General features: G+C 47.0%; 1 protein-coding gene and 1 pseudogene across 5 annotated transcripts; one reads left to right on the top strand and one right to left on the bottom strand.

Annotated features, from left to right (window-relative positions):
* Positions 1–114,139: 114,139 nt before the first annotated feature.
* On the top strand, positions 114,140–261,986 carry LOC137347815 (rab-like protein 6). Of its 5 annotated transcripts, none has more exons than XM_068012832.1 (16): positions 114,140–114,407; positions 117,580–117,714; positions 119,347–119,394; positions 158,449–158,501; positions 166,221–166,312; positions 167,246–167,386; positions 188,127–188,232; positions 202,135–202,238; positions 214,148–214,197; positions 234,024–234,398; positions 235,514–235,661; positions 236,145–236,321; positions 241,391–241,748; positions 244,147–244,324; positions 256,726–256,772; positions 259,244–261,986. In XM_068012832.1, the coding sequence occupies exons 1-16, from the start codon at positions 114,278–114,280 to the stop codon at positions 259,283–259,285; spliced, it is 2,184 nt and encodes a 727-aa protein (XP_067868933.1). In that variant the 5' UTR covers positions 114,140–114,277; the 3' UTR covers positions 259,286–261,986. The 5 variants fall into 5 exon arrangements, with proteins under 5 accessions (XP_067868933.1, XP_067868930.1, XP_067868932.1 ...); XM_068012829.1 differs by having other exon boundaries at positions 257,766–261,986; XM_068012831.1 differs by having other exon boundaries at positions 256,726–256,781.
* Positions 157,410–157,528, bottom strand: LOC137347853 (5S ribosomal RNA; annotated as a pseudogene).
* Positions 261,987–288,358: the final 26,372 nt, after the last annotated feature.

Below are 288,358 nucleotides of genomic sequence, written 5' to 3'. Positions count from 1 at the left end.
AGGCAGCAGCACAGGCATATAAGGTGGTTAGGAAGGCATAAGGGATACTTGCCTTTATTAGCCGAGGAATAGAGTATAAGAGCAGGGAGGTTATGATGGAACTGTATAAAACATTGGTTAGGCCACAGCTGGAATACTGTGTACAGTACTGGTCGCCACACTACAGAAAAGATGTGATTGCAATGGAGAGGGTGCAGAGGAGATTCACCAGGATGTTGCCTGGGCTGGAGCATTTCAGTTATGAAGACAGACTGGATAGGCTGGGGTTGTTTTCCTTGCAGCGGAGAAGGCTGAGGGGAGACCTGATTGAGGTATACAAAATTATGAGGGGCATTGATAGGATAGAGAGGAAGAAAGCTTTTCCCTGAGCGGAGGGAACATAAACAGGGGGCATAGATTTAAGGTAAGAGGCAGGAGGTTTAGAGGGGATTTGAGGAGGAATTCTTTTCACCCAGAGGGTGGTTGGAATCTGGAACACACGGCCTGAAGGGGTGGTAGAGGCAGGAACACTCACGACATTCAAGAAATATTTAGATGAGCACTTGAAACACCATAACAGACAAGGCTACGGGCCAAGTGCGGGTAAATGGGATTAGTTAGGGCGGGTTCTTGATGGTCGGCGCAGGCCGAAGGGCCTGTTTCTGTGCTGTAAAACTCTATAACTTTATGATCACCCCGAGGCTTAGCATAATCCTACAGCTGAGCAGAGATTGGCGTATCCTGTGTCCTCTGACAGGGACTCTCCACTTCTGTTGCCAGCGTTTGCTCCTGCTTGCATGTCACGTGCTCTTCACCATGTGACAGCCTAGCTATCTATGGCAGTACCCACTGAGATGTGTTTATCTACGCTGGTGGAGGGTGCTCATGAGTCATGTGACCTTGGACACTCAGAGTGCTCACCCTCCTTTGAGTGCACCTTGGCCAGGACCCTCATCTTTTCCATTACCCATGACCTGTGGGAGGTGAAAGACATGAGTTATTGCTGGTATTGAGGAACAGTAAAAACTCAGTATAGTGCAAATCATGACATTTCACTTAGTGCTGACATCAATTCAACATGAATGACTGATGTTATGACCTTAGTAGAGACTGTTAACTTTAAAACAAAAGATATGAACTCCCCAGACTGATTAAAGGATTACAGGACAAGATTTCACATTTTAAGACTTTGACTATAACAACTAAACTAAAAATCAACATTAATTAAACAGTACTTAGTAGATAGCCAATACACTACAGGGAAAAGTATTTCCCATTCACTTACTAACATATTTGAAAACTCCACACCACATTTATACGTGACACAGTCTTCTCATTGAAAAGGTATCCTTTGCAGTTAAAAGTTCCCAACCCCTCCCAGTTGCAATGGGTTCGATCTCCCACTGTCCTTCTTTATATCCAATGTCCGCTTCACTCACTTCTTTCGAGCATATTTGACTGATCTTCCATTGATAAGGCATTCTCTGGTGACCATGTTGGTCTTTTCTCCTTCGCAAACCTCAATTTTTGAATTGGTTTCAAGTCTTAACAGCCTTACACTGTAACGGTGATCTGAGAGCATGTGTTTCTCTCTCTCTCTCTCTTGAGGCTGCCGTTGCTGGTCTTCAGGTCTTTCTTACAGCCTGTCAGACTTGTGGAAGCCTGTTTGAATTTATCCAGAGCATAAAAGTCAGTAGACGTTTGCCTTTTACAATCCTCCGTGTCCATATGTCTGACATTAGCAACACCACCTGGGCCTTCCTTTGTTAACAATCGCAACTCAAATTTGTATTTTTAAAGCCCTTGGCTCCCTGTTTATGATCTGAGAGTCTGGGAGAGTGAAACCCATTGTCCTTAGGGGTGTTACAATCTTGTACTCTGCTTTCAAAAGAGTCTTTGATCTGCGTTCCTTGTTCTCATGGTATTCACGACCATGCTTGTCTCTGCAAACTTTGTATAAGGTCACATGTCTCCTCCAAATCCAGTTTACACTGCATTAAAAATGACAGTTTTTAAAACAAATTCCAAAGTTCATGACACCTCCACCCATGAATAGAAAAATCAATACTGTAGTAGTGATTTTTCTCCCACGTTACCGACATATAACATTGCAAACATTCCAATCGTTAACATTTTATATTTTACATAGGTAACAACAGTATTGTCATATCTTCGAGTTGTTTTCCTCTTTTTTACCCTTTATTTTTAAATTCTGGATAGAGTATTGGCAATTACATTGCTCTTTCCTGTAACATATACAATTTTTAGGGTAAATAGTTGCAACATTAGACTCCATCAGAGTAGTCTGGCATTCTTGGTCTTGAATCTTTCTAAAAACCTGAATGGGTTATGTTTGGTATAAATGGATATTCCCCCTTGACCATTATTAACATATACTTCAAAATGTTGACAAGCCAATACGAGACCTAAAGCCTCCTTTTCAATAGTGGAGTACTTCTTTTTTTTAGTTTTTTCGAGAAGTAGCTGACTGTTCGATACCAGCATCATCATCCTGGGGTAACACTGCTCCAACCCCCACATCACTGGCATCAATAGCCACTTTAAAGGGCTTGCTAAAATTTGATACCACTAAAATGGATTAATTTATTAAAATGACTTTCAATTTCTCAAATGCCATTTGACAGGATTCTGTCCACTCGACATTCACTTTTCTCTTCAACAAATTGGTCAGTGGGGTAACTACTGTACTGAAGTTAGGAACGAACTTTCAGTAGAACCCACACATCCCTCGGAATTGTAGTTTTTTGGCTTGGGGACTGGAAAATCTATTGTCGCCTGAACCTTAGCTTCTTCAAGGCCACATTTGAGTTTGATCCACAATATGCCCCAAATAGGTGACCTTAACCTTGGCAAACTCACTCTGCTCTGTTTATTCCCAATTTGGCTTTCACCAACTTGTTGATTAGAGTCTTGAGGTGTTCAACATGATCTTCCCAAGTGTGGATAGCAAATTTAAGTGAGGTCGTCACACCTCAGGTAATGGCTGCACAGGCAGAAAAGGGATGGGTGACCACCAGGCAGAGTTGTAGGCGCAGGCAAGTAGTGCAGGAGTCCCCTTTGGCCATCCCCCTCTCAAACAGATATACCGCTTTGGATACAGGGAAAAGCAGCAACAACCAAGTTTGTGGCACCACGGATGGCTCTGCTGCACAGCAGGGAGGAAAAGGACTGGGAGAGCCATGGTGATAGGAGATTTAATTGTATGGGGAACAGACAGGCATTTCTGTGGCCGCAAACGAGACTCCAGGATGGTATGTTGCCTCCCTGGTGCTGGGGTCAAGGATGTCTCGGAGCGGCTGCAGGACATTCTGAAGGGGGAGGGTGAACAGCCAGTGGTCGTGGTATATGTTGGTACCAACGACCTAGATAGAAAAAGGGATGAGGTCCTGCAAGATGAATTTAAACAGTTAGGAGCTAAATTATAAAGCAGGACCTCAAAGGTAGTAATCTCAAGATTACTTCCTGTGCCACGTGTTTGTGAGTATAGGAACAGGAAAATACACCAGATAAATGCGTGGCTGAAGAAATGGTGCAGGAGGGAGGGATTTAGATTCCTGGGATGTCGGGACTGGTTCTGGGGAAGGTGGGACCTGTACAAGCAGGACGGGTTACACCCAGGCAGGACTGGAACCAATGTCCTCGCGGGGGCATTTGCTAGTGCTGTTGGGGAGGATTTAAACTAGAATGGCAGGGGGATGGGAACCTGAGCAGGGAGACTGAGGGGAAGGAAACAAGGATAGAAACGAAAGACAGGAAACAAAAAGGCAAAATTGGAAGGCGTAGATATCAGGGGCAAGAAACAAATAGGGCCATAGTGCGAAATAATGCTAAGATGACTAAGAATATTAAAAAGACAAGCCTAAAGGCATTGTGTCTCAATGTGCGGAGTATTCTCAGTAAGGTAGGCGCATTAACTGCACAAATAGATGTAAATGGATATGATATAGTTGCGATCACAGAGACATGGCTGCAGGGTGACCAAGGATGGGAACTGAACATCCAGGGGTATTCAATATTTAGGAAGGAGAGGCAAAAAAGGAAAGGAGGTGGAGTAGCGTTGTTAGTAAAAGAGGAAATCAATGCAATAGTGAGGAAGGATATTAGCTCAGAGAATTCTGCTGTGGAATCTGTATGGGTGGAGCTAAGAAACACCAAGGGGCAGAAAACGTTGGTGGGGGTTGTATATAGACCCCCAAACAGCAGTGGTGATGTAGAGGATAGCATTATACAAGAAATTAGAGATGCATGCAATAAGGGTGCAACCGTAATGGGTGTCTTTAATCTACATATAGACGGGGCAAACCAAATTAGCAATAATACTGTCGAGGAGGAATTCCTGGAGTGCATACGTGATGGTTTTTTGGACCAATATGTTGAGGAACCAACTAGAGAACAGGCCATCCTAGACAGGGTATTGTGTAATGAGAAAGGATTAGGTAACAATCTTGTTGTGCGGGGTCCCTTGGGGAAGAGGGACCATAACGTGATAGTTATTCATTAAGATGGAGAGTGAGAGAGTTGATTTTGAGACTAGGTTCTGAATCTTATTAAAGGAAACTATGAAGGTCTGAGGTGCGAGTTGGCTATGATAAATTGGGGAACATTACTTAAAGGGTTGACAGTGGATAGGCAATGGCTAGCATTTAAAGAGTGCATGGATGAATTATAAAAATTGTTCATTCCTGTCTGGCGCAAAAATAAACCAGGAAGGGTGGCTCAACCGTGGCTTACAAAAGAAATTAGGGATAGTATTAGATCCAAGGAGGAGAAATATAAAATGGCCAGGACAAGCAGCAAACCTGAGGATTGGGAGCAGTTTAGAATTCAGCAAAGGAGGACAAAGGGACTTATTAAGAAGGGGAAAATACAGTATGAGAGTAAGCTTGCAGAGAACATAAAAACTGACTGTAAAAGCTTCTATAGATATGTGAAGAGAAAAAAGATTAGTGAAGACAAATGTAGGTTCCTTGCAGTCAGAAACGGGGGAATTTATAATGGGGAACAAAGAAATAGCAGACCAATTAAATACATACTTTGGTTCTGTCTTCACAAAGGAGGACACAAAGTACCAACCAGAGAAGAAGTAACTGTATGAAATTAGCATGAGTAGGGAAATAGTAGGGATTGAAGGCCGATAAATCCCCAGGGCCTGATAATCTACATCCCAGAGTACTTAAGGAAGTGGCCCTTGAAATAGTAGATTTTTCAAAATTCTATACACTCTGGAACAGTTGCAATGGATTGGAGGGTAGCTAATGTAACCCCACTATTTAAAAAAGGAGGCAGAGAGAAAACAGGGAATTATAGACCGGTTAGCCTGACATCAGTAGAAGGGAAAATGCTAGAGTCCATTATAAAAGATGTAATATCAGAGCACTTGGAAAACAATGGCATGTTCGGACAAAGACAACATGGATTTACGAGAGGGAAGTCATGCTTGACAAATCTACTGGAATATTTTGAGGATGTAACTAGTATAATAGGTAAGGGAGAACCAGTGGATGTGGTGTATTTGGACTTTCAGAAGGCTTTCGATAAGGTTCCACATCAGAGATTAGCATGCAAAATTAAAACACATGAAATTGGGGGTAAGGTACTGAAATGGATAGAGAACTAGTTGGCAGATAGGAAACAAAGAGTAGGAATAAACGGGTCTTTTTCCGAGTGGCAGGCTGTGACTAGTGTGGTACTGCAGGGATCAGTGCTGGGACCCCAGCTATTCACAATATATATTAATGATATAGATGAGGGAATTAAATGTAATATATCCAGGTTTGCAGATGACACAAAGCTGGGTGGGAGTGTGAGCTGTGAGGAGGATGCAGAGAAGCTCCAGTGTGATTTGGACAGGTTGAGTGAGTGGGAAAATACATGACAGATGCAGTATAATGTGGATAAAATGTGAGGTTATCCACTTTGGTGGCAAAAACAGAAAGGCAGATTATTATCTGAAGGATGATAGATTGGGAAAGGGGGAGGTGCAGTGAGACCTGGGTGTCCTTTTGCACCATTCGCTGAAAGTAAGCAAGCAGGTGCAGCAGCCAGTTAAGAAGGCAAATGGTTCGAGTACAAGAGCAAGTTGTTTCCCCTTAATGAAGTAAGGTCCACTGAAATAAAAACAGAAAGTGCTGGAAATACTCAGCACATTTGGCAGCATCTGCGGAGAGAGAAACAGAGTTAACGTTTCATAAAAACATAGAAACAGGAGCAGGAGTAGGCCATTCGGCCCTTCGAGCCTGCTCTGCCATTCATTATAATCATGGCTGATCATCCAACTCAGTAACCTGTTCCTGCTTTTGCCCCATACCCTTTGAACCCTTTATACCCAAGAGCTACATCTAACTCCTTCTTGAAAACATACAGTGTTTTGGCCTCAACCGCTTTCTGTGGTAGCAAATTCCATAGGCTCACCACTCTCTGGGTGAAGAAATTTCTCCTCATCTCAGTCCTGAAAGGTTTACCCCGTATCCTTAGACTATGACTGCTGGTTCTGGACTCCCCCACCATCAGGAACATCCTTCCTGCATCTATCCTGTCCAGTCCTGTTAGAATTTTATAGGTTTCTATGAGATCCCCTCTCACTGTTCTGAACTCCAACGAATATAATCCTAACCAACTCAATCTCTCCTCATATGTCAGTCCTGCCATCCCAGGAATCAGTCTGATAAACTTTCACTGCACTCTCTCTATAGCAAGAACATCCTTCCTCAGATAAGGAGAACAAAACTGCACATAATATTCCAGGTGTGGCCTCACCAAGGCCCTGTATAACTGCAGCAAGACATCCCTGCTCCTGTACTCGAATCCTCTTGCTATGAAGGCCAACATACCATTTGCCTTTTTTTAACGCCTGTTGCACCTGCATGCTTACCTTCAGCGACTGGTGTACGAGAACACCCAGGTCTCGCTGCATATTCCCCCCTCTCTCAGTTTATAGCCGTTCAGATAATAATCTGCCTTCTGGTTTTTGCTACCAAAGTGGATAAGCTCACATTTATCCACATTATACTGCATCTGCCATGCATTAGCCCACTCACTCAACTTGTCCAAATCACCCTGAAGCCTCTCTGCATCCTCCTCACAACTCACCCTCCCACCCAGTTTTGTGTCATCTGCAAATTTGGAGATATTACATTTAGTTCCCCCATCTAAATCATTAATATATATTGTGAATAGCTGGGGTCCTAGCACCGATCCCTGCAGTACCTCACTAGTCACTGCCTGCCATTCGGAAAAAGACCCGTTTATCCCTACTCTTTGTATCCTGTCTGCCAACCAATTTTCTATCCATTGCAATACACTTTCCCCAATCCCATGCACTTTAATTTTACACATTAATCTCGTATTTGTACTTTGTCGAAAGCCTTCTGAAAGTCCAAATAAACCACATCCACTGGTTCCCCCTCATCAACTCTACTAGTTACATCCTCAAAGAATTCTAGCAGATTTGTCAAGCATGATTTCCCTTTCGTAAATCTATGTTGACTCTGTCCGATTTTATCACTGTTCTCCAAGTGCTCTGCTATAAAATCTTTGATAATGGACTCTAGAATTTTCCCCACTACCAACGTCAGGCTGACTGGTCTATAATTCCCTGCTTTCTCTCTACCTCCCTTTTTAAATAGTGGGGTTACATTAGCTACCCTCCAATCTGTAGGAACTGTTCAAGTCTATAGAATCTTGGAAGATGACCACAAATGCATCCACTATTTGTAGGGCCACTTCCTTAAGTACTCTGGGATGCATACCATCAGGCCCTGGGGATTTATCAGCCTTCAGTCTCATCAATTTCCCCAACACCATTTCTCTACTAATACTGATTTCCTTCAGTTCCTCTCTCTCACTAAGCCCTGTGTTCCCCAACATTTCTGGTTTGATATTTATGTCCTCCTTTGTGAAGACAGAACCAAAGTATGCATTTAGTTGGTCAGCCATTTCTTTGTTCCCCATAATAAATTCCCCTGTTTCTGACTGTAAGGGCCCTACATTTGTCTTCACCAATCTGTTTCTCTTCACATACCTAGAGAAACTTTTACAGTCAGTTTTTATGTTACCCGCAAGCTTGCTCTCATACTGTATTTTCCCCTTCTTAATCAATCCCTTGGTCCTCCTTTGCTGAATTCAGGACAAAATTATGAGGGGCATTGATAGGTTAGATAGGAAGAAACTTTTTTCCTTAGCGGAGGGGTCTATAACCAGGGGCATAGATTTAAGGTAAGGGGCAGGAGGTTTAGAGGGGATTTGAGGAAAAATGTTTTCACCCAGAGGGTGGTTGGAATCTGGAAACCACTGCCTGAAGGGGTGGTAGAGGCAGGAACCCTCACAACATTTAAGAAGTATTTAGATGAGCACTTGAAACGCCATAGCATACAAGGCTACAGGCCAAGTGCTGGAAAATGGGATTAGAATAGTTAGGTGCTTGATGACCAGCACAGACATGATGGACCAAAGGGCCTGTTTCTGTGCTGTATCACTCTATGATTCTATGGCTCTATGTCTTTATGACGATGACCTTTCATCAGAACTGGGAAAACTGAACATTTTCTGTTCAAAGGTCATCAGATTTCCAGCATCCGCAGTATTTTGCTTTTATTTTAAGGTCCACTGAACCTAGCTTTCAATTGTTCCCCAGGCAACGGCAACAAAACTAGCACCCTGTCTCCAGGTTGAAAACTACGTGCCTTAGCTGTTCTATCCACTGCATTTTCATCACTTGCTGCGAAACCTTGAGATGTTCTCTGGACATTTCTCAAGATTTTGAGATGAAAAATTATATCTCCTTATTCCAGTCATGGGGATACTCAAAACAACAGGCCTTCATGATACTTTTTCAGGTTTGTTGATATCTTTCCAAAGCACCTTTTGACTGTGAGTGATAAGCAGACAATTTGAGTTGCTTTACTCCCAAATTATACATGACCTCTTGAAGTACCCCAGCATGAAATTTGACCCCTGATCCCACTGAATTTCTTTTGGCAACCCATATTGAGTGAAAAACAATCAACCCCTCAATCACAACTTTGGCTGTGATCTTTTCAAGGGTATTGCTTCTGGATACCGAGTGGACAAATCCATGATGGTTAGGAGGAGCTTGTGACCTGACTTAGTCGTGGGTAGGGGTGCGACACAATCCATAAGAACCCGACTAAATGGTTCATCTGAAGCAGGTATGGGAATTAAAGGGGCTGGCTGAATCGAAGGCTGTGGCTTCCCAATCATCTGACGTGTGTAACATGTCTTCCAGAAGTCGACCACATCCCTTTGGAATGCTGCATTACCCTAATCTGTGTCCTCCGAATACCAAAACGACCTGCAATCGGAATCTCATGGGCAATCCTTAAAATTTCTTGGCAGTACCCCGGGGGAAAACAACTAGATTACCTATAGCCCAATCCTTATCAGCAGGCCACTGGGGAGGTTTCCACTTTCTCATCAATATGTCATTTTTAACATAATAGCACTCAGGGATTTTCTCAGCTTCCGAATCAGAAGACACTGTCTGAGATGTTTTCTTTAAATGGGGTCTGCCTGTTGTGCCTCAATCAAAGACGATCTGCAAAACAATTCAGCCTCGCTACTCAAATTCCTGAAAAAGGTTTCAGCCAGCTCGACATCTGGCTCGTCCTTTATAACCACTGAGTCCATGTCCTATGAGCCTGGGATCTAGACATCACACAAGCTGGGTATATTCCAGGAGATTCTTCCTGCAAAACTTCACTTTCAGCAACCTCACCTGGCTTTACCAAAACTACTTGAGACGCCAATACCTTACCCTCAGGTAAGTCATTTCCTAGCACCAAATCCATTCCATCAATACGCCAATCAGGAATGACTCCCACTGTTACAGGACCAGTGACTAAATCACATTGTAAATTAACCTTATACAATGGAACGGATAAACAACCTTCCTCAATGCCCCACACTAGGACTTTGGCATTCATTGAACTACCTAGGCGGAAAATTCACATCCCTTGCTACCATTAATGACCGGTTCTCCCTGTATCTCTAAGCAGAATTGACTTGTCTGCCTCACCAGATGGATATAGGGGCACCTTACCCTTGAACACAAAATTCCTATAACCTTCAGGGACCTGATTTAATTCATCAGCACACAGGGAAGAAGTCTTCTGCTCATTATTCAAAATGCCAAGGCCATTGGCTTGTCAGCAGTGCCTCCTATTGGGGCATCCTTTTTAGGCCAGGCTTTCAGTAAACCCAGCATAGCTTCCGGTTTGCCTTGTAACTTACAGCCTTCTGATTTTAAAATGACCTCTTTTATTTAAAAAAAACATGTTGGTCCTTTTGACTCAACCCTAGTCTCCTGATTTTCTTTCTTAGTATTCTGAGGATTGCCTGTATCTTCTCCTTTACCCTCTCTCTTACTAAAACCAACGATCTTTTCAATACCAAACCTCCTGTATTTTTTTATTTTTTTATTTTAGAGATACAGCACTGAAACAGGCCCTTCGGCTCACCGAGTCTGTGCCGACCAACAACCACCCATTTATACTAATCCTACATTAATCCCATATTCTCTACCACATCCCCACCATTCTCCTACCAGCTACCTATACTACGGGCAATTTACGATGGCCAATTTACCTATGAACCTGCAAGTCTTTTGGAGGTGGGAGGAAACCGGAGCACCCGGTGGAAACTCACGCAGACACAGGGAGAACTTGCAAATTACGCACAGGTAGTACCCAGCACTGAACCCGGGTCACTGGAGCTGTGAGGCTGCGGTGCTAACCACTGCGCCACTGTGCCGTCCATAAGTATCTTGAACTTCTGTGAAAGTTTCGAACCTGGAGCCTGTAACTACTGCTCTTATGGGTCAATTTGTAATCATCTGCCATTACTGAGGTATCCCTTATTTTACCAACTTTACATACTTCTAGATGGGACCTGATTCCTAAAGGAACACTATTTTTAAATTCTTTCATTCGGACTACTTCCCCTAAAGCTCTCAAAATCTTGCTCAATCTTCATTGACCTATACCACCTATCAAACACCATTTCCATCTCTAGCAAATTCCAAAACTATCTGCCCCTGTTTTTGAGAAATAATTCCTGAAATTTTTTTGTCTGTCAGCTTCTGGTGCCAATTCATCAGCATTGAGAACAGCAGTCTTTACTTTGTCATAGACCCTTGAATGTTCATCTAAAAGAGATGAGTACACCTCCAAAGCTTTCCCTACTAAAACACTCCATAGGAGCACTGGCCAAGATATTTTAGGCCAGTCCAGATTCATGGCAATTTTATCAAATGATATAATAAAGTACACTTCTATTCTCTCTTCACTAAATTTAGCAAATATTCATTGCCAAATTAAAGCTACGAGGAGTTTCATCTGGGTCAACCTCAATTTTCACCCCTGATGCAGCCCACCATCTTTGAGCTTTTCCATTCTCACTTCGTAGTCTAATGTGAATTTTCACATTTCTTGTTCTCTTTCTTTTTCTTCTCTTTCCCTTTCTCTTTTGAATTCAAGTTTTCTCATTTCAAACTGTAATTGCCTCTTTTCATCTTTTTTTTCTTTCTCTTCATATTCACGCTTTATCATTTCAAGTTGTAATTGTCTGTCTCTTTCCCTTACTTGTCTCTCTTTTTCTTTTTCCTGTCTTTTTCCCTTTCTTCTCTTGCTCTTTCCATTTCTAATTTCATCTGCTTTTTTTCATCTTCCAGTTGTCTCATTTGTCATTGAATTCTAGCTAACTCAATCTGAGAGTTACCAAAATCACTCTTTTCTTCCTCAAGGTTAAAATGCTGAGCCAACATTTCAACAATTTCTGCCTTTGTAGCATTTGATTTTAAACTAACTCCCACTTGCTTTGCTGCAGCTTTTAACGCACCCACTGTTAACTGTGTTAAGTCATTGAGAGTCAAATCTTCTCTCTCCACAAGGCCTTGAGCATTAAAACTAATCATGTTGACTTCTCTTTTGAGTACAGCAAAAATAATTGTGAGATCTTGTACGTTTAAATTCTAGCAAATTTCAGCAAACCTGTTTTACAGCCTAGTCGTGAAAGATTCCAATCCTGTATGAGCCCCCAATTTGTTATGACCTCAGTAGAGATCGTTAACTTTAAAACAAGACTTATGAACTCCCCAGACCGATTAAAGGATTATAGGTCAAGATTTCATGTTTTAAGTCTTTGACAATAACAACATTGACTAAACAGTACTTAGTAGATAGCCAATACACTGCACGGAAAGGTTAATTTCCCATTAACTTATTAGCACACTTGAAAACCTCACACCGCATTTACATAGTGTTCTCATTGAAAAGGTATTGTTGCAGTTAAAATTTCCAAACTCTTCCCAATTGCAATGGGTTGGATCTCCCAGTAGCCTTCTCAAAGCCAATGTCCTCTTCGCTCACTTCTTTCGAGCACATTTGACTGGACTTCCATTGATAAAGCACTCTCTGGTGACCCTGTTGGTCAATACTCCTCCCCAAACCTCAACTTTCAAATTGGTTTCAAGTCTTATCAGTCTTTTGCTCTAACGGTGATCTGGGGGCATGTGTTTTTTTTTTCTCTCTCTCTCTCCTTTGAGACTGCCACTGTCTTTCTTACAGTTTATCAGACTTGGGAAAGCCTGTTGAAATTATCCAGAACAAAAGTTAATAGTCATTTGCCTTTTACAATCCTCAGTGTCCGTATGTCTGACCATAGCAACACCTCCCTTTGTTTCCAGGTGTTAACAATTGCAACTCGAAATTGCATTTTTAGAGCCCCTGGCTCCCTTTTTGCAATCTGAGCATCTGGGAGAGTGAAACCCGTTGTCCAACCATGTACTCTGCTTTCTGAAGGGTCTTTGATATAGTTTCCTTGTTTTACATGATAATCAAGATAGTCTCTTGGCAGGCTTGGTGTGAGGTGACATGTCTCCTCTGAATACATTAAACATCACAGTTTTTAAAACATAATCATGCTACAAAATCCAGCCTTCATAACATTGTTCAGTGCCAAGTGGCAGTGCATCATCTAATGCTGTCACCAAGCCTCAGGGTCACCCCCATCTTTCCATTGCCAGTGTTCAATGTGTGTACCACCCTGCCAATCTCCAAGGCGTCCTCCTGTAATGTGGTCAAGCTGGCTATGGCTGCAGGTTTGCCCTTGTTCTCAACCTCTCCCTGGAGTTGTTAGGTTTCTTCTCCTGCAGTGAAGGAAGGCAGGGTGTGAGAAATATATTGTATGGAGAGGAGGGAGGACAACATTTTTGGAGGGTGATTGTGAGGCACGGATGTGAGATGTCACAAAGCCGAGGGTGAGTGTGAGTGGCTGTTCAGATGGGGATGAGAGGAAGTGCCTGGAGAGAGAGGAATGAATGGAGCTATAAGTTATGTTGGTCTGAGGGGTGTTGTACAGAAGAATGCTGTGGAAGTCAGAATGTTGGGCTTGGCACCTGAAAAGTATTATGCCACTCACCTTTCCTGTCCTCTTTAGGTCCTTGAAACTGAGGTCCAGGAATGTCTCTTAGTTCAAGGGATCACACTCCTGCTGCTCACTTCCTCGGCCGCATCCAATCGTGCCTACTTGGTTTAAGAGGCTCGCATCTTCTTCCCATCCTTGGAAAACTTCTCACATGAGATCCCACAGCAGGACTTCCAGATAAGAGTTTGCGGGCATGGGTTGGGATTGTGGGGGTGTGGGGCTCCTTCCCAGTTCTCCTTTCCACTCCTGTAGTGTCTGAAGACTTAGGAAGCAGTATGGAATTTAGCCATTCCAACCCCTGTCAAGATCCCTTTAACTGGAAATCCTTCCTTTGACAGAATCGGCACATCATCCTGCCTGCCCTCTCTGATTGGCTGGGGGGGCCTGGAAGTGGGATGCTGATGCTATGGTTGAGTTGAAGAGCCGCAGCAAAGCCTGCTGAGAGAACAAGTGGGTTCCTGACCTGCTAGTGAACTCCCCATTGCGTCTGGGTCAGTTCGAGTAAGATTCCCATTTAGCCTCAGTTCCGGCTATGCAGTACTGTCAGCTGCTTCACACATAGTGATTTTGTCTTGCTGGTGTAATGTCTGGCTATTACATCCTATTCTCTTCTCTGAATGCTTGATGATACTCAGTTCCTGCAAGGCCCATCTCCCAGACCTATTGCTCAAGGTGGCATTGCAGGAAAGTTTGTTTTGGTTTTATATTTAATTCCCGTTTCCTTCATGTTATTTCTTACTACTGCCAGGTAGGTTTTGTATCAATTTAATTCACCTTTAACCTAACTCTGTCACTGCTGCTTCCACAGGTGTCAGTCCTCTCCCCTTCCCAGCCCTTGGGCCTGCCTTTTCTTGTAGGCCTCCACCCTGCTCGAGCCTCTGCCCACTCCAGCTCTTACCACCAACAGCTCTGGCTGCTCCTTTGACAAACCAAGGCCTGTCCCAGGCTCCACGCTTTGGATCTCATGCCACCACTACATCCTTACTTCCATTTTTGCTTGCCCTCCCTTCACTCTCTCTCATGACATTTCCAATTGCCAGTTTCCAACTGACTTTGCTGAGAAATGGCCAATTACTTTTGAAAGCACTTATCACTCTAGTTTCTGTAAAGAAAGACTTGCATTTCTATAGCACCTTGTATGACCTCGATGTCCCAAAGCACATTACAGCCAATGAAGAATTTTTGTAATGTAGGGAATGAAGCTGCCAGTTTGTGCACCAGAAGATCCCACAAACTACAATGTGATAACAATCAGGTGACCTGATATTAGATAGTGACCAAAAATTTTATCAAAGGCGTAAGTTTTAAGGAGCATTTTAAAGGATGAAAAAGAGTTAGAGAGGTGGAGAGGTTTAGGGAGGGAATTCCAGAGCTTAGGACGTTGGCAGCTGAAGACAGCTACCAATGATGGAGCAATTCAAATCAGGCATGCTCGAAAGACCAGAGTTGGAGGAGCACAGAGTTCAGAGTTGTATGGCTGAAGGAGATGACTAAGATGGGGAAGGGCAAGGCCATGGAGAGATTTGAGAACAAGCATGAGAATTTTAAAATGGAAGTGTTGCTTAACTGGGAGCCAATGTATGTCAGCAATACAGGAGTTGAGGTTGAATGGGACTTGGTATGAGTAAGGACACGGGTAGCAGAGTTTTGGATGATCTCAGGTTTACAAAGGGTAGAGAATTGGAAGGTGGCCAGGAGTGCGTTGGAATAGTCAAGTCTAGAGGTAACAATATTTAGTGGGAAGAAATTTCTGCTCATCCGGTATGGGATGTTGGGCAAGCAGTCTGACAGTTTAGAGACAGTGGAGGGGTTGAGAGAGGTGATGGTGAGGTAGAGCTGGGTTTCATCAGCATACATGTTGGAACATGACACTGTATTTTTTGAATGATGTCACCGACAAGGATAGATCCTTGGTGGACTGCAGAGGTTACAGTGCAGAAGCCATTGCAGCAGATTCTTTGGCTACGACTCAACGGAGAAGATTGGAACCAGGCGAGTGTAGTCCCATCCAGCTGGAAGACAGTGGAGAGATGTTGGAGGATGATGATGTTGTCAATCATGTACAAGGCTGCAGATAGGTCAAGAAGGCCGGGGAGGGATAGTTTACCATGGTCACAGTCGCATAGGATGTCATTTGTGACTTTGATAAGAACAGTTTCGGTAAAGTAGCAAGGGCAGTGGAGAGATTGGATGGACTTCTGGGAAAGATGGGGCACGGTTTTGGGAGGTGACAACACATTCAAGGACTTTGGAGAAAAAGGGAGGTTGGCGAGAGGGGCAGTAGTTTTCAAATATGAAGGGGTCAAGGGCTTTTTATTGAGAAGGAGGGCAGTACCTGAGAGTCAAGGTTGTAGTAGTTCTGTCTCATGGACAAGATGAGTTCAGAGAAGGCATGATGGAAGGCAGGAAAGAAACTAGGGAAAGTTGAGTATTCAGAGCTAGAGCAGGGGAAACCTTGGAGGAAGTTTGACCTGGTGGGCTAGGGGAAGGAAGGGAAGTGGCATAGGCAGCTGATCGGATTGTCTGAATCTTAGTGACAAAGAGTCCATGAATTCCCCGTACTCGTTGGAAGTGAGGGTGGAGGTGGTGGAGAGATGGGTTTAAAAAGATGGTTTGCTGTAGAGAAGAGAAACTGATGAAAGGCCACAGACCTGAAACGTTAAGTCTGTTTCTCACCCTGTAGAAGCTGCCAGACCTGCTGAGTATTTCCAGCATTTTCCGTTTTATTTCAGATTTCCAGCATCTGCAGTGATTTGCTTTGCAAAATAATCTGGGGTTATCCTGGCATTCCAGGATGATCCTGGAATAGTGGACAGTTTTGGCATAGGAGAAGAGCACACAATGGTGCTTTATGTAGTCCAGCCACATGGTGAATGGCTAACTCAGTTGTTCACCATATCCGTTCAAGTCTGCATCTCTTTGACTTAAGGGAGTAACGCAGTTGGGGGCCGTACTCGGCAGCAGCCAGGATGAGCGAGTATAATGGTTATAATGGGGAATGGGGCATCAAAGGTGGCAGTGAGGGTGTGGTTGAGCAGATCAGTCGCTGCAGAAATGTCATGGAGGCTGGAGAGTTAGGATTTTGAAAGTATTCAATTTCCTATTCAATTTCAAAATAGTGCCGCAGGATCTTTAACATTTACCTGACAGAGTATTCACCTCTGATAGGGCTAGTGCTCTCTCAGCTCTGCTATCAGTGTCAACCTGGAATTTGTGCTCAAGTCTCTGGAGTGGGTCTTAAAACCACGACTATCTGATTCAGCCGAGAGTGCCACCACCGAGCATCATTACACAAATATTTGGAACAATCAGCTGGGAGGCAATGGGGAAAGAAAAATTGGGACATTCAGATAAGACTGTTATAAGGGGGGGGAATGAGGATACCAGGGGGAGGGGCTTCAATGGGAGGGTTAATGTATGGGGGAGGGATTTCAATGGGAGGGTTAGTATACGGGAGAGGGGCTTCAATGGGAGGGTGAATGTATCCCTGGGAGGGGCTTCAATGGAAGGGTTAATGTACAGGGGAGGAGTTTCAATGGGAGGGCTAATGTACGGGGAGGGGCTTCAATGGGAGGGTTAATGTTCGGGGGAAGGACTTCAATGGGAGGGTTAATGTACGGGGGGAGGGGCTTCAGTGGCTGAATGGCCTTTTTTTCTTGTCCTCGACCGTTATATTTGATTTGGGCTACATTACGATAGAGTGGAGACAATAATTAAAGATTTTAAACCAATATTATACAGGATATTGAGCAGAGGATAAACATGCAGACTGTGACCAGTGACTACCTGCAGTGGAAACTCATTCAGCGGAAGGATAAACGGAATCAGCTGAACAAAGGTTTACAGGATCTGATGCTGGAACATGCTGAACTGAAGTTTGACCCCAACAAGACCATAACCAGGTACAAATCAATCATTGTAACTATTTATGAGAAGCTATAGCCATGGGCATTTGACAAAATTATTGACTCAGCCACAGACATGGGTGCAATTAATCTGTATATAAAGTGTATAGCCAACTTAATGCCATCAAAACACAGTCCGATATAAAACACTTTACTATAATAAAAGCAAAATACTGCAGATGCTGGAAATCTGAAATAAAAACAAGAAATGCTGGAAATACTCAGCAGGTCTGGCAGCATTTGTGGAAAGAGAAGCAGAGTTAACGTTTCGGGTCAGTGACCCTTCTTCGGAACTTCAGTTCTGATGAAGGGTCACTGACCCGAAACGTTAACTCTGCTTCTCTTTCCACAGATGCTGCCAGACCTGCTGAGTATTTCCAGCATTTCTTGTTTTTATTTTATATTATATATTATATAAAACACATTACTCCCTATTTAGTGAGATACTTGGCATTGTTTTTGCTTGCACAAGTAGTCAATGTCTGTCCACACACTTGACGTAGCGATGCAGAGAATTCGGATACATGCCCATCTGTCAGGAGTGATCTTGATCTCTTTCTCTCACTCCATCTCTCTCCCCTCTCCATCTCTCCTCTCTGTGTCCATCCCTATTCCCTCCTCTCTCCCTCCTCTCTCCCCTATGTGACCCCCCTCCCCATACTCCCACACGTAACCCCCCTCCCTCTGACCCCTCTTCTCCTCCCTTCCACCCTCTTCCCCTCCCTCCACCCCCTCCTTCTTGCCCCCTCTCTCCCCGTCCCCCTTCCGCTCCACCTGCTCTCCTCCCTCCCCCTTCTGTCCCCCTCCAACTACTGGTCTCTTTTCCCCCTCTCTCTCTCTCCCTCCCCCTCTTCCCCCCCCTCCCCCTCTCCCCCCTTGTGTTTTCAAACACAGGTTTAAAGGCTTCGAGCAAGATACTTAAAATTACTACGGACCTCAAAAGTTTTACCACGGACACTGGTGTCGGTGTACGGACATGTTGCCGACCCCTTCCCTACACCAGCTATTCTCATTCTTTGCCTTTTCTCCCACTCCTCGCTGAAGATATCTGTAGGAACAGGAGGAGGCCGTTGAAACTCTCAAGCCTGCTCCACCATTCAAATAGACCAGAGCTGATCTCTATCTTAACTCAAGTTTATTTCTTTGCTCCATATCCCTTGATACCCTCACCCAACAAAAACTATCGATCATAGTCTTGAAGGTTTCAGTTGACCCCCAGCATCCAAATCCTTTTTGTGAAAAAGTTTCCCTTATTTCATTCCTGAAGAGAACGACTTGAAAGTAGGGATGAAAGTAAGAGACAAATGTGAGGTGAGAAAGAGAGGTGAAAGCAATGGAATCTTTCTTGCTCCTTTCGACCCTCTCTGCCCTCACCTGGTTCCATTCCTAACTATCCAGTACACTAGCAGAGGTGTCATCTTTCAGATGAAATGTTAAACCGAGACCCCATCTGCCCTTTCAGGTGGACATAAAAGATCCCATGGCACGACTTGAAGAAGAGCAAGGGAGTTCTCTCTGGTGTTCTGGCCAATATTTATCCCTCAACCATCACAAAACAGATTATCTGGTCATTTATTGTTTGTGGGACCTTGTTGTGTGCAAATTAGCACCCGCATTTCCTACATTACAACAGTCACTGCACTTCATAATAAAAAATACTTCATTGGCTGTAAAGAACTTTGGGAAGTCCTGGAAAGGCACAATATAAATGCATATAAAATAAAAGCAAAATACTGCAGATGCTGGAAATCTGAAATAAAAACAAAAAATGTTGGAAATACTCAGCAGGTCTGGCAGCATTTGTGGAGAGAGAAGCAAAGTTAACATTTCAGGTCTGTGACCTTTCATCAGAAATGCAAGTTTTTTCTATCAGGTTGAATCCACCCACCCAAGGCATTATGGTTTTTGGCCGATTCATGCATTAGTGATGCTGTGCATTATTTTTTTCAGTAAAGCCTGGACCATAGTCTCAACCAAAAGTACCAATAATGGCAATTGATGGAGTATTACCAAGCAGAGAGCAGCAACAGGTCGACAGAGTGGATGGATAAATAGCAAATGAGATTCAATATAGTGACGTGAGAGGTCGTTCAATTTGGTAGGAGGAATATCAAGCCTGCTTATTCCTTGGAGGTTAGATGGTGTAGGGGAGCAAAAAGATCTGGGAAGATAGATGCATAACTCATGAAAAACACCAGCACAAACGGATAAGGATTTTTTTTATGGGGAGGCGGTGGCATAGTGGTATTGTCACTGGACTAGTAACCCAGAGACCCAGAGTATTGCTCTAGGAACATGGGTTCAAATCCCACCACAGCAGAGGTGGAATTTGAATTCAATTAATAAATCTGGAATTAAAAAGCTAGTCTAATGATGGCCATGAAACCATTGTCGATTGTTGTAAAAACCCATCTGGTTCACTAATGTCCTTTAGGGAAGGAAATCTGCTGTCCTTACCTGGTCTGGCCTACAGGTGACTCCAGACCCACAACAATGTGGTTGACTCTTACATGCCCTCGAAATGGCCTAGCAAGCTACTCAGTTGTATCTAACCGCTACAAAGTCAATAAAAAGGAATGAAAGCAGACGGACCACTTGGCATCGACCTGGGCACCGGAAACGACAACGGCAAAACCAGCCCTGTCGACCCTGCAAAGGCCTCCTTACTAACATCTGGGGGCTTGTGCCAAAGTTGGGGGAGCTGTCCCACAGACTAGTCAAGCAACAGCCTGACATAGTCATACTCACCAAATCATACCTTACAATGTCCCAGACACTGCCATCACCATCCCCGGGTATGTCCTATCCCACCGGCAGGACAAACCCACCAGAGGTGGCGGCACAGTGGTATACAATAGGGAGGGAGTTGCGCTGGGAGTCCTCAACATCGACTCTGGACCCCATGAAGTCTCATGGCATCAGATCAAACATGGACAAGGAAACCTCCTGCTGATTACCACCTACCGCCCTCCCTCAGCTGATGAGTCAGTACTAATCCGTGTTGAACAGCACTTGGAGGAAGCACTGAGGGTGGCAAGGACACAGAATGTACTCTGGGTGGGGGACTTCAATGTCCATCACCAAGAGTGGCTCGGTAGCACCACTACTGACCGAGCTGGCCGAGTCCTAAAGGACATAGCTGCTAGACTGGGTCTGCGGCAGGTGGTGAGGGAACCAACAAGAGGGGAAAACATACTTGACCTCGTCCTCACCAATCTGCCTGCCGCAGCTGCATCTGTCCATGGCAGTATTGGTAGGAGTGACCACCGCACAGTCTTTGTGGAGGCGAAGTCCCGCCTTCACATTGAGGATACCCTCCTTCGTGTTGTCTGGCACTAACACCGTGCTAAATGGGATAGATTTCAAACAGATCTAGCAATGCAAAACTGGGCATCCATGAGGCACTGTGGGCCATCAGCAGCAGCAGAATTGTACTCAACCACAATCTGTAACCTCATGGTCCGGCATATCCCCCACTCTACCATTACCATCAAGCCAGGAGATCAACCCTGGACAACAGGACTATCTGCATGCCAAATTGCATAAGCAACTTGCGATAGACAGAGCTAAGCGATCCCATAACCAAAGGATCAGATCTAAGCTCTGCAGTCCTGTCACATCCAGCTGTGAATGGTAGTGGACAATTAAACAACTAACTGGAGGAGGTGGCTCCACAAATATCCCCATCCTCAATGATGGGGGAGCCCAGCACATCAGTGTGAAAGATAAGGCTGAAGCATTTGCAGCAATCTTCAGCCAGAAGTGCTGAGTTCATGATCCATCTCGGCCTCCTCCTGAAGTCCCCAGCATCACAGATGCCAGACTTCAGCCAATTTGATTCACTCCGCGTGATATCAAGAAACGACTGAAGGCACTGGATACTGCAAAGGCTATGGGCCCTGACAATATTCTGGCAATAGTACTGAAGACCTGTGCCCCAGAACTTGCCGCGCCCCTAGCCAAGCTGTTCTAGTACAGCTACAACACTGGCATCTACCCTGCAATGTGGAAAATTGCCCAGGTATGTCCTGTACACAAAAAGCAGGACAAATCCAACCCGGCCAATTGCCGCCCCATCAGCCTACTCTCAATCTTCAGTAAAGTGATCGAAGGTGTCAGCAACAGTGCCATCAAGTGACACTTGCTTAGCAATAACCTGCTCAGTGACGCTCAGTTTGGGTTCCGCCAGGGCCACTCAGCTCCTGACCTCATTACAGCCTTGGTTCAAACATGGAAAGAAGAGCTGAACTCAAGAGGTGAGGTGAGAGTGACTGCTCTTGACATCAAGGCTGCATTTGACCGAGTATGGCATCAAGGAGCCCTAGCAAAACTAAGGTCAATGGGAATCAGGGGGAAAACCCTCTGCTGGCTGAAGTCATACCTCGCACAAAGGAAGATGGTTGTGGTTGTTGGAGTTCAATCACCTGAGCTCCAGGACATCACTGCAGGAGTTCCTCAGGGTAGTGTCCTAGGCCCAACCATCTTCAGGTGCTTCATCAATGACCTTCCTTCAATCATAAGGTCAGAAGTGGGGATGTTCGCTGATGATTGCACAATGTTCAGCACCATTCATGACTCCTCAGATACTGAAGCAGTCCGTGTAGAAATACAGCAAGACCTGGAAAATATCCAGGTTTGGGCTGATAAGTGGCAAGTAACATTCGCGCCACACAAGTGCCAGGCAATGACCATCTCCAACAAGAGAGAATCTAACTATCTCCCCTTGACATTCAATGACATTACAATTGCTGAATCCCCCACTATCAACATCCTAGGGGCTACCATTGGCCAGAAACTGAACTGGAGTAGCCATATCAATACCGTGGCTACAAGAGCAGGTCTGAGGCTAGGAATCCTGAGGCGAGTAACTCACCACCTGACTCCCCAAAGCCTGTCCACCATCTACAAGGCACAAGTCGGGAGTGTGATGGAATACTGTCCACTTGCCTGGATGGGTGCAGCTCCAACAACACTGAAGAAGCTCGACACCATACAGGACAAAGCAGCCCACTTGATTGTCACCCCATCTACAAACATTCACTCCCTCCACCACAGTCGTACAGTGGCATCACTGTGTACCATCTACAAGATGCACTGCAGCAATGCACCAAGGCTCCTTAGACAGCAGCTTCCAAACCTGTGACCTCTACCAACTAGAAGGACAGGGGCAGCAAATGCATGGGAACACCACCACCTACAAGTTCCCCTCCAAGTCACACACTATCCTGACTTGGAACTATATCGCCGTTCCTTCATTGTTGCTGGGTCAAAATCCTGGAACTCCCTTCCTAACAGCACTGTGGGTGTACCTACCCCACATGGACTGCAGCGGTTCAAGAAGGCAGCTCACCACCACCTTCTCCAGGGCAATTAGGGATGGGCAATAAATGCGGGCCTGGCCAGCGATGCCCACATCCCATGAATGAATGAAAAAAACATTTTTTTTTTATGGCTGATATAGAGTCTGTCACTCTAGTATTGGCCTTTATAGCCACTCCAGGCGCTGCTGCACAAACCACTGACCACCTGCAGGCGCTTACCCATTGTCTCCCGAGACAAGGAGGCCAAAGAAGAAGAAGAGAACAGATACAATTTTACATTCAGGTGGTTAAGCCAGATAATTGTGTCAAGAGTAGTGGAGTATATCGCTGTGATGCCTCCTACAAATTTGTGAATTAGGCACTGTGTCATGATATGGCTCGTTGGTCTAGGGGTATGATTCTCGCTTAGGGAGTATGTTTGATTAGCATGCGAGAGATACCGGGTTCATATCCCAGGTGAACCCTTCTGTCTCAGGGTGGCGCAGTGGTTAGCACCGCAGCCTCACAGCTCCAGCGACCTGGGTTCAGTTCTGGGTACTGCCTGTGTGGAGTTTGCAAGTTCTCCCTGTGACCGTGTGGGATTCTGCCGGGTGCTGCAGTTTCCTCCCACAGCCAAAGACTTGCAGGATGATAGGCAAATTGCCCCCAGTGTAGGTAGGAGGATTGTGGGGATGTGGTAGGAATATGGGATTAGTGTGGGATTAGTATAAATGGGTGGTTGATGGTCGGCACAGACTCGGTGGGCCGAAGGGCCTGTTTCAGTGCTGTATCTCTAAAAAAAAAAGTGTAAGCCTGAGCTTCCAGTTGCTTGCCATTTTAATTTTCTATCCCACTTACCTCTTTTTCCTTGGTCTTGTACACTGTTCCGATGAAGCTCAACATAAGCTCGAGTAACGGCACCTCATCTTTCGATTAGGAATTTAACAGTCTTCTGGACTCAACATTGAGTTCAACAATTTCAGCTTGTAACTACTGCCCCCATTTTTTCGGACAGCATCTATTGGTAATGATTCTGCTTTTTCCCATTTATACCTCCTCTTAACCCACCTTTTTTTTGTACATTCATGGGATGCGGGCATCACTGGCTAGGCCAGCATTTATTGCCCTTGAGAACAGGGTGGTGAGCTGCCTTCTTGAACCACTGCTGTCCTTGGGGTGTAGGTACACCCACAGTGCTGTTTGGAAGGGAGTTCCAGAATTTTGACCCAGTGACAGTGAGGGAATGGCATATAGTTCCAAGTCAGGATGGTGTGTGGCTTGGAGGGTAACTTGCAGGCGGTGGTTTTCCCATGCATTTGCTGCCCTTGTTCTTCTAGTTGGTAGAGGTCACGGGTTTGGAAAGTGCTGTCGCAGGAGTCTTGGCCAGTTGCTGCAGTGCATCTTGTAGATGGTACACACTGCTGCCACTGTACATCGGTGGTGAAGGGAGTGAATGTTTAAGGTGATAGATGGGGTGCCAGTCAATCATGCTGCTTTGTCCTGGATGGTGTCGAGCTTTTTGAGTGTTGTTAGAGCTGCACCCATCCAGGCAAGTGGAGAGTATTCCATCACACTCCTGACTTGTGCCTCGTAGATGGTGGACAGGCATTGGGGAGTCAGGTGGTGAGTTACTCACCACAGAATTCCCAGTCTCTGACCTGCTCTTGTAGCCACAGCATTTATGTGGCTGGTCCAGTTCAGTTTCTGGTCAGTGGTGATGCCCATGATGTTGATAGTGGGGGATTCAGCGATTGTAATGCCATTGAACATCAAGGAGAGATGGTTAGCTTCTCTATTGTTGGAGATGGTCATTGCCTGACACTTGTGTGGCACGAATATTACTTGTCACTGATCAGCCCAAGCCTGGATGTTGTCCAGGTCTTGTTGCATGCGGACAAGGACTGCTTCAGTATCAGAGGAGTTGTGAATGGTGCTGAACATTGTGCAATCATCAGCAAACATCCCCACTTCTGACCTTATGATGGAGGGAAGGTCATTGATGAAGCATTTTTGGGCCTGGGACACTACCCTGAGGAACACCTGCAGTGGTGTACTGGGACTGAGATGATTGGCCTTAAACAACCACAACTATCTTCCTTTGTGCTAGGTATGACTCTAACTAGCGTAGAGTTTTCCCCCGATTCCAGTTTTGCTAGGGCTCCTGGATGCCATTCTCGGTCAAATGCTGCCTTGATGCCAAAGGCAGTCACTCTTACCTCATCTCTGGGGTTCAGCTCTTTTGTCCATGTTTGGAGCAAGGCTGTAATGAGGTCAGGAACTGCCCTGGCGGAACCCAAACTGCGCATCAGTGAGCAGGTTTTTGTTGAGCAAATGCCACTTGATAGCACTGTCAATGACCCCTTCCATCACTTTGCTGATGATGAGAGTAGACTGATGGGGCAGTAATTAGCTGGGTGGATTTGTCCTGCTTTTTGTGTACAGGACATACCTGGGCAATTTTCCACATTGCTGAGTAGATGCCAGTGTTGTAGCTGTACTGGAACAGCTTGGCTAGGGGCACAGCAAGTTCTGGAGCACAGGTCTTCAGTACTATTGACAGAATATTGTCAGGACCCATAGCCTTTGCAGTATTCAGCACCTTCAGCCATTTCTTGATATCACGTGGAGTGAATCGGATTGTCTGAAGACTGGCATCTGTGATGCTGGGGACTTCAGGAGGAGGCCGAGATGGATCATCCACTCAGCACTTCTGGCTGAAGTTGGATGCAAATGCTTCAGCCTTGTCTTTTGCACTGAAGTGTTAGGCTCTCCCAATGTTGATGATGGGGATATTTATGGAGCCTCCTTCTCCTGTTAGTTGTTTATTTGTCCACCACCATGACTGGATGTGGCAGGACTGCAGAGCTTAGATATGGCCCATTGGTTATGGGATCACTTAGCTCTGTCCATCGCATGCTGCTTACGCTGTTTGGCATGCAAGTAGTCCTGGGTTGTAGCTTCACCAGGCTGACATCTCATTTTGAGGTATGCCTGGTACTTCTCCTGGCATGCCCTCCTGCACTCTTCATCTTCCTTGAACCAACGTTGGTCCCCTGCCTTGATGGTAATGATAGAGTGGGGGACATGCCGGGCCATGAGGTTACAGATTGTGGTTGAGTACAATTCTGCTGCTGCTGATGTCTCACCGTGCCTCATGGATGCCCAGTTTTGAGTTGCTAGATGTGTTCGAAATCTATCCCATTTGGTAGTGCCACACAACACAATGGTGGGTATCCTTAATGTGAAGATGGGACTTTGTCTCCACAATGACTGTGCGGTGGTCACTCCTACCAATATTGTCATGGACAGATGCATCTGCGACAGGTAGATTGGTGAGGACAAGGACGTTTCTTTACTTGTTCCGTTATCATCCATTTTGAAATGTAATCTCTGCTGCCTTTCCCCCTATCGCAGACCTTCTCCTTTGTTCTTCTCTTCCCCACTTTCCCTGCCTCTGTACTTGCTTAAAACCTGTTATATCTCTAACTTTCCAGTCCTGAAGAAAAGTCATGGACCCGAAACGTTAACCCTGTTTCTCTCGCCACAGATGCCGCCTGACCTACTGAGTATTTCCAGCGTTTTCTTTTTTTAATTTCAGACTTCCAGCATTCACAGCATTGTGCTTTTGTGTTCAAACTACCGGACCCCGGTCTCCAGACACCCTGACCTTTGTCACAAATCTCTGATGTGATTTTGTTTTATTCGTTCATGGGATGTGGGCGTCGCTGGCCGGGTCAGCATTTATTGCCCATCCCTAATTGCCTGTGAGAAGGTGGTGGTGAGCTGCCTTCTTGAACCGCTGCAGCCCATGTGGGGTAGCTACACCCACAGTGCTGTTCGGAAGGGAGTTCCAGGATTTTGAGCCAGCAACAGTGAAGGAACGGTGATATAGTTCCAAGTCGGGATGGTGTGTGACTTGGAGGGGAACTTGCAGGTGGTGGTGTTCACATGCATCTGCTGCCCTTGTCCTTCTAGGTGGTTGTGGTTGTGGTTTTAGAAGGTGCTGTCTAAGGAGCCTTGGTGTGTTGCTGCAGTGCATCTAGTAGATGGTACACACTGCTGCCACTGTGCGTTAGTGGTGGAGGGAGTGAATGTTTGTGGATGGGGTGCCAATCAAGCGGGCGGCATTGTCCTGTATGGTGTCGAGCTTCTTGAGTGTTGTTGGAGCTGCACCCATCCAGGCAAGTGGAGAGTATTCCATCATACTCTTATCAAAGGCCTTCTGAAAGTCGATGTATATTACATCCACTGCAATTCCCTGTTTACTCGTTGTGTTACTCCTTCAATGAATTTAATAAAGTTGGTTCAACATGACCTCTCTTTTAAAAGTCCCCACTGACTTTTTTAATATAGTCACTTGGTAGTACAGAACTTGAGTATTGCTGCAAAACGAGACATTCTGTTGACACTTTTCATCTTGCACTCATCAAGACAGATGCAAGAATGTTAAATTTCAAAGGGAGCAACAATTTATGCTGCATGAGAAAAGTGTGCTGATTGGTTTGCAAGTTGACTCTGATCAAGGCATTGCCATGAAGAACGCACCAGGGAACAATTACCCCCCCCCCCCCCATGCCTTTGTTTAATTCAAAAAAGGCACAACGCCGTGACATGTTCCTTTTGCCTGCAGAGGGCAGGTTCCTGTGTATGAATATATGTAGCATCTAGCCATTTAGCCCCTTGAGCCTGTCCCACCATTCAGTGAGATCAGGACTAATCTGCAACTTAACTTCATATACCCGCCTTTGCCCCATATCCCTTAGTACCTTTGGATAACAAAAATCTATCAATCACAGATTTAAAATTAACAGTTGATCTAGCATCAATTGCCATTTGTGGAAGAGAGTTTCAGACTTCAACCACTCTGAAAGGTTTGGCTCTAATTTTTACATGATGCCTCCTCGTCTAGGCTCACAAACCAGCAGAAATAGTTTCTCTCTATCTACTGTTTTGTTGCCCTTAATATCTTGAAAACATCACTCAAATTTCACCTTAACTTTCTAAGTTCCAGGGAACACATTTTGTGTAATCATTCTGGTAAATCTACACTGCACTCCCTCCCAAGCTAATACATCCTTCCAGAACTGCTCACAGTGCAGGTGTGGTCTAACCAGGGCTGAAGCATGACCTCTACCCACTTATAGTCCTCTAGATATAAAGGGCAGCATTCCATTAGCCTTTTTGATTATTTTCTGTACCTGTTCATGACATTTTAATGCTCTTTGTACCAGGACCCCTGAGTCTCTTTGGACCTCCCCTATTTCTAGCTTTTCACTGCCCTGTTTAATCCTTTTTATGTGCAAAGTGGATGAGCTCACATTTGTCTATATTTAAATCCATTTGCTACAGTTTTGCCTATTCACTTAATCTATCAATATCTCTTTGTAATGTTCTGCTCCCATTGACACTGTTTACAATGCCACCTATCTTTCTTCCATCAGCAAATTTGGATATGTGACTTCCTAGTCCATCATCTAAGTTGTTAATAAATCCATGAATAGTTGAGGTCCCAAAACAGATGCTTGCGGGACACCACTAGTCATATCCGGTCAATTAGGGTACCTGACCATTATTCCAAATAAGAACAGAAAGTGCCGGAAATACTCAGCAGGTCTGGCAGCATCTGTGGAGAGAGAGAAACAGAGTTAACGTTTCATCAGAACTGACAAAGGCTTTGAGCAATTGAAAAGGGGGAGGGGGAAGAAGAACACAAGGGAAGATGTGTGATAGGGCAAAGAGCAGGAGAGATTAAATGACAAAGATGTCACGGAGCAAAGGCAAAGAGAGTGCTAATAGTTGTATTAAAAGACAAAGCATTAGTCCAGAGAGAGTGTTAATGGCAGAACAATGAACAGCTTTGTCCAAAAGCAAAAACCTGAAAAATATGTCTAAGACAGGCCCATGGTTAAAAAAAATCCGATAAAATAAAAAAGGCAGTCATGTTTTGAATTTGTTGAACTCAGCGCTGAATCTAGAAGGCTGTAAAATGCCGAATTGGGAGATGAAGTGTAGCTCTCGAGCTTGCATTGATGTTCACTGGAACACTACAGCAGGCCAAGAACCGAAATGTTGTCATGGGAGCAGGGTGGTGAATTAAAATAGCAAGCAACCGGAAGCTCGGGGTCATGCTTGCGGACTGAGCGGAGGTGTTCCGCAAAGCAGTCACCCAATCTGCGTTTGGTCTCCCCAATGTAGAGGAAACCATATTGTGAGCAGCGAATACAGTATACTAAATTGAAAGAAGTACAAGTAAATCACTGCTTCACCTGAAAGGAGTGTTTGGGGCCTGGGATGGTGAGGAGAGAGGAGGTAAATGGGCAGACATTACACCTCCTGCGATTACAGAGGAAGGTGCCATGGGAAGGGGATGAGGTGTTGGGGGTGATGGAGGAGTGGACCAGGGTGTTGCCGAGGGAACGATTCCCTTCAGAATGCTGCCAGGGGAGGGGAGGGGAAGATGTGTTTGGTGGTGGCATCACGCTGAACATGGCGGAGGATGATCCTTTGGATGTGGAGGCTGGTGGGGTGGAAAGTGAGAACAAGGGGAACCCTGTTGCAATTCTGGAAGGAAGGGGAAGGGGTGAGGGAGGAGTTGTGGGAAATGGGACAGACATGGTTGAGGGCCCTGTCAACCACAGTAGGGGGGAATCCTCGGTTGAGGAAAAAGGAAGACGTATGAGAAGCGCTGTTGTGGAAGGTAGTATCATCAGAGCAGATGCGTCGGAGACGGAGCAACTGGGAGAATGGAATGGAGTCCTTACAGGAGGCACGGTGTGAAGAAATGTAGTCGAGGTAGCTGTGGGAGTCAGTGAGCTTATGAACGTTAGTAGACAGCCTTTCCCCAGAGATGGAGACAGAGAAGGCAGGGACGGGAAGTGTCGGAGATGGACCATGTGAAAGGGGAAAAGGGTGGAAATTGGAAACAAAGTTGATGTAGTCTATCAGTTTGGGGCAGGAGCAGAAACGGCACCAATACAGTCATCAGTGGGGGAGGGAGCCTGAGTAGGATTGGAACAAGGAATGCTCGGCATATCCCACTACAGGACAGGCATAACTGGGATCCACACGGGTACCCAAAGCAACACCTTTTATTTACAGGAAATGAGAGGAATTGAAGAAGTTGTTCAAAGTGAGAACAAGTTCAGCCAGGCGAAGGAGGGTAGTGATGGATGGGGACTGCTTGGGCCTCTGTTCAGGGAAGAAGCAGAGAGCCCTCAGACCGTCCTGGTGAGGGATGGAGGTGTAGAGAAATTGGACGCCCCTAGTGAAGAGGAGACGGTTAGGGCCAGGAAACTGGAAATTGTCAAAATGACGTAGGGCGTCAGAAGAGTCACGGATGTAAGTGGGAAGAGACTAAACCAGGGGAGAAAAAATAGAATCAAGATAGGAAGAAATAAGTTCAGTGGGGCAGGAACAGACTGAAATGAAGGGTCTGCTGGGACAATCTTGTTTGTAGATTTTGGGAAGGAGGTAAAAGTGGCTCTCCGGAGTTGCGGGACTATGAGGTTGGAAGCTGTAGAGGGAAGATCTCCAGAGGAGATGAGGTCAGTGACAGTCCTGGAGACAGTGGCTTGATGTTCAGTGGTGGGATTATGGTCCAGGGGGAAGTAGGAAGAAGTGTCTGAGAGTTGGCGCTCAGCCTCTGCAATGTAGAGGTCCGTACACCGGACAACAACAGCACCATCCTTGTCAGCTGGTTTGATCACAATGCCGGGGTTAGACCTGCGAGAACAGAGTGCAGCAAGTTCGGAGGGAGGCAGGATGGAGTGAGTGAGAGGAGCAGAGAAGTTAAAATGGCTAACGTCATGCTGGCAGTTCTCAATGAAAAGATCAAAAGCGGATAAGAAGCCAGAGGGAGGGAAATTACTGGAGGTGGGTGAATGGGTCTGCTGGTCAGGGGGAGGACTCCTGGCCAAAGAAGTGAGCCCGGAGGCAAAGGCAACGGAAGAAGAGCTCAATGTCGTGCCGAACGTGAAATTCATTGAGGTGTGGACGTAAGGGAATAAAACTGAGTCCTTCGTTCAGTGTCAGAGATGGGAAGGTCAGAGAGTATGGTGAATACATGGCAAGGGGTGAGATTAGTAGAAGGGATGAGGTCAGAGGGAAGTGAAGGGGAAGAAAGATCTGGAGGGACGTTGGGCCCCATGAGCTGCTGGAGCTTGCATTCCTTAACACCTAAAAGGAAGAAAAAACGTTTTTTGTTAATGCGTCGGATTAGACGAAAGATGAAATGAAACAGTGGAGCAGGACAGCTTTGAGATAGGGTGAATCGGTGCTGCTGGAGAGAGAGTTTGAGTGTGTACATGTGCCGGTGCATGGCACTGTGTGTGGATCTCATGATGTGGCGAGAGCAGTTCGAGGAACATTGTATGTCTTGGAGATCTTGGTAATCCTGGATAGATTCGAAACATGAAGGATGGAATTCCAGTTGGAATCCACGTGGAATAAGACGGAGCCAGAGACAGTCGCTGAGGAAGGAGATGTGACTGTGAAAATGAGTTTTGGTAGACACCTTATCAAACACCAGGAGGGAAATTGAAAGTAGTTAAAGTAAACAAGGTAAAAGAGACACAAGAAAATCCTGTCAGAGAGAAGAGCAGAACTTCTTCAAGGTACCCTTCATTATTCCTCATTGTTGTCTCCTGCTGCTCAGCCAATTTCCTAATCATGTTGTTACGACCAGGTGATAAAGGTGTCTTCACCTAGTCTTATTGTAACAGGGTTTAATTTTAAACACACTGTATTTTGAGCTCCCCCTTTGTGAATCCTTGTTCACAGCCTTCCAATTATAAGGCAAAGAAACAAGCATGGTCGGCGCAACATCGAGGGCCGAAGGGCCTGTACTGCACTGTAATGTTCTAATTCTAATAAACAGGCCTTCTTAGGTTTAAAGAAGAAAAGTGAAATTTTTTAATCCTTAAGCTTAAACTCTAATTCGGTTATCGCCTATGGATACACACCGCGCCCCACGCTAGCATGCATACGCGATATGCACATGCAAATAAAGACAGAAAAGAGCAGGAGAAAAATAAAATGGCGAGGTTTGAGGCAATATCAGAAGAGGATTTCTTGATACTGTTTCTGTGTTTCCAGCTTGCCGTAGAGTCTTTGATTATAGACAGCTCTTACTTTCATTGGGGCCCAGTATTCTTCTTAAACCTTGTTCACGTAGGAGACTTGTCTCTCGTTGAGTTTACGTATCTTCAGTTCTGTGAGAAAGAGATGGGAGTGGACAGGAGAGAAGTGTTCTCAGTCCAGGAGCCTTCTGAGTTTCAAACACTTTATGGCCAGTTCAAAATTCAAACAATTCCAACTGTCAGCCAGTCATGTGACTAAACTAGTCTGACCATGTCTGTTTGTGTATTCGGCCATTTTAATAGTTAACCTGGAATGCTTCATCGTCTGGTAATCAAAAGTCCATTGTGGATTTAATTGGAGCAGGGACTAGCCCCTTTGTCCTTTGAAATACTGTCTGTTGATATGCTAATGTCTCTCTCCAATTGTTTTTTTTAAAGCAGATTCTTTCTTCACCAAAACAGTCCAAAAATCAATGTTCATGTGGTGAAATTAATTTTCCTCATTCTTGGCAGATGGGGGGCTTGCCTGACACCTCCACACCCAGGGGAATGAAATGTGATTTGAAAAAAAGACGGTGCATTTCATTACAGGGTTTGAGAGAAATTTAAGATACAGAAAGAAAAACTATGCATTTCTCTCATTCATTTCCATTCATTCACCAATCTTAAAGCTTATTAAAATGGTCTTTTCTGGGTGCCAGGGCTGCTTTAATTTTCTCTTTTTTCTCTCAGGAGAGTTAGTGGTGGGCGGGCCTATCTGAGTCATGCAAAGACTTTTGACTTCAGGGGATGAGTGGTTCCCTTTTCCTCTGACTGTGGGGGAGGATTCTTTGTTACTCTCCTTTTTGTTCTCTGGGACACTCCTACCTGCAGGCATTTGTGCAGACTTGACTGCACGCTCCTGTGGCACTTCGACTAGGTGAGGCATCACCCTCACGGTTTCTGTGCCCCCTATAGGTCTCTCTTTGTCTCTGCAGGTTCCTGTAAATGCTGTTAGCAACTCTGGTGGGACGCTTCTAGAGTTTGCATTTACATAGGAGGACGTAGGGTCTAACGTTTCACATTTTTCGGGGTTGGTTGACTGGACAATAGGGGTTTTCATCTGGGATTTTTCCCTGACTTCCTTTAACCTGCCCTTTTGGTCACTTTTTCCCCTTCTCTTTCGAAACTTTTGCCAGCCGTGTGCCTGCCTTTCCCCTTTTGTTCTCGGCGGGGGTCCCTTGCAGTTCACCACCCCTCTGCTAGAGGGTCCTCTTAATGCCGGACAGGACTTAGGGGTGTAGGTTTCACTGTAGATTGGGGTTTCCCCTCAACCTGGCACATATGGCAACTCCTGCAGTACTCCACCTCATCTTTGTGGACTTTTGGCCAGTCAAACCACTGTCTTCTGCGGGATTTGGTCTTTTGTATAGCAGCATGTACAGCCACTATAGTCTCGTGGGCCCTTCTTAATATTTCTGTCTGGTACTTCTGCGGCACCACTAACTGGTGAACCACTCACCACTCCTCGTTCCCAGGTCTGTGAGGGGAACTCCATTTCCTTATCGGTACCTAGAGTCATTGAATCATAGAGTTATACAGCACAGAAACAGGCCCTTCGGCCCATCTTGTCTGTGCTGGCCATCAAGCACTTATTTATTCGAATTCCATTTTCCAGCACTTGGCCCGTAGCCTTGTACGCAATGGCGTTTCAAGTGCTCATCTAAATACTTCTTAAATGTTGTGAGGGTTCCTGCCACTACCACCCCTTCAGGTAGTGTGTTCCAGATTCCAACCACCCTCTGGGTGAAAAAATCTCTCTTCAAATCCTCTGTAAACCTCCTGCCCTTTACCTTAAATCTATGCCCCCTGGTTATTGATCCCTCCGCTAGGGGAAAAAGTTTCTTCCTATCTATCCTATTAATGCCCCTCATAATTTTGTATACCTCAATCAGGTCCCCCCTCAGCCTCCTCTGCTCTAAGGGAAACAACACTAGCCTATCCAGTCTGTCTTCATAGCTGAAATGCTCCAGCCCAGGCAACATCCTGGTGAATCTCCTTTGCACTCTCTCCAGTGTAATCACATCCTTCCTATAGTGCGGTGACCAGAACTGTACACAGTACTCCAGCTGTGGCCTAACTAGCGTTTTATGCAATTCCATCATAACCTCCCTGCTCTTATATTCTATGCCTCGGTTAATGAAGGCAAGTATCTCATATACCTTCCTAACCACCACCTCTATCTATGCTGCTGCCTTCAGTGATCTATGGACAAGTACACCAAGGTCCTTCTGACCCTCTGTACTTCCTAGGGTCCTACCATCCATTGTATATTCCCTTGCCTTGTTAGTCCTCCCAAAATGCATCACCTCACACTTCTCAGAATTAAATTCCATTTGCCACTGCTCCACTCATTTTACCAGCCCACTTATATTGTCCTGTAATCTAAGGCTTTCCTCCTCACTATTGCAATAATGAAGTCCCAATCGCGTAATCTCTGATGTTCAGTGATACTGATATGTGGCTTATGTGTAAAGCCTCCAGTTTAGCATTTTGTGAGCCCCATGATCTGCGATGGGCGCCTCTGTTCCCCTCCCCCTGTCTTGTATTTTGTGCTCTGTTCTCCCTCAAGAGTCCTGGGCAGACTTGTGTGTGTCTGTAAGGCATGTGTGAATCCAATGGATGCCATGCATTCATTGAGGATGACTATCAGAAAGATGCATCACGAGTGGTACTGGCAGCATTTGAGGACGTATGTTGAGAATTGGGGGAGCTGACTGATGTGGGATATGTTGCATAAGGATTGGGGTGCACGGCAATGGTGGATAGAAGACATGCATAGAAATGCAACAGTGAATTCTGCTAAAAGTGAAGGAGTGATGTAATGGATTACACTTGGCAAGACAGATTGAGAGGTTGGTATGCTACAGGTGTGCAACCGTGCATACCTTTCCTGACCTGATTATGTCATTAAAATGCTTCTTGCAATGATTCCTGGTCCTCAACACAACACCCTTACTGCTTCAGCCACCTCCAGTCATGCATTCTTGTTTCGTAAAGCAGGTTATTTACTGGGGAATAGGCTCTCTTTTCTCACCCTCACTGCTCCCAGCAGTACATCAAGGGATGCTTCATTAAACCAGGATGCCACCTTTGCCTTTCCTGACTTCATCTCAAATTATTTTTCCCCTCCTACAATGCTCCTAACTCTTCCAAATTCCATCTACCTTTCAATCATTGTTGTCCAATAGGATTTCAATGCTCGCCAAACTTCTGGCGATCAAGTCCCCATTTTCACCACAGGATACAGAATATATGCAACAAACAAATGTGCGATTTTTTGAAAATAGATTTGATGTTTTAAACCATCAGCAATCAAGACCAATACCCTCACTGCCAGAGTCAGGAGAACAGCTTCAAAAGAGATTTGCAATCCAGCTGTTCCGCAAAGCAAGCCTGCTGTGTACATTCTCGAAGGGTGGTGACAATCTGTTCACTGAAGTGTTCTGTTTCTGACAGTGTGTTCCAGTTTATTTCAAAAAAACAAATTTCTTCACGAGTAAATGGTCTCAATTTTATTGGAATTGATATACTAGGAGATGCAGGAGGAAAAAGAATCGACAAATTTCTACATGTATTGGCTTCTGTGCTCGTACACTTGCCTTGCTTATGCTCTGTCGCCTGCCATTTCTGAATACAGTACCCGGACATTTAATTAACCTTTGGCTCATGCCAACCTTCTGTAATCTCTCCTTTATGTCAAAAGTGCCCTATTGGTTTTCATCGCTCATTTCAACAGGTCGATTAAGGTGAATGTTGAACACATTTGGATGTTGCTTCACTGCCCCAGCTTGCCAAAATTGTACATTTCAGCTCTCATTGGCAGCCATGCAGTGTTATCTGTCACTAATGTGCGTCAACTGTTTTTTGAAAACCGCCAACTACCAGCTAAGCAAAACCAAGCACTTCAGTTAGCATCTCCTTATCACTAGAATCCACAATAAAATTTTTGAGAGCAATTGGGCTGCTGTCCTTTTGCAAGCTGGCCATGCTTTCACAGCACTTCACAGAGTGGTCCCACACATCTAAATGTATCATTGCTAGAGGCACCCAGAGAGAACAGGAATGGAGAACAGCACTGTTTCTCTTGTTTTGCTGTGATATATGGCACTGAAGGAGGCCATTTGGCCCATGGAGTCCATGCTGGCTCTCCACGGAGCTATCCAGTCAAGCCCAATCCTCTATATGATCCCCGTATCCCTGCAAGTTTATTTCCTTCAAGTGGTCACTCAATTTCCTTTTGAAGTCATTGATTGTCTCCACTTCCGCCACCCTTGTGGGCAGCGAGTTCCAGGTCTTTACCACCTGTTGTGTAAAAATAATTTTCCTTCTTTTCCCCCATATTCTTGCCCAAAACCTTCAATCTGTGTCCTCTAGGCCTTTTGTACCATTAATTAATGGAAACAGCTTTTCCTTATGTAACTTATCTAAGCCTGTCATAATCTTGTACACCTCTAGTAAATCTCCCCGCAATCTCCCTTGCTCTAAGGAGAACATCTCTATCTTTTCCAATCTAACCTCGTAACTAAAATTGCCTATCCCGGGAACCATGTGATAAATGTCCTCTGCAACCTCTCAAGGATCTTCACATCCTCCCCAAAGTGTGGTGACCAGAACTGGATGCAATACTCCGGTTGGGACCTAACCAGAGCTTTTTAAAGGTTCAGCATAACTTGCCTACTTTTGTACTCAATGCTTCTATTTATGAAGCCCAAGATCCCAAATGCTTTACTAACCACTCTCTCAATATGTCCTGAAATCTTCAAACATCAAGGCAGAGTCAACATGGTTTTGTGAAAGGGAAATCATGTTTGACTAATTTATTAGAGTTCTTTGAGGAAGTAGCAAGCTACATGGATAAAGGGGAACCTGTGGATGTGATGTACTTGGATTTCCAGAAGGCATTTGACAAGGTGCCACATCGAAGGTTACTAAACAAAATAAGAGCCCATGGTATAGGGGGCAACATATTAGCATGGTTAGAAGATTGGTTAGCCAACAGAAAACAGAGTAAGCATAAATGGGTAATTTTCAGGTTGGCAAGCTGTAACTAGTGGAGTGCCACAGGGATCAGTGCTGGGGCCTCAACTATTTACAATCTCTATCAATGACTTGGATGAAGGGATAGAATGTATAGTTGCTAAATTTGCTGATGATATCAAAATAGGTAGGAGAGTAAGTTGTGAAGAGGACATAAGGAGTCTGCAAAGGGAGAAACATAGGTTAAGTGAGTGGACAAAGATTTGGCAGATGGAGTATAATGTGGGAAAGTGTGAACTTGTCAACTTTGTTGCTGGAAAAATAGAAAAACAACCTATTAGTTAAATGGAGAGAGATTGCAGAACTCTGAGATGCAGAGGAATCTGGGTGTCCTAGTACACGATACTCAAAAAGTTAGTGTGCAGGTACAGCAAGTGATTAAGAAGGAAAATGCAATGTTGTCATTTCTTGCAAGGGGAATGGAATGTAAAAGTAGAGATGTTTTGCTACAGTTGTACAAGGCATTGGTGAGACCACAACTACAGTATTGTGAAATAAAAACAAGAAATGCTGGAAATACTCAGCAGGTCTGATAGCATCTGTGGAGAGAGAAGCAGAGTTAACGTTTCAGGTCAGTGATTTTTTACTGAGTATTGTGTGAAGTTTTGGTATCCTTACCTAAGAAAGGATATAATTGCATTGGAAGCAGTTCAGAGAAGGTTCACTGGACTGACTCCTGGGACGAGAGAGTTATCTTATGAGAAAAGGTTGGACAGGTTGGGTCTGTATTCATTGGAGTTTAGAATGATGAGAGGTGATCTTATTGTAACGTATAAGATTCTTAGAGGACTTACCAGGATGGATGTTGAAAGGATGTTTCCCCTTGTGGAAAAGACTAAAACTAGGGGGCACAGAAAAAAATAAAGGGTCTGCCATTTAAGACACAGATGAGGAGAAATGTTTTTCTTGTTGAGCAAATGGCCCTTCAGCTTCTAGGTCACGAGAAACTCGACAACTGAAATATACGCTGATAATATAGTTGCAGTCTGACCGATATGTAACTCCTGTCTAACAGCAACATGGGGTTGACTCTTCCTTGCTCAATTAGGGATGGACAACAATTAGCGGTCTAGCAAGTGACACGCATACTCATACCTACTGCTGCGACTTTAACACAATGCAGTATAGTGTAGCTCGAAAGATGAACAGCATCAATTCGCCACAAGCCTATGAACAATTCTCCACATGTGTCGAGTGACAAGCGTATTGGACAACACTGCTTTAAATAATCACGATGCAATCATGTCATGCGGGTGTACATCACACCCACTCCCGCACATTGGAGGCACGAAACCCAGAAGTAAAATGATAATGGGGTGTCCATGTTGAAATCGGACATTCCCACATGTCCCACGATCTTCCACACACTATCTCCCCTCCACATGCAGTAACATCTCGTATAATTTTATCTTGCTCATCCCTTCATGGCTGTATCCCTCTCTTAATTCTTCATTTGTTACTATATGCCTATAACAATGGCAACTACTTGCATTTATGTAGCACTTTTAACATAGTAAAACGATCCAAGGTACTTCTCAGAGCGTTATTAAACAAAATTTGATGTCGGGCTACTTAAGAGCATATTAGTTGGTGATCAAAAGCTTGGTCAAAGATGTAGCACTTAAAGAGCGTCTTAAAGGAGGAGAGAGGTGGAGAGATTTAGGGAAAAAATTCCAGGGCTTAAGGCCTCAGCAGCTGAAGGCACATCCTTGTTTCTCAAACAAAGATGAGAATTTTATATTGAGGCATTGCTGGTCTAGGAGCCAATGTCGGCCAACAAGCACAGGAGTAATGAGTGAATGGGACGTGGTACGAGTTAGGGCACTTCACTGTTTAATTTCATATTACCTGTTGATCTTTCTTTACCTCTTTGCTAAAAGGCTCATATTCAATTTTGTATTCTTCTCCTTTATTGTTTATGTACTTTGCATCTGCCTTTTTCTTTCAAAGGTCATTCAGATGCAAGGGAATGGAATCTGGAGCAGAATAGGAAGCAGTATCAGACCGAGCTCAGTGTGGAGGCAAAAATTGCCAACAGGCGAGCAAAAAACTAAGGAGGAACTCGGGTACTAAAATAGAAGTAGTCCAGTAGAGAATACAGGATCTGTTCAAAGAGATGGCAATGGTGGAGGCACCAACAGAATAATGGGATTTGGCCCGGGAGACAGCAGAGTACAGGCCTGAGCAGAGTACAGACAGGATTACAGGCTGAGTGTGCAGGCCTGAGTCGAGTACAGGCCTGAGCAGAGTACAGACAGGATTACAGCCTGAGTGTGCAGGCCTGAGTCGAGTACAGGCCTGAGCAGAGTACAGACAGGATTACAGGCTGAGTGTGCAGGCCTGAGTCGAGTACAGGCCTGAGCAGAGTACAGGTCACAGCAGCAGGTATAGGCTGGCTACCTTAAAGCTTCAGACGGCTGAGTAGCAGAGCAGAGCGATGGCAGCCGAATCTTAGCACGTCAACCAGCAGAGCTGCGCAGTCCTGGTGGCAGCGGAGTCCAGGAAGTCAAATCTGAACAGTGTTTCAGCTGCTGAAAGGAGGCCAGTGAGCACTCAGAACAAGTGACATAAGGCAATAGGGCAGTATGCTCTGTACAGAGAGTTTTAAACTTGTGGCTTTAACCAATAATGCATCCAATGCTTGGCACAGGAGATGTTAAGCAACAGAGAAGGGAAGAAAATCATGCATTTCTATAGCGTCTTCCATGACCTGAGGATGTCCCAAAGTGCTTCACAGTCAATAAAATACTTTTGAGATGTAGTCACTGTGGTATGCTAATTTGCATACAGCAAGAACCCACAAGCAGCAGTGAGATAATGACTAGCTAGTCTGTTTCAGTGATGTTGGTTGAGGGATAAATACTGGCCAGGGGAAACCTCCCCTCCTCTTCTTCCAATAGTGCCATTGGATCTTTTATGTCCACCTGAGAGGGCAGTTGGGGCTTTGGTTTAACGTCTCATCTGAAAGACGGCACCTCTGACAGTGCGGCACTCCCTCAATACTGCACTGGGAGTGTTAGAACCATAGAATTATTTGGCCGATCCCTCGCACCTTTTTTTAAAAATGGTACAATGTTCACACACCTCCAGTCCTCTGATACCTCTCCAGTATCTAGTGAGGATTTGAAGATGATCCTCAGCACAGCCGCTATTTCCTCCCTGGCTTCCTTTAACAACCTGGGATGCAATCCATCCGGCCCTGGCGATTTATCCACTTTCAGGGATGTCAGACCCTCTAGTACTTCCTCTCACATTATGCTAATCGTATCTAATATTTCACACTGCTGCTCTTTTACTACAATGTTTGCATCATCCCTCTCCTTTGTGAAGACAGAGACAAAAAACTCAGTAAGTACCCTGCCCACATCTTCTGCATCCATGCATAAGTTCCCTTGTACATCTCTGATAGGCACTACCCTTTCCTTAGTTATTCTCTTGCTCTTAATGTACTGATAAAACATCTTTGGGTTTTCCTTAATTTTACCTGCCAATAATTTTTCATGTCCTCTCTTTGCTTTTCTAATTTTCTTTTTTACTTCACCCCTACACTTTCTATACTCCTCTAGGCTTTCTAAAGTATTAAGATTTTTGTGATCATCATAGGCTTTCTTTTTCTGCTTTAACTTAACCTGTAAGCTTCTAGATAACCAGGGATTCTAGATTTGGCCGTTCCACCCTTTATCTTTGTAGGTACATTCCTACACTGTGCCTGTAGAATCTCGCTTTTGAATGCCTCCCACTGGTTTGCCACTGATCTTCCTTCAAGTAGCTGTATCCAGTCCACTTTCACCAGATCGCCTCTCAGTTTCGTAAAATTTGCCTTCCCCCCAATTTAGAACTTTTACTCCTGTTTTATCTTTGTCCTTTTCCATGATTATGCTAAAATTAACTGTATTATGGTCACTATCTCCAAAATGGTCACCCACTGCTACTTCACATACTTGCCCAGCTTAATTACTGAAGCCTAAATCTGGAATTGCGCCCCCTCTCGTTGGGCTTGTTACATGCAGGATAAAAATGTTCTCTTGAATGTAGTTCAAGAATTTTGTGCCCTCTGTGCCCTTCACACTGTTTCTATCCCACTTGATATTATGGTAGTTGAAATCCCCAACTATTATTGCCCTATAGTTTTTATACTCAGAAATTTGCCTTCATATTTGTTCTTCTATCTCCCTCTCTCTATTTGGGGGTCTATAGTAATCTCCTAGTAGTGTGGCCACCCCTTTTTTATTTCTGATCTCCACCCATATGGCCTCATTTGATGATTAATTTAGCATATCATCCCTCCTCACAGCTGTTATTGATTCCTTAACTAATAATACTACACCCCCTCCTTTTTTATCTCCCTCTCTATCCCACCTGAAAACTAAATCGAGGGATGTTGAGCTGCCATTCTTGCCCCTCTTCAAGCCAAGTTTCCGTTATAGCAATGATTTCATGTTGCCATGCGTCTATCTGTGTCCTCAGCTCATCGGCTTTATTTACTATACTCCTTGCATTTAAAAAAATACCCTTTAACACTGCCAAATTCCTGTGCTGTACACTTTTTAACCTTTGCTTCTTCTGACTTTCAGAGTCACTCGCTAATTTTCTGCCTCCCGTTCCCTGCCCCGAAATTGTTCTATCTGAAACTCCCCTTGCCAAACTAGTTTAAACCAACCCCAACAGCACTAGCAAACCTTCCTGCAGGATACTCGTCCCAGTTAGACTGGATTATAGACTCAAGTCTCTGGAGTGGGACTTGGACCCACAGACTCTGACTCAGAGGCAAGAGTGTTCCCCACTGAGTTACAGCTGACACTCGCAATGGAGGAGAGGAGACCGGGGGAGGAAAGGACCAAAGATAGTCATGTTGTGAGAACGAGGAGCTGACAGCCCATATCTCGGGATTCCGATAGACTCCCAAGATCCAGTGTCAACAGCACAGAGGCCTCCTAAATCAGATCGCTAATTATTCTGGGCTGCACAGTTGTACTGTGAGGAGGGCTACACAGCAAAGTGACCCCATTAAAAAAAGAAAATACTAAGCCGGATTAAATTTAAAATTTGTTGCTTAAGGAGCTGCTGGGCTGAGCCACGCAACTACAGTCTCTCCAGAGTGGCCGTGATTATTTTGTGACAAACTTCCTGTTTCTGTCCTGCCAGCCTCACGGGTCTGAAGGTGGGTACGGAACACCAGTTGAAGCTTGAAAAGGACAATCTTGCCATGGTGTTATTGCGACTTTGTAACAGTGACCTGCTCCTCCTGGCCATTGAGAATGGGATTGACAACCTGTACTACACCCTGTATGGACTTCCTAGTACCACTGAGGTCTGTGCTAAATGTACACAGTGTTTAAAATAATCTTCATTTTTTAAATGGTGATGAGAGTAAAGTTTGCATTTAACATTCTTTCGTCCAATTTGCTGATGTGCGTCAAACACCTTGCTCTACACATGCAATAACTGGGAACCACTTAAAGCAGAGGAACGGGAGCAGGGCATTCAGCCCCCTCCTGCTCCACCATTCAATTCGATCACGGCTGAGCTATACCTCAACTCTATTTACCCAACTTTGATCCATCTCTCCTGGATTTTTGTCGGATAAGAGTATCATCGACCTCAGTCTTGGAAGCTCCAATTGTTCCCCAGCATCCACAGCCTTTCGGGAAAGAATGTTCCAGATTTCCAATACCCTGTGTGAAGAGGTCTTGCTACTGCCCCTTTAAAGCTGGGGCGATGTCGGGATCCAGAATTGCACATTGGATCAGCCCACCGACTCGCTGCAGCTTGCCCCTCAGTCCCCATGCTTGGGAGGAGCCTGATATAGTCAGCAAGAGCTCTGGCCACAAATGGTTGCCATTTTCACCCCTACTGGTATTTAAATCACCCCTTCCTCCTCCTTGCCCACAAACTGTGAGGTGGCCATTTCCAGTGGTGTTTAAAGGGACCCTCGCCTGTTTTTAGTTAAAATTCTGGAATGTTTTGCTGCAATAACAGTTTTTTTGTATCCAGACTGGGGCTTCTGGCAAAACAGTTTCTTTATGGGGTGGGAGGGGTCCTTTGAGCAGTTATTCTGTGGTCGAGGAAGAGGAGAAAACACAGCTTTTCAAACCTTTTTTCTTCCACTCCCTTTCCCTACCCACTCCAGTAGGGGTACATGTCCACAGACACTGACTCTCACTGGGGTACAGTTCCACAGACACTGACTCTCACTGTGGTGCAGTTCCACAGACACTGACTCTCACTGTGGTGCAGTTCCACAGACACTGACTCTCACTGTGGTGCAGTTCCACAGACACTGACTCTCACTGGGGTGCAGTTCCACAGGCACTGACTCTGTGGTGCAGTTCCACAGACACTGACTCTCACTGTGGTACAGTTCCACAGACACTGACTCTCACTGGGGTGCAGTTCCACAGGCACTGACTCTCACTGGGGTACAGTTCCACAGACACTGACTCTCACTGTGGTGCAGTTCCACAGACACTGACTCTCACTGGGGTACAGTTCCACAGACACTGACTCTCACTGTGGTGCAGTTCCACAGACACTGACTCTCACTGGGGTGCAGTTCCACAGGCACTGACTCTCACTGTGGTGCAGTTCCACAGACACTGACTCTCACTGTGGTGCAGTTCCACAGACACTGACTCTCACTGTGGTGCAGTTCCACAGACACTGACTCTCACTGGGGTACAGTTCCACAGGCACTGACTCTCTCTGTGGTGCAGTTCCACAGACACTGACTCTCACTGTGGTGCAGTTCCACAGACACTGACTCTCACTGTGGTGCAGTTCCACAGACACTGACTCTCACTGGGTTACAGTTCCACAGACACTGACTCTCACTGGGGTGCAGTTCCACAGGCACTGACTCTCACTGTGGTGCAGTTCCACAGGCACTGACTCTCACTGGGGTGCAGTTCCACAGACACTGACTCTCACTGGGGTACAGTTCCACAGACACTGACTCTCACTGTGGTGCAGTTCCACAGACACTGACTCCCACTGGGATATAGTTCCACAGGCACTGACTCTCACTGGGGTACAGTTCCACAGACACTGACTCTCACTGGGGTACAGTTCCACAGACACTGACTCTCACTGGGATATAGTTCCACAGACACTGACTCTCACTGGGGTACAGTTCCACAGACACTGACTCCCACTGGGATATAGTTCCACAGACACTGACTCTCACTGGGATATAGTTCCACAGACACTGACTCTCACTGGGGTACAGTTCCACAGACACTGACTCCCACTGGGATATAGTTCCACAAACCCTGACTCTCACTGGGGTGCAGCTGCACAAACACTGACTCTCAGTGGGGGACAGATCCACATGTGCCAGCAGTCCACCCTGCCCCCATCCCGTACCTTATTCATTTTTGTCCTCGCCTGCTCTTAATTGGTTTGTTGTTTTGACCTGCTGCAGAGAATACTGTTCAGATCTGGTGAATATCTTGCAGAAAGCATAATTTTCTGAAATGGATATAACTCAGGCCCTGCTATTCTGAGTGGGCCGATAGGCTTGTGCCTCCAATAAGTGATCTAGCGCTCTCTCTTTTGTGTCTCAGCTTTCAAATGGCGAACCACAGGATGCCTATGAGAAGTTACGAATCTGTGAAGAGAAATTAATCCTCTTGGACAATAAAGTTTCAAATTTTGTCACTGAGGAATGGATGTCAGTTGAACAGGAAAAGGTAAAGTGTGATTTTGTAAATGTGAATCAGTCATGCCCCTGGTCTGAACTGTCTGTTGGTGCGAGTGAGGAACATGTTGGACCTATACATTTTGGGAGGAATAAGGAATACACTAAATGGGGAAACTTTAAAAGTTGTGGAGGAACAGAGAGACTTCCAAAATAGGAGGACAAGATTGGTCATTTGAGGTCTAGATTTATTATAAGTGGATTTAGCTTGATGTTAAATAAATTAGTAATTAGTTAGTGTGATTAATTACTTGGCTATTTAACAGTTATTAGTGTCTCTAAATTTAGTCAGAATTTAATCACTTTTATTCATTTTATTTAAACTAACTTGCACTAATACTAAATCCTTATTAGCTCAAATTTGACACTAACCACTATGACAGATGAAAATTAACACGGAGGAATGTGAGCTGGTACATTTTGGTCGGAAGATCGAGAAGGGGCAATATAAAATAAAGGGTGCAATTCAGGAATAGAGAATGTTGCCAGGGTTTGAACGTTGCAGCTATGAGGAAAGATTGGATCAGCTAGGGTTGTTTTCCTTAGAACAGAGGAGGCTGAGGAGGTAGGTGACTTAATTGAGTTGTACAAAATTATGAGGGGCCTAGATAGAGTTGACAGGAAGGACCTGTTTCACCTCGCGGAGAGGTCAATTACCAGGGGGCACAGATTAAAGGTGATTGGTAGAAGGATTCGAGGGGACATGAGGAAAAAGTTTTTCACCCAGAGGGTGGTGGGTCTCTGGAATTCACTGCCCGGATCAGTGGTGGAGGCAGAAACCCTCAACTCATTCAAAAGGTACCTGGACCTGCACCTAAAGTGCTATAACCTGCAAGGCTACGGACCCGGTAATTGAAGGTGGGATGAAATTGGGCAGCTAGTTTTTTCAGCCGGCACATACATGATTGGCTGAATGTCCTCTTTCTGTTCCGTAACTTTTCTGTGGTTCCACAGTGGCCATGGATTGGGATGAAATCAGTGGCGATGGAGTAGAGTTTGTGGCGAGGACTGAAGACATTGATTTCAGTCTTCACTGTGTTTAATTGATCTGTTCTAGTCTCTGTTCTCTCCCAAGGCAGTGTTGATGAGGATAAGAAAACTGATAGTGAGCATGGGGTGTCTAACCCAGAGGGGAGAGTGCACAGCTTGGCATTGGTCATTGTGGGGAAGAGAATGATTAGGAAAAGATTATTGAAGCATTTACGATCATGAAGGAAATAGATAAATTGATCCTGATAACATGTTTGAAATTGTTACAAACTCTAGGCCTTGGGACACAGGACCAAGATAGAAGGGCCTGGATGGGTTAGATTAACCTATTTTACAGAATTGGGGTGAATGAGTGGAATAGGTGACTGTGCGAGGAGATGGGAGCAGAGTGGGTGTTGCTTTGGACAGATTCGGGGTGGGGGGGGAGTGGGCAATTAAGGAGGGTTAGTTTTAAGGAGCAGGCTGTAGGGCCTCGTTCAGCCAGTACTTTCTCATGTTCATTGATGACTATTCTCCAAAGATCCTGCTGCCATTACTGGGCCTGGGGGAGGAGGCCACAGCAGCAAGTATCCAGCTGACCTTCCGAGAAGTTCCAGAAAGGTCCACGTCAACACACCTTGAGTGTGGGCCTTACACACTTAATTGTAGCAAGTGATATCTCAGCTTGTGAGCTGCTGCAGAGATTAATGTTTGGAAAGACTCCCCAGCAGTTCAGTTATGGCATGAACCAGCTTTCCAGTCTGCCGCCTGTGAGTTAACCTGGATCTTTTGTCTATTTCAGTTAACAGAATTAATTGAGAAGACATTTGGTGAGAATCAAAAGAACAGAAACGCCATGTTTGATTTAGTTGACTATGAAATGCATGGTGAGTGTTAACGAGGATCTTACACTAACTTCAGCATCCTGCTGACTAACATGGACCTCCCAGACTAAGAGGTGTGTGATGTAGAATCAGAGACAAGCTGTCATTTACCTCCAGATTCCAATCTCCATCACAACCTTCCTTCTCTTTCCATCACAGGGATGTGAATGGTCACTTTAATAACTGTCCATGGGATGTGAATGGTCACTTTAATTCCTGTCCATGGGATGTGAATGGTCACTTTAATTCCTGTCCATGGGATGTGAATGGTCACTTTAATTCCAGTCCATGGGAAGTGAATGGTCACTTTAATTCCTGTCCATGGGATGTGAATGGTCACTTCAATTCCTGTCCATGGGATGTGAATGGTCACTTCAATTCCTGTCCATGGGATGTGAATGGTCACTTTAATTCCAGTCCATGGGAAGTGAATGGTCACTTTAATTCCTGTCCATGGGAAGTGAATGGTCACTTTAATTCCTGTCCATGGGATGTGAATGGTCATTTGAATTACTGTCCATGGGATGTGAATGGTCACTTTAATTCCTGTCCATGGGATGTGAATGGTCACTTTAATTCCTGTCCATGGGATGTGAATGGTCACTTCAATTCCTGTCCATGGGATGTGAATGGTCACTTCAATTCCTGTCCATGGGATGTGAATGGTCACTTTAATTCCAGTCCATGGGAAGTGAATGGTCACTTTAATTCCTGTCCATGGGAAGTAAATGGTCACTTTAATTCCTGTCCATGGGATGTGAATGGTCATTTGAATTACTGTCCATGGGAAGTGAATGGTCACTTTAATTCCTGTCCATGGGATGTGAATGGTCATTTGAATTACTGTCCATGGGATGTGAATGGTCATTTGAATTACTGTCCATGGGAAGTGAATGGTCACTTGAAATACTGTCCATGGGATGTGAATGGTCATTTGAATTACTGTCCATGGGAAGTGAATGGTCACTTTAATTCCTGTCCATGGGAAGTGAATGGTCACTTTAATTCCAGTCCATGGGAAGTGAATGGTCACTTTAATTCCAGTCCATGGGAAGTGAATGGTCACTTTAATTCCTGTCCATGGGAAGTGAATGGTCACTTTAATTCCAGTCCATGGGAAGTGAATGGTCACTTTAATTCCTGTCCATGGGAAGTGAATGGTCACTTTAATTCCAGTCCATGGGAAGTGAATGGTCATTTGAATTACTGTCCATGGGATGTGAATGGTCATTTGAATTACTGTCCATGGGAAGTGAATGGTCACTTTAATTCCTGTCCATGGGAAGTGAATGGTCACTTTAATTCCAGTCCATGGGATGTGAATGGTCACTTTAATTCCAGTCCATGGGAAGTGAATGGTCACTTTAATTCCTGTCCATGGGAAGTGAATGGTCACTTTAATTCCTGTCCATGGGATGTGAATGGTCACTTTAATTCCAGTCCATGGGATGTGAATGGTCACTTTAATTCCAGTCCATGGGAAGTGAATGGTCACTTCAATTACAGTCCATGGGATGTGAATGGTCACTTTAATTCCTGTCCATGGGATGTGAATGGTCACTTTAATTCCTGTCCATGGGAAGTGAATGGTCACTTCAATTCCAGTCCATGGGATGTGAATGGTCACTTTAATTCCAGTCCATGGGAAGTGAATGGTCACTTCAATTCCAGTCCATGGGATGTGAATGGTCACTTTAATTCCTGTCCATGGGATGTGAATGGTCACTTTAATTCCTGTCCATGGGAAGTGAATGGTCACTTTAATTCCAGTCCATGGGAAGTGAATGGGCACTTCAATTCCAGTCCATGGGATGTGAATGGTCACTTTAATTCCTGTCCATGGGATGTGAATGGTCACTTTAATTCCTGTCCATGGGGTGTGAATGGTCACTTTAACTCCTGTCCATGGGATGTGAATGGTCACTTTAATTCCTGTCCATGGGATGTGAATGGTCACTTTAATTCCTGTCCATGGGATGTGAATGGTCACTTTAATTCCAGTCCATGGGAAGTGAATGGTCACTTTAATTCCAGTCCATGGGAAGTGAATGGTCACTTCAATTCCAGTCCATGGGATGTGAATGGTCACTTTAATTCCTATCGATGGGATGTGAATGGTCACTTTAATTCCTGTCCATGGGAAGTGAATGGTCACTTTAATAACTGTCCATGGGATGTGAATGGTCACTTTAATTCCTATCGATGGGATGTGAATGGTCACTTTAATTCCTGTCCATGGGAAGTGAATGGTCACTTTAATAACTGTCCATGGGATGTGAATGGTCACTTCAATTCCTGTCCATGGGAAGTGAATGGTCACTTTAATTCCTGTCCATGGGATGTGAATGGTCACTTTAATTCCTATCGATGGGATGTGAATGGTCACTTTAATTCCTGTCCATGGGAAGTGAATGGTCACTTTAATAACTGTCCATGGGATGTGAATGGTCACTTCAATTCCTGTCCATGGGAAGTGAATGGTCACTTTAATTCCAGTCCATGGGAAGTGAATGGTCACTTTAATTCCTGTCCATGGGATGTGAATGGTCACTTTAATTCCAGTCCATGGGATGTGAATGGTCACTTTAATTCCAGTCCATGGGAAGTGAATGGTCACTTTAATTCCTGTCCATGGGAAGTGAATGGTCACTTTAATAACTGTCCATGGGATGTGAATGGTCACTTCAATTCCTGTCCATGGGAAGTGAATGGTCACTTTAATAACTGTCCATGGGATGTGAATGGTCACATTAATTCCTGTCGATGGGAAGTGAATGGTCACTTTAATTCCTGTCCATGGGATGTGAATGGTCACATTAATTCCTGTCCATGGGATGTGAATGGTCACTTTAATTCCTGTCCATGGGATGTGAATGGTCACTTTAATTCCTGTCCATGGGATGTGAATGGTCACATTAATTCCTGTCGATGGGAAGTGAATGGTCACTTCAATTCCAGTCCATGGGAAGTGAATGGTCACTTCAATTCCAGTCCATGGGAAGTGAATGGTCACTTCAATTCCAGTCCATGGGATGTGAATGGTCACTTGAATTCCTGTCCATGGGATGTGAATGGTCACTTTAATTCCAGTCCATGGGAAGTGAATGGTCACTTCAATTCCAGTCCATGGGATGTGAATGGTCACTTTAATTCCTGTCCATGGCATGTGAATGGTCACTTTAATTCCTGTCCATGGGAAGTGAATGGTCACTTTAATTCCAGTCCATGGGAAGTGAATGGTCACTTTAATTCCAGTCCATGGGAAGTGAATGGTCACTTTAATTCCTGTCCATGGGAAGTGAATGGTCACTTTAATTCCAGTCCATGGGAAGTGAATGGTCACTTTAATTCCTGTCCATGGGAAGTGAATGGTCACTTTAATTCCAGTCCATGGGAAGTGAATGGTCATTTGAATTACTGTCCATGGGATGTGAATGGTCATTTGAATTACTGTCCATGGGAAGTGAATGGTCACTTTAATTCCTGTCCATGGGAAGTGAATGGTCACTTTAATTCCAGTCCATGGGATGTGAATGGTCACTTTAATTCCAGTCCATGGGAAGTGAATGGTCACTTTAATTCCTGTCCATGGGAAGTGAATGGTCACTTTAATTCCTGTCCATGGGATGTGAATGGTCACTTTAATTCCAGTCCATGGGATGTGAATGGTCACTTTAATTCCAGTCCATGGGAAGTGAATGGTCACTTCAATTACAGTCCATGGGATGTGAATGGTCACTTTAATTCCTGTCCATGGGATGTGAATGGTCACTTTAATTCCTGTCCATGGGAAGTGAATGGTCACTTCAATTCCAGTCCATGGGATGTGAATGGTCACTTTAATTCCAGTCCATGGGAAGTGAATGGTCACTTCAATTCCAGTCCATGGGATGTGAATGGTCACTTTAATTCCTGTCCATGGGATGTGAATGGTCACTTTAATTCCTGTCCATGGGAAGTGAATGGTCACTTTAATTCCAGTCCATGGGAAGTGAATGGGCACTTCAATTCCAGTCCATGGGATGTGAATGGTCACTTTAATTCCTGTCCATGGGATGTGAATGGTCACTTTAATTCCTGTCCATGGGGTGTGAATGGTCACTTTAACTCCTGTCCATGGGATGTGAATGGTCACTTTAATTCCTGTCCATGGGATGTGAATGGTCACTTTAATTCCTGTCCATGGGATGTGAATGGTCACTTTAATTCCAGTCCATGGGAAGTGAATGGTCACTTTAATTCCAGTCCATGGGAAGTGAATGGTCACTTCAATTCCAGTCCATGGGATGTGAATGGTCACTTTAATTCCTATCGATGGGATGTGAATGGTCACTTTAATTCCTGTCCATGGGAAGTGAATGGTCACTTTAATAACTGTCCATGGGATGTGAATGGTCACTTTAATTCCTATCGATGGGATGTGAATGGTCACTTTAATTCCTGTCCATGGGAAGTGAATGGTCACTTTAATAACTGTCCATGGGATGTGAATGGTCACTTCAATTCCTGTCCATGGGAAGTGAATGGTCACTTTAATTCCTGTCCATGGGATGTGAATGGTCACTTTAATTCCTATCGATGGGATGTGAATGGTCACTTTAATTCCTGTCCATGGGAAGTGAATGGTCACTTTAATAACTGTCCATGGGATGTGAATGGTCACTTCAATTCCTGTCCATGGGAAGTGAATGGTCACTTTAATTCCAGTCCATGGGAAGTGAATGGTCACTTTAATTCCTGTCCATGGGATGTGAATGGTCACTTTAATTCCAGTCCATGGGATGTGAATGGTCACTTTAATTCCAGTCCATGGGAAGTGAATGGTCACTTTAATTCCTGTCCATGGGAAGTGAATGGTCACTTTAATAACTGTCCATGGGATGTGAATGGTCACTTCAATTCCTGTCCATGGGAAGTGAATGGTCACTTTAATAACTGTCCATGGGATGTGAATGGTCACATTAATTCCTGTCGATGGGAAGTGAATGGTCACTTTAATTCCTGTCCATGGGATGTGAATGGTCACATTAATTCCTGTCCATGGGATGTGAATGGTCACTTTAATTCCTGTCCATGGGATGTGAATGGTCACTTTAATTCCTGTCCATGGGATGTGAATGGTCACATTAATTCCTGTCGATGGGAAGTGAATGGTCACTTCAATTCCAGTCCATGGGAAGTGAATGGTCACTTCAATTCCAGTCCATGGGAAGTGAATGGTCACTTCAATTCCAGTCCATGGGATGTGAATGGTCACTTGAATTCCTGTCCATGGGATGTGAATGGTCACTTTAATTCCAGTCCATGGGAAGTGAATGGTCACTTCAATTCCAGTCCATGGGATGTGAATGGTCACTTTAATTCCTGTCCATGGCATGTGAATGGTCACTTTAATTCCTGTCCATGGGAAGTGAATGGTCACTTTAATTCCAGTCCATGGGAAGTGAATGGTCACTTCAATTCCAGTCCATGGGATGTGAATGGTCACTTCAATTCCTGTCCATGGGATGTGAATGGTCACTTTAATTCCTGTCGATGGGAAGTGAATGGTCACATTAATTCCTGTCCATGGGATGTGAATGGTCACTTGAATTCCTGTCCATGGGATGTGAACAAACAATGAACAGTACAGCACAGGAACAGGCCATTCGGCCTCCAAGCCTGCGCCGATCTTGATGCCTGCCTAAACTAACACTTTCTGCACTTCCGGGGTCCGTATCCCTCTATTCCCTTCCTATTCATATATTTGTCAAGATGTCTGTTAAATGTCGCTTAAATCGTATCTGCTTCCAACACCTCCCCTGGCAGCAGGTTCCAGGCACTCACCACCCTCTGTGTAAAAAAACTTGCCTCACACAGCCCCTCTAAACATTGCCCCTTGCACCTTAAACCTATGTCCCCGAGTAACTGACTCTTCCACCCTGGGAAAAAGCTTCTGACTATCCACTCTGTCCATGCCACTCATAACTTTGTAAACCTCTATCATGTCGCCCCTCCACCTCCGTCGTTCCAGTGAAAACAATCCGAGTTTTTCCAACCTCTCTTCATAGCTAATGCCCTCCAGACCAGGCAACATCCTGGTAAACCTCCTCTGTATCCTCTCCAAAGCCTCCACGTCCTTCTGGTAGTGTGGTGACCAGAATTGCACGCAATATTCTACATGTGGCCTAACTAAGGTTCTGTACATCTGCAACATGACTTGCCAATTTTTATACTCTATGCCCCGACCGATGAAGGCAAGCATTCCGTATGCCTTCTTGACTACCTTATCCACCTGCGTTGCCACTTTCAGTGACCTGTGGACCTGTACGCCCAGATCTCTCTGCCTGTCAATACTCCTAAGGGTTCTGCCACTTACTGTATACCTCCCACCTGCATTCGACCTTCCAAAATGCATTACCTCACATTTGTCCGGATTAAACTCCATCTGCCATTTCTCCACCCAAGTCTCCAACCGATCTATATCCTGCTGTATCCTCTGACAATCCTCATCATTATCCGCAACTCCACCAACCTTTGTGTCGTCCGCAAACTTACTAATCAGACCAGCTACATTTTCCTCCAAATCACTTATATATACTACAAACAGCAAAGGACCCAGCACTGATCCCTGCGGAACACCTCTCGTCACATCCCTCCATTCAGAAAAACACCCATCCACTGTTACCATCTGCCTTCTGTGACCGAGCCAGTTCTGTATCCATCTTGCCAGCTCACCTCTGATCCCGTGTGACTTCAACTTTTGCACCAGTCTGCCATGCGGGACCTTGTCAAAGGCTTTATTAAAGTCCATATAGACAACATCCACTGCCCTTCCTTCATCAATCATCTTCGTCACTTCCTCAAAAAACTCAATCAAATTAGTAAGACAGGACCTCCCCTTCACAAAACCATGCTGTCTCTCGCTAATAAGTTCGTTTGTTTCCAAATGGGAGTAAATCCTGTCTCGAAGAATCCTCTCTAATAGTTTCCCTACCACTGATGTAAGGCTCACCGGCCTATAATTTCCTGGATTATCCTTACCACCCTTCTTAAACAAACGGACAACATTGGCTATTCTCCAGTCCTCTGGGACCTCACCTGTAGCCAATGAGGATGCAAAGATTTCTATCAAGGCCCCAGCAATTTCTTCCCTTGCCTCCCTCAGTATTCTAGGGTAGATCCCATCAGGCCCTGGGGACTTATCTACCTTAATGCTTTGCAAGACACCCAACACCTCCTCCTTTTTGATAATGAGATGACTGAGATTACCTGCACTCCCTTCCCTAGGCTCATCATCCACCAAGTCCTTCTCTTTGAATACTGATGCAAAGTACTCATCCAGCACCTCGCCCATTTCCTCTGGCTCCACACATAGATTCCCATCTCTGTCCTTGAGTGGGCCAACCCTTTCCCTGGTTACCCTCTTGCTCTTTATATATGTATAAAAAGCCTTGGGATTTTCCTTAATCCTGTTTGCCAATGACTTTTCATGACCCCTTTTAGCCCTCCTAACTCCCCGCTTAAGTTCCTTCCTACTGTCTTTATATTCCTCAAGTGCTTCATCTGTTCCTAGCCTTCCAGCCCTTACAAATGCTTCCTTTTTCTTTTTGACTAGGCTCACAATATCCCGTGTTATCCAAGCTTCCCGAAACTTGCCAAACTTGTCTTTCTTCCTCACAGGAACATGCTGGTCCTGGATTCTAATCAGCTGACGTTTGAAAGACTCCCACATGTCAGATGTTGATTTACCCTCAAACAGCAGCCCCCCAATCTAAATTCTTCAGTACCTGCCTAATATTGTTATAATTTGCCTTCCCCCAATTTAGCACCTTCACCCGAGGACTACTCATCCTTTCCACAAGTACCTTATAACTTATGGAATTATGGTCACTGCTCCCGAAATGTACCCCCACTGAAACTTCGACCACCTGGCTGGGCTCATTCCCCAATACCAGGTCCAGAATGGCCTCATCCCTAGTTGGACTATCTACATACTGTTTCAAGAAGCCCTCCTGGATGCTCCTCACAAATTCTGCCCCATCCAAGCCCCTAGCACTAAGTGAGTCCCAGTCAATATTGGGGAAGTTAAAATCACCCACCACTACAACCCTGTTACCTTTACATCTTTCTAAAATCTGTCTACATATCTGCTCCTCTACCTCCCGCTGGCTGTTGGGAGGCCTGTAGTAAACCCCCAACATTGTAACTGCACCCTTCCTATTCCTGAGCTCCACCCATATTGCCTCGCTGCATGACCTCTCTGAGGTGTCCTCCCGCAGTACAGCTGTGATATTCTCCTTAACCAGTAATGCAACGCCCCCACCCCTTTTACATCCCCCTCTATCCCACCTGAAGCTTCTAAAGCCTGGAACATTTCGCTGCCAATCCTGCCGTTCCCTCAACCAAGTCTCTGTAATAGCAACAACATCATATTTCCAAGTACTAATCCAAGCTCCAGGTTCATCTGCCTTACCTGTTATACTTCTCGCATTGAAACAAATGCACTTCAGACCACCAGTCCCGCTGTGCTCCGCAACATCTCCCTGCCTGCTCTTCCTCTTAGTCCTACTGGTCACTTTATTTCCTGTCCATGGGATGTGAGTGGTCATTTTAATTACTGTCCATGGGAAGTGAATGGTCACTTTAATTCCTGTCCATGGGATGTGAATTGTCACTTCAATTCCTGTCCATGGGAAGTGAATGGTCACTTTAATACCTGTCCAGGGGAAGTGAATGGTCACTTTAATACCTGTCCATGGGAAGTGAATGGTCACTTTAATTCCTGTCCTTGGGAAGTGAATGGTCACTTCAATTCCAGTCCATGGGATGTGAATGGTCAGTTTAATTCCAGTCCATGGGAAGTGAATGGTCACTTTAATTCCAGTCCATGGGATGTGAATGGTCACTTTAATTCCTGTCCTTGGGAAGTGAATGGTCACTTCAATTCCAGTCCATGGGATGTGAATGGTCACTTCAATTCCTGTCCATGGGAAGTGAATGGTCACTTTAATTCCTGTCCATGGGAAGTGAATGGTCACTTTAATACCTGTCCATGGGAAGTGAATGGTCACTTTAATACCTGTCCATGGGATGTGAATGGTCACTTTAATACCTGTCCATGGGAAGTGAATGGTCACTTTAATTCCTGTCCTTGGGAAGTGAATGGTCACTTCAATTCCAGTCCATGGGATGTGAATGGTCACTTTAATTCCAGTCCATGGGACGTGAATGGTCACTTTAATTCCAGTTCATGGGATGTGAATGGTCACTTTAATTCCTGTCCATGGGATGTGAATGGTCACTTTAATTCCTGTCCATGGGATGTGAATGGTCACTTTCATTCCAGTCCATGGGATGTGAATGGTCACTTTAATTCCTGTCCATGGGAAGTGAATGGTCACTTCAATTCCTGTCCATGGGATGTGAATTGTCACTTCAATTCCTGTCCATGGGAAGTGAATGGTCACTTTAATACCTGTCCATGGGAAGTGAATGGTCACTTTAATACCTGTCCATGGGAAGTGAATGGTCACTTTAATTCCTGTCCTTGGGAAGTGAATGGTCACTTCAATTCCAGTCCATGGGATGTGAATGGTCAGTTTAATTCCAGTCCATGGGAAGTGAATGGTCACTTTAATTCCAGTCCATGGGATGTGAATGGTCACTTTAATTCCTGTCCTTGGGAAGTGAATGGTCACTTCAATTCCAGTCCATGGGATGTGAATGGTCACTTCAATTCCTGTCCATGGGAAGTGAATGGTCACTTTAATTCCTGTCCATGGGAAGTGAATGGTCACTTTAATACCTGTCCATGGGATGTGAATGGTCACTTTAATACCTGTCCATGGGAAGTGAATGGTCACTTTAATTCCTGTCCTTGGGAAGTGAATGGTCACTTCAATTCCAGTCCATGGGATGTGAATGGTCACTTTAATTCCAGTCCATGGGACGTGAATGGTCACTTTAATTCCAGTTCATGGGATGTGAATGGTCACTTTAATTCCTGTCCATGGGATGTGAATGGTCACTTTAATTCCTGTCCATGGGATGTGAATGGTCACTTTCATTCCAGTCCATGGGATGTGAATGGTCACTTTAATTCCTGTCCATGGGAAGTGAATGGTCACTTCAATTCCTGTCCATGGGATGTGAATTGTCACTTCAATTCCTGTCCATGGGAAGTGAATGGTCACTTTAATACCTGTCCATGGGAAGTGAATGGTCACTTTAATACCTGTCCATGGGAAGTGAATGGTCACTTTAATTCCTGTCCTTGGGAAGTGAATGGTCACTTCAATTCCAGTCCATGGGATGTGAATGGTCAGTTTAATTCCAGTCCATGGGAAGTGAATGGTCACTTTAATTCCAGTCCATGGGATGTGAATGGTCACTTTAATTCCTGTCCTTGGGAAGTGAATGGTCACTTCAATTCCAGTCCATGGGATGTGAATGGTCACTTCAATTCCTGTCCATGGGAAGTGAATGGTCACTTTAATTCCTGTCCATGGGAAGTGAATGGTCACTTTAATACCTGTCCATGGGAAGTGAATGGTCACTTTAATACCTGTCCATGGGATGTGAATGGTCACTTTAATACCTGTCCATGGGAAGTGAATGGTCACTTTAATTCCTGTCCTTGGGAAGTGAATGGTCACTTCAATTCCAGTCCATGGGATGTGAATGGTCACTTTAATTCCAGTCCATGGGACGTGAATGGTCACTTTAATTCCTGTCCATGGGATGTGAATGGTCACTTTAATTCCAGTTCATGGGATGTGAATGGTCACTTTAATTCCTGTCCATGGGATGTGAATGGTCACTTTAATTCCTGTCCATGGGATGTGAATGGTCACTTTCATTCCAGTCCATGGGATGTGAATGGTCACTTTAATTCCTGTCCATGGGAAGTGAATGGTCACTTCAATTCCTGTCCATGGGATGTGAATGGTCACTTTAATACCTGTCCATGGGAAGTGAATGGTCACTTTAATACCTGTCCATGGGATGTGAATGGTCACTTTAATACCTGTCCATGGGAAGTGAATGGTCACTTTAATTCCTGTCCTTGGGAAGTGAATGGTCACTTCAATTCCAGTCCATGGGATGTGAATGGTCACTTTAATTCCAGTCCATGGGATGTGAATGGTCACTTTAATTCCAGTCCATGGGATGTGAATGGTCACTTTAATTCCTGTCCATGGGATGTGAATGGTCACTTTAATTCCAGTCCATGGGATGTGAATGGTCACTTTAATTCCTGTCCATGGGATGTGAATGGTCACATTAATTCCTGTCCTTGGGAAGTGAACGGTCACTTTCATTCCAGTCCATGGGATGTGAATGGTCACTTTAATTCCAGTCCATGGGATGTGAATGGTCACTTTAATTCCAGTCCATGGGATGTGAATGGTCACTTTCATTCCAGTCCATGGGATGTGAATGGTCACTTTCATTCCAGTCCATGGGATGTGAATGGTCACTTTCATTCCAGTCCATGGGATGTGAATGGTCACTTTAATTCCAGTCCATGGGATGTGAATGGTCACTTTCATTCCAGTCCATGGGATGTGAATGGTCACATTAATTCCTGTCCTTGGGAAGTGAATGGTCACTTTAATTCCTGTCCATGGGATGTGAATGGTCACTTTCATTCCAGTCCATGGGATGTGAATGGTCACTTTCATTCCAGTCCATGGGATGTGAATGGTCACTTTAATTCCAGTCCATGGGATGTGAATGGTCACTTTAATTCCTGTCCATGGGATGTGAATGGTCACTTTAATTCCTGTCCATGGGATGTGAATGGTCACTTTAATTCCTGTCCATGGGATGTGAATGGTCACTTCAATTACAGTCCATGGGATGTGAATGGTCACTTCAATTCCTGTTCATGGTAAGTGAATGGTCACTTTAATTCCAGTCCATGGGATGTGAATGGTCACTTCAATTCCTGTCCATGCGATGTGAATGGTCACTTCAATTCCAGTCCATGGGATGTGAATGGTCACTTAAATTCCTGTTCATGGGAAGTGAATGGTCACTTTAATTCCTGTCCATGGGATGTGAATGGTCACTTTAATTCCAGTCCATGGGAAGTGAATGGTCACTTCAATTCCAGTCCATGGGATGTGAATGGTCACTTTAATTCCTGTCCATGGGATGTGAATGGTCACTTCAATTCCTGTTCATGGGAAGTGAATGGTCACTTTAATTCCTGTCCATGGGATGTGAATGGTCACTTCAATTCCAGTCCATGGGATGTGAATGGTCACTTTAATTCCTGTCCATGGGAAGTGAATGGTCACTTCAATTCCTGTCCATGGGATGTGAATGGTCACTTTAATTCCTGTCCATGGGATGTGAATGGTCACTTTAATTCCTGTCCATGGGATGTGAATGGTCACTTCAATTCCTGTCCATGGGAAGTGAATGGTCACTTCAATTCCAGTCCATGGGATGTGAATGGTCACTTTAATTCCTGTCCATGGGAAGTGAATGGTCACCAATTCCTGTCCATGGGATGTGAATGGTCACTTTAATTCCTGTCCATGGGATGTGAATGGTCACTTCAATTCCTGTCCATGGGATGTGAATGGTCACTTCAATTCCTGTCCATGGGAAGTGAATGGTCACTTTCCAATTCCTGTCCATGGGATGTGAATGGTCACTTTAATTCCTGTCCATGGGATGTGAATGGTCACTTTAATTCCTGTCCATGGGATGTGAATGGTCACTTCAATTCCTGTCCATGGGATGTGAATGGTCACTTCAATTCCTGTCCATGGGATGTGAATGGTCACTTCAATTCCAGTCCATGGGATGTGAATGGTCACTTTAATTCCTGTCCATGGGATGTGAATGGTCACTTTAATTCCTGTCCATGGGATGTGAATGGTCACTTCAATTCCTGTCCATGGGATGTGAATGGTCACTTCAATTCCTGTCCATGGGATGTGAATGGTCACTTTAATTCCTGTCCATGGGATGTGAATGGTCACTTCAATTCCTGTCCATGGGATGTGAATGGTCACTTCAATTCCAGTCCATGGGTTGTGAATGGTCACTTCAATTCCTGTCCATGGGATGTGAATGGTCACTTCAATTCCTGTCCATGGGATGTGAATGGTCACTTCAATTCCAGTCCATGGGATGTGAATGGTCACTTTAATTCCTGTCCATGGGATGTGAATGGTCACTTTAATTCCTGTCCATGGGATGTGAATGGTCACTTTAATTCTAGTCCATGGGATGTGAATGGTCACTTTAATTCCTGTCCATGGGATGTGAATGGTCACTTCAATTCCTGTCCATGGGATGTGAATGGTCACTTTAATTCCTGTCCTTGGGAAGTGAATGGTCACTTCAATTCCAGTCCATGGGATGTGAATGGTCACTTTAATTCCTGTCCATGGGATGTGAATGGTCACTTCAATTCTTGTCCATGTGATGTGAATGGTCACTTTAATTCCTGTCCTTGGGAAGTGAATGGTCACTTCAATTCCAGTCCATGGGATGTGAATGGTCACTTTAATTCCTGTCCATGGGAAGTGAATGGTCACTTTAATTCCTGTCCATGGGATGTGAATGGTCACTTCAATTCCTGTCCATGGGATGTGAATGGTCACTTTAATTCCTGTCCATGGGAAGTGAATGGTCACTTTAATTCCTGTCCATGTGATGTGAATGGTCACTTCAATTCCTGTCCATGGGAAGTGAATGGTCACTTCAATTCCTGTCCATGGGATGTGAATGGTCACTTTCATTCCTGTCCATGGGATGTGAATGGTCACTTTACTTCCTGTCCATGGGAAGTGAATGGTCACTTTAATTCCTGTCCATGGGATGTGAATGGTCACTTTAATTCCTGTCCATGGGATGTGAATGGTCACTTTAATTCCAGTCCATGGGATGTGAATGGTCACTTTAATTCCTGTCCATGGGATGTGAATGGTCACATTAATTCCTGTCCTTGGGAAGTGAACGGTCACTTTAATTCCAGTCCATGGGATGTGAATGGTCACTTTAATTCCAGTCCATGGGATGTGAATGGTCACTTTCATTCCAGTCCATGGGATGTGAATGGTCACTTTCATTCCAGTCCATGGGATGTGAATGGTCACTTTAATTCCAGTCCATGGGATGTGAATGGTCACTTTAATTCCAGTCCATGGGATGTGAATGGTCACTTTAATTCCTGTCCTTGGGAAGTGAATGGTCACTTTAATTCCTGTCCATGGGATGTGAATGGTCACTTTCATTCCAGTCCATGGGATGTGAATGGTCACTTTCATTCCAGTCCATGGGATGTGAATGGTCACTTTAATTCCAGTCCATGGGATGTGAATGGTCACTTTAATTCCTGTCCATGGGATGTGAATGGTCACTTTAATTCCTGTCCATGGGATGTGAATGGTCACTTCAATTACAGTCCATGGGATGTGAATGGTCACTTCAATTCCTGTTCATGGTAAGTGAATGGTCACTTTAATTCCAGTCCATGGGATGTGAATGGTCACTTCAATTCCTGTCCATGCGATGTGAATGGTCACTTCAATTCCAGTCCATGGGATGTGAATGGTCACTTCAATTCCTGTTCATGGGAAGTGAATGGTCACTTTAATTCCTGTCCATGGGATGTGAATGGTCACTTTAATTCCAGTCCATGGGAAGTGAATGGTCACTTCAATTCCAGTCCATGGGATGTGAATGGTCACTTTAATTCCTGTCCATGGGATGTGAATGGTCACTTTAATTCCTGTCCATGGGATGTGAATGGTCACTTCAATTCCTGTTCATGGGAAGTGAATGGTCACTTTAATTCCTGTCCATGGGATGTGAATGGTCACTTCAATTCCAGTCCATGGGATGTGAATGGTCACTTTAATTCCTGTCCATGGGAAGTGAATGGTCACTTCAATTCCTGTCCATGGGATGTGAATGGTCACTTCAATTCCTGTCCATGGGATGTGAATGGTCACTTCAATTCCTGTCCATGGGATGTGAATGGTCACTTCAATTCCTGTCCATGGGAAGTGAATGGTCACTTCAATTCCAGTCCATGGGATGTGAATGGTCACTTTAATTCCTGTCCATGGGAAGTGAATGGTCACTTCAATTCCTGTCCATGGGATGTGAATGGTCACTTCAATTCCTGTCCATGGGATGTGAATGGTCACTTTAATTCCTGTCCATGGGATGTGAATGGTCACTTCAATTCCTGTCCATGGGATGTGAATGGTCACTTCAATTCCTGTCCATGGGAAGTGAATGGTCACTTTCCAATTCCTGTCCATGGGATGTGAATGGTCACTTTAATTCCTGTCCATGGGATGTGAATGGTCACTTCAATTCCTGTCCATGGGATGTGAATGGTCACTTCAATTCCTGTCCATGGGATGTGAATGGTCACTTCAATTCCTGTCCATGGGATGTGAATGGTCACTTCAATTCCAGTCCATGGGATGTGAATGGTCACTTTAATTCCTGTCCATGGGATGTGAATGGTCACTTTAATTCCTGTCCATGGGATGTGAATGGTCACTTCAATTCCTGTCCATGGGATGTGAATGGTCACTTCAATTCCTGTCCATGGGATGTGAATGGTCACTTTAATTCCTGTCCATGGGATGTGAATGGTCACTTCAATTCCTGTCCATGGGATGTGAATGGTCACTTCAATTCCAGTCCATGGGTTGTGAATGGTCTCTTCAATTCCTGTCCATGGGATGTGAATGGTCACTTCAATTCCTGTCCATGGGATGTGAATGGTCACTTCAATTCCAGTCCATGGGTTGTGAATGGTCACTTCAATTCCTGTCCATGGGATGTGAATGGTCACTTCAATTCCTGTCCATGGGATGTGAATGGTCACTTCAATTCCAGTCCATGGGATGTGAATGGTCACTTTAATTCCTGTCCATGGGATGTGAATGGTCACTTTAATTCCTGTCCATGGGATGTGAATGGTCACTTTAATTCCTGTCCATGGGATGTGAATGGTCACTTCAATTACAGTCCATGGGATGTGAATGGTCACTTCAATTCCTGTTCATGGTAAGTGAATGGTCACTTTAATTCCAGTCCATGGGATGTGAATGGTCACTTCAATTCCTGTCCATGCGATGTGAATGGTCACTTTAATTCCTGTCCATGGGATGTGAATGGTCACTTCAATTCCTGTTCATGGGAAGTGAATGGTCACTTTAATTCCTGTCCATGGGATGTGAATGGTCACTTCAATTCCAGTCCATGGGATGTGAATGGTCACTTTAATTCCTGTCCATGGGAAGTGAATGGTCACTTCAATTCCTGTCCATGGGATGTGAATGGTCACTTCAATTCCTGTCCATGGGATGTGAATGGTCACTTCAATTCCTGTCCATGGGATGTGAATGGTCACTTCAATTCCTGTCCATGGGAAGTGAATGGTCACTTCAATTCCAGTCCATGGGATGTGTATGGTCACTTTAATTCCTGTCCATGGGAAGTGAATGGTCACTTCAATTCCTGTCCATGGGATGTGAATGGTCACTTTAATTCCTGTCCATGGGATGTGAATGGTCACTTCAATTCCTGTCCATGGGATGTGAATGGTCACTTCAATTCCTGTCCATGGGAAGTGAATGGTCACTTTCCAATTCCTGTCCATGGGATGTGAATGGTCACTTTAATTCCTGTCCATGGGATGTGAATGGTCACTTCAATTCCTGTCCATGGGATGTGAATGGTCACTTCAATTCCTGTCCATGGGATGTGAATGGTCACTTCAATTCCTGTCCATGGGATGTGAATGGTCACTTCAATTCCAGTCCATGGGATGTGAATGGTCACTTTAATTCCTGTCCATGGGATGTGAATGGTCACTTTAATTCCTGTCCATGGGATGTGAATGGTCACTTCAATTCCTGTCCATGGGATGTGAATGGTCACTTCAATTCCTGTCCATGGGATGTGAATGGTCACTTTAATTCCTGTCCATGGGATGTGAATGGTCACTTCAATTCCTGTCCATGGGATGTGAATGGTCACTTCAATTCCAGTCCATGGGTTGTGAATGGTCACTTCAATTCCTGTCCATGGGATGTGAATGGTCACTTCAATTCCTGTCCATGGGATGTGAATGGTCACTTCAATTCCAGTCCATGGGATGTGAATGGTCACTTTAATTCCTGTCCATGGGATGTGAATGGTCACTTTAATTCCATTCCATGGGATGTGAATGGTCACTTTAATTCCTGTCCATGGGATGTGAATGGTCACTTTAATTCCTGTCCATGGGATGTGAATGGTCACTTCAATTCCTGTCCATGGGATGTGAATGGTCACTTTAATTCCTGTCCTTGGTAAGTGAATGGTCACTTCAATTCCAGTCCATGGGATGTGAATGGTCACTTTAATTCCTGTCCATGGGATGTGAATGGTCACTTCAATTCTTGTCCATGTGATGTGAATGGTCACTTTAATTCCTGTCCTTGGGAAGTGAATGGTCACTTCAATTCCAGTCCATGGGATGTGAATGGTCACTTTAATTCCTGTCCATGGGATGTGAATGGTCACTTTAATTCCTGTCGATGGGAAGTGAATGGTCACATTAATTCCTGTCCATGGGATGTGAATGGTCACTTCAATTCCTGTCCATGGGATGTGAATGGTCACTTTAATTCCTGTCCATGGGAAGTGAATGGTCACTTTAATTCCTGTCCATGGGAAGTGAATGGTCACTTCAATTCCTGTCCATGGGAAGTGAATGGTCACTTCAATTCCTGTCCATGGGATGTGAATGGTCACTTTAATTCCTGTCCATGGGATGTGAATGGTCACTTCAATTCCTGTCCATGGGATGTGAATGGTCACTTTCATTCCTGTCCATGGGATGTGAATGGTCACTTTACTTCCTGTCCATGGGAAGTGAATGGTCACTTTAATTCCTGTCCATGGGAAGTGAATGGTCACTTTAATTCTTGTCCATGGGATGTGAATGGTCACTTTCATTCCTGTCCATGGGATGTGAATGGTCACTTTAATTCCTGTCCATGGGATGTGAATGGTCACTTTAATTCCAGTCCATGGGATGTGAATGGTCACTTGAAATACTGTCCATGGGATGTGAATGGTCACTTTAATTCCATCCATGGGAAGTGAATGGTCACTTCAATTCCAGTCCATGGGAAGTGAATGGTTACTTTAATTCCTGTCCTTGGGAAGTGAATGGTCACTTTAATTCCTGTCCTTGGGAAGTGAATGGTCACTTTAATTCCAGTCCATGGGATGTGAATGGTCACTTTAATTCCTGTCCATGGGATGTGAATGGTCACTTTAATTACTGACCATGGGAAGTGAATGGTCACTTCAATTCCTGTCCATGGGATGTGAATGGTCACTTCAATTCCTGTCCATGGGATGTGAATGGTCACTTCAATTCCAGTCCATGGGATGTGAATGGTCACTTCAATTCCAGTCCATGGGATGTGAATGGTCACTTCAATTCCTGTCCATGGGATGTGAATGGTCACTTTAATTCCTGTCCATGGGATGTGAATGGTCACTTTAATTCATGTCCATGGGATGTGAATGGTCACTTTAATTCCAGTCCATGGGATGTGAATGGTCACTTTAATTCCTGTCCATGGGATGTGAATGGTCACTTCAATTCCAGTCCATGGGATGTGAATGGTCACTTCAATTCCAGTCCATGGGATGTGAATGGTCACTTTAATTCCTGTCCATGGGATGTGAATGGTCACTTTAATTCCAGTCCATGGGATGTGAATGGTCACTTTAATTCCTGTCCATGGGATGTGAATGGTCACTTTAATTCCTGTCCATGGGATGTGAATGGTCACTTTAATTCCAGTCCATGGGATGTGAATGGTCACTTTAATTCCTGTCCATGGGATGTGAATGGTCACATTAATTCCTGTCCTTGGGAAGTGAATGGTCACTTTAATTCCTGTCCATGGGATGTGAATGGTCACTTTAATTCCAGTCCATGGGATGTGAATGGTCACTTTAATTCCAGTCCATGGGATGTGAATGGTCACTTTCATTCCAGTCCATGGGAAGTGAATGGTCACTTTAATTCCAGTCCATGGGATGTGAATGGTCACTTTAATTCCTGTCCTTGGGAAGTGAATGGTCACTTTAATTCCTGTCCATGGGATGTGAATGGTCACTTTCATTCCAGTCCATGGGATGTGAATGGTCACTTTCATTCCAGTCCATGGGATGTGAATGGTCACTTTAATTCCAGTCCATGGGATGTGAATGGTCACTTTAATTCCAGTCCATGGGATGTGAATGGTCACTTTAATTCCTGTCCATGGGATGTGAATGGTCACTTTAATTCCTGTCCATGGGATGTGAATGGTCACTTTAATTCCTGTCCATGGGATGTGAATGGTTACTTTAATTACAGTCCATGGGATGTGAATGGTCACTTCAATTACAGTCCATGGGATGTGAATGGTCACTTCAATTCCTGTTCATGGGAAGTGAATGGTCACTTTAATTCCAGTCCATGGGAAGTGAATGGTCACTTTAATTCCTGTCCATGGGATGTGAATGGTCACTTTAATTCCTGTCCATGGGATGTGAATGGTCACTTTAATTCCAGTCCATGGGAAGTGAATGGTCACTTTAACTCCATCCATGGGATGTGAATGGTCACTTTAATTCCAGTCCATGGGAAGTGAATGGTCACTTTAATTCCTGTCCATGGGATGTGAATGGTCACTTTAATTCCAGTCCATGGGATCTGAATGGTCACTTTAATTCCAGTCCATGGGAAGTGAATGGTCACTTTAATTCCAGTCCATGGGAAGTGAATGGTCACTTTAATTCCTGTCCATGGGATGTGAATGGTCACTTTAATTCCAGTCCATGGGATGTGAATGGTCACTTTAATTCCAGTCCATGGGAAGTGAATGGTCACTTTAATTCCAGTCCATGGGATGTGAATGGTCACTTTCATTCCTGTCCATGGGAAGTGAATGGTCACTTTAATTCCAGTCCATGGGAAGTGAATGGTCACTTTAATTCCTGTCCATGGGGTGTGAATGGCCACTTTAATTCCAGTCCATGGGATCTGAATGGTCACTTTAATTCCAGTCCATGGGAAGTGAATGGTCACTTTAATTCCAGTCCATGGGATGTGAATGGTCACTTTCATTCCTGTCCATGGGAAGTGAATGGTCACTTTAATTCCAGTCCATGGGATGTGAATGGTCACTTTAATTCCAGTCCATGGGATGTGAATGGTCACTTTCATTCCAGTCCTTGGGAAGTGAATGGTCACTTTCATTCCAGTCCATGGGATGTGAATGGTCACTTTAATTCCAGTCCATGGGATGTGAATGGTCACTTTAATTCCAGTCCATGGGATGTGAATGGTCACTTTAATTCCTGTCCATGGGATGTGAATGGTCACTTTAATTCCTGTCCATGGGATGTGAATGGTCACTTTAATTCCTGTCCATGGGATGTGAATGGTTACTTTAATTACAGTCCATGGGATGTGAATGGTCACTTCAATTACAGTCCATGGGATGTGAATGGTCACTTCAATTCCTGTTCATGGGAAGTGAATGGTCACTTTAATTCCAGTCCATGGGAAGTGAATGGTCACTTTAATTCCTGTCCATGGGATGTGAATGGTCACTTTAATTCCTGTCCATGGGATGTGAATGGTCACTTTAATTCCAGTCCATGGGAAGTGAATGGTCACTTTAACTCCATCCATGGGATGTGAATGGTCACTTTAATTCCAGTCCATGGGAAGTGAATGGTCACTTTAATTCCTGTCCATGGGATGTGAATGGTCACTTTAATTCCAGTCCATGGGATCTGAATGGTCACTTTAATTCCAGTCCATGGGAAGTGAATGGTCACTTTAATTCCAGTCCATGGGAAGTGAATGGTCACTTTAATTCCTGTCCATGGGATGTGAATGGTCACTTTAATTCCAGTCCATGGGATGTGAATGGTCACTTTAATTCCAGTCCATGGGAAGTGAATGGTCACTTTAATTCCAGTCCATGGGATGTGAATGGTCACTTTCATTCCTGTCCATGGGAAGTGAATGGTCACTTTAATTCCAGTCCATGGGAAGTGAATGGTCACTTTAATTCCTGTCCATGGGATGTGAATGGCCACTTTAATTCCAGTCCATGGGATCTGAATGGTCACTTTAATTCCAGTCCATGGGAAGTGAATGGTCACTTTAATTCCAGTCCATGGGATGTGAATGGTCACTTTCATTCCTGTCCATGGGAAGTGAATGGTCACTTCAATTCCTGTCCATGGGATGTGAATGGTCACTTTAATTCCTGTCCATGGGAAGTGAATGGTCACTTTAATTCCTGTCCATGGGAAGTGAATGGTCACTTCAATTCCTGTCCATGGGAAGTGAATGGTCACTTCAATTCCTGTCCATGGGATGTGAATGGTCACTTTAATTCCTGTCCATGGGATGTGAATGGTCACTTTAATTCCTGTCCATGGGATGTGAATGGTCACTTCAATTCCTGTCCATGGGATGTGAATGGTCACTTTCATTCCTGTCCATGGGATGTGAATGGTCACTTTACTTCCTGTCCATGGGAAGTGAATGGTCACTTTAATTCCTGTCCATGGGAAGTGAATGGTCACTTTAATTCTTGTCCATGGGATGTGAATGGTCACTTTCATTCCTGTCCATGGGATGTGAATGGTCACTTTAATTCCTGTCCATGGGATGTGAATGGTCACTTTAATTCCAGTCCATGGGATGTGAATGGTCACTTGACATACTGTCCATGGGATGTGAATGGTCACTTTAATTCCATCCATGGGAAGTGAATGGTCACTTCAATTCCAGTCCATGGGAAGTGAATGGTTACTTTAATTCCTGTCCTTGGGAAGTGAATGGTCACTTTAATTCCTGTCCTTGGTAAGTGAATGGTCACTTTAATTCCAGTCCATGGGATGTGAATGGTCACTTTAATTCCTGTCCATGGGATGTGAATGGTCACTTTAATTACTGACCATGGGAAGTGAATGGTCACTTCAATTCCTGTCCATGGGATGTGAATGGTCACTTCAATTCCTGTCCATGGGATGTGAATGGTCACTTCAATTCCAGTCCATGGGATGTGAATGGTCACTTCAATTCCAGTCCATGGGATGTGAATGGTCACTTCAATTCCTGTCCATGGGATGTGAATGGTCACTTTAATTCCTGTCCATGGGATGTGAATGGTCACTTTAATTCCTGTCCATGGGATGTGAATGGTCACTTTAATTCCAGTCCATGGGATGTGAATGGTCACTTTAATTCCTGTCCATGGGATGTGAATGGTCACTTCAATTCCAGTCCATGGGATGTGAATGGTCACTTCAATTCCAGTCCATGGGATGTGAATGGTCACTTTAATTCCTGTCCATGGGATGTGAATGGTCACTTTAATTCCAGTCCATGGGATGTGAATGGTCACTTTAATTCCTGTCCATGGGATGTGAATGGTCACTTTAATTCCTGTCCATGGGATGTGAATGGTCACTTTAATTCCAGTCCATGGGATGTGAATGGTCACTTTAATTCCTGTCCATGGGATGTGAATGGTCACATTAATTCCTGTCCTTGGGAAGTGAATGGTCACTTTAATTCCTGTCCATGGGATGTGAATGGTCACTTTAATTCCAGTCCATGGGATGTGAATGGTCACTTTAATTCCAGTCCATGGGATGTGAATGGTCACTTTCATTCCAGTCCATGGGAAGTGAATGGTCACTTTAATTCCAGTCCATGGGATGTGAATGGTCACTTTAATTCCTGTCCTTGGGAAGTGAATGGTCACTTTAATTCCTGTCCATGGGATGTGAATGGTCACTTTCATTCCAGTCCATGGGATGTGAATGGTCACTTTCATTCCAGTCCATGGGATGTGAATGGTCACTTTAATTCCAGTCCATGGGATGTGAATGGTCACTTTAATTCCAGTCCATGGGATGTGAATGGTCACTTTAATTCCAGTCCATGGGATGTGAATGGTCACTTTAATTCCTGTCCATGGGATGTGAATGGTCACTTTAATTCCTGTCCATGGGATGTGAATGGTCACTTTAATTCCTGTCCATGGGATGTGAATGGTTACTTTAATTACAGTCCATGGGATGTGAATGGTCACTTCAATTACAGTCCATGGGATGTGAATGGTCACTTCAATTCCTGTTCATGGGAAGTGAATGGTCACTTTAATTCCAGTCCATGGGAATTGAATGGTCACTTTAATTCCTGTCCATGGGATGTGAATGGTCACTTTAATTCCTGTCCATGGGATGTGAATGGTCACTTTAATTCCAGTCCATGGGAAGTGAATGGTCACTTTAACTCCATCCATGGGATGTGAATGGTCACTTTAATTCCAGTCCATGGGAAGTGAATGGTCACTTTAATTCCTGTCCATGGGATGTGAATGGTCACTTTAATTCCAGTCCATGGGATCTGAATGGTCACTTTAATTCCAGTCCATGGGAAGTGAATGGTCACTTTAATTCCAGTCCATGGGAAGTGAATGGTCACTTTAATTCCTGTCCATGGGATGTGAATGGTCACTTTAATTCCAGTCCATGGGATGTGAATGGTCACTTTAATTCCAGTCCATGGGAAGTGAATGGTCACTTTAATTCCAGTCCATGGGATGTGAATGGTCACTTTCATTCCTGTCCATGGGAAGTGAATGGTCACTTTAATTCCAGTCCATGGGAAGTGAATGGTCACTTTAATTCCTGTCCATGGGGTGTGAATGGCCACTTTAATTCCAGTCCATGGGATCTGAATGGTCACTTTAATTCCAGTCCATGGGAAGTGAATGGTCACTTTAATTCCAGTCCATGGGATGTGAATGGTCACTTTCATTCCTGTCCATGGGAAGTGAATGGTCACTTTAATTCCAGTCCATGGGATGTGAATGGTCACTTTAATTCCAGTCCATGGGATGTGAATGGTCACTTTCATTCCAGTCCTTGGGAAGTGAATGGTCACTTTCATTCCAGTCCATGGGATGTGAATGGTCACTTTAATTCCAGTCCATGGGATGTGAATGGTCACTTTAATTCCTGTCCATGGGATGTGAATGGTCACTTTAATTCCTGTCCATGGGATGTGAATGGTTACTTTAATTACAGTCCATGGGATGTGAATGGTCACTTCAATTACAGTCCATGGGATGTGAATGGTCACTTCAATTCCTGTTCATGGGAAGTGAATGGTCACTTTAATTCCAGTCCATGGGAAGTGAATGGTCACTTTAATTCCTGTCCATGGGATGTGAATGGTCACTTTAATTCCTGTTCATGGGATGTGAATGGTCACTTTAATTCCAGTCCATGGGAAGTGAATGGTCACTTTAACTCCATCCATGGGATGTGAATGGTCACTTTAATTCCAGTCCATGGGAAGTGAATGGTCACTTTAATTCCTGTCCATGGGATGTGAATGGTCACTTTAATTCCAGTCCATGGGATCTGAATGGTCACTTTAATTCCAGTCCATGGGAAGTGAATGGTCACTTTAATTCCAGTCCATGGGAAGTGAATGGTCACTTTAATTCCTGTCCATGGGATGTGAATGGTCACTTTAATTCCAGTCCATGGGATGTGAATGGTCACTTTAATTCCAGTCCATGGGAAGTGAATGGTCACTTTAATTCCAGTCCATGGGATGTGAATGGTCACTTTCATTCCTGTCCATGGGAAGTGAATGGTCACTTTAATTCCAGTCCATGGGAAGTGAATGGTCACTTTAATTCCTGTCCATGGGATGTGAATGGCCACTTTAATTCCAGTCCATGGGATCTGAATGGTCACTTTAATTCCAGTCCATGGGAAGTGAATGGTCACTTTAATTCCAGTCCATGGGATGTGAATGGTCACTTTCATTCCTGTCCATGGGAAGTGAATGGTCACTTTAATTCCAGTCCATGGGATGTGAATGGCCACTTTCATTCCTGTCCATGGGATGTGAATGGTCACTTTAATTCCTGTCCATGGGATGTGAATGGTCACTTTCATTCCTGTCCATGGGAAGTGAATGGTCACTTTAATTCCAGTCCATGGGAAGTGAATGGTCACTTTAATTCCATCCATGGGAAGTGAATGGTCACTTTCATTCCTGTCCATGGGATGTGAATGGTCACTTTCATTCCTGTCCATGGGAAGTGAATGGTCACTTTAATTCCTGTCCATGGGATGTGAATGGTCACTTTAATTCCTGTCCATGGGATGTGAATGGTCACTTGAATTACTGTCCATGGGATGTGAATGGTCACTTTAATTACTGTCCATGGGATGTGAATGGTCACTTTCATTCCTGTCCATGGGAAGTGAATGGTCACTTTAATTCCAGTCCATGGGAAGTGAATGGTCACTTTAATTCCTGTCCATGGGATGTGAATGGCCACTTTAATTCCAGTCCATGGGATCTGAATGGTCACTTTAATTCCAGTCCATGGGAAGTGAATGGTCACTTTAATTCCTGTCCATGGGATGTGCTTGATCAGCCTGCAGAGCCCCGCAGGTTAATGTTGTGGTCTGAGCAGCTAAGTCATCATTCTGCTGGTTTTTAACTGAATACCTGCCCTGGCAGGAAGATTTAAATATACCCCGCACTGTCTCGTTTCCCACATGAAGCATCAGGGAGACAATCAAATGGGGAATCAAAGTGAACGATTTTATTGAAAAGTCCCTCTACTTGCAGAGTCAGGCCTTGGGCAAGTTGTGCCTGTGCTGCCCTGTCTGTCTCTGGTTCTCAGGATACTGATGCCCTGGGCACTGATACCTATAGTGAGAGAGCCTTGTGTCCCAGTCGTTTACCTCAGCAACAGTGCCAGCCCATGTGGGTCAGAGCCTCGGATGCCTCATGCAGCTGTACTGACCCACTCTGACCGAATCCTTGTTTTTCTGTGAGGTTTGCTTATCTCCAGTAGCTGCTTATCTGAACTGCAGATTCAGCACCTCCTTTTAGCCCAGGGTGGATGAGCCGTTCACCTACAGTTGATGCTGTAGTTTAATTCAGCAGCATTTCCCTTCAGCCATAAGAACCAATTCTAAACACAATAGCCAGGATTTTGTAGTCAGCAGTGAACAGATCACGTTCACGCACACTTGGCCACAGACCTTGTGTGGGCTTTTGCACCCAAACTTGCAGTGATTGGAAACCCAAATTATGTGTGGCACCCTCTACAGGGTATCTGGGATCTGTAGGAACGGGGCGGATTGAAGAATCTTCACAGTGGGGAGGTGGTCTTGGGTGTGAGGAAGCGGGGAGAGGGGCTCTGATCTTCGTACCTAGGATGTCCAATAGCAGGAAGAAGGGGAAGCATTCCTGCTCCTCTTGGCCCACAAGCAGTGCTGTAATATCATTTACCTTTTCCATGAACCAGTCCTCGCCTCCCTTTAGCTGTCAGGTTTCTTGTGGGGAAATCTGGCTGGCCAGGGTTAAACCTGGAAGACAAGTTAGATGGGAAGCACGCAGCTTCATTATAATATTTCAAACAGCCAACTTGCTTCCTAGGAGTGAGTTGGTTACCCGCCCCCTGTCCAACCTCCATTAAAGGTGAAAGTGGGCGGGTTGCAGTTAGATTTGAGATTTTAAAATTTTAACATCTCAGCCGACCCCCAACTCATCCGTTTTTTGTGTCTAAAATGATCCCTGCAGAATCTGAAGTAAATTAGAATAGTTAATTTAATGACAAATCATGTACAGAAAGCAAAATAAAGAGGGCGAGAGAGAGATAAAAGAGACAGAAAGAAAAAAAAGGAAAAAATTCTTGAAATTTTTTTTTACATTTTCTACAGTACTTAAATGAATCTCCACGCCTGTAAAAGTTAATCTTTGATGCCTGAGAGTTTCTTTGGCAGTAATTAAGACTGATTACATGGTTACACAATTCACTGACATTTGAATGGATAATTCCAAGTGCTATCTGGTGTGTTTAGTGGGTATCTATCACCCAAGTACCCAAACTGCACCTCCTTTCATGCGTTTCATTGGCGAGTGTTGCAGTGAGATTTCGCTTCTGGAGGAGTGGAGCAACTCAGATAGAGACTGCCTGATTTCTGCACTTAACAGTGTTTATGGGGCTGCCAGAAGTTGCTACCTGATGTACATATTAATAATGGTGAGCACTGACCAAGTCCAGGCCCTTGTACCAATCTCTCAGTCTGAGACTGAACCCCTGAGAGACGGTCCTGACCACTTTGTGGCCAGTCAGGAATTGACCACTGTTGGGAATTGTGTCCCATTCTTCTCCTGTTCTGTTTCAGATGATTTAGACTATTTGGCAGCAGGATCTGATGGTGTTCCCACTAGAGAAGAAATTAAAAGACGGAGCGAACTTCTGGTGCAAGATAAAACGAGAATAGTGAGGAGAGTGAAGAAGAAGGGCAGGAAACGATACGTCAGCAAGAAGAAGGTTATTTGTTAGATTGGTGTCTGAGAATGGCTCTGGCTGAATCACTGAAAATAAACAGCTGTGTATTTACTGTGCAGGAAAACACTTATTCATTGGTACACGAGCACAAAACTGTGAGTGCTGGAAATCTGAGATAAAAACATTAAGTGCTGGAAATACTCAACAGGTCTGATAGCACCTATGGAGAGAGAAACAGAGTTAACGTTTCATCAGAACTGGGAACACTTATAGATGTGATTGGTTTTAAGCAAGTGAATGAGGGGAGGAGAGGAAAGAACAAAAGAGAAGGTCTGTGGTAGGGTGGAAAGATGGAGAAATTAACTGACAAAGGGGATGATGGTGAAAGATCAAAAGAGATAGTAATGAGACAAGTAGAGAAACCAAAGATGTGTCCAGAGGAGGTGTAAAGCAGATTCATCACCTGCTGTCCAAAAAAGGGAGGTAAAGATTATGATCTGGAATAATTCAACTTAATGTTGATTCTGGTTGGCTAGTCGAGAAATTAGATGCTTTTTTTCAAGCTTATGTTGAGCTTCATTGGAACAGTAGAGGGTAGGAAGGTCAGAGCGGGAGTGGATCGAGGGTAGGAAGGTCAGAGCGGGAGTGGATCGAGGGTAGGAAGGTCAGAGCGGGAGTGGATCGAGGGTAGGAAGGTCAGAGCGGGAGTGGATCGAGGGTAGGAAGGTCAGAGCGGGAGTGGATCGAGGGTAGGAAGGTCAGAGCGGGAGTGGATCGAGGGTAGGAAGGTCAGAGCGGGAGTGGATCGAGGGTAGGAAGGTCAGAGCGGGAGTGGATCGAGGGTAGGAAGGTCAGAGCGGGAGTGGATCGAGGGTAGGAAGGTCAGAGCGGGAGTGGATCGAGGGTAGGAAGGTCAGAGCGGGAGTGGATCGAGGGTAGGAAGGTCAGAGCGGGAGTGGATCGAGGGTAGGAAGGTCAGAGCGGGAGTGGATCGAGGGTAGGAAGGTCAGAGCGGGAGTGGATCGAGGGTCGGAAGGTCAGAGCGGGAGTGGATCGAGGGTAGAAAGGTCAGAGCGGGAGTGGATCGAGGGTAGGAAGGTCAGAGCGGGAGTGGATCGAGGGTAGGAAGGTCAGAGCGGGAGTGGATCGAGGGTCGGAAGGTCAGAGCGGGAGTGGATCGAGGGTAGGAAGGTCAGAGCGGGAGTGGATCGAGGGTAGGAAGGTCAGAGCGGGAGTGGATCGAGGGTAGGAAGGTCAGAGCGGGAGTGGATCGAGGGTAGGAAGGTCAGAGTGGGAGTGGACCGAGGGTAGAATGGCCAGAGTGGGAATGGATCGAGGGTAGGAAGATCAGAGTGGGAGTGGACCGAGGGTAGGAAGGTCAGAGTGAGAGTGGACCGAGGGTAGGAAGGTCAGAGTGGGAGTGGACCGAGGGTAGGAAGGTCAGAGTGGGAGTGGACCGAGGGTAGGAAGGTCAGAGCGGGAGTGGATCGAGGGTAGGAAGGTCAGAGCGAGAGTGGACCGAGGGTAGGAAGGTCAGAGTGGGAGTGGAAGGTCAGAGTGGGAGTGGACCGAGGGTAGGAAGGTCAGAGTGGGAGTGGACCGAGGGTAGGAAGGTCAGAGCGGGAGTGGACCGAGGGTAGGAAGGTCAGAGTGGGAGTGGAAGGTCAGAGTAGGAGTGGACCGAGGGTAGGAAGGTCAGAGTGGGAGTGGACTGAGGGTAGGAAGGTCAGAGCGGGAGTGGATCGAGGGTAGGAAGGTCAGAGTGAGAGTGGACCGAGAGTAGGAAGGTCAGAGTGGGAGTGGAAGGTCAGAGTGGGAGTGGACCGAGGGTAGGAAGGTCAGAGTGGGAGTGGACCGAGGGTAGGAAGGTCAGAGTGGGAGTGGAAGGTCAGAGTGGGAGTGGACCGAGAGTAGGAAGGTCAGAGTGGGAGTGGACCGAGGGTAGGAAGGTCAGAGTGGGAGTGGACCGAGGGTAGGAAGGTCAGAGTGGGAGTGGACCGAGGGTAGGTCAGAGCACCATTTTAATTCTTCGCTCCACTATCAGATCATAACCCCTGCCCTTTTTTTCAGACAAAAGCTATTGGTGGTGAAATAAAAACAAGAAATGCTGGAACCACTCAGCAGGTCTGGCAGCATCTGTGGAAAGAGAAGCAGAGTTAACGTTTCGGGTCAGTGACCCTTCATCGGACCCTATTGGTGGTGATCCTGCCTTCCCATTTACACCTCTTCTAGACGCATCTTTGTTTCTTCAGTTATCCCAGTCATATCGCTTTTTGTCTTTCACTATCAGCCCTCTTGTTATTTAATCTCTCCTGCTTTCCACCCTATACTAGACCTTCTCTATTATTCCTTCCTCCTCTCCCTCCTTTTCCTACCTGGCTTAAAAACTATTACATCTCTAAATACTTCCAGTTCTGATGAAGGGTCACTGACCTGAAACATGAACTGTTTCTCTCTTCACAGATGCTGCCAGACCTGCTGAATGTTTCCAGCATGTTCTGTACTTGTCCATTAAGTTTGTACATGAACATTTGGACAAGAAAATTGAGTAAGGGGTGGAAAACATTTATTTTTTCATGTCTCATGATGCACACCTGGACAGGATACAGAGTGTAACACATTGGACAAATATCTGAGTCAATCTGTACCATTTTGGGTTCTGTGTACTCATCAAGGTGAACGTTGTTAGTGCTGTGGAGCAGAAAAGAGACTCGACATTGTCCCATCAAACAAAGAACAAAGAACAGTACAGCACAGGAACAGGCCATTCGGCCCTCCAAGCCTGCGTCGATCTTGATGCCTGCCAAAACTAAAACCTTCTGCACTTCCGGGGCCCAGATCCCTCTATTCCCATCCTATATGTGTATTTGTCAAGATGCCTCTTAAACGTCGCTATCGTAGCTGCTTCCACCACCTCCCCAGGCAGCAAGTTCCAAGCACTCACCACACTCTGTGTAAAGAACTTGCCTCGCACATCCCCTCTAAACTTTGCCCCTCTCACCTTAAACCTATGTCCCCTAGTAACTGACTCTTCCATCCTGGGAAAAAGCTTCTGACTATCCACTCTGCCCATGCTGCTCATAACTTTGTAAACCTCTATCATGTCGCTCCTCCACCTCTGTCGTTCCATTGAAAACAATCTGAGTTTATCCAACCTCTCCTCATAGCTAATGCCCTCCAGACCAGGCAACATTCTGGTAAACCTCTTCTGTACCCTCTCCAAAGCCTCCACGTCCTTCTGGTAGTGTGGCGACCAGAATTGCACGCAATATTCTAAGTGTGGCCTAACTAAAGTTCTGTACAGCTGCAGCATGACTTGCCAATTTTTATATTCTATGCCCCGACTGATGAAGGCAAGCCTGCCGTGTGCCTTCTTGACTACCTTATCCACCTGCGTTGCCACTTTCAGTGACCTGTGGACCTGTACTCCCAGATCTCTCTGCCTGTCGATACTCCTAAGGGTTCTGCCATTTACTGTATACCTCCCACCTGCATTAGATCTTCCAAAATGCATTACCTCACATTTGTCCGGATTAAACTCCATCTGCCATTTCTTCGCCCAAGTCTCCAACCGATCTATATCCTGCTGTATCCTCTGACAATCCTCATCACTATCCACAACTCCTCCAACCTTTGTGTCGTCCGCAAACTTACTAATCAGACCAGCTACATTTTCCTCCAAATCATTTATATATACTACAAACAGCAAAGGTCCCAGCATTGATCCCTGTGGAACACCACTAGTCACATCCCTCCATTCAGAAAAACACCCTTCCACTGCTACCCTCTGTCTTCTATGACAGAGCCAGTTCTGTATCCATCTTGCCAGCTCACCTCTGATCCCATGTGACTTCACCTTTTGTATCAGTCTGCCATGAATTTACCTTGTCAAAGGCTTTACTGAAGTCCATATAGATAACATCCACTGCCCTTCCCTCATCAATCATCTTCGTCACTTCCTCAAAAAACTCAATCAAATTAGTGAGACACGACCTCCCCTTCACAAAACCATGCTGCCTCTCGCTAATAAGTTCGTTTGTTTCCAAGTGGGAGTAAAAACACTCCCAGGACAGGTACAGCATGGATTAGATACAGAGTAAAACTCCCTCGACACTGTCTGATCAAATTTTCCTGACTGGCAGGTACAGCATGGGATTGGCTGGGCAATTTAGTTTAGTTTAGTGATACAGCACTGAAACAGGCCCTTCGGCCCACCGAGTCTGTGCCGACCATCAACCACCCATTTATACTAATCCTACACTAATTCCATATTCCTACCACATTCCCACCTGTCCCTATATTTCCCTACCACTTACCTATACAAGGGGCAATTTATAATGGCCAATTAACCTATCAACCAGCAAGTCTTTGGCATGTGGGAGGAAACCGGAGCACCCGGAGGAAACCCACGCAGACACAGGGAGAACTTGCAAACTCCACAAAGGCAGTACTCAGAATTGAACCCGGGTCGCTGGAGCTGTGAGGCTGCGGTGCTAACCACTGTGCCACTTCCTGCCTGCAATCAGGGGGAAGCAGCTGCACCTGTGTTGCTGCAACTGCAACGGAGTAACTGAAGAGGAGAGAGCTGAGTGGAGTAACTGGAAAGTGCTGACTGCACAGTGGAGAGAGCTGCATTTACTGTGGAACTGTTGCACTTTTTCAAGACTAATAAGACCTGCAGGTCATTTTGGAGAGGTGGGTTTAGGAGCACCAGAGAACTGTTTGTTGTTTGGACTGTTGGGGGAGGGAGGAGGCACCAGAAGATCCAGGGGTGGGGCTGCCAGATTCTATATGGAGCCCCTGCATTTGCTCTTGTGTTTATCTTCCATCCTGCACAAAAGGGGCTCCCTCCCCACCCCCAACTGTGTGGCTCGAGACGGCTGGAGCTGCCCGGGTGAAGACAATCTTTATACAACAGCAGAAAAGGGAGAGAACCGGGCGGCTCTAGCCGACCCGGGCGAAGAGCCCTCCCCTAACTGGAAGACTGGACTGTAGACTCTGCAGCAAGGTGCTCCAATCATCAATTGAACTGTAACATCCTCGCAGCTGTTCTCTCCCTTCCATCACTCAGCCAACTATCCTCTCCTCTCCTTGTCCTTTTCAGCCCTATCCTCCTCTTCTCCCATCCCCCCTCCCCCATCATATTGCTTGTGTTAAACAGAAAACTGTCATGTGCTTTGTTTCTTGGGGTTGGGCGTGGCTGTTCGACCCCCATGGCAAGCCCCTCTTCGCTGGTGGCGGGGCCTTCCCGCACATATGCTGCTGCGGCTGCTGCAGCTGCACCTGTTGCCCCATCACCGTTTGCACTAAAAACATCGAAGCATGGAGTCAAGAGCTACGTCCACCCAAACATGTCAGTAGAAGTATGCGTAAAGGCAATGGCCGAGGTTGTTGGCCCTTCGGCCATTGTTGCCGCCTCAAAAATGTACGGAAAGGCGGTGTTTTTCCTGAAGACCGAGCGGGCGGTGTCCCTGGCTCTGAGCAAGGGACTCAGCGTGAGTGGGACCTTTCTGCCAGTGGACCCACTGGAGGCCACCGCGCAAAGGGTCATTCTATCGAATGTCCCGGCCTTCATCCCTGGTGAGCTCCTCCTTCCCCACCTGCACCATCTGGGGGAGGTAAAGATGGGGCTCACCCCAGTCCCGCTCGGTCGTCGGGAGAACAGCCTCCGGCACGTGTACTCCTTCCATCGCCAGTTATTTATGCAGCTGGCGCTGGAGGAGGTCACGGATGGCCATTTGAATGTAGAGTTCCAGGGGACGGCCTACCGCGTCTTCTGGACCTTGGACAGGACAGGCTGCCATGTCTGCAAGGGAGTGTGGGATTTAAGAACCTCTACCCTACTCCTCCACCAGACACCGTTCAGTCGGTTCTGGAGGCTGTGATTTTCACGGCCTCTGGCGGGGTGGGGAGTGCCCATCCAGGTGGAAGGACGGCGTGGAGGAAAAATAAACATCAAGAGACACGACCCCTGGACACATTGACACAACCCGAGCCTGAGCTCAGCCCAAGGCTCGATCTCAGGGAGCCCACTTGCCCCAGGGCTGGGCTCAAGCCCAGGGTGACTACAGAAAGAGTGCGGAGGCGGAGGCCTCTGGGAGGTCTCTGAGGCTCCGCGCCCAACTGGGAAAAAGAGGAGAAGGCACCCCTCCACGGAGGTAACACAGGGCCCTGAGGTGCAGGGCCCATCTGTTGTGGGGAGGGAGCTGTCTCCTGGTTCAGGTCCCCAGGTTTCCCCTACCACCACCATCATTAAGGCTGCAAAGTCTGGGCAGGAGCTCCCGACCCCTCAGGATGGAGGGGAGGGGGAGGCCCTTGTACATGAGGCCCCTCTTGAAGGACTAAGTGGAGCCCTGCTTGTGGTGGCGGAGCCTTGGGGACGCCTCCCATTCTGCCACTGGTCGGATGCCCTGAGTGGAGGGGAGGGCAAGGCCCTCCCAGCCAAAATCCGCCACCAACCAGGACACACCCGACTGGGTTATAATTGAAAATTTTGCCCCAACTGCTGGGTCTCTGGGCTCTGGCGGGGCAGAAGATGGCTTCCTCTCTCCGCCTCCGGCTCCGGAAGGATTTCCAGAGTCAGGCACTTCCAACTCCCCTAGATCGCTGATTGGCCTGGGGACGGAGGTGGAGGGGGGTCCTGAACCGCTGGTACCCACAGGCTGCAGTTCCATCCTAGAACCCAGAGAGAACTCCTCCGCCATCGATCCTGGGTGTGGGATCGTGACGGAGGCGGGACCAGCTGGCGCGGTCGGGATGTCCTCCCCACAGTGTGTGATGGGTGTGTCGGCCACTGGCAGTGACGACCTGGAGGAGGATGGGGATTTGGTGTGGGGCACGGAGGACGACCTTGATTCCATCGCCAGTGAGGTGGTGGAGTCCCTCGTGCCTCCCACCGAGTCTCCTCTCATCCCTACGGCGGAACTCCGGGATTTCCTTGCGGCATGCAGGGGTTGCTGCAATAAAGTTCAGCTGGCCCTCGACCGCTGGTCGAATCTGGCTCTGATCATACAGTTCGTCCGTGCCACCCTGAAGAAAGTGGGCAAGCGCGCGGGCGTGAAACTGGTTGAGAGGCGCCGATTTAATGCGTTCCTCAATGGGTTGCTGGGGGAGTGGAAGGCCAGGTGCACTTCCACTCCTTCCTCACAGTGAGGTGTTGGTGACGGGTTTTAAGTACCTTTGACATGAAGATAACGATAGCCAGCTTCAACATCAACAGCAGCAGGGGGTCTCACCGCAGATTTCACAATCTCTCAGTCCTCAGGGAAGGGAGATACGCGGTGAGCTTTCTGCAGGAAACCCACACAGTTCTGGGAGATGAAGCCGCCTGGCTCCTGGAGTGGCAGGGTGGGGTCTACATGAGTCACCTCATCCCTATTTCTAGTGGGGTGGCTAGCTTGTTGGCCCCGACCTTTCAGCCGGAGATCTTGGTGGTCAAGGAGTTAGTGCCGGGCCGCTTGCTTCACCTTGCTGTTCGCCTGGGTAGCGTGCCGCTTCACTTTGTGAACATGTACGCGCCCAGGCCTGGCGCATTGCAAGTGCGCTTCTTTGAAGAAGTGTCCGCCTCTCTTGAGCTCCATCGATAGCGGTGAGTGCATCATCCTCGGGGGCGGTGGGCGGGGGGGATTTTAACTGTATCCTCAAGATAGGTGATTGCTCCAGTCCCCAGAGGGGCCAAGCATCGGTGGAGAAGTTGAGGCAACTGATCAGCTCCCTCAACTTGGTGGACGTCTGGCGGAATCTCCATCCCGACTCCAGCGCCTTCACGTGGAGGTCTGGAGGAGGAGGGTCTCGAATCGACCGCCTCTACTTTTCACAGGCGTACATCTCCTGCGTATCGGCAGCCTCCATGCGGCTGGTGCCATGCTCGGACCACCACCTGGTGTGGGCGGAGTTCACTCCACTCCGCACGTGGGCGGGGTCCGCGTGCTAGCACAATAACAACCGGCTGCTGGAGGACGAGCGATTCCAGGACTTGTTCCGACGATTCTGGGCCGACTGGAGAAGGAAGCAGGGGGCTTCCCCTCCTTGAGGCTATGGTGGGATGTGGGCAAGACTCACATCCGCGTCTTCTGTCAGGAGTACGTGAAGGGGTCGACCAAGAGGCAGGAAGCCGAGATCGGGCGCCTAGAGAGGGAGATGCTTGATTTGGAGTCCCGCCTCGGTCATGCCGTCGCAGACCCGGCCCTGTGGCAGGCGCATAAAGAGAAGATGGGCGCGCTGAGGGACCTGCAGCTCATAGGGTCCCGAGGCGCGTACGTGAGGTCGTGGATCCAGATGCTGGAAGATTTGGACCGCGCCTCACCCTCCTTCTACGCGCTGGAAAAATGGTGGGGGATCCGTAAGCAGCTCGTTGAGCTGCTGGCCGACCACGGATCCTCCATCACGGATCTGGAGGGAATGAGCCTCCTGGTCCGTACTTATTACAGTGCGCTGTTCTCTCTGGATCCGTCCAGTGAGGACACACACAGAGTTTTGTGGGAGGACCTGCCGCCGGTCAGCCTGGAGGCCGCTGAAGGATTGGAGGCTCCGCTCACATTGGCGGAGCTGAACGGCGCCCTCCACCAGCTCTCGAAGGGCAAATCCCTGGGGCTGGTTGGGTTAACCGTGGAGTTCCTCGGGCCTTCTGGGACGTCCTGGGGGACGATTACGCGCGGGTGCTGGGGGAAAGCCTGGTGACCGGGGAGATGCCCCTCTCGTGGCGCAGGGTGGTCATCGTCCTGCTGCCGAAGAGGGACAATCTCCGCCTGCTTAAAAACTGGCAGCACAGATTATAAGATCTTTGCCCAGGCTATGTCTACCCGCCTGGGCTCCGTGCTGGCTCACATGATCCACCGTGACCAGTCCTACACAGTCCCGGGCCGGTCCATCCAGGAAAACATCCACCTGGTCCAGGACCTGATCCATCTTTCCCAGAGGACTGGTCAGTCGGTCGCATTTCTCTCTCTCAATCAGGAGAAGGCATTCAACAGAGTGGATCACGAATACCTTTTCGGGACTCTGCGCGCTTTCAGACTCGGGCCGCATTTTGTGGCCCGGGTCTGACTTTTATACTCCGCCGCAGAGTGTATTGTCAAGGTTAACGGGTCCTTGACTGCGCCCCTTCGCTTTGGGAGAGGAGTGCGTCAGGGATGCCCCATGTCCGGCCAATTGAACACCATCTGCGTGGAGCCGTTCCTGTGCCTGCTTCGCAGGAGGTTGACGGGATTGGCTCTGTGCGAGCCGGCCATGCGGGTCATCCTCTCGGCTTACACCGATGACATGCTCCTCGCGGTCACAGATCCTGTTGACTTGCGGAGGATAAGCGACTGCCAGCAGACCTTTTCTGCCGCGTCCTCCGCGAGGATCAATCGGAAAAAATGTTCCGATCTCCTGGTGGGTCAGTGGCGGGTGGACTCCCTGCCGGAGGAGTTGACAGCTTTTGCGTGGAGCACCACACACCTCCTCTATCTGGGAGTCCACCTCAGCCCCGCTGAGGAAGCCTGGCCCGCAAACTGGCAGGAGTTGGAGGTGAAAGTCACCACTCAGCTGGGGCGCTGGACAGGACTGCTCCGAGTGCTTTCCTACAGGTGCCGAGCGCTGGTCATAAACCACGGGTGGCCTCGATGCTGTGGTACCAGTTGGTCACTTTGGCCCTGCCCCCTGCATTCGCCACCAAGATCCAGAAGAAACCCGTTGATTTCTTATGGGGCAAAAGGAAACACTGGGTCTCTGCCGTAGTCCTGAGTCTCCCGATCGAGGAGGGCAGTCAGTCACTGGTGTGCGTCCGCACCCAGGCTGCAACTCTCTGCTTTCGGACCCTGCAGAGATACCTGTACGTCGAGCGTCCTCCCAAATGGTGTGCGCTCGCGATGTATTTTTTCCGCCAGTGTCACTGCCATCAAGATGACACGCAGCTCCCGCGGAGTCCGTTAGCCGCGCCTTTCTGAGGGAGTTGCCTGTCTTTTACCGGGATCTATTCCGAGTCTGGAACATGGTCGCCTCCAGTCAGGGCGCTCCCCCGCCGGCGGAGGAGAGTGCCTCGGCTGTCCGGGCGGCCGATTCTGGGCACAGACCGGCAGGCGGAGGAGTAGCCGAAACCCCCGGGACGCCCCTCACTGCGGGTGGCAAGGGGACGCGGGAGAGCGGAGCGCTCCCGGTCGAGCTGACCCCCGCTCAGCCGGAACTGGTCTTCGTACCCAGGCCCCGAAACCCTCCTCTGGAGCCGGTCCCGCACAACACAAGCCGCCTCTCGGAAATCGGCGCGGAGGGGTTTCCTGTACGGGCTGCTCCTGCACACTCTCCACTTCCTCGCCCTCGTCAGCCGCCGGACATGGCCTGGCAGTCCGCGTTGCCATCTGGCGGCAAGGGGAAGCCCCGATGGAGGTCTCTCTACGTGGGAGTTCTCCCCCTTTACATCGGGGACCTGGGATGGAGGGTGTTGCACAGGGCAGTCCCGTGCAATAGACTTTTAAGCAGGTTCACGGACTCCCAGGCTGCCTGTACTTTCTGCAGCCTGGATGTGTCCGTGTTTCACATTTATATGGAGTGTGCGAGGTTGCAGCCCCTCTTTGAGTATTTGAAGGGGCTGCTACTCAGGTTCTGGCTGCACGCTGCTGATCTTTGGGCACCTGGTGAGGAGGGGCGTGCGCCGGGAGGAGGATCTCCTCATCGGTCTGCTCCTGGGCCTAGCCAAGGTGGCAATTCACAGGTCCAGGCTGCGGGCCGTTGGGGGTCCGTCCTCCCTGATTGCCTGCCTGTCTTCCGCACTTACGTTTGTGCCCGGGTATCCCTGGAGAAGGAGCATGCGGTGTCTGCCGATACGCTTGAGCCCTGATATCAGGGCTATGACCATTCCAGTAGCCGTACACCCAGAGTATCAGGGCTGTGTCCATGCCACTGGCCCTACACCCAGAGTATCAGGGCTGTGTCCATGCCACTGGCCCTACACCCAGAGTATCAGGGCTGTGTCCATGCCACTGGCCCTACACCCAGAGTATCAGGGCTGTGACCATTCCAGTAGCCGTACACCCAGAGTATCAGGGCTGTGTCCATGCCACTGGCCCTACACCCAGAGTATCAGGGCTGTGTCCATGCCACTGGCCCTACACCCAGAGTATCAGGGCTATGACCATTCCAGTAGCCCTACACCCAGAGTGTCAGGGCTGTGTCCATGCCACTGGCCCTACACCCAGAGTGTCAGGGCTGTGTCCATGCCACTGGCCCTACACCCAGAGTATCAGGGCTGTGTCCATGCCACTGGCCCTACACCCAGAGTATCAGGGCTGTGTCCATGCCACTGGCCCTACACCCAGAGTATCAGGGCTGTGACCATTCCAGTAGCCCTACACCCAGAGTATCAGGGCTGTGTCCATGCCACTGGCCCTACACCCAGAGTATCAGGGCTATGACCATTTCAGTAGCCCTACACCCAGAGTATCAGGGCTGTGTCCATGCCACTGGCCCTACACCCAGAGTATCAGGGCTGTGTCCATACCACTGGCCCTACACCCAGAGTGTCAGGGCTGTGTCCATGCCACTGGCCCTACACCCAGAGTATCAGGGCTGTGTCCATGCCACTGGCCCTACACCCAGAGTATCAGGGCTATGACCATTTCAGTAGCCCTACACCCAGAGTATCAGGGCTGTGTCCATGCCACTGGCCCTACACCCAGAGTATCAGGGCTGTGTCCATTCCAGTAGCCCTACACCCAGAGTATCAGCGCTGTGTCCATGCCACTGGCCCTACACCCAGAGTATCAGGGCTGTTTCCATGCCACTGGCCCTACACCCAGAGTATCAGGGCTGGGTCCATGTCACTGGCCCTACACCCAGAGTATCAGGGCTATGCCCATTCCAGTAGCCCTACACCCAGAGTGTCAGGGCTGTGTCCATGCCACTGGCCCTACACCCAGAGTATCAGGGCTGGGTCCATGTCACTGGCCCTACACCCAGAGTATCAGGGCTATGACCATTCCAGTAGCCCTACACCCAGAGTATCAGGGCTATGACCATTCCAGCAGCCCTACACCAGAGTATCAGGGCTGTGTCCATGCCACTGGCCCGACACCTAGAGTATCATGGCTGTGTCCATTCCAGTAGCCCTTCACCCAGAGTGTCAGGGCTGTGTCCATGCCACTGGCCCTTCACCCAGAGTGTCAGGGCTGTGTCCATGCCACTGGCCCTACACCCTGAGTGTCAGTGCTGTGTCCATGCCACTGGCCCTACACCCAGAGTATCAGGGTTATGACCATTCCAGTAGCCCGTCACCCAGAGTATGAGAGCAAGACAATTCCAGTAGCCCTACACCGAGTACCAGAGCTGTGTCCATGCTACTGGCCCTGCACCCATAGTATCAGAGCCGTGACCATGCGAGTGGCCCTACACATAGTGTATTGGAACTGTGACCATGACAGTGGCCCTACACCCAGAATGTCAGAGCAGTGCCCATGTTCTACACCTAGAGTGTCAGGGCCATGAACATCTCAGAAGTCTCGAATTAGTCCACCTCCTTTTAGCCTAGTTGATCCTCCCACATCACCACAGCTGGCGTTATGCTGCCAGTCTACGCTGTTTACAAAACCACCAAGAGCAATCGGAGATAGATAAGCAATTTGGAAGACAAATGGAATGTTGGCCCTTATTGTGAGGGGGAATGGAGTATAAAAGTAGGGAAGTCTTGCTATAACTACAGGGCGTAGGTGAGACTGCACCTAGAGGACTGCAGAAAATTTTGGTCTTATTTCAGGAGGGACATACTTGCATTGGAGGCAGTTCAGAGAAAGTTTGCTAGGCTGATCCCTGGGATGAAGGGGTTGTTTTGTGAGGAAAAGTTGAGCAGGTGGGCCTGCACTAATTGGAGTTTAGAAGAATGAGAGGTGATCTTATTGAAACATGTAAGATTCTGAGGGGGCTTGGCAGGGTGGATGCTGAGAGGATGTTTCCCCTTGTGGGGGAATCTTGAACTAGGGGGAGCAATTTCAGAATGAGGGGTCTCCCATTTAAGACAGAGATGAGGAGGAATTTCTTCTCTCAGAGAGCAGTGGAGGCTGAGTCATTGAATATATTCAAGGCTGAGTTGGACAGATTTTTGAACTGTTGGGGAGTCGCGGGTTATGGGGGGCTGGGAGGAGAGCGGAGTTAGGATCACATTCAGATCAGCCATGATCTTACTAAATGGTGGAGTAGCTCGGAGGGGCCAAATGGCCTACTTCTGCTCCTATTTGTTATATTCTTATGACCACGTTAGTCTTGTCTAGACACTGAAATTATATTTTCCACTTTTCTTTGAATTGCAAAGGACAGTGGGGATGTTGACAGATACAGGGAATGTTAGGCTGGTTATTTGGAGAACAAAGGATATGGTATTAGTGGGGCAGGCGTTGTATTGGAGATAACCAGGTAAGTGAGGATGGGTGGGAGTAGGTGTCTTCCTGGAAGTAGTTCTGTGTTGCTGTGTTTCAGGCCTCTCTGTCTCCTCTTCGTTGTCCTTCTCCATCTGTCTATTGCCCCATTAACCACGTCATCCTGCAGTTACTTGCTCATCCCTCCCTGCAGAACAGATTGTGCAGCATGCAGCGGACAGTAACTTTGATTGGTGTGTGTCGCTGTACTGCAATGGAGAGGTTCAAACAACAAAGCAGTTCCTTGAGTCACCCTACGCTAGGTTCATTGATTTGCGGGAAGATAGACACTGTTATATCTGCATTCCATTGCTGCATGGAGTTCCAAGTTGGGGTCAGGAGTGATGGTTGGGTGACCCTGGTCTCCCAAGAGCCATCTGGAAGCTCTGTTGCCAGGCACTGTGAACTTCAAGAGAATGAAAGCATCTCTAGATAATGGGTATTGACATGGAGAGAGACATTGACGTGGTCAGAAGCCATCTGCACATTAATAGTGTGGAACTCCTTCCTGGTTATGTTTGCACTGGGTTTGTATTGAGCTACACTGATGGCTGCATGAGTATCATCAGTGATGCCAGGGACTCTTGAAACCTAAGAGGGAATACAGCTTCTGTGCTCTCTCTGGTTTCTGTGTTCTTTCCACAAGAAATGGTGCAGTTGCGTTCCTGCAAACTTGGCATCGGTCGCTTGTTTGAATGGATGAAGCAGAGATCTGGCAGATGGCCAAGACAAGACATCTGACCGTCACAGCAACAGAAAGATGTGTGACTGTCCTTGATGTGCTTTGATGTGTTAGTAGTGGCTCAGTTGGCAGCATTCCCATCTCTGAGTCAGTTGTAAGGGAGGAAACGCAACAGCCCATTTCCATAGCAAGGTCCTGCAAACTGCAATGAAATAAATGAGCAAATAATGTGTTTATTGAGGGTTAAATATTGACCATAACACTGGGGTAACTCCACTGCTCTTCTTCAAAATAGTGCCATGGGATCTTCTAAGTACACCTGAGAGGGCAGATGGCGTCTCTGTGTACTGTCTCATCTGAACGACAACACCTCCAACTGTGCATCTCTGTCCTGGTCCTGAAGTGGAGCGTCAGCCTCGATTATGAGCTAAGAGGGCTACCCACTGAGTTACAGCTGATGTATCAGTCTGAAAGGCGATTCGGTGGGACTTTTAAGATTATAAAAGGTTTGGAGAATTTGGATCGCGCTGACAAAATTCATGAACAAACATCATAGTCTCAAATTTAGGACAATTAAAAAAAGGGGGAGTCGGGAAAAAAGGGGAACTTGTGCAGCTAGAAACAATGATCGGGATTGAAAGGAGAGGGGACCATCCTTTTGGCCAACAGAATTCACAGTATCTGAGAATCTTACAGGAGGTTAGATCGTTATCTGGATTTCCAAGCACGAGCTCGATTTATTCTCACTAACTGACATGGGAGCACGATTCAAAGACCACTGATTGAGTGAGGCATCCGGTCACAGAACAGTATCCTGTCACCACTCCTGAGATGCACATTGCTGCACATAAGCTAGCATGTGAAGAAACAGAACTGTATGGAATACAACTCTCAGTGCTCCAAAAGGAATACCTAGATTTGGGTGTACAGGGCACACTTTCAAAATTAGCACCTTCTGAAGGGCAATTGCGGATGGGCAATAAATGTTGGCCTTGCCAGCGACACGCACAACCCATGAATCAAAAAATTAATGATCAGATAATTTATTTCTTGGCAGAGTTGGTTGAGTAAGGAATGTTGGCTGGGACACTGGGAGAAAAGTAACGATTTTGCAAAAAAATTGAAGGCATGGAATATAAAGAATATATGCTCGTGGCAAAGACTTCTGATTTCCTGATGTGGTTAAAACGTGAACAAACCAAGCTGTGAACCCTGGTGCCATGGGCATCACCTGCTCTTGCAAGGATGCACTCAGTTTTTAGGGGTGATGCTAATGCTAGCATTGGAGCCTTGCCCTAAGTTGTAAACTTTACTGTGAAATCCTTCTTTACTACATTAAGATAAAGTACATGCATGCTATTGATGCATCTTCCTGGAAGGATCTCAAATTACTCCTTGTAATTTCGACAACTAGCTTATTAGGGGTATGTGCACTCCTGAGCTGTGTGCCATGTCAATTATGAATATTCATACTATCAGTTTCTTGCTATGATAGAGTCACAGAGTCGTACAGCATAGAAACAGGCCCTTCAGCCCACGGCGTCCATGCCGACCATAATGCCGATCGATACCAATCCCACCTGCCTGCATTAATTCCATATCCCTCTATGCCTTGCTCATTCAAGTACCTGTCCAGATGCCTCTTAAATGTTGATACTGTTTCTGCCTCCACCACCTCCTCAGGCAGCTCATTCCAGATACCCACTATTCTTTGTGTGAAAAACTTACCCCTTTGATTCCCTTTAAACCTCCTCCCTCTCACCTTAAATCTATGCCCTCTAGTTTTAGTCACCCCTACCATGGGAAACAGACTCTGGCTATCTACCCTATCTATGCCTCTCATAATTTTATATACCTCTATCATGTCCCCTCTCAGCCTCCTTCGCTCCACCGAAAACAGACCCAGCCTATCCAATCTCTCTTTATAACTCAAGCCCTCCAAATCAGGCAACATCCTTGTGAATCTTTTCTGCACCCTCTCTAGCTTAATCACATCTTTCCTGTAGTGTGGCGACCAGAACTGCACACAGTACTCCAAGTGCGGCCTAACCAACGTTATGTACAACTGTAACATGACGTCCCAACTCTTGTACTCAGTGCCTCAGCCGATGAAGGCAAGCATGCCATATGCCTTCTTCACCACCTGTCTACCTGTGTTTCCACTTTCAGGGTACTATGTACTTGCACCCCAAGGTCTCTCTGCTCAATAACTCTCCCCAGGGCCCTGTCATTCACTGTATATGTCCTGCCCTGGTGTAACTTCCCAAAATGCATCACTTCGCACTTGTTAAACTTCATTTGCCAATGCCTTGCCCGCTTTCCCAGTTGATCTATATCCTGTTGTAACCTTAGACAACCTTCTTCACTGTCCACTATACCACCAATTTTGGTGTCATCCGCAAACTTACTAATCATGCTCCGTATATTCACATCCAAGTTATTAATATATGACAAACAACAGAGAGCCCAGCACCGATCCCTGCCACACACCACTGGTCACCGGCCTCCAATCTGAAAAACAACCCTCCACTACCACCCTCTGCCTCCTATCAACAAGCCAATTTTGTATCCAATTGGCTAGCTCACCCTGGATCCCATGTGTTCGAACCTTCCAGACCAGCCTACCATGCGGGACCTTGTCAAAGGCCTTGCTAAAATCCATGTAGACAACATCCATCGCCCTGCCCTCGTCAATCCTCTTGGTCACCTCCTCAAAAAACTCAATCAAATTCGTGAGATATGATTTCCCACTCACAAAGCCATGCTGACTATCCCTAATCAGACCATGCCTTTCCAAATGCATATAAATCCTGTCTCTCAGAATCCCTTCCAATAACTTTCCCACCACTGATGTAAGGCTCACCGGCCTGTAGTTCCCTGGCTTATCCCTGCTGCCCTTCTTAAATAAAGGCACAACATTAGCTATCCTCCAGTCTTCCAGTACCTCACCCGTGGCTAACAATGATACAAAAATCTCTGCCAGGGTCCCAGCAATCTCCTCCCTTGCTTCCTATAGCATCCTAGGATACACCTGGTCAGGCCCTGGGGAGTTATCCACCTTAATGCACTTCAAAATCTCCAACACCTCCTCCTTTGTAATGTTGATATACTCCAGGATATCGCTGTTCCCTCCCTTGAACTCACTAGCTTCCATGACCTTCTCCACGGTAAATACAGATGAGAAGTATTCATTTAAGACCTCGCCCATTTCCCTTGGCTCCACACATAGATTGCCACACTGATCCTTAAGGGGACCTACTCTCTCCCTAGCTACCCTTTTACTCTTAATATACTTATCTAATCTTTTAGGATTCTCCTTTATCTTATCTGCCAGGGAAATCTCATGGCCCCTTTTCACCTTCCTAATTTCCTTCTTAAGTGTAGTCCTACATCCCCTATACTCCTCAAGGGACTCGCTTGATCCCAGCTGCCTATATCTGACATATGCCTCCTTCTTTGTCCTGACCAGACCCTCAATATCCCTCGTCAACCAAGGTTCCCTAAACCTACCAGCCTTGCCCTTCCATCTAACAGGAACATGCTGGCCCTGAACTCTTCCTATCTCACTTTTAAAAGCCTCCCACTTGCCAGATGTCCCTTTACCTGTAAACAGCCTCTCCCATCAACTTTTGAGAGTTCCTGTCTGATGCCATCGAAATTAGCCTTCCCCCAATTTAGGACTTCAAACTGAGGACAGTCCTATCCTTTTCCATAATTATCTTGAAGGTAATAGAGTTATGGTCACTGGTCCCAAAGTGCTCCCCCACTGACACATCAACCACCTGCCCATCCTCATTTCCTAAGAACAGGTCGCGTGTAGCCCCTTCTCTAGTAGGGCCATCCACATATTGCTTCAGAAAACTCTTTTGGACACACTTAAAAAATTCTTCCCCATCTGATCCCTCAGCACTAAGGCAGTCCCAGTCAATATTAGGGAAGTTAAAATCACCTACTATTACAACACTATAATTCCTACACCTACCTGTGATTTCCCTACGTATATGCTCCTCCAGTTCCAGGTAGTGCTCCACTCAGCGGTCCATTTGCTTGCATTGGTCAGTGATTGTGTCCTGATTTAGATTTGAGGGGGGGCGATCTTCTTGATGGTTGGCCCAAAAGCGCTCTCAATGCCATCATACATTCCTCTGATGCTTCCGGTGTCAGAGGCCAGCTGCATATGACTGCATAGGTGTTGCCAGTAGTCATTTGCACAGCACCTGGCTGTTCTTTGTGCAGCGCTTCTGGCTGCTTTAAGGGCTACGGATGTTAACTCGCTGTGGGCTTTCTTGTAGTTCAACAGTACAATGCGCTTAGCGGCTATGACAGGTTCCAGCTCTTCATTATAAGATTGAAACCAGTCTGCATTCTGCTTCACACGTTTGCCATAGATGGTCATTGCTGAGTCATAGATGGCGTCAATGATGTGGGCCCACTTGGTCTCTGCATCCTCTGTAGGAGTGTTTTGAAGGGCTTTTTCAAGTGAATTTAGAAACTTATGTAACAGCTGTGGATAAGAAATCCTGCTAGTGTTGATGCGCGGGCGGCCCTTCTGCTTGGAGTGATGTAGCTTCTTTGGTTTGAGTCTAACTTTGCTGCGTACCAGGGAGTGGGCGGTGTTGCAGTCCGCACTGTGGAAGCTGCGTGTGATTTGAACGCTGTTTAAAGAGGCTCACCTTGTGACGATGAGGTCCAGCTGGTGCCAACGACGTGATCTTGGGTGCCTCCAAGAAACCTGGTGACAGGGTTTAGTATGAAAGAACGAGTTGGTGATGCAAAGGTTATGATAGGTACACAACTCAAGCAGTCTCTGTCCATTCTCATTCATCCTTCCAATGCCATAGCGCCCAAGGCAGGAGGGCCATGAGTTATGGTCGGCCCCAACCCTTAATAAGCTACACTGAATTTAAAAAAAACACTTTAGTAGTACTCACCTTATCACCAGAGGTTTTTTTTTTCAACAAAAAAAACCTTTCCCCTTTTTTTTTCTTACCTGAGATATTTACCCAGCTATTTAGTGCTATTCCCTCACAGCAGTGACTCACCTACCAATCACCTTGCAGCTCTCCTGTGATGTCACTGTTGACTTTTTTAATCAAAACTCCGGCGCGCTGCCGCTGCTCTTTTTAAACACTGCTGGTCTCACTCAGTCTCGTTCTTTCCCGCTGTCGCTGCTCTTTTTAAACACCGCTGGTCTCACTCAGTCTCGTTCTTTCCTGCTGCCGCTGCTCTTTTTAAACACCGCTGGTCTCACTCAGTCTCGTTCTTTCCCGCTGGCGCTGCACTTTTTAAACACCGCTGGTCTCACTCAGTCTCGTTCTTTCCCGTTGCCGCTGCACTTTTTAAACACCGCTGGTCTCACTCAGTCCCGTTCTTTCCGACTGCCGCTGCACTTTTTAAAAACTGCTGGTCTCACTCAGTCTCATGATCACACTCACGAAAGGGACAGTTATAAATTAAAGTGAACTGGTGCAATTATGAACTGTAGAAATGAACTGATAAACTAAACTCCAAAAAATGGACACACTTTTGCTGTAGACAAGATGGAATAAGAGGTCAGGTGACCTCTCCTGAACTGCGAATACACATAGGGATGTTGGAGACTAAACCCATCATCACATCTGGACTAGTCCTGGGGAAGGCACGTTAAAATGCTAAACAGCCCATTCAAAGAACAAAAGAACAAAGAACAGTACAGCACAGGAACAGGCCATTCGGCCCTCCAAGCCTGCGCTGATCATGATGCCTGTCTAAACTAAAACCTTCTGCACTTCCAGGGTCCGTATCCCTCTATTACCATCCTATTCATGTATTTGTCAAGATGCCTCTTAAACGTCGCTATCCACCACCTCCCCCGGCAGCAAGTTCCAGGCACTCACCACCCTCTGTGTAAAAAACCTGCCTCGCACATCCCCTCTAAACTTTGCCCCTCGCAACTTAAACCTATGTCTCTTAGTAACTGACTCTTCCACCCTGGGAAAAAGCTTCTGACTATCCACTCTGTACGTGCCACTCATAACTTTGTAAACTTCTATCAGGTCGCCCCTCCACCTCCGTCGTTCCAGTGAAAACAATCCGAGTTTATCCAATCTCTCCTCATAGCTAATACCCTCCAGACCAGGCAACGTCCTAGTAAACCTCTTCTGTACCCTCTCCAAAGCCTCCACATCCTTCTGGTAGTGTAGCGACCAGAATTGTACGCAATATTCCAAGTGTGGCCTAACTAAGGTTTTGTACAGCTGCAGCATGACTTGCCAATTTTTACACACTATGCCCCTACCGATGAAGGCAAGCATGCCGTATGCCTTCTTGACTACCTTATCCACCTGCGTTGCCACTTTCAGTAACCTGTGGACCTGTATGCCCAGATCTCTCTGCCTGTCAATACTCCTAAGGGATCTGCCATTTACTGTATACCTCCCACCTGCATTAGACCTTCCAAAATGCATTACCTCACATTTGTCCGGATTAAACTCCATCTGCCATTTCTCCGCCCAAGTCTCCAATCGATCTATATCCTATATATCTGGATCTATATTCAATGCTAAATGGCTCCTATCTTCCAGAATTGGGTTGACAAAAGACAAAGGAGATTCCAGATTCAAAGCTAAGATAATAGGTGGGACATAACACCACTTTATTGAGATAAGCCACATTCAAACCCCATTGTGTAGCAATGACCACACGTTCAAAGACATTGTATGAACACACCAGGGGAGAGCATCTATGGTCACCTGACCAAAACCAAACCTGATATGGCTTTTTCTTTAAAAAGAGTCTTCTCAGAAAGCCAGCCAGCCAGGAAGCAGAAGATCCATTTCAGCCAAGAAGACCCAGCCTGTGACATCTTTAAACCATGAGGCAAAGACACTGCAAGGTGACCTTGAAAACTTCCTACCCAAGAAATCGTAACACGATTTCCCGCCACTGACTTTGACTGATTCTTAACCAGAGGAGTCTGCAATACTTTAGTGGACTAAGAAAAGGAACACCAGGCCTGCACTGCTGGCAAAAAATTCCTCCTGAAAAATCAAGAAGGTTTCAAAGTGAATTACAACAATCGGACTTAAATGCATGCTATCCTCGCATCTCTATCTCTTCTTGTGTGAATGAGTGAGTGGGTGTGGTTGCGAATATATTCAGGTATTGCTTAATAAATAATTTATCTTTCTTTTAATCCAAAAAGAAAACCTATCATTTGTCTGTTTACTAGGCCACTAAAACACTGTCTACGGTAAGTTGAGAGGTGAAAAGTGGAAGTCATCCACACTATCTCCCCCTGCCCATAACACTATATTCGTTTGCTCCTGTATAATCCTGATTCTTGTAAATAAATTTGTTTATAGTTTAAGCCTGAGTGAGAAGGTCTGACAGCCTATCAGGGGGATGCAAGATCTGTGGCGGGAAACTCATGCAAACTCACTGTGAGGTATCAATACAACAGGGTGATTCTTAGACCATGGCAATCTGTTCCCACACATGACACTGAAGGGGCTGGATATTTTACATCTGAGCGCCTGGGGTCCTTTTGCAATCAAACATGTGAGCAGAGAGTCCAGACTGTAACTGTGAGGTAAAGGAGGGGCAGAGGTTGGGAGAAACATGAGTGATATTCACCCACTCAGCACAAAAGCAGGGAAGCAGCACCGACACAGTCACGTGTGAACCACAGCAAGAGACTACCTTGCACTCCAGAGTATTGTTCCCTTCATGATACCCTGATCAACCACCCCCCCAAGCCCTCTCCCCTTCCCACAGCACTTTACCACCCAAGCATAGGAAATGCAACACCTGTCCTTTCACATCCTCCCTTCCCACTATGAGGTCTCCTCTATGTTGGGGAGACCAAATGCAGATTGGCCAATTGTTTTGCTGAACACCTCCATTCAGTCCACAAGTGTGACCCTGAGCTTCTGCTCATTTGCCATTTTAATTCTCTATCCCACTCCCACGCTGACCTCCCTCTCCTCTGCCTCCCGCACTGTTCTAATGAAGCTCAACAGAAGCTCCAGGAACAGCACCTATTCTTTCTGCGATGCACTTTGCAGTTTTCCGGCCTTAACATTGACTTTAACAACTTTAGACCTTAACCACAGCTGCCGTTTTATGTCTGATGCTGCTGGTAATGTAGGATGGGTGCACCAGGACTCCCAGGAACAGAGGAGGTTGTGGCCTGGTGCTTGAGTTGGGGATTCCCTATCAGTGCATGGCCAGGTGATCTGCACCTCTGGGGTCTACCTGCTTTTGTGCACCACATCCCTGATCCACGGGATCTTTCTCACATTTTCCACATTGCCATGCTTCTCTTCCCCAATGCTTCCCTGCTGGAACCATTCACATCTCTTCTGAGTCTCACATATATTGTTTATTTCTCTTGTTATTGGCTCCGTTCATCATACCTTCCTCATATCCTGTAATTTAATCATCTCTTGTTCTACATCTAATCACAGACACCCCTTTTGTTGCTCTCTCCCACTTTTCCCCTGGCTCTGTTGCTCCTTATAAACTGTTGATCAGTAACATCACCTGGTTCTGGAGAAAGGTCATTTACCTGAAACATTAACCTGACTACCCTGTCTTCACAGAGTCTGACTGAGCAGCTGAGCATTTCCAGCAGTTTCTGTTTTTATTTTAGATTTCTGGTCTCTGCAATTTCTTTTTCTTGCCACGAACAAAACATGATCTGGTCGTTTATCTCAATGCTGTTAGTGGGATCTTACTGTGCATAAATTGGCTGCATTTGCCTGCAACAGTGACTACACTTCAGAAGTTCTTAAGTAGCTGTAAAGTTTGTAAAGCATTGGGACCTCCTAGGGATGTGAAAGGCACTGTATAGGCAACAACAACAACTGGCATTTATATGGTACCTTTAATGTATTAAAACATCCACACATGCTTCACAGCAGCGTTATCAAACAAAAGAGCCACATAAGGAGATATTAGGACAGGTGACCAAAAGCTTAATCAAAAAGGCAGATTTTAGGGAGTGCCTGAAAAGAGGAGAGTTAGAGAAGCAGAGAGGTTTACAGAGGGAACTCCAAGGCTTAGGGCTGAGGTGGCTGAAGCTGCAGCCACCAATGGTGGAACGATTAAAATCAGGGATGCCCAAGAGGTCAAAATTAGAGGAGCGCAGATTGGAGGGTTGTGGGGCTGGAGGAGATTACAGGGATAGGGAGGGGAGTGGCCATGGAGGGATTTGCAAACAAGGACATGTATTTTAAAATCAGGGCAATGCCAGACCGAGAGCCAGTGTAGGTCAGCAAGTACGGGTGATAGATAACAGGACTTGCTGTGAGTTAGGATATGGGCAGCAGAGTTTTGGATGATCTCGAGGGTTGGAGATGGAGGCTGGCCAGGAGAGCTTTGGAATAGTCAAGTCGAGAGTAACAAAGGCATGGATGAGGGTTTCTGCAGCAGTTGAGCTGAGGCAGGGGTGGATTTGGCAATATTACAGAAGTGGAAGTTGGCGGTCTTTGGTGAATAATAAAATGAGGGATGACTTAATAGAGGGCTTTAAGATTATGAAAGGGTTTGAAGAGGAGATATAGAGAAGATGTTTTCATTCTGCAAGATTATTAATGTCTCCCTGTATTTTGTCACGGCCTTCCTCTGTGTTAACTACACCTTTCAATTTGATGTCATCCACAGATTTTGAAATAGTATTTCCGATTTCCAAGGCAACTTGGTGAGATGATAGCTCACCAAGGCTCCTTTGACAGCACCTTCTAAACCATGACCTCTACCACTTAGAAGGACAAGGGCAGCAAATGCATGGGAACACCACCACCTGCAAGTTCCCCTCCAAGTCACACACCATCCTGACTTGGAACTACATCACCGTTCCTTCACTGTCACTGGGTCAAAATTCTGGAACTCCCTTCCTAACAGCACTGTTGATGTACCCATACCCCAAGGACAGCAGCGGTTCAAGAAGGCAGCTCACCACCACCTTCTCAATGGCAATTAGGGATGGGCAATAAATGCTGGCCTAGCCAGCGATGCCGACATCCCATGAAAGAATAAAAAAAGGTCCAAATGATTTATGTAAATGGTGAACAGCACTGATCCCTGTGGAACACCACTTCCACCTTCTGCCAGTCTGAATAACTATCTTTAACCTTATTTTCTGTTTTGTAGCCAACTTGCTATCCATTCTGCTACTTGTCCCCTGACTGCACATGCTCTTTTTTTAATTCTTTCATGAGATATAGGTGTCACTGGTAAGATCTATTTTATTATCTCTTTTTAGACTAACGTAAATGAAGCTGAAAGACAGGTATAAAGGTTTGAATGCAAATCTTCAATGGAGACTTGTTGCTGCTTTGCCTTACACCTGCTAACTGACTGTACAGGAGAACTGAATCACGTGATGTTGCATCACTTCCTGTGGTGACATACACATTAGCATAAACATATATTTAAATGATTATATTTAACGTACTAACAAATACCATCTACCATACCATCCTCCTTCCCTTAAATGACAGCTCAATATAGCGTAATATTTATATGTACATGAATAAGCAACCCTTATGAGATATATGAAATTTGACAACTATAACACTGTTTATATAAAACATTCAATAATAACAAGAACATTTGGAATATGCCTCTTCAATGTGTTGTGTATGTTTGGAACTGTACTGGTCACTGGCAGACTAGACCAGACATTGGGATAACAAATTGTGGGTATGTTCTTGAACTGTCCATATCTCCTCCTGAAGATTGTGTTTGGGAGGTTAGTCCTCAGTTGTTGGTGTGTCGTTTGTTGTCTCTTTGTCTTCAAAACAAAAGCAGGTATTCGTAGGTGATGCTGGTTGGTCACCTTGTGCATGGCTAGCAGAGAGCCCCCTGAGGTGAGATTGTTTCCTTCGCAGTGCTGCACCATTTGGTGTTGTCACCTCATGTGAAAACGGTTCTTTGCACATCTTGGTCACCTCTCCTGAGATCTGTATCTGTTCTAGTGGGTGAAGGACCCTCACCTTCTGGCCAATGTATAGTGGCGGTAATTCTTCACCCACATGCACATTGTGTGCATCTTTCATATTGCCTTATTTATGACACAACCGGTCTTTGATCAAGGAGGACTTGGTGAGATCATAAATTGATAGTGGGTTCTCACCAGCCAACCAAACAGAATCTCAGCAGGTGATGGCAATCCGGAGTCTAATGGCATTGTGTGAAGATGCAATAACGCAACTTGGATATCTTGCCTGATTTCTGAACACTTTTTGATCAGCGATTTGACTGTCCTGCACATATGTTCACCATTCCATTTGAACAAGAATATCTGGGTGATGATGTGACATGGTTGATGGACCATTGTTCACACATATCCTGGAACAGTTTTCCCACGTATTGTGGGCTGTTGTTGGGCTGTTCTACCGGGGCATTAAAAAGACTAAAGATGGCACTAACAGTTTTGGCCACTGCTGTTCTCGATGTGTCTCAAAGGTTCTGCACAATAGAAAATTTGGAGTGTCAGTCACGAGCAGATTGTCTCCTCTGCCCACAGAGCACAGATCTGTTGCTATCTTGGTCCATGGTGATGATGGTATGTCATGCAGTTGGAGAGGCTCTTTCTGTTGACTGGCTTGGTGTTCCTGACACACATCACAAGATCTCACCATCTGGTCAATATCCTTGCTGATGCTGGCCCAGAACACTGACTCGTGAGGAAGTCATCTTCTCCTCTCTATTCCCATGTGTCCTTTGGTGGACCTGTCCATATATGTCAGACTGAAGTGTTGCTGGGATGAGTACTTGGTGTCCTTTGAATAGTACTCCATTAGATATACTGATTTCATCTCTATAGGGTCAATGCATTGTTAGATCTGCAGGGATCTCCTGAATAGTCTCAGGCCAACGCTCTACAACGATTTGCCACAGAGCTTGGAGGATGAGGACTTGAGAAGTCTCCCTCTGGAGTTCCTCTCTCTTGTATTGACTAAAGCACATGAGATGTACATTGTAGACATTCTCCAAGCTTGCACAGACTTCATTCACTTGGAAGTTGAATGGCATTTCTCGTGCCTTCCCAGGGTTGGGCATCTACTTAGAGGGTCTGATAGGACCATCTGACTACTGGGTTTGTATCTGCAATCACTGTTGTAGCCCTGAATCTTGATGAGTAATTTCTGGAGTCGAGGCGGTGAACCTGAGCGATTTTCTCCAGATCATCTCCAGCAGATTTGATCTGTCTTGACCAGGAACTCTTTTCCAAATAACCTGGAGATCCTGAAGACTAGAGCGAGATTTTCTCACTCGATATTGCAGTAATCTGCTTGAGCTGGTGACACTTTTTGAACCAAATGCGACAGACTTGCCATCTTGAAGAAGACATGCACCGAGACCTTTCTGCGATGCATCTACTTCTAATGTTGTTGCCTTCCGAGGTCATAGTATTGAAGACATGACTCAGCTGAGCACACTGAATGCATGTTGGTGATCGTCCTGCCATAGGAATGGCGTGTCTTTCTTCAGCAATTCTCTTAGTGGAGATGCCTTCTCAGAAAAGCTCTGTATGTATGCAGCAAGGAAGTTGAATACACCTAGACATCTTTGGAGGTCGTCCTTGTCCTGCGGTGTTGGCATTAACTGGATGTCTCCGATCTTCCCAGGATCCTGGAGGATCCCTGAGCTTGAGTAAATGGCACTGAAGAAATTTATGTGATCTGCCTTAATGGAGCACTTTTTGCAGTTGAAAGAAACCTTCACGTCTGGGAGTCTCCATTAATAAGTGGAGGTTTCTGTCATGCCCTTCTTCTGTACGTCCTACTATGGTGATGTCGTTCGCAATAGACACACAGCCTGAGACTCGTTCCATTCTTCAGTCCATATACTGCTGAAATATATCCTGGCTGACCGACGTCCACATGATAAATGGAGGAAACAGAACCTGTTAAAAAGGAGTTCTGAACGTTCTTAGCTCTTGCATCCCTCTTGACAAGTGTACGGACCAATATTCATTTTTGTGTCTAATTTGGAAAGGTGTTTCACTCCAGTAAACATTGGGTTTAACTCTTCTAGGGTTGGTATCTTATGAGGACATCTCTTTAAGGTTTTGTTTAGCTTCCTTGGTCTAAACATAGTTGAATTGAACCGTCCTTGATTGCAGCAGTGATGGAACTGCACCAGTCCGTGTGATGCTGCACTCATCGAATGCTTTGTTTTTCCATTCCATCCAGTTCCAATTTTAACTTTGCTTGAATGTGCACGCTACATTTTCACAGCGGGTCAATTGACAGCGTTGCACCTTCTTTAAAGTGTAGGACTGCGTCCCCATGGAAATTCCCAACCGTGTCAAACCGGTCCGGGTATAATCTCTGGAGATCTTGTACCAATCCAATCCAACCTGTTTTGACTGCTGTGGTCTTCTGTCTGGGTCAGCTCATCGATGGTGCCCATGTTAAGTTTGTGGCATGTTTAGTTTAGTTTAGTTTATTTTAGAGATACAGCACTGAAACAGGCCCTTTGGCCCTCCAAGTCTGTGCCGACCATCAACCACCCATTTATACTAATCCTACACTAATCCCATATCCCTACCACATCCCCACCTGTCCCTATATTTCCCTACCACCTACCTATACTAGGGGAAATTTATAATGGCCAATTTACCTATCAACCTGCAAGTCTTTGGCATGTGGGAGGAAACCGGAGCACCCGGAGGAAACCCACACAGACACAGGGAGAACTTGCAAACTCCGCACAGGCAGTACCCAGAATTGAACCCGGGTCCCTGGAGCTGTGAGGCTGCGGTGCTAACCACTGCGCCACTGTGCCGCCATGTTGGCAGCCCTGCTCCTGCTGGTCCTGACACCTCCACTATGTAGAATATCTGAGTGGACCATATTGACTCTTTGTACCTGCATTCCAGGTCTAGGGAACCTAGGCACCTTATTGTCGAGCCATTGTATGCCATAAGCTTCATGCTTGTGGGTTGGACCACAGACTTTCATGCCTCGTGGTACATATCCTAAGAATGTGGAAAGATAGAGTGTTGGCACTTGCACCAGAATCAATTTTCACTCTCAGTCAATGCTGTCCAGCCTTATTGGGGCAGATGATCTAGAGTGTTGCAAAAGCTTCCGTTACGTTAATGGAATGGACCTGTTCCGTTAAGGTGATCGTGTGAAACAGCTGTTCGCCTGTAGTGTCTTGGTCAAGGTGTACTTCTGTGGTTTGAGCACTGCCCACTCTGGCTTCTCCCTGCATTTCTGCTGCTGGATCTTCTGCAAAGTTTAGCCCAGTGTTCTCTAAGGCCACATGCCTTGTACATGTCTGCATATGCCGGGCATCTACGTGGTTGGTGCGAGAGCCCACAGCTACTGCACACCTTGTTCTGTCTGGGTGCCTTGGATATTGTACCAACAGGCGTTTTGGACCCTAAGGCTTGCAAACACTGTCTCCCTGTGATCACTGCCTCGTATCTGTGTCCATCCTGCAGCATACTCTCCATGCCCAGGTCTTTCTGGAATGCCTCAAGAGCAGTGGAGGTGGGAACTAACTCCATAATTCGTTCTGAGAGTTCAGTATCAGAGAAGTCGCATTCTCTTGCTTTCTCCCTGCATTGTTAATACAGTTGTCTAAGCTCTTGTTGGCTTTCTGTCCACACAGCATGAGTTTCAGGCAGTTTACTTGGAAATTAACTTTAATCTCAAGCTGATTTTCTATTATTGCCCATAGCTTTGATGGATCCTTCTGGTCAGTATCAGATATACCAGAGGTATTGATTCTACACTGACCTGCGTTTGCTATGGCGATCCTGATTTTTATTGCTTGCCTCTCTGCACCCCAATCTCATGGTCTAGGAAACGTAGTTCAATCCTCTGTTCAAACAGTTTGATCTTGCCTGGGACATCAGGTGTTTTCCAGACCATCTCTGGAAATCTGGCTGCCATTGTCTAAGCCTCTACTTTTTGCTCCCCCTAGAAACAAACCTTGCTTTGAAAGTTGCAGCAAGCTGCGATGTCTGCGGAGCTGAGCAGGAGCCGCACCCTGAGCTGTGCTGCTGCATCATGGGTTTGTGACCTTGCAGGCGGAAGGAAGCCTGATGTTAGGGTCGGCTAATGGCGCGAGGGTGCGGCGATAATGGGAAGGGATCCATGCCAAAACACGATGCTGCTGTGATCTCTGCAGCTGAAACTGTTGGTAATTTTGTCTTGATGCTTGGGGCAAGACTGGGAGTGCACTCAGATCACCTTCAATTTCTACTCACACTGTTGCTCTCCTGATGTGAGAGCTGTGATCCGGTTGTAGTGCTTCAGTAAGGGCTTCTGGCTTGAATTGTTGTTTTCAGCTGCTGATCAATGCTGTCGACTCACTACCGCTCCCACCATATTATATTGTCTCTTTCTAGACAAATACAAATGAAGCAGAAGGGCAGAATAAAGGTTTGAATGCAGAGCTTTAACGGAGGCTTGTTGTTGCTTTGACTTATATGTGCTAAAAGACTGCGCAAGAGAAATGAATCATGTGATATTGCATCACTTCCTGTGATGATATACATAATAGCATAAACATATATTTAAATGATTATATTTAACATACTAACAAACACACTATCACAACAACGTCATTTATTGCTGATCCCTAATTGCCCTTGAGAAGCTGGTGATGAACTGCCTTCAACTGCTACAGTCCATCTGGTGTAGACACCCACAGTGCTGTTAGGAAGGGAGTTCCAGGATTTTGTCCCAGAGACAGTGAAGGAACGGTGATATAGTTCCAATTCATGATGATGTGTGACTTGGAGGGGAACCTGCAGGTGCTGGTGTTTCCATGCGTCTGCTGCCCTTGTCTTTCTAGGTGGTGGAGGTCGCGGGTTTGGAAGGTGCTGTCCAAGGAGCCTTGGTGAGTTGCTGCAGTGCATCTTGTATATGGTACACACTGCTGCTAATGTGCGCCAGTGGTGGAGGGAGTGAATGTTTAAGGTGGTGGATGGGGTGCTGATCAAGCGGGCTGCTTTGTCCTGGATGGTGTTGAGCTTCTTGAGTGTTGTTGGAGCTGCACCCATCCAGGCAAGTGGAGAGTATTCCATCACACTCCTGATTTGTGCCTTGTCGATGGTGAAAAGAGTTCACAGAGTCAGGAGGAGAGTTACCACAGAACACCCAGCCTCTGACCTGCTGTTTTAGCCACTGTGTTTATGTGCCTGGTCCTGTTAACTTTCTGGTCAGTGGTGACCTCCCAGGATGTTGTTGGTGGGGGATTCAGTGACAGTAATGTAGCTGAATGTCAAGGGAAAATGTTTAGATTCTCTCTTGTTGGAGGCGATCATTGCCTGGCACTTGTATAGGGGGTAATATATTGGCATGGATAGAAGATTGGCTAGTAAACAGGAAACAGAGAGTAGGCATAAATGAGTCATTTTCTGGTTGGCAAGATGTAACGAATGGTGTGCTACAAGGACCAGTGCTGGGCCCTCAACCTTTTACAATTTATATAAATGACTTAGATGAAAGGACCGAAGGTATGGTTGCTAAGTTTGCTAATGACACAAGATAGGTAGGAAAGTAACTGTGGTGCAGTGGCTAGCACCGCAGCCTCACAGCTCCAGTGACCCAGGTTCGATTCTGGGTACTGCTTGTGTGGAGTTTGCAAGTTCTCCCTGTGATCACGTGGGTTTCCGCCAGGTGCTCTGGTTTCCTCCCACAGCCAAAGACTTGTAGGTTGATAGGTAAATTGCCATTGTAAATTGCCCCTAGTGTAGGTAGGTGGTAGGAGAATTGTGGGGATGTGGTAGAGAATATGGGATTAATATATAAAATGGGTGGTTGATGGTCGGCACAGACTCGGTGAGCCGAAGGGCCTGTTTCAGTGCTGTAGCTCTAAAAAAAACACTTGTTAAGGGTGCTACAAAGGTATATAGATAAGTAAGTGGTCAACGACCTGGCAAATGGAGTATAATGTGTGAAATTGTCTGCTTTGGCAGGAAGAATAAAAAGGAAGCATATTATCTAAATGGTGAGATATTGCAGAGCTCTGAGATGCAGAGGGAGCTTGGTGTCCCAGTGCATGAATCGCAAAAGGTTAGTATGCAGGTACAGCACCTAATTAGGAAAGCTAATAGAATGTTATCGTTTATTGCGAGGGAATTGAATACAAAAGTAGGCAGATTATGCTTCAGCTGTAAAGGGCATTGATGAGATTGCATCTGGAGTACTGTGTACAGTACAGATCTCCTTATTTAAGGAAGGATATAAATGCGTTGGAGGCAGTACAGAGAAGGTTTACGAGACTAATACCTGGAATGGGCGGCTGTCTTACGAGGAAAGATTGGACAGGCTCGGCTGCTTTCTGCTGGAATTTAGAAGAGTAAGACACAACTTGATTGAAGCATGTAAGATCCTGAGGGGTCTTGACAGGGTGGATGTGGAAAGGATGTTTCCCCTTGTGGGAGAATCTAGAACTAGGAGTCACTGTTTAAAAATAAGGGGTTGACCATTTAAGACAGAGATGAGGAGAAATTTTTTCTCTCAGAGGGTTTTGAGTCTTTGGAGTTCTCTTCCTCAAAAGGCAGTGGAAGCAGAGTCTTTTAATATTTTTAAGGCAGAGGTAGATAGATTCTTGATAAGCAAGGGGGTGGAAGGTTATCGGGGGTAGGTGGAAATGTGGAGTAATCATTTCAGCCATGAACTTATTGAATGGCGGAGTAGGCTCGACGGGCCGAGTGGCCTACTCCTGCTCCTAATTCAAATGTTCATATGTTGTGTGTCTCAAATGTTACTTGCCACTTATCAGCCCAAGCCTGAATGTTGCTGCATGTGGGCACAGACTGCTTCATTATCTTAGGAATCCGGAATGGGTCTGAGCACTGTGCAATCATCAATGAACATCCCCAATTCTGACCTTTAGTAGGAGATTAGGTCATTAATGAAGCAACTGAAGATGGTTGGGACACTACCCTGATGAGCTTCTGGGGCTGGAATGGTTGACCTCCAACAATCACAACCATCTTCCTTTGTGCTAGGTATGACTCCAGCCAGCAGAAAGTTTTCCCCCTGATTCCCATTGATTCCAGTTTTGCTACGCTTTCTTGATGCCATACTCAATCAAATGCTGTCTTGATATCAAGGGCTGTCACTCTCACTTCATCTCTGGAATTCAGCTCTTTTGTTTATGTTTGGACAAAGGCTGTAATGAGGTCTGGAGTTGAGTGGTCCTGGTGAAACCCAAACTGAGCATTGGTGAGCAGGTTATTGCTAAATAAGTGTTGCTTGATAGCACTGTTGATGACATATTCCATTACTTTGCCGTTGATTCAGAGTAGACTGATGGGGTGGTAATTGGCCAGATTGGATTTGTCCGACTTTTTGATACAGTGCTACACAACAGACCTGTGAGCAAGGTTATAGCTCATGGAATAAAAGAGACGGTAGCAACATGGCTGAGTGACAGGAAACAACAAGTAATGGATGTTTTTCGGGCTAGAGGAAGGTTTGTAGTAGAGTTCCTAAAGGGTCAGAGCTTGCTTTGCCTGATATATATTAATGACCTAGACCTTGGTGTACAGGGCACAATTTCAAAGTTTTCAGATGATACAAAACTTGGAAGCATTGTGAACTGTGAGGAGGATATTGCAGAATTCCAAAAGGACATAGACAAGTTGGTGGAATGAACAGACAGGTGGCAGATGAAGTTCAATGCAGAGAAATGTGAACTGATTCATTTTGGTAGGAAGAACATACAGAGACAATATAAAATAAAGGCTACAATTCTAAAGGGGTTGCAGGAGTAGAGGAACCTGGTTGTATATGAACGTAAGTCATTAAAGGTGTCAGAACAAATTGAGAGAGTGGTAAATAAAACATACAGTATCCTGGGCTTTATTAATAGGGGCATAGAGTACAAGAGCAAGGAAGTTATGTTGAACTTGTATAAGACACTAGTTTGGCCTCAGCTGGAGTATTGCGTCCAATTCTGGGCACTGCACTTGAGGAAAGATGTGAGGGCATTGGAGAGAGTACAGAAATAATTCATGAGAATGGTTCCAGGGATGAGGAACTTCAGTTATGAGGATAGATTGGAGAAGTTCGGAAGGCTGAGAGGTGATTTGATAGAGGTATTCAAAATCATGAAGGGTCTGGACAGAGTAGATAGAGAGAAACTGTTCCGACTTGTGAAAGGATCAAGAACGAGAGGACACAGATTTAAAGTATTTGGAAAGAGAAGCAAAAGTGACATGATGATGGTGTGGTCAACCATTTCAAGCGGCTGCAGGCAGGTCGAAAGGATGAGGAGTGATAGTTTACCACGGTCACAGTCACATAAGATGTCAATCTTTCTTTCATCAAATTTGAAGAATGAAAGCTTTAGAGAGGGTGCTGAAAGGTTTTCGAGAGTAGGTCCGGGGGTGAGGAACTTCACTTATGTGGACAGATTGGAGAAGCTGGGATTGTTCTCCTTCAAGCTAAGAAGGTTGAGAGGTGGTTTGAGAGAAGTGTTTAGAATCATGGACAGAGTTGAGAACCAGAGGACACAGATTTAACATGATTGGCAAAAGAACCAAAGGTGACATGAGGAAAAGCTTTTTTGTGCAGTGAGTGTTTAGGATCTGGAATGCACTGCCTGAGAGTGTGGTGGAGGCAGATTCAATCGTGGCTTTCAAAAGACAATTGGATAAGCAACTGAAGAGAAAATAATTGCAGGGTTACGGGAAAGGGTGGGGTAGTGGGACTAGCCGAGTTGCTCTTGCAGAGAACCAGCATGGACATGTCAGGCTGAATGGCCTCCTTCTGTGCTGTAACCATAGATCATGCCAAGAAGCTCAATCACTTTCAAAGTGGACTGGGAGCAGCTACTTGTAGTAAAGTCTACATCAGACCAGTGGGAGTCATTCAGAAAGGAAATGGTGAGAGTTCAGGTCCAACATGTTCCTGTAAAGGTGAAAGGTAGAACCAACAAGTCCAGGGAACCCTGGATGTCAAGGGATATAGAGGATTGGATAAGGGAAAAAAAGGAGGCTTATGGCAGATTCAGAGTGCTGAAAACAGCGGAGGCCCTGGAAGAGTATAGAAAGTGTAAGGGGAGTACTTAAATAAGCAATTAGGAGAGCAAAGAGGGGGCATGAAAAAACACTGTCAGACAAGATAAAGGAAAATCCTAGGCATTTTATAAGTATAGTAAGGGCAAGAGGATAACCAGGGAAAGAGTAGGGCTCATCAAGGACCAAAGTGGCAATCTGTGTGTGGAGCTGGAGGACATAGGTGAGGTTTTAAATGATTACTTTTCAGCTGTGTTCACTATGGAGAAGGACGATGTAGGTGTAGAGATCAGGGAGGGGGATTGTGATATACTTGAACAAATTAGCATTGAAAGGGAGGAAATGTTAGCTGTTTTAGCGGGCTTAAAGGTGGATAAATCCCCAGGCCCAGATGAAATGTATCCCAGGGTGCTATGTGAGGCAAGGGAGGAGATGGGAGGAGATAGCAGGAGCTCTGACACAAATTTTCAGAACCACTATGGCCACAGGAGAGGTACCAGAGGACTGGAGGACAGCGAATGTGGTACCATTATTCAAGAAGGGTAGCAGGAATAAACCTGGTAATTACAGGCCAGTGAGTCTAACATCAGTAGTAGGGAAACTATTTGAAAAAATTCTGAGAGACAGGATTAATCTCCACTTGGAGAGGCAGGGATTATTTAGGGATAGTCAGCATGGCTTTGTCGGGGGAGATGATGTCTAACAAACTTGATTGAATTTTACGAGGCGGTGACTAGATGTGTTGATGAGGGTAAAGCAGTTGATGTTGTCTACATGGACTTCAGTAAGGCTTTTGATAAGATCCCACATGGGAGATTGGTTAAGAAGGTAAGAGCCCATAGGATACAGGGCAATTTGGCAAATTGGATCCAAAATTGGCTTCGTGGATGGAGACAGAGGGTGATGGCCGAGGTTGTTTTTGTGAATGGAGGCCTGTGACCAGTGGTGTACCACAGGGATTGGTGCTGGGACCTTTATTGTTTGTAGTGTACATCAATGATTTAGACGTGAATACAGAAGAGATGATCAGTAAGTTCACAGATGACATGAAAATTGGTGGTGTTCTAAATAGTGAGGAGGAAAGCCTTAGATTACAGGACGATATAGATGGGTCGGTAAGATTGGCAGAGCAGTGGCAAATGGAATTTAATCCTGAGAAGTGTGAGGTGATGCATTTTGGGAGGACTAACAAGGCAAGGGAATATACAGTGGATGGTAGAGCCCTAGGGAGTATAGAGGGTCAGAGGGACCTTGGTGTACTTGTCCATAGATCACTGAATGCAGCAGCACAGGTAGATAAGGTGGTTAGGAAGGCATGTGTGATACTTGCCTTTATTAGCCGAGGCATAGAATATAAGAGCAGGGAGGTTATGATGGAGCTGTACAAAACGCTAGTTAGGCCACAACTGGAGTACTGTGTACAGTTCTGGTTGTGACATTGTAGGAAGGATGTGATTGCACTGGAGAGGGTGCAAAGGAGATTGACCAGGATGTTGCCTGGGCTGGAGCATTCCAACTATGAAGAGAGACTGGATAGGCTGGGGTTGTTTCATTGGAGCAAACAAGGCTGAGTGGTGGACCTGATTGAGCTATACAAAATTAGGATAGATAGGAAGAAACTTTTTCCCTTAGTGGAGGGGTCAATATCAAGTGGACATAGATTTAAGGTAAGGAGCAGGAGGTTTAGAGGGTAGTTGAGGAAAAAATTTTTCACCCAGAGGGTGGTTGGAATATGGAACGCACTGCCTGAAGGGGTGGTAGAGACAGGAACCCTCACAACATTTAAGAAGTATTTAGATGAGCACTTGAAACGCCATAGCTTAAAAGGCTACGGGCCAAGTACTGGAAAATGGGATTAGATTGGATGGGTGCTTGGTCGGCGCAAACACTTTGGGCGGAAGGGCCTGTTTCTGTACTGTATAACTCTATGACTTTCACTGGCACTACCTTCAGAAGTTCTAAAGATCAGATGGCAGGACAAAATACCAGACACTGAGGTGCTCACCCTAGCTGGCATCCACATCATATTGAGATAGTTGCAACTGAGTTGGGCTGATCATGTAGCCAGAATACCTGACACTCCGTGAATCTTCTACGGAGAGCTTGAGTCTAGGGTGTGCTCTCAGGATGGTCAAAGGAAGTGCGACATGGAGACATCTATCTTAGGGAAAATGTTAGAAGCTATTATTAAAGACGTTATAGCAGGGCGCTTTGAAAAATTCAAGGTAATCAGGCAGAGTCAACATGGTTTAGACTAATATCTGGAATGGGCAGGTTGTCTTATGAGGAAAGGCTATGCTTATATCCACCTGAGTTTAGAAGAGTAAGAGGTGACTTGATAGAAACGTATAAGATTCTCAGGGGTCTTGACAGGGTGGATGTGGAAAAGATGTTTCCTCTTTTGGGAGAATCTAGAACTAGGGGTCACTGTTTAAAAATAAAGAGATGAAGACAATTTTTTTCTCTCAGAGTGTTGTGAATCTTTTGAACTCTCTTCCCCAAAAGGCGGTGGAAGCAGAGTCTTTGAATATTTTAAAGGCAGAGGTAGATAGATTCTTGATAAGCAAGGGGATGAAAGGTTATTGGGGGTAGGTGGGAATATGGAGTCAAGGTTATAATCAGATCAGCCATGATCTTATTGAATGATGGAGAAGGCCCGAGGGGCCGAGTAGCCAACCCTGCTCCTAATTTGTATGTTCATATGACTCTGAAGGCTTCGCTTAGGAGTTTTTGATATTGACCCTGAGTCCTGGTAGAAGCTCGCCCAGGATCGCTGCACCTGGCGCAGACAAATAAAAACTGGTCTGGCCTCCCTCGAAAGAAGTGCATATTCAGAGGCAGAGAGAAAATGCAAGGAGAGGAAATCCTGAGCCAGTTGCTCATCCAAAGCTCAGTAGTCTGCGGTATCCTGCCCTATTTGCAGCCGACCCTCCTGGGCGCAGATTGGCCTTAGCAGTCACCTATGTACCCACCGGAACCCTAAGAAACAGCCCAGACACTGGACATGATTATCTTCACCTCAAAGGGTGAACAACAACCATGAGTTGTTATTGCACAGAAGGTGGTCATTCGGCTCGTCGTGTCCATGTCTGCTCTCTATGGAGCAATCCAGTCAGTCCCATGAATAATAAAAACAAGAAATGCTGGAAATAGTCAGCAGGTCTGGCAGCATCTGTGGAGAGAGAAGCAGAGTTAACGTTTCAGGTCAGTGACCCTTCATCAGAACTGACAAATATTAGAAATGTAAAAGGTTTTAAGCAAGTAAAGTGAGGGTGGGGCAAGAGATAACAAAGCAGGTGTTGATAGGACAAGGTCACAGAGAATAACCGACCAGAATGTTATGGAACAAAGACAAACGGTATGTTATGGTGTGCTGAAAGACAAAGCGTTAATAGAGAGGTTGTCAATTGACTGTAAAGCACAAAGCACTCCAAGCACGAACATTTTCAAAAAAACAGAACAGTGGGTAGGCACAGTAGAAACAAACTCAAATAACTAATAAAATAACCAAATAAAAAAGGAAAAAGAAAAAACAACTAAAAATAAAAAGGGAGGGCAAGTCATGCTCTAAAATTATTGAGCTCAGTATTCAGTCCAGCAGGCTGTAGTGTTCCTAATTGGTAAATGAGATGCTGTTCCTCGAGCTTGCATTGAAGTTCACTGGAACACTGCAGCAATCCCAGGACAGAGATGTGAGCATGACAGCAGGGCAGTGGGGGGGGGGGGGGGGGTGGGGGTGCAGGTGGTGGTTGAAATGGCCGGCAACTTGAAGCTTGGGGTCTTGCTTATGGACTGAGTGGAGGTGTTCTGCAAAGCGGTCACCCAGTCTGTGCTTGGTCTCCCCAATATAGAGGAGACCACATTGTGAGCAGCGAATACAGTATACTACATTGAAAGAAGTACAAGTAAATCACTGCTTCACCAGAAAGGAGTGTTTGAGGCCTTGGATAGTGAGGAGAGAGGAGGTAAAAGGGCAGGTATTACACCTTCTGCGATTGCAGAGGAAGGTGCCGTGGGAAGGGGACGAGGTGGTGGGGGTAATGGAGGAGTGGACGACGGTGTTGCGGAGGGAACGATCCCTTCCGAATGCTGACAGGGGAAGGGAGGGGAAGATGTATTTGGTAGTGGCATCACGCTGGAGGTGGCGGAAGTGGCGGAGAATGATCCTTTGGATGTGGAGGCTGGTGGGGTGGAAAGTGAGGACAAAGGGAATGCTATCGTGGTTCTGGGAGGGAGGGGAAGGGATGAGGGTAGAAGTGCGGGAAATGGGCCAGACACGGTTGAGGGCCCTGTCAACCACAGTGGGGGGGGGACTCCTCTGTTGAGGAAAAAGGAAGACATATCAGAAGCACTGTCGTCGAACGTTGCATGATCAGAGCAGATGCGTCTGAGACGGAGAAACTGGGAGAATGGAATGGAGTCCTCACAGGAGGCAGGGTGTGAAGAAGTGTAGTCGAGGTAGCTGTGGCAGTCTGTGGATATAATGAATATTAGTAGACAGCCTATCCCCAGAGATGGAGACAGAGAAGTCAAGGAAGGGAAGGGAAGTGTCGGAGATGGACCATGTGAAGGTGAGAGAAGGGTGGAAATTAGAAGCAAAGTTGATAAAGTTTTCTAGTTCCGGGTGGGAGCAGGAAACGGCACCGATACAGGCATCAATATAGCGGAAAAAGAATTGGGGGAAGGGGACTGAGTAGGACTTGAACAAGGAATGCTCGACATATCCCACAAAAAGACAGGCATAACTAGGACCCATGTGGGTACCCATAGCCACACCTTTTATTTGAAGGAAGTGAATGGAGTTGAAGGAGAAGTTGTTCAATGTGAGAACAAGTTCAGCCAGGCAGAGGAGGGTAGTGGTGGATGGGGACTGGCTATGCCTCTGTTCAAGGAAGAAGCGGAGAGCCTTCAAACCATCCTGGTGGGGGATGGAGGTGTAGAGAGATTGGACATCCATAGTGAAGAGGCGGTTAGAGCCAGAAAACTGGAAATTGTCAAAATGACGTAGGGCGTCAGAAGAGTCACGGATGTAAATGGGAAAAGACTGGACCAGTGGAGAAAAGATAGAGTCAAGATAGGAAGAAATAAGTTCAGTGGGGCAGGAACAGGCTGAAACAATGGGTCTGCCGCCAGTCCCATTCCCCAACTCTATCCCCATAGCCCCACTAGTTTATTTCCTCAAGTGCTCATCCAATTTCCTTTTGAAATCATTGATTGTCTCCGCTTCCACCACCCTCACAGTCAGCAAGTTCCATGTCATTACCACTCAATGTGTAAAAATGTTCTTCCTCACATCCCCCCTGCATCTTGCCCAAAACCTTAAAAGTGTGTCCCCTAATTCTTGTACAATCAGCTAACGGGAACAGCTTTTCTTAGCCTTCCTTATCTAAACCTGTCATAATCTTGTACGCCACTATCAAATCCCCCCTCAACCTCCTTTGCTTCAGGGAGAATGACCCCAGGTTCTCCAACCTAGCCTTGCAGCTAAAATCCCTCATCCCAGGAACCATTCTAGTAAATCTCCTCTGCATCCTGTCAGGGACCCTCCCATCCTTCCTAAAGTGTGGTGATCATTCTATGACTATAAAGATGGAGATGGAAATCTAGAATCATGGAATTGTTACAGCACAGAAGGAGGTCATTCGCCCCACTGTGTCTGCACATGCTCTATGAATGAGCAATTCATCTGGTGCCATTCTCCAGCCTTCTCCCTGTAAGTCCATCTTGGGAGGTGATGAGAACTGGGTGTATCCCATCGGACACCTAAATAAAAGCAAAATACTACAAATACTGAAATCTGAAATAAAACCAAAAAGTGCTGGAAATACTCAGCAGGTCTGGCAGCATCCGTGAAGAGAGAAACAGAATGAATGTTTCAGGTCAGTGACCTTTCATCAGAACTGTCCCATCGCACAGCTGTTATACTTGGCGTCAGGTAATCAGCTCCATTGCAGTCAATTGAATTAAATATTAGATGCTGGCTGTGTGTAACGGACAGATGGTCCAATACCGCCATTTTGCTGCTTTCCCAGAGTTGAATTTTGACACCTTTAGGTGGAACACGTGGCTGAAGAGGACACCACGCAGGCGCAGTGTATCTTCGGGGCGGGAGGTGAAGGAGCGGCCGGCGCAGGCGCAGTGAGTCTCTGAAGGGACGTGGTCGGCGCGGCCGGCGCAGGCGCAGTGAGAGTCTGACGGGTGTTGCTGGAGTGGCCGACGCAGGCGCAGAAGAGTCTGAGGGGTGGGGTGAGCGGCCGGCGCAGGCGCAGGCGCAGTGAGAGTCTGAGGGGTGGGGCTGGAGCGGCCGGCGCAGGCGGAATGAGTGTCTGAGGGGATGGGCTGGAGTGGCCAGCGCATGCGCAGTAATTTCTCCGCCCCCTGACCTGGAGCCGCGGTGGCGGCCTTGACGTGTTGATGTGTTGGGGCAGGCACTGTGATTGTTTCTCCCCGGGTCTTGACCCGGCTCCTGAGTCGAGGCCACTTCCCCGCCGATATGTTTTCAGCTCTGAAGAAGCTGGTGGGCACGGAGCAGGCCCCCGGCAGGGAGAAGATCATCCCGGCCGGACTCCAGAGCATGAACCAGAGCCTGCAGCGGAGATTCGCCAAGGGAGTGCAGTACAACAGTGAGTGGGGCCAGTGGGTGCAACGAGCAAGGGGGGCAGGGGCAAAGGGCAAGGCTGACGAGGGCTGGGGCAAAGGATAAGGGTGACGGGCTGGGGTCATGGGTGTCTGAGGCAGCGTTGACTGAAGGAATCTGGGGGTAATATGTGTTAGGGTGGACAAGGGATCTGGAGGTTGGGGATGGCACGAAAGGAATAGGCACCTAGACCTTGGGATATGGACACCCCAGCCCTGGAGGACAGACAGTAACGATGCCTGAAGGCAAATGCCTCTAAGTATCCAAGGGTAGTGCAGTATGAAATAAAGTAGGACTATCCCATTTCTGACATTGCTTGACCAGCACTGAAAGCATCCCTGAATTCCTGGAATCTGCCCTTGTTCTTCCTCTATTGGGACCATCCCTCCCTCCCAACGGTATCTGAAACTTCTGATTCCTCAAATTGGGTGTGTCTCAATCAATGTGCATGGTCAGTGTTCCCAATAGGATTTCAATGTGGTGCCTTTTCCTCAGTTACTGTCTCCCTCTCCTTCAAATCTGCCATCATCATCCCCTCGCCAAAAAAACCCTTGACCCCTCTGTCCTTGCAAATTACTACCCCATCTCCAACTACCTTTCCTCTCCAAAGTCACTGAATGTGTTGTCGCTTCCCAGATCTGTGCCTGTCTTTTCTGAAATTCTATGTTTGAATCCCTCCAATCAAGTTTCTGTCCCTGCCACGGTACTGAAATGGCTCGAATCAAAGTAACAAATGACATGCTATGTGACTGTCACAAAAGTAAACTATCCATCCTCATCCTTCTTGACCTGTCTGCAGCCTGACATAGTTGACCACACCATCCTCCTCCAGCACCCCTCTGCTGTTGTCCAGCTGGGTGGAACTGCACTCACCTGTTTCCATTCTTATCTATCTAAACGTAGCCAGCAAATCACTTGCAGTGTTTTTCCCGCTCCTGTACTGTTACTTCTAGAGTCCCCCTGTTTCTCATCTATATGCTTTTTCTTGGTGACATCATCTGAAAATATGTCTGGTTCCACGTGCACACTGGCAGCACCCAGCTCTACCTCACCGCTATCTCTCACGGACCCTCCACTGTCCCTAAATTATCAAGGTGTTTATCTGACGTCTAGTACTGGATGAGCAGAAATTTCCTCCTATTAAATATTGGGAAGACTGAACCCATTGCTTTTGGTCCCTGCCACTAACTCCATTCAGAGCCATTGCCTCCATCTATCTTCCTGGCAGTAGTCTAAAGCTGAACCAGACTGTTTGCAATCTTGGTGACCCCAAGATGAACTTTCCTCCACATATTTGTCCCATCACTAAGACCGCCATTTACAACTCTGTAACATTGCCCGAATCTGTCTCAGCTCATCTGCTGAAACACCCATCCTTGCCCTGGTTACCTCTAGACTTGACTTTTCCAACAAACTCTTGGTCAACCCTCTGTAAAATTGAGGTCATCCAAAACACCGCTGCCCATAGCTGGAACCAAGTCCCATTTCACCTCTGCTTGCTGACTGTCACTGGAACCAAGTCCCATTTCACCTCTGTGCTTGCTGACTGTCACTGGAACCAAGACCCATTTCACCTCTGTGCTTGCTGACTGTCACTGGAACCAAGACCCATTTCACCTCTGTGCTTGCTGACTGTCACTGGAACCAAGTCCCATTTCACCTCTGTGCTTGCTGACTGTCACTGGTTTCCAACTAAGCAGTGCCTTAATTTTAAAATTCTCAGCCTTGTTTTCAAATCCCTCCATGGCCTCACCCCTCCCTATCTCTGTAATCTCCTCCAGCCCCACAACCCTCAGATATTTTCGCTGCTCTAATTCTGGCCTCTTGTGCATCACTGATTTTAATTGCTCCACCATTGGTGTCTCTGGAACTCCCTCCCTAAACATCTCTGCCTCTGTACCTCACTTTCTTCCTTTAAGATACTCCTTAAAACTAACCTCTTTGACCAAGCTTTCTATCATCTGACCTAATATCTCCTTATCTGTTGAATTTTGTTTGGTAACGCACCTGTGAAGCAGTTTGGGTTGCTTAATTAAAGATGCTATATAAATGCAAGTTGATATTGGGTACAAGTCTGTCACTATAACACTGGGGTACTGTACTGGTGGGTACAGGTCTGTCACTGTATAACATAGGGTACAGTGCTGCTGCGGACAGGTCTGTCACTATAAGGGTACAGTACTGGGGGTTACTGGTTTATCACTGTATAATGTGCATACAGTACCTGTGGGTGCAGCTTTGTCTCTGAATTGTTGCTGCTTAAGAGTCTGGGGTACCAAGGTACTGGAGTGCTCCAATGGCTAGGATCAACTTAAGTCAGCACGGACTGTGGATCAAGTCTTCTCTCTACCAGTAACCTTCACGATGCCTATTCGAACTCCGCAAACGGGTAAATGTGCTTATTAAGTAAATTGCTGAGCATGAGTTGAGGCTGTGACTTATGGCACTCTGTCAGATGTGGAATCTGGCACTGACAAAGATAAGCCTAGGAGCTGCAGTGCAACATGCAGCAGTCCCTATCCCCTTGTTCACTAGGATATGCTGAAGTAATCCACATATTGTGCTGCACAGTTACGCTGTAAAAAGAACTTGCAGGACTCATGGCACAGCTCAGTGCCTGCCTGCAGGGTGACATTTGATTTTAACTTTTTAAATCTTGGGCATTAGTCAGTTCCCGCCCTCCTGTAACCTTCCTGGAATAAGATATGGAGACTTTGTTTTCTGTGTCATGTTGACATCTAATCCCAAACCTCAGGATCAGTGTTAAACTGGTGATAGATGTTTATACCATAACAGTCCTGTACCCACCAATACTGCACCCCAATGTGAAAGTGACCGACCCGTACTCACCAGTACTGTACACCAGTGTTATACAGTGACACATCTGTACACGCCAGTACTGTGCCCCGGGGTTATACAGTGATACCCCTGTACCCACCAGTACTGTACCCCAGTATTATACAGTGACATACTTGTACCCACCTGTACTGTCCTCCGATGATGCACATTGACTTGGGGATCAAACTCTCTGCTCTGGTTCTCCTTTCTGATTTCCTCAGATGAACTGGGATTTTCCATGGGGCAGAGAGTGGGAAGCGGGGCTGTTACACAGATGGTAACAAATTATTGAATGTTTCTGGCATTTCTTTCATTCTTAGTGAAAATTCTGATTCGAGGTGATAGAAACACGGGAAAGACAACACTATGGCATAGACTGCAAGGCAAGAAGTTTGTGGAACAGTACGTTCCAACTCAGGAGATCCAGGTCACCAGCATTCACTGGAGCTACAAAAGTAAGTTCTGAGACCAGCAATTTTTAGAAATTGAACAAAACAAAAAGCCTCAGTCAGTACTGGAAACATTCAGCAGGTCAGTCAGCTAATGGCTCAGTTGTGAACCTTCATCAAAAGGTTTTGGTTTGAATAATTATTGTTTTACAGGGCAGTGGAATTGGAGTCGGGGAGGCTGAATAAATGCACATGCAGTGTTATTGCTGCTTGAGATCAGACAGCAGTATCTGGATATCAGTGTCTTCAGTGTAACATGCAGGAGAGCCCTTGCCCTAACATACTGGGATCAAATGTTGCTGAGGACAGTGCATCAGCTTGAAATGCAAAGTTAAGCTCCCCATACACTGACCCCATCAAACACTCCCAGAGCAGGTACAGCATGGGTTAGATACAGTTAAGCTCCCTCTACACTGACCCCATCAAACACTCCCAGAGCAGGTACAGCATGGGTTAGATACAGTAAAGCTCCCTCTACACTGTCCCCATCAAACACTCCCAGGACAGGTACAGCATGGGTTAGATACAGTAAAGCTCCCAGTGCTTGTAGATCAGAGAGCAGTGACTCGCAGGTGTTCCAGCTCTGACTGGCTCAGTAAGCCTTTTAAATGACCCCTTGTCTAATGATAAAGAAACTCTATTGTTAAACATGTCATTACAGGAAATGATTAGTCATGAAAAATAATTCTCAATGTTGTGCCTGAACCTACTTTGCTTCTAATAAAAAGCTCCATTTTCATTAAGCTAATGCAAACACAGTTAATTTCAGCTGGCACAGGTGCTGTACAGATATTTTGTAATTCCTGGTGAGATATTGATTTGTCAAATGGTACATGTAGAGGCAATTTCTAGAAGCAATAATTTGAGTAAACTGCCTTCCGTGCCAAATATCACTGCTGTTTAATTGATGATGGCATTGCTTTATTGCATTTAATGGACATGAACCCAGAGAACCCACTGCTGTTCCTCTGTGACTGGCCACTGGTGCCAACAATCCCATGCTGCTTCAAAACTCATCAAACTCTTGGATTTTTCCAATGTTATTTTTCTTCTTGTTCACAAAAATTAATAATAATTGGATTGCACTATGCTCCCTGAGTGGAATCTCCCAGATTTCATGTGTTACATATTGACTTAGCTGAACATAGCAGGACAGTCACTCCTGGTCTCAGTACCCTGACCTGGGTGAGGGGGTCATCAGGGTCCCACTCTGGAGTGCTGTCCTGCTAGGGAAGAAATTGGACAAGTATAAAATTCAGCAGGACTGGTGAGTTTGAGAGCAATGTCATGAATGCTGGTTATTGCACCCAGATTACTGCAGTACTCCACATTCACTTTATCCACTGTTTGTAGTGCTTTTCCTTTGGTCTACCTCCTGAGCACAACCCCAGCACGTCACTTATTACAGCCACACCAGAAAGAGGAGGGATCATTTGAATTCTTCTGTAAAAATGTCCGTTCTGTTAGCATGTCATTACCCCCGTGCCGTTACCGTCTGGGACTTGCTGTCCCGTGCCGTTGGCGTCTGTGGCTCGCTTACCTCCTCCTCCACCGTGCCGTTACTGTCTGGGGTCTGAATCTCAGTTTCCATTTGTTCTGCTTGCTCATGTACACGTTGCACCTTGTGTTTTATTGCAGCAACTGATGACATTGTGAAGGTGGAGGTGTGGGACATAGTGGATAAAGGTAAGTGCTCTTCTCAACCACTAACAGTTAAAGATCCATTTAATTTTCCTCCACTTTACTGTGCGTAATTATCCTCTCAAGGTCGCATCTTAGCTCTGTGGAGTTGTTTATTTCATCACTCCCCGTCTCACATCGTTTGTGCTTGCAACCCTCCTTGGAGTTAAAACTCAACAAATCTTATGATGGATTTTTTTTAACGTTATTTTGAGGGATGTTGGTGTTGGGGACTGGAATGAATCAAAGAATATTACAGCACAGAAGGATGCCCTTCGGCCCATCGTATCTGTGCCATCTCTTTGACGAGCTTTATTATTAACTGAGTCCCACTCCCTTGCCCTTTTCCCATAGCCCTGCAATTTTTCCTTTTCAAATATTTATTCAATTGCCTTTTGACCGTTAGGATTGAATCTGCATCCACCGTCCTTTCAGGCAGTCCATTCCAGATCTCAATAATTTGCTGTGTTTAAAAAAAAAAAAATTCTCCATGTCACCTCTGATCCTTTTTCCAGTTTATAGTTGGTAGCCAAATTCATTGCAGGCAGACGCAAACCTGTCGATGAGACTCTGCAGGCATTCTTCAGTGTGAGATGTTAAAGCAGCATCGTCAGCAAAGAGGAGTTCTCTGATGAGGACTTTCCGTACTTTGGACTTCGCTCTTAGACGGGCAAGGTTGAACAACCTGCCCCCTGATCTTGTGTGGAGGAAAATTCCTTCTTCAGAGGATTTGAACGCATGTGAAAGCAGCAGGGAGAAGAAAATCCCAAAAAGTGTGGGTGCGAGAACACAGCCCTGTTTCACACCACTCAGGATAGGAAAGGCCTCAAGAAAACGAACATCATGGGGCAGGATGTCAGAAATGCTCCATCCATCAATATTGGCGACCACGCTCTGGAAGTGGTTCAAGAGTTCACCTACCTAGGCTCAACTATCACCAGTAACCTGTCTCTAGATGCAGAAATCAACAAGCGCATGGGTAAGGCTTCCACTGCTATGTTCAGACTGGCCAAGAGAGTGTGGGAAAATGGCGCACTGACACGGAACACAAAAGTCCGAGTGTATCAGGCCTGTGTCCTCAGTACCTTGCTCTACGGCAGCGAGGCCTGGACAACGTATGCCAGCCAAGAGCGACGTCTCAATTCATTCCATCTTCGCTGCCTTCGGAGAATACTTGGCATCAGGTGGCAGGACTATATCTCCAACACAGAAGTCCTTGAAGCGGCCAACATCCCCAGCTTATACACACTACTGAGTCAGCGGCGCTTGAGATGGCTTGGCCATGTGAGCCGCATGGAAGATGGCAGGATCCCCAAAGACACATTGTACAGCGAGCTCGCCACTGGTATCAGACCCACCGGCCGTCCATGTCTCCGTTATAAAGACGTCTGCAAACGCGACATGAAATCGTGTGACATTGATCACAAGTCGTGGGAGTCAGTTGCCAGCATTCGCCAGAGCTGGCGGGCAGCCATAAAGACAGGGCTAAATTGTGGCGAGTCGAAGAGACTTAGTAGTTGGCAGGAAAAAAGACAGAGGCGCAAGGGGAGAGCCAACTGTGCAACAGCCCCAACAAACAAATTTCTCTGCAGCACCTGTGGAAGAGCCTGTCACTCCAGAATTGGCCTTTATAGCCACTCCAGGCGCTGCTTCACAAACCACTGACCACCTCCAGGCGCGTATCCATTGTCTCTCGAGATAAGGAGGCCCAAAAGAAGTTGGTAGCACTCTCGCCTCTGAGTCACAAGGTTCTGGGTTCAGATTTCACTCCAGAGTTTGAACACAAAACTCAAGGCTGACACTGCAATGCAGTACTGAATGAGTGCTGCACTGTTGGAGGCCGTCTTGCGGATGAGACTGAAGCCCCATCTGCTTGCTCTGCTGGCACTATTTTGAAGAAGAGCGGGGAGTTCTCCCCAGTGTCCTGGCCAATATTTATCCCTCAATCAAGATCACAAAAACAGATTATCTGGCCATTATCACATGGCTGTTTGTGGTAGCTTGCTGTGTGCAAATTGGTGCTCCTATTTCTCCATTTCACTGAAGTCCCTCATCTTCCTGGTACCATTCCAGTAAATCTCATCTGCGCCCTCTCCAAGGACTTGACATCCTTCCTAAAGTGGGTTCCTGGGCTTTATAAAGTACAAGAACAAGGAAGTTAGCATAAACCTGTAAAAAAAAAAAAATAATACTGTTCTGGCCTCAACTGGAGTATTGTGTCCAGTTCTTGGCACCACACTTTAGGAAGGATATTAAGTCATTAGAGAGGGTGTAGAAAAGATACATGAGAATGGTTCCAGGGATGAGGAACGTCAGTTACACGGATAGGTTGGTGAAGCTGATTTGTTCTCATTGGAGAAGATTAAGAGGAGATTTGATAGAGGTATTCAGTACTATGAGGGGTCTGGACAGAGTAGAAAGGGAGAAACTGTTCCCGTTGAAAGAAGGATCGAGAACCAGAGGACGCCGATTTAAGGTGATTGGCAGAAGAACCAACATCAACATGAGGAAAAACTTTTATGCAGCGAGTGATTAGGATCTGGAATGCACTGACTGTGAGTGTGGTGGAGGCAGATTCAGTTGAGGCCTTCAAAAGAGAATTGGACAATTATCTGAAGAGAAAAATTTGCAGGGCTATGGGGAAAATGCTGTGGAGTGGAACTAAGAACATAGAACAGTACAGCACAGTACAGGCCCTTCGGCCCACGATGTTGTGCCGAACCTTTAACCTACTCTAAGATCTAAGTAACTACCTACCCTTCATTCTACTATCATCCATGTACCTATCCAAGAGTCGCTTAAATGCCCCTAATGTATCTGCTTCTACTACCACCGCTGGCAGCACATTCCACACACCCACCACTCTCTGTGTAAAGAACCTACCTCTGACTTCTCCCCGAAACCTTCCTCCAATCACCTTAAAATTATGCCCCTTGGTGATAGCCCTTTCCACCCTGGGAAAAAGTCTCTGACTATCCACTCTATCTATGCCTGTCATCATCTTGTACCCCTCTATCAAGTCACCTCTCATCCTTCTTCGCTCCAATGAGAAAAGCCCTAGCTCCCTCAATCTTTCTTCGTAGGACATGCCCTCCAGTCCAGGCAGCATCGTGGTAAATCTCCTCTGCACCCTCGCTAAAGCTTCCACATCCTTCCGATAATGAGGCGACCAGAACTGAACACAATATTCCAAGTGTGGTCGAACCAGGGCTTTATAGAGCTGCAGCATAACCTCGCGGCTCTTAAACTCAATCCCCCTGTTAATGAAAGCCAACACACCATACGCCTTCTTAACAACCCTATCAACTTGGGTGGCAACTTTGAGCGATCTATGGACATGGAACCCAAGATCCCTCTGCTCCTCCACACTACCAAGAATCCTGTCTTTAAGCCTGTATTCCGCATTCAAATTCGACCTTCCAAAATCAATCACTTCACACTTTTCCAGGTTGAACTCCATCTGCCACTTCACAGCCCAGCTCTGCATCCTGTCAATGTCCCGTTGCAACCTACAACAGCCTTCCACACTATCCACAACTCCAGCAACCTTCGTGTCATTGGCAAACTTGCTAACCCAGCCTTCCACTTCTTCATCCAAGTCATTTATAAAAATCACAAAGAGCAGAGGTCTCAGAACAGATCCTTGTGGAACACCACTGGTCACCGAGCTCCATGCTGAATACTTTCCATCTACTACCACCCTCTGACTTCTATGGGCCAGCCAATTTTGTATCCAGACAGCCAACTTTCCCTGTATCCCATGCCTCCTTACTTTCTGAATGAGCCTACCATGGGGAACCTTATCAAACGACTTTCTAAAATCCATATACACCACATCCACTGCTCTTCCTTCATCAATGTGTTTTGTCACATCTTCAAAGAATTCAATAAGGCTTGTGAGGCATGACCTGCCCCTCACAAAGCCATGCTGACTGTCTCTAATCAAACCATGCTTTTCCAAGTAATCATAAATCCTGTCTCTCAGAATCCTCTCCAATAATTTGCCCACTACCGACGTAAGACTGACTGGTCTATAATTCCCAGGGTTATCCCTATTCCCTTTCTTGAACAAGGGAACAACATTTGCCACCCTCCAATCATCCGGTACTACTCCAGTGGACAGTGAAGACGCAAAGATCATCGCCAAAGGCGCGGCAATCTCTTCCCTCGCTTCCCGTAATATCCTTGGATATATCCCGTCTGGCCCCGGGGACTTATCTGTCCTCATATCATTCAAAATTTCCAGCACATCCTCCCTCTTAACCTCAACCTGTTCAAGCATATCAGCCTGTTCCACGCTGTCCTCACAAATGACCAGGTCCCTCTCACTAGTGAATACTGAAGCAAAGTATTCATTTAGGACCTCCCCTACCTCCTCCGACTCCAGGCACAAGTTCCCTCCACTATCCCTGATCGGCCCTACCCTCACTCTGGCCATCCTCTTGTTCCTCACATAAGTGTAGAACGCCTTGGGATTTTCCTTAATCCTACCAGCCAAGACTTTTTCATGTCCCCTTCTAGCTTTCCTAAGTACATTCTTCAGTTCCTTCCTGGCTACCTTGTTACCCTCTAGAGCCCTGTCTGATCCTTGCTTCCTCAACCTTAAGTAAGCTTCCTTCTTCCTCTTGACTAGCTGTTCCACATCTCTTGTCATCCAAGGTTCCTTCACCCTACCATCCCTTCCCTGCCTCATCGGGACAAACCTATCCAGCAGTCGCAGCAAGTGCTCCCGAAACAACCTCCACATTTCTGTTGTGCATTTCCCTGAGAACATCTGTTCCCAATTTATGCTCCCCAGTTCCTGCCTAATAGCATTGTAATTCCCCCTCCGCCAATTAAATATTTTCCCATCCCGTCTGCTCCTGTCCCTCTCCATGACTATAGTAAAGGTCAGGGAGTTGTGATCACTATCACCGAAATGCTCTCCCACCGAGAGATCTGCCACCTGGCCTGGTTCGTTGCCAAGCACTAAGTCCAACATAGTCTCCCCTCTAGTTGGCCTATCTACAGATTGAGTCAGGAAACCTTCCTGGACACACCTGACAAAAACTGCTCCATCCAAACTATTTGCACTAAGGAGGTTCCAATCAATAGTAGGGAAGTTGAAGTCACCCATGATAACAACCCTGTTATTTCTGCACCTTTCCAAAATCTGCCTCCCAATCTGTTCCTCCATGTCTCTGCTGCTATTGGGAGGTCTATAGAAAACTCCCAACAAAGTGACTGCTCCTTTCCTGTTCTGACATCCACCCATAATGACTCAGTAGACAAACCCTCCTCGATGACCTCCCTTTCTGCAGCTGTGATACTATCCCTGATTAGCAATGCTACTCCCCCACCTCTTTTACCTCCCTCCCTGTTCCTTTTGAAACATCTAAACCCTGGAACATCCAACATCCATTCCTGCCCTTGTGATATCCACATCTCCGTAATGGCCACAACATCGTAGCTCCAAGTACTGATCCATGCTCTAAGTTCATCACCCTTATTCCTGACACTTCTTGCATTAAAATAGACACACTTCAACCCATCATACTGGCTGCAACTTTGCCCTGTCAACAGTCTAACCTGCCTCACAGACTCTCTGCACTCTGTATCTGCCTGTTCAACAGCTACCCCATCCACTGATCCGTGGCTCCGGTTCCCGTCCCCCTGCCAAACTAGGTGAGTTGTTTTTGTAGAGAGCCAGCACAGACACGATGGGCCGAATGGCTGCCTCCTGTTCTGCTGACATTCGATAATTCCATGATTCTTTGAAAGTACGATGCCCAGAATTGTCCACAATGCTCCATGTAGGGCCTAAACAATGTTTTATAAAGGTTTAGCATAATTTCCTTGTTTGGGTGCTTGCTGCCTCTATTTATAAAGCCAAGAATCCTGTATGCTTTTTTAGTATCCTTATCAACTTGTCCTGCCACCTTCAAAGATTTGTGTATGTATACCTCCAGATCACTCTTTTCCTGCATTCCCTGGAAAATTGTACCATTTAGTTTATAATGCCTCACTTAGTTTATAATGTTCTTCATTCCATAAGCATCACTGGATTCTTCACAATCTCGGCATCCTATTTGACTCTGGGCTGGGCTTCTGACCCCATATCTTCGTCACAAAAACTGCCTACTCCAATCATTGTAACATCGCCTGACTCTGACCTTGCCTCAACCCATTAGCTCCTGAAACTCTAATCTGTTCTTTTGTTGTCTCTAGACTTGATTATTCCAGCACTCTCCTGGCTGGCCTCCCACCTTGCAACCTCTGTGTTCATCCAGAACTCCACTGCTTGTATCCTACCTCACACCAAGTCCTGTTCACCCACCACCCCTGTGCCCGCTGACCTGCATGGGTTCCCAGATGGCTAATGCCTCAAATTTAAAATTCTCGTCCTCGTGTTTAGATTTCTATCTGTGACGTCTTCTTGATCTTTCTGTTCATCTGACTTGGGCCTTCTGTACACTCTTGCCTCGTCCCATCATTGGGGATCCTCCCATTGTCTTCAGCTGTCGGCTTCATGCTTTGAAATACCCTCCCTAACCACCTCTGCCGACTGACTTCCATGTTGTCTTTTAATTTCTACCTCTTTAACCAAGTTTTTGGTCACCCCTCCTAATGTTTGTCTCGGGCCAATTTTTATCTGTTTTATGCATCTGTAAAATGCTTTGGGGTAGTGATTTATGCATTGAGTGGACTCTCAGATAGAACAGTGGATCTTTAACTCTTTCAGTGAGCTGGCATAATTACGATGGACCTGATTGTGATCTTTTGATCTTGTAAGTGAAAAAATCTTTGCCTCAACGGTCAATTGTGGCAAAGCATCTCATGTTTTAATAACTCTTCTACACGATCCCGCTTCATTCTTGCAATGATAATCTGATGTCCAATGCCCTTTGTTACTGATTCACCAACCAGAGAAAATATCTTTCACTATTTACCCTCTCAAAAGCATTTGAAATATAGAAAGCCTCTATTAAACCCACTACCCCCGCCACCCCCACTCACCCTGCCCCTCTTAGTCCTTTCTGTTATCATGAATAAGCTCCAATGTTTTGAGCCTGTCTTCATCACGATAACTTGGTATTGTTCCAACACATCTTCACGGTCCCCTGTCCATAGTTGTAGTATCCTCCCAACAGTGAGGTATCCAGTACCTGTAGCCTCATGGATAATTGTATAAATTCAACATTACTTCTTTGCTTTTATATTCTGTGCCCATGTATATTAAACCTCTTCTACCTGCACTGTATCCTTCTAATGATCTAGATGTCTTCTCCTCTGTGTTCCTCCATTCTGCAACAATATAGAATACTGTTCCTAACTCATTTTCAAAATGTGCTACTTCACATTTCTCTACACTGAACTGTGTCTGTCCCCTCTCCAAACCCCTCTTCTGCATTTTTCCTTACTTTGCCATGTTACTTTTTATAGTGTCAACATTTTCTAACATTCTTCTTACTATCTCCAACATAGGTGGCAGCACAGATCCCTGGACCTCACCACTACCAACATCACACCAATCTGTGAAGCAATCACTTACCCCCACTCTGGTTTCCATCCCCAAGCATTGCTCTGTCCATGCTGCCACATCCCCTTTAATACCAAGCCTCTTCGCCATTCGTACTACCACATCCCCTTTAATACTATCCCTCTTCACTATCAATGCCGCCCCATCCCCTTTAATACCATAGCAATGTGGTTGACTCTTAACTCCCCTCTGAAATGGCCTAGTAAGCCACTCAGTTCAAGGGCAGTTATGGATGGGCAACAAATGCTGGTCTGCAGCAATACCCACATCCCATGAAAGAATAAAAAAACGTGCCTCTTCAATATCTGTACTACCACATCCCCTTTAATACTATCCCTCTTCACATTCCATGCTGCCATATCCCCTTTAATACTATCCCTCTTCTCTATCTGTGCTGTCACATCCCCTTTAATACTATCCCTCCTCACTATCTGTGCTGCCACATCCCCTTTAATACTATCCCTCCTCACTAACTGTGCTGTCACATCCCCTTTAATACTATCCCTCTTTATCTGTGCTGTCACATCCCCTTTAATACTATCCCTCCTCACTATCTGTGCTGCCATATCCCCTTTAATACTATCCCTCCTCACTATCTGTGCTGCCACATCCCCTTTAATACTATCCCACTTCTCTATCTGTGCTGTCACATCCCCTTTAATACTATCCCTCTTTATCTGTGCTGTCACATCCCCTTTAATACTTTCCCTCCTCACTATCTGTGCTGCCACATCCCCTTTAATACTTTCCCTCCTCACTATCTGTGCTGCCACATCCCCATTAATACTATCCCACTTCTCTATCTGTGCTGTCACATCCCCTTTAATACTATCCCTCTTTATCTGTGCTATCACATCCCCTTTAATACTTTCCCTCCTCACTATCTGTGCTGCCACATCCCCTTTAATACTATCCCTCCTCACTATCTGTGCTGTCACATCCCCTTTAATACTATCCCTCTTTATCTGTGCTGTCACATCCCCTTTAATACTTTCCCTCCTCACTATCTGTGCTGCCACATCCCCTTTAATACTATCCCACTTCTCTATCTGTGCTGTCACATCTCCTTTAATACTATCCCTCCTCACTATCTGTGCTGCCACATCCCCTTTAATACTATCTCTCCTCACTATCTGTGCTGTCACATCCCCATTAATACTATCCCTCTTTATCTGTGCTGTCACATCCCCTTTAATACTTTCCTTCCTCACTATCTGTTCTGTCACATCCCCTTTAATACTATCCCTCCTCACTATCTGTGCTGCCACATCCCCTTTAATACTATCCCTCTTCACTATCTGTGCTGTCACATCCCCTTTAATACCATCCCTCTTCTCGATCTGTGCTGTCACATCCCCTTTAAGACTATCCCTCTTCTCCATCTTTGCTGTCACATCCCCTTTAGTACTATCCCTCCTCACTATCTGTGCTGTCACATCCCCTTTAGTACTATCCCTCCTCACTATCTGTGCTGTCACATCCCCTTTAGTACTATCCCTCCTCACTATCTGTTTTGTCACATCCCCTTTAGTACTATCCCTCCTCACTATCTGTTCTGTCACATCCCCTTTAGTACTATCCCTCCTCACTATCTGTGCTGTCACATCCCCTTTAATACTGTCCCTCCTCACTATCTGTGCTGTCACATCCCCTTTAGTACTATTCCTCCTCACTATCTGTGCTGTCACATCCCCTTTAATACTGTCCCTCCTCACTATCTGTGCTGTCACATCCGCTTTAGTACTATCCCTCCTCACTATCTGTTCTGTCACATCCCCTTTAATCCTATCCCTCCTCACTATCTGTGCTGTCACATCCCCTTTAGTACTATCCCTGTTCACTATCTTTGCTGTCACATCCCCTTTAGTACTGTCCCTCTTCACTATCTGTGCTGTCACATCCCCTTTAGTACTATCCCTGTTCACTATCTGTGCTGCCACATTCCCTTTAATGACATGCATTTTGATTTTTATCCTGAGTCATCAAATGCCTTCTGAAAGTCCATGTGTCTAACATCCAGCTATCTTATACACTGATTTCCAAAAAATCAATTTGGTGAAAGGGGCATTACCTGCTCTTCACAATCCAGGTTGCCCCTCAATGCTGGACACAGCTTTGTCTGTGTTCATGATTGCATCTCATGTCTGGAAGTTTACCTACATTGAAGTTAAGATTAGCTGGTTCAGAATTTGCTGCCTGATTCCTTTGCCCTTTAACATTTACTACCTGCCGTTCTTTGCCTCACTTTCCATTCGAAAAGAATGTTTGTAGATTTTGTCTGGTACCTCATCTCTCCCGCAACTCATATTAGGATAAATACCACCTGGTCCTGCTGATTGTTGTCCATTAACTCCTTAATACCGTACCGTTCAGTATGCACCTCGAGCCGTGGGGGATGTGAAGAAGCCACGACTGAAGAAACCTGTACACCTCCCTCCACCCCCGTCAGATACCTGTACACCACGCCCCCCCCCCCCATCCCCTCAGATACCCCTACACTCCCCCCGCCCCAGATACCCCTACACTCACCCCCCCGCCCCCTGATACCGCTACACTTCACCGTCCCCCCAGATACCCTTACACTTTACCCCCCACCGATATCCTACATTCCCCCCCCACCACCCTCAGATACCCCTACAATTCATATGAAGATACAAAATCGGAGTAGACTATTCAGCTCCTCGAGTCTGCTCTGCCATTCTATAAGATGATAGCTGATCTGTTTATAGACTCAACTCCACTTTCCTGCCTACCCCCAATATCCTTTTGACTACCTTGTTTGTCAAGAATCTGTCTACCTCTGCCTTAAAAACATTCAATGACCCTGCCTCCACCACTCTCCGTGGAAGCGAGAGTTCCACAGACTCACGACCCTCAGAGAAAAAATTTCTCCTCATCTCTGCCTGAAATGGGAGACCCCTTATTTTTAAACTGTGCCCCCCCGCAACCAGTTTTAGTCTCTCCCACAACATCCTTTCAACATCCACCCTGTCAAGTCCCCTCAGGATCTTATATGTTTCAATAAGATCACCTCTCAACCTCCTAAATTCCAATGAATGCAGATCCAACCTGTCCTCATCAGCTAACCCTTTCATCCCAGGAATCAGTCAAGTGAACCTTCCCTGAACTGCTTCCAGTGCAGTTAAGTTTCTTTCTTAAATAAGGAGACCAAAACTGTGCACAATACTCTAGATGTGGTCTCACCAATGCTCTGTAGCAAAGCATCTCTATTTATATATTTTTTTATTCATTCATGGGATGTGGACGTCGCTGGCTAGGCCAGCATTTATTGCCCATCCCTAATTGCCCTCGAGAAGGTGATGGTGAGCTGCCTTCTTGAACCGTTGCAGTCCATATGGGGTAGATACATCCACAGTGCTGTTAGGAATGGAGTCCCAGGACTTTGACCCTGCAACAGTGAAAGAACGGCGATATAGTTCCAAGTCAGGATGGTGGAGGGGAACTTGCAGGTGGTGTTCCCGTGCAGTTGTTGCCCTTGCAATAAAAGACAACATTGCATTGCCTTCTTAATCACTGGCTTTTAAAAAAATTATTTTCATGATTGTGGGCGTCGCTGGCAAAACCCGCATTTGTTGGCCATCCCTAATTGCCCTTGATAACTGAGTGGCTTTCTCGGCCAATTAGAACATTTCAGCGCCGTACAGGCCCTTCGGCCTTCGATGTTGCGCCGACCTGTGAAACCATCTGACCTACACTATTCCATTTTCATCCATATGTCTATCCAATGACCACTTAAATGCCCTTAAAGTTGGTGAGTCTACTACTGTTGCAGGCAGGGCGTTCCACGCCCCTACTACTCTCTGAGTAAAGAAACTACCTCTCACATCTGTCCTATATCTATCACCCCTCAACTTAAAGCTATGTCCCCTCGTGTTTGCCATCACCATCCGAGGAAAACGACTCTCACTATCCACCCTATCTAACCCTCTGATTATCTTGTATGTCTCTATTAAGTCACCTCTCCTCCTCCTTCTCTCCAACGAAAATAACCTCAAGTCCCTCAGCCTTTCCTCGTAAGACCTTCCCTCCATACCAGGCAACATCCTAGTAAATCTCCTCTGCACCCTTTCCAAAGCTTCCACATCCTTCCTATAATGCGGTGACCAGAACTGCACGCAATACTCCAGGTGTGGTCTCACCAGAGTTTTGCACAGCTGCAGCATGACCTCGTGGCTCCGAAACTCGATCCCCCTACTAATAAAAGCTAAAACACCATATGCCTTCTTAACAGCCCTATTAACCTGGGTAGCAACTTTCAGGGATTTATGTACCTGGACACTAAGATCTCTCTGTTCATCTACACTACCAAGAATCTTCCCATTAGCCCAGTACTCTGCATTCCTGTTACTCCTTCCAAAGTGAATCACCTCACACTCTTCCGCATTAAACTCCATTTGCCATCTCTCAGCCCAGCTCTGCAGCCTATCTATGTCCCTCTGTACCCTACAACATCCTTCGGCACTATCCACAACTCCACCGACCTTCGTGTCATCCGCAAATTTACTAACCCACCCTTCTACACCCTCTTCCAGGTCATTTATAAAAATGATAAACAGCAGTGGCCCCAAAACAGATCCTTGCGGTACACCCCTAGTAACTAAACTCCAGGATGAACATTTGCCATCAACCACCACCCTCTGTCTTCTTTCAGCTAGCCAATTTTTGATCCAAAGCTCTAAATCACCTTCAACCCCATACTTCAGTATTTTCTGCAATAGCCTACCGTGGGGGACCTTATCAAACGCCTTACTGAAATCCATATACACCACATCCACTGCTTTACCCTCATCCACCTGTTTGGTCACCTTCTCGAAAAACTCAATAAGGTTTGTGAGGCACAACCTACCCTTCACAAAACCGTGCTGACTATCGCGAATGAACTTATTCTTTTCAAGATGATTATAAATCCTGTCTCTTATAACCTTTTCCAACATTTTACCCACAACCGAAGTAAGGCTCACTGGTCTATAATTATCTGGGCTGTCTCTACTCCCCTTCTTGAACAAGGGGACAACATTTGCTATCATCCAGTCTTCCGGCACTATTCCTGTCAACAATGACGACATAAAGATCAAGGACAAAGGCTCTGCAATCTCCTCCCTGGCTTCCCAGAGAATCCTCGGATAAATCCCATCTGGCCCAGGGGATTTATTCAGATGGCAATTAAGAGTCAACCACATTGCTGTGGGTCTGGAGTCACATGTAGGCCAGGCCAGACCAGGTAAGGATGGCAGATTTCCTTCCCTAAAGGGCATTAGTGAACCAGCTGGGATTTTATAACACTTGATAGTTTGATGGCACCATTACTGAGATTTATATTAATTAATTGAATTTCAATTCCACCAGCTGCCATGGTCGGATTTGAGCCTGTGTGCAGCAGGGCCTTAGCCTGGGTCGCTGGATTACTAGCCCAGTGACATTACCACTATGCCACTGTCTTCCCCAGTATGCTGTACCTGCATGCTAACTTTGTGTTTCGTGTGCTAGGACACCCAGATCTCTCTGCATTTCAGAGTTCTGCAATCTCTCTCCATTTATCTGATATGTTGCTTTTTTCATTTTTCCGGCCAAAGTGGACAAGTTCACACTTTCCCACATTATACTCCATCTGCCAAATCTTTGCCCACTCACTTAACCTATAATCTCTTTGCAGACTCCTTACGTCCTCTTCACAACTTACTCTCCTACCATCAGCAAATTTAGCAACTGTACATTCTGTCCCTTCATCCAAGTCATTGATATATATTGTAAATAGTTGAGTCCCCAGCACTGATCTGTGTGGCACTCCACTAGTTACAGCTTGCCAGCCTGAAAAAGACCCATTTATCCCCATTGTCTGTTTCCTGTTAGCTATCCAATTCTCTATCCATGCTAATATGTTGCCCCCAATACCATGGGCTCTTATTTTGTCTCGTAACCTTTGATGTGGCACCTTGTCAAATGTCTTCTGGAAATCCAAGTACTCCGCATCCACAGGTTCCCCTTTATCCATGTTACTTGTTATTTCCTCAAGGAACTCTAATAAATTAGTCAAACATGATTTCCCTTTCACAAAACCATGTTGGCTCTGCCTGATTCCATTGAGGTTTTCTAAATGACCTGCTATAATCTCCTTAACAATAGATTCCAGCATTTTCCCTATGACAGATGTTAAGCTAACTGGCCTGTAGTTTCCTGCTTTCTGTCTTTCTCCTTTCTGGCATAGCAGAGTTACATTTGCTATTTTCCAGTCTGAATTTTGGAAAATTAAAATCAATGCATCCACTTTCTCAGCAGCCATTTCTTTTAAGACCCTAGGATGAAGTCCATCAGGACCTGGGGACTTGTCAGCTTTTGATTCTAATAATTTTCTCAGTACCCTTTCCCTGGTGATGGTAATTGTTTTAAATTTCTCCCTCCCTTTCAACTCTTGATTCACAATTATTTCTGGGATGTTATTTGTATCCCCTACAGTGAAGACAGATGCAAAAAATCTGTTCAATTCATCTACCATTTCCTTATTTTCAATTATTATCTCCCCAGGCTCACTAAAGAGGACCAACACTCACTTTACTTATTATTTTCCTTTTTAATTATCTGTAGAAACTCTTACTATCCGTTTTTTATATTTCTAGCCAGCTTTCTCTCGTACTCCAATTTCTCTCTCATTATTCTTTTAGTCATTCTTTGTTTTTTATATTCTGCCCAATCTTCTGACCTGCCACTACTCTTTGCTGAATTGTATGCTTTTTCTTTCAGTTTGATACTATCTTTAACTTCCTTAGTGTTATGAAGGTTCTGTTTTTTTGTTCAAACTTGAGAATCTATATTTTAAAAACTGAAAAGGATTTAGTGGATGCTGGAATCTTGAAGAAGCTAAACTTTGGGTGTTTTTCTTAAAAGGAAGGTCAACAGAAGGTTGACCAGTAAACAAATCTTAGTGGAAAGCATCTGATTTCAAGTAAACACAGCAGGGGGTTGTGTTTTGACCCGAAGAGCTATTTGCTTATTGACAAGTCAGGATTTATGGCTGTCATTGGACTTGCCTCTGGAAAGGTTTTTTGTTTCATTTTGAACTTTTTTTGAAAAAAAAAGGCCAGCTGGTTTGGTTAAAAACAGGCAGCTGGAGTTTGCTTATTGACCTGCCAGGAGAACAGAAGAAAAGCCAGACAGCTGATATCTTTCTGTCTTTGAAGAATCCCTGCTCTTGAAAAACAAATCCCGCATCAAGTTGTGCTGTTGCCTCCCGTATTTGAAGAAATCTGAATGTTTTTAGAAACCTTGCAACCTATGTGAAGCCTTCTGTAGCTGCATCTCTTGAAAGCCTACCCAGACTGTTCATCAACATCGCCTAGAAAGAACTGTTCTAGGAAGATTCCTAGTGGCAACCACCTATTCGCCTTTGGGACATCTTGCCAAAACAAAGGACTTCCATATCTTCTCTTCCATCTAAGTTTTTTTTGTTCATTCTATTTCTTTGTAACAGCTGCAAACAAAAATCGCTTTTTTTCCTGGTTAACCGGGTGTGTCTGTGCAGGCTTTAACATTTCCATTTCTGTTTTACTTCATTATTGGTTAAGACTTGGTTGATAAATGGATAATTTAGTTGTTTATTAAAGAAACCTGGTTGGTATGCTTTATTCTGGGGACACATAGAGTATTTGATTAACTTTCGGTAAGTGGGATAATTTAGATATATGTTGTGACGTGTAGAGAAGTGGGAATTAACAGTGTACTCCTTCCACCTTGATCATAACATGAGTTAGCCACGGATGGCGCATCCTTCCCCTAAAGTCTTTCTTTTTCACAGGAATGTATCTTTGCTGAGTGTTATGAAATATCTCCTTAAATGTCTGCCACTGCATTTCTGCTGACCTATCCTTTAACCTAATTTAACCTAAGTTTACTTTAGCTAGCTCTGTCTTCAAACCCTCATAATTATCCTTATTAATGTTTAAAACACTAGTCTTAGATCCACTCTTCTCCCCTCAAACTGAATGTGAAATTCAATCATGTTGTGATCACTGCTACCTAGGGACTCCTTTGCTGTGAGGTCATTAATTAATCCTGTCTCGTTACACATTACCAGATCTAGAGTAGCCTGCTCTCCGGTTGGCTCTAGAACGTGCTGCTCTAAGAAACTGTCCTGCAAACGCTCTATGAACTCATCTTCCAGGCTACCTTTGCCAATCTGATTCATCCAATCTATCTGTAGATTAACATCACCCATGATTATTGCCATTCCTTTCTCACAAGCCCCAATTATTTCTTCCTGTATATCCTGTCCTATAGTGCGGTTACTGTTTGGGGCCTATAAATTACTCCTTTGCTACCTTTACTGTTTATTATCTCTATCCAAACTGATACTACATCTTTAAGGTCACCTGTCTCTATTAACAGAGCTATCCCTCCGTAAACAGAGCTATCCACCACCTCACCCCACCCCCCCACCCCCACCCCCTTGGATACTCCTATGCTCCCCCCATCAGATACATCTCAGGCCCCCCAAGACTCAGATACTCGACCCCCACTCCCCCCTCCGAACATTCAGATACTCCTATGCACCCACTCCTAATCATTCCACCATTGATGACCTTGTCTTCAGCCGCCTGTGTCCTAAACTCTAGAACTTCCTCCCTAAACATTTCTGCCTCTTTCTCCACCTTTAACAGGCTCCTTCAATCCTATCTCATTGCTCACCAAGCCCACTATCTCCTTTAGGTTTCTGGGTGTCAAATTGTTTTTGATAATCGTGCCTGTGACATTCCTTGTAACATTTTACTCCTTTAAAGACACTAACTACAATTTGTTGTTATCCCTCAAGCCCACCTTCTCGGCATTTCCCTCATCCTTACCTACGCACCCCCTCACCTTATCCCTCAACACCTGCCCACCCTCTCACCATATCCCTCAATCCCATCTACCCACCCTCTTGCTATATCTCACAACTCCCACCTACCCTCCCCACCATATCCCTAAACACCATCTACCACCCTCTCACTATATTCCTCAATCCCACCTCATCGTCATCAGACCCTTGAAATGAGGATTTCGTCTGCCAGGATTCATGATTTGTGTATCCTTAGGTGACTCAACAGGTCAATCCTGGAAACCTCCGTGTTGAATACCACTTGGAAGAAGCACTGCGGGTGGCAAGCGCACAGAATGTACTCTGGGTGGGGGACTTCAGTGTCCATCAAGAGTGGCTCAGTAGCGTCACTACTGACCGAGCTGGCTGAATCCTGAAGGACTCTGCCAGACTGGGCCTTTGGCAGGTGGTGAGGGAAAAACCTACTCGACCTTGTCCTCACCAATCTGCCTGTTACAGATGCATCTGTCCGTGACATTAGTGGTAGGAGTGACCACCGCACATTCCTTGTGAAAACGAAGTACTGTCTTCACTCCTTCATGTTGTGTGGCACTATCACCGTCTTAAATGGGATAGTTCAGAACATATCTGGCAGCTCAAAACTGGGAATCCATGAGGCACTGTGGGCTATCAGCAGCAGAATTGTATTAACCACAGCCAGAAGTGCCGGGTGAATGATCCATCTTGGCCTCCTATTGAGGTCCCCAGCATCACAGATGCTAGTCTTCAGCCAATCCGATTCACTTCAAGTGATATCAAGAAACAGCTGGAGGCACTGGATACAGCCAAGGCTATGGGCCCTGACAATATTCCGGCAATAGTACTGAAAACTTGTGCTCCAGAACTCGTCGCACCTCGAGCCAAGCTGTTCCAGCTCAGCTACAATACTGGCATCTACCCAACAATGTGGAAAATTTCCCAGGTATGTTCTGTCCAGAGAAAGCAGGACAAATCCAATCCGGCCAATTACCAGCCCATCAGTCTACTCTCAATCATCAGCAAAGTGATGGAAGGTGTCATCGATCGTGCTATCAAGCAGCACTTACAAAGCAATAACCTGCTACTGATACTCAGTTTGCATTCTGCCAGGGCAATTTGACTCCTGACCTCATTACAGCCTTGGTCCAAACATGGATAAAAGAGGTGACAGTGATTGCCCTGGATATCAAGGCAGCATTTGACCGGGTACGGCATCAAGAAGCCCTAGCAAAACTGGAGTCAATGGGAATCGGTGGGGGGGGGGGGGGGGGGGGAAATGCCATAATTGGAGAGCACAAAGGAAGATGGTTGTGGTTGTTGGAGGCCAATCATTGCAGCCCTGGGACATTGTTGCAGGAGTTCCACAGGGTAGTGTCTTAGGCCCCAAACATCTTCAGCTGCTTTATCAATGACCTCCCCTGCATCATAAGGTCAGAAGTGGGAATGTTCGCTGGTTGTACAATGTTCAGAACCATTTCCTCAGATACTGAAACAGTCTGTCAGGATGCAGCAAGACCTGGACAACATTCAGGCTTGGGCTGATAAATGGCAAGTAACATTCACACCACACAAGTGCCATCTAATGACCATCTCCAACGAGAAGATCTAACCATCGCTCCTTGACATTCGACGGCAGTACCATCACTGAATCCCCAACCAACAACATTCTGGGTGTTACCATTGACCAGAAACTGAACTGAAGCAGGAATATAAATACTGTGGCTACAAGAACAGGTCAGAGGCTGGGAATTCTGCGGCAAGTAACTCACCTCCTGACTCCCAAAGCCTGTCCTCCATCTACAAGGCACAAGTCAGGAGTGTGATGGAGTGCTCTCCATTTGCCTGGATGAGTACAGATTCAACAACACTTGGGAAGCTCAACACCTTCCAGGACAAAGCAGCCCACTTGATCAGCACCCCATCCACTACCTTAAACATTCTACAAGATGCGCTGCAGCAACTCGCCACGCCTCGTTCGACAGAATCTTCCAAACCCACAGCCTCTTACACTTAGAACGACAAGGACAGCAGGTGTATGGGAACACCACCACCTGCAAGTTTCCCTTCAAGCCACACACTATCCAGACTTAGAACTGTATCACCATTCCTGCACTGTTGCTGGATCAAAATACTGGAACTACGTCCCTGACAGCACTGTGGATGACCCCGCACCAGATGGACTGCAGCGGGTCAAGAAGGCAGCTCACCAGCACCACTCGAGGGCAATTAAGGGATGGCCTTGCCAGCAACGCTCACATCCCTTGAAATGAATTTTTTTTTTTAAATCCCACTTACCCACCCTCTCACTATATCCCTCAACCCCAAATACCCAACTTTTCCCCATATCCCTCAACCTTACCTATCCACCCTCTCATTGTATCCTTCAACCCCACCTACCTACCATCCCTCCATATCCCTCAACCCCACCTACCCACCCTCTCACCATATCCCTCAATCTTGCCTATCCTTTTTCTTTCCTTCTTTGGCCTCCTTGTCTTGAGAGACAATGGGTAAGTGCCGAGAGGTGGTCAGTGGTTTCTGAAGCAGCACCTGGAGTGGCTATAAAGGCCAATTCCAGAGTGACAGACTCTTCCACAGGCACTGCAGTTAAAATTGGTTGTCGGGGCTGTTACACAGTTGGCTCTCTCCTTGCGCTTATGTCTTTTTTCCTGCCAACAACTAAGTCTCTTTGACTCGCCACACTTTAGCCCCGTCTTTATGGCTGTCCACCAGCTGTGGCGATCACTGGCAACTGACTCCCATGACTTGTGATCAATGTCACAGGATTTCATGTCGCGTTTGCTGACGTCTTTAAAGCAGAGACATGGACGGCCGGTGGGTCTGATACCAGTGACGAGCTCGCTGTACAATGTGTCCGTGGGGATCCTGCCATCTGCCATGCAGCTCACATGGCCAAGCCACCTCAAACGCCGCTGGCTCAGTAGGGTGTATATGCTGGGGATGTTGGCCGCCTCGAGGACTTCTGCATTGGAGATACAGTCCTGCCACCTGATGCCAAGGATTCTACGGAGGCAGCGAAGATGGAATGAATTGAGACGTCGCTCCTGGCTGACATACGTTGTCCAGGCCTCGCTGCTTTAGAGCAAGGTACTGAGGACACAGGCTTGATGCACTCGGACTTTTGTGTTCCGTGTCACTGCGCCATTGTCCCACACTCTTGGCCAGTCTGGACATAGCAGCTGAAGCCTTTCCTATGCACTTGTTGATTTCTGCATCGAGAGACAGGATAGTTGAGCCTAGGTAGGTGAACTCTTGAACCACTTCCAGAGCGTGGTCGCCAATATTGATGGATGGAGCATTTCTGACGTCCTGTGCCGTGATGTTCGTTTTCTTGAGGTTGATGGTTAGGCCAAATTCGTTGCAGGCAGCTGCAAACCTGTCGATGAGTCTCTACAGACAGTCTTCTGTGTGAGATGTTAATGCAGCATCGTCAGCAAAGAGGAGTTCCCTGATGAGGACCTTCCGTACTTTGGTCTTCGCTCTTAGATGGACAAGGTTGAACAACCTGCCCCCTGATCTTGTGTGGAGGAAAATTCCTTCTTCTGAAGACTTGAACGCATGTGAGAGCAGCAGGGAGAAGAAGATCCCAAACAGTGTGGGTGCGAGAACACAGCCCTGTTTCACGCCACTTAGGATAGGAAAGGGGTCTGATGAGGCACTGCTATGCTGAATTGTGCATTTCATATTGTCGTGGAATTATGATATTTAGTAGCTTTGGACATCCGATCTTTGCCAGTAGTCTGAAGAGACCATGTATGCTGACGAGGTCAAAAGCTTTGGTGAGATCTATGAAAGCAACGTAGAGGGGCATCTGTTATTCGTGGCATTTCTCCTGTAGCTGGCGAAGGGAGAACAGCATGTCAATGGTCGATATCTCTGCTCGAAAGCCACACTGTGTCTCAGGGTAGACACATTCAGCCAGCTTCTGGAGCCTGTTTAAAACAACTCGAGCGAAGACTTTCTCCGCTATGCTGAGCAGGGAGATTCCACGATAGTTGTTGCAGTCACCGCGGCCACACTTGTTCTTATAGAGTGTGATGATATTGGCATCGCGCATGTTCTGTGGTACTGCTCCCTCATCCCAGCACAGGCAAAGCAGTTCATGGAGTGCTGAAAGTATAGCAGACTTGGCACTCTTGATGCTTTCAGGGGTAATGCTGTCCTTCCCAGGAGCTTTTCCACTGGCTAGAGAATGGCATCACTGAGTTCCGATTTTGTTGGCTGTTTGTCCAGCTCATCCATGACTGGCAGAGACTGGGCTGCATTGAGGGCGGTCTCAGTGACAACATTTTCCCTGGAGTACAGTTCTAGGCAGTGCTCCACCCAGCGGTCCATTTGCTTGCGTTGGTCAGTGATTGTGTCCCCTGATTTAGATTTGAGGGGGGGCGATCTTCTTGATGGTTGGCCCAAAAGCTCTCTTAATGCCATCATACATTTCTCTGATGTTTCTGGTGTCGGAGGCCAGCTGAATTTGACTGCATAGGTGTTGCCAGTAGTCATTTGCACAGCGCCTGGCTGTTCTTTGTGCAGTGCTTCTGGTGACTTTAAGTGCTACGGATGTTAAGTTCGCTGGGGGCTTTCTTGTAGTTCAACAGTGCAATCCGCCCTCACCGTATTTGTCACCCCTGTCTATTCACCAAATCTGTAGCAATTATTTTTTATTCCATAAACGCTTCTATTTGTTCCTTGACCCCATTGTGTCGTCTTTTAATGTATTTTACAACTCTTCGTCCGCTTCGCTTCTGACTCCTAATTTGGACATAACATTAAAAAATATAAGAAATTCGAGCTGGAATAGGCCATTTAGGCCTTGGAACCTTCTCCCCTATTCAGTAAGATCTTGGCTGATCTACCTCAATTCCACCTTCCTGCACTATCCCCATAATCCTTAATTCCCTCACTCCCCAAAAGCGTATCGACCTCTGTCCTGAATATCCACAATGACTGAGCCTCCACAACTCCCAGGGGTACAGAATTCCAATGATTCGCAATCTTTTGAGTGAAGAAGTTTTTCCTCCTCTCAGTCCGAAGTGTCCAACCCCTTATTCTGAGACTGTAACCCTGAATTCTATATTCCCCAGCCAAGGGAAACCTTTTCTCAGCATCTATCCAGTGAAACTCCTTGAGAATTTTATGTTTCAATTAGATCACCTCTCATTCTTCTAAACTCCAGCTAATATAGGCCTAGTCTACTCAATCTGTCCTCACAGGACAATCTGCTTATCCCAGGAACCAGTCTAGTGAACCTTCGTTGCACTCCCTCTAGGGCAGTAATATCCTTAGGGTAAGGAGACCAAAACTAAAGCTAATATCAGTAGTAGGAAAATTGCTGGAATGTATTGGGGACATGCCTTCCTAATTGCTTACTGTACCTGCATGTTAACTTTGTGATTCATATACAAGGACACCCAGGTCCCTCAGAATGCAAACGTTTCCCAGTCTCGCCATTCAAAAAATATTCTTTTTTATATTTGCTACTAAAGTGGATAACTTCACGCTTCACCACATTGTATTCCATCTGCATGTTCTTGTCCATTCACCCAACCTGTCTATATCCCTCTGCAGCCGCTGCATCCTCCTCACCGCTTACTTTCCCACCTAACTTTGTGTCGCCAGCAAAATTGGATACATCCTCAAACATGATTTCTCTTTCATAAATCATGTTGACTCTGCCTAATCATGATTTTCTAAGTGCCCTGTTACCACGTCCCTAATAGATTCTAGCATTTTGCCTGCTACTGATAGGCTAACTGGCCTAGAGCTTCCCATTGTCTCTCTTCCTCCTTTCTTTAATAGCAGGGTTATGTTTGCTACCTGCCAATCCGAGGGAACTGTTATAAACTCTAGGGAATACTGCAAGATGAAAGCCAATGCATCCGCTATCTCTGCAGCTACCTCTGTTAAATTCCGAGGATGCAGGTCGTCAGGTCCAGTGAATTTGTCACCACTTAGGCCTGTTAATTTCTCCAGTACTTTTTTTTTTACTTATACTGATTTCTTTAAGTTCCTCATTCTCACCTCACCCTTGGTTCCTTATTATTTCTGAATTATTTTTGTGTCTTCTACTATGAAGACAGATACAAAGTATTTGTTTAATGTCTCTGTCATTTCCTTGTTCCCCATTATAACTTCACCTATCTCTGTCTTTAATGGGCCAATGTTTACTTTCACTGATCTCTTCCTATTTGTATACCTATAGAAACATTTACAATCGTGTTTTATGTCTTTTGTTAGTCTACTCTCATATTCTCTTTTTCTTTAACAATTTCTTGCCCTCCTTCACTTAATTCTAAAATCCTTTCAATCCTCAAGCTTACTACTCTTTGTGGCACAGTTATAAGCCTTTTAATTATTTTTTTTCATGAAATAACAGAAGGTTGTTGAAGGGAATGTGATGAATGTTGTCCATATGGATTTTAAGAAGGCGCTTAATAAAGTACCACATAAGAGGCTGGTTAACAAATTTGAGGCTCATGGAATAGGCGGGTCAGTGGTCAATTGGATAAAAATATGACTGAAGGACAGAAAATGGCGAGTTGTGGTAAATGGTTGTTTTTCAGACTGGAGGATGGTAGACAGTGGTGTTCCCCTAGGGTCAATGCTGGGATCACTGCTTTTTTTGCTAAATGTAAATGTGTTGGATCTTGGAATATAGAGGAGTATTTCAAAATTTGCCAATGATACCAAACTTGGAAGTGTGGCAAACAGTGAGGATGATACGAACCTCCTGCAACAGGGCATAGATAGGCTAGCAGAATGGGCAGACAAGTGGGATATAGAATTTAATACAGAGAAGTGTGAGATGATGTATTTTGGCAGAAGGGATAGGGTGAGGCAATATAGACTTAATGATAACAAGAAATGCTGGAAATACTCAGCACGTCTGGCAGCATCTGTGGAGAGAGAAGCAGAGTTAACGTTTCAGGTCAGTGACCCTTCATCTGCTTCCCTCTCCACAGATGCTGCCAGACCTGCTGAGTATTTCTAGCATTTCTTGTTTTTATTTCAGATTTCCAGTGTCTACAGTATTTTGCTTTTATTATAGTCTTAATGATGCAGTTCCAAAGAGTGTGCATGTGCATCGATCTTTGAAGGTGGCAGGGCATATTGAGAGAGTGGTTAGCAAAGCATATGGGATCTTAGGCTTCATAAATAAAGGCATTGGGTACAAAAGCAGGGAAGTTATGCTGAACCTTTATAAAGCTCTGCTTAGGCCCCGACTAAAGTATTGCACCCAATTCTGCTCACCACATTTTAGGAAGGATGTGAGTTGAAGGGGGCAGAGGAGATTTAGCAGAGTGGTTCCAGGGGTGGGAGATTTTAGTTACAAGGTTAGGTTGGAAAAACTGGGGTTGTTCTCCTTGGAGCAAAGGAGATTTGGGGGGAGATTTAATAGAGGTGTACAGGATTATGACAGACTTAGATAAGTTAGACAAGAAAGAACTGTTCCCATTAACTGATGGGACAAGGACTAGGGGACACAAATTGAAGATTTTGGGCAAGCGATGCAGGGATATGTGAGGAAGAACCTTTTGACACAGTGAATGGTAATGACCTGGAAGTCGCTGCCCACGTGAGTAGTGGAAGCAGAAACAATCAAACTTGCAGGGCTATGGGGATAGAGCTCGGGAGTGGGACTGACTGGATTGCTCTGCAGAGAGCCAGCATGGGCTCAATGGGCTAAATGACGTCCTTCTATGCTGTAAATGACTCTTCTTCTGATCTAATACTGTCTTTAACTCCTCTTGTGGTCTGCAGTTGGGCCACTTTTTCTATGGAACTTTTTTGCCTTAAAGGAATATACACTTATTGCAAATTATGTATTAATTTTTTAAATGCTAGCCATCTTTTAATTTTAGTTTCCCACTCTACCTTAGCCAACTCACCCCACATACCTACTTAATTTGCTTTGTTTAGATTTAAGACCTTAGTTTTCGACTTAACTAAATGATTTTCAAACCCAATATAAAATTCTGTCATATTACTCTTCCCTGGAGGCCCCTTTACTACAAGGTTATTAGTTAACCCATTCTCATCGCACAATACTAGATACAAAATAGCCTGTTTCCTAGTTAGTTCCTTGACATACTGATCTAGAAAATGATCTTGTACGCATTCCATGAGCATGTCCTCCATACTGATTTGCTGATTGTTGTAAAAACCCATCTGGTTCACTAATGTCCTTTAGGGAAGGAAATCTGCTGTCCTTACCTGGTCTGGCCTACATGTGACTCCAGACACACAGCAATGTGGCTGACTCTTAAATGCCCTCTGAGAATTAAGGGCAAATAGGGATGGGCAATAAATGCTGGCCTGGCCAGCAACGCCCACATCCCATGAACGAATAAAAAAAATTACTGTTACTGCAAATTTGATTGGCCGGGACTGTTATGAAGGTTGAAGTCTAATACTGTGTTATCCTGATTACACGCGCCTCTAATTTCCTGATTTATACTCTGTCCTACACTACGACTACTTTTAGGAAACCTATAAAGAATTCCCACCAATGTTTTCTGCCCCCTGCTTTTTCTGAGTTCCACCCAAACTAATTCTACTTGGTTTTCTGAGCTAAGCTCCTTTCTGTCGTCTTTATCCTATCCTTTATTTTCAGGGCGACCCTTCCTACTTTTCCATTTTGCCCCTCTCCTTTAAAAGTTTAGTATCCTGGAATATTTAGTTCCCAACCTTGGTCACTTTGCAGCTATGTCTCTGTAATGGCTGTGAGATTAAACCTATTCTATCTGCACTATTAATTCATCTAATGTGTTGCAAATGTTTCGCGCATTCAGATATAGTGCCTTTAGTTTTGACTTTTTTTCTAATTTTCCCAGATGTTCCCTTAGTCACTAAGCATGAAGCAGTTTGGGATGACATCGGAAAGGGACTATGTCCAAATTAGGTAGACCACCATCAGTAACTCTATTCTGTATTTAACTTCATGTTCTTTTCGAGTTTTCTGTCCTCCTTTTCATTATATTCTCCTCTTCATTCAGTTCAGTTCAGACGGTTCTCCTCCCTGGTACATTAGGTGAGAGCTGGTCTGTCTCAAGTTGATTCTGTTTGGTAACTGGGTGTGTACTTAAATTCTGCTTGCAAATAAGAGAACACACGTTGAACTTTATATTGTCTGCTTCTGCTGTCTAAGGTGCATGGTATTGCAGTGAATATTAAATCTTAAATGCTGCTGTGTACATGTAATATTTTACTTTTACCCACTTCTCGCCTAAAGGCACTGATTCTCACGAGGGTACAGTACCACAGGCACTGGCCCTCACTGGGGTATGGTACCACAGGCACTGACTCTCACTGGGGTCCATCCAGTACCAGAGGCACTGACTCTCACTGGGATCCGCTACCACAGGCACTGACTCTCACTGGGGTCCATCCAGTACCAGAGGCACTGACTCTCACTGGGATCCGCTACCACAGGCACTGACTCTGACTGGGGTCCGGTGCCACAGGCACTGACTCTGACTGGGGTCCGGTGCCACAGGCACTGACTCTGACTGGGGTCCGGTACCACAGGCACTGACTCTGACTGGGGTCCATCTAGTACCACAGGCACTGACTCTGACTGGGGTCCATCTAGTACCACAGGCACTGACTCTGACTGGGGTCCATCCAGTACCACAGGCACTGACTCTCACTGGGGTCCGGTACCACAGGCACTGACTCTCACTGGGGTCCGGTACCACAGGCACTGACTCTGACTGGGGTCCGGTACCACAGGCACTGACTCTGACTGGGGTCCATCTAGTACCACAGGCACTGACTCTGACTGGGGTCCGGTACCACAGGCACTGACTCTGACTGGGGTCCATCTAGTACCACAGGCACTGACTCTCACTGGGGTCCGGTACCACAGGCACTGACTCTCACTGGGGTCCGGTACCACAGGCACTGACTCTCACTGGGGTCCGGTACCACAGGCACTGACTCTCACTGGGGTCCGGTACCACAGGCACTGACTCTCACTGGGGTCCGGTACCACAGGCACTGACTCTGACTGGGGTCCGGTACCACAGGCACTGACTCTCACTGGGGTCCGGTACCACAGGCACTGACTCTCACTGGGGTCCATCCAGTACCACAGGCACTGACTCTGACTGGGGTCCATCCAGTACCACAGGCACTGACTCTCACTGAGGTCCGGTACCACGGGCGCTGATGGTCACTGGGGTCCGGTACCACGGGCGCTGACGGTCACTGGATATAGTTCCACAGCTACTTAGAGCTAGAGTTTAAGGTCCTGATGGACTGGCAGTGAGGAGGGCGGACCTGGTAGCCCATGGGAAATGCGGAAGTAACCACAGCGCATGTGTGACTTGAGGGGAACATGCAGGTGGTGGTGTTCCCATGAATCTGCTGCCCTTGTCCTTCTAGATGATAGAAGTCACTGGTTTGGAAGGTGCTGTCAAAGGAGCCTTGGTGAGTTGCTGTAGTGCATCTTGTATATGGTACACACTGCTGTCACTGTGCATCGGTGGTGGTGGGAGTGAATGTTGAGGGTGGTGGATGGGGTGCCAATCAAGCTGGCCGTTTTGTCCTGGATGGTGTCGAGCTTCTTGAGTGTTGGAGCTGCACCCTTCCAGTCAAGTGGAGAGTATTCCATCACACCCTTAACTTGTGTCTTGTAGATGGTGAACAGGCACTGGGGAGACAGGAGATGAGTTACTCGCCACAGAATTCCCAACCTTTGACCTGCTCTTGTAGCCACAGCATTTAGGTGGCTACTCCAGTTCAGTTTCTGGTCAGTGGTAACCCCAGGAAGTTGATGGTGGGGGATTCAGCAATGGTAATGCCATTAGAATCTCCCTTGTTTGAGATAATCATTGTCTGGCACTTGTGTAGCACAAATGTTACTTGCCACTTATCAGCCCAAGCCTGGATGTTGTACAGATCTTGCTGCATCTGGACACGGGCTGCTTCAGTATCTGAGGAGTCACGAATGGTGCTGAACATTGTGCAATCATCAGTGAACATACCCACTTCTGCCCTTATGATGGAGGGAAGGTCATTGATGAAGCAGCTGGTTGTGCCTAGGACACTACCCTGAGGAGCTGCTGCAGTGATTTCCTGGGGCTGAGATGATTGACCTCCAACAACCACAACCATCTTCCTTTGAGCTAGTTATGATTCCACCCAGCGGAGGGTTTTCCCCCTGATTCCCATTGAATTCAGTTTTGCTAGAGCTCCTTGATGCCATACTTGGTTAAATGCTGCCTTGATGTCAAGGGCAGTCACTCTCAGCTCACCTCTGGGGTTCAGCTCTTTTGTCCATGTTTGGAGCAAGGCTGTAATGAGGTCAGGAGCTGAGTGGCCCTGGTGGAACCCAAACTGAGCGACAGTGAGCAGATTATTGCTGTTTATTGCTAACACTGTCGACGACCCCTTTTATCACTTTGCTGATGAATCCCCATCTGTCCATCCATCACTGACATCCTCATCCTTATGCAATGTCATGCCTCTCCCTCATAGTCACCTTCAACAAATACACTCCATCCATTCAACATATTTCATTACTCTCACTCATAGTTTTCTTTCCCTCCTTGCAGTACAAAGGAGCACAGAACACAAGGGAGAGGCAGAGAACCAGAGGTGGTCCTCCAGCCATCACGCTACTGACAGTTGCATGGGAGGTGCTGGATGTCAGTGGAGTCTTGGTGTGCTTGGCTGTTGGAGATTGGGGCTTCCCAGATACCTAGCGACAGAATTAAATATCACACGTGGTATAGAACAAAGAACAGTACAGCACTGGAACAGGCCATTCGGCCCTCCAAGCCTGCGCCGATCTTGATGCCTGCCTAAACTAACACCTTCTGCACTTCCGGGGCCCAGATCCCTCTATTCCCTTCCTATTCATGTATTTGTCAAGATGTCTCTTAGACGTCGCTATCGAATCTGCTTCCACCACCTCCCCTGGCAGCAAGTTCCAGGCACTCACCACCCTCTGTGTAAAAAAAACTTGCCTCGCACATCCCCTCTAAACTTTGCCCCTTGCACCTTAAACCTGTGTCCCCTAGTAACTGACTCTTCCACCCTGGGAAAAAGCTTCTGACTATCCACTCTGTCCATGCCGCTCATAACTTTGTAAACCTCTATCATGTCGCCCCTCCACCTCTGTCGTTCCAGTGAAAACAATCCGAGTTTTACCAACCTCTCCTCATAGCTAATGCCCTCCAGACCAGCCAACATCCTGGTAAACCTCCTCTGTACCCTCGCCAAAGCCTCCACGTCCTTCTGGTAGTGTGGCGACCAGAATTGCACGCAATATTCTAAGTGTGGCCTAACTAAGGTTCTGTACAGCTGCAACATGACTTGCCAATTTTTATACTCTATGCCCCGACCGATGAAGGCAAGCATGCCGAATGCCTTCTTGACTACCTTATCCACCTGTGTTGCCCCTTTCAGTGACCTGTGGACCTGTACGCCCAGATCTCTCTGCCTGTCAATGCTCCTAAGGGTTCTGCCATTTACTGTATACCTCCCACCTGCATTAGACCTTCCAAAATGCATTACCTCACATTTGTCCGGATTAAACTCCATCTGCCATTTCTCCGCCCAAGTCTCCAACCGATCTATATCCTGCTGTATCCTCTGACAATCCTCATCATTATCCGCAACTCCACCAACCTTTGTGCCGTCCGCAAACTTACTAATCAGACCAGCTACATTTTCCTCCAAATCATTTATATATACTACAAACAGCAAAGGACCCAGCACTGATCCCTGCGGAACACCAGTAGTCACATCCCTCCATTCAGAAAAACACCCATCCACTGATACCCTCTGTCTTCTATGACCGAGCCAGTTCTGTATCCATCTTGCCAGCTCACCTCTGATCCCGTGTGACTTCACCTTTTGTATCAGTCTGCCATGCGGGACCTTGTCAAAGGCTTTACTAAAGTCCATATAGATAACATCCACTGCCCTTCCTTCATCAATCATCTTCGTCACTTCCTCAAAAAACTCAATCAAATTAGTGAGACACGACCTCCCCTTCACAAAACCATGCTGTCTCTCGCTAATAAGTTTGTTTGTTTCCAAATGGGAGTAAATCCTGTCCTGAATAATCCTCTCTAATAGTTTCCCTACCACTGACGTAAGGCTCACCGGCCTATAATTTCCTAGATTATCCTTGCCACCCTTCTTAAATAAAGGAACAACATTGGCTATTCTCCAGTCCTCTGGGACTTCACCTGTAGCCAATGAGGATGCAAAGATTTCTGTCAAGGCCCCAGCAATTTCTTCCCTTGCCTCCCTCAGTATTCTAGGGTAGATCCCATCAGGCCCTGGGGACTTATCTAACTTAATGCTTTGCAAGGCACCCAACACCACCTCCTTTTTGATAATGAGATGACTGAGACTATCTGCACTCCCTTCCCTAGGCTTATCATCCACCAAGTCCTTCTCTTTGGTGAATACTGATGCAAAGTACTCATTTAGCAGCTCGCCCATTTCCTCTGGCTCCACACATAGATTCCCATCTCTGTCCTTGAGTGGGCCAACCCTTTCCCTGGTTACCCTCTTGCTCTTTATATATGTATAAAAAGCCTTGGGATTTTCCTTAATCCTGTTTGCCAATGACTTTTCATGACCCCTTTTAGCCCTCCTAACTCCTTGCTTAAGTTCCTTCCTACTGTCTTTATATTCCTCAAGTGCTTCATCTGTTCCTAGCCTTCCAGCCCTTACAAATGTTTCCTTTTTCTTTTTGACTAGGCTCACAATATCCCGTGTTATCCAAGCTTCCCGAAACTTGCCAAACTTGTCTTTCTTCCTCACAGGAACATGCCGGTCCTGGATTCTAATCAGCTGACGTTTGAAAGACTCCCACATGTCAGATGTTGATTTACCCTCAAATAGTGAATATTTATTATAATAAAATAGTGAATCCCCCACCATCAACTTGCTGGGAGTGACCATTGACCAGAAACTGAACTGGACCAGCCACATAAATGTTGTGGCTACAAGAGTGTGTCAAAGGCTGGGAATTCTGTGGCAAGTAACTTACCTCCTGTCTCCCCAATGCCTGTTCACCATCTACAATGCACAAGTCAGGATTGTGATGGAATACTTTCCACTTGTTAACTTGATGTGAACAGCCAGTGAAATATGATCATTTGGATAATGATCACTTAAAATGTTCTCACCTTAATAGTTCTAATTCATGGCTTTAATCTCCCAAAGGGCTTTCGCATGTTCTACAGGAGGTGGTGCAGAAGGACATTGACAACTCCTCAGAGGAGCTCACTCTCTTTGAGGGTGCACCATCACAGGACTCATGCAGACCATGCTGCAGCTCAGACGCTTGCACTTCGGTGGGAGCGATAAGGCAAATAGTTTGGTTTTCATCAGCAGCAAAGAATGTGCAATGTACTGGCAGGAGTTCCAACTGCATTACACAAGTGCAGAGAATTTGGTGGAGTCTGCCTCAAGCATGAGAGGCATGATGTTTACAATGATGTCTTCGTCGATGGAAAGAGTGGCCACCTGCATGGAGCATCAAAAGAGGCAATGGAACAAGTGCATGCAGGCATGTACCAATGGCTTGCACATTACGAATGCCACCTTAAATAGGATGCATCATATCCTAGCCTTGGCTGTTCATCGCTCCACTGATCTGCAGCTAAGTATCTTCTGCTTATTGCTAGCAAGGAAGTGTGGGTGGGCCGTGAGAAGGATGATTCTGAAAGGGGACCTGGAACTGGGGACTCTGATCAAAGCGCTTCCACTTGTCACGTGCTGTTCCTTCTCCAGTCAGTACCCCACATTCTGCCTCGTGTCCTGATGACAGATGTAGGTGGAGTAGTCTTTGGCAGGGCCCTCATGGACACCAAAACCCAGAGGACATCAGCCAAGAGCGTCAGAGCAGGATGTGAGCTGCCTGCCTCTACCTTTGCTGAAGCCACAGGAGTTGCACCACATCGAACTGCTAGGAAGAAGAAGAGTAAAGATTTGTGTTTGCACAAGGTTATACTCATGGATGTGTTACACAGTGGTAGATTGTTCAGTTTCTGTTTTATTTTTGAGCTGCATTAATATTTTTTTCAACCACTTTCCCGTTTCTGGTCGCTATCCCGCTAGTGACCATTTGACTGGTGGCGAATGGCTAGACGTGAATTAACGCTGAGCAATGGAGATGTGAAAGGAATGCTTTGCTTGCAGGACTGCTGTGTGTTGGGCTAATGGAGGGGTGGGTGGGGTAGTGGTGGGGGAAAGTGGTTTTTGGATGTGGTTGTCATAAGGTTTGACTGGTGGAACCTAAATGAACCTTGCAATAATGAGGGCATCCTGGGCAGCAACGTGCACAGCTGCATGTGCATTGGCTGCATCATGTTCCTCCTCCTCGTTCTGCCTACGGGTCCAAATCTCACTGCTGTGCAGTATTGAGCAGGGCGCAGAACATCGTGACCGTTCTGGAGACCCTGGCTGGTGTGTACTGAAGGGTGCCTCCAGATAAGTTCAGGCACCTGAAGCGTATCTTTTGTATGCCGATGGCTTGCTCACGATCACATCTGGGTTGTTATATGGCTTTTGTTATATAACTCCTGGACCTCATTCATTGGGTAGCTCACGGATATCATCAGCCATGATTTAAGTGGGTATCCTTTGCCTCCAAGCAGCGAGCTGGAAAATCTGCTTCAAAATGTATATAGATTAGGGAGAATGGACAAGGACAGGACAAAAGCACCATGGCAGCTCCCCAGGAATATTGAACACAACTGCATAAAGAGCTTCTTGTGGTTGCACACCAGCTGCACAGTGATAGAGTAGATGCCCTTGTTGGGGGGGGGGGGGGGGGGCAATCTTAATTGTCACATGCCTGCAGTCAACTACGCTCTGCACCTATGAGAAACCAAAAGCAAGCGCCTGCTCATTCTGACTGGTGTCATTGTAGGAAATGTGTACATAATTGTTAGTACATAAAAGTGTACAGTCTGTTGCTGCTCCTGCTGGTGTTGGTCATCTTGGACCTTATCTGAGGTCCAAAGTAACAAAGCGTAAGTGGCACCTAGGCTGATGTGGTAGATCAGACCTCCAGAGTGGGGATCAGATATCCAAATCTCCAAAGTAACCTCGAGCATAAGTATTCTGAACAAAGCCTTTCACGCAAGCAGACACGAAAGCAGCTGAGAGTACTAACTACTTACTGGAATATTTTCCCGTCAATTCTTCAGCCCACTCGATTGCTGCTTTGTTCCCACCTTGCTTCTCTTGGCAGCCTGGGATACATTCCATTTGGGCCTTGTGATTTTATCCACTTTCAAAGATGCTAAGCCCCTTATTTCCTCCCTCATTATTTATCCCATCCAATATTTCACACTCCTCCTCCTCAACTATCTAGTCTTTGGCCTCCTTGTCTCTGGAAACAATGGGTAAGCGCCTGGAGGTGGTCAGTGGTTTGTGAAGCAGCGCCTGGAGTGGCTATAAAGGCCAATTCTAGAGTGACAGGCTCTTCCACAGGTGCTGCAGAAAAATTTGTTTGTCGGGGCTGTTACACAGTTGGCTCTCCCCTTGCGCCTTTGTCTTTTTTCCTGCCAACTGCTAAGTCTCTTCGACTCGCCACACTTTAGCCCCGCCTTAATGACTGCCCGCTAGCTCTGGCAAACGCTGGCAACTGACTCCCACGACTTGTGATCAATGTCACAGGACTCCATGTCGCGTTTGCAGATGTCTTTGAAGCGGAGACATGGACGGCCGGTGGGTCTGATACCAGTGGCGAGCTCGCTGTACGATGTATCTTTGGGGATCCTGCCATCTTCCATGCGGCTCACATGGCCAAGCCATCTCAAGCGCCGCTGACTCAGTAGTGCGTATAAGCTGGGGATGTTGGCCGCCTCAAGGACTTCTGTGTTAGCGATACGGTCCTGCCACCTGATGCCAAGTATTCTCCAGAGGCAGGGAAGATGGAATGAATTGAGACGTCGCTCTTGGCTGACCTACGTTGTCCAGGCGTCGCTGCCATAGAGCAAGGTACTGAGGACACAGGCTTGATACACTTGGACCTTTGTGTTCCGTGTCAGTGCGCCATTTTCCCACACTCTCTTGGCCAGTCTGGACATAGCAGTGGAAGCCTTTCCCATGCGCTTGTTGATTTCTGCATCTAGAGACAGGTTACTGGCGATAGTTGAGCCTAGGTAGGTGAACTCTTGAACCACTGCCAGAGCGTGGTCGCCAATATTGATGGATGGAGCATTTCTGACGTCCTGCCCCATGATGTTCATTTTCTTGAGGCTGATGGTTAGGCCAAATTCATTGCAGGCAGACGCAAACCTGTCGAGACTCTGCAACACTCTTCAGTGTGAGATGTTAAAGCAGCATCGTTGGCAAAGAGGAGTTCCCTGATGAGGACTTTCCGTACTTTGGACTACACTCTTAGACGTGCAAGGTTGAACAACCTGCCCCCAGATCTTGTGTGGAGGAAAACTCCTTCTTCAGAAGACTTGAACGCATGTGAAAGCAGCAGGGAGAAGAAAATCCCAAAAAGCATGGGTGCGAGAACACAGCCCTGTTTCACGCCACTCAGGATAGGAAAGGGGTCTGATGAGGTGCCGCCATGTTGAATTGTGCCTTTCATATTGTCATGGAATGAGGTGATGATACTTAGTAGCTTTGGTGGACATCCAATCTTTTCTAGTAGACTGAAGAGACCACGTCTGCTGACGAGGTCAAAGGCTTTGGTGAGGTCAATGAAAGCAATGTAGAGGGGCATCTGTTGTTCGCGGCATTTTTCCTGTATCTGACGAAGGGAGAACAGCATGTCAATGGTCGATCTCTCTGCACAGAAGCCACACTGTGCCTCAGGGTAGACTCGCTCGGCCAGCTTCTGGAGCCTGTTTAGAGCGACTCGAGCAAAGACTTTCCCCACTATGCTGAGCAGGGAGATTCCACGGTAGTTGTTGCAGTCACCTCAACTATAATGCCTTCATTATCCCTCTCTTTTGTGAAGACGCATGCAAAATATTTATTAAGAACCAAGCCTACATCTTCCGTCTCCACCCACAGGTTCCCTTTTTGGTTGCTGATAGGGCCCTATTCTTTCCTTAGTTATCCACTTACTCTTTATGTATTTATAAAACATCTTTGGGGTTTCCTTGATTTTACTTGCCAATAATTTTTCCTACCCTCTCTTTGTTTAGTTTAGTTTAGAGATACAGCGCTGAAACAGGCCCTTCGGCCCACCGAGTCTGTGCCGACCATCAACCACCCATTTATACTAATCCTACACTAATCCCATATTCCTACCACATCCCCACCTGTCCCTATATATTTCCCTACCACCTACCTATACTAGGGGCAATTTATAATGGCCAATTAACCTGTCAACCTGCAAGTCTTTGGCATGTGGGAGGAAACCGGAGCACCCGGAGGAAACCCACGCAGACACAGGGAGAACTTGCAAACTCCGCACAGGCAGTACCCAGAATCGAACCCGGGTCCCTGGAGCTGTGAGGCTGCGGTGCTAACCACTGCCCCACTTTGCTTTCCTAATTTCCTTTTTAATTTCTCCTAGTCTTTTTATACTCTTTTAGACTTACTGCAGTATCAAGTTCTTGGTATCTGACATAAACTTTCCATTTTTGCCATATCCTACTCCGTATGCTATTTGACATCTCGATGGGATGGGTCTAGATTTGGGACTCCCACCCTTTTTCCCTTTGTGGAAACGTATTTCTTCTGGACATTATCTCCCCCTTGAATGCCTCCCACTGCTGTAACACTGATTTGCCTTCAAGTTCACTTTTGCCAAATCACACTTCTGCTTAGGAAAATTGGGCTTTCCCCAACACCTTGTCAATCTTACTACTTCCAAAGCCATGCACTCCAGCACATTGGAATGTCGCCTTTACTCACACTGAGGTCCAGTTCCACAGGCACTGACCCTCACTGGGGTCCGGTTCCACAGGCACTGACCCTCACTGGGGTCCGGTTCCACAGCCACTAACCCTCACTGGGGTCCGGTTCCACAGGGTAGCCCTCAAAAGATTGTCCCAGTGACCATTCTTTAAGTATGATCCCAGACATGGAATGTTTGAATTCCGGGGCGTCACAGGTGAGCTGAGCCTGTTCAGGTTCTCCCCTGTGCTCCACAAACATACACTTAGCAGTCATGAGTCACTGGATATAAATCTGGTTCGTAAATGGTGTGTGGCTGCTCAGCCCCACTGACCTCACTAAGCCAGGGATGGTGTGACTAATGTCACACCTGAACGTTCCCAGCAGAGATTGCCTGTTTGATCATGTGTTTGAGACTTGCTGGTGCTTATATTTTGCATACTGTGTCCCAGATCTGGTCAGAATGACCTCTTAGAGTATGTGAAGGATTATATGTAGATATTGGCATCACAGACAACTGCATAGCTGTGTGTCAGCATCCTGATTAACCCCTCAGGACCTGATGGCATTTCCTGTTTCTGTCTCTCTCACTTGTCTTTCTGCCCTGTTGCTTTGTGCTGTCCACTCTCTTTCCATAGCCTAACTGAATGCAAAGGTATTACCTTACTTGTGAATTGTGTGTGATGTGTTGTAAAATACCAAAACCACTAACAGTTGGCTTATCGGAATGCAAATATATCGGTGTACTTTTTAAATTCCATCCTTTTTGTCGTTTTGCTTACCTTGCAATACTTCCTGATACTGGCACAGAGTTAGGCTCTTGACTGTTAAGGATTTATTCTGCAAACTTTATATATCACTGTCATCTGTCAGCTGGTCCTGTGCAATGCCCAAATTGTTTACACTATACTCCTCTTTCTCTTGCCTATCCTGGTGCCATGAAGCAGGTAACTAAATTCAAAAGCAAGGTTTTTCCTGGACCTGAAACGTTAACTCTGTTTCTCGCTCTGCAGATGCCTCCTGACATGATAAGTATTTGCAGCATTTTCTATGATGATTAAATTGGATTTGGTTTGGGGAATTAGAAGAGTAAGTCCCTGTCATTGGCCATGAATGATAGCTACAGCCCTTATCTGCTCTTCGTCAGTGGCTAGCACTCTCACCTCTTGAGTCAGAAGATCGTGAGTTCGAGCTCCATTCCAGGGACTTGAACTCATAATCTAGGCTGACTGTCCAGTGCAGTACTCAGGATGTGCTTCACTGCAGGATGAGAGGTTTAATTCGAGGTCCTGTCTGCTCTTTCAGACAGACATAAAAGATCCTGTGACACTATTCGAACAAGACCAGGGGGTTCTTTGCAGTGTTCTGTAAAATATTTATCCCTGAAACACCATCACTGAAACAGATTATCTGAATATTTATTTTGCATTGCTGTTTTTGGGAGCTTGCTGTGTGCAAATTGTCTGTTGCGTTTCCTACTTTACAACACTATACTTTAAAAGTACATCATTGGCTGTGAAGCACTTTGGATGTCCTATGGTGGTGAAAGGTGTGAGAGAAATGCACATTTTTTAAGATGCTCGTGTCCTAGGACAGGCAGCCTTGCATCTGGAATTAATCTTTTAGCCTTACTGTGTGTTCCCTCCAGCCATTTGATATCCTTTTAAAACCGGTTTCAGGTCTGCTCAAACTACTCCAGAAGAGCGCTTGCCAAGGCCAGATAGAATTTTAGAATTACTTTTTTTTATCATGGATGTACATCCCTAGCTGGACATTCCAGTATTTTGTGTAGTTTCTAACAGTTGTGAACACTACTGTGCCAGTGCTTTTAGTTATGTCTTAACCAAAACCCTCATTATATCCCATTTTTATCATTTACCGGGTATCGGAGCTTGGGCTAGGGGAGGGAGGAGTTACTGAGTATCTGAGCTCGATGGTGGCAGTGTGGGCGGGCGGGGAGGGGGAGGTGAAATTGGTATGGGAGCTCAGGGTGGGGGGTAGGTTACTCAGTATGGAGTTCGGGGGAGAGGTGGGGTTCAAAAGGCAGAGTATCTACCACACGCCCTCAGCGCAGTCACGCATTTCCTTATAGGTGCTGTTTGAGAGGGGGAAACCGGTACTGCTCCCTGCTATGGGGCTGAGAGCCAGTTATCTGCTACCCAACCCCTCCAATTTGATGGAGGCTGCAGGACTACTGAGGAATGTAACCAGTCTGTGGGGGAAGCAGAGCAGATAACATACCAAGGGTATTTTCAGTAGTTGCACTGAATTCATTCCTGTCTGATGGTGTGGGTGTTTCTGAACCTGGTCAATAGATTCCACTCAAATTTCTTCATTTGAAATTAGTGGATAATTCAATATTCTAACAAAGGTTCTGTGAGTTATCGGGGCAGACTGTACAAAAGCGATTGTGAGCCTTTGTGTTTAGTTTGTGTCTACACTGTAGATTGGAAATTTGTAAACATGTCTTTACAGCAACATGCACAAGTTGGTTGTGCGACTTCTTAAAAAAAAAAGCTAAAATCCTAAGTGAAAGGCTGATTGCAGAGAGGGCCAATGTGAAACTGCAGAAGAATGTGGCAGTGAATGATGGTGTTTACCCTGTTATTGTGGCAAGATTGTCATTTTGGACTGCTATCGGCAATCTTTTACTAAACTTGCTTGTATATTTTGGAATTAATTCCAGCTTGTATTGGCATGCTTTTACTCTATCTAACCTATGCTCTAAACTGGGATTATGTGAAGGGACAATGAAGAGGGAGCTTTACTCTGTATTTAATCCGTTTTTTTTTAAAAAGCCGACTGCACCTGGTATTCCTAGGCAGCCTCCCATCCAAGTACTAAGCAGGCCTGAGTCTGCTTAGCTTCCGAGATCAGACGAGATCGGGCGTTTTCAGACAAGTATGGCCATAGGCATATCTAATCTGTGCTGTATCACCTGTCCTGGGAGTGTTTGGGACAGTGTAGAGGGAGCTTTACTCTGTATCTAATCTGTGCTGTACCTGCACTGGGAGTGTTTGGGACAGTGTAGAGGGAGCTTTACTCTGTATCAAAGCCATGCTGTATCTGTCCTGGGAGTGTTTGATGAGACAGTGCAGAGAAAGAATATTAAACATTTAGATTTGAAATGAAGCTATCTCTATAATCCATTAGAAATTCTCAAGAAAACAAAAAAAATTGAAAATGGGAATTTTGATATATGTTGATAAAATTAAAGCATTTTATCATAATAGAAGAAGTAGAAGAATTATAATAGGGTGGCGCAGTGGTTAGCACCGCAGCCTCACAGCTCCAGTGACCCGGGTTCAATTCTGGGTACTGCCTGTGCGGAGTTTGCAAGTTCTCCCTGTGTTTGCGTGGGTTTCCGCCCGGTGCTCCGGTTTCCTCCCACATGCCAAAGACTTGCAGGTTGATAGGTAAATTGGCCATTATAAATTGCCCCTAGTATAGGTAGGTGGTAGGGAAATTGAGGGAAGGTGGGGATGTGGTGGGAATATGGGATTAATGTAGGATTAGTATAAATGGGTGGTGGATGGTCGGCACAGACTCGGTGGGCCGAAGGGCCTGTTTCAGTGCTGTATCTCTAAATAAATAAATAAATAATAATATAATGGAAAGTGGAATAGAATGAAATGGGACCCAATTGAAGCAGGCAGCTGGTTTATGTTTGCAGTTGTTTTGGAACTGCAAGCTTAAAGTCCGTGACGTTTCTTTGTTCTAATCCACTGGTACTGAAATGGAGTACATGTGGATCCATGTAATTTGGTGGGGTACTTGGCTTCTGAGAAGGAAATTGCTACTTTCAAACCATTAACCAGTTGTTGCCTTTGTTTAGGTAAAAGTCGGAAAAAAGGCGATGGCTTGAAACTGGAGAATGATCCACAAGAGGTACAGTTGGATATACGTAGAACCGGAGCAGAGTCTGATCCTGATATTGATGTATTGGATATCCTATGCAGACACCGTGTCTATAATATATTTACAAACATTACTTCTGCATCCACTTCTGTCTACTAAACCTTTTTCCGGTTGTCACATTTCTGTTGGAAACTACCTATGTAAACAATATCGTGCTGTAATTACACCCTCCTGCCGTTGGTGGCATTGTAGCACTTCAGTTTCACATCTCCCTGCTCCTCAGCCTATAATGTAGAGAATCTCTACACTTTAACCAGTTCTGCTTCATTGCTTCCCAAATTGAAATAAGTTTTACTCTTTAGCTATTAATAAATCTGAGTATTATACAGAAATAGGGATAGATTGTGTGATTTCCGAATGAGACTGTGACACCTCAAGACCACACTTGGTACTTGACCCCACTGTGTGCGGACATATGAGATTGTCTGGTATATTGGAGGCATGGCCATGTGATCAGGTTCCCAGGAGGGAGGTCCTGGAGTGAGGCAAACCTTTACTGAACTGCTGGTGGTTGCTTTGTGGGTTATTGGCAGTCCTGCTCTCTCCTCCCAGCAGTGAGAAGTGGGAAAAAAAATCAGTTGTCATAGAAGTGATTGTATTTGCACTAAATATAACCTGCATTGTAAAATTTACACGTTGCAAAATGTTCTGTCACATTGCAAATATTTGCTGATATTCCTAAAAAGGCTTGACCATGTGCAGCTATTTGTCGAACTTCCCTGGGTCTGGTGTGTGTCTGAGGTGTTTAATGTATGCTGTGTATCTAATATAACAAATTCTTCATTTGGCCATTTACAACTCATGAGGTTCCTTTTTGATAGCAATTCCATGATTTGTACCAGAACAGAAGTTTTGAAACATTATTTTAACCAATGATTAAAGGTTTTAGGATTGGAATGGAACGTAATGACACCTTAGCTGTGCTCATAGTTTTGCAGCTTCAGTTGTTTGCAGGGCTGGAGACTGATGCAGTTATTTTGCTATTCAGGTTGGTTGGCCCCTGCCTCATTTGGTTGGTCCTTTGCATTCATTTGCCCTTGTTTTAACTTCATGTGGGAACTGGTTCTTTGAATCTACAGGGTCGTTTCCCAGTGACTAAACAGTGAAGAAACACTGGCACTGTCTGTTCATGCGTCGTGTTCAGGAGTGCACAGAATTTGCCAATCTGGACCACTAGTGTAATGCATGTGTGTCCAGTTCACTGAAAGGAAGTTGTTTAAATTGACATCCGTGAGCTGAGATTGGTGATTCAAGCTCACTGAAGCTCAGCTGCACATCATTTGGAGAGCAGAGTAGAAGGCTGGTGCTTGTGGAGGGGCATTTCAGTGCAATCACCCTGTTTGTCATGTTCGGAAGGTGAGGGAAGAGCTGCTTATATCCTCCTGGGCTTCCCCTACTGCAGCTGAAGCCTACAGAATACTTGCCTCCAAGTTCTGTTGTTGTACCAACAACAGCGCATACATCAATAAAGGTGTCTTAAATTCATGTCTTGCAGCAGGAGCAGCATCAGACGACTAGCCTAAGGTTAGTCTACCAATCTGCACATCAGCCAGCACTGCCATGGATCCTGCTAGAAATAGGCTCAGGCAGAGCTAATGCCACAATTTGCTTGAAGTAAATTGCAATTGAGGCAAGGGATCAAACTTGTAAAGGCAAAAACTGGGTGTCATGAAGACCGCACCTGCTGAATGAGGCATATTAATTTCAAATGAGCATTAATTTTAAAACTTGCTGGAATGAAGAAATGACTTGTTTAAAGAGATCAGCAGTGGTTGGAAAATATTTGCATACTAAGAGACAGTGCCTGGAGACAATAGGATGGCTCCCTGATCCAGTTAACCCAAATGGATTTTGATCACCAGATATCGTGTAAGAAAGCCAGCATTCCAGGGTGTCTGCTGAGATGGAGAATCCACAAACACAGGAGTTTGTTAAAACAGCTAGTCACATGACTAACCTCGCCTAGGTTTTGTTTGAACTGCTCACAGCACAATTTGGTTCAGATTGCAACTGAACTTGGAAGAAGAGAGCCTCTCTCCTGGCTAGCGCGTGCTCTCTCATGAATCTCCGGATCTGCTGAAGTCACTTCAACCTCAAGAGAGAAAAGACTGCTACATCAAAACAAGTTTTAAAGTGTGCACTGGGCCCCAACGAAACAAGAAGACTTACCAGCAATCAAAGACTCTACATTGAACTCAAAAGACCGTAAATAAATCCCAGCTATTGCTTCAAACTTTTCCCCTTTATTCTTTCTACTTTTCTGTCTCTATCTGCGCGTGTGTTTATTGCATATGCCTGCTAGTGTGGTCGTGTCGCGTTAACCGAATTCAAGTTTAAGATTAATAAACATCCACCTTTCTTGTTTAAATCTAAGAAAACCTGTCTGGTTGATTTCTTTGCCTTACAATTGGAAAACAGTGAACAAGGATTCACTGAGGGGGATCTAAAGACAGTGCTTAAAAATTAAACCCTACTACGGTTAAACCACGCAGAGGCTGAGAGGGAACCCCGAGACCCCTTTCTCACCTGGTCGTAACACTGGTTTAATATCAGGAAGTCCTTCATCACGCAAAGAATGATCAACACTTTGAATAGAGCCTCACATACAGTAGTGGTGGCAAAACCCTACAGACATTTCACAACCAGTTGAAACTTTTGGATCAGTCTGGATGGATGAACTGAGGTGACTGAATAGCTTTTCACATCCTTAATTATCTTGAGCACTCTACGCAGTTAGTCACCTCCTCCAGCATCAGTTGTTATCAACGCTGTTCCTATAAGCAAGGCAAGTGAGATCTCAATTGGCCTCCTCCATCATGAGCTTTGATCTCGAATGTGCCTGTACTTCATTTGGCAGCACTCGCAGTGTTCCTGGTCATAGTGGCAGCAAATCATTGGGTTAACCTCATTTTCACCAAGTCCAGTCAATCAAAGATGGGAGATACAGCCTGATCAGATTTCTTCCATGGCCATGGAGCAGAATGGCAGGGGAGGAATTGTCTGTCGATCCTTGTATTTTAGCTATAAAACCCATATAATCTGTTGCATTGGATCTTTATGTATCTCTGAATTATGCATAGTCTGAGATCAGAACACATGAAAGCGAAGCAAGAGGAAGGTATTTGCCTCGTCCAGTGAGTTTCCTCTAAAGACAGCATCAAATCTACTTGTTGGAGATTTAATCCAAGAGAATCTCCTAAGAATGCTGTTCGGAAGGCCTGACCCAGAAGGGATTGCGTGAAACTACAGAACCCTGAGTACCTACCAGTCTGGCAAATTCAGTCCCGGCTGCTGCATTCTATGGATGGTGGGAGGCATGTCCAGATTAAATCCATGGATGGAGACCATTGCAGGAGGATGCATCAACATGTGAGGAGGGAATTAAACCAATCAGCTGTGTCCTGATAGTATTCACAGCACTTGTGTTGTCATGACTTCAGCAGCTTTATAATCGGCACCTCAAAGATTGGATCTCTCCAACTGCAGTCCAAATGGGCAGTGCCGGGCATTCTCGGACACTGCTCCTCGGATTGAACCTGGCGGTCTCAGACAGTGCCCAGCAGAACCCAGCACAATCTGACAACAACTGACAGGCTCAGACCGCTCCCGAATGTCTTGGACAGTGCCCCTTGGACAGATTCCCATGGTCTCGGACAGAACCCAGTACTCATGCAGCTCCTGACTGTCTCCAACCTCACCTCCCGGACCGCTCCTGGTGGTCTCAGGAAGTGCCTGCAGTGCCAGGTTGCCTTCTAGAATCCTAGATTGGACCTTTTTCCATTCACATCTTGCATTGTTCATAAGATTCAGGCAAAGAAAGCATTTCTGTAGCACCTTGTAATGTCGGGAAATGCAATAATCTACACAAAGCAGTTTGCACTACAATGACCAGATGGTCAGTTTTAGCGATGTTGGTTGAAGGATAAACATTAGCTTGGGCACTGAGGAGAACTCTTCCTGTTTTTCAAAGTAGTGCCATGGGATCTCTTATGTCTACTTGAGAGGACAGGATCTTGGTTTAACGTCTCATCCGAAAGATGGCACCTCTGACACAGCAGCACTCCCTCAGTACTGACCCTAGAGTGTCATGTCTAGATTTTATGCTCAAGTCTTTGGTGTGGGATTCGAACCGAAACGAGATTGCTTCCACTGAGCTGTGGCTGACGGCTGCAAAGTAACTGTATTGGAAAACTTGGCAAACTAAGAATTGTTTTTGGAGCTGCTAGAATTCAGCATTGATGAAGGCATTTGGGTGAGGGACCAGATGTAGCATAGTGTGCCTCTGATGTCCATTTGATGGTGTGGCAAACTTAAACACACTGAGCTTATGTTCTCTGCAGATACTTCATTCAACTCTTCAAACTGAGAAAAATAAAGGCTTGCCTTTATATAGCACCTTTCACAGCCTCAGGACATCCCAAAGCTCTTTACAGTCAATGAAGAACTTCTGAAGTGTTGATTCTGTTGTAAAGTAGAAGACTGAGGGGGAATTAATAGAGCTATTCAAAATGAGAAAAGCACCAGACAAAGTAAAGATTGATTTACCTATCAAGGGACCAGTTAAAGGCCACGCAAAGGGGAGATTAGAAGTGCAGTTTTAATGGAATGTTAATGTTTCAAGGGGTGATTGTAGAAGAATTGATAATAATTAAAACAGCACTGGATAATTACTGGAAGTCTATAAATGCTTCTGGGGTCTGGGAGAAGGCAGCACAATGGCACTGCATAAAACCAGCCCGTGAGTGGCCTATAGCGAACACCGACATGAAGGGTCAAACAGCTGCCTCCTGCGCTGAATATTTCTGCATGTCTGTCAGCTCAAGGACAAAACACTTGCCTGTTGGTACCAGGATATGACTTTGAGGTTGGGGCTTTTAACTTGTACCAGTGTGTACCACCTACAAGATGCACTGCAGTAATTCACCAAGGCTCCTTCAACAGCACCTTCCAAACCCGTGACCTCCACCATCTAGAAGGACGAGGGCAGCAGATGCATGGGAACACCACCACCTGCAAGTTCCCCTCCAAGCCACCCGCCATCCTGACTTGGAAATATATCGCCGTTTCTTCACTGTTGCTGAGTATTAATCCTGGAATTCTCTCCCTAACAGCACTGTGGGTGACTTCGTCCGTGTCGCATCTCATCTGCTGAAACCCTCATTCATGCCTTTGTTTCCTCCAGACTTGACTATTCCAATACACTCCTGGCCAGCTTCCCACATTTTACACTCTATAAACTTGAATTGATCCAAACTCTGCTGCCCCGTCCTAACTCGCACCAAGTCCCATTCCCCTATTGCTTCTGTGCTCGCTGACCTACATTGGCTTCCAGTTGAGCAGTGCTTCGACTTTAAAATTCTCATCAGTGTTTTCAAATCCTCCAAGGCCTTTCTACTCCATATCTCTGTAATCTCCTACAGCCTTTGAGATATCTGCGCGCATCTAATTCTGACCTCTTGAACATCCCTGATTTTAATCGCTCCACCACTGGTGGCTGCCCCTTCAGTTGCCCAGGCTCCAAACTCTGGAATTCCATCCGTAAATCTCTGTCTCTCTACCTCCCTTTCCCCCTTTAAGACACTCCTTAAAACCTACCTCGGATTAAGCTTTGGTCACCTGACCTAATATCTCCTTATATGGCTTGGTCTCGTATTTTGTCTAATAATCCTCCTGTGAAGCGCGTGGGATGTTTTATACATTAAAGGTGCTGTAGAAATATAAGTTGTTGTTGTTGGAAATGTTACTGCTTTGCAGTTCCTGCAGCTCGTTGGTTGTGAATCAGTTCCTAACAGGAGGTGGTACTTTATTTACCAATCATTTGGAATTTTCATATACCTGGCACCATTCGATCCTCTGGTATGTTCCACAGTGCTTTACAGCCAGTGGATCCTCCTTGTGATTGCTGTTATATAGGAACAGGAGGAGGCCATTCAGCTCCTCAAGCCTGTTCTGCCAGTCAGTGAGATCATGGATGATCAGTGCCTCAACTGCACTTTGATTTCATATCCTTTGACACCCGTTACTCAACAAAAATCTATCAATTATTGAAAATTCAGTTGACCCCCTTTTTGGGGAGAGTGTTTCGGATTTCCAGTCCCTCTGTGTGAAGAAGTGCTTCCTGACATCACCCCTGAATGACCTCGTTCTAATTTTTAAGGTTATGCCCCCTTGTTCTGAAAACTCCCACCAGAGGAAATAGTTTCTCTCTATCTGCCCTATCAAATCCTTTAATCATAAACACCTTGGGAGAAACATAGAAAATAGGAGCAGGAGTAGGCCATTCAAAAAAGATCATGGCTGATCATCTAATTCAGTACCCCGTTCCTGCTTTTTCCCCATACATATCCGTTGATCCCTTTTGCATTAAGAAATATATCTGTCTCCTTCTTGAATATATTTCAATGACTTGGCCTCCACTACCTTCTGCGGTAGAGAATTCCACATGTTCCCCACCCTCAGTGAAGAAATTTCTCCTCATTTCGGTTCTAAATGGCATAGCCCATATCCTGACACTGTGACCCTTGGTTCTGGACTCCCCAGCCATCGGGAACATCCTCCCTGCTTCTAGCCTGTCTGGTCCTGTTAGAATTTTATAGGTTTCTATGAGATCCCCTCTCATTCTTCTAAACGCTAGTGAACATAGGCCTAGTCGACCCAATCTCTCATCATGCGTCGAGCCTGCCATCCTAGGAATCAGCCTAGTAAATCTTCTTTGCACCCCCTCCATGGCAAGGACATCCTTCCTTAGATAAGGAGACCAAACTGCACACAATATTCCTTCCAGATGTGGTCTCACCAAGGCCCTGTATAACTGCAGTAAGACATCCTTGCTCCTGTACTTAAATCCTCTTGCAATGATGGCCAACATACCATTCGCCTTCCTAATTGCTTGCTGCAACTGAATGCTTACTTTCAGCGACTGGTGTACATGGACACCCAGGTCTCGTTGCACCTCCTCCTGTCCCAATCTATCACCATTCAGATAATCTGCCTTTCTGTTTTTGCAACCAAAGTGGATAACCTCACATTTATCCACGTTATACTGCATCTACCTTGCATTTGCCCACTCACCCAACTTGTCCAAATCACATTGGAGCCTCTTTGCATCCACCTCACAGCTCACATTCCCACCAGCTTTGTGTTGTCAGCAAATTTGGAAATGTTACATTTAGTTCCCTCACTCAAGTTATTAATATATATTGTGAATAGCTGGGGCCCAAGCACTGATCCCTGTGGTACCCCACTAGTCACTGCCTGTCACCTGGAAAAAGACCCATTTATTCCTACTCTCTGTTTCCTGTCTGTCAACCAATTCTCAATCCATGCCGGTATATTACCCCCAATCCAACCTGCTTTAATTTTGCACACTAACCTCTTACACGGGACCTTATATCAAAAGCTTTCTGAAAATCTTCTATATTCAAACTTAGTCGATGCAATCTGTTCTCATAATTTAACCCTTTTAACCCTGGTATCATTCTGGTGAACTTCCACTGCATCCCCTCCAGGCCAGTACATCCTTCCTGAGCTGAGGTGCCCAGGACTGCACGCGGTTACTCCAGAGAGAGCCTAACCAAGTAAGGGTATAGTTTACTTTGTGTGCAGGTTCCGGGTTTTTCTCAGTGTGCTGCTAAATGAAATTGCTAATTGGTTTCTGCGAAGTTCTAATTCTCATTTTTTTGTTGGCAGTCTGATGCAGAGCTGGCCCTGGATGCGGAGTTCCTCGATGTCTACAAGAACTGTAATGGTGTTATAATGATGTTTGACATCACCAAACAGTGGTAAGTATATTTCAGCATTCACACCAGGTCTCCATTGTATGTGATTCTGTGGATCTCGAACTTGCTGCTCCAGATTTGACCCCCCCCACTGATGTTCCTCTGAGTTAAAGAATTTAAACTAAATTTGCAGTTTTAAACAGTGACTCCTGAAAATAGCACAGACCCTGCGGAGTGCCTTTCTGATGCTGTGGAGAATAGTGTCACGCTGGTCAGCCTGTAGGACGGCTTGCTACAGCTTTGACCAGGTCAGGAAACAGCATCGTGACTGTGGACCCGCCTGACTTTGCAGCATCACCTCCCCTCACCCCCTCACACCCCCATCCCTGATTGTGGAACCCTCAACCTCCCCCAACCCCCCCTCCCCCAAGTGTGCAGCCTTCGAGGTTGAAGGTAGCTGGAAACCCCAGGTCTGAACATTCCTGAAGTCGTGCTATGCTTTTCCAGTTCCACTTCTATCTCTGCCAGAGCCCTAGGCGACTGCTTGTGATCATTTTATATTTGCCAAGGTTGGTTCCTTATGGTGTTTTAATGTGGTATTTGGTCCAATGTCATATTGAATAGGATTAGTATTTAATACAGTCAATTTTAAATGTTTTCTCTAGTGTAGTGCAGTTTAGGGATGGTTTTCTAAGACCTTCCTCCCAGCGCAGAGCCTGCTTTAGGGGAGAGCAATCGGAGAATGTGACCTTTGGCCTCCTGCTTGTTGCTACATTGGGTGAACCAGTTGGGTTTTGACGATAATTCGCTAGCTTCACAGTCACTTTTACTGATGGCAGCTTTTTATTTAATTTCCGGATTTGAACTTGCATTCTCTGGATTACCAGTCCAGCAATGTAGTAACTACACTATTGTAATTTTTTATATATGTAGAAGGAATAGCTCAGTCAGGAGTGGAGAAGGTGTGTTGATTAATTCCCTCCTCTGTTTCTGCAGGACATTCAGTTATATCATGAAAGAGCTTCCAAAAGTGCCAGACCACATTCCAGTCTGTGTGCTTGGGAACCATCGTGACATGGGAGAGCACAGGGTCATTTTGCCCGATGACGTCAGGGAATTCATAAACAGCAGCAACAGGTACGGCAAATTCCTACACACGGCAACATTCTCACCTGAATTAGCTCAGTCAGTGGGATTAGTTTGGGATTGATACAGGGCTATGGGGAGAGAGTGAGGCAGTAGAATTAGTTTGGGATTGATACAGGACTGTGGGGAGGCAGTGGGATTAGTTTGGGATTGATACAGGGCTATGGGGAGAGAGTGAGGCAGTAGAATTAGTTTGGGATTGATACAGGGCTATGGGGAGAGAGTGGAGCAGTGGGATTAGTTTGGGATTGATACAGGGCTGTGGGGAGAGAGTGGGCAGTGGGATTAGAGTTGAATTGATACAGGGCTATGGGGAGAGAGTGAGGCAATAGAATTAGTTTGGGATTGATACAGGGCTGTGGGGAGAGAGTGGGCAGTGGGATTAGAGTTGAATTGATACAGGGCTATGGGGAGAGAGTGGAGCAGTGGGATTAGTTTAGGATTGATACAGGGCTGTGGGGAGGGAGTGGGGCAGTGGGATTAGTTTGGGATTGATACAGGGCTGTGGGGAGAGAGTGGGCAGTGGGATTAGAGTTGAATTGATACAGGGCTATGGGGAGAGAGTGGAGCAGTGGGATTAGTTTAGGATTGATACAGGGCTGTGGGGAGGGAGTGGGGCAGTGGGATTAGTTTGGGATTGATACAGGGCTGTGGGGAGAGAGTGGGCAGTGGGATTAGAGTTGAATTGATACAGGGCTATGGGGAGAGAGTGAGGCAATAGAATTAGTTTGGGATTGATACAGGGCTATGGGGAGAGAGTGGAGCAGTGGGATTAGTTTAGGATTGATACAGGGCTGTGGGGAGGGAGTGGGGCAGTGGGATTAGTTTAGGATTGATACAGGGCTGTGGGGAGGGAGTGGGGCAGTGGGATTAGTTTGGGATTGATACAGGGCTGTGGGGAGGGAGTGGGGCAGTGGGATTAGTTTGGGATTGATACAGGGCTGTGGGGAGGGAGTGGGGCAGTGGGATTAGTTTAGGATTGATACAGGGCTGTGGGGAGGGAGTGGGGCAGTGGGATTAGTTTGGGATTGATACAGGGCTGTGGGGAGGGAGTGGGGCAGTGGGATTAGTTTGGGATTGATACAGGGCTGTGGGGAGAGAGTGGGCAGTGGGATTAGAGTTGAATTGATACAGGGCTATGGGGAGAGAGTGGAGCAGTGGGATTAGTTTAGGATTGATACAGGGCTGTGGGGAGGGAGTGGGGCAGTGGGATTAGTTTGGGATTGATACAGGGCTGTGGGGAGAGAGTGGGCAGTGGGATTAGAGTTGAATTGATACAGGGCTATGGGGAGAGAGTGAGGCAATAGAATTAGTTTGGGATTGATACAGGGCTATGGGGAGAGAGTGGAGCAGTGGGATTAGTTTAGGATTGATACAGGGCTGTGGGGAGGGAGTGGGGCAGTGGGATTAGTTTAGGATTGATACAGGGCTGTGGGGAGGGAGTGGGGCAGTGGGATTAGTTTGGGATTGATACAGGGCTGTGGGGAGAGAGTGGGCAGTGGGATTAGAGTTGAATTGATACAGGGCTGTGGGGAGAGAGTGGAGCAGTGGGATTAGTTTAGGATTGATACAGGGCTATGGGGAGAGAGTGGAGCAGTGGGATTAGTTTAGGATTGATACAGGGCTGTGGGGAGGGAGTGGGGCAGTGGGATTAGTTTGGGATTGATACAGGGCTGTGGGGAGTTACAGTACAACCTGAACGCAATTAGTTACGGCATCTAAAATGAAGGCAGGCATAGATGTATGAACTGTTACTAATTCATTCACAATGTCCAGGTTTACACAGTTCCTATCATGAAGTTAAATGTTGAAGGTTACAGTGTGTAGATATTACTACAATCGGCACTTCAGAAATGGTGATTAATCAACAGGCTTTCCAGCATTAAAGCTGCTATGTATATGCAAGTTGTTGACAATGAGTAGTTGCAGGCACAGATGTAATTTATGTATGTTACACAATGTCAGCTGTAGCGATGTGCTCTTAATTGTCATAGCACAGATTTATAACCTTTGTGACATCCCAGGCTTATTACCCTCTTACATATTATCTGCATATGAAGCTTATACATCCACTTACTCATGGGATCTTGTTTCCTAGAATTCTGTATTGTGGTTTGGTAAACCTGTTGCCCACATGCCCCTCTGGTTGAGGATAAACAATGCAAAGGCAGGAACAACAACAACGTACATTTTTATAAAGTAAAGACTTGCATTTATATAGTTCCTTTCATGACCTCAGGGCGTCCCGAAGAGCGTTACAGCCAATGAAATACTTTTGAAGTGTAGTCACTGATGTAATGTAGGAAACAGCGGGTAATATGCAAGCTCCTTGAGGGATAAATATTGGCCAGGACACTGGGGAGAACTGCCCTGCTCTTCTTTTAAATAGTGTCCTGGGATCTTTGACGTCGACCTGAGAGAATTGGTGGGGCCTCGGTTTAACATCTCGTCCGAATGGCGGCACCAATGGTATTACTGCATTCCCTCAGACCTGCACTGGAGTGTCAGCCTAGATTTTTGTGCTCTGGTCCTTGAGTCCCAAGCTTCTGACTCAGCTGAGTGGGCCACCCACTGAGCTACAACTGGCACTTGTACTGTCTTGGATGCATTTAAGCAAAATCCCAAGGTGCTTCATGGCATGTCAAAGGTAGGTACGTAGGGTTAGGTTGCAGATCAGCCATGATCTCATTGAATTGCGCAACAGGCTCAGGGGCTGAATGGCCTATTCATCTTCCCATGTTGCTAAAGGAAATGTGGAGAGTGACCAAGAGCTTGGTCAAAGAGGTGGGTTTTAAGGAGGGAGAAGGTTAGAGAGGTTTTGGGAAGGAATTCCAGAGGATGGCAGTTAAAGGCATGGCTGCTAATGTTGTGATGAAAGTTGGGGGAGAGGGAGGTGTTTAAGAAGCCAGAGGAATGGAGAGTTTGAGGGAGTAGGGGTGGGATTATAGGACTGGAAGAGGTTGCAGAGACATGAAGGTGTGAGGCCATGAATAAATTTAAATACAAGCAAACTGATTTTAAATTTGAGCTGTTAGAAGACTGTGAGCCAGTGTAGGTCAGGGAGCACTGGGGTGATGGGTGAGTGGGTCTTGGGCACACAATAACACAAATAATAGGAGCAGGAGTAGAGCAAAAATCTGTGTATCCCAGCCTTAAATATATTCAACAATGGAGCATCCACAATCCTCTGGGGTAGAGAATTCCAAAGATTCAACCCTTTGAATGAAGAAATCTCTCTTCTTCTCAGTCCTATTGATCTCTTATCCTGAGACTGTGTCCCCGTGTTTTAGATTCCTTGACCAGTGAAAACAATCTGTGCTTACCCAATCCAGCCCCTTCAGAATCTTGTATGCTTCAATGAGATTGCCTCTCATTCTTCTAAACTCCAGACAGTATAGGCCCAGTTTACTCACCCTCTCATCCAAGGACACCAATTTAGTGAACCTTCGCTGCACTGCCACCAATGCAAGTGTATTCTTTCTCAAATGTGGAGACCAAGGGCGGTGCAGTGGTTAGCACCGCAGCCTCACAGCTCCAGGGACCTGGGTTCAGCTCTGGGTACTGCCTGTGCGGAGTTTGCAAGTTCTCCCTGTGACCGCGTGGGTTTTCGCCGGGTGCTCCGGTTTCCTCCCACAGCCAAAAACTTGCAGGTTGATAGGTAAATTGGCCATTGTAAATTGTCCCTAGTGTAGGTAGGTGGTAGGGATATGGGATTACTGCAGGATTAGTATAAATGGGCGGTTGTTGGTTGGCACAGACTCTGTGGGCCGAAGGGCCTGTTTCAGTGCTGTATCTCTAAATAAATAAAACTCTACACTGTACTGCAGATGTGATCTCACCAAAACCCCTGTACAATTATAGCAAGACTTCTTTATTCCTGTACTCCAATCCCCTTGCAGTAAAGGCCAACATGCCATTTGCCTTCCTAATTGCTTGCTGTACCTGCATGCTAACCTTTGGTCTTCCTTGTATGAGCACACCCAAGTCACTTTGAACAGTAACACTTACAAGTTTCACATCTTTTAAAAAATATTCTGCTTTTCTATTCTTACGACCAAAGTGAATAACTTCACACTTCCCTACATCATTTTCCATCTTAAAATAAAAGCAAAATACTGTGGATGCTGGAAATCTGAAATAAAAACAAGAAATGCTGAAAATACTCAGCAGGTCTGGCAGCATCTGTGGAGAGAGAAGCAGAGTTAATGTTTCAGGTCAGTGACCCTTCTTCAGAACTGGCAAATATTAGAAATGTGAAAGGTTACAAGCAAGTAAAGCGGGGGTGGGGCAAGAGATAACAAAGGAGAAGGTGTAGATAGGACAAGGTCACAGAATAGCTGACCAGAAGGTCATGAAGCAAAGGCAAACAATATGTTAATGGTGTGTTGAAAGACAAAGTATTAGTACAGAGAGGGTGTTAACGGACTGAAAATTGAACAGCCGCAAGTACGAACATGGAAAAAAAACAGTGGGTAAGCAAACTGAACAAACTTAAGATGAAATGAAATAAAAAAACACACAAAAAAAAATAAAGGAAAAGAAAAAAATAACTAAAAAATAAAAGTAAAATGGGGGGGCCCGTCATGCTCTGAAATTATTGAACTCAATGTTCAGTCCGGCAGGCTGCAGTGCGCCTAATCGGTAAATGAGATGCTGTTCCTCGAGCTTGCATCCTCTACATTGGGGAGACCAAACGCAGACTGGGTGACCGCTTTGCGGAACACCTCCGCTCAGTCCGCAAGCATGACCCCGAGCTTCTGGTTGCTTGCCGTTTCAACACTCCCCCCTGCTCTCATGCTGACATCTCTGTCCTGGGATTGCTGCAGTGTTCCACTGAACATCAACGCAAGCTCAGGAACAGCATCTCATTTACTGATTAGGCACACTATAGCCTGCCGGACTGAACATTGAGTTCAGTAATTTCAGAGCATGACGGGGCCCCCCCCTCCCCATTTTACTTTTATTTTCAGTTATTTTTTCTTTTTTTTTGTGTTTATTTTATTTGATTTCATCTTAAGTTTGTTCAGTTTGCTTACCCACTGTTTTTTTCTTCCATGTTCGTACTTGCGGCTGTTCAGTTTTCAGTCTGTTAACACCCTATCTGTACTAATGCTTTGCCTTTCAACACACCATTAACCTATTGTTTGCCTTTGCTTCATGACCTTCTGGTCAGCTAATCTGTGACCTTGTCCTATCTTCACCTTCTCCTTTGTTATCTGTTGCCCCACCCCCACTTTATTTGCTTATAACCTTTCACGTTTCCAATATTTGCCAGTTTTGAAGAAGGGTCACTGACCTGAAATGTTGACTCTGTTTCTCTCTCTCCACAGATGCTGCCAGACCTGCTGAGTATTTCCAGCATTTCTTGTTTTTATTTCATACTCCATCTTGTTGCCCACTCAGTTTACATGTCCATATCTCTTTGCAGCCTCTCCGTGTCCTCACTGCAGCTCACCTTTCCACTTAGCTTTGTATTATCTGCAATCTTAGATGCATTACTCTCTGTCTCTTCATCTAAGTCGTTGATGTAGATCGTAAATAGCTGAGGCCCCAGCATTGATCCTTGCGGCATTCCACTATTCATTGCCTGCCAGCAGAGTTTCAGATGAGCTGATGTTTACGGAGTGTGGAGGATGGGAGGCCAGCCAGGAGAACATCGGAATAGCCAAATCTGGAAGTAACAAAGACATGGGTGATGGCTTCAGCAGTAGATGGGCTAAGGTGGGGTGGAGTCGGGTGATGTTACAGGAAATGCTGATTGATATCAGTGCCAGTCACTCCTGTGGAAAACTCGTGGGAACCAGAAAGCTGTTGAAGTATCTCGGTCACAGCAACCCATTTCTTCACATGACTTTGGCTTCAAAGCTATTGGTATACGTAAGACATGTTCAGTTTCACTACCTAAAAGCAAAGCAATTCTTCCTGATGAGCACATAGTTAGAGCTGGACTCTAGACTATATTTTTCATTGAAAAGCTACACAGTTCCAGCGTAGGACGTGACCAAGGTTGAATAGAAACTTGGAAAATGAGGAAGTAGGTTTTAGATAACAGCAAGCTTGAAGATGTAGGAGGAAGAATAGATGATGATTTGGGAAATTCTTGTACGTTTTTATTTTACAGTTCTGTGGAGTAATTATGTTAAAATGAATGCAGTCTTTCCCGATGAAACCTAGAAATAGATTCAGGAGTACGGGCATCTGAGAAATGCAGGCTTTGTTTGATCTGTAAATTTCTCAGGATGCAGAAGGTGTTAATTACATTATTGTTCCTTGGAAGGGCAGTGCAGACTACTTGTTAATAAGTAGAGTACTGTCTTGCCCATGATATTTCTACTTCTGGTCTTAGCCTGACCCGAATTACATTCTGCTCACCATTTCTCAAAGGCTGCCCTATTTTTAGATCACCCACTTGCTCCACTTCTGTATCCTAAACCAGGTCAAGTGATTCTTCCCTGTTGCAGCTATCAATATATTTACTGAGATTACATTCCTGAACACAAGATAGAATCATATGGCACAGAAGGAAGCCATATGGGCTATCTGGTCCATGCTGAACACCTCTACTAAATCTCCTGTTAGGTAATCTTCCATGCTTTAGATACAAACCCTTTCACATCATAATATTTTTCTTTATTACTGTCTATTTTTGGACAATTACCATCTCTTCCATTGGCCCTACATTTGGAGCTGTGCAAGTTTATAACACACAAGGCCATTTAGCCCATCGAAGCCCTGCTTGTTTTATTGCTATATCTTCTTATTTGTCTACAGACTTCATGCTGCATTTCCTGTCCATTGTCAAGTGAGTTGTAATATATCCCCAGTCATGTACCTGATCTGTTGCTGCTTCTCAGCTCAATCCAAAGGGACTGTGCAGTCAATACACAAAGCTCAGGCGGTTCAGTCATGTTTCAATAAGAGAAGTTTGTCCAGGACAGTTTTCCTCACTGGTGTTCAGAAACTAATTGTATGAAAAGATTGTCTCACAGGGATCTGTGTTGGGGCCTTAACTGTTCATTATTTATTAATAGCTCAGGTGACAGGGTAGAGCGATACATATCCAAATTTGCTGATCACACAAAGATGTAGCCAATGCAAATGAAAGCATAAAATTACAAAGATATTGATAGATTAAGTGAATAGGCAAAGCTGTGGCAAAGAGATTTCAATGTAGGCAAATGTGAGGTCATTCACTTTGCACCTAAAAAGGATAGAACAGGGCATTTGGTGAAAAGCGAGAAGCAGTGGAGGTCCCAAGAGACTTTGGGGGTCCAGGTACATAGATTATTAAACTGTCATGAACTGGTACAGAAAATAATCATAAAGGCAAATGGAATGCTGGCTTTTATACCCAGAGGACTAGAATGACAAGTGTTAGAAGTCATACTACAGCCATGCAAAGCCCTAGTTAGACCTCACCTGGAGTACTGTGATCAGTTCTGGGCACCACACCTTAGGAAGGATGTGTTGGCCTTGGAGGAAGTTCAGTGTAAGTTTACTAGAATGCTTTAGATTAGAGATTAGAGATACAGCACTGAAACAGGCCCTTCGGCCCACCGAGTCTGTGCCGAACATCAACCACCCATTTATACTAATCCTACACTAATCCCATATTCCTACCAAACATCCCCACCTGTCCCTATATTTCCCTACCACCTACCTATACTAGTGACAATTTATAATGGCCAATTTACCTATCAACCTGCAAGTCTTTTGGCTTGTGGGAGGAAACCGGAGCACCCGGAGAAAACCCACGCAGACACAGGGAGAACTTGCAAACTCCACACAGGCAGTACCCGGAATTGAACCCGGGTCCCTGGAGCTGTGAGGCTGCAGTGCTAACCACTGCGCCACTGTGCCGCCCTAAATGCTATCTGGATTCCAAGAGTTAAATTGCAAGGAGAAATTACACAAACTAGGGTTGTATTCCATGAAATTTGGAAGGTTAAGGGTTGAATGGATCAAAGATTTCAAGATATTAGGGGGAGCAAATAGAATAGATAGACAGAAACTATTTCTGCTGGTTGGGGAGTCTAGAACTAGAGCCAGAACCTTCAGGAAGGAAATTAGAAAACAATTCTACTCACAAACAGCAATTGATTCTAAAATCAATTGTACATTTTAAATCTGAGTTTGATAGATTTTTGTTAACCAAAGGTATTATTGCATATGGTGCAAAGGTGGGTATATGGAGTTAGATCACAGATCAGCAGTGATCTCTGAATGGTGGGGCTAAATGGTCCCCTCCCATTTCTATGTCTGGGCCAGTGCCTCATGACATGTTAACATATGAATTTGCAGCTGAGTGGAAATAGACAAATCCATTACCTAACCTAAAAGGTCACCTCAAAAAGAAGATTTAATGTCTCAGATTTAACACCTGTGATATGAAAGGTGTCTTTCGTTGTAAAGGCATTGTCATCGTCAGTCACCTTCAGGTTTTCTGCTTCTGTGTAATTATATTACTTGGTGTTTGTCCTCCACGCAAGCAAATAGTTCTAATCTTACTTACCTGCCCTGTTCCTATACTTCTTCCACTCCTTTTCATCCACCTGTCCAATCTAATCTTGAATGTTGACATAGTTTCTGTATCAGTCACTAACCTGATAAGTGAATCTCACAGCACCACAACACTTTCAGTTCTTCAGAGCCTTGATCAGACCCCATCTGGTGTACTACATTCAGTTCTGGGCACTGCACCTCAGGAAGCATATATATATATGCTTTGGATGAGCTGCTGTGCAGATTTATCAGAATGATACCAGGCTTGGATTCCTCGGGTTTAGAAGATTGAGGAGTAATCTGATGGAAGCATTTAAAATGTTCTAGGGATTTGATAGGCTAGATACAGAGAAACTATTTCCTCTGGTGAGGGAATCCAGAACAAGGGGCATAACCTTAAAATTAGATCTCAGCCCTTTGGAGTGAAATCAGGAAGCATTTTTTTGCAGAAAGGTTAGTGGAAACTTAAAACCATTAGCTCTAGAAGGCTGGGAGTCAGTCAGAGCTTTCAAGACTGATAAATAGATTTTTCTTTAGGTAAGAGTATCAAAGGATATGGAGTTGAGGTGACGATCAGCCATGATCTAATAAAATGGCAGAACTTCTATTCCTAGTGTTCTTGTATTCTTAACTATCTGTGAGGACGTTTCTCCTTCCCTCTATTCTAAAACCCTTGTGTTTAATCTTGCATCTTTGGCCCCTTGTTCTAGACCCCTCAACTACTGGGAACAGTCTGCTTTTATCTATCATGTCCCATCCTTTCATAGTATTAAACACTTCCATCACATTGTTGCCTAATTTGTATTGTTTAAAGGAATAAGATCCAATTTTTCAGTTCTTTCTTCATATTTGTGAAAAGCTGGGTCTTTTTTTTTTTAAGAACAGTTAGTGGGGTATACTGTTTACTGAGAGATGGAACTAAAGCAATTAAATTTAAAGTTGGCAGATCTCTGGGACCCCAGTGGTTTATATTTGAGGATCCTGAGGAAAGCAAGGGCAGAAATAGTGAATGTTCTGATCTATCATTTCTATATTGCTGGATGGAGGGTCGCAAAAAGGAAACTCAGATAAATCAGGACAGTAGTGTTAGTTCAGTTGTCGGTAAGTCTGTAATCCTGTAGTGAAACACCAGCACTTGGTGAAGCATGACTCGACCAAGAGCAGTCATGTCTAACTGTACATAATTCTTTCAAAAAAAATGAGAGGGGTTTGGATATAGGAGATGCAATAGATGTGGTTTATCTGGATTTTCAAGAAGTATTTGATAAGGCCCCATATAAGAGACTTATGGTAAAGACACTGGTGCATGGAGTTAAGTGGAATAACTCACATCGGTAAGGAGATGGTTAGAAAACAGAAAGCCAATGTCGGTATCGAGGGAATTTTCTTTGGTGCGATGTGGGGGAGGATGGAGTCTGTGTTCAGTCTGTTCTCATCATATACAGAATGATCTTTCCATAGCAGCTGAAGGAAGAATATGAAAATTTACTGCTGACACCAATTTGAGGGATATGACTATTTGTGACAAGCACTGTGATAGACTGCAGCGGGATGTAAACTGGATGAGTAGGGAGTTGGCACAGTTCAGTATTTTTTTTTTAAAGTAAAATAATACATTTTGAAAGTAACGGTATTGAAAGGAAAAACCCTTGAAATGGTAAGAATTTAAATAGAGTGGAGGAGAGATTAGACAAAAGCTACAGTCTCTTGAAAGAATCCATGAGGTGTCTTAAGTGAACAAGTACAACTAGGCAGGAAAGAACAAAACCGGTTTTATGGAGATAGTTATAGCAGTAAAGCATATGAGAGATGTCTAGAGATCAGAACAGATAGACCAAGAATGTAAAATATAGACCAAAGCTAACGAATTAAGGTTGGAACCAATAAAATTAGAAGTGGGAAATGAAGAATTTGTGCCTAAAACTTGCTTCATTGAAAGGTAGTGGATTGGATGTAGTACTCCGAGCTCATTGAGAAGCTAATGCCTTGAGACACATCTGGTGAGGTGGATGCAACAACAAAAACAACTTGTATTTATGTAGCACCTTTAATGTCGAAAAACTTCCCAAGGCATTATAAAACAAAACATAAAACCGAGCTACATAAGGAGGTATTAGGGCAGATGACCAAAAGCTTGGTTAAAGAGATAGGTTTTATGGAATGTCACAAAAGAGGGAAGAGAGGTGGAGAGGTTTAGGGAGGGAATTCCAGAGCTTAGGGCCTAGACAACTGAAGGCACGGCCACCAATGGTGGAGTGATTAAAATCAGGATACACAAGAGGCCAGAATTAGAAGAGCGCAGATATTTCAGAGGATTATGTGGATGAAGGCGATTATAGAGATGGAGAGGGGCTAGACATGGAGGGATTTGATGGGAATTAAAAAATTGTGGTGTTGCTTAACTGGGAGCCATTGCACGTCAGCGAGCATAGAGGTGATAGGGGAACAGGACTTGGTGTGAGTTAGGACACAGGCAGTAGAGTTTTGGATGACTTCCAAGTTTACGGAGGGTAGAACATGGGAGGCCGGCCAGGAGTGTGTTGGAACAGTCAAGTCTAAAGGTAATAAAGGCATGGATGAAGGTTTCAGCAGCAAATGAGTTGAGGTGGAGTCAGGCAATGTTATGGAGGTGGGACCAGGCGCTCTTAATGATGGCGCGAATATGTAGTCAGAAACTCATCCCAGATTATGTAGGACACCTTAAGGTTGATAACAGTCTAAGACTCAAGAGTTGCCAGAGAGAGGGATAGAGTTGATGGCTAGGGAGCAGCATTCATGGCAGGGACAGATGATAATGGCTTATATTTAGTTGGAGGACATTTCTGCTCATTCAGTACTGGATGTCAGATAAGCAGTCTGGTAATTTAGAGACAGTGGAGGGGTCAAGCGAGCTGGTGGTGAGGGTTTCATCAGTGTACAAGCGAAAACTAGCGCTGTGTTTTTCGATGATGTCACCAAGGTGAAGCATGTAGATGAGAAATAGGAGGGGGCGAAGGAGAGATCCTTGGAGTCACCAGAGGTGACGCTGAGGGAGCAGGAAGAGAAGCCATTGCAAGTGATTCTCTGGCTACGATTGGAGAGATAGGAACGGAACCGGGTGAGAGAAGTCCCACCCAGCTGATATTGGAGGAGGGTGGTGTAGTCAACTGTCAAAGGTTGCAGACAGGTCAAGAAGGATAAAAGCAGAAAGTTTACCTTTGTCGCAGTCACATGGGATGTCACTTGTGACTTTGCTACGAGTAATTTTGATACTGTGGCAGTGGCAGAAATCTGATTTGAGGGGTTCAAGTATGGAGTTCCGGGAAAGATGGACACAGATTTGTAAGGTGACAATACGTTCAAGGGCTTTGGAGAGGAAAGGGAGTTTGGAGGTGGGGTGGCAGTTTAGAAGAGCGGAAGGGATACATGTCATGGGGATTGTTGGATTATTTTATCACATCACTCACACAACACCTTGGGACGGTGTGATTGGCTCATTCTGCTTGTCTTTGGTGATTTGGTGAATGTCGTTAAGTGACTCACACTCTATTGATGACACAGTCCCTTGGAAATGACTGCAGGAAGTGGGAAGAGGAATGGACTGTATTCTGTAACCTCAGAAGCCTCTTTTGATTTTACAGCAGGGGAATTATCCCCAGTGTCCTGGCTGATATTTATCCCTCAACCAACATCATTAAAACATTATTTGGTCATTATCACATTGCCGTTTGTGGGATCTTGCTGTGTGCAAAATGGCTGATGCATTTCCGGTATTACAGCAGTGATTAAACTTCAAAAATGTACTTCATTAGCTAAGTGCTTTGGGGTGGTGAACAGTACTATAGAAATAAAAGTCTCCCTTATGAGCTAACTTCCACGTTAGCTCCCACTGCCACCCCTTACCAAATTATCCAATCCCCATAAGGTGATAAGAGTTCAAATTAGCCCTCGGTATTTATTATGGTATGAAATGCTGGAAATCCACAGTAGTTCAGCCAGTGTCTGTACAAAGTAATGAGAGGTTACCGTTCAGTTCTATACTCTGCATCAGAGCTCACTGTCCCTTTCTCCACATTGTTACCTCTTCCACATTTATGCCAGGATATCGAGAGCTGGTGCATCGCAATGGTCAGTGCCAGATGGAGAGCTTTGCCCAGAAGCTTCACACACTGCTGCATCCTGTCCTGTGCTTCCAACTCTACAGTTTGTATCTAGAAGTTCAGAAAGCAGAATTAGCCAGAAGATGCTGATGGGAAATGCCAGTGTGTGGATTAGGCTGTGGGAATGCTGATTTGCCCGCCTGTTACTCAGTACATTTTTACTCAGTGTCTCTCTTCTCCTGGCAACTGCTTGTCTTCAACCACCCCCTGCTGTCAACTTCGAATACACAAAAACAATATTTACATTCATTCCCCAGGCTGAAGAGCAGCTTTACAGAATAGGGATTGCAGTTTGTCTTTGGATGTGGTAATCCATTAGACTGGCTGTCGAGCAGATGTAATGTTACTTGTGCATATTTTATAGCTCCATTGTAAACAGTTTGAATTTCCATAAGTACTTTTGTCTCGATCTTATTTTTGAAAACTGTTTAAATATTGGATTAATCACATTAATCACCCTGTTTCCACACCCACAACATCTGTGCTGAGACTATTGCTGCTTTAACCTTGGATGAATGTCCTGCTGACTGTCTGTGGGCCGTAAATGTTACTGTTAGAATGGAACACAATTGCACCAGTGTAATCCAGCCCCAGATCATGGTGTTAGCTGGTGGAGACGCAATCCCGTGCTTTAGGCGAAGAATGTTTGAAGAATTCCCACTTTGTCGTACATTGTTAGTATTCCCATTTTTGCTGACTCCCATTTTCTCCCCTCTTTGGCTGAACACTCTGACTGTTCACAAGATCATTTGGGATGAGGCATACCATTCGGCCCATCTTCCCTCATTCTAAAATCTCCCCCATTGCAGCATCCTGTTGTTTATTAGCCAAATCTTTCCATCCTCATTGGCTACAGGTGAGGTCCCAGAGGACTGGAGAATAGCCAATGTTGTTCCTTTGTTTAAGAAGGGTGGTAAGGATAATCCAGGAAATTATAGGCCAGTGAGCCTTATGTCAGTGGTAGGGAAACTATTAGAGAGGATTCTTCGGGACAGGATTTACTCCCATTTGGAAACAAACAAACTTATTAGCGAGAGACAGCATGGTTTTGTGAAGGGGAGGTCATGTCTTACTAATTTGATTGAGTTTTTTGAGGAAGTGACGAAGATGATTGATGAAGGAAGGGCAGTGGATGTTGTCTGTATGGACTTTAGTAAAGCCTTTGACAAGGTCCCGCATGGCAGACTGGTGCAAAAGGTGAAGTCACACGGGATCAGAGGTGAGCTGGCAAGGTGGATACAGAACTGGCTCGGTCACAGAAGGCAGATGGTAACAGTGGATGGGTGTTTTTCTGAATGGAGGGATGTGCCGAGTGGTGTTCCGCAGGGATCAGTGCTGGGACCTTTGCTGTTTGTAGTATATATAAATGATTTGGAGGAAAATGTAGCTGGTCTGATTAGTAAGTTTGCGGACGACACAAAGGTTGGTGGAGTTGCGGATAATGATGAGGATTGTCAGAGGATACAGCAGGATTTAGATCGGTTGGAGACTTGAGCGGAGAAATGGCAGATGGGAGTTTAATCCGGACAAATGTGAGGTAATGCATTTTGGAAGGTCTAATGCAGGTGGGAGGTATACAGTAAATGGCAGAACCCTTAGGAGCATTGACAGGCAGAGAGATCTGGGCGTACAGGTCCACAGGTCACTGAAAGGGGCAACACAGGTGGAGAAGGTAGTCAAGAAGGCATTCGGCATGCTTGCCTTCATCGGTCGGGCCATAGAATATAAAAATTGGCAAGTCATGTTGCAGCTGTACAGAACCTTAGTTAGGCCACACTTAGAATATTGCGTGCAATTCTGGTCGCCACACTACCAGAAGGACGTGGAGGCTTTGGAGAGGGTACAGAGGAGGTTTACCAGGATGTTGCCTGGTCTGGAGGGCATTAGCTATGAGGAGAGGTTGGAAAAACTCGGATTGTTTTCACTGGAACGACGGAGGTGGAGGGGCGACATGATAGAGGTTTACAAAGTTATGAGCGGCATGGACAGAGTGGATAGTCAGAAGCTTTTTCCCAGGGTGGAAGAGTCAGTTACTAGGGGACATAGGTTTAAGGTGTGAGGGGCAAAGTTTAGAGGGGATGCGCGAGGCAAGTTTTTTACACAGAGGGTGGTGAGTGCCTGGAACTTGCTGCCAGGGGAGGTGGTGGAAGCAGATACGATAGCGACGTTTAAGAGACATCTTGACAAATATATGAATAGGAAGGGAGTAGAGGGATATGGGCCCCGGGAGTGCAGAAGGTGTTAGTTTAGGCAGGCATCAAGATCAGCGCAGGCTTGGAGGGCCGAATGGCCTGTTCCTGTGCTGTTTTGTTCTTTGTTCAAAGCCAGTATTTGCAGCATTGTGACAGGGGAACTCAGAGTAATGTGTACAGGAATCTTGTGCTGTACACACTCCAAAGCTTACTATAGATAAGAGCATTGGAAGTTCTAGAACAAGATCCATCTAGTTCGCCTTCTACCATCCTGGTAGTCACATGATGTGACAATACTGGAGTTATTGATTAAGTGAGGTGATCAGTCTCCATCAATTAGTGCACAACTGACCCAGATGTGAGATGAGGGAAACCCCAGTGGTGGAGAGTTTTGGACACAATTGTTCTAAAGTCTCTTGTTTGTCCCAAGCTACACTTACCATGTCGTGTCTCAAATTAGTCATACTGTGTTAGAATCACAGGATCTTTGAGAACAGAAGGCAGCCATTTGGCCCTTCGTGCCTCTGCTGATTCTTTAAAAGAGATGTTAAGTTTACTCCCACACCCCAGTTTTCTCCCCATAACTCGGTAAATTAGTCCTCGTCACATGTCCAATTGCTTTTTGAAAGTTCCTGTGGAATCTGTTTCCACTGCTCTTTCAGGTAGTGTGTTTCCAAATCATCATAACCCTCTGTGTGAAGAAATTTCTCATTTCCCCTACTTGCTCTATTAAATCATAATTTTGAATACTTCGATTATGTCTCCCTTAATCTTTTCTGCTGTAAGGAGAACAAACTCCGCTTCTCCAGTCTTTCTACATAACTGAGCTCTCTCATCCCTGCTATCATCCTGGTAAATCTCCGTTATACCTTCTCCAGACCCTGATATTCTTCCTAAAGTGCGGTGCCCAGAAATGTACACAATATTCTAGTTAGGATCTAACCAATGATTTGTAAAGGTTCAGCATGGCTTCCTTGATTTTGTATTCAGTGCCCCTATTTACAAAGATCAATATGCATTATTAACCGCCTTATCAACTTTCCCTGTTATCTTCAAGAATTTGTGAACATGCACCTTCATGTCCCTGTGTTCTTGCATCTCCTCAAAATAGTACCATTTAGATGAGACTGCCTCTCCATGTTGTTCCTCGTTTGTGCATTACTTAACACTTATTAGCATTAAATTGCATCTGCCATGTGTTTGCCTATTCCATCCGTCTGTCAAAGTGTCCCTGAAATCTGCTGATGGTTTACTGTGCTGCCACATTTTGTATCATCTGTAAACTTCGAAATTGTGTTCTCTCTGTCCAAGCCCAGGTCATTTATGTACAACAAGAAAAGCAATGGTCCTAATGCCAACTCGTTGGGGGAGTCTGATGTGTCCTTCCCTCCAGTCAGAAAAAAACTCGTTCACCACTACTTTCTGCCTGTTATCCTTTAGCCAGTTTTGTACCCAAGTTGCCATCACCCCTTTAATACTTTGTGCATCAGTATTTTGCATAAGTCTGTTATGTAGTACTTTATCAATGCCTTTTGAAAGGCTTGTCAAGGATGTTAGCTGTATAAGGCATTGAGAATGCACAATGTCATGCTATTAGTGGTCTGATGGTAGAAGGGTAAAGGATGCAAGCAAACATTCCCAATTGAAACTGGAGTTTTGTAATAAAAGCAGGTTAAGGTTTTGGGTGTAGACCAGCCTGACTGAAAACTGGAGTTTGGTGAGTTGTTTTTTTGAATTCTTTGAATCTCGGTATCCATTATCAGAAGGATTTTATTGACCAGATTCCACTCGCCACCGCCCCGCTTCTCCCTCACCTGTGAACCCGGATGATACTGAGGACTGAGGTACCAGTGCGCAGGAGCAGGACTCAGTACCTCGGTCAAAGAAAACATTTGAGTGTTGACAGGTTATTCGACTGTGGGGTGCAGCATTGCTGAGCTGAACCTGTCTTGCATGGTGTCCAGACTGGCCACACGTGTGTGCACATGGAGCAGGCATTACTGGACAGTGATTGACAGTGGGAACCCTGGCTCATCTCTCCTGTAGCCCAGGGATGCTGAGGTTACAATCCACTGTAACATCCTTACCAGCACACTGGCTGAAAGCAATTAAGTTCGTGCAAATCGAGCACCTTCTGGTCTGTGTGCCTCAGCTACACACCTTTACCGAAGGAGCTGTGCAGATTGCCCACGGCGATTTAAACAATACTGTTGACTTCTTTGGCCTCCTTGTCTCGAGAGACAATGGGTAAGCGCCTGGAGGTGGTCAGTGGTTTGTGAAGCAGCGCCTGGAGTGGCTATAAAGGCCAATTCTAGAGTGACAGACTCTTCCACAGGTAGATAAAATTGGTTGTCAGGGCTGTTACACAGTTGGCTCTCCCCTTGCGCTTCTGTCTTTTTTCCTGCCAACTGCTAAGTCTCTAGGACTCGCCACACTTTAGCCCCGCCTTTATGGCTGCCCGCCAGCTCTGGCGATCGCTGGCAACTGACTCCCGCGACTTGTGTTCAATGTCACAGGACTTCAGGTCGCGTTTGCAGACGTCTTTAAAGCGGAGACATGGACGGCCGGTGGGTCTGATACCAGTGACGAGCTCGCTGTACAATGTGTCCTTGGGGATCCTGCCATCTTCCATGCGGCTCACATGGCCAAGCCATCTCAAGCGCCGCTGACTCAGTAGTGTGTACAAGCTGGGGTTGTTGGCTGCCTCGAGGACTTCTGTGTTGGAGATACGGTCCTGCCACCTGATGCCAAGTATTCTCCGGAGGCAGTGAATATGGAATGAATTGAGACGTCGCTCTTGGCTGACATACGTTGTCCAGGCCTCGCTGCCGTAGAGCAAGGTACTGAGGACACAGGCCTGATACCCTCGGACTTTTGTGTTCCGTGTCAGTGCGCCATTTTCCCACACTCTTGGCCAGTCTGGACATAGCAGTGGAAGCCTTTCCCATGCGCTTGTTGATTTCTGCATCGAGAGACAGGTTACTGGTGATAGTTGAGCCTAGGTAGGCGAACTCTTGAACCACTTCCAGAGCGTGGTCGCCAATATTGATGGATGGAGCATTTCTGACATCTGTCCCATGATGTTCGTTTTCTTGAGGCTGATGGCTGGGCCAAATTCATTGCAGGCAGCCGCAATCCTGTCGATGAGTCTCTGCAGACACTCTTCAGTGTGAGATGTTAATGCAGCATCGTCAGCAAAGAGGAGTTCCCTGATGAGGACTTTCCGTACTTTGTGGCACAGTGTGGCTTTCGAGCAGAGAGATCCACCATTGACATGCTGTTCTCCCTTCGCCAGCTACAGGAGAAATGCTGTGAACAACAGATGCCCCTCTCCGTTCCTTTCATTGATCTCACCAAAGCCTTTGACCTCGTCAGCAGACGTGGTCTCTTCAGACTACTAGAAAAGATCGGATGTCCACCAAAGCTACTCAGCAACATCATTCCCTGACAACATAAAAGGCACAATTCAGCATAGCGGCGCCTCATCAGACCCCTTTCCTATCCTGAGTGCCGTGAAACAGGGCTGTGTTCTCGTGCCTACACTGTTTGGGATCTTCCTTTCCCTACTGCTCTCGCATGCGTTCAAGTCTTCAGAAGAAGGAAGTTTCCTCCACATGAGATCAGGTGGCAGGTTGTTCAACCTTGCCTGTCTAAGAGCCAAGACTGTTGACTAAAACTTCTGAATAACAATGACTGCAGATCAAAAGTAATTCACTGTAAAGTTCTTTGGGATGTCCCGAGGACATAACGGGCCATATAAATCCAACCATTGCCACTGGCAAGACCAGCATTTCTTGCCCATCTCTAATTGCCCTTGAGAAGGTGGTGGTGAGCTGCCTTTTTAAACTGCTGCAATCCATGTAGGTACACCCATAGTGCTGTTAGGGAGGGAGTTCCAGGATTTTGATCCAGCGACAGTGAAGGAATGGCGATATAGTTCCAAGACAGAATGGTGTGTGGCTTGGAGGGGAACTTGCAGGTGGTGGTGTTCCACTGCGTCTGCTGCCCTTGTCCTTCTAGATGGTAGAGGTCGTGGATTTGAAAGGTGCTGTCGAAGGAGGCTTGGTGAATTGCTGCAGTGTGTCTTGTATATGTACTACTGCCACTGTGCTTCAGTGATGGAGGGTATGAATGTTTATGGTGGTAATTGGAGTGCCATCAAGTGGGCTGTATTGTCCTGGATGGTGTCGAGCTCTTGAGTGTTGGAGCAGCACACATCCAGGCAATTGGAGAGTATTTCATCACACTCCTGACTTGTGCCTTGTAGATGGTGGACAGGCTCTGGGGAGTCAGGAGGTGAGTTACTCACCGCAGGATTCTTAGCCTCTGACCTACTCTTGTAGCCACAGTATTTATGCAGATGTTGCCAGAACTGGAAAAATGCAGCTATGAGGAAAGATTGGATAAGTTGGGGTTGCTCTCCTTAGAACAGAAGAGGCTGAGGGGAGATTTGATTGAGATGTACAAAATTGTGAGAGGCCTGGATACAGTGGAGGTGAAGGGCCTATTTACCTTAGCAAAGAGGTCAGTGACTAGGGGGCATGGATTTAAAGTGAAAGGAGTGGTAGAAAGATTAGAAGGGAGATGAGGAAAAGGTTTTTCAGCCAGAAGGAGGTAGGGGTCTGGAACTCACTGCCTGTAAGGGTAGAGGCAGAAACCCTGAACTCATTTAAAAGGTGCTTAGATATGCACCTCAAGTAACGTTAACTGCAGGGTTACAGACCAAATGCTGGAAAGTGGGATTAGGCTGGTTTGTTTTTTGGCCGGCACAGACACAATGGGCCAAGTGGCTTCTTTCTGAACCATAAACTTTCTATGATTTTATGGTTTATGTGGCTGGTCCAGTTCAGTTTCTGGTCAATGGTAACCCCTAGGATGTTGATGGTGGGTGATTCAGCAGTGGTAATGCCATTGAATGTCATGGGTAGATGGTTAGATTCTCTTTTGTTGGAGATGGTCATTGCCTGGCACTTGTGTGGTGCGAATGTTACTTGTCACTTATCAGCCCAAGCCTGAATGTGTTGTCTAGGTCTTGCTATATGTGGACACAGACTGCTTCAGTATCTGAGGAGCTGTGAGTGGTACTGAACACTGTACAATCATCAGTAAACGTCCCCACTTCTGACATTGTGATGGAGGGAAGGTCATTGACGAAGCAGCTGAAGATGGTTGGGCCTAGGACACTACCTTGAGGAACTCCTGCAATGATCTGGGACTTAGATGTTTGGCCTCCAACAACCGCAACCATCTTCTTTTGTGCTGGGTATGACACCAACCAGCAGAGAGTTTTCGCCCGATTCCCATTGATTTCAATTATGCTCAGGTTCCTTGATGCCATACTCTGTCAAATGCTGCCTTGATTTCAAGGGTAGTCACTGTCACCTCATCTCTGGAAATCGGCTCTTTTGTCCATGTTTGAACAAAGGCTGTAATGAGGTCAGGAGCTGAGTGGCCCTAGCGGAATCCAAACTGAACATCACTGAGCAGGTTCTTGCTGAGTAAGTGCCACTCGGTAGCACTGTTGACGACACCTTCCATTACTTTGTTGATGATCGGAAGCAGACTGATGGGGTGGTAATTGGTTGGGTTGGATTTGTCCTGCTTTTGTGGACTGAACATACCTGGGCAATTTTCCACATTGTCAGGTAGATGCTAGTGTTGTAGTTGTACTGGAACAGTTTGGCTAGTGGTATGGCTAGTTCTGCAGCACAAGTCTTCAGTACTACTTTATTTCTAACTATTTACTAACAATCTCCCAGTTGCAATGCCTCTGCGTTTGTCCCAAGTAATTTCTAATGGCCTATGCAACCTGACCTTGGTGCTGGTGTGTGCTCTGTCACCGATGAGCTGCTAAGTTGTTTATTTCCTTCACTAATGTCGCCTTTTTTTGACCATTAGGTTACCTAGATCATCCTACATTCGCTATGCAGAATCATCAATGAGGAATGGCTTTGGATTGAAGTATTTACACAAATTTTTCAATATTCCGTTTCTTCAGTTGCAGGTGAGCAGCTGTGGTTTTGAATTCTCCAGCTCCACTATTGCTGCTGACTGGTATATATAACGCTACTTGTATTGTATATGTTTCCTTTAATTACTAAAATGCATCTTAAAATGAGCTAAAATCCCCGATACTTTGACTTTGCAACTTGTTGACTGAGGAAGCACTCCCCATTGTGCATGGACTAATGGAACTTTTTTTAATTCTTGTGACGTGGCCATCGCTGGCTAGACCAGCATGTGTTGCCCATCCCTAATTGCTCTCAAGGAGGTTGTGGTGAGTCACCTTGTTTAACTGCTGCAGTCCATTCTGTAGCAGTATGGTACAACTGAGCGGCTTGCTCAGCCATTTCTGAGGCAGTTAAGATTCAGCCACATTGCTGTAGATCTGGAGTCACATGTAGGCCAAAAGGACATTAGTGAACTAAATGGGTTTTAAATACAATCAGTGATAGTTTCACGACACTTACTGAGACTAGCTTTCAATTCCAGATTTTTGTTAAATAATTGAGTTTAAATTCCACCAGCTGCCATGGTGTGATTTGAACCCATGTCCCCAGGGCATTAGCCTGGGCCACTTCATTACTAGTCCAGTGACAGTTTTGGAGAGGACCAGGCCTTGCAAAGCGGGAAGGCTCCAGCTTTTCTTCCTTGGTACTGACTTTGGCAGTGGGGAAGGAGCAGTTAGCCGGAACATTCCAGGAGAGGGGAACAGAAGATCAACAAACATTCCTGCCCCTGGTCACTAGCTGGGTGAATAGATAGGTGTGTATTTGTGTTAATATGTGTGTGTGGTTAGTATATTTGTCTGTAGTCTACACGTCTACATGATGATGCTCCCCTTCCAATGTTAGTAATCTAAGCTGAAGTATGAGGAATGGCTAATTGGTTGAGGTGCTTGGCTTGTGGAACAGTAATCAGCATGAGTCAATGACTACAAGAGAGAAGGGACAAGAATTGGGAGAAAGGAGGAAAAGTAAAATTTAAAAATGTAGAATATTTAAATTCCACCAAAAATCTCAAGTAACTTTTTTGGAAAGTTTAGGACCTTTAGGCCCAGATTTCGCAGCCAGTGACAAAGTGACAGCACTTGCCACTGACCTCGAAGAAAACTGCCCACAGAGATCTAGTAATCTCTGGTGTGGATTTCCTCTCCTGACATCAGTTTCAATCTGGCACCAAGTTAAGGGGATCTCCAGGTGTCCAAATGCAATGATGCTATAAAGCCAAGTAAGCAGCCAATCACATTGAAGTGTTCTCACAGACAGCAAACCAGGAAGTAAAATGCGCTGATTATCCTCCACTTTTAATTACATTTTACAGAGACTGAAATAAATGATTGGGACATAATACATGGGATTAAGGTAAAAAACTAGAATATCATAAACTTAAAACATTTCACATTGTTAAATTTTTTTTTTATCATAATGAAGAAATTTGACATTCCACAAATATAAAATTAACTTTTCAGAGTCAGTAAGGCTGTTTAGCAGTAACTGTGAAATTAATATGCTGTTAAATATTAAATACCCAGTTACACCTCATTCAGCGAGATGTAATTTTTGTCGATGGTTTTTACAGTGAGACTAACGCGTAACAGGGTAAGTTCTCGTCAATTCAATTACTTCTAATTGATTGCAATCTGGCAAAGCTTCAGCAACGCACCAGCTTGATTTCATCAGTTAACTGCACATATGTGTATAGAGTCATAGAGTTATACAGCACAGAAACAGGCCCTTCGGCCAACCGTGTCCACACCGGCCATCAAGCCTATCTATTCTAATCCCATTTCCCAGCACTTGGCTCGTAGTCTTGTATGCTATGGCGTTTCAAGTGCTCATCTGTACTCCAGAAGTCAGTTTGAGAGGAGCAATGAAAGCAAACACTGACAGTTTCGCTATCAATACTGCCACAGCATCCGGACCTTAAACAATTTTAACTGGGTTTGAAAGGAAATGAAATGTTATCTGAAGATAATCCCTTGTAATAATTGTTAGCTGCTCAGTTTTACTTGTTCAGAGAAATCTAAGGCCTGGGGATCATCTTTGATTTCATTGGATCCTTTCCAATTTCACAACCATGTTGGAGGGTGCAATCCTTGGTCGTGTTCGATTCAGTTTTTTGAAGTTCAATAAATTGGAAGTCAAGTATCAAACTTAATGGATTTTATGGAATTGAACTAGGCTTCAAGATTTTGAAAGTTTTGATTGCAAGTCCTGTGTAAAGATCTGGGAATGGCTTGTTTGAAGAGAAGACATTTATATAATCTGGGAATGGTTGGTTTGAAAGCTGTTGTGATCTGAAGAGCTTGATATTTGGTTAAACCTGATCTTTAAAAGTAAGAGGAATTTTATCAATGAGGACTGGAGAAAATCGAGTTTTGTTGCCAACCTCCTGGGGGACTGTACTGTGGGCTCCAGCAGTTCAGTGATAGCTCATTCACATGACCAATCGATTGGAGGGGCATCAGTGTCCTTTTCTGACACCCACACACATACACTTATCAGCAAAGGTCTTTGCATTGGAAGCAAGCGCAGGAACTTTGGCTACTGTTGCCCTTGTAGAAATGGATTCACTCAGAATCAGATTTGGGACTGGGCTTTGTACTGTGAAGACACCTACCACCAGGAGAGCCCAATCTATTTCTGATTAAATTGGAGTGTGAAATAGGTCCAAAGATAATTTGAAGATTGATGATCTGGACCGTGACATATGAATCTTTCTATTTTGGTAGAATTAAATGAGTAGAGAACTCATGAGATAGATCAGCTGGTAAAGTCTGGTAAAGTAAACCTGCCTGGCTAAATGAAGACCTGCAGTGTGAGTCCTGAAACTGACCATAATCTATGTAGGTGAATAAATATTTCACAGGTAGTGCAGCTCCTGTTACATTCATAACTGTAAAGGCTCCAACAAGAGATAGTCTGTTACTCTAGTTCAGCTCTGAACTTTGCAACTCTCGTCTGATGTTTCCTGGCTGCTGACAGTCTTACTGATTGCTTGTTAGACCAGTTTTACTCCCTGAAGATGTGCGACTTGCTGTAAGTGCTGCTGGCTTTCTGGAAAATACAGCTTACTGCCCACCTGAGCTGAAGGGTTTGGGGTGGAGCTGGGCTGAAACCTGCTCAGTCCACAACACTGACTGTTAGTGTAGCAACAGTGTTTTTTAAAATTCATTCATGGGATGTGGGCGACGCTGGCCAGGCCAGCATTTATTGCCCATCCCTAATTGCCCTTGAGAAGGTGGTGGTGAGCTGCCTTCTTGAACCGCTGCAGTCCATTTGGGGTAGGTATACCCACAGTTCCAGGATTTTGACCCAGCGACAGTGAAGGAACGGCGATATAGTTCCAAGTCAGGATGGTGTGTGACTTGGAGGGGAACTTGCAGGTGGTGGTGTTCCCATGTATTTGCTGTCCTTGTCCTTCTAGTTGGTAGGGGTTGCGGGTTTGGAAGGTGCTGCAGTGCATCTTGTAGATGGTACACACTGCTGCCAATGTGCGTCGGTGGTAGAGGGAGTGAATGTTTGTAGATGGGGTGCCAATCAAGCGGGCTGCTTTGTCCTGGATGGTGTTGAGCTTCTTGAGTGTTGTTGGAGCTGCACCCATCCAGGCAAGTGGAGAGTATTCCATCACACTCCTGACTTGTGCCTTGCAGATGGTGAACAGGCTTTGGGGAGTCAGGAAGTGAGTTACTCACCTCAAGATTCGTAGCCTCTGACCGGCTCTTGTAGCCACGGTATTTATATGGCTACTCTATTCAGTTTCTGCTCAATGGCAGCCCCTAGGATGTTGATAGTGGGGGATTCAGCGATGGTAATGCTGTTGAATGTCAAGGGGAGATGGTTAGATTCTCTCTTGTTGGAGATGGTCATTGCCTGGCACTTGTGTGGTGCGGATGTTACTTGCCACTTATCAGCCCAAGCCTGGATATTGTCCAGGTCTTGCTGTATTTCTACACGGACTGCTTCAGTATCTGAGGAGTCACGAATGGTGCTGAACATTGTGCAATCATCAGCGAACATCTCCACTTCTGACCTTATGATTGAAGGAAGGTCATTGATAAAGCAGCTGAAGATGGTTGGGCCCAGGACACTACCCTGAGGAACTCCTACAGTGATTAGAATTAGAACATTACAGCGCAGTACAGGCCCTTCGGCCCTCGATGTTGCGCCGACCTGTGAAACCATCTGACCTACACTATTCCATTTTCATCCATATGTCTATCCAATGACCACTTAAATGCCCTTAAAGTTGGCGAGTCTACTACTGTTGCAGGCAGGGCGTTCCATGCCCCTACTACTCTCTGAGTAAAGAAACTACCTCTCACATCTGTCCTATATCTATCACCCCTCAAAGCGATGTCCCCTCGTGTTTGCCATCACCATCCGAGGAAAAAGACTCTCACTATCCACCCTATCTAACCCTCTGATTATCTTATATGTCTCTATTAAGTCACCTCTCCTCCTCCTTCTCTCCAACGAAAACAACCTCAAGTCCCTCAGCCTTTCCTCGTAAGACCTTCCCTCCATACCAGGCAACATCCTAGTAAATCTCCTCTGCACCCTTTCCATAGCTTCCACATCCTTCCTATAATGCGGTGACCAGAACTGCACGCAATACTCCAGGTGTGGTCTCACCAGAGTTTTGTACAGCTGCAGCATGACATCGTGGCTCCGAAACCCGATCCCCCTACTAATAAAAGCTAACACACCATATGCCTTCTTAACAGCCCTATTAACCTGGGTAGCAACTTTCAGGGATTTATGCACCTGGACACCAAGATCTCTCTGTTCATCTACACTACCAAGAATCTTCCCATTAGCCCAGTACTCTGCATTCCTGTTACTCCTTCCAAAGTGAATCACCTCGCACTTTTCCGCATTAAACTCCATTTGCCATCTCTCAGCCCAGCTCTGAACTCCAGCTCAGATGATTGACCTCCAACAACCACAACCATCTTCCTTTGCGCTTGGTATGACTCCAGCCAGTGGAGGGTTTTCCCCCGATTCCCATTGACCTCAGTTTTGTTAGGGCTCCTTGATGCCATACTCGGTCACATGCTGCATCGATGTCAAGGGCAGTCACTCTCACCTCACCTCTTGAGTTCAGCTCTTTTGGCCATGTTTGAACCAAGGCTGTAATGAGGTCAGGAGCTGAGTGGCCCTGGCGGAACCCAAACTGAGCATCACTGAGCAGGTTATTGCTAAGCAAGTGCCGCTTGATGGCACTGTTGATGACACCTTCGATCACTTTACTGATGATTGACAGTAGGCTGATGGGGCGGTAATTGGCCAGGTTGGACTTGTCCTGCTTTTTGTGTACAGGGCATACCTGGGCAATTTTCCACATTGCAGGGTAGATGCCAGCTGTACTGGAATAGCTTGGCTAGGGGCGCGGCAAGTTCTGGAGCACAGGTCTTCAGTATTATTGCCTGAATATTGTCAGGGCCCATAGCTTTTGCAGTATCCAGTGCCTTCAGTCGTTTCTTGATATCACGCGGAGTGAATCGAATTGGCTGAAGTCTGGCATCTGTGATGCTGGGGACTTCAGGAGGAGGCCGAGATGGATCATCAACTTGGCACTTCTGGCTGAAGATTGTTGCAAATGCTTCAGCCTTATCTTTCGCACTGATGTGCTGGGCTCCCCCATCATTGAGGTTGGGGATATTTGTGGAGCCACCTCCTCCAGTTAGTTGTTTAATTGTCCACCACCATTCACGGCTGGATGTGGCAGGACTGCAGAGTTTTGATCTGATCCGTTAGTTATGGGATCACTTAGCTCTGTCTATCGCATGCTGCTTACGCAGTTTGACACGCAGATAGTCCTGTGTTGTAGCTTCACCAGGTTGACACCTCATTTGAGGTATGCCTGGTGCTGCTCCTGGCATGCCCTCCTGCACTCTTCATTGAACCAGGGTTGGTCTCCTGGCTTGATGGTAATGGTAGAGTGGGTGATACGCTGGGCCATGAGGTTACAGATTGTGGTTGAGTACAATTCTGCTGCTGCTGATGGCCCACAGCGCCTCATGGATGCCCAGTTTTGCATTGCTAGATCTGTTTGAAATCTATCCCATTTAGCACGGTGATAGTGCCACACAACACGACGGACGGTATGCTCAATGTGAAGGCGGGACTTCGTCTTCACAAGGACTGTGTGGTGGTCACTCCTACCAATGCAGTCATGGACAGAAGCATCTGCAGCAGGCAGATTGGTGAGGACGAGGTCAAGTATGTTTTCCCTTCGTGTTGGTTCCCTCACCACCTGCTGCAGACCCAGTCTAGCAGATATGTCCTTTAGGCCTCGGCCAGCTCGGTCAGTCGTGGTGCTACCGAGCCACTCTGGGTGATGGACATTTGAAGTCCCCCACCCAGAGTACATTCTGTGCCCTTGCCACCCTCAGTGCTTCCTCCAAGTGGTGTTCAACATGGAGGAGTACTGACTCACCAGCTGGGGGAGGGCGGTAGGTGGTAGTCGGTAGGAGGTTACCTTACCCATGTTTGACCTGATGCCATGAGACTTCATGGGGTCCATAGTCGATGTTGAGGACTCCCAGGGCAACTCCCTCCCTACTGTATACCACTGTCCCGCCACCTCTGCTGGGTCTGTCCTGCCGGTGCGAGAGGACATACCCAGGGATGGTGATGGCAGCGTCTGGGACATTGTCTGTAAGGTATGATTCCGTGAGTATGACTATATCAGACTGTTGCTTGACTAGTCTGTGGGACAGCTCTCCCAACTTTGGCACAAGCCCCCAGATGTTAGTAAGGAGGACTTTGCAGGGTCGACAGGGGTGGGTTTGCCGTTGTCGTTTCCGGTGCCAAGGTCGATGCCAGGTGGTCCGTCCGGTCTCATTCCTTTTTATTGACTTCGTAACGGTTAGGTACAACTGAGTGGCTTGCTCGGTCATTTCAGAGGGCATGTAAGAGTTAACCACATTGCTGTGGGTCTGGAGTCACGTGTCGGCCAGACCAGGTAAGGACAGCAGATTTCCTTCCCTAAAGGACATTAGTGAACCACATGGGTTTTTACAACAATCGACAATGGTTTCATGGCCATCATTAGACTAGCTTTTAATTCCAGATTTATTAATTGAATTCAAATTCCACCTTCTGCTGTGGTGGGATTCGAACCCATGTCCCCAGAGAAATACCCTGGGTCTCTGGGTTACTAGTGCAGTGATAATACCACTATGCCACCGCCTACCCCTAGTGTGTCAGCCCCAAGCACCACAATTCAACATACAATCATGACTTAAGGGTAAGACACTGCATGCCTGATTTTCTGTAATGGCCAGCTCAGCATATTAAACCCAGTTTGTTAATCTCCATGTATTACATAGACATCTGATCATCAGGTGACCCAATAGTACATGGATGCACAAGTTCATTTGGTCACAATATGTTTCATGTAGATTCTCCACATGGTGCCTGCCTGTACCACACAACAAGAGAGCTGACAACACTGCTGCATTATAGGTTTTCAGCTTAGTCTTGAAGGAGCTGCCATGTTAACCCTCAAAAGCTGTTCATGTAGACTATCATACAGTGGACTCACCACATTGAAACATGATTATGTTTCTCACATAAGTGAACTGAGGCACCACAGGCTGCTACATGCAGTGGATGGGGATTACAGCTGAAGTATAAAGGTGATCCAATGATGGCTGATACATGACCTCCATTGCCTAATTGGTTGTTACCTGACCTCCATAGTGTCATGGTGGCTGGCACCTGACCCCTCCTTTGTCTTGTGATATCTGGTGCATGAATTCCATTGCCTTGCAATGGCTGCTGCATGACCTCAATTATCTAGCAGTGGCTGGTAAATGACCCCAATTGTCTTGTGATGTCTGGTGCAGGAACCCCGTCGTCTTGTATATGACTTTCATTGTCTGGCAATGGCTGATCTTTGTGCTGAAGATTTTTTAAAAGGTGAATGCTCAAATTCTCCAAAACCAATGGAAGATTGTGATGAGAGTCTCTGAAAATGATCAAACATGTGTCAGTTCATGCTTTCTCTACAAATACCATCTGAGTCAGCAGTGCAAGGGTTAAAGTGTTGAGGATTTGATCACTGGCAGGTTTGACTTTTAGTCTACAACAGTCAATAAACAGAGTGACTCCTCTTTAATAGTGGATGAGGGCAGTGTCGTGTGTCACTGACGGTACTGTGTATAATGTTCTGATAAACACTGCCATAGATCACTGTGCCTTGGGACTACAACCATTCCTATCTAGTGCTAATAATAGCCTCTGCCTTTGTGTTCCCTTTCTCAGCAAGCATGAAAAACAGGCTTGTTACTCTGCCTGCTAAAAGGAAAATCCTTCTCAGTGCTGAGGGCTATGTTGTCAATTCACTGTTTGTATTTCAGTGTTGAGTAAAGTTTAATGAAGAAGCACTGACATTGGTTTTTACAAATTTCCACAGTAAGTTCCCAGACTATATTTCAGAATCAATAAACAGAAATATTCTACTGATTTTCACCATTTAAATAATGTCTGGCCTTTTCATTGAAGAATTGGGGCCAAGACACGCGCACAGACAGACGCGCACACACCGAGACAGAGACGCGCTCGTGCGCACAGCCTCGCACAGATACATACTGTTGGTGTGGCCGTCCCGCCCGCTATGTGGGTGTGGCCATCATGAACGTATGTGATGAAGGGCCACTCAATTGTGTCATCATTTAATGGACAATGACACATTTCTTGGTGACATCGCATACATTACTTCGTGATGTCATTGCGTATATGAAGAATAAAGATTGTGCATTTATGTAGTGCCTGTCAAGACCACAGATTGCCCAAAAGCTTGTTAGAGCCACTGAAATACTCTGGAACTGTAGTCACTGTTGTAATGTAGCAAACACAACAGCCAATTTGTGCACACCAAGCTCCCACAAACAGGAATGTGACAATGAACAGATAATCTGTTTTAGTGATAGTTTGAGGGATAAACATTGGCCAGGACACTGGGGACAAATCACCTGCCTTTCTTCGAAATAGTGCTGAGGGATATTTTATATTCACTTGAGAGGGCAGATGAGGCCTTGATTTAGTGGATTTCATTGGAAAGATGTCACCTCCGACACTGCAGCTCTCCCTCAGTACAGCACTGGAGTGTCTGCCTGGATTTCGGGACTCCCCGTGGCGTCGCTGGACAGGGGAATGTCTATGGATGTTATTTCTATAGACTTCCAGAAAGCATTTGATAAATTCCCTCATTAAAGATTGTTTGCTAAAGTTGAAGCCCATGGAACTGAAAGAACATTATTGACGTAGTTAGGAAATTGGCTGAGCGGCAGGAGACAGAGAGTAGGGATAATGGACAGTTATTCTAATTGGTAGGATGAGGCTAGTGGTGTCCCACAAGGATCTGTGTTGGGGACTCAGCTATTTACTATGTTCATCAATGACTTAGATGATGGGATAGAAAGTCACCTATCCAAATTTGCTGATGACACACAGATAGTTAGCATTGTAAGCAGTATAGATGGAAGCATACAATTACAAGGAGATATTGAAATGTGAGGTAAGAGTGACTGCCCTTGACATCAAGGCAGGATTTCCCTGACTGTGGTATCAAGGAGCCTTGATAAAATTGAAGTCAAAGGGAAAGGGGGAAAACTCTCCGCTGGTTGGAGTCATACCCAGCACAAAGGAAGATGGTTGTGTTTTTTGGAAGCCAGTCATCTCAGCCGCAAGACATGCTGCAGGTGTTCCTAAGGGTAGTGTCCTTGGCTTAACCATCTTTAGTTGCTTCATCAATGACCTTCCCTCCATCATAAGATCAGAAGTGGGGATGTTCTCTGATGATTGCCCATGTTCGGTGCCATTCGCAGTTCCTCAGATACTGAAGCAGTTGATGCTCACATGTAGGAAGACTTAGACAACATTCAGGCTTGGGCTGATAAGTGGCAAGACACATGCGTGCCACACAAATACAAAGCAATGACAATCTCCAACAAGACAGAATCTAACCATCTCTCCTTGGTGTTCAACGGCATTTCTGTTGCTGAATCCCCCACCATCAACATGCTGGGGGTTACTATTGACCAGAAACTTAACTGGATCAGCCAAATAAATACTGTGGTTGCAATAGCAGGTCAGAGGCTGGGAATTCTGCGGCAAGTAATTATTCTCCTGACTCCCCAAAACCTGTCCACTATCTGCAAGGTGCAAGTCAGGAGTGTGATGGAATATTCTTCGTGTCTGGATGAGTGCAGCTCCAACAACACTCAAGAAGTTCAACATCCAGGACAAAGCAGCCCGCTTGATCAGCACCCCTTCCATCACCTTAAACGTTCACTTCCTGCACCAGCGGTGCACAGTGGTAGCAGTGTATACCATGTGCAAGATGCACTACAGCAATTCACCAAGGCTCCTTCGGCAACCCCTTCCAAACCCACGACCTCTACCACCTGGAAACGCCAGCACATCAGATGCATGGGAACACCACCACCTGCAAGTTCCCTCTAAGTCACAAAACATCCTGACTTGGAACTATATCGCCGTTCCTTCACTGTTGCTGGGTCAAAATCCTAGAACTCCCTTCCTAACAGCACTGTGGTTGTATCTACACCACATGGGCTGCAGCAGATCAAGACGGTGGCTCACCACCACCTTCTCAAGGGCAATTTGGGATGGGTGATAGATGCTGGCCTTGCCAGCAACGCTCGCATCTTGTGAATGAATAAAAATTGATGGATTAAGATATTGGTCAAAACTGTGACAAATGGATTTCATTACAGGCTAATGTGAGGCCATCCACTTTGGCCTTAAAAGGGTAGAACAGAGTACTTTCTAAATGGTGTAAAGTGGAGGTCCACAGAGACCTGGGGGGTGGGAGGGGAGGGGTGCAGATACATAGATCATTAAAATGTCATGAACAGGTACAGAAAATAATCAAAAAGGCTAATGGAATGCTACCCTTTATAGCTAAAGCACGAGAATACAAGTGGGCAGAAGTCATGTTTCAGCTATACAAAGCCCTGGTTAGACCACACCTGGAGTGCTGTGAGCCGTTCTGGGCACCACATCTTAGGAAAAATATATTGGCCTTGGAGGGAGTGCAGTGTAGATTTACCAGAATGATACCTGGACTCCTAGGGTTAAATTATGGGGAGAGATTACACAAACTAGGGTTGTAGTCCATTGACTTTCAAAGGTTAAGGGCTGATTTGATCCAAGTTTTTAAGGGGAACAGATAGAGTAGATGGAGAGAAACTGTTTCCACTGATAATGTGCTCAATTAATTGTAAATTTTAGAACTGTGATTGACAGTTTTTTGTTATTCAAAGGTATTCAGGGATATGGGGCAAAGACAGCGATATGGAGTTAGGCCACAGATCAGCTATGATCCCACTGAATGGTGGAACAGGTTTGAGGGGCTAACAGGTCTCCTGCTATTCCTATGTAGCCAGTAAGTTACTGTCATCAGTGATTAATATAAAGAAAGACTTTAATTTATATAGCGAATTTCAGGATGTCCCAAAGTACTTTGTGCTTTTAAAGTGTGTAGTCACTGTTGTAGGAAATACGCAACTAATATGCTCACAGCAAGATTGCACAAATAGCATGAGACAACCAGATAATCTGTTTTAGCAGATATGTTTGAGGGATAACTATTGCCCAGTACATTTGGCAGACCTCTCCTGCCCCTTTTACAAATAGTGCCATGGAATCCTTTATGTTTACCTGAGAGGGCAGACCGGGATTCAGTTTAATGGAAGCTCCCACAAACAGCAATGTGATAATGACCAAATAATCTTTTTTTGTGATGTTGATTGAGGGATAAATATTGGCCAGGACACCAGAGATGACTCCCCTGCTTTACTTTGAAATAGTGCCATGGGATCTTTTATGTCCACCTGAGAGGGAAAACAGGGATTTGGTTTAACGTCTCTTCCAAAAAAAAACAGTACCTCCAACGGACTCGGGCAAGAGTGCTACCTACTGAGCCACAATCTACTATATTTGTCCTCCCTCACTATTGATTTAGTTCTATCTGCTCAGGGACGTAATGGTACTGAGGAAAAGCTCTGACTAAAGGTTATTGATCTGAAACGTTAACTCTGTTTCTCTTTCCACAGATGCTGCCTGACCTACTGTTTCTATTACTATAGTACTTATACAAATATAAATTGTTGTTGTTGTAGTCGTACTGAGGTTTCATCCTCATGTTGCTTCAGTTGGGGGGTTGGAAGCTTTTGGTTGATGGGCGTTATGGTTATTTCATGGCCAGGATGAAGTTCCTTTGTTAATTCACTGTATAATTTGATGTGGAATCAAAACATTGAGGAAACCAATCACTCAGCAAAAGTTGTTGAAATGGTTTGTGGGTGTGGAACCACCAGGAGAGGTGAGAGCTCACTCCACTTGCTTTGTGACTGTGTCACGGACCAGCTTCGTGAGGGTTCCTCTGGAGCTTGTGTATAAGGCAGTTGCTTAGACCAGCTCTCCAAGCATTACAGTCTTCATCTACTAGCTGAGGAAGACAAGTCTTTGTTCCTGTGTTACTGTAATCTGGCCTGAAAGCTCAGGGTCTCCATGCTCCTCCTGTATTATTTTTATATACTGCATACTTCTTGTTGGGTGTGTGAAGGTTGAATGAATGTGAGTGACAGGCTAGTGCTGCTCATTCTTTTATAGTCTAACCTTTACATAGAGCTTTCCCCTGCCTGAGCCCAGGTGTCTTTCTCCTCCAGGTGTCTTTCTCATATTGTGGTTCTAAAACATATTTTAAAAATCATTTTATACTTTTACAGCTACTTATACACCAACATTAAACTGATCCATCTCACTGTGGTTGCCATGTCATAGTTGTTTCCACAGATTTTTCTTTTTATTGATTCGTGGGATGTGGGCATTGCTGGCTAGGCCAGCATTTATTGCCCATCCCTAATTGCCCTTAAGAAAATGGTGGTGAGTTGCCTTCTTGAACCGCTGCAGTCCATGTGAGGTAGGTACACCCATAGTGCTGTTAGGAAGGGAGTTCCAGGATTTTGACCCAGTGACAGTGAAGGACCAGCAATATAGTTCCAAGTCGGTGGTGTGTGGCTTGAGGGAAACTTGCAGGTGGTGGTGTTCCCATGTGTCTGCTGCCCTTGTCCTTCAGGTTGCTGGTTTGGAAGATGCTGTTGAAGGAGCCTTGGTGAGTTGCTGCAGTGCATCTTGTAGATGGCACACACTGCTGCCACTGTGCGTCGGTGGTGAAGGGAGTGAATGTTGAAAGTGGTGGACGAGGTGCCAATCAAGCGGGCTGCTTTGTCTTGGATGGTGTCGAGCTTCTTGAGTGTTGTTGGAGCTGCACCCATCCAGGCAAGTGGAGAGTATTCCTGACTTGTGCTTTGTAGATGGTGGACAGGCTTTGGGGAGTCACCGCAGAATTCTCAGCCTCTGACCTGCTCTTGTAGCCACAGTATTTATGTGGCTGGTCCAGTTCAGTTTCTGGTCAATGGTAACCCCAGAATGTTAGTAAAGAACAGACAGCCAATTACCTGCAGTCTAGTCTTTGTAGGAGAAGGCAAGACTGATGGAGGTGAGGAGTTTCAGGTTTGAAGTCCTGGGATGAATGAGTTTGAGTTGGAAATGATGCGATGAGTCTTGAGTTCACCACGAATGAGGATGCAGGGAGGATGAAGAGTGTGTATGATATAGGATTTGGAGCTTAGTGGAACAAGAGAGGAAAGGTCAGAAGATCACTAAAATGGTATTGGTGAGATAGAAATGAGAAAGGGATCATCCATCAAATGATGAACTTTTTCTTATATCCAGTTCAAGAGTGTGAGAGATCTGCCCATAACAATGAATTCTCGGAAGTCGACAGTAATCTGTATTAACTCGGGATGGTGAATGAGAAGGTGCCCTGTATTCCAGAGTGTTCACTGGCTCTCTCTTTCCTACAGCGAGAGACATTGTTGAGACAGTTGGAGACTAATCAACTTGATATCGACGCCACGCTGGAAGAACTCTGTGTACAGCACGAAACTGAAGACCAGAACTATGAACTGTAGGTATTTCTTTAATGCTGCACAGTGGGCTTGGCATGGCAGTAGGATTTTGAAAGCTCAAATTGCTTTCCATCAAACGTTGGGTTTATTACATTTTTGGCTAGGTGTGTTCTGCAATATGCTATTTTACAATGTGATTTTTGATCTCTCCCTGCCTTAATATAGAAATTTACTTTATTAGGGGAACATGATACCATGTGCCAAAGAAAGACCTTGGATCTGTAAATTGCCCCTCATGTCTGAAGCACCATCCAAAGTGCTTCTCAACTATTTATCTTTGAAATGTAGTCACTATTGTTATATAGACAGACACTGATATTTACGCATATCAAGGTCCCGTAAACCGTAAGTTAAATGAGCAGATAGTCTGATTTAGAAATGTTCGCTGAGGGATAGAACTTGGCAGCTCTCCAAATAGTGTTGTTGGGGTCTTTTACTTTCACCTGAGGGGACAAACTGGGACTTGATTGAACATTTCATCCGAAAGGTGCACATCCGGCAGTGCAGCCCTCCCTCAGTACTGCACTGGAATGTCAGCCTAAGTTATTTGCTCCAGGTCTGCAGTGGGACTTAAACCAGCACCCATCTGGCTTGAGGCCAGTGTACTAGCACTGAACCAAGCTGACACTGAGATAGCCAAAGTTGATTGGTTCTGGCACTGTGAGATCTTGGGATCCAATTTAATTTAAAAAGCCTGAATGGGTCAACCGAACGTGAGTGGGTGAGAGTGTTTACAAGATCAGGTCATTTTAAAAACTACTGTAGTTGAACCAGTTTCAATGTTACATCATTTATCACAGAGGAGAAGTTGGAAGCTGATTCCGGAGCGTGCCGTGGGATTGGCTGGAGGCTGATCCCAGAGCGTGCCGTGGGATTGTTTGGAGGCTGATCCCAGAGCGTGCCGTGGGATTGTTTGGAGGCTGATCCCAGAGCGTGCCGTGGGATTGTTTGGAGGCTGATCCCGGAGTGTGCCGTAGGATTGGCTGGAGGCTGATCCCAGAGCGTGCCGTGGGATTGTTTGGAGGCTGATCCCGGAGTGTGCCGTGGGATTGTTTGGAGGCTGATCCCGGAGTGTGCCGTGGGATTGTTTGGAGGCTGATCCCGGAGTGTGCCGTGGGATTGTTTGGAGGCTGATCCCGGAGTGTGCCGTGGGATTGTTTGGAGGCTGATCCCGGAGCGTGCTGTGGGATTGGCTGGAGGGCGATCCCGGAGCTTGCCGTGGGATTGTTTGGAGGCTGATCACGGAGCGTGCCGTGGGAACGGGTTGGAGGCTGATCCTGGAGCGTTCTGTGGGAACGGTTGGAGGCTGATCCCGGAGCGTTCTGTGGGAACAGTTGGAGGCTGATACCGGAGTGTGTCGTGAGAACAGTTGGAGGCTGATCCCAGAGCGTGCCGTGGGATTGTTTGGAGCCTGATCCCGGAGCGTGCCATGGGAACGGTTGGTTGGATGATGATCCCGGAGCGTTCTGTGGGAACGGTTGGTTGGATGATGATCCCGGAGCGTTCCGTGGGAACGGTTGGAGGCTGATCCCGGAGCGTTCCGTGGGAACGGTCGGAGGCTGATCCCGGAGCGTTCCGTGGGAACGGTCGGAGGCTGATCCCGGAGCGTTCTGTGGGAACGGTTGGAGGCTGATCCCGGAGTGTTCTGTGGGAACGGTTGGAGGCTGATCGCGGAGCGTGCAGTGGGATCGGTTGGAGGCTGATCCCGGAGCGTTCTGTGGGATCGGTTGGAGGCTGATCCGGGAGCGTGCCGTGGGATCGGTTGGAGGCTGATCCGGGAGCGTGCCGTGGGATCGGTTGGAGGCTGATCCGGGAGCGTGCCGTGGGATCGGTTGGAGGCTGATCCGGGAGCGTGCCGTGGGATCGGTTGGAGGCTGATCCCGGAGCGTGCCGTGGGATCGGTTGGAGGCTGATCCCGGAGCGTGCCGTGGGATCGGTTGGAGGCTGATCCCGGAGCGTGCCGTGGGATCAGTTGGAGGCTGATCGCGGAGCGTGCAGTGGGATCGGTTGGAGGCTGATCCTGGAGCATGCTGTGGGAACAATTGGAGGCTGATCCCGGAGCGTGCCGTGGAAATGGTTGGAGGATGGTCCGACAGCGTGCTGTTGGATTGGTTGGAGGCCGATCCTGGAGTGTTTTCCCACTTTTTTTCTGCAGAATCAAAACAGTTCAAAATTATTCACAGAAATTAATCAATTTGAAGGGAACCCCGGTAGCTAACTAATTTTTGGACAGGAAGCATGTTTGGGGTTCAGAACAGGAATTTCTGGAGTATTTAAACATCTTCCCTGTTTAAGCAGTACTCAATTTGAAGCTGTGAGTTCACCTGTTTTTTTTTAACAGTCACAAATTCATCTTTTGAAATCATCGTCATAAAAATGGAATGTTTTGCTTGGAACCTCCTTTTCTCTCGACTAACAAAATCTGCTTTTCTATTCTGAGTTTATTACTGTGGGCTGAGATTGGTTTCCATTGGTTACACGTTGTTCCTTTCTCCCATTCTCTGTCAACTTCCTCTTGTTAGGAAACAAAAAGGTTCTTCCTGGCAGCCACACTTGAAGGAAAGATGAGCAGGAGGCGGGGGTGTGAGCTGGAGGAGGGAGGAGGCGGGGGTGTGAGCTGGAGGAGAGAGGAGGCGGGGGTGTGAGCTGGAGGAGGGAGGAGGCGGGGGTGTGAGCTGGAGGAGGGAGGAGGCGGGGGTGTGAGCTGGTGGAGGGAGGAGGCGGGGGTGTGAGCTGGTGGAGGGAGGAGGCGGGGGTGTGAGATGGAGGAGGGAGGAGGCGGGGGTGTGAGCTGGAGGAGGGAGGAGGCGGGGGTGTGAGCTGGAGGAGGGAGGAGGCGGGGGTGTGAGCTGGAGGAGGGAGGAGGCGGGGGTGTGAGCTGGAGGAGGGAGGAGGCGGGGGTGTGAGCTGGAGGAGGGAGGAGGCGGGGGTGTGAGCTGGAGGAGGGAGGAGGCGGGGGTGTGAGCTGGAGGAGGGAGGAGGCGGGGGTGTGAGCTGGAGGAGGGAGGAGGCGGGGGTGTGAGCTGGAGGAGGGAGGAGGCGGGGGTGTGAGCTGGAGGAGGGGGGAGGCGGGGGTGTGAGCTGGAGGAGGGGGGAGGCGGGGGTGTGAGCTGGGGGAGGGGGGAGGCGGGGGTGTGAGCTGGGGGAGGGGGGAGGCGGGGGTGTGAGCTGGGGGAGGCGGGGGTGTGAGCTGGGGGAGGCGGGGGTGAGAGCAGTCGGATAGGGGAGGCGGGGGTGAGAGCTGGGGGAGGCGGGGAGGCGGGGGTGAGCGCTCGGGGAGGCGGGGGTGTGAGCTGGGGAAGGGGGAGGCGGGGGTGTGAGCTGGGGGAGGCAGGGTGGTGAGCTGGGGGAGGGAGGAGGCGGGGGTGTGAGCTGGGGGAGGGGGAGGCGGGGGTGTGAGCTGGAGGAGGGAGGAGGCGGGGGTGTGAGCTGGAGGAGGGAGGAGGCGGGGGTGTGAGCTGGAGGAGGGAGGAGGCGGGGGTGTGAGCTGGAGGAGGGAGGAGGCGGGGGTGTGAGCTGGCGGAGGCAGGGAGGCGGGGGTGTTAGCTGGGGGAGGGGGAGGCGGGGGTGTGAGCTGGAGGAGGGGGAGGTGGGGGTGTGAGCAGGAGGAGGGGGGAGGCAGGGGTGTGGGCTTGGGGAGGCGGGGGTGTGAGCTGGGGGAGGCGGGGGTGTGAGCTGGGGAGGCGGGGGTGTGAGCTGGGGGAGGCGGGGGTGTGAGCTGGGGGAGGCGGGGGTGTGAGCAGGAGGAGGGGGGAGGCGGGGGTGTGAGCTCGGGGAGGCGAGGGTTCGAGCAGGAGGAGGGGGGAGGCGGGGGTGTGAGCTGGAGGAGGGGGGAGGCGGGGAGGCGGGGGTGTGAGCTGGGGGAGGCGGGGGTGTGAGCTGGAGGAGGGGGGAGGCGGGGGTGTGAGCAGGAGGAGGGAGGAGGGGGGAGGCGGGGGTGTGAGCAGGAGGAGGGGGGAGGCGGGGGTGTGAGCTCGGGGAGGCGAGGGTTCGAGCAGGAGGAGGGGGGAGGCGGGGGTGTGAGCTGGGGGAGGCGGGGGTGTGAGCTGGAGGAGGGCGAGACGGGGGTGTGAGCTGGAGGAGGGGGAGGCGGGGGTGGGAGCTGGAGGAGGGGGAGGTGGGGGTGTGAGCTGGAGGAGGTGGGGGTGTGAGCTGGAGGAGGTGGGGGTGTGAGCTGGAGGAGGCGGGGGTGTGAGCTGGAGGAGGCGGAAGCGGGGGTGTGAGCTGGAGGAGGGGGGAGGCGGGGGTGTGAGCTGGAGGAGGCGGGGGTGTGAGCTGGAGGAGGGGGAGGTGGGGGTGTGAGCAGGAGGAGGGGGGATGCGGGTGTGTGGTCTCGGGGAGGCGGGGGTGTGAGCAGGAGGAGGGGGGAGGCGGGGGTGTGAGCAGGAGGAGGGGGAGGCGGGGGTGTGAGCAGGAGGAGGGGGGAGGCGGGGGTGTGAGCTCGGGGAGGCGAGGGTGTGAGCTCGGGGAGGCGAGGGTGTGAGCAGGGGGGAGGCGAGGGTGTGAGCTGGAGGAGGGGGGAGGCGGGGGTGTGAGCTGAGGGAGGCAGGGAAGCGGGTGTGTGAGCTGGAGGAGGGAGGAGGCGGGGGTGTGAGCTGGGGGAGTCGGGGGTGTGAGCTGGAGGAGGGCGAGGCGGGGGTGTGAGCTGGGGAGGCGGGGTGGTGAGCTGGGGGAGGGGGAGGCGGGGGTATGAGCTGGAGGAGGGAGGAGGCGGGGGTGTGAGCTGGGGGAGGCAGGGAGGCGGGGGTGTGAGCTCGGGGAGGCGGGGCGTGAGTTGGAGGAGGGGGAGGCGGGGGTGTGAGCTGGCGGAGGCAGGGAGACGGGGGTGAGCTGGGGGAGGGGGAGGCGGGGGTGTGAGCTGGAGGAGGGGGAGGTGGGGGTGAGCAGGAGGAGAGGGGAGGCGGGGGTGTGGGCTTGGGGAGGCGGGGGTGTGAGCTGGAGGAGGGGGGAGGCGGGGGTGTGAGCAGGAGGAGGGGGGAGGCGGGGGTGTGAGCTCGGGGAGGCGAGGGTGTGAGCTCGGGGAGGCGAGGGTGTGAGCAGGGGGGAGGCGAGGGTGTGAGCTGGAGGAGGGGGGAGGCGGGGGTGTGAGCTGAGGGAGGCAGGGAAGCGGGTGTGTGAGCTGGAGGAGGGAGGAGGCGGGGGTGTGAGCTGGGGGAGTCGGGGGTGTGAGCTGGAGGAGGGCGAGGCGGGGGTGTGAGCTGGGGAGGCGGGGTGGTGAGCTGGGGGAGGGGGAGGCGGGGGTATGAGCTGGAGGAGGGAGGAGGCGGGGGTGTGAGCTGGGGGAGGCAGGGAGGCGGGGGTGTGAGCTCGGGGAGGCGGGGCGTGAGTTGGAGGAGGGGGAGGCGGGGGTGTGAGCTGGCGGAGGCAGGGAGACGGGGGTGAGCTGGGGGAGGGGGAGGCGGGGGTGTGAGCTGGAGGAGGGGGAGGTGGGGGTGAGCAGGAGGAGAGGGGAGGCGGGGGTGTGGGCTTGGGGAGGCGGGGGTGTGAGCTGGAGGAGGGGGGAGGCGGGGGTGTGAGCAGGAGGAGGGGGGAGGCGGGGGTGTGAGCTCGGGGAGGCGAGGGTTCGAGCAGGAGGAGGGGGGAGGCGGGGGTGAGCTGGAGGAGGGGGGAGGCGGGGAGGCGGGTGTGTGAGCTGGGGGAGGCGGGGGTGTGAGCTGGAGGAGGGCGAGGCGGGGGTGTGAGCTGGAGGAGGGCGAGGCGGGGGTGTGAGCTGGGGGAGGGCGAGGCGGGGGTGTGAGCTGGAGGAGGGGGAGGCGGGGGTGTGAGCTGGAGGAGGGGAGAGGCGGTTGTGTGTGCTGGAGGCGGGGGTGTGAGCTGGAGGAGGTGGGGGTGTGAGCTGGAGGAGAGGGAGGTGGGGGTGTGAGCAGGAGGAGGGGGGATGCGGGGGTGTGGGCTCGGGGAGGCGGGGGAGTGAGCAGGAGGAGGGGGGAGGCGGGGGTGTGGGCTCGGGGAGGCGAGGGTGTGAGCTGGAGGAGGGAGGAGGCGGGGGTGTGAGCTGGGGGAGTCGGGGGTGTGAGCTGGAGGAGGGGGAGGCGGGGGTGTAAGCTGGGGGAGGCGGGGCGGTGAGCTGGGGGAGGGGGAGGCGGGGGTATGAGCTGGAGGAGGGAGGAGGCGGGGGTGTGAGCTGGGGGAGGCAGGGAGGCGGGGGTGTGAGTTGGAGGAGGGGGAGGCGGGGGTGTGAGTTCGGGGAGGCGGGGGTGTGAGCTGGGGGAGGCAGGGAGGCGGGGGTGTGAGCTCAGGGAGGCGGGGGTGTGAGTTGGAGGAAGGAGGAGGCGGGGGTGTGAGCTGGAGAAGGGGGAGGCGGGGGTGTGAGCTTGAGCTGGAGGAGGCAGGGAGGCGGGGGTGTGAGCTGGAGGAGGCAGGGAGGCGGGGTTGTGAGCTGGAGGAGGCGGGGTTGTGAGCTGGAGGAGGGCGGGGGTGTGAGCTGGAGGAGGCGGAAGCGGGGGTGTGGGGAGGGGGAGGCGGTTGTGTGAGCTGGAGGAGGGTGGAGGCGGGGGTGTGATCTGGAGGAGGCGGGGGTGTGAGCTGGAGGAGGGGGAGGTGGGGGTGTGAGGGGGGGAGGCGGGGGTGTGAGCAGGAGGAGGGGGGAGGCGGAGGTGTGAGCAGGAGGAGGGGGGAGGCGGGGGTGTGAGCGGGGGGAGGCGGGGGTGTGAGCTGCAGGAGGTCGGGAGGCGGGGGTGTGAGCTGGAGGAGGTGGGGAGGCGGGGGTGTGAGCTGGAGGAGGTGGGGAGGCGGGGGTGTGAGCTGGAGGAGGTGGGGAGGCGGGGGTGTGAGCTGGAGGAGGTGGGGAGGCGGGGGTGTGAGCTGGAGGAGGTGGGAGGCGGGGGTGTGAGCTGGAGGAGGTGGGGAGGCGGGGGTGTGAGCTGGAGGAGGTGGGGAGGCGGGGGTGTGAGCTGGAGGAGGTGGGGAGGCGGGGGTGTGAGCTGGAGGAGGTGGGGAGGCGGGGGTGTGAGCTGGAGGAGGTGGGGAGGCGGGGGTGTGAGCTGGAGGAGGTGGGGAGGCGGGGGTGTGAGCTGGAGGAGGTGGGGAGGCGGGGGTGTGAGCTGGAGGAGGTGGGGAGGCGGGGGTGTGAGCTGGAGGAGGTGGGGAGGCGGGGGTGTGAGCAGGAGGAGGTGGGAGGCGGGGGTGTGAGCAGGAGGAGGGGGAGGCGGGGGTGTGAGCAGGAGGAGGGGGAGGCGGGGGTGTGAGCTGGAGGAGGTGGGGAGGCGGGTGTGTGAGCAGGGGGGAGGCGAGGGTGTGAGCAGGGGGGAGGCGAGGGTGTGAGCAGGGGGGAGGCGGGGGTGTGAGCTGGAGGAGGTGGGGAGGCGGGGGTGTGAGCTGGAGGAGGTGGGGAGGCGGGGGTGTGAGCTGGAGGAGGTGGGGAGGCGGGGGTGTGAGCTGGAGGAGGTGGGGAGGCGGGGGTGTGAGCTGGAGGAGGTGGGGAGGCGGGGGTGTGAGCAGGAGGAGGTGGGAGGCGGGGGTGTGAGCAGGAGGAGGGGGAGGCGGGGGTGTGAGCTGGAGGAGGTGGGGAGGCGGGTGTGTGAGCTCGGGGAGGCGAGGGTGTGAGCAGGGGGGAGGCGAGGGTGTGAGCAGGGGGGAGGCGAGGGTGTGAGCTGGAGGAGGGAGGAGGCGGGGGTGTGAGCTGGGGGAGTCGGGGGTGTGAGCTGGAGGAGGGCGAGGCGGGGGTGTGAGCAGGGGGAGGCGGGGTGGTGAGCTGGGGGAGGGGGAGGCAGGGGTATGAGCTGGAGGAGGGAGGAGGCGGGGGTGTGAGCTGGGGGAGGCAGGGAGGCGGGGGTGTGAGCTCGGGGAGGCGGTGCGTGAGTTGGAGGAGGGGGAGGCGGGGGTGTGAGTTCGGGGAGGCGGGGGTGTGAGCTGGAGGAGGGGAGGCGGGGGTGTGAGCTGGGGGAGGCAGGGAGGCGGGGGTGTGAGCTCAGGGAGGCGGGGGCGTGAGTTGGAGGAGGGAGGAGGCGGGGGTGTGAGCTGGAGAAGGGGGAGGCGGGGGTGTGAGCTTGAGCTGGAGAAGGGGGAGGCGGGGGTGTGAGCTGGAGGAGGCAGGGAGGCGGGGGTGTGAGCTGGAGGAGGCAGGGAGGCGGGGTTGTGAGCTGGAGGAGGCGGGGTTGTGAGCTGGAGGAGGGCGGGGGTGTGAGCTGGAGGAGGCGGAAGCGGGGGTGTGAGCTTGCGGAGGCGGGGGTGTTAGCTGAGGGAGGGGGAGGCGGTTGTGTGAGCTGGAGGAGGGGGGAGGCGGGGGTGTGAGCTGGAGGAGGCGGGGGTGTGAGCTGGAGGAGGCGGGGGTGTGAGCTGGAGGAGGCGGGGGTGTGAGCTGGAGGAGGGGGAGGTGGGGGTGTGAGGGGGGGAGGCGGGGGTGTGAGCAGGAGGAGGGGGGAGGCGGGGGTGTGAGCGGGGGGAGGCGGGGGTGTGAGCTGCAGGAGTTCGGGAGGCGGGGGTGTGAGCTGCAGGAGTTCGGGAGGCGGGGGTGTGAGCTGGAGGAGGTGGGGAGGCGGGGGTGTGAGCTGGAGGAGGTGGGGAGGCGGGGGTGTGAGCTGGAGGAGGTGGGGAGGCGGGGGTGTGAGCTGGAGGAGGTGGGGAGGCGGGGGTGTGAGCTGGAGGAGGTGGGGAGGCGGGAGTGTGAGCTGGAGGAGGTGGGGAGGCGGGGGTGTGAGCTGGAGGAGGTGGGGAGGCGGGGGTGTGAGCTGGAGGAGGTGGGGAGGCGGGGGTGTGAGCTGGAGGAGGGGGAGGCGGGGGTGTGAGCTGGAGGAGGGGGAGGCGGGGGTGTGAGCTGGAGGAGGTGGGGAGGCGGGGGTGTGAGCTCGGGGAGGCGGGGGTGTGAGGTGGAGGAGGCGGGGGTGTGAGCAGGTGGGTTGGGAGGAGGAGACAGGGTCTTCCGCTGACTCCCCGCTTTTACCTGTGGATCTCTGGCATTGTCATCTCTCAGGCTCACTTTCCTGGTCTTTTAAGTTGTCACTTTGACAGATCTCGGCTGATTTCCACCAACCAGTGCAGACCCTGTTGCTGGATTTTGTTTTTGATAACGATTGTTAGCAAGGCATGGAGCATCATTTCATGATCAATAGTATTGTCTCGTAGGAATCACTGGCCAGCCACAGGTCTGGCTGTGGCAGCACCATATTAGTCACATGAACTAATTTTAGTAGGAATGCCTTGGATGCAACACAGGTACATGTCGTCTTATTCTTCTTTGGCCTCCTTGTCTCGAGAGACAATGGGTAAACGCCAGGAGGTGGTCAGTGGTTTGTGAAGCAGCGCCTGGAGTGGCTATAAAGACCAATTCCAGAGTGACAGACTCTTCCACAACTGCTAAGCCTCTTTGACTCGCCACACTTTAGCCCCGCCTTTATGGCTGTCCGCCAGCTCGAGTGATCACTGGCAACTGACTCCCACGACTTGTGATCAATGTCACAGGACTTCATGTCGCATTTGCAGACGTCTTTAAAGCGGAGACATGGACGGCCGGTGGGTCTGATACCAGTGACGAGCTCGCTGTACAATGTGTCCTTGGGGATCCTGCCATCTTCCATGCGGCTCACATGGCCAAGCCATCTCAAGCGCCGCTGGCTCAGTGGGGTGTATATGCTGGGGATGTTGGCCGCCTCGAGGACTTCTGTGTTGGAGATACGGTCCTGCCACCTGATGCCAAGGAGTCTCCGGAGGCAGCGAATATGGAATGAATTGAGGGGTCGCTCTTGGCTGACATATGTTGTGCAGGCCTCGCTGCCATAGGGCAAGGTACTGAGGACACAGGCTTGATACACTCGGCGTTTTGTGTTCCATGTCAGTGTGCCATTTTCCCACACTCTCTTGGTCAGTCTGGACGTAGCAGTGGAAGCCTTTCCCATGCGCTTGTTGATTTCTGCATCGAGAGACAGGTTACTGGTGATAGTTGAGCCTAGGTAGGCGAACTCTTGAACCACTGCCAGAGTGTGGTTGCCAATATTGATGGATGGAGCATTTCTGACGTCCTGTCCCATGATGTTCGTTTTCTTGAGGCTGATGGTTAGGCCAAATTCGTTGCAGGCAGCCACAAACCTGTCGATGAGTCTCTGCAGACACTCCTCAGTGTGAGATGTTAAAGCAGCATCGTCAGCAAAGAGGAGTTCCCTGATGAGGACTTTCTGTACTTTGATCTTCGCTCTTAGACGGGCAAGGTTGAACAACCTGCCATCAGATTTTGTGTGGAGGAAAATTCCTTCTTAAGACTTGAACGCATGTGAGAGCAGTAGGGAGAAGAAGTTCCCAAACAGTGTGGGTGTGAGAACACAGCCCTGTTTCACGCCACTTAGGATAGGAAAGGGCTCTGATGAGGTGCTGCTATGCTGAATTTTGCCTTTCATATTGTCATGGAATGAGGTGATGATACTCAGTAGCTTTGGTGGACATCCGATCTTTTCTAGTAGTCGATCCTCGTCTGCTGACGAGGTCAAAGGCTTTGGTGAGATCAATGAAAGCAACGTAGAGGGGCATCTGTTGTTCACGGCATTTCTCCTGTAGCTGGCGAAGGGAGAACAGCATGTCAATGCTGGATCTCTGCTCGAAAGCCACACTGTGCCTCAGGGTGGACATGCTCAGCCAGCTTCTGGAGCCAACATGTACTTCACCTGTATCTATTTACTTAATAAATATCTGCCACCATTCAATAACTAAGAAGGTAAAACTTTAATAGCTGTCAAAAACTCTCGCACCAGATGTTCCATCTTGCCATTTCACCAATGAACACACAAAAAGGATTCAAGTTCACATGTACACTGTGTGAATGAGTATTGAGAGCACATGCCCAATCACAGTACCTGTTGTACATTTTTCATTTTCTGATCAGAAATGCAATTAGCCACATCTGGATTCCCATCAGTCACGTGGCCTGTATATTGGACACCACTGGGCATGATTAAAGCGGACCTAACTGCCAAATTCCCTCAGCTTTGCTTCCCTAGGTGACAGCGTAACTGTTAGGAAGATGCTTATATATTTTTCAAGTTTTTTTTTTAAGACTGATGTTTAAATTGTGGAGATGGATTCATTGGAAGATTTCATAAATGCTGGACTTTGTTTTGTTGTTGACAGTTCACTGAAAGGACACTGAGATGTTGTTTGAAAACAACCTTTGCTGGAAATCATGTGGTTTGGGCTCAGTAAACAACAGATACCTTGGTGACCTGGGGAAGATGTTTACAGAGAAGCCACATGTCAAGGTTTATGGAGGTTTGGGGGTTGACTGTCTGGGGGAAGATATTGTTTTCAGTTCAGTTAGGGTGTGAACTGTTTTGAAGACAGTTGGTGTTTTGCCTGCCAAGCAAAAAGAAACCACCTAGCTCACCTCTTTCTCTACCTCTTTGACAAAATCCTGCAAAGATCCAGTGTGGGAGAGCTAAAATCCCTGGTGCTGCATCTCCTGAGAAGCTGGAAAAACCTGCCAGAGTAATTATCAACGCCACCTGAGAAGAACTGCTTTAGAACAGATCCCAGTGACCTGTCTCTGTATACCCACATGCCAGGCCAAAAAGGACAACTGACTTCCTTCCATATCTTTTTTTTTTCTTCCAAGAATTAGCAAGTATTTGGCTAAAGTTTTTTTTTGTTGCAACAGACCTCTGCAGAGAGAATTTCTGTCTTTTTATCGTGTGTGTATGTAATTTTAAAAGGGAAGTTTCATATTTCAGTCTGTGTGTTAATACTTTGCTTCGTTACTGGATAAGTCTTGTTTGATAAACTGATAGTTCCATTGTTTATTAAAGAAACCTGGCTAGTGTAATTTATTCTGGGATAAAGAGTGGAGTATATGATTGACCACATCAGTAATTGGGTAAACATTTAAATATATGTTGTGACCTGTGGAGAAGTGGCATTAGAAAAGACAGCGCACTCCTCCCACCTCGTTTTTAACAGTGACTAACAGGATTGCTTGTTGTCCCACCAGTTGGAAAGGGCCGAATCCCCCAGCATTGATCCCCATCTCTGTTGAGACAGGTGAGCTTAGCAAAGTAAAAGCAAGATACTGCAGATGCGTGAAATCTGAAATATAAACAGAAAGTGCTGGAAAAACTCAGCAGATCTAGCAGCATCTGTGGAGAGAGAAGCAGAGTTAACATTTCAGGTCTGTGACCCTTCATCAGAATTGGCAAAGGTTAGAAATGTAATAGGTTTTAAGCTAGTGAAGGGGTGGGGGCGGTGCGGGTGGTGGTTGCAAGGAGGAGGACAGAAGGGAAGGTGTGTGATGGGGCAGAGGGCAGGAGAGATTAAATGACAAAGATGTCATGGGACAAAGGCAAAGGAAGTGCTAATGGTGCGGTGAATGACAAAGCATTAGTCCAGAGTGTTAATAGCAGAATAATGAACAGCTCTGTCCAAAAGCACAAACATGAAAAACCAAATTTAAAGCATGCTCTGTAATTGTTGAACTCAATGTTGAGTCCGGAAGGCTGTAGAGTCCCTGATTGGAAGATGAGATGCTGTTGTTTGAGCTTGCATTGATGTTCGCTGGAACATTGCAGCAGGCACAGGACAGAAGTGTTGGCAGGAGAGCAGGGGGGAGTGTTGAAACGGCAAGCAACCGGAAGCTCGGGTTCATGCTTGCCAACTGAGTGGAGGTATTCCGCAAAGCGGTCACCCAATCTGCATTTGGTCTCCCTAATGTAGAGGCGACCGCATTGTGAGTACAGTATACTAAATTGAAAGAAGTACAAGTAAATCGCTGTTTCACCTGAAAGGAGTGTTGGGGGCCTTGGATGATGAGGATAGAGGAGGTAAAAGGGCAGGTATTATACCTCCTGCAATTGGGAAGGGGATGAGATGTCGGGGGTGATGGACGAGTGGACCAGGGTGACGTGGAGGGAACGATCCCTTCAGAATGCGGACAGGGGAGGGGAGGGAAGATGCGTTTGGTATTGGCATCATGCTCGAGGCAGCGTAAATGACGGAGGATGATCCTTTGTACGTGGAGGCTGGTGGAGTGGAAAGTGAGGACAAGGGAAACCCTGTCGTGGTTTTGGGAGGGAGCGGAAGGGGTGCGGGCAGAAGTGTGGGAAATGGTACAGGCACAGTTGAGGGCCCCATCAGCCACAGTGGGGGTGAATCATTGGTTGAGTAAAAAGGAAGACATATCAGAAGTGCTGTAGTTGAAGGTTGCATCATCAGAGCAGATGCATCAGACATGAGAAACTGGGAGAATGGAATGGATCCGTACAGGGGGCAGGGTGTGAGGAAGTGTAGTCAAGGTAGCCATGGGAGTCGGTGGGCTTATAATGAACATTAGTGGACAGCCTATCCCAGCGATGGAGACAGAGAAGTCGGGGAAGGGAAGTGTCGGAGATGGACCGTGTGAAGGTGAGAGAAGGCTGGAAATTGGAAGCAAAGTTGAAATTTTCCAGTTCGGCAGGAGAGCAGGAAGCGGCACCAATACAGTCATCAGTGCACCAGAAAAGAAATTGGGGGAGGGGGCCTGAGTAGGACTTGAACAAGGAATGTTTGACATATCCCACAAAACGACAGGCATAACTAGGACACATGTGGGTACCCATTAGCAACACCTTTTATTTGAAGGAAGTGAGTGGAGTTGAGTTCAATGTGAGAACATTGTTCAGCCAGGCGGAGGAGGGTGGTGGTGAATGGGGACTGGTTGGGCCTCTGTTTAAGGAAGAAGCGGAGAGCCTCAGACCATTCTGGTGGGATAATGGAGGTATAGAGAGATTGGAAATCCACAGTGAAGAGGAGGCAGTTAGGGAAACTGGAAATTGTCGAAATGACGTAGGGTGTCAGAAGAGTCACGGATGTAGGTGGGAAGAGGAGGAGAGGGGAGGACTGGGGAGAAAAGATAAAGTCAAGATAGGAAGAAATACGTTTAGTGGGGCAGGAACAGGCTGAAATGATGGGTCTCCCAGGAGAGTCCTGTTTGTGGATTTTGGGAAGGAGGTAGCAGCGGGCTGTCTGGAGTAGCGGGATTATGAGGTCAGAAGCTGTAGAGGGAAGATCTCTGGAGGAGATGAGGTCATTGACAGCCCTGGAGACAGTGATGGTGGTGGGATCATGGTCCAGGGGGAGGTAGGAAGAAGGGTCTGAGAGTTGGCAGACAGCCTCTGCAAGGTAGAGGTTGGTACGCCAGACAACAACAGCACCACCCTTATCTGCAGGTTTAATCACAACGTTGGGGTTAGATCTGAGAGAACGGAGTGCAGCAAGTTCAGAGGGAGACAGGTTAGAGTGAGTGAGGGGAGCAGAGAAATAGAGACAGCCGATGTCACGCCAACAGTTCTCAATGAAAAGATCAAGAGTGGGTAACAGGCCAGAGGGAGGGGTCCAGGTGGAGGGAGAATGCTGGAGGTGGGTGAATAGGTCTGCTGGTTGCGGAGGGGACACCTGGTCAAAGAAGTGAGCACTGAGGCGGAGGTGACGGAAGAAGAGCTCAACGTCATGCTGAACACGAAATTCATTGAGGTGGGGGCATAAGGGAATAAAACTGAGTCCTTTGTTAAGTACAGATCAGAGATGGGAAGTTCAGAGGGTATTGTGAATACACAGCAAAGGGTCAGATTAGGAGAACGAATGGGGTCAGAGGGAAGTTAAGGGGAAGAAGGATCTGGAGGGGCATTATTCCCCAAGAACTTAGCAAAGGCAACAGTTAAGAGTGCAACAATGAGCCTTGGTCCTCCCCAAACTATGAAATCAGCCACTTCTGATCACTGTCCAGTGATTCATGATAGACTATAACAGTCTCTCTCCCAGCTCCTCACTCTGACCCGCTTGATTGGCACCCCATCTACAAACTTTCGCTCCCTCCACCACCGATGCACAGTGGCAGCAGTGTGTGCCATCTACAAGGTGCACTGCAGCAGTTCACCAAGGCTCCTTAGACAGCACCTTCCAAACCCGCGACCTCTACCAACTAGAGGGACAAGGGCAGCAAATGCATTGGAACACCACCACCTGCAAGTTCCCCTCCAAGTCTCTCACCATCCTGACTTGGAACTATATCGCAGTTCCTTCATTGGCGCTGGGTCAAAATCCTGGAACTCCCTTCCTAACAGCACTGTGTGTGTACCTACCTAACATGGACTGCAGTGGTTCAAGAAGGCAGCTCACCACCACCTTCTCAAGGGCAATTAGGGACGGCCAATAAATGCTGGCCTTGCCAGCGGCGCCCACATCACATCAGTGAATAAAATAATAGTCTGCTGACACTAGCTCAGAATGAAGACGAGTAGTGTGTAGCTGGTGCCTGTGGCCATTCCCAGTGAGAGGCATTGGGGAAAATGCATCTTGTTTGGCAGAAATGTACAGAACAAAGATTTTTGTTAAAGAAGCTCTCCCCATGCATTTATCTGAAATGTTGGGAGTAGTGCTGCACTGTCTTGGGCATTTTACAATCCCTGATATCCAGTGATAGAACTTCTCTTGGCCATTAGAACCACAGAAAAATTACCGCACAGAAGGAGGTCATTCAGCTCGTTGTGTCCTTGCCAGCCGAACAAACCAGTCGCCCAGTCTAATCCGCCTTGCAGCTTCTGGTCCATAGCCCCGCAGGTTACAGCACTTCAGGTGCCTGTCCCAGTATCTTTTAAAAGAATTGAGGGTTTCTGCTTCCACCACCTTTCCTGGCAGTGAATTTCAGACACCCATCACCCTCTGGGTGAAAAAGTTTTTCCTCATGTCCCCTCTAATCCTTCTACCAATCACCTGAAATCTGTGTCCCCTGATAATTGACCTCTCTGCTAGGGGAAATGGATTCTTCCTGTCTACTCTATCTAGGCCCCTCATAATTTTGTATACCCCAATTAAGTCACCCCTTAACCTCCTCTGTTCTAAGGAAAACAACCCTAGCCTCCTAGCCTATCCAATCTTTCCTCATAGCTGCAATTTCAAGCCCTGGTAACATTCTTGTAAATCTCCTCTGTACTCTCTCCAGAGCAATTATGTCCTTCCTGTAATGTGGTGACCAGAACTGTATGAAATACTCCAGCTGTGGCCTAACCAGCATTTTATACAGTTCCAGCATTACATCCCTGCTTTTGTATTCTATACCTTGGCCAGTAAAGGAAAGCATTCCATATGCCATCTTCATCACTCTATCTACCTGTCCTGCCACTTTCAGGGACCTGTGGACATGCACTCCAAGGTCTCTCACTTTCCTACCCCTCTCAATATCCTCCCGTTTATTGTGTATTCCCTCGCTTTATTTGCCCTCCCCAAATGTATTACCTTATCCTTCTCTAGATTGAAATCCATTTGCCAGTTTTCCGCCCACTCAACCAAACCATTGCTATCATTCTGAAGCGTATGGCTATACTCTTCATTATCAACTACACAGCCAATTATTGTGTCATCAGCAAATTTCCCAATCATGTCCCCCACGTTTGAGTCCAAATCATGAATATATACGACAAACAGCAAGGGACCCAGCCCTGAGGAACGCCACTGGAAACCACTTTCCATTCGCAAAAACATCCGTCGATTACTACCCTTTGTTTCCTGGCCCTGAGCCAATTCTCTTGTATCCCATGGGCTTTTACTTTATTGACTAGTCTGCCATGTGGGACCTTGTCAAATGCCTTACTAAAATCCATGTAGAACACATCTTCTGCACTACCCTCATCAATCCTCCTTGTTACTTCCTCAAAAAACTCAATTAAGTTAGTAAGACATGACCTTCCCCTAACAAATCCATGCTGACTATCCCTAATTAATCCATGTCTTTCTAAGTGGCAGTTTATCCTGTCCCTCAAAATTGATTCTAACAATTTACCCACCACCATCAGACTGACTGGCCTATAATTATTTGGCCTATCCCTCGCACCCTTTTTAAACAATGGTACAATGTTCGCAGACCTCCAATCATCTGGGACCTTGCCTGTATCTAGTGAGGATTTGAAGATGATCCTCAGCGCATCTGCTATTTCCTCCCTGGCTTCCTTTAACAACCTGGGATGCAATCCATCCAGCCCTGGCGATTTATCCACTTTTTCAAGGATGCCAGACCCTCTAGTACGTCCTATCTCATTATGCTTATCGTTGCTAATATTGTACACTCCTCCTCTTCAACTACAGTGTCTGCATCAACCCTCTCCTTTGTCAAGAAAGAGACAATAAAATCATTAAGAACCCTGCCCACATCTTCTGCATCCGTGCGTAAGTTCCCTTGTACATCTCTGATAGGCCCTACCCTTTCCTTAGTTATCCTCTTGCTCTTAATGTACTGATAAAACATCTTCGGGTTTTCCTTGATCTTACCTGCCAATAATTTTTCATGTCCTCTCTTTGCTTTTCTAATTTCCTCTTTTACTTCACCCCTGTACTTTCTGTACTCCTCTAGGCTTTCTAAAGTGTTAAGATTTCTGTGATCGTCATTAGCTTTCTTTTTCTGCTGTAACTTACCCTGTATGCTTCTAGATTTGGCAGTACCATCCTTTATCTTTGTGGGGATATGCCTACACTGTTCCTGTAGTATCTTACTTTTGAATGCCTCCCACTGGTTTGCCACTGAGTTTCCTTCAAGTATCTGTATCCAGTCCATTTTGGCCAAGTCTCCTCTCAGTTTCGTAAAATTTGCCTTCCCCCAATTTAGAACCTTTACTCCTGTTTTATTTTTGTCCTTTTCCATGATTATGCTAAAACTAACTGTATTATGGTCACTATCTCCAAAATGGTCACCCACTGCTACTTCACATACTTGCCCAGCTTAATTACTGAAGACTACATCTAGAATTGCGCCCCCTGTCATTGGGCTTGTTACGTGCTGGCTAAAAAAGTTTTCTTGAACACAGTTCAAGAATTTTATCCCCTCTGTGCCCTTCACACTGTTTCTATCCCACTTGATATTGGGGTGGTTGAAATCCCCAACTATTATTACCCTATAGTTTCTGTACTCAGAAATCTGCCTACATATTCTTCTATCACCCTCTCTCTATTTGGGGGTCTATAGTACACTCCTAGTAGTGTGGCTTTCCCTTTTTTTATTTCTGAGCTCCACCCATATGGCCTCGATTGATTCCTTAAATAATAATACTACACCCCCTCCTTTTTATCTCCCTCTCTATCCTGCCTGAAAACGCTATATCCAGGGAAGTTGAGCTGCCATTCTTGCCCCTCTTTAAGCCAATTTTCCGTTATAGCAATGATATAGTGTTGCCATGTGTCTATCTGTGTCCTCAGCTCATCGGCTTTATTTACTATATTCCTTGCATTTAAATAAATACCTTTTAACACTGCCAAGTTCCTGTGCTGTACACTTTTTAACCTTTGCCTCTTCTGTCTTTCAGAGTCATTCACTAATTTTCTGCCTCCTGTTCCCTGCCCTGAAATTATCCTGTCTAAGACTGCGCTCAGGTTACCATCCCCAACAGCAGTAGCAAACCTTCTTGCAAGGATATTTGTCCCAGTTCTGTTCAGGAGTAGACCGTCCAGCTTGTACAGGTCCCACCTTCCGCAGAGCCGGTCCCAATGCCCCAGAAATCTGAAGCCCTCCCTCCTGCATCATCTCTCCAGCCATGCCTTCATCTGGTGTGTTTTCCTATTTCTATACTCAGTAGCACGTGGCCTTGGGAGAAATCCAGAGATTACTACCTTTGAGGTCGTGCTTGCTAATCTCGTTCCTAACTCCCTAAACTCTGCCTGCAAGACCTCATCCCTCTTTCTTCCTATATCGTTGGTACCAATGTGGACCATGACCTCTGGCTGTGTTCTCTAGCTGCTCAGTGATATCCATGATCCATGTACCAGGGAGGCAACATACCATCCTGGAATCATATCTGCGAGCACAGAAACGCCTATCTGTTCCCCTAACTATAGAATCCCCTACCACGATTGCTCTCTTGTCCTTTCTGCTCCCTCCCTGCACAGCTGAGTCACCCATAGTGCTCTGGTCATGACACTCGCTGCACTCTCCAGAGGAACCCTCTCTCCCATTGGTACTCAGAACTGAATACCGGTTAGAAAGTGCGATGCCCTCTGGGGTCTCCTGCACTACCTGCCTTGTCCTTCTTGTCTGTCTGGCAGCCACTTAGTCCCTCTCTGCCTGTGCTCTCTCAAGCTCCAGAGTGACTACCTTCTGACACGTGCTATCCACGTAGTCCTCTGCCTCCTGATGTACCACAGTGACTCCAGCTGCCACTCGTGTTCCAAAACTCGGAGCTCAAGCTTCTGCAGCAGTGACACTTCCTGTAGATGTGTTTGTCAAGGACACATGATGAGTCCTCGACTTTCCACATGCCACAGGAGTCACGTTCTGCTTGGCCGAGCTGCCCTGCCATTACTTAGCTTTACAAACTAGTTATTGCTAGTGTAATAAGTGGAATAACTTACCAATTACTTGCCAATCAGCTCCTTCACCTGTACCGTGGAGTCTGAAAAGGTAGAAAAGAAAGACTACAAAGAGCACCCCTTTCCCCTAGTCTGTGAAATCCCTCACACACAACTCACAGCCTATTCTAATTAGTAATTATTAATAAATTGCACTAATTAAAAAAAAAACTTTGTAGTACTAACCTTACAAGGTAGCTATTTGAGGGTTTTAAAAAAAAAAATAACATTTTTTTAGAACTTTCTTTAGAAAGTCCACTGAATGCCACTACAGCTGGTATTGATAAAAAATAAATATAAACTTGTGTTCAATGGGAAATAAAGATGACTTAAGGGATTGACTTGTCGAATACTAAAATTGCTTTGTTTTAGCTTCTCAGCAGGTTCTGGGGTCACCTGTTATATTGCTAGCAGTGGAAGACACAGTGACTGAATTATCATCACTGTCCATTGATTTCCTCCTCCTCTCCCCCAACCCCTTCGAAGTCTGGCACACAGCAGGACACATGTGGAAACGTTTCACCATAAGTGACAGAATTCCATGCCGAGGGATGGAGTGCAGGGATATTCCAATAGATTGGGACTTGAGTCACATAAGGAAATGGAAGGTTTGTGTGTCCTGCCATATGCACCATTTGTCAGAGGTGAGCAGGTTAGACAAGGTGGTGATGAGCATTGGTTGCAGAAGGAGAGGGCAGTCAGCCAGAGAGTGCGATTGGTAATCAGGAAAGAATTATAGTCTGAGACCAAAATACTGGAGCAATGGGATAGGGAACTGAGTGGGGTTAGCTGAAGGTGGAGAACATACAGCATGTTATGGAGCAGGGGTGTAAGGAGTGGCTATATTTAGAGAAAGATACTCAGTAAAGTTAGGGAAGTAACACAGGCATTACGTGTCAGGTGGTTAAGAAGTGTCTATTAATAATGAGAGTGTTAGACAGGAAGTAGAAAGGGGGAGAAAGGAAAAGTCATATGAATGTTTGCAAAGACCAGCTGGTCCAGCAAGGCTTTCCCATTCAGCCATGTAACTAAGGAGGATGACTCAACATTACCCACCATCTAGCAGCCCTGTAATCTTCTGGGAAAGACATGAAAGCCGATAATGAACTCCAGACCAATTCATGGGGAAAGATATTCTGGGAAATCCCCCTTCAACCCTCAAAAGTGATCAAAGATGAATTCCAGGCATAACAGTAACTGAGGGTCATCACCCACCCTGTGTACACCGTGACTGAGGGTCATCGCCCACCCTGTGTACACCGTGACTGAGGGTCATCGCCCACCCTGTGTACACCGTGACTGAGGGTCATCGCCCACCCTGTGTACACCGTGACTGAGGGTCATCGCCCACCCTGTGTACACCGTGACTGAGGGTCATCGCCCACCCTGTGTACACCGTGACTGAGGGTCATCGCCCACCCTGTGTACACCGCGACTGAGGGTCATCGCCCACCCTGAGTACACCGCGACTGAGGGTCATCGCCCACCCTGAGTACACCGCGACTGAGGGTCATCGCCCACCCTGTGTACACCGCGACTGAGGGTCATCGCCCACCCTGTGTACACCGCGACTGAGGGTCATCGCCCACCCTGTGTACACCGCGACTGAGGGTCATCGCCCACCCTGTGTACACCGCGACTGAGGGTCATCGCCCACCCTGTGTACACCGCGACTGAGGGTCATCGCCCACCCTGTGTACACCGCGACTGAGGGTCATCGCCCACCCTGTGTACACCGCGACTGAGGGTCATCGCCCACCCTGTGTACACCGTGACTGAGGGTCATCGCCCACCCTGTGTACACCGTGACTGAGGGTCATCGCCCACCCTGTGTACACCGCGACTGAGGGTCATCGCCCACCCTGTGTACACCGCGACTGAGGGTCATCGCCCACCCTGTGTACACCGCGACTGAGGGTCATCGCCCACCCTGTGTACACCGCGACTGAGGGTCATCGCCCACCCTGTGTACACTGTACTGGTGTATTGAGTCTTGAGATGATAGGGGGTCCTGGTGAAGGAGTCTGGGTTACGTAGTAAGAAAATACAAATTAGGAGCAGGACTAGGCCATTTGGCCCCTCGAGCCTGCTCTGCAATTTGATATGATCATGGCTGATTGTGGCCTTAATTCTACTTTCCTGACCACCCCCTATAACCTTTGACTCCCTTGTCAATCAAGAATTTATCTAGCTCAGCCTTAAAATTATTCAATGACCCAGCCCCCACTGCTCTCTGGGGAAGAGAATTCCACAAACTAATGACCCTCAGAGAAAAAAATTTGCTTCATATCCATCTTAAATGGGAGACCCCTTATTTCTAAACACTGTCCCCTAGTTCTAGTCTCACGCATAAGGGGAAGCTTCCTTTCAACATCCACCCTGTCCAGTCCCCTCAGGATCTTGTATGCTTCAATAAGATCACTTCTCATTCTTCTAAACCCCAATGGAAAGAAGCATGACCTTTCCTCATAAAATAACCCCTTCATCCCAGCAATCAGTCGAGTGAACCTTCTCTGAACTGCTAATGCAATTATATCCTTTCTTAAGTAAGGAGACCAAACTGTGCGCAGTACTCGAGATGTGGTCTCACCAACACCCTGTACCACTGCAGCAGAACTTCCTACTTTTATATTCCATTCCCCTTGCAATAAAACAACAACATTCTATTTGCCTTCCTAAGAGCTTGCTGTACCTCCATACTAACTTTTTGTGATTCATGTACAAGGACACCCAGATCCCTCTGTACTGCAGAGTTCTGCAGTCTCTCTCCATTTAGTTAATATTCAGCTTTTCTATTCTTCCTACCAAAGTGGACAAGTTCACTTTTTCCCACATTATACTCCAGCTGCCAAATTTTTGCCCACTCACTTAACGTATCTAAATCCCTTTGCAGACTTTCTATGTCCTCTTCACAACTTACTCTCTGATCCATCAGCAAATTTAGCAACCATGCATTCTGTCCCTTCATCCAAGTCATTTATATAGATTGCAAATAGTTGAGGCCCCCAGCACTGATCCCTGTGGCACTCCACTAGTTACAGCTTGCCAACCTGAAAATGACCCATTGATCCCTACTCACTGTTTTCCTGTTAGAATCACAGAATTATTGCAGGGCAGAAGGCAGCCATTCGGCCCATTGTGTCTGCACCAGGTCTCCAAAAAAACAATTCACCTAGTGTAATTCCCCTGACTTCTCCCCATACCCTGCATTTTTCCTTTTCACGTAACTGTCTAATTCCCTTTTGAATGCTTCAATTGAACCTGCCTTCGCCACGTTCTCAGGCAATGCATTCCAGACCTTAACCACTCGCTGTGTGAAAAGGTTTTTCCTCATGTCGCTTTTGTTTCTCTTACCCATTACTTTAAATCTGTGCCCTCTCGTTCTCGATCCTTTCACGAGTGGGAACAGTTTCTCCCTATATACTCTGTCCAGACCCCTCATGGATTTTGAATACCTCAATCAAATCACCTCTCAGCCTTCTCTTCTCCAAGGAAAACAGTCTCAACTTCTCCAATCTATCTTCATAACTGAAGTTCCTCACCCCTGGAACCATTCACAAGAATCTTCTTTACTCTCTCCAATGCCCTCACGTCTTTCCTAAAGTGCGACGCCCAGAACTGGACACAGTACTCCAGCTGAGGTCAAACTAGTGTCTTGTGTAGATTCAACATAACTTCCTTGCTCTTGTACTCTTTGCCTCTATTAATAAAGCTCAGGATACTGTAAGTTTTATTAACTGCACTTTCAACCTGTCCTGCTACCTTCAATGACTTATACACATATACACCCAGGTCCCTCTGCTCCTGTACCTGCATTAGAATTGTACCCTTTATTTTGATTCTCCGTGTTCTTCCTACCAAAATGAATCATTTTGCATTTTTCTGCATTGAACTTCATCTGTCACCTATTTGCCTATTCCACCAGCTTGTCTATGTCCTTTTACAGTTCTACACTATCCTCCTCACAGTTCACAATGCATCCAAGTTTTGTATTATCCGCAGACTTTGAAATTGTGCCTTGTACCAAGCTCGACATCATTAACATACATCAGGAAAAGCAAGGGTCCCAACACTGATCCTTGGGGAACTCCACTACAAACCTTCCTCCAGCCCGAAAAACATCCACTAACCACTGCTCTTTGTTTCCTGTCACTCAGCCAATTCCGCATCCATGTTGCTCCCATCCCTTTTATTCCATGAGCTACAACCTTGCTCGCAAGTCTGTTGTGGCACTGTATTAAACGCCTTTTGAAAGTCCATGTATACCACATCAACAGCATTGCTGTCATCAACCCTCTCTGTTACCTCCTCAAAAAAACTCCAGCATGTTAGTTAAACATGATTTTTCCTTAAGAAACCCATGCTGGCTTTCTTTAATTAACCCGCATTTGTCCATGCTAACTAGTCCTTTATCCATGCAAATGTGTTAGCCCCTGCACCATGAGCTCTTATATTGTGTAGTAACCTTTGATGTGGCACCTTATCAAATGCCCTTTGGGAATCCAAGTACACGACACCTACAAGTTACCCTTTATTCATTTTGCTTCCTACTTCCACAAAGAAGTCTCAGGTAGGCTGTGGAGAACTACAGGGATGTGCTGAATGGATTTTTCTTGTTCTTGATCAAGTTATAGTCCTTGTATAAGGAAACATAATTTTCAGTTGGTCATATGATGTGAGGCATCGCCTTTCAACATTGACTGTTTGATAGCAGATATGAGGATCATCATCAGTGAGATCATAATGATCACAGATCAGTTATCTCCTGTAAGAGAAGGCCAGTATCCCTGATATTGAATCCCTAAAGCCTGGCCTATAATTTATTTATTTGAAGCCATTGTAACGTTTGATGAGAGGCTGCACATGAGATTAGTTTTCCAATCAGCAGTCACCTTTCAGTCCTGCAGCTAGTTCCAATCCTGCAACACCGAGCTTCTCGGCAGAAGCTGAGTGCTCAGAGCTATACCGAGGGGGTGCTCTGCAGTTTATCCTCCACTGGCTTGTTAATGCCCTGCACATTTCATAAGGACACGGGCCTGCAATTTGATTAGGAATTTGGAGCTGCTGGAGACTCAATCCTTGTCCCATGTTAAGTTGTAACTCTTTATCACTTCTTCAGTTATATGATTGACCAGGTGGGTGGAATCATCGCAAATTTGTTTGAGGCTCATATCAGTGAATGTTAGCTGTAAAGCCATGTGGAGTTTCTCTAGATTGACTTGCCTTTTGCTATTCTGTATCAAAGGTAGAATTTTGATCTCATTTTCCTTGTTATATTGGTTGGAGTCCACAAATCCCTTCTGGAGCTAATGTGAATTAAAACAGCCATATGTGTGAGTGCTCGAGTTCAGAAATGTAACACTTGACTTCTTCGTTACCCAGTGCGTAATTGAAGCTCACACCACTTACATAGTGAGGAGGAAAGCCTTAGATTACAGGACAATATAGGTGGGCTGGTAAGATTGGTGGAACTTTGGCAAATGGAATTTAATCCTGTGAAGTGTGAGGTGATCCATTTTGGGAGGACTAACAAGGCAAGGAAATATCCAATGGATGGTAGGACCCTAGGGAAGTACAGAAGGTCAGAGGGACCTTGGTGTACTTGTCCATAGATCACTGAAGGCAGCAGCACAGGTAGATAAGGTGGTTAGGTAGGCACATGGGATACTTGCCTTTATTACCTGCATTGGAGGGGGTGCAGAGGCGATTCACCAGGATGTTGCCAGGGATGGAACGTTTAAGCTATGAAGAGAGGTTGGATAGGCTTGGGTTGTTTTCACTGGAGCAGAGAAGACTGAGAGGTGACCTGATCGAGGTGTACAAGATTATGAGGGGCATGGACAGGGTGGATAGGGAGCAGCTGTTCCCCTTAGTTGAAGGGTCAGTTACGAGGGGTCACAAGTTTAAGGTGAGGGGCGGGAGGTTTAAGGGGGATCTGAGGAAAAACTTTTTTACCCAGAGGGTGGTGACGGTCTGGAATGCACTGCCTGGGAGGGTGGTAGAGGGGGGTTGCCTCACATCCTTTAAAAAGTACCTGGATGAGCACTTGGCATGTCATAACATTCAAGGCTATGGGCCAAGTGCTGGCAAATGGGATTAGGTAGATAGGTCAGGTGTTTTAATGCATCGGTACAGACTCGATGGGCCGAAGGGCCTCTTCTGCATTGTATTATTCTGTGATTCTGATTAGCTGAGGCATAGAATATAAGAGCAGGGAGGTTATGATGGAGCTGTATAAAATGCTAGTTAGGCCACAGCTGGAGTACTGTGTACAGTTCTGGGCACCACACTATAGGAAGGATGTGATTGCACTGGAGAGGGTGCAGAGGAGATTCATCAAGATGCTGCCTGGGCTGAAGCATTTCAGCTATGAAGAGAGACTGAAAAGGCTAGGGTTGTTTTCCTTAGAACAGAGGAGGATGAGGGGGGACATGATTGAGGTATACAAAATTATGAGGGGCATTGATAGGTTAGATAGGAAGAGACTTTTTCCCTTCGCAGAGGTGTCAATAACCAGAGGCCATAGATTTAAGGTAAGGGGCAGGAGGTTTAGAGGGGATTTGAGGAAAATGTTTTTCACCCAGATAGTGGTTGAAATCTGAAATGCACTGCCTGAAGGGGTGGTAGAGGCAGGAACCCTCACAACATTTAAGAAGTATTTAGATGAGCACTTGAAACGCCATAGCATACAAGGCTATGGGCCAAATGCTGGAAAATGGGCCTAGAGTAGTTAAGTGCTTGATGGCTGACATAGACACAATGGGCCGAAGGGCCTGTTTCTGTGCTGTATAACTCTATATGACACTTAATGATAAGTGACTCCAAGAACAGAAGTTGCATACAGGCTAAAACAAACATCCCTGAAGCTATTTCTCTCAGTTTTCTGAGAGATACAAAGAATGGGATCGGTGCTAAAAATTGTTGTGGTAAAGCCATTGAATACTGAGGAAATCCCACTCCGTTGGAAAGAACTACTTGCATTTATACTGGTTAGTTAATGTAGAAAAAGCATCCCAGGCTACTTTGGGAAAAGGGCACAGTGAGAAGTACCATTAAAGGGAAAAGGTAAAAGATGTGATCAAAAGCTGAGTTTAAAGAAGAGTTGTGAAGGTGGAGAGATGGAGCAGTTCAGGGAGGGAGTTTGAGAGTAGAACAGAGCCAGCTAAAGACTTTGCCACGAGTCATAAAGTGAAGAGAAGGGGAGATGCACAGGAGATTGGAGTCAGAGGTGCTAAGGCTGGAGGATCAGATACAATGCTGAGAGGCAGTGCGGAGGTAGGGTTGGAGTAAGAGCATTTGAAGATGAGGATAAGGATTGAAAAATGTCTTGTCTTCAGCTACCTGTCACATTCTAACCTCACTGAATTTATGGAGAAATGAAAGCACGCATATAAGAGTTTTCGTGAGTGTGAGGGAGGGGTGTGCTTGGAAGTAATTAGTACTAATGATGGAGTGTTGAGATGTGGTTTGAAGCTCAGCTCTGGGTCTCACAGGATGGCAAGGTTTTGCATAGCCTGAGCCATGAAAGGGAACGGAGTGAGTAGGGAGGGAGGTTTGTGGTGGGGCTCCGAACAATGGCCATTGTGATATTCATTTGCAGGAAATTCTGAATGATCTGCTTCATGTCAAATGAACAATATGCATCAGCTATGTCAGTACAGAGGTGGTTAGGGGCAGTGATGGAGATCTAAAGCTAAGTATTAAAGCAAACAGCAAGTGACTCTTGTGCCATTGTATGATGTCACCAGACGTTGATGTGTAGATGGAGCAGAGAAGGGATCTTGGAATAAATCCTTGAGCAGCTGTGGAAGTGCCTGTATGGAGGTGGGAAGAGAAGCTTTTGCTGGGGATGTTCTGTTTGAACTAGAAATTGGACCATGTGAGGACAGTCAAATGGAGTTGGATGATCAGAGGAGTGAGAATAAAGGAGAATGGCAAGCTGTTCACATCAAATACTGGATAGGTGGAGGAGGAGAAGGAGGGATAACATGTCGTAAGCACATTCACTGACTATATTTTCAGTGGGTTCGGTATGGGGATCTCGTTGCTATAAACAGGGTGGAGGCCTGGCTGAAGAAAGAATTTGCATTTCTATAATGCCTGTCGCTGCCTCAGGATACATCCCAAAGCACCTTACAACCAAGCAAGTACTTTGAAGTGTAGTCACTGTTGTGATGTAGGAAATGCGGCTACCATTATTGCGCACAACAAGATCCCACAGATAGCAATGTGAAGAGATTGAATTAATCTGTTTTTAGTGATATGGTTGTGGGATAAATATTGGCCAGGACACAACAACAAGAACAACTTAAGTAACGCCTTAACATAGTAAAAATTCACATGGGCATAATCAAACCACATGAGATATTAAGACAGATAACCAAAAGCTTGGTCAGAGAGGTAGGTTTTATGGAGCGTCTTTAGGGAGGAGAGAGTGATGAAGAGATCTTGGGGGAATTCGAGTTTAGGGCCTTGGAACTTGAATTCACGGGTGCCAGTGGTGGAGCAATTAAAATTGGGGATGCTCAAGAGGCCAGTATTGGAGGAGCGGGACTGGAGGAGATTACAGAGATAGGGAGGAGGCAAGGCCTTGGAGGGAATTGAAAACAAGGACAAGAATTTAAAAATCAGTGCGTTGTTTAACAATGTAGGACAGCGAGCACGAGGATGTTGGGTGAACTGGGCTTTGCTGCCTGTATCAAAACTGGCACTATGTTTTGGATGACCTCAACCTTATGGGAAGAACTTTCCTACTCTCTCTTCAGTAGTGCCATGGGCACTGAAAGGGCAGATGGGGCCTAGTATTAATGTTTCATCTGAAAGATGGCATCTCCGACAGTACAGCACTCCCTCAGTACTGCACTGGGGTGTCAGCTTAGAATTTCTGCTCAAATCTGTGAATCAGGAGCACGAATGTTATGAATTGAGCCATATCCAACACCTACAGGGTTTAGGGGCAATTAGCATGAGTGAAGTGTGCTGATATGTTCAGTGGACCTTGGAGAGGGTGATAATGGCAGTTTTGAGAGGGTCAGGCATGTTGGCTAAGCAGTGAGAGCCGTGAACATGTTACCCATATTCAGGACCATCAGTGCCAGGAAATACAATGGAACCAATTATCAGGAACAAAATCGAGGATTCTCCAGATGTGAACCTAGTAAATTTCAGCCAATACTTCCTCAGGTGAAAGACCTCTCTGACCAAGTGCGCTAACCGTTTTTAGCAAATGATGCCTGTGATTGATTTATCTGAACTTGCTGAAATCCTTTGTCAAGGTGCATCACAGTAACCTGTTTAAGGTTAAAACTGGTGGAGGTGAAAGTAAAACCGTGAAATAAATTGATACGAACAAAGGGCAGCAGGTACTTGTGGGAAGGGGACAGTGATGCCTAACAGTGCTTTCCTAGTTAGCCTCCAGAATTCCACCCTCTGTAATCTTCAGTTCAATCAAAACTCTGCTGTCTGTATTGTATTGAGCACCAAATTCCGCTCATCAGGTTATTACCACTCGCTCTGTTAAAAAAAAAAGTTTTTTCTCACATCCCCCCCCCGCATCTCTTGCCCAAAACATTAAATCTGTGTTCCTAGACCTTGTACCATCAGCTAATGGGAACAGCTCTTCCTTGTCGACCTTATCTAAACTTTTCAAAATCTAGGATGCCGCTATTAAATTTCCCCAAAATCTCCTGCTGCAAGGAGAACAACCCCAACTTCTCTAACCTAATCTAAACTCCCTCATCCCTGGAACCATTCTGGTAAATCTCCTCTGCACCCTCTCGGATACCTTCACTTCCTTCCTGAAATGTTGCAACCGGAACTAGACTCCCTACTCATTGTGGCCTAACCAGAGCTTTATAAAGTTTCAGCAATAACTTGCCTGCTTTTGTACTTTATTCCTCTATTTGTGAAACCCAAGATCCAATACGCTCTGCTCTCTCAATATGTCTCGACACATTCAAAGATCTATACAGATGAATCAACAGAGCCCTCTGTTCCTGCACACTCTTTACAACTGCACCATTAAGTATATATTGCCTCACCCTATCCCTTCTACCAAAATGCATCACCTCACACTTGTCAGTATTAAATTCCATCTGCCACTTGTCTGCCCATTCAGCTAGCCTATCTACATCTACATTACAGTCGATTAGTGTCATCCTCACTCCCAAGTTTAGCACCATTGGCAAATTTTGAGATTTTACTCTGTATTCTACTATCCAAGTCATTTATATATATATATATATCAAAAAAGCAGTGGTCCCAGCACTGAACCTGGGGAACACTGTTGTCTACCACCCTTTAGTCTGGAAAACATCCATTTATCATGACTCGCTGTTTTCTGCCCTTAAGCCAATTATTTATCCAAGTTGACACCGACCTTCCTATTCTATGAGCCTCAGTGTTGTTAACCAGCCTTTTATGTGGCACTTTGTCAAACACTTTCTTAAAATCCACATGAACAACATCCACTGCATTCCCTTCATCAATGTTCTCTGTTACTTCATCAAAAAATTCAATTAGATTAGTCAAACACAATCTGCCTTTTACAAATCCATGCTGGCTATCCTTAATTAACTTAAACCTCTCCAAGTGCCTGTTGATTTTTTTTTCCCCCTGATGATTGTTTCTAAAATATTACAAACAATCAATGTTAAACTGACCAATCTATAGTTACTAGGAAAGTCCTTACACCCTTTCTTCAACAAGGGTATCACATTTGCCACCTTCCAATCCTCTGGCACCTTCCCCTTATCTAGGGAAGATTGGAAGATTATGTCAAGCCCTTCCGCTATCTCCACTCCTACTTCCCTTAGCAACCCGCAATGCAAGCCATCTGGACCAGGCGACTTATCCACTCTAAGCATAGTCAGCCTTTCCAGTAGATCCTGCCTATCAGTTTTCACTGTATCCATTACCTCTACCATCTCCACTTCTATTGTATTTTGTCAGCATCCTCTTTATTAGTAAACACTAATACAAAGTACTTATTAAATGTTCCAGCCTTGCCCTGTACTTCTCAGCACATATCACCCTTTTGGTCCCTAATAGGCTTCAACCTGCCTCTTACTACCAAGTTTTTGGTCATCTGACCTAATAACTCCTATGGCCCAGTGAGAAATTCTGTTTGTTAATCTGCCTGTGAAGTGCCTAGGACTTTTTACTACTTTGAAGCCGGTATAAAAATGCTAGTTGTTATTGATGATGATCCTGTTTTTCTTGTGTATTTGGTGTAGTCCTCGCCAAGACGCTCTGGAATTGTATGAACATCTGATCAAAGCTCTGAGGGCATCCCTGGAGAGGGTTCTTTGAAGTATTCCCTGATTAATCGGTGCTCATAACATGACCATCATAATATGGCGCCAAGAATTCTTTGCAGAGTGTAATTGTAAAAGCAAACAGGTAGTGAAGGTACACTAGTGCCTTGTACATGTACTGGATCTGATTGTGAAGAGGCCCCAAAGTACAGCATTTTGCTCTCATTGCCCAAAGGTTGAACTGTCAGCTGTGGCTCAGTGATAATACTCTCAACTCTAGGTCACATGATTGTGGGTTCAAGTCCCATTCAAGAGGCTTGAACTCATGATCCAGGCTGATACGCTACTGCCGTACTGAGGGAATGCTGGGTGCTGAGTTGGAAAAAGTGGGATGAAAGCCTTGCTCAGCAGCATCCAGCTGTGTTAAACAAGGAAATAATAGTTAAAGCACATTTCATGACCTCAGAATGTCTCAAAGCACTTAACAGCCAGTGAAGTACTTTTGAAGTTTAGTCACTGTTGTATTGTAGAAAACAGAGTAGCTAATTTGTTCACAGCAAGGACCCACAAACAACAATGTGATAATAACCAGATTATCTGTTTGTGATGTTGGGTAAGGGCTAAGTATTGACCAGGACACCAGGGAGAACTCTTCTAACTTGTGCCATGGGATCTTTTGCATCCACCTGAGACAGGGTGTCAGTTTTAACGTCTCATCTGATAGACGGCACCTGCGACAGTGCAATACTTCCTCAGTACCGCATTAGGAATGTCAGCCTGGATTACAGGCTCAGGTCTGGAGTGGGACTTGAAGCCACGACTTTCTGACTCTGGTGAGGAACTTCAGGGCAGGTTCTGAACGCAACAAAATGCACCTTTTCAGAATGTGGAGTGAAGTTTTGTTTTTAAAAATCCTCAATTTTAAGGCTCTTTGGGTTAAAGGTAACTAAATTTTCAAAATATGTCATTAAATAGTTTGATCTTTGACACCACCAGGATGGAGTGTTGCATTCATTTATAGGGTACTGTATTACTCTGTGGTAGAACTTGAGCTCTTAGTTCAGGAAGAAATATGTTCTAATCTTGGAATTAATTTTCATGGATCCTAGGGGTCCCTTCATTAGAGACTGTTGAGTTCTGCCTCTTATCTTCCCTGATGAAAAGTTACTGACCTGAAAGGTTAACTTTGTTTCTTTCTCCACAGATGCTTCCAGACCTGGTTTTTCCAACATTTTGTGTTTTCATCTCAAGTTCCCTTTGTGTCTTGCAGATTTCTTGAGCTGATGGATACCAAGAATCGGGGCTTCAATTCTCCCTTGGCAACCAATGGCCAAAGCCCATCATCTGGGTCACAATCACCTGTGGTACCCCCGAGCTCAGCTTCTACAACCAACTCCAGCCCTGGAACACCTCACCCTCCTGTGCAAGAACCCCCCGCTCTATCAGCGTCCCCTCCCCCGCTGTCAGTGTCTTCCCCTGCTGAGCCAGGGCCTTCCCCTGAGATACCACTCAGCACGCCCTCCCCCTCCACCAGTACTGTGGCTGCACCTGTTAGTCAGAAACGCAGCTTTATCTCACGACTGTTTGGCTCCTCCTCCACTCCAGAAGCTCCCACCACCAAGCCCGGTAAGATATTGAGCAACTCGAGGTGTATATGGGATTCATTAATCTGGTGGAGGAGAAAGAGGGCACAATCACAATTAGAGCCAGGTCATTTTGGAAGGAAATCAGGAAGCAATTCTTCACACAAAAGGTAGTGGAAATCCAGACACACTCCCCTAAAGGCTGTGGATGCTGAGGGGCCAATTGGAGTTTTGGAGACTGAGATCAATATTTTTTGGTTGGATAAGGCAATTGAGCGATGTCACTAATGCAGGCAAATGAAGTTGAGGTATAGATTGCCATGATCTAATTGAATGGAGGGGCAGAATTGCCTCTTTTTTTAATATGTTCCTCATGAATGATGTTTGGGAAGCAGCCCAGTGACCGGTGTAGTCACTAGTTTTAAATTTCTTGTGTCTCCTTTTAAATGAACTGTGGAGCAAAGCAGTGAGTGACTGAAACGGCTTATGTCCAAATCCCAGTTTATGTTGGTGTTAACTTGTGATTCTCTGGTCAATTATACAAGAATTATTTTAAAGCCCAGGTATAATGTATTTATAATGGTGTCTCACCTCCGCCTCCCCCCACCCCCTTTCTCCCTTTCATCCCTCTCTACCCTCCCCAACCCAGTCCCCCTCTAGCCCCCTGCTCCGAGGCCTCACTCCCCGCAATTCCGAGGCCTCACTCCCCGCAACTCCGAGGTGCTCCACCCCCCCCCCCACTCCAAGCCTCTCCATCCCTGAGTCCCACCCCACAGCCTGAGTCCCCTCCTTCTCCCGGCGCCTCCACCTTCACCCCCACTTCTTTCTCCCGCCCTTCCCCCCCCCCCCCCCCCACCACTTTTGTTTTGCACACACACTTGCTCCCCTCCTTTCTCTCATTCTCTGACTTGACTCATTGCTGCTCTAAAGGTCCCTTTCTTGTTCCTCGTTAGCTGCCAATCCCCCATTTTAGACTGTTACTCCACCATCAAGACTCATCCTGTTATCTCTACTCTAACTCATTGTCTCCCAGGACCTCAATACTGTTGAACTGCTCAACTTTCCCAGAGTTGCCTCTCCTCGCTTTCCCTGCCCTGTATTCTCTTCTAGCTTTCTCCGTAAAGTAGAACCTATTCTCAAGCCAGTTTTCTTGTGCAGATGCAGCGTTTCCAGTTTCCTCTGAGGGAGAAGTGAAGACACAGAGTGTTGATGACTTTGTCCCTGAAGAGGGTATTGACAAGAGCTTCCTCGAGGATACGGTTCCTCAGAAGGAAAGCAGAGGTGGAGCACGGCAGGAGAGCGACAGGTAGGAATTTCAGGACATCCATAGTTGGACGTTCACCATGAAGGAGCAGTTCAGGATCCTAGGGACTGAGAAATACTGGGATTGCGGTTTCAATGTGAACAGCTGACTTTTATACCACTTAGTCATATATTATCTTTTCAATAGTCGATAATCTCAAAGTGAAATAATGACAATTCCTCCATACACTGCCTGTGATTACAGTGGGATTAGTGTTGTACAGGAGCGACACTGTTAGCGCTGAGTGGGATTTGCATTGTACAGAGTGGGTACAAGTGGTGGGGTGGGGTTACACATGGTGGGCCGGGGAGGAGCTAAAGGTGGTGATCTGGGGGTGGCCACGAGTGGGGTGATTGCACAGTTACTGTCTGCCACCATCTTGGCTAGAATTGAGTGGAGCATTCACGGAGTTCATTGGCTTGTGGTGCAAGCAGTTTAACAGCTGTGACTCACCTACTAATCGCTACTTTCCGCACTCTACTGCAGTGATGGAGAGAGGAGGGGGAATCCCATGGTAGCATCATTCCAGGATGACTTGGATCTCGATGACCAGATGCTGCAGAGTCCCAGCGTGAAATCGCAGGTTCCCAGTAAAGACATAACCCTGTCCAGTGATGAAGATGAGAGTGCAAAGGTCACCGCTCATCTGGATCCACCAAAACGGTCAGTGTTTCCTAAGTGATGAATGGTTGTTTTTCAGACTGGAGAAAAGTATAGAGTGGTGTTCCTCTGGGGCCAGCATCAGGACCACTGCTCTTTTTGATATATATTGATCTGGATTGGGTAGACACAGAATAATTTCAAAGTTTGCAAATGATACGAAACTCAAATGTAGTAAACAGTGAGAAGGATAGTGGCAAAGTTCAGGAGGACATCGACTGGTGAAATGGGCAGACACGTTGTAGGTGAAATTTAACAGAGAAGTGTGAAGTTATATATCTGATAGGAAATATAAACTAAGTGGTACCATTTTAAAAGGGGTGCAAGAACAGGGACACCTGGGGGTGTATGTACACAAATCATTGAAGGTTACAGAGAAAGTTGAGAAGCTGTCCTCCAGTTCTCTGGAATCACACCTGTACCCAGAGAAGATTAGAAAATGATGGTTAGAGCCTCAGTTATTTCTTCCCTTGCTTCCCTTGACAGCCTAGGATACATTTCATACAGGCCTGGGGATTTATCCACTTGCAAAGATACTTCCTCTCTCCTATCTAATATTTCACACTCCTTCCTGATTGACCAACTAATTACAGGCCAGGCAGCCTAACCTCAGTAGTGGGAAAATTATTGGAAAAAATTCTGAGGGACTGAATAAATCTTGGATCGATCCATGTCCTTCTAAATAAAGACAGTCAGCAGGGAATTGTTAAAGGAAGGTCATGTCTGACCTCTTTTGAGGAGGTAACAAGGAGGGTGAATGGGGGTAGTGCATTTGATGTAGTCTCTATGGATTTTAGCAAGGCTTTTGATAAGGTCCCACATGGCAGACTGGTCATGAAGGTAAAAACCCATGGGATCCAAGGCAAAGTGGCAAGTTGGATCCAAAATTGGCTCAGAGGCAGGAAGCAAAGGGTATTGTTGATAGGTGTTTTTGTGATCGGAAGGCTATTTCCAGTGGGGTTCTGCAGGGCTCAGTACTTTGTCCCTTGTTGTTTGTGGTATATATCAATGATTTGGACTTGAATGCAGGGGGTACGATTAAGGCATTTGCAGATGATACGAAAATTGGCTGTGTGGTTGATGATGAAGAAGAAAGCTGTAGACTGCAGGAAGATATTAATGGTATAATCAGGTGGGCGAAACAGTGGCTAACAGAGCTCAATCCGGACAAGTGTGAGGTAATACGTTTGGGGAAGGCTAACAAGGCAAGGGAATACACAATAAATGGTAGATTACTGAGAAGTGTAGGGAAACAGAGGGACCTTGGAGTGTATGTCCGCAGATCCCTGAAGGTACCAGACAGGTAGATAAGGTGGTCAAGAAGGCATACAGGATACTTGCATTTAGTAGCCATGGCATAGAATACAAGAGCAGGAAGGTTATGCTGGAACTGTCTCAAACACTGATTAAGTCACAGCTGGAGTACTGAGTGCAGTTCTGGTCACCGTACTATAAGAAAAATGTGATTGCGGACTGCGACACCGACCACTCCCTGGTGTGCAGCAAGGTTAGACTCAGACCAAAGAAGTTGCATCATTCCAAGCAGAAGGGCCACCCGCGCATCAACACGAGCAGAATTTCTCACCCACAGCTGTTACAAAAATTTCTAAATTCACTTGTAACAGCCCTTCAAAACACTCCCACAGGGGATGCTGAGACCAAGTGGGCCCACATCAGAGACGCCATCTATGAGTCAGCTTTGACCACCTACGGCAAAAGTGCGAAGAGAAGTGCAGACTGGTTTCAATCTCATAATGAAGAGCTGGAACCTGTCATAGCCGCTAAGCGCATTGCACTTTTGAACTACAAGAAAGCCCTCAGCGATTTAACATCCGCAGCACTTAAAGCAGCCAGAAGTACTGCACAAAGAACAGCTAGGCGTTGCGCAAACGACTACTGGCAACACCTATGCAGTCATATTCAGCTGGCCTCAGACACCGGAAACATCAGAGGAATGTATGATGGCATGAAGAGAGCTCTTGGGCCAACCATCAAGAAGATTGCCCCCCTCAAATCTAAATCGGGGGACATAATCACTGACCAACGCAAACAGATGGACCGCTGGGTTGAGCACTACCTAGAACTGTACTCCAGGGAGAATGCTGTCACTGAGACTGCCCTCAATGCAGCCCAGCCTCTACCAGTCATGGATGAGCTGGACATACAGCCAACCAAATCGGAACTCAGTGATGCCATTGATTCCCTAGCCAGCGGAAAAGCCCCTGGGAAGGACAGCATTACCCCTGAAATAATCAAGAGTGCCAAGCCTGCTATACTCTCAGCACTACATGAACTGCTATGCCTGTGCTGGGACGAGGGAGCAGTACCCCAGGACATGCGCGATGCCAACATCATCACCCTCTATAAAAACAAAGGTGACCGCGGTGACTGCAACAACTACCGTGGAATCTCCCTGCTCAGCATAGTGGGGAAAGTCTTTGCTCGAGTCGCTCTGAACAGGCTCCAGAAGCTGGCCGAGCGCGTCTACCCTGAGGCACAGTGTGGCTTTCGTGCAGAGAGATCGACTATTGACATGCTGTTCTCCCTTCGTCAGATACAGGAGAAATGCCGTGAACAACAGATGCCCCTCTACATTGCTTTCATTGATCTCACCAAAGCCTTTGACCTCGTCAGCAGACGTGGTCTCTTCAGACTACTAGAAAAGATCGGATGTCCACCAAAGCTACTAAGTATCATCACCTCATTCCATGACGATATGAAAGGCACAATTCAACATGGTGGCTCCTCATCAGAGCCCTTTCCTATCCTGAGTGGTGTGAAACAGGGCTGTGTTCTCGCACCCACACTTTTTGGGATTTTCTTCTCCCTGCTGCTTTCACATGCGTTCAAATCCTCTGAAGAAGGAATTTTCCTCCACACAAGATCAGGGGGCAGGTTGTTCAACCTTGCCCGTCTAAGAGCGAAGTCCAAAGTACGGAAAGTCCTCATCAGAGAACTCCTCTTTGCTGACGATGCTGCTTTAACATCTCACACTGAAGAATGCCTGCAGAGTCTCATCGACAGGTTTGCGTCTGCCTGCAATGAATTTGGCCTAACCATCAGCCTCAAGAAAACGAACATCATGGGGCAGGATGTCAGAAATGCTCCATCCATCAATATTGGCGACCACGCTCTGGAAGTGGTTCAAGAGTTCACCTACCTAGGCTCAACTATCACCAGTAACCTGTCTCTAGATGCAGAAATCAACAAGCGCATGGGTAAGGCTTCCACTGCTATGTCCAGACTGGCCAAGAGAGTGTGGGAAAATGGCGCACTGACACGGAACACAAAAGTCCGAGTGTATCAGGCCTGTGTCCTCAGTACCTTGCTCTACGGCAGCGAGGCCTGGACAACGTATGCCAGCCAAGAGCGACGTCTCAATTCATTCCATCTTCGCTGCCTTCGGAGAATACTTGGCATCAGGTGGCAGGACTATATCTCCAACACAGAAGTCCTTGAAGCGGCCAACACCCCCAGCTTATACACACTACTGAGTCAGCGGCGCTTGAGATGGCTTGGCCATGTGAGCCGCATGGAAGATGGCAGGATCCCCAAAGACACATTGTACAGCGAGCTCGCCACTGGTATCAGACCCACCGGCCGTCCATGTCTCCGTTATAAAGACGTCTGCAAACGTGACATGAAATCGTGTGACATTGATCACAAGTCGTGGGAGTCAGTTGCCAGCATTCGCCAGAGCTGGCGGGCAGCCATAAAGACAGGGCTAAATTGTGGCGAGTCAAAGAGACTTAGTAGTTGGCAGGAAAAAAGACAGAGGCGCAAGGGGAGAGCCAACTGTGCAACAGCCCCAACAAACAAATTTCTCTGCAGCACCTGTGGAAGAGCCTGTCACTCCAGAATTGGCCTTTATAGCCACTCCAGGCGCTGCTTCACAAACCACTGACCACCTCCAGGCGCGTATCCATTGTCTCTCGAGATAAGGAGGCCCAAAGAACTAGAGAGGGTACTGAGAAGATTTTCGAGAATGTTTCCTGGACTGGAGAATTTTAGTTGTGAGGAAAGATTGGATAGGCTGGGGTTATTTTCTTTGGAACAGAGGGGGCTGAGGGGAAACGTAATTGAAGTGTATAAAATTATGAGGGGTGTAGATAGAGTGGATGGGAAGGTCCTGTTCCCCTTGGCTGAGGGGTCCATAACCAGGGCACATAGATTTAGGGTAGGACGTTTAGAGCGGATTCAGGGGAAGATTTTTTCACCCAGAGGGTGGAGGAGATCTGGAACTCACTGCCTGAAAGGGTGATAGAGGCAGAAACCCTCAAAACATTTAAAAAGTACTTGGATTTGCACTTGAAGAGCTGTAACCTACAAGGCTACAGACCAAGAGCTGGAAAGTGGGATTAGGCTAGCACAGACACAATGGGTTGAATGGCCTCCTTCCATGCTGTAAATTTCTATGATCTGGGATGCAGTCCCTGAAAGGCTGGTGAAATTAGATTCCATCATAACTTTCAAAAGAGAATTGGATAAATATTTGAAATGGAAAAGGTTGCAGGGCTGTGGGGCTAATTGGATAGTGAAATACCGTACAGTGTAACAGTTAGAGACAGCTGAACCTCAATATTCCAAACTCATGATTTCCATAGCAAATGCCCACCTGACCCTTGCTGCAGTGAGGTCCCTGGACACACAATGCCTCTTCACATGGCCATTACTCAAGTGAAAGGCAAGTTGGTGCCTTGGGCTGACTGTTTGACCCGGGGGAGGGGGAGTACATTCTAGTTCAAACCTGTTCTCTAACCAGAATTCCCACATGTACTTTTCATTATTGGACAGACATCAGCAGCAGGACTCCAGGGCTGATATTTCCCACTTTCTATCCCAAAGACCTGAAGTGGGTTAGGGAAGAGGTTATATTGGCCATGTGGCTAGAAAACTTTATATCAATGTTGCTTCCAATTGCAGACCCCCTTGCCCCAGGATCGACATAAACGGTGTGAGTGACACTGTACCTATTATTGATGAAGTGAGCACTTCGAGCAGATAGTCTAATAGCATGGGCAGCTTTCCTTCATCAACAGCCCCATTTATATTTACATTATTTTCCTCTTCAGAGCTTCCAAAAGTTTGTTAAAATCCCAGGACAGAGCTCCAACCGAAGCCTTCGAGCAGGACCCTGGCATCAACTCACCTGTCTCCATCCAACCAGAGCAACTCAGCAGCAGAAGGCCAGCCTCCAGCTTGCCTGGTAACACTTTGCTGACCACTGCCCCATCTCTGGCCTCCCCACTAGTCCCAGTCCCAGCTCCACTCCTCAAGACTGAAAGCAAAGGCCAGAACAAATCTGAAACACAAGAATGCAGGGAGTCATCTGAGAGTGATCTCGAGGGGCCGATCGCAAAGCAGTTGCTGTCGTTTGTCATGGATGACCCAGACTTCGAGAGTGACGATTCCAACAGAAAAAACAGAGTTGTATGTTTCATTTCTGTCTTTACTTTTTAAAACTTCCTTTTTTTTCTGGTGTGTGGTTTTGGACTGGTCAAGGTGAGAAGTCTGGGGGCTAGAGAATAAAATAGCATCCATTTCGAGAACCCACCATTGGCATTAAGCATACTCGAGTTGGTACACCACTGCTGCACAGTGAAGCTCCATGCATGCTTCAGTTCTAAAGCACAATTTGCTACATCACTGTAAAATTTATCCTGTTGCCCCACCAGTCATTCTGGGGCCCATATGGGTGGGAGATCCAATTTGATGCTGAATTAAGGGTAGTTTAGTGCTAGAGGCCCGTTCCCCCAAGTAGCTCCACTGAGACTGCCCAACTCATTGCCCAGTGAGTGGACAAGACATTTTCATTCCATGAGCCCGAGCTCATTCTGTGTGCTGCCTCAGGCCCAGCGCGCAGACCGGCTGCCCGCTCTGTGGCCCACCGCCCACTCTGCACCAGCACGCGGACCGACATTACTGATTGCAGTGTCCAGCATTCTCCGGGTTTCTTTTTATCCCTCACCTTCTGATCATGTTTTGGAAGCTATCATAAATCTAGAAAGAAAGAACAAACTTGTGTTTACATGCATTACTCTTATCTATAATAATGCTCAGTTTTTGTCTGTCCACACTATTTTAATTTGTCAGTTTAAGGGTGTGTCTGTTGTTGGGTTGATTTGGTGGGCAGTGCCTGGCGCACACAGAGGCACGTGGGACATGCAGAGGACTGGAGTGCATGATGTACATGCGGCTACCAGTGGTTGGTTCTGTTGGCAGTGACGGTAGGATGTAGCGTTGGTGGAGAATGAAAATAAGGGAAGGTAAGGGGTGCCCAACAGTGCTGTTACCCTGGCTGGAGCGATTGTTTCCATGAGGGATGGCATGGGAGGGAAGGAATGGGATGGCTTGGGAAGAATGAAAGGAATGAGATGGGATGGGTGATGGCATGGGAGGGGTGGATGAGATGATGGAATTTAAGTGTGGCAAAATGACGGGGATTATTATTTGATACAACTTATTATTCAAAAGCTATTTGTGCTAAAAATGAAGCTTCATTAGATTTGAATGAAAACATGGAGAAAAGCTGTCAAGTGAATTAAACAAATACATCAGCGTTGATTCTGTAGACGAAGATTCTGATAGTCTATACCCTGTAGAGTTTCAACACAGTTTAACTCCAATGGACATGCACTAGACTTGGACTCAAGCAAAGAGCAGCCTATAATTTTTCTATGAAATTAAATCCTAAACAAGAATTTTGTCATGGGCCAAGATTGATAGGAAGTGTTTTCTTCAAAGATAGATGCTGAAAGATTTCAAGGAAATAGAGTGTATATTCCTCGAGTAATATCAGATGCAACCCTGCCTTTTCAACTCAGGAAAAAACAGTTTCCAATTAGACATTTATTCTATGACTACAAACAAGTTACAAGGCCAGACTCCTGACAAAATTTGTATTTATATTCCTAGACCTGTTTTTACACATGGACAGCTTTATGTAGCTTTTTCCAGAGTGACAGGTTAGATTCTGTTCAAGTCTTTGGTGAAAGAATAACTAGAAATCCTGTATTTAAAGAAGTACTGTTGCAATAATACTAATTTGACTGTAAATGTTTACTCAGAGAATGGTGAGAATGTGGAACTTGTTACCACAATGTGTGGTGAAGGCAAAAAGCATAGATGCATTTAAGGGGAGGCTAAATAAGCACATGAGGGAGAAAGGAATAGGCTGAGATGAAGTCGGGTGGCAAGAGGCTCGTGTGGAGTACTAACACTGGCATAGACCAGTTGGGCCAAATGGCTTGTTTCTCTGCTGTAAATTATTTGTAATATAGCGCCTTTCACATCCTCAGGATGTTCCAAAGTGCTGCACAGTCCATTCATTACTTTTCTGAAGTGTAGTCACTGTTGTAATGTAGGAAATTTTGCAGCCAATTCTCACATAGTCAGCATCTGAAAAAATAATGTGACAATGAGCAGATGATCTGTTTAAATGATGTTAGTTGAGGGATAAATGTTAGCCAGGAAACCAGGAAGAATTCCCCTACTCTTCTTTGAAATAGTGTCATAGGATTTTTTATATCCACCCAAGTGGGCAGACAGGGTCTCATTTAATGTCTCACCTGAAAGATGGCACCTGTCACAGGGCAACACTCCCTCAACACTGCGCTAGAGTGTCAGGCTAGATTACCTGCTCAATGCTCTGGAGTGAGACTTGAAACCACGTCCTTCTGACTCAGAGTTGAGAGTGTTAGCCACTGAGCTCAGTGTGCTGGAGCCCGTTCAGTTTAGCTGGCTTTGAGTTGTCTGAACCCACACTCCTTTTTCTTCTCCAAACTCCCCTCCCCAAGTACTAACTGTTGACTTGCGATGCTTTTTGCAGGAGGTGTTCCCGGTTCGAGAAGACAGCTCAGAACTCTCCAACGATGACTTCAGTTCAGCAAAGCTCACCATGCCGGTGAAATCCCAGGCCCGAGCCATGAAGCCGGCCAGTGACCTCGACTTGTTTGGCTTGGGTATTGATAATAAGAGCCCTGTAGCTCCAGAGAGCAGCGATGAAGGTGATGTCAAAAGCTTTGTGCTTAATAAATATTTTGAGTTTATTAATGAGAAGAGAAGGCCTGGGTTTTATTATAAGACATGGCATGGTACCAAAACTTTACGTTCACCAGTGTTATATTGGGTGTAGGGCATTAGATTATTGGCAAGATCAAATTCCTCCTCCTTTGCATTTTTCCTGGCATCATGACTATCACTTTCTGTAATTCCCACCATTTTTCCATAAAAGCTTCAAATTCTTGTTTGTATTCTCAGTATAAATGTTTATGGACTGTGGTTATATACAAAGGAGAGTGGAGAGGGAGAGCTCTGAATTTATTCCGTGCACATTTATCTCCTGTAAACACCTGCTGCTAACCTTCGGCCGAGCTCCCTTTGTCAGGGCTGTCACACACTGTGGTCATGGTTTGGATTCTGAATTGTCACATGGTGTAAAACCACCCACATGGGCATCTCATTGGCTGACCCTAAAGCAGTGTTGCCCTGGCAGCCAATAACTTGCCTAGCCTCATAGTCCACAAATAACCTTTGGATTTATTTTTTAAAAGTGTTTGCACTGATGGCAGTCAAGTTTTCTTAATAGTGTAATATTCTGATATCTATAAGGCTTAGCACAGAATATCTAAGAGACTGTCAGTTAGGATAACTGGAGTTTATTTACACATGTCTTGCGTCTAAGGCTTCCACTTACACTCTACATGAGGTTCTATACAGATTCTATGACATAACTTCCTATGATGATGCTCACAGACTATTTACATATTCTGCCCAGTACCAATCCTATATTACATTACACTACATCTCCCCCCCAGGTCTCTGACTTCTCTTTTCAGATTGTTAACTGTTGTGGCGTTTCACAAGTCTGTTTTTCTTTCTTTCCTTCTTACTATGCTGTACTGCAGTAGAACAATTGGATAACTCAAGTTCTTCATTCCGGTTATCCTCTGGGTTGATGGCTGGTTGCAGCACCACTGTTTTTTCAAACTCTTTGAATGATTGGTCTTCTTGTGCTTCTTTGGTATCCCCATCAATGAGCTTTTGTTTCATCTTATCGTCCCTCGGTCAGTTTGGACAATGTATAATTGTGGATATGGTGATTCTTCTATCACTTCTCCATACCGATTCCGGTCTCTAACCCAAACTGATTCCCCAGCTTGCACATGTGACAAGTTTCTGGTTCTGTGACATAATTCTCTGATTAGACCTGTGTGTGTCTGTGTGTGTCTGTCTCTCTCTCTCTTTTCCAGGTCTTCTGCACTCACTTGTAGCTTGAGCGTTCTTGGGAGTATACGAAGTTGGGTCTTCAATCTTCTTCTTACTAACAATTCACAAGAGGCTAAACCATTCTGAAGTGGTTCTTTTGTCTCATGATGATTGATAGTACACGTGATACACCTTGGTATCATTTCTTCAATTTTTTTTCGATATACTAGGCCACCATATTGACGGTCTTGCTCTGGCTCGACACTGTTATTCCCAAAAATCCTTGGTGTAATCTCTCCAAGATCTCTAATCTCAGTATCCTAGCGATAACTAATCTCTCATCATAGATCAATAAATCATTAACAATGCTTAGATGACCCCTCTGTTCGTAATACTGCCTTAAAACTGGGTAATGTGGCATGTACATTGGCCATTCATGCAAGCAATATTCCCTGACTGCTGCACTTACTTCATCTGATTTCTGAGCATTGCTGATTTCACTCAGTTTCTGAGCTGTAGCAGGTAAAATTGTTGTCGCCGTCAAAGCAAAAACTTCTATTGCTTCTAGAAATAAAATATCACCGCCTTCAGGTCTTGCTGATGAAATACGCGATAAAGCATCTGCTGTTTCCCTGGAATGTATTCGTTTTTTTTCATCAAATCTCATTAATCTTAATCTAAAATCTCTGCACTCTTGAAGGTAATTTCTTTAGCTCCTTTGTGTTTAATAGAGTAACCAACGATCTGTTTCAATTTTAAATTGAAGACCTCGCACATAGTTGGAAAATTTCTCATGCCCAAGTTGCTGCCAACGCTTCCTTTTCTATGACTGCGTATCTTTGCTGTGTTTCTATTATCAAACGAGATGCAAAATATACAGGTCTTTGTCTCCCATCTCTCTGCGCCTGAAATAGGACTGCTGTTAATCCAGTTGATGACACATCCGCTGCTATGATGGTTGGCAACTTTGGATCATAATGTGCTAACACTTATGATACTAGCATGTTCCTGATTTTCTCAAAGGGTTTTTGTTGGGCTTCTCTCCAACACCAAACATTGTCGTTTTTTTAACAATTGTTGTAATGGCTTGTTTATCATGGTTAAATTCGGTTGAAATTTTCCTACTTGATTAACTATTCCCATAAATCTTTATAGCTCTATAATGATTTTAGGCTCTGGAAAGTCTTTATCACTTTCATCTTTTATGGATCTGCTCTGATGCCTGACCCATCAGTAATAGGTCCTAGAAATCTCACCATTTGCTGTGAGAAACCCCATTTCTCATTCAATGTGGGAACTGCTTCCAGACTCTGTAGTACTGCTCTCACTCTTGTATTGGCTTCCTGCTAATTCACTCCATGGATTAACACATTGGCCATATGGCAGATGGTCCCATCTAATCCTTCCAGGATACTCAACATCGTCCTTTGAAAGATCTACGGTGCTGACGTAATTCCAAATGGTAATCTGTTAAAACAGAATCTTCCAGATGGTGTTATAAACGGCGTTGAGTTTAGATTCCTCATTTTATGGTAATTGCTAAAATCCACTGTTGGCGCCTAATTTGGTGAAAATTGTGCTCTTCCCTCGCTTTGCCAAGCTCTCAGTTACTGATGACATTTGATGTATTTATCTTTGCACTGCCTTATTCAGTTGTGTGAGATCAACACAAATTCGAATGGACCCATTAGGTTTCTTCACTGGGACCATACCTGAGCACCACCCTGTAGGTTTTGTTACAGGTGAAATGACTTCCTGTTTTGTCATTAATTCAATTTCTTTTTAACTTTCTCTAGGAGTGGATGTGGAACTTCCCTAGATGTGTACAAACACACTGGCTTTGCATTCTTTCTCAGTGATGTGGTATGCTGTTTTTAATTTTCCCAATTTTATGAACAATTTAGGAAATACAGCCCTAAAATCTCTGGGCTGTTCTTCAGTACCTTTTAAGCACTTCTACTCTACCTTTTAGCTGTAGGTCTAAACAAGCCTTTTTGCTAAGGAGTGAACAACTCTAATTCTTGATAATATGTAAGGTCTCAGGAATTTCTTTTCAACTCTCCTATTACCTTCAAGTCGATGCCTCCAGGCCCATATAATTTTTTACCTGTATGTTTACGACATCATCTTCAGCCATGTTTCTAACCTCTGCTTGCCTGTTACTCCAGTGTCCAGTTTGAATGTTGCCTTCCACAAGAATTTCAGCCATCCAGCAATTTTCACTTGCTCCTTGGATTTCCCCTCGAAATGGTATTTCAACACATTGTACATCCTGTACTTCATTAACAAATCCTTTGGATTTCCCTTTAATATTTTGCAGCACTTGTTTTTTACTGCGACATACGAGTTGAAAGCATCCCCTCTTTTTACATTTAAAAAAAACACTCGACTTCTCTGGCTTCACCGGTGCCTCACTCAGCTACACCTACTGCATATAGTTGCTGCTGCCTCTAGATGCTCTTCCTGCCTTTCCTGTCTTTGACTGCCATTTTTTACTTTCGTTTTCTTTACATATTAATGGAGTCTGCCACTCTCGAGATCAGACTGTCCCTGTCCCCTTGAACAACTAATCTGTTAAATTTTCTAACCTCTGCTTGCCTGCTCAACTGAATCGCTTTCGTTAACGTGAGATCATCCCTCGACTGTAGAAGATGCAAAAGGGTGTCGTCTACTACACTGGCCACAATCCTGTCTCTAATCAGCTCTTTCCCGTAAGCTGTCTGAATCGCAGTCTTCAATTTATATAAATCATTGATAAACGAATCAATGCTCTCCCCTTTTTGCTGTGAATGTTTATTAAATTTGGCATGCTCCACGATGATGCTTTTCCTGACAAAGCAAGCCTCAACTGCCTTAATGATTTCTTCATACGTTGCTTTCTCTTTGGCTATACCTTCTGTAATGAGGGTGTCATATGCTCACACCCTCCATTGCATGCTATAATGTACTAACCTGCCCTTTGTCTGGCTTCTACACGAGAGCCGATGCAGTACGATACCTTCCAAACCTCCTGACTCATTTTGGCCAGCCTCAGCTTGGTTCAGTCCAGCTACTTTTTTTGAAATTCTCCTGTAAGGGCAATGATTTTCCATCTTTTCTTCAGTTTACTGTTGCCCCGTGTAATATTCTGAGAACTATAAGGCTTAGCTCAGAATATCTAAAAGACAGTTGGTTAGCATAACAAGAGTTTATTTGCACACGTCTTTGCACCTATAGCTTCCAATTACACTCTGCATGAGGTGCTATACAAATTCTATGACATCACTTCCTGTGATGATGTTCACAGACTATTTACATATTCTGCCCAGTATCAACCCGACATGACATTATACTACAAATAGTAATTGCTGAAGGTGAGAGTGGGACCAAACTTGAAATGTCCTAGGGTGTTTCCTTCACCCTGTGATAGCCCAGTGTTCAAGTACAAGTAGAGGCTGCGGAAAGCCCAGGGAGTGGGTCCCACAGCTGCAAGAGCCCAAGGAAAGGCTGCACCCTGCCCCCTTGCTACAGAGACCCCAGGGAATAGGCCCCCCGGCTGTGAAGAGGATGACCCCCTTTGACTGCAGAGACGCCAGACAGTGATTAGTGACTGGATCACTCAAGCAACATGGCTCAAATTGTCTGCACTTCAAGCACAAGGACCTCCAACACCCAGCTAGCATTAGAATCGACTATGATATGAAATACCAAACACTTGATACTGACACTGCTGCTACAAAATCTATCTTTCAGCAGATGATGGTCTTAGTAGATAGGGAAAAGACCATGGATGCTACCTCCTGGGTTCAGGAAGGCATTCAATGGTGTCCATATAATAAGGCTACTAAATAAGGTCAGTGGGTAGATGGGAATGTATTAAAGTGGATTTGTAAATGGTTGCTTGGTAGATAACATGGGCAGTATGTGGTTGACAGCCAGTTACCAGAGGAAAGCTACAAGATTTCATGTTGGAGCTGTTATTTATAATTTTATCAATGATTTAGAGGAAGAAATTTAGTTTCGAGATACAGCACTGAAACAGGCCCTTCGGCCCACCGAGTCTGTGCCGACCATCAACCACCCATTGACACTAATCCTACACTAATTCCATATTCCTACCACATCCCCACCTGTCCCTATATTTCCCTACCACCTACCTATACTAGGGGCAATTTATAATGGCCAATTTACCTATCAACCTGCAAGTCTTTGGCATGTGGGAGGAAACCGGAGCACTCGGAGGAATCCCACGCAAACACAGGGAGAACTTGCAAACTCCACACAGGCAGTACCCAGAATTGAACACGGGTCGCTGGAGCTGTGAGGCTGCAGTGCTAACCACTGCGCCACTGTGCTGCCCAGCCTGTCCATATGTTCTTCCAATATCAAGCTGGGAGCAGTGGCAAATGATGAATATCAGTGTAGACACAGTCAAAAGGATCTGGACAAGTTTGATCAGTGAGCAGATATCATTTTACACCAGGAAATATAAAGTACTGATATTTGGCCGAGAGAAAGGTGATATGGATAATATGCTAAATGGGACCTTCTTGATGTGTTGATGCAGGTTTAGTGGACAAGCTGCTTAAAAAAAAAAATCAGCACAATGATCCCAGGTTGTTAATGAAGCAAGCAGAATGTTGGGATAAGAACATGAGAAATAGGAGCAGGAGGAGGCCATACAGCCTCTCAAATCTGCTCCGCCATTCAATAAGATCGTGGCTGATCCTCGATCTTCCCTCCACCTTCCTGCTCGATCTCTCCATATCCTATGATTCCCTTAGAATCCAAAAATAAATATACTCAATGACTGAGCATCCACAGCTCTCTGCGCTGGAGAATTACATAGATTCACAACCTTCTCAGTGACGAAATTTCATCTCATCTCAGTCCCAAATGGCCGTCCCTTATTTTGAGACTATACCCTGTAGTGCTAGACACTCCAGTCAGGGGAAACACTCTCTTAGCATTTACCCTGTCCAACCCCCTCAGATTCTTATAAGTTTCAATGAGATCACCTGTCATTCTTCTAAGCTCAAGAGTACAGGCCCATTCTACTCAATCTCTCCTCATAGGACAATCCTTTTATCCCTGGAAACAATTTAGTGAACCTTTGTTGCACATCCTCCAAGGCAAGTATATCCTTCCTTAGATAAGGAGACCAAAACTGCACACTCCAGGTATGGCCTCACCAAAGCCCTGTACAATTGCAGCGACATTCCTTTAATTTTGTACTCCTAACCCCTTGCAAATAAAAGCCAACATACCATTTGTCTTCTCAGCATGCTAGCTTCCTGTGTTTCTTGTATGAGGGTGCCCCAAATCCCTCTGAACATTAACATTTAATAGTTTCTCACCACGTAAAAAAATTCTGCTTTTCTGTTCTTCCTACGAAGTGAATAACCTCACATTTCCCCTTATTATTCTCCATCTGTCACCTTGGCCATTTACTTAATTTGTTTGAACCCCTGTTTTAGCCTCTGTGTCCTCCTCATAGCTTACATTTCCACCTAGCTTTGTATCATCTGGAAACTTGGATATATTACACTCGCTCCCTTCATCTAACTCAAGGATATAGATTGTAAATAGCTGAGGCCCCAGAACTGATCCATGTGGCACTCCACTAGTAACAGTTTGCAAACACAAAAAATGACCTGTTTATTCCTATCCTGTTGTCAGTCCTTTATCCAATTGTCATTCCATGCTAATATATCACTCCCAACTCAATAAGCCCTTCTTTTGTGCACCACCTGTCACGTGGCAACTTATCGAATACCTTTTGAAAATCCAAATATACATTCATTGGTTCTCCTTTATCTATCTGGCAGTGACATCTTCAAAAATAACTCAAATGGCATTTGACAAATCTATTACCCTTTCATGAAAGCACGTTGACGCTGTCTAAACATATGATTTCCAATATGCTCTGTGACCACTTAAATATGAATTCCAGCATTTTCCCAATGACTGACATCAGGCTAACTGGCCTGTAGTTCCTTGTTTCTCTTTCCCTCATTTCTCAAATATTGGTGCTACATTTGTTAACTTCCAATCCACTGGAACTGTTCCAGAATCTCAGGAATTTTGGATGATTACAACCAATGCATCCACTATCTCTACAGCCATTTCTTTTAGAACCCTAGCATGTAGGTTGTCAGGTCCAGGGCATTTGTCAGGATGTATAGCAAGGGTTAGAACATATAAAGCCAGCAAGGTCATTTTAAAACCGTATTTGACACTGGTGAGACCACATCTGGAGTACTGGGTGCAGTTTTGATCTTCCTATGTCAAAAAGGATTTTCAGTTATTGGTGGGGGTTCAGAGAGTGATAGTCAGTGATTTGGAGGGGATACAGTGAAGGATGTTCAGTGATTGGAGGGGGTATAGAAACGGATATTCAGATTTGGGGGCCATATGATTAAGCCCCATATTTAAAGGAATGACATCAGAGAAGAGTTAAGAACATGAGAACTAGGAGCAGGAGTAGACTATACGGTCTGTCAAGCCTGCTTTGCCATTCAGTACGGTCATGGCTGATCCTCGGCTTCAACTCCACGTTCCCGCCCGTTCCCATAGCCATTGATTCCCCGAGACCAAAAATCTGTCTATCCCAGCCTTAAATATATTCAATGATGGAGCATCCACAACCCTCCGGGTAGAGAATTCCAAAGATTCACTATCCTTTGAGTGAAGGAATTTCCCCTCATCTCAGTCCAAATGATTGTCCCCTGATCATGAGACTGTGTTTTGGATTCCCCAGCCAGGGGAAACAACCTCTCTGTGTCTACCCTGTCAAACCCCCTCGGAAGCTTGTATGTTTCAATGACATCTCCTCTCATTCTCTAACCTCCAGAGAATATACCTCCAGAGAACATAGACACAATTTACCTAGCCTCTCATCATAGGGCAACTCATCCTAGGCTCTCAACCCAGGAATTAATCTGGTGAACCTTCGCTGTATCACCTCCAATTGCAAGTATATCCTTCCTTAGATATGGAGACAAAAGCTGTGCACAGTACTACAGGTATGGTCTCACAAAGCCCTGTCCAATTGTAGCAAAACCTCTTTATTCTTGTATTCCAATCCTCTTGCAATAAAAGCTAACATGCCATATGCCTTCCTAATTGCTTGCTGTATCTGCATGCAAACTTCCTGTGTTCCCTGTACAAATACATCCAAGTCCGTCTGAATGTCAACATTTCCAAGTTTCATGCCTTTCAAAATATATTCTGATTTTTTGTTCTTAACTACCAAAGTGAATAACCTCACGCTTCCCCATACTATACTCCATCTGCCACCTTGTTGCCCACTCACTTAACCTGTCTATATCTCTTTCCAGCCTCTTTGTGTGCTTCTCACAGCTTGCATTCCTACCTAGCTTTGTATCATCAGCAAACTTAGGTACATTACTCTCTCTCTTTTTGTCTAAGTCATTAGATTGTCAATAGCTGAGGCCTGCATATCAACCTTTTGTGTAGCTCCTTATTGAATTCCTTTTGGAAATCCAGGTATACTACATCTACTGGTTCCTCCATATCTACCCTACTGGTTACATCCTCAAAAAACCTGAATAAATTTGTCAAACATCATTTCCCTTTTGTAAAACAATGTTGGCTCTGTCTGATCATACTATGATTTCCTAAGTGCATTGTAAAGACTTCTTTAGGAACAGATTCCAGCACTTTCCTGATGACTGCTGTCAGGCTAATCGGCCTTTAATTCCCTGATTTCTCTCTCCCTCCTTTCTTGAATAGCGGTGTTACATTTGCTAACTTCTAATCTGCTGGGACCGTTCAAGAATCTAGGAAATTTTGGAGAAGCAAAACCAGTGCATCCACTATCTAAGCAGTTACCTCTTTTAGAACTCTAGGATGTAGGCCATAAGGTCCTGGGGAGTTGTCGAATGTTATTCCCTTAAGTTTCTCCAATACTTTTTCTCTGCTATTAATTTCCTCACTCTTATTAGGCATCGGTTACTCTCTATTTCTGGTATGTAATTTGTGTCTTTTTCTGTGAAGACAGAACAAAATATTTGTTCAATGTCTCTTCCATTTCCTCATTTGCCATGATAATTTCTCATGCCTCCAACGTTTATTTTAGCTACTCTTTTTGATGATCCTGAGTTTTTTGGACTGACACAGAATATGATGGAAGTGTTTAAAATTCTGAGAGGTATTGACAGATCCAACTAAACTTTTCTGCTGTGCCCAGAATTTAAGCACAAGTTGTCATTTACAAATTAAACACAGGAAAAGAAAATAGGAAATGTCAGAGGGAGTTATTTTTTAACTAAAAGATGGTGATTCTGTGGAACTGATTATTGGTACTGAGGCAGGAACAAGAAACCTTAAAAAGTATCAAGAAGAAATTAGACAGGGTTACTGGCGATGCACCAGGGAATGCTGAGGATCGCTGGGCTAGATGAAGTCAGGGTCTTCTGCCTACAACTGTTACCAAGCGATCCTCCAATGAAAGCCCTTAAGATGCATTCTGTTGTCTAGGAAGGTTCTTCTCACCGTGTATATATTGAATAATAAAACTGAGGATCCAGACTGGGCCACTCTGGTGTCTGTTTCCTCAGGGCAGCGAGCCTGTATCTGGAAGTGATTACTCTCAATCACTCTGATTTGATACCTTATACATCTGGCGCTGTTGTTGGAAAAAAAAAATCCAACTTCTCCTCGGCACCCTGCAGTTGAGCAAACTATGAATGCTGCCAACAGGGGCATGTCTATATTTTAAAAATGAAACCAGCAGTTGATTTGATTGTAAAATCTCACCAATTCCTCGTTCAGTCCTATACTGGACAGGTTAATTTCCAGAATGTTGCTGATCAGGGTCCACCTGCCCGATCTACATGTAATGTGGTTGGATTATGGGCACTGCATGTTCCTAGCCTGCCTTTAATGTTGGCTGCTTGGGTTTCTCACTTGCTACCTTCTATACGGCTTTAATATGAGTTAACAGAGTGAGAGGTTCTCTAATGACGAGGAGGTTAGAATATTTAATGCCGATATGGTCTTTTTTTTTCTGAATATAGTTTAATCTCAATAAACAAAGCCTACTTCTTTCCTGAGCCTCTATTCCCTTTCTGACCTACATCCTGGAGAGATCATTATTACTTGGGGATGTTCAATGTTTCGTTTTGCACAAGGTCTTTGCACCTTTTCCAGTTAGGACATATGGGGTGGTTCAGACTGGATGCTGATCCTATGAAGGAGGTACCAAAGTAGAAGTTTGTATAGTCAGTATTGGCGGTGTACTGTGTGAAAATGAGTGTTAAGAACTGGATATCTGGCAATGGATGGATCCCTGAGGAGCACTGAACTATGATGCCTCCGGTATGATTGGGATCAGCATTTCTTTTTTCAAAATTATGCCAGTCAAGTCTTTGTGTTCAACCACCAGAAAAATAGAGACAGATTCGCAGTCCTATTGTGGAGGTGTGTAAACGGCAGGCTGTGGAGGACTAAAGGTGTAATGACTGTACTATTCCGGGACACTGGGTTTAATGTCTGATTCCATGGCGTATGAGAGAATGTTGCTCGTTTGACAGCTGAAGTGCTGGCATTACACTGATGTAGACCCCAGTAGCTGTACTAAGAAACACAATCACTGACTGTAGTAGAGCAATCAATAGTCTTTCAGTGATATTGGATGGACGCGAGCACTGGGGGGATGGGGGCGGTGGTGGTGGTGAGTATTGAGGTGGAGACTAACTGAACTCTCTCTGCTTTCTGGTATTCTCCCCTTGTCCATTTGTTACTCAAGGTGAATCGAGCAGGGATTTGGTTCCACAAGTGCTTGGAGCCCCTCCTGTACCTCTGATTGCAGGAACTTGATCTTAACCACATGACAGTGCAGGAGTGTTTGGAATTCAGGTCTGCTGTAGACTCCTTCTGAGGTTCCGTGAAATCACTTATTTGAATGCCTTGCGATTAGGGCAGTTGGCACGCACTGCTCCATAGCTACTTGTACAGTAGTTTAACCCAGAGACTTAACAATAGTTTCTACTGTGATATGGACTGACTTTTGCAGTTCTACTTCAATCTCTCTGCAGGTGAACTGAGCTAAAACTTGATGAGCTGAGACCAAATATAAATCGATGAACTGCTCTTATTTTACAGCAAGGTGAACAAACTGAACTGTTATTGTCACCACATGCACCTACTTCAATTTGTGCTCTTGCAGACTGATACAAAAGGAACATGCCATGCTAGCTCACATCATAGACAAGGTGGCTTCAAATCATTCTCCAACATTTATAACCTCTTCCTCTCAGTGAAACCCTACAGCTTTCCCTTTAACAAACCTGAAAGCCCTCGCAGCCTTCCTGTTCAAAAAGCTAGTTCCCCCTGCCTTTTTAACTCTTATTTGTTCACAGGTAGACCAGGATCGAAGATGTTTGTAACACAATAGATCACCCAAGGAAGATAAGGAATTGCTTAATTATTGTTTAATCTCTGATAAGAAAAAAAAACCTTTCATTTAGCAAATAAGTCCCTTCTCACCGGAGTTCTTTTTTTAAAAACTTCTCAATGCGTTTTGCTTCAAAAAAAATTCTTTCTGTGTGATAATGGTTAAAACGTCCTGAAATGTGAGCAGGAACCCTGATCAGTTTCTAGCTTAAGGATACTGGGACCAAATTGTGACAGTTCCACTGAGATTCAACAAGTCTGCAGCAACACAGCTGAGGCTGGGGTCTGTCTTTTTTCATTCTGTTCATGGGATATGAACGCCAGCATTTGTTGCCCATCTCTAATTGCCCCTGAGAAGGTGGTGGTGAGAAGATGGTAGACATGGTCTATCCTGGGCCATGGATTATACCATCGGAAACCTGGGAGCTGATTATTCAGGCCACCTGGACAGTGGGCAGGGAAGGAGCAGAAATAAGAGGAAATCTAGTCATCAAAATAAGCCAGGCTGTTCCTGCAGGCAGGACATTAATACGGGAATTCACCACTTTAGGGGGAGGGAAAAGCAAAACTATGTGAATCTTAAGTACTTTTCTAAGTAGTATCCCAAGTATATTTGAGATGCTGTAGCTTTCGCTATCAGTAAGGTGTGCAATATTCTTACTGGTTTACTTAACCTGTCAAACTCTCTATCTATCCCCTAGTCCAGATACCTGGCTGCACAGCTTGACTCCAGCAGGGTGTGTAGCCCTGGATCACGCACATTGTTAGCTCACTGGTAACTGAACTTTGGTTCTCTTGACAGAGAAAGCAAGCAAGGCTTCCTCGAAAGAGAAGAAAAAGAAGAAAAAAGTAAGAGAGGTAAATGTTTTTTTCGAACTAATGCATAATCCTCGCAGCTTTGCATATTCTGGTGGCAGGCATCCAAAAATATAGGCTAGGTGTTCAGGAGTGGGGGAGGGAGAAGTGGGGTTGGGGATCAACTGCTGTGGCTCAGTTGGTAGCACTCACCTCTGGGTCAAAAGGTCATTGGTTTAAGTCCCACTCCAGAGACTTCAGGCCATCATCCAGGCTGACCCTCCAGTGTGGTACTGAGGGAGTGTTGCACTGTCAGAGATGCCATCTTTCAGATAAGATATTAAACCGAGGCGCCATCTGACTCCTCAAGTGAACATAACAGATCCCATGGCACTATTTTGAAGGGGAGCGGTGGAGTTTTTCCTTGCCTGTTTTTCCTGGCCAACATTTGTCCCTCAGCTAACACCACTTAAAAAAGCTTGTGTTCATTGATTGCGTGGCTGTCTGGGGATCTTGCTGTGCATAAATTGCTGTGTTTCCTACATTACTATGGTAACTACACTTGAAAATTACTTGATTGGCTGTGAGGTTCTTTGGGTTGTCCTGAGGCCATGTAAGGAACCACAAAAATGCAACAAGTCCCTTGTTGGAAGCTCTGAAATACAGGGCTTTTATAACCAAATCCAGTGGAAGTGGAGGTTTAATGGGCTGTAAAACAATGATTGATTAAAAGGTTGTTTTAATAGTTAACTCAGCTCTGCAATGTTTCTACGATGTAATAGCGTTCCATTTTGTTGGTGTTTTTTGATAATGAAGACAGACAGACTGGTATTTCTATCGTGCATTTCACAATCTCAGGATGTCTCGAAGCATTTTACAGCCACTGATGTACTTGTGAAGTGTAATCACTGGTGAAATGTAGGAAGAGATAGCAATGTGTTTGAGTTTATAAAAATGCTGAACATATTGAGAGTAACTTTTCCAATAGCTTCACCTGGGGAATTCGGGGTGCTGAGAACTTGTGCACAGCGTGCTTTACATTTTCAGGAGGATGAGAAATCGGATAAAAAGAGGCACAAGCCAAGGAAAGATAAAGAGAAGGAGAAAGAAGCAGCAGAGGACAGGCAGAAAAAGGAGAAGCAAATGACATCTGAGGAGAAGAGGAGGAGGAAGAAAGTGAAGACCAAGGACAAGGCTGATGAGGACATGGAGGATTTGGAGAAGTTTCTGATTGGCAGCGGTGACATTCGTGTGAGGAGCAGGGCTAGTGGAGACTACGAGGAGCTATAGACTCAGCTTGAATTCTGTTGTATTGTCTTGGTGTTACTACCCTGTTCCTACACTTTTAAAAATCCCTCTTTAACCTTGGCGCAAAGCATGTGCCTGAGCTTTGTGGAAGAAGCTGTTTGTGCCGAGCTCTGGTTATTCCACTCAACTCCCATCACAGGTTGATTTTGTAAATTTTAATTATTTGTAAGGCAGCTTGTGTTGAAGGTGTACTGCTGCAGGGCAGGGCTCAGCTCGGCTGCTGGTGTCATTGATCAAGCGATCAGTATCTCACCGGCCAAATGAGCCCTTATGGTAACTTAATTCTAATATTATTGCAGTCATTCCCGAGAAATGGGTGGGGCTCTTCAAAATTGAAACGGAAAATTTTAGCCTTCAGCATACTTTATCTTCAGAATCCATTGTGTTTGAATCAAATCTGGTTTCCAGATCTGTGAGCAGGTGTAGACTGCAGTCCTTTCTGAAACCCAGTGCTCCTGTTCTTGCTTGTAGTCAGGTAAGAAGTATAGCTCTATCCACACCCACCCTAGTCAAAGTGGAAGCTCTGCCAGTGGTATAGCAGAGAACTGATGACCCCCCCTCCCTCCCCCCCCCCCCCCCCACCCCAACGAACACCCCCTACCCATGGGCTGGGTAATAGTAAACTCTCAGGCACTCTCATTTTGGAGGTCTGTGATTTAAGGACTCTTTGTTTCTCTTCCCCATTTCCGAAGTTAATCTTTCCTCGACCTTTGTGTTCCCTGATCCTGAAACCACTTCAGCAGGAGTTTAGGTATTCTGTTGCTGTCCCTCACCCCCAGGTGTGTTGTCAAGCTGCTGGGAACCACAACGACGGTGATTCATTCATGGTCTCTTCTCCCCACCCCCCCCCCCCCCCCCCCCACCCCCCGACCCCGCCTCACTGGAGCACCCGACATCTTGACATTGGGCAAGATTGGAATGAGTGGAGTCCTGCAGCTTGCTGAGCCCCGTCTCGCAAGATGCCCCAGTGTATGGGCCCGTCTTTCATTAGCTTCCTCACAGAGTCACAGAAATGGCTCGGTGTGACTTGGAATTGACTGAACAGAATGAACAAGTGTAATTAAGACAGTCTGCAGCTTCAAATAAAAATGTAATAAATATGTATCTAATTGTTGGGTGAAGAGCTTTTAATGGCAGACGAGGTAACCAAACAGAGTGTTAACCAATTAACTCCCTGAACTAACAATACTCTTGTGCGTTTTCCGATTCCTGACTAGGTGCAGGGTGTGGTCACATTGTTAGGCCACCAGTTCATTTGAGGCCTTGCAGGTGACATGAAAGTCTTTACTGAATGGGTGGAACAAATACAAGAGCCAAGAGTCTGAACCAGATCGATAGAGGTAGCCCTGGTCTAACTCTGGAATCGGACCTAACTGCCTCGAGGGCAACTAATATGGAGCAAGTGCTGAGCCTGGAGCTGGTACTGTTAAGGATTTGAATTGCACATAAGCCGTACTATTGTGTTGTTGTGGGATTTTCCTCTCGGCACTCTGTGCCTCCCAGACTGCTGTGCCAGGGCTGTCAATAACTGGGGCAAATGTCCATTCCAGCGCTGTACTCGTAATATAAGATACAGGGTTCAAGAAATGTCATTCTCTTCAATTTTTATTTTCAAGCCCAGTTAAGCTTTAGTCAGTCAAGTGCCAGGTTATAGCAAACTGGCAGGTGGTTCCTGTAAATCTCTTCTGAGACATGACACTCACTGCAATCTGCGTTTGGGAAACCTTTCATTGCAGATTGCGTTTGTGCAGTCTCGCTGTGGGCTACGATGGTGATTGCTAATTTGGTGCTCTAGCTGATTTGTTCATTCTTGCTTGTTTGTGTGCTCTCATAAGTTTAGCATTCATATGAGTGCGTTCTCTCTCCCATTGGTTTGCGTTCCCTTGCCTACTGCATTGACTGTTCGCCTGGGGTAGCAGCACTATCTGGTATCCTGGGAGCAGGAGGTAGGAAGGATGTCGAACATTGCCTTTTGTATGATTGATTTCTGAGAGTTGGCTTGCTGTTGAAAACACAGCCTCAGTAGTGAAAATGCCCCTGTCTATCATGTCATTCAGAACTAGACTGAGATAATCCTTTGCCTTTTTAGTTTGATTAGGTTTCTTGAACAGGAATTACTCCATTGGAGTGCAATATTATTGTACCCTGAGATTGTCAAAAAGTGATGGTATTCTTTCCAGTTTAAGTCCTGATCATCCAGTAGGTCTGAGTCCTGCATGTGGAAGATTTCAGTGTGTGGTCACTGTTCTTTTGAAGTACCTCAGCCCATGCTGCAAGGATCTAAACCTGTCAAAAGCTTTAACACCTAAAGCAATATTAAGCCTTTTAATATTGCTCCCTTGCGCCGTTTGTGGCCTTGGTAGTTACTTGAAGTGGTGTAGATGAGTGTACATTGCCATCCCTCAAGGGAGCCACCACAAGCCATGTGATAGTGTCGGGGAGGCTGTGTAGCATGCTACTACTACTTTCATTGGATGACCCTGTCCACTCAGGCAATCACAGTCCAGGGGAACTGGATCCCAAACAACTGCTGAGGCACCATCTCGGTCTCTGCTCTCCAGATCTGGGATGTCTAAACAGCTACTTCTAGCAGCCCTGTGTCTCATTGATCTGAGCTGTGACGCCTGAGAAAGTCACAGCTTTCGTTCAAGATCAAGATCGGCGCAGGCTTGGAGGACCGAATGGCCTGTTCCTGTGCTGTACTGTTCTTTGTTCTCGGTTTATAACTTCTCTGTCATTAGTGCTACATCTACGCTCTGGCTTCATTTTGCAGTCATGGTATGCCATGTGTGCCCGGTTTGCTACTGAGACTTTAGAAAGGGAGTGAGGAAAGGCAAGGGACCCAGTTCAGTAGCTCTTTCTGGACTCCCATTGTGAGGGTCTAAGCTCAATTCCTGAGTCTCGTAGAATAACCTTCACTGGGCTGCCCAATGAATAAGGTATAAGGAAAAACAGTGCTAACCCATACCCAGTCAGTTTGCACTGAGATTGCCAGTGGCTGTAGTCCTGGCTGCCTGTGGAGCAGCAGCAGAAGGGAAGGCCTTGGAAAAGCATGATAAAGTTAGACCCCAGATGTTGGATCATGTTCACAGACTTTGAAGTGCAACAGCCAGAGATGTGCACTGATGTCTCCCTGCTGCCGAGGGTTTAGATGGTGGACTCCAGTATGAGCTGTTATAGGGAAGGTTTCCGCTGTAATGTGGTAGGTGCTGCCTGCAATATTGTTGAAGGTTATTAGTTTGAGATTGGAGAGCAAGCTATTGCATCTTAGAATCATACAGAAGAGGAGGTGGTGGCCATTTGGCTCATTTTGCCAATGCCAGCTCTTTGAAAGAGCTATCCAATTAGGCCCACTCCCCTGCTCTTCTCCCGTAGCACAATCTTAAAATAAGAGCTAGGCCGTTCAGGGTTTGATGCCAAGAAGCAAGTCTTTACACCAAGGGTGGTGGAAACCTGGAACTTTCCCTCCCAAAAAGCTGTAGATTCTGGGCGTCAATTAGAGCTTTCAAGACTGAGATTGATTTTAGTTGAGTAGGGGTATTGAGGAATGTAGAGAAAAGTTGGGGAAATGGAGTTGAGGTACTGATCAGCCATGATCTAACTGAATGAGGAAACAGGCTCAAGGGACTGAATGGCTCCTCCTGTTCCTACTTTTTAGGGAATCTGTGGATTAGATGTTCCTGGATTAGATGACTATTTCCAAACCTAGACACATTGTTTGTGTTGCTCATTTGCTGACACTAATCGGATTAGGGAGGTTACTTTAGGCCAGTTTCAGATCTCCCCAGCTCAAAGGGGTGTTACACCATCAAATCACCTCCCACTGGCTGATATCTTTGGGAATATGGTCAGTCACAGGAGGGCTGTATGTGATCCAAGCCCTCCCCTTGCACTCTGTATGTAAACTTATCTTCAACTATGTTTGTTCATTAAAGACAAAGATATTATTTTCTTGCTTAAGAGGCTGGCCTGATGAGTGTTGCTTGAGTATTTTGTCTGTTTTATTCATGTCCTTTATGGCATCCCCTCAAAATTAACTTACTGCAGCTGGGTCCCTCAAGGAGACGCCACATCCCTCTCCCACCACTAGGTGATCATTGTCACCTTTCCGAGAATCTGGGGTTTTCTTTGATGCCTGCTGTCTGCCTTTAATCATAAATGGTCACTGTACATTTGGACCAATCCACCCATTTATATGATGACATTCACAAGTGTGTCGTCTGTGTGCTTTGTCTCACTCCCCTCTTGCTCTCGTTCCAGAACAGTGATCAGCATTTATCCCATCCTGTCCCGTTCATCGTCCCGTCCCATACGTCGCCCCGTCACATACACAGTCGCGTGCGTTGCCCCGTCCCACATGTCACCCCGTCCCATCCCGTCCCGTCCTATTGTGTAACTTTCTGGGAGCCTGTCCTTTCCCTATTACTGTGTGGGTTTGGGGGAGCTGATGCTGTTTTCTCTGTGTTGGTTGCGGTTATAGCCAGCTCATGGAACAGTTCCAATCTGTCCATGAGCAGAGGTTTGAATATTGCAGAGAAGCCCTCCCAACAGATGGGCAATTCTGCCATCTGCTGCACCACTTGACAGGTCGACAAATTCAGGCGCAGCCCAGTGGTATCTGGAGCAGGGACTGCTCCGTCACATGGAAGCAAATCTCGGGGATTAAATCTCTGGCAAGCTCCCATTTACAATAAATGGGTCAACATCTTTTAAAATATCTGATGGAGGTGTTTTGCACTTGCGGTAGTCGGGGGTCTGTTCAAATCAGCCAGTGACTTGTATGCTATAGCTGCACACAGTCTGCCAGTCAGGACATGCCACGCGTAGCCAGAGAGCTGGGCAGTCGCCAGGTTTTAGCAGCTGCAGGTACTGCTGAGTTTAACCATCATAGCTTCCCACTGAGATTGCCTTATCCATTTGGGCATTGGCTTTTTGCCTGAAGCAGGGTGAGGGAGAATTACAGCCCCCAGTGACTAGCAGGACCTATGAATTAGGAAGGCTGGCCAGCCAGCAGCGCTGCGATTGAACTGGCTCAGGTACTGGGCTGTCCTGATGGCTTGTTCTGGTCCTGATCTTCTGTCGTCTGCCAGGTACTCAGCTTGACTTCGAAGGGACCACTTACCATTCCCTCTTCAACAGAGATCGTCACTGGGTATTAGGCAACTTGAAAAGTATGGTAATTGAACCATCATTGGACCGGCAGCTGACAGTAGGGTGAGTGACAACATGGGAACATAACAGACGGTGAGCAGCACAGCATTTATTGTCCATCCCTAGTTGCCTTGATTCGGGGGCAGTGAGCCACCTCCTTGAGCCGCTGCAGTCCTGAGATGGGTGTTAGGTCAGGGATTTCAGATCATTGGCCTGGTGATGATGAAGCAACGTCTATATGTTTACGGCAGGACAGTGTGAAGCTGAGTGGTGTTCCTTTGATCTTGCTGACCTTGCCCTTGGTGGTCGAGGTCACAGCAGAGGGAGGTGTTGCTGAAGTGAGCCTGCAGTATAGGACACCAAATGCAAATGGATGATGGATCCACCAGTTGGAGATATGGAAATTCAACGGGAACTTGCTGGACTCTGCAAACCAATCACGGACAGGCAGGTAAGAGCATTCGGTCTCGTACCCAACCTCGGTAACCAGCTGCCATACTAATGCAGACTGCACAATCCTCTTGAGGTGGGAGAACCAGTTTGGGAAAGTTAGGGTGCCATGTACTCTGTTACCCCTCTCTGATCTCTGGAACATGGAATATGCAGTCCCTCTATATACTCCCTACTTGCTCTTGTACACACTGACTATTCACTAGCTTTATGCTTTTTTAGAAATTCATTCACTGGATGTGGGCAACACTGGCAAGCCCAGCATTTATTGCCCATCCCTAATTGCCCTTGTGAAAGTGAAAGCCTTCTTGAACTGCCGTGGTCCATGAAGTGTAGGTACACCCACAGAGCTGTTAGAAGAAAGTTCCAGGATTTTGACCCAGTGATAGTGAAGGAACAGCGATATAGTTCGAAGTCAGGATGGTGTGTGGTTTGATGGGGAACTTAGTGGTGATGGTGTTCCCATGTGCCTGCTACCCTTTATTGTGTATTCCCTTGTCTTGTTTGTCTTCCCCAAATGCATTACCTCACACTTCTCCAGTTTGAATTCCATTTGCTATTTTTCTGCTTGCGTTGGATGCAGTACAGCGAAGGTTCATTATATTGGTTCCTGGGATGGGAGGGTTGTCCTATGATGAGAGGCTGAATAAATTGGGCCCATAATCTGAAGTTTAGAAGAATGAGAGGTGATCTCATTGAAACTTACAAGATTCTGAGAGGGTTTGACTGGGTAGACAGTGAGAGGTAGTTTCCCTTTGGGGAATCTAAAACACAGGGGCAGAGTTTCAGGATAAGGGGATGATTGGGGACTGAGATGAGGAGAAATGTCTTCACTAAAAAGGTTGTGGATCTTTGGAATTCTGCACCTCAGTGGGTTGTGGATGCTCCATCATTGTATATATTTAAGTCCGGGCTATATTTTTGGTCATTCATGGAATCGAGGGATATGGGGAGTTGGTCGTACCGAATGATGGAGAAGTCTCGAGGGGCCATGTGATCTACATCTCCTATTTCTTATGCCCTTATTTGCCTTTGTGCCAGGTATGACCCCAGCCAGTGGAGAGTTTTCTCCCAATTCCCATTAACTTAAGTTTTGCTGGGGCTCCTTGATGCCATACTAGGTCAAATGCTGCCTTGGTGTCAAGAGCAGTCACTCTTGCCTCACTTTTGGAATTCAGCTCTTTGTCCACATTTGGACTAAGGCTGTAATACAGTTTGGAGCCAAATGACCCTGGCAGAACCCAAACTGAGCATCAATGTCAGCGGGAGGGGGGGGGGGGGGTCTTTAAAATTCAGCCCACTATCTCTGCAGCTCCCTCTTTTAGAGGCCTCAGATATAGGCCATCAGGTCCTGGGGATTTGTCGAATTTTAGTTCCTTAAGTTTCTCCAATACCTTTCTCTTATATTAATTACTTTAAGTTCCTCACATTTATTAACCTCTTAGTTACCCTCTATTTCTGGTATCCAACTTGTGTCTTCTACTGTGAAGACAAAACAAAGTATTTGTTCAATGTCTGCCATTTCCTCATTCTCCATGATCATTTCTCCTGTATCTGCCTCTGATTTCCAATGTTTACTTTAGCTACCCTCCTTTTTGTATACTTGTAAAAACTCTTGCAACTTGTTTTTATTTTTCTGGCTACTTTACTCATTCTATTTTTTCCCCATTTGATCAACATTTTGGAGGCCCATTGCTGGTTTCTAAAACACTCCCAATCCTCAGGCTTACTATTCTTTGCAACATTTTAAGCCTTTTCATTTAATCTAATACTATCTTTAACTTCCTAATAAACCATGGATGGACCTTTCTTACTGAGTTTTTGTTTTTTTTAAATGGAATGTATTTTTGTTGAACATTTGAAATTGTTCCTTTAAATATTTCCCACTCTTTATTTACTGCCATACCTTTTCGTTTATTTACCCAATCAATCTTAGGCAGCTCTCCCCTCATATCTGTGTAATTGGCTTTGCTTAAGATTTTTGTTTCAGACTGGAGTATGTCGCTTTCAAATTTAATATGCAATTCAATTGTATCGTGATCACTTTTTCCCAGTGAATTCTTTACTATGATATTACTAATTAACTCTACCTCATTGCACAATACTAGATCTAAAATAGCTTTTATTCCTAATTGGTTCCACAACATATTGCTCGAGGAAACTGTCACAAACGCATTCTACAAACTCATCTTCCAGACCACCTTTGCCAATTTGAGTTGTCTATAAGATTATAAAGTCCTCCACAATTATTACATTGCCTTTGTTACAATTATTTCTTGCTAAATTCTCTGTCCAAAGGTATAATTACTATAAACTACTCCTACCATAAGAAATAGGAACAGGAGTAGGCCATTCGGCCCTTCGAGCCTGCTCAGCCATTCAATAAGATCATGACTGATCTGATTGTGGCCTGAACTCCACTTTCCTGCCTGCTCCCCATAACCCTTGACTCCCTTGTAGATCAAAAATCTGTTTTAACTCAACCTTGAATATATTCAATGATTCAACCTCCACTGCTATCTGGGGAAGAGAATTCCAAAGATTAACGATCATCTGAAGAAATTCATCCTCCTCTCCATCTTAAATGGGAGACTCCTTATTTTGAAGCTGTGCCCCCAAGTTCTCAATTCCCCCACGAGGGGAAACATCCTCTCAGCATTTACCCGGTCAAACCCCTCTCAGAATCTTATGTTTCAATATGATCACCTCTCATTGTTCTAAACTCCAATGAGTGTAGGCCCAACCTGCTCAACCTTTCCTCATGAGACAACCCCTTCATCTCCAGAATCAGCCTGGTGAACCTTCTCTGAACTGCTTCCAATGCAAGTATGTCCTTCCTTACGTAAGGAGACCAAAGCTGTACACTACTCCAGGTGTGGTCTCACCAATGCCCTCTACTGTTGTAGCAAGACTTCCCTACTTTTATACTCCATCCCCCTTTGCAATAAAGGCCAACATTGCATTTGCATTCCTATTTACTTGTACCCTGACCTTGTTATTGTGAATCTCCATCCACGCTGATTCTACTTCCTGATTTTCTGAGCCAAGATCTTTCTGCTGTCCTTATATTATCCTTTACTATCAGGGTTACCCCTTCTTCTTTTCCATTCTATGTGTTTTTTCAAGTGTTGTGTATCCCAGAATATTTATTTCCCAACCTTGATCACTTTGTAACCATGTATCTAATGGTGATCAGATCTAAACCATTTATCTGTTTGTGCCACTAGTTCATCTACCTTATTGCAGATGCTTTGTGCATTCAGATAAAGAGCCTTTGTTTTTGTTACTATTCTTTGCATGGACCTTATTTGCTGATGTACAATTACTGTTAATCTCTCTATCCCTTCCTGTCCCACTCTGCTTGCCTTTACCCATGTTGCTACATTGTTCTATTGTCCTGACTTTTCTGTTTAGATTTCCAAATCTTCCTTCACCTGAACCTTTCCTCTCACCCCCTACCTTTTAGTTGAAAACCTTATCTACAGCCCTAGTTACATGATTTGCCAGGCCACTGATCCCAGCCTGCTTTAAGAGCAGCCCATCCCAACAGAACAGCTCCCTCTTTCCCCAGTACTGGTGCTAGTGCCCCATGGATTGAAACCCCTTCTTCCCACACCACTGTTTGAGCCATGCTTTTAATTCTCTAATCTGCTTGACCCTATGCCAATTGTGTGTGGTTTAGGTAAAAATCCAGAGATTTGAGGTTCTGCGTTTTAATTTGGAGTCTAACTCCTCAAACTCAGCAAAACATCATTCCTAGTTCTGCCTATGTCATTGGTTCCTACATGGACAACAAAACTGGGTCCACCTCGTCCCATTCCCACTCCAAGTTCATCTGCAGCCATGAGGAGATGTCCTTAATCCTGGTTCCGGGTAGGCAACACAACCTTCAGAACTCCCAGTCGCAACTGCAGAGAACAGTATCTATTCCCCTGCCTATACTGTCCCCTATTGCTACCACATTCCTTTTCACTCCCCCTGCACCATGGTGCCATGGGCAGTTTGCTCATCCACCCTGCAGTCCTTGTTCTGAACCATACAGGTAGCAAGCACCTTGTCCCTGTTGCTCAAAGTCAAGGGCTGAGTCTTCTCCATAACTGCATGCTGGATTCCCATACCTGCTCAACTCTCAGTCACACCCTCCTGTCCCTGACCACTGACCAACTCTAACGTTCTTCTTAACCTAAGGGGTGTGACTGTCTCCTGGAATAAAGTGTCCAGGTAACTCTCCCCTTGTCTGATGTCCCGCAATGTCGGCAGCTCTGCCTCCAACTCAGCAACTCTTAGCCAAAGTTGCTCCAGCTGCAGGTACTTCCCACAGATATGGCTGCCTCGGATCACAATGTTTTCCACAAACTCCCACGTGTTGCAGTTACAGCTCACCACCTGCCCTGCCATATCAGTCTATCCTTATTTATTTATTTATTTGATCAGTTAACTAGTCACTAATTTACCAAATTACAGTCTTCAAGCTTGGAGACACATACCAGCTACTGGAGGGAAAGCAAAAAGAATAAGAAGCAGCACCTACTTCTCCCTCTGCTCCAAATTCCAGACTTTAGCACTCAATTTACGAAGCACTCTGTCTCCCTGATCACTATGTGCTCCGCACTCTATGTGGTAGCAAACACTATCTACTTTTACAGAGCTAAGTAACACTTATTCAGGCAACTGCTTTCAGTTGACTGACAGTTAACTGATGGTTGTGGTTGTTGGAGGTCAATCATCTGAGCTCCAGGACATCACTGCAGGAGTTCCTCAGGGTAGTGTCCGAGGCCCAACCATCTTCAGCTGCTTCATCAATGACCTTTCTTCAATCATAAGGTCAGAGGTGGGGATGTTCGCTGATGATTGCACAATGTTCAGTACTTTTCGCAACTCCTCGGATACTGAAGCAGTCCATGTCCAGATGCAACAAGACCTGGATAATATCCAGGCTTGGGCTGAAAAGTGGCAAAATAACGTTCACAGAACAATACCGTGCAGAAAGAGGCCATTCGGCCCATCCTGCCTGTGCCAGCTCTTTGAAAGAGCAATACAATTAGTCCCATTCCACTGCTCTTTTCCCTTAGCCTGGCAAATTTATCTTTTTCGGGTATTTATCCAATTCCCTTTTGAAAGTTTGCTTCTACCACCCTTTGAGGCAGTACATTCCAGATCACAATATTCACACCATACAAGTGCCGGGCTATGACAAAGTGGGGGCAGATTCTGGGGTCAGAGGTGGGTGACAATGGGGTCTGAGCACTGGGTTACAAGAAGTTTGAGTGAGTGACCCTCAATAGTCCTCTGTGTGTGACTTGCTTACTGGTTTATGGCTGTAGACTGCAGGTGCCCTGCCTGTCTGAGAGAGTGTGGGTTACCCTTAGGGCAACTTGGAATACCCCTGGTGGCATTAACTCCAGGCCCAGCCTGGACAGTGATCAGGGGGTGGGAGCGATAACAAATGATAGATTATTAACAATGCCAGGAGACAAAGCTGCAAACTGAGTTATTGAGAGAGATTTTTATTAACCTGCTGATTTCACTATTATAAAAATTTCCTCCTGATTTTTTCCCCTCCAGTGAAGCTGCTGAGTGTCATTGGCTATGACTGTATGACTCTCTATTAGGATAGTGCTCCCCAACACCTCATTCAAGGGGTTATTCCTTGTGTTTAACCAGGACACTGAGTCATGGTAGGGTATTTGGGCATGGGGAGCTTCACAGTTGAGCTCCAGCCTTCCGTCAGCCAGTGCACGCATCCAGTGGGGGTCACTGGATGATGATGGGGATCAGAAAGCAAAGGCTTATTTTCCCCTCCCAGAAATGGGGCCAATTGTAACATCCCAGCTCCTATCAGCTCATTCCAAACAGTCTGGGAATGGAATTGGCCCTTACTAGACTGTCTGCTCCAGATGCTCAGGGATAGCCCACCAGTGATTGAAAACTCACTTGATAACTTCCCCCATCCCAAGGCAATCGGGAACCCACTGGATAACCTCTCCATTTTGCCAGCGATCTGGAATTCACCCCAATGATTCGGAACTCAAATGGTTAACCCCTCAGTGATTGTAACTCACTGAATAAACTCCCAGTGAATGGGAATTCCATGATTAAACTCCCAGTGGATGGGAATTCAATGAGTAAACTTACAATGAATTGGGATCCCGCTATATAAAATCCCAGTGAATAGGATCTCATTGAATAAACTCCCAGTAATTGGCAAGGTACTGGATAAATCCCCAGGGAATTGGAACTCACTGGAGCAACTCCCAAGAAACAGGAACTGTCTTGATAAAGCCCCCAGTGATTGGGATCTCACTGGATAAAGCCCCAGTGATAGGAAACTCACTGGATAAACTCTCAATGTTCAGGGACTCGACCTTTTCAATTCCTTAATTACTATTCATATAAGAAGCCACCAGAGGGCAGTGGAGACCAATTTACAGAAATCCTGTAATTCCTTATAACACTTCCTTATAACACAGTGAGAGGAAGCTTACAGTCACGCACTCTCAGGATTGATTTCCTTTCTTGAATTTCTGCCTGAATTAAAGGTTTATCAAAAGAAACCCAATAAATCTAACAAAGCTGTTGCTTTTTGGATCAGTGAATCCCATCTACCACCCTCTCACCATATCCCTCAATCCACCTACTCGCCCTCTCGTCATATCCCTCAACCCACCCACCTACCCACCCTCCCACCATATCCCTCAATCCACCTACTCGCCCTCTCACCATATCCCTCAATCCACCTACTCGCCCTCTCACCATATCCCTCAACCCCACCTATCTGTCTATTCCAGTTAATCCATGGAGTTTGAATTGCCCCTCAGAGTTATTCCTGAGCAACCGGAGCATTGATCCCTACCAGGCTGATCATACTTGTTGCTGCCATTTACCTGTGTCATACATTATGGAGTGAGGTGCTACTGTTTTTATATTGTCACTTCCTCCATATGCTTCCCTTAAAAGTTGATTATTCTCCCCGTCTCTGTCTCTCTCTCTGTCTTTCTGTCTCTCTCTGTATCTCTCTCTCTTTCCCTCTGCCTCTCTTTCCCTCTGCCTCTCTTTCCCTCTGCCTCTCTTTCCCTCTGCCTCTCTTTCCCTCTGCCTCTCTTTCCCTCTGCCTCTCTTTCCCTCTGCCTCTCTTTCCCTCTGCCTCTCTTTCCCTCTGCCTCTCTTTCCCTCTGCCTCTCTTTCCCTCTGCCTCTCTTTCCCTCTGCCTCTCTTTCCCTCTGCCTCTCTTTCCCTCTGCCTCTCTTTCCCTCTGCCTCTCTTTCCCTCTGCCTCTCTTTCCCTCTGCCTCTCTTTCCCTCTGCCTCTCTTTCCCTCTGCCTCTCTTTCCCTCTGCCTCTCTTTCCCTCTGCCTCTCTTTCCCTCTGCCTCTCTTTCCCTCTGCCTCTCTTTCCCTCTGCCTCTCTTTCCCTCTGCCTCTCTTTCCCTCTGCCTCTCTTTCCCTCTGCCTCTCTTTCCCTCTGCCTCTCTTTCCCTCTGCCTCTCTTTCCCTCTGCCTCTCTTTCCCTCTGCCTCTCTTTCCCTCTGCCTCTCTTTCCCTCTGCCTCTCTTTCCCTCTGCCTCTCTTTCCCTCTGCCTCTCTTTCCCTCTGCCTCTCTTTCCCTCTGCCTCTCTTTCCCTCTGCCTCTCTTTCCCTCTGCCTCTCTTTCCCTCTGCCTCTCTTTCCCTCTGCCTCTCTTTCCCTCTGCCTCTCTTTCCCTCTGCCTCTCTTTCCCTCTGCCTCTCTTTCCCTCTGCCTCTCTTTCCCTCTGCCTCTCTTTCCCTCTGCCTCTCTTTCCCTCTGCCTCTCTTTCCCTCTGCCTCTCTTTCCCTCTGCCTCTCTTTCCCTCTGCCTCTCTTTCCCTCTGCCTCTCTTTCCCTCTGCCTCTCTTTCCCTCTGCCTCTCTTTCCCTCTGCCTCTCTTTCCCTCTGCCTCTCTTTCCCTCTGCCTCTCTTTCCCTCTGCCTCTCTTTCCCTCTGCCTCTCTTTCCCTCTGCCTCTCTTTCCCTCTGCCTCTCTTTCCCTCTGCCTCTCTTTCCCTCTGCCTCTCTTTCCCTCTGCCTCTCTTTCCCTCTGCCTCTGCCTCTCTCTGCCTCTCTTTCCCTCTGCCTCTGCCTCTCTTTCCCTCTGCCTCTGCCTCTCTTTCTCTCTGCCTCTGCCTCTCTCTCTCTGCCTCTGCCTCTCTCTCTCTGCCTCTGCCTCTCTCTCTCTGCCTCTGCCTCTCTCTCTCTGCCTCTGCCTCTCTCTCTCTGCCTCTGCCTCTCTCTCTCTGCCTCTGCCTCTCTCTCTCTGCCTCTGCCTCTCTCTCTCTCCCTCTGCCTCTCTCTCTCTCCCTCTGCCTCTCTCTCTCTCCCTCTGTCTCTCTCTCTCTCCCTCTGTCTCTCCCTCTCTCTCCCTCTGTCTCTCCCTCTCTCTCCCTCTGTCTCCCTCTGTCTCTCCCTCTGTCTCTCCCTCTGTCTCTCCCTCTGTCTCTCCCTCTGTCTCCCTCTGTCTCTCCCTCTGTCTCTCCCTCTGTCTCTCCCTCTGTCTCTCCCTCTGTCTCTCCCTCTGTCTCTCCCTCTGTCTCTCCCTCTGTCTCTCCCTCTGTCTCTCCCTCTGTCTCTCCCTCTGTCTCTCCCTCTGTCTCTCCCTCTGTCTCTCCCTCTGTCTCTCTCTCTCCCTCTGTCTCTCTCTCTCCCTCTGTCTCTCTCTCTCCCTCTGTCTCTCTCTCTCCCTCTGTCTCTCTCTCTCTCTCTCTCTCTCCAGGTTAACATTTGAAATTAGCTTTTTAAACCAACAAGCAACTCTTTGAAGAAAGATGTTTAACCAATCAGAATATCCCATTCGGTCCAGATGTTTTTCATTCGACACACTATTTGTGTCTGACTGTGTATTGGTTCCCATTGCACATAGAACCATAGAAAAGTTACAGCACAGAAGGAGGCCATTCAGCCCATCATGTCTGCGCCGGCTGAAAAAACTAGCCACCCAATCTAATCTCACCTTCCAGCACCTGGTCCGTAGCCTTGCAGGTTACAGCACTTCAGGTGCATGTCCTTTTAAAAGAGTTGAGGGTTTCTGCCTCCACCATTGATCCGAGCAGTGATTTGCAGATACCCACCACCCTCTGGGTGAAAAAGTTTTTCCTCATGTCCCCTCTAATCCTTCTACCAATCACCTTAACTCTGTGCCCCCTGGTAATTGACCTCTCCGCGAGGGAAAACAGGTCCTTCCTGTCTACTCTATCTAAGCCCCTCATAATTTTGAACACCTCAATTAAGTCACCCCTCAGCCTCCTCTGTTCTAAGGAAAACAACTCTAGCCAATCCAATCTTTCTTCCTGTAATGTGGTGACCAGAACTGTATGCAATACTCCAGCTGTGGCCTAACCAGCGTTTTATACAGTTCCAGCATCACATCCCTACTTTTGTATTCTATACCTCGGCCAATAAAGGAAAGCATTCCACATGCCGTCTTCACCACTCTATCTACCTGTCCTGCCACCTTCAGGGACCTGTGGACTTGCACTCCAAGGTCTCTCACTTCTTCTACCCCTCTCAATCTCTCAATATCCTCCTGTTATTGTGTATTCGCTTGCTTTGTTTGACATCCCCAAATGCACTACCTCACACTTCTCTGGATTGAATTCCATTTGCCACTTTTCCACCCACTCAACCAAACCATTGATATCATTCTGGAGTCTGCAGAGAGAGAGGGAGGGAGTACCTGTGTGGCAGAGAGAGGGAGGGAGGGAGTACCTGTGTGGCAGAGAGAGGGAGGGAGGGAGTACCTGTTAGTGACAGAGGGAGGGAGGGAGTACCTGTTAGTGACAGAGGGAGGGAGGGAGTACCTGTTAGTGACAGAGGGAGGGAGGGAGTACCTGTTAGTGGCAGAGGGAGCGAGGGAGTACCTGTTAGTGGCAGAGGGAGGGAGGGGGGTACCTGTTCGTGTCAGAGGGAGGGAGGGAAGCAGTACCTGTTAGTGGCAGAGGGAGGGAGGGAGGGAGTACCTGTTAGTGACAGAGGGAGGGAGGGAGTACCTGTTAGTGACAGAGGGAGGGAGGGAGTACCTGTTAGTGGCAGAGGGAGCGAGGGAGTACCTGTTAGTGGCAGAGGGAGGGAGGGGGTACCTGTTCGTGTCAGAGGGAGGGAGGGAAGCAGTACCTGTTAGTGGCAGAGGGAGGGAGGGAGGGAGTACCTGTTAGTGACAGAGGGAGGGAGGGAGTACCTGTTAGTGACAGAGGGAGGGAGGGAGTACCTGTTAGTGACAGAGGGAGGGAGGGAGTACCTGTTAGTGACAGAGGGAGGGAGGGAGTACCTGTTAGTGGCAGAGGGAGCGAGGGAGTACCTGTTAGTGGCAGAGGGAGGGAGGGGGTACCTGTTAGTGACAGAGGGAGGGAGGGAGTACCTGTTAGTGGCAGAGGGAGGGAGGGAGGGAGTACCTGTTAGTGACAGAGGGAGGGAGGGAGTACCTGTTAGTGACAGAGGGAGGGAGGGAGTACCTGTTAGTGACAGAGGGAACGAGGGAGTACCTGTTAGTGGCAGAGGGAACGAGGGAGTACCTGTTAGTGGCAGAGGGAGGGAGGGGGTACCTGTTCGTGTCAGAGGGAGGGAGGGAAGCAGTACCTGTTAGTGGCAGAGGGAGGGAGGGAGGGAGTACCTGTTAGTGACAGAGGGAGGGAGGGAGTACCTGTTAGTGACAGAGGGAGGGAGGGAGTACCTGTTAGTGACAGAGGGAGGGAGGGAGTACCTGTTAGTGACAGAGGGAGGGAGGGAGTACCTGTTAGTGACAGAGGGAACGAGGGAGTACCTGTTAGTGGCAGAGGGAACGAGGGAGTACCTGTTAGTGGCAGAGGGAGGGAGGGGGTACCTGTTCGTGTCAGAGGGAGGGAGGGAAGCAGTACCTGTTAGTGGCAGAGGGAGGGAGGGAAGGAGTACCTGTTAGTGGCAGAGGGAGGGAGGGAGGGAGTACCTGTTAGTGACAGAGGGAGGGAGGGAAGGAGTACCTGTTAGTGGCAGAGGGAGGGAGGGAAGGAGTACCTGTTAGTGGCAGAGGGAGGGAGGGAAGGAGTACCTGTTCGTGGCAGAGAGAGGGAGGGAGGGATTACCTGTTCGTGGCAGAGAGGGAGGGAGGGAGTACCTGTTAGTGTCAGAGGGAGGGAGGGAAGGAGTACCTGTTAGTGGCAGAGGGAGGGAGGGAAGGAGTACCTGTTCGTGGCAGAGAGAGGGAGGGAGGGATTACCTGTTCGTGGCAGAGAGGGAGGGAGGGAGTACCTGTTAGTGTCAGAGGGAGGGAGGGAAGGAGTACCTGTTAGTGGCAGAGGGAGGGAGGGAAGGAGTACCTGTTCGTGGCAGAGAGAGGGAGGGAGGGATTACCTGTTCGTGGCAGAGAGGGAGGGAGGGAGTACCTGTTAGTGTCAGAGGGAGGGAGGGAAGGAGTACCTGTTAGTGGCAGAGGGAGGGAGGGAAGGAGTACCTGTTCGTGGCAGAGAGAGGGAGGGAGGGATTACCTGTTCGTGGCAGAGAGGGAGGGAGGGAGTACCTGTTAGTGTCAGAGGGAGGGAGGGAAGGAGTACCTGTTCGTGGCAGAGGGAGGGAGGGAGTACCTGTGAGTGGCAGAGGGTGGGAGGGAGTACCTGTGAGTGGCAGAGGGAGGGAGGGAGGGATTACCTGTTACTGGCAGAGAGAGGGAGGGAGGGAGTACCTGTGAGTGGCAGAGGGTGGGAGGGAGTACCTGTGAGTGGCAGAGGGAGGGAGGGAGTACCTGTTAGTGGCAGAGAGAGTGAGGGAAGGAGTACCTGTTAATGGCAGAGAGAGAGGGAGGGAGTACCTGTGTGGCAGAGAGAGAGAGGGAGGGAGTACCTGTGTGGCAGAGAGAGAGGGAGGGAGTACCTGTGTGGCAGAGAGAGGGAGGGAGGGAGTACCTGTGTGGCAGAGAGAGAGGGAGGGAGTACCTGTGTGGCAGAGAGAGAGAGGGAGGGAGTACCTGTGTGGCAGAGAGAGAGAGGGAGGGAGTACCTGTGTGGCAGAGAGAGAGGGAGGGAGTACCTGTGTGGCAGAGAGAGGGAGGGAGGGAGTACCTGTGTGGCAGAGAGAGGGAGGGAAGGAGTTCCTGTTAGTGGCAGAGAGAGGGAGGGAGGGAGGGAGTACCTGTGAGTGGCAGAGGGAAGGAGGGAGTACCTGTGAGTGGCAGAGGGAGGGAGGGAGTACATGTTCGTGGCAGAGGGAGGGAGGGAGTACCTGTGAGTGGCAGAGGGAGGGAAGGAGTACCTGTTCATGGCAGAGAGAGGGAGGGAGGGATTACCAGTTCGTGGCAGAGAGAGGGTGGGAGGGAGTACCTGTGAGTGGCAGAGGGTGGGAGGGAGTACCTGTGAGTGGCAGAGGGTGGGAGGGAGTACCTGTGAGTGGCAGAGGGAGGGAGGGAGTACATGTTCGTGGCAGAGGGAGGGCGGGAGTACATGTTCGTGGCAGACGGAGGGAGGGAGTACCTGTTAGTGGCAGAGGGAGGGAGGGAGGGAGTACCTGTTAGTGGCAGAGGGAGGGAGGGGGTACCTGTTCGTGTCAGAGGGAGGGAGGGAAGCAGTACCTGTTAGTGGCAGAGGGAGGGAGGGAGGGAGTACCTGTTAGTGACAGAGGGAGGGAGGGAGTACCTGTTAGTGACAGAGGGAGGGAGGGAGTACCTGTTAGTGGCAGAGGGAGCGAGGGAGTACCTGTTAGTGGCAGAGGGAGGGAGGGGGTACCTGTTCGTGTCAGAGGGAGGGAGGGAAGCAGTACCTGTTAGTGGCAGAGGGAGGGAGGGAGGGAGTACCTGTTAGTGACAGAGGGAGGGAGGGAGTACCTGTTAGTGACAGAGGGAGGGAGGGAGTACCTGTTAGTGGCAGAGGGAGCGAGGGAGTACCTGTTAGTGGCAGAGGGAGGGAGGGGGTACCTGTTCGTGTCAGAGGGAGGGAGGGAAGCAGTACCTGTTAGTGGCAGAGGGAGGGAGGGAGGGAGTACCTGTTAGTGACAGAGGGAGGGAGGGAGTACCTGTTAGTGACAGAGGGAGGGAGGGAGTACCTGTTAGTGACAGAGGGAGGGAGGGAGTACCTGTTAGTGACAGAGGGAGGGAGGGAGTACCTGTTAGTGGCAGAGGGAGCGAGGGAGTACCTGTTAGTGGCAGAGGGAGGGAGGGGGTACCTGTTCGTGTCAGAGGGAGGGAGGGAAGCAGTACCTGTTAGTGGCAGAGGGAGGGAGGGAGGGAGTACCTGTTAGTGACAGAGGGAGGGAGGGAGTACCTGTTAGTGACAGAGGGAGGGAGGGAGTACCTGTTAGTGACAGAGGGAACGAGGGAGTACCTGTTAGTGGCAGAGGGAACGAGGGAGTACCTGTTAGTGGCAGAGGGAGGGAGGGGGTACCTGTTCGTGTCAGAGGGAGGGAGGGAAGCAGTACCTGTTAGTGGCAGAGGGAGGGAGGGAGTACCTGTTAGTGACAGAGGGAGGGAGGGAGTACCTGTTAGTGACAGAGGGAGGGAGGGAGTACCTGTTAGTGACAGAGGGAGGGAGGGAGTACCTGTTAGTGACAGAGGGAGGGAGGGAGTACCTGTTAGTGACAGAGGGAACGAGGGAGTACCTGTTAGTGGCAGAGGGAACGAGGGAGTACCTGTTAGTGGCAGAGGGAGGGAGGGGGTACCTGTTCGTGTCAGAGGGAGGGAGGGAAGCAGTACCTGTTAGTGGCAGAGGGAGGGAGGGAAGGAGTACCTGTTAGTGGCAGAGGGAGGGAGGGAGGGAGTACCTGTTAGTGACAGAGGGAGGGAGGGAAGGAGTACCTGTTAGTGGCAGAGGGAGGGAGGGAAGGAGTACCTGTTAGTGGCAGAGGGAGGGAGGGAAGGAGTACCTGTTCGTGGCAGAGAGAGGGAGGGAGGGATTACCTGTTCGTGGCAGAGAGGGAGGGAGGGAGTACCTGTTAGTGTCAGAGGGAGGGAGGGAAGGAGTACCTGTTAGTGGCAGAGGGAGGGAGGGAAGGAGTACCTGTTAGTGGCAGAGGGAGGGAGGGAGTACCTGTTAGTGGCAGAGGGAGGGAGGGAGGGAGTACCTGTTCGTGGCAGAGGGAGGGAGGGAGGGAGTACCTGTTCGTGGCAGAGGGAGGGAGTACCTGTTCGTGGCAGAGGGAGGGAGGGAGTACCTGTGAGTGGCAGAGGGTGGGAGGGAGTACCTGTGAGTGGCAGAGGGAGGGAGGGAGGGATTACCTGTTACTGGCAGAGAGAGGGAGGGAGGGAGTACCTGTGAGTGGCAGAGGGTGGGAGGGAGTACCTGTGAGTGGCAGAGGGAGGGAGGGAGTACCTGTTAGTGGCAGAGAGAGTGAGGGAAGGAGTACCTGTTAATGGCAGAGAGAGAGGGAGGGAGTACCTGTGTGGCAGAGAGAGAGAGGGAGGGAGTACCTGTGTGGCAGAGAGAGGGAGGGAGGGAGTACCTGTGTGGCAGAGAGAGGGAGGGAGGGAGTACCTGTGTGGCAGAGAGAGAGGGAGGGAGTACCTGTGTGGCAGAGAGAGAGAGGGAGGGAGTACCTGTGTGGCAGAGAGAGAGAGGGAGGGAGTACCTGTGTGGCAGAGAGAGAGGGAGGGAGTACCTGTGTGGCAGAGAGAGGGAGGGAGGGAGTACCTGTGTGGCAGAGAGAGGGAGGGAAGGAGTTCCTGTTAGTGGCAGAGAGAGGGAGGGAGGGAGGGAGTACCTGTGAGTGGCAGAGGGAAGGAGGGAGTACCTGTGAGTGGCAGAGGGAGGGAGGGAGTACATGTTCGTGGCAGAGGGAGGGAGGGAGTACCTGTGAGTGGCAGAGGGAGGGAAGGAGTACCTGTTCATGGCAGAGAGAGGGAGGGAGGGATTACCAGTTCGTGGCAGAGAGAGGGTGGGAGGGAGTACCTGTGAGTGGCAGAGGGTGGGAGGGAGTACCTGTGAGTGGCAGAGGGTGGGAGGGAGTACCTGTGAGTGGCAGAGGGAGGGAGGGAGTACATGTTCGTGGCAGAGGGAGGGCGGGAGTACATGTTCGTGGCAGACGGAGGGAGGGAGTACCTGTTAGTGGCAGAGAGAGTGAGGGAGTACCTGTGAGTGGCAGAGGGTGGGAGGGAGTACCTGTGAGTGGCAGAGGGAGGGAGGGAGGGATTACCTGTTACTGGCAGAGAGAGGGAGGGAGGGAGTACCTGTGAGTGGCAGAGGGTGGGAGGGAGTACCTGTGAGTGGCAGAGGGAGGGAGGGAGTACCTGTTAGTGGCAGAGAGAGTGAGGGAAGGAGTACCTGTTAATGGCAGAGAGAGAGGGAGGGAGTACCTGTGTGGCAGAGAGAGAGAGGGAGGGAGTACCTGTGTGGCAGAGAGAGGGAGGGAGGGAGTACCTGTGTGGCAGAGAGAGGGAGGGAGGGAGTACCTGTGTGGCAGAGAGAGAGGGAGGGAGTACCTGTGTGGCAGAGAGAGAGAGGGAGGGAGTACCTGTGTGGCAGAGAGAGAGAGGGAGGGAGTACCTGTGTGGCAGAGAGAGAGGGAGGGAGTACCTGTGTGGCAGAGAGAGGGAGGGAGGGAGTACCTGTGTGGCAGAGAGAGGGAGGGAAGGAGTTCCTGTTAGTGGCAGAGAGAGGGAGGGAGGGAGGGAGTACCTGTGAGTGGCAGAGGGAAGGAGGGAGTACCTGTGAGTGGCAGAGGGAGGGAGGGAGTACATGTTCGTGGCAGAGGGAGGGAGGGAGTACCTGTGAGTGGCAGAGGGAGGGAAGGAGTACCTGTTCATGGCAGAGAGAGGGAGGGAGGGATTACCAGTTCGTGGCAGAGAGAGGGTGGGAGGGAGTACCTGTGAGTGGCAGAGGGTGGGAGGGAGTACCTGTGAGTGGCAGAGGGTGGGAGGGAGTACCTGTGAGTGGCAGAGGGAGGGAGGGAGTACATGTTCGTGGCAGAGGGAGGGCGGGAGTACATGTTCGTGGCAGACGGAGGGAGGGAGTACCTGTTAGTGGCAGAGAGAGTGAGGGAGTACCTGTTCGTGGCAGAGGGAGGGGGTACCTGTTCGTGTCAGAGGGAGGGAGGGAAGGAGTACCTGTTAGTGGCAGAGGGTGGGAGGGAGTACCTGTGAGTGGCAGAGGGAGGGAGGGAGTACATGTTAGTGGCAGAGGGAGGGAGGGAGTACCTGTTAGTGGCAGAGGGAGGGAGGGAGTACCTGTTAGTGGCAGAGGGAGGGGGTACCTGTTCGTGTCAGAGGGAGGGAGGGAAGGAGTACCTGTTAGTGGCAGAGGGAGGAAGGGAAGGAGTACCTGTTAGTGGCAGAGGGAGGGAGGGAGTACCTGTTAGTGGCAGAGGGAGGGGGTACCTGTTCGTGTCAGAGGGAGGGAGGGAAGGAGTACCTGTTAGTGGCAGAGGGAGGAAGGGAAGGAGTACCTGTTAGTGGCAGAGGGAGGGAAGGAGTACCTGTTCGTGGCAGAGGGAGGGAGGGAGTACATGTTCGTGGCAGAGGGAGGGAGGGAGTACATGTTCGTGGCAGAGGGAGGGAGGGAGTACATGTTCGTGGCAGAGGGAGGGAGTGAGTACATGTTCGTGGCAGAGGGAGGGAGTGAGTACATGTTAGTGGCAGAGGGAGGGAGGGAGTACCTGTTAGTGACAGAGGGAGGGAGGGAGTACCTGTTAGTGGCAGAGGGAGGGGGTACCTGTTCGTGTCAGAGGGAGGGAGGGAAGGAGTACCTGTTAGTGGCAGAGGGAGGAAGGGAAGGAGTACCTGTTAGTGGCAGAGGGAGGGAGGGAAGGAGTACCTGTTAGTGGCAGAGGGAGGGAAGGAGTACCTGTTCGTGGCAGAGGGAGGGAGGGAGTACATGTTCGTGGCAGAGGGAGGGAGGGAGTACATGTTCGTGGCAGAGGGAGGGAGGGAGTACATGTTCGTGGCAGAGGGAGGGAGGGAGTACATGTTCGTGGCAGAGGGAGGGAGGGAGTACATGTTCGTGGCAGAGGGAGGGAGTGAGTACATGTTCGTGGCAGAGGGAGGGAGTGAGTACATGTTCGTGGCAGAGGGAGGGAGGGAGTACCTGTTAGTGACAGAGGGAGGGAGGGAGTACCTGTTAGTGGCAGAGGGAGGGGGTACCTGTTCGTGTCAGAGGGAGGGAGGGAAGGAGTACCTGTTAGTGGCAGAGGGAGGAAGGGAAGGAGTACCTGTTAGTGGCAGAGGGAGGGAGGGAAGGAGTACCTGTTAGTGGCAGAGGGAGGGAAGGAGTACCTGTTCGTGGCAGAGGGAGGGAGGGAGTACATGTTCGTGGCAGAGGGAGGGAGGGAGTACATGTTCGTGGCAGAGGGAGGGAGGGAGTACATGTTCGTGGCAGAGGGAGGGAGGGAGTACATGTTCGTGGCAGAGGGAGGGAGTGAGTACATGTTCGTGGCAGAGGGAGGGAGGGAGTACCTGTTAGTGGCAGAGGGAGGGAGGGAGTACCTGTTAGTGGCAGAGGGAGGGAGGGAGTACCTGTCAGTGGCAGAGGGAGGGGGTACCTGTTAGTGGCAGAGGGAGGGAGGGAAGGAGTACCTGTTCGTTGCAGAGAGAGGGAGGGAGGGATTACCTGTTAGTTGCAGAGAGAGGGAGGGAGGGATTACCTGTTAGTGGCAGAGAGAGGGAGGGAGGGAGTACCTGTGAGTGGCAGAGGGAGGGAGGGAGTACCTGTGAGTGGCAGAGGGAGGGAGGGAGTACCTGTGAGTGGCAGAGGGAGGGAGGGAGTACCTGTGAGTGGCAGAGGGAGGGAGGGAGTACTTGTTAGTGGCAGAGGGAGGGAGGGAGTACCTGTTAGTGGCAGAGAGAGGGAGGGAGGGTGGTACCTGTTAGTGGCAGAGAGAGGGAGGGAGTATATGTTAGTGGCAGAGAGAGGGAGGGAAGGAGTACCTGTTAGTGGCAGAGAGAGGGAGGGAGGGATGACCTGTGTGGCAGAGAGAGGGAGGGAAGGAGTTCCTGTTAGTGGCAGAGGGAGGGAGGGAGGGAGTGCCTGTTAGAGGCAGAGAGAGGGAGGGAAGGAGTACCTGTTAGTCGCAGAGAGAGGGAGGGAGGGAGTCCCTGTTAGTGGCAGAGAGAGGGAGGGAGTCCCTGTTAGTGGCAGAGAGAGGGAGGGAGTACATGTTCGTGGCAGAGGGAGGGAGGGAGTACCTGTGAGTGGCAGAGGGAGGGAGGGAGTACCTGTGAGTGGCAGAGGGAGGGAGGGAGTACCTGTGAGTGGCAGAGGGAGGGAGGGAGTACCTGTGAGTGGCAGAGGGAGGGAGGGAGTACCTGTGAGTGGCAGAGGGAGGGAGGGAGTACCTGTTAGTGGCAGAGGGAGGGAGGGAGTACATGTTAGTGGCAGAGGGAGGGAGGGAGTACATGTTAGTGGCAGAGGGAGGGAGGGAGTACATGTTAGTGGCAGAGGGAGGGAGGGAGTACATGTTAGTGGCAGAGGGAGGGAGGGAGTACATGTTAGTGGCAGAGGGAGGGAGGGAGTACATGTTAGTGGCAGAGGGAGGGAGGGAGTACATGTTAGTGGCAGAGGGAGGGAGGGAGTACATGTTAGTGGCAGAGGGAGGGAGGGAGTACATGTTAGTGGCAGAGGGAGGGAGGGAGTACATGTTAGTGGCAGAGGGAGGGAGGGAGTACATGTTAGTGGCAGAGGGAGGGAGGGAGTACATGTTAGTGGCAGAGGGAGGGAGGGAGTACATGTTAGTGGCAGAGGGAGGGAGGGAGTACATGTTAGTGGCAGAGGGAGGGAGGGAGTACCTGTTCGTGGCAGAGGGAGGGAGGGAGTACCTGTTAGTGGCAGAGAGGGGGAGGGAAGGAGTACCTGTGTGGCAGAGAGGGGGAGGGAGGGAGTACCTGTTAGTGACAGAGGGAGGGAGGGAGTACCTGTTAGTGGCAGAGGGAGGGAGGGAGTACCTGTTAGTGGCAGAGGGAGGGAGGGAAGGAGTACCTGTTAGTGGCAGAGGGAGGGAGGGAAGGAGTACCTGTTAGTGGCAGAGGGAGGGAGGGAAGGAGTACCTGTTAGTGGCAGAGGGAGGGAGGGAAGGAGTACCTGTTAGTGGCAGAGGGAGGGAGGGAAGGAGTACCTGTTAGTGGCAGAGGGAGGGAGGGAAGGAGTACCTGTTAGTGGCAGAGGGAGGGAGGGAAGGAGTACCTGTTAGTGGCAGAGGGAGGGAGGGAAGGAGTACCTGTTAGTGGCAGAGGGAGGGAGGGAAGGAGTACCTGTTCGTGGCAGAGAGAGGGAGGGAGGGATTAACTGTTCGTGGCAGAGGGAGGGAGGGAGTACCTGTTAGTGTCAGAGGGAGGGAGGGAGGGAGTACCTGTTAGTGGCAGAGGGAGGGAGGGAGTACCTGTTAGTGTCAGAGGGAGGGAGGGAGGGAGGGAGTACCTGTTAGTGGCAGAGGGAGGGAGGGAGTACCTGTTAGTGTCAGAGGGAGGGAGGGAGGGAGTACCTGTTAGTGGCAGAGGGAGGGAGGGAGTACCTGTGAGTGGCAGAGGAGGGAGGGAGTACCTGTGAGTGGCAGAGGAGGGAGGGAGTACCTGTGAGTGGCAGAGGGAGGGAGGGAGGGAGTGCCTGTTAGTGGCAGAGAGAGGGAGGGAGGGAGTGCCTGTTAGTGGCAGAGAGAGGGAGGGAGGGAGTACCTGTTAGTGGCAGAGAGAGGGAGGGAGGGAGTGCCTGTTAGAGGCAGAGAGAGGGAGGGAAGGAGTACCTGTTAGTGGCAGAGAGAGGGAGGGAGGGAGTGCCTGTTAGAGGCAGAGAGAGGGAGGGAAGGAGTACCTGTTAGTGGCAGAGAGAGGGAGCGAGGGAGTCCCTGTTAGTGGCAGAGAGAGGGAGGGAGTACCTGTGAGTGGCAGAGGGAGGGAGGGAGTACCTGTGAGTGGCAGAGGGAGGGAGGGAGGGAGTCCCTGTTAGTGGCAGAGAGAGGGAGGGAGTCCCTGTTAGTGGCAGAGAGAGGGAGGGAGTACCTGTGAGTGGCAGAGAGAGGGAGGGAAGGAGTACCTGTTAGTGGCAGAGAGAGGGAGCGAGGGAGTCCCTGTTAGTGGCAGAGAGAGGGAGGGAGTCCCTGTTAGTGGCAGAGAGAGGGAGGGAGTACCTGTGAGTGGCAGAGGGAGGGAGGGAGTACCTGTGAGTGGCAGAGAGAGGGAGGGAAGGAGTACCTGTTAGTGGCAGAGAGAGGGAGCGAGGGAGTCCCTGTTAGTGGCAGAGAGAGGGAGGGAGTACATGTTCGTGGCAGAGGGAGGGAGGGAGTACCTGTGAGTGGCAGAGGGAGGGAGGGAGTACCTGTGAGTGGCAGAGGGAGGGAGGGAGTACCTGTGAGTGGCAGAGGGAGGGAGGGAGTACCTGTGAGTGGCAGAGGGAGGGAGGGAGTACCTGTGAGTGGCAGAGGGAGGGAGGGAGTACCTGTGAGTGGCAGAGGGAGGGAGGGAGTACATGTTAGTGGCAGAGGGAGGGAGGGAGTACATGTTAGTGGCAGAGGGAGGGAGGGAGTACATGTTAGTGGCAGAGGGAGGGAGGGAGTACATGTTAGTGGCAGAGGGAGGGAGTACATGTTAGTGGCAGAGGGAGGGAGTACATGTTAGTGGCAGAGGGAGGGAGGGAGTACATGTTAGTGGCAGAGGGAGGGAGGGAGTACATGTTAGTGGCAGAGGGAGGGAGTACATGTTAGTGGCAGAGGGAGGGAGGGAGTACCTGTTAGTGGCAGAGGGAGGGAGGGAGTACATGTTAGTGGCAGAGGGAGGGAGGGATTACCAGTTCGTGGCAGAGAGAGGGTGGGAGGGAGTACCTGTGAGTGGCAGAGGGTGGGAGGGAGTACCTGTGAGTGGCAGAGGGAGGGAGGGAGTACATGTTCGTGGCAGAGGGAGGGCGGGAGTACATGTTCGTGGCAGACGGAGGGAGGGAGTACCTGTTAGTGGCAGAGAGAGTGAGGGAGTACCTGTTCGTGGCAGAGGGAGGGGGTACCTGTTCGTGTCAGAGGGAGGGAGGGAAGGAGTACCTGTTAGTGGCAGAGGGTGGGAGGGAGTACCTGTGAGTGGCAGAGGGAGGGAGGGAGTACCTGTTAGTGGCAGAGGGAGGGGGGTACCTGTTCGTGTCAGAGGGTGGGAGGGAAGGAGTACCTGTTAGTGGCAGAGGGAGGAAGGGAAGGAGTACCTGTTAGTGGCAGAGGGAGGGAGGGAGTACCTGTTAGTGGCAGAGGGAGGGGGTACCTGTTCGTGTCAGAGGGAGGGAGGGAAGGAGTACCTGTTAGTGGCAGAGGGAGGAAGGGAAGGAGTACCTGTTAGTGGCAGAGGGAGGGAAGGAGTACCTGTTCGTGGCAGAGGGAGGGAGGGAGTACATGTTCGTGGCAGAGGGAGGGAGGGAGTACATGTTCGTGGCAGATGGAGGGAGGGAGTACATGTTCGTGGCAGAGGGAGGGAGGGAGTACATGTTCGTGGCAGAGGGAGGGAGTGAGTACATGTTCGTGGCAGAGGGAGGGAGGGAGTACCTGTTCGTGGCAGAGGGAGGGAGGGAGTACCTGTTAGTGACAGAGGGAGGGAGGGAGTACCTGTTCGTGTCAGAGGGAGGGAGGGAAGGAGTACCTGTTAGTGGCAGAGGGAGGAAGGGAAGGAGTACCTGTTAGTGGCAGAGGGAGGGAGGGAAGGAGTACCTGTTAGTGGCAGAGGGAGGGAAGGAGTACCTGTTCGTGGCAGAGGGAGGGAGGGAGTACATGTTCGTGGCAGAGGGAGGGAGGGAGTACATGTTCGTGGCAGAGGGAGGGAGGGAGTACATGTTCGTGGCAGAGGGAGGGAGTGAGTACATGTTCGTGGCAGAGGGAGGGAGTGAGTACATGTTCGTGGCAGAGGGAGGGAGGGAGTACCTGTTAGTGACAGAGGGAGGGAGGGAGTACCTGTTAGTGGCAGAGGGAGGGGGTACCTGTTCGTGTCAGAGGGAGGGAGGGAAGGAGTACCTGTTAGTGGCAGAGGGAGGAAGGGAAGGAGTACCTGTTAGTGGCAGAGGGAGGGAAGGAGTACCTGTTAGTGGCAGAGGGAGGGAAGGAGTACCTGTTTGTGGCAGAGGGAGGGAGGGAGTACATGTTCGTGGCAGAGGGAGGGAGGGAGTACATGTTCGTGGCAGAGGGAGGGAGTGAGTACATGTTCGTGGCAGAGGGAGGGAGGGAGTACCTGTTAGTGGCAGAGGGAGGGAGGGAGTACCTGTTAGTGGCAGAGGGAGGGAGGGAGTACCTGTCAGTGGCAGAGGGAGGGGGTACCTGTTAGTGGCAGAGGGAGGGAGGGAGGGATTACCTGTTAGTTGCAGAGAGAGGGAGGGAGGGATTACCTGTTAGTGGCAGAGAGAGGGAGGGAGGGAGTACCTGTGAGTGGCAGAGGGAGGGAGGGAGTACCTGTGAGTGGCAGAGGGAGGGAGGGAGTACTTGTTAGTGGCAGAGGGAGGGAGGGAGTACCTGTTAGTGGCAGAGAGAGGGAGGGAGGGTGGTACCTGTTAGTGGCAGAGAGAGGGAGGGAGTATATGTTAGTGGCAGAGAGAGGGAGGGAAGGAGTACCTGTTAGTGGCAGAGAGAGGGAGGGAGGGATGACCTGTGTGGCAGAGAGAGGGAGGGAAGGAGTTCCTGTTAGTGGCAGAGGGAGGGAGGGAGGGAGGACCTGTTAGTGGCAGAGAGAGGGAGGGAGGGAGTGCCTGTTAGAGGCAGAGAGAGGGAGGGAAGGAGTACCTGTTAGTCGCAGAGAGAGGGAGGGAGGGAGTCCCTGTTAGTGGCAGAGAGAGGGAGGGAGTCCCTGTTAGTGGCAGAGAGAGGGAGGGAGTCCCTGTTAGTGGCAGAGAGAGGGAGGGAGTACATGTTCGTGGCAGAGGGAGGGAGGGAGTACCTGTGAGTGGCAGAGGGAGGGAGGGAGTACCTGTGAGTGGCAGAGGGAGGGAGGGAGTACCTGTGAGTGGCAGAGGGAGGGAGGGAGTACCTGTTAGTGGCAGAGGGAGGGAGGGAGTACATGTTAGTGGCAGAGGGAGGGAGGGAGTACATGTTAGTGGCAGAGGGAGGGAGGGAGTACATGTTAGTGGCAGAGGGAGGGAGGGAGTACATGTTAGTGGCAGAGGGAGGGAGGGAGTACATGTTAGTGGCAGAGGGAGGGAGGGAGTACATGTTAGTGGCAGAGGGAGGGAGGGAGTACATGTTAGTGGCAGAGGGAGGGAGGGAGTACATGTTAGTGGCAGAGGGAGGGAGGGAGTACATGTTAGTGGCAGAGGGAGGGAGGGAGTACATGTTAGTGGCAGAGGGAGGGAAGGAGTACATGTTAGTGGCAGAGGGAGGGAGGGAGTACATGTTAGTGGCAGAGGGAGGGAGGGAGTACATGTTAGTGGCAGAGGGAGGGAGGGAGTACCTGTTCGTGGCAGAGGGAGGGAGGGAGTACCTGTTAGTGGCAGAGAGGGGGAGGGAAGGAGTACCTGTGTGGCAGAGAGGGGGAGGGAGGGAGTACCTGTTAGTGACAGAGAGGGGGAGGGAAGGAGTACCTGTGTGGCAGAGAGGGGGAGGGAGGGAGTACCTGTTAGTGACAGAGGGAGGGAGGGAGTACCTGTTAGTGGCAGAGGGAGGGAGGGAAGGAGTACCTGTGTGGCAGAGAGGGGGAGGGAGGGAGTACCTGTTCGTGGCAGAGGGAGGGAGGGAGTACCTGTTAGTGGCAGAGAGGGGGAGGGAAGGAGTACCTGTGTGGCAGAGAGGGGGAGGGAGGGAGTACCTGTTAGTGACAGAGGGAGGGAGGGAGTACCTGTTAGTGGCAGAGGGAGGGAGGGAAGGAGTACCTGTTAGTGGCAGAGGGAGGGAGGGAAGGAGTACCTGTTAGTGGCAGAGGGAGGGAGGGAAGGAGTACCTGTTAGTGGCAGAGGGAGGGAGGCAAGGAGTACCTGTTAGTGGCAGAGGGAGGGAGGGAAGGAGTACCTGTTCGTGGCAGAGAGAGGGAGGGAGGGATTAACTGTTCGTGGCAGAGGGAGGGAGGGAGTACCTGTTAGTGTCAGAGGGAGGGAGGGAGGGAGGGAGTACCTGTTAGTGGCAGAGGGAGGGAGGGAGGGAGGGAGTACCTGTTAGTGGCAGAGGGAGGGAGGGAGTACCTGTTAGTGTCAGAGGGAGGGAGGGAGGGAGGGAGTACCTGTTAGTGGCAGAGGGAGGGAGGGAGTACCTGTTAGTGTCAGAGGGAGGGAGGGAAGGAGTACCTGTTAGTGGCAGAGGGAGGGAGGGAGTACCTGTTAGTGGCAGAGAGAGGGAGGGAGGGAGTACCTGTTAGTGGCAGAGGGAGGGAGGGAGTACCTGTTAGTGTCAGAGGGAGGGAGTACCTGTGAGTGGCAGAGGGAGGGAGTACCTGTGAGTGGCAGAGGAGGGAGGGAGTACCTGTGAGTGGCAGAGGGAGGGAGGGAGTACTTGTTAGTGGCAGAGGGAGGGAGGGAGTACCTGTTAGTGGCAGAGAGAGGGAGGGAGGGAGTACCTGTTAGTGGCAGAGAGAGGGAGGGAGGGAGTACCTGTTAGTGGCAGAGAGAGGGAGGGAGGGAGTGCCTGTTAGTGGCAGAGAGAGGGAGGGAGGGAGTACCTGTTAGTGGCAGAGAGAGGGAGGGAGGGAGTGCCTGTTAGAGGCAGAGAGAGGGAGGGAAGGAGTACCTGTTAGTGGCAGAGAGAGGGAGGGAGGGAGTGCCTGTTAGAGGCAGAGAGAGGGAGGGAAGGAGTACCTGTTAGTGGCAGAGAGAGGGAGCGAGGGAGTCCCTGTTAGTGGCAGAGAGAGGGAGGGAGTACCTGTGAGTGGCAGAGGGAGGGAGGGAGTACCTGTGAGTGGCAGAGGAT

Source organism: Heterodontus francisci, chromosome 32 (genome assembly GCF_036365525.1).
Source record: "Heterodontus francisci isolate sHetFra1 chromosome 32, sHetFra1.hap1, whole genome shotgun sequence".
Taxonomy (NCBI): domain Eukaryota; kingdom Metazoa; phylum Chordata; class Chondrichthyes; order Heterodontiformes; family Heterodontidae; genus Heterodontus; species Heterodontus francisci.
The sequence above is the reverse complement of the archived record's forward strand: the minus strand, read 5'-3'. Positions and strand labels throughout refer to the sequence as shown.

What these genes read in the sequence shown, in the direction of transcription:
- LOC137347815 (XM_068012827.1), top strand. Translation starts at nt 114,278, where the DNA reads ATGTTTTCAGCTCTGAAGAAGCTGGTGGGCACGGAGCAGGCCCCCGGC. An exon ending in GCACGGCAGGAGAGCGACAG is followed by an intron (nt 235,662 to 236,144) that starts GTAGGAATTTCA and finishes ACTCTACTGCAG; the next exon opens with TGATGGAGAGAGGAGGGGGA. An exon ending in CATCTGGATCCACCAAAACG is followed by an intron (nt 236,322 to 241,390) that starts GTCAGTGTTTCC and finishes TTTCCTCTTCAG; the next exon opens with AGCTTCCAAAAGTTTGTTAA.